Below are 288,358 nucleotides of genomic sequence, written 5' to 3'. Positions count from 1 at the left end.
TTGATGACACCTTCCATCACTTTACTGATGATTGAGAGTAGGCTGATGGGGCGGTAATTGGCCGGGTTGGACTTGTCCTGTTTTTTGTGTACAGGACATACCTGGGCAATTTTCCACATTGCAGGGTAGATGCCAGTGTTGTAGCTGGACTGGAACAGCTTGGATAAGGGTGCGGCAGGTTCTGGAGCACAGGTCTTCAGTACTATTGCTGGAATATTGTCAGGGCCCATAGCTTTTGCAGTATCCAGTGCCTTCAGTCGTTTCTTGATATCACGTGGAGTGAATCGAATTGGCTGAAGTCTGGCATCTGTGATGCTGGGGACTTCAGGAGGAGGCCGAGATGGATCATCAACTCAGCACTTCTGGCTGAAGATTGTTGGAAATGCTTCAACCTTATCTTTCGCACTGATGTGCTGGGCTCCCCCATCATTGAGGATGGGGATATTTGTGGAGCCACCTCCTCCAGTTAGTTGTTTAATTGTCCACCGCCATTCACAGCTGGATGTGGCAGGACTGCAGAGCTTTGATCTGATCCGTTGGTTATGGGATCGCTTAGCTCAGTCTATCGCATGCTGCTTACGCAGTTTGGCACGCAGATAGTCCTGTGTTGTAGCTTCGCCAGGTTGACACCTCATTTTGAGGTATGCCTGGTGTTGCTCCTGGCATGCCCTCCTGCACCTTTCATTGAACAAGGATTAGTCTCCTGGCTTGCTGGTAATGGTAGAGTGGGGGATATGCCGGGCCATGAGGTTACAGATTGTGGTTGAGTACAATTCTGCTGCTGCTGATGGCCCACAGCACTTCATGGATGCCCAGTTTTGCATTGCTAGATCTATTCAAAATCTATCCCATATAGCACGGTGGTAGTGCCACACAACACGACGGACGGTATCCTCAATGTGAAGGCGGGACTTCGTCTCCACAAGGACTGTGCGGTGGTCACTCCTACCAATACAGTCATGGACAGAAGCATCTACAGCAGGCAGATTGGTGAGGACGAGGTCAAGTATGTTTTTCCCTCGTGTTGGTTCCCCCACCACCTGCTGCAGACCCAGTCTAGCAGCTATGTCCTTTAGGACGCGGCCAGTAGAGCCACTCTTGGTGATGAACATTGAAGTCCCCCATCCAGAGTACATTTTGTGCCCTTGCCACCCTCAGTGCTTCCTCCAAGTGGTGTTCAACATGGTGGAGTACTAAGTCATCAGCTGAGGGAGGGCGGTAGGTGGTAATCAGTAGGAGGTTACCTTGCCCATGTTTGACCTGATGCCATGAGACTTCATGGGGTCCAGAGTCAATGTTGAGGACTCCCAGGGCAACTCCCTCCCTACTGTATACCACTGTCCCGCCACCTCTGGTGGGACACCTCGGTCCTGCCGGTGGGACAGGACATACCTGGGGATGGTGATGGCAGTGTCTGGGACATTGTCTGTCAGGTATGATTCCGTGAGTATGACTATGTCAGGCTGTTGCTTGACTAGTCTGTGGGACAGCTCTCCCAACTTTGGCACAAGTCCCCAAAGGAGGACTTTGCAGGGTCGACAGGGCTGGGTTTGCCATTGTTGTTTCCAGTGCCTAGGCCGATGCCGGGTGGTCTGTCCGGTTCATTCCTTTTTATTGGCTTTGTAGCGGTTAGGTACAACTGAGTGGCTTGCTAGGCCATTTCAGAGAGCATGTAAGAGTTAACCACATTGCTCTGGGTCTGGAGTCACATATAGGCCAGACCAGGTAAGGACAGCAGATTTTCTTCTCTGAAGGACATTAGTGAACCAGATGGGTTTTTCCAACAATCGACAATGGTTTCATGGCCATCACCATCATTAGACTAGCTTTTAATTTCAGATTTATTAATTAAATTCAAATTCCACCTTCTGCTGTGGTGGGATTCGAACCCTGGGTCTCTGGGTTACTAGTCCAGTGATAATACCACTACGCCACCGCCTACCCTGCCATTCTTTCTATCTTAACTGTTCTGATATTCCTCTTGACTGATGCTGTTGAAATTTCCCCTTTTTGTTCGCTTCTCAGGAAATCCGAGCCAATGTATCTATTCAGTAGATTCATTTCAGTATCATCTCCTGTCAGTTTATCATGCTCATCCTTTAATGGATCCAGTCCTCTCTTAATTTGTCCCTGTAGAATATTTTGCCATGTATTTTTATATTCCTCGTTATTTTCACTTCATAATCTTTGCTGTTATAATTGTCTTTTTAAGCTCTGTCTTAATCTTATCATATACCCCTTTGTCATCCTCTCCTTTATTGTTATGTGCTTTGTGAATGCTTGTATCGTTAGCTTCAATTTTGTCCTCACCATTTTATTTATCCATGGCATCTCAGTTTTAGTTAGTTTTTGTGGAATATATTTTTCCTGTGCTCTATTGATTTCCCCTTTAAATAGTGCTCACTGTTATTCGTATCTACGTCCCTATTTTTCTCCAATTTACCCTCCTTAGCTCTATCCTTATTCTCTCATAGTTGTTTTTTTTCCCAAGCTTTTACTTTAGTCGTTGTATGGTCTATATTTAACATTTCTTTTTATAACAAAATTAGGTAACAATGAATAACAAGATAAGTGCTAAAACAATTCCCATTGTGGTTAAATTCCCCATATGTCTGGGAGTTCTTAATTACCATTCGATCACAAATTTACTAAGAATATGTTATTATACAATGATAAATCAACAATATGCATAACATTGGAAGAACTGGAATCAAACAGCTAAAAGAAAAGATTTAAGGAGGAAAAAAATTACAAATTTAACTGAACATCAAACTCTAAGTTTTTGGTGCAAGTATTGTGGGGATTTTGTCATGTTACAGTAACCAGTTATAATGTTGCTATTTTTTCACCACTGATTGAATGGACACTATAGTTGGCATCGATTATTTGATCCTACAAGTCATTAGAAACTATTTCTCTGGGCAGCATCAGTTTAAATCCTAGAACTCAGTCAAATTGACAATTTCACAAAGAAATTCATAGAAATAACATTAATCCCCAAGGTGGGTGGGTTTGGGTTGGGTAGGAAGTCAAAATGTTACAAATCTGAAACTGGAACCCAGCACCTTGAATCTGCCTACTTCTGGTTTCAGCAGAGATGGGGGACCAATCCACTCACAGGTGGTGTGTTGCTCATTGGAACCTTTTAAGGAAGCTGTGTGCCTCCAATTTAACAGTGGTTCCCTTTTTAATCACGGTCGGCCAGATTTCCCTGGCCTTGGGAAAGCTGACAGATGAAAGGAGGCAAGGCGGAGCAGGAGTGTTTCCTCCAGGCCCAACAAGCTACCCAGTAAACATCCTCCTCATCTTCATGATCTGGCACTGACACCACAAATGCCCATTGCTAAACCCTCCCCAAGATCACCGACCACCCCTGAGTTTCCCCCAACCCCACATTTCTCCCTCTGAATGCTCTCTGAATCTGCTCTGATCTCTCCCCAGCCCCCTCATCTCTCCCTCTGAATTCTCTCTGATTCCCTGTGACCACCACTCTCCCCGCCCCTCCAAAGCATGCTGCACCTTAACCCTTTCCTCATAATCTCTATCCCGAGGACTATGAAACTTACCTGCTCCTGGGCTGTGGCCTTCTGCAGCTTCAATCAATAAATTCTGATTTTAAGAAGTGCAGCACAAGTTAATTAATGTCATCTAACAAAAACACATTGGCACAGTGTAGTAAGACTACAAGAACTACAGCTAGGCAAAGAAAGACAAAACTCATAAGTTCAAACCCTGACAATATTATTATCTTAAGTATTAGATATTTTAAGAGTAGATCTTAATAACAAATATGATTAAGTAGTTTTATTTAACTACATCAAATTACCTTTGCAGAAAATTCGATTACATTGGCATTCACTATATTCAATTTTGGACAAAATCACACTTAATTGTTTGAATTGCAACAAATCATTATTCCTCTTGTACACATTAAGTAATGCAGTGTTCAAAAATTATGAAGTACATCTCTGTTTAAACGCTTAGAAAAATTGCTTAACATTTGATTAACATTTAATGAAAATACATTGCATTATAAAACATAGCGATTTCAGCTCAAATTTAATTTTTATTCATTTTATATTAATATTTACAATAGAAAAATACAATATTGCCAGGAGTCAAAGAAAAATTTACTTAGAATCTATTTATTTGCATTTAATTTCATAGCATGAGATATGTAATTATGAAATGATTGTTCGATTGTTACAAAAACATAATTAGGTTTCAAAAGTCCTGGATTCCACGGCGACTTAGATCTAAGCTTATGCAGGTTTTATTAAATTAGTAAAGTTCTGAACCAATGAAGTTTATCTTTAAATCTTTTAATTTAGTTTAATAATCTGATTGCCACGATGATTGTCTGATGACAGGGATTCAGGTAACAAACTGCACTGGTAAGACAATGGCCCAGATTTCATAGTTGTAAACTGTCAGTGTTCACATCTTTACTCTGTGAAACTGACAGCAACTTCTGGTGTCCACACATGCACATTTAAATGTGGAAATCTATAAGCTGCTGTCAGTGATTCCCCTCTCCTCCACAGGGTGCAATGTTGACTCCTCGCAGATAAAAATCAATCAGAAATTACTGAATCAATCTGGAATTCCATTTTTACGGTATTTTTCTCATTGTAAAAACCCTTGAAAATATTATACTTTGTCTAATGAGGTGTAACTGGGTTTTTAACAGTGTGCTAAGTCCTAATTACTGCCAATAAACCTCTCTGGCCCAGAAAATTTCGCTATAGATTTTTTTCTTTAAATTAGAGTCTGTTTATGATGTTTCAGCTTCTACCTTAAGCTCAGGTGGATGTCTCAATCTTTATTTCCCTTCCTGTAAAATTACAAAAAGTGAATGATAAAATCTGCTTGTTATTTCCTGGGTTTGCTGTCTATGAGAATTCTTCAATGTCATTGGCTGCTTAGCCTGCTTGTTGACATCATTGGTATTAGAGGCCAAAGATCCTCGATAGCTGGTGCCAGAATGAAATTAACATTGGGAAAGGTGAAATCCACACCACAGAGCTCACTGGATCTTTTTGGGCAGCTTTCCTTCGAGGTCAACAGTGAACACTGACCACAAAATCCAGGTCAAGGTAATCTTTTGTTATATGAAACAAGTTTTAGAACACACCATATAATGCAAGACATTAGGTGCTCACTAACTGCAGTTAGAGACAGTTTTACATCCACTACAGTTATCACATTTCTGAGCTGTGAAAATTAATGCTTACACCAAATTATTAAAAAATACATTGAACAGTGTGCTGTGCTATAATAGTTTGGTATGCAATTTTCATTTTTCAAAAAATACTTACGAGTTTTCTGATGGTGTTTTCCTCTCAGTGGAAAGTTTTGCAGTAGGCTAAGTTCATGGACCAGTTCCAAATAATACTACAATCTTTACCCCATGACATTTTCTGCTGCACCCCCACTCTGTCTTTTGCAATTCAAAGATTTACAAAGCATTTTTGTATTTTTATCTGAATTTGATTAAACTAGGTGTGATGGTAATTCCAAGTACATATTGTCATTCCTAAAGGCTGTGCTATCAGAATTGGCTTTGTCCTGTATAAAACACAACCAGTTACCACTGTATATTTTAATTATTAATTGGCATATTCAACTGCCTGCCTTGGTTTTAAGTAATACGGTTAAGAAGGGAGGTCAATGTCCCACTGGCAACTCTGGAGTAGGGGATAATTGAAATTTCCATGCCTAAGTAAAGAAATACACTTCATAGTTCTTCCTGTTCTATAAAAGCTCATGGAGGAATGGGCAACCTAGGCTCTTTGCAGGTAGATGAAACTTTACATGACAGTTTTATGGTGCTCAGGCAGTTTCAATATTATTGGGAGAAGTACTGAGGTGTTGTACCTTTCAACCATTTATTATTTTAGTACTGCAAAGGTGTAAGTTAGACAATCTATTAATCAAATGAAATCTACTGTGCCAATCTTTTACTGCTGTTTAATTTTTACTTTAAATAATCTTGATTTGTAGCTTAAAGCGGGGGTCGGCAACGTGTCCGTACACAGACACCAGTGTCCGTGGTAAAAGTTTTGGGGTCCGTTACTGGTAATTTCACGGATGAGAAATTTTCCATTGACTTCTTCTTTCCAGACATGTCCGACTGTAAAAAATTCACCATAGTCAATTTCAGTTTCACAGCTGACAGGAACGGGAACAGTGGCTTCTGAACTCAGAACGAGTTTGGGGTTCTCAGTGAGCTTTTAAAAAAAAAATCAGAACCTGCCGAAAAACCCCGGAACTGCTCCTGAGTTCAGAAGCCGCTGTTCCCGTTCTAAAAACCTGTCAGCTGTGAAACTGAAACTGACTGCTGTGATTTTTTAAAAAACTGACCAATCACAAAGCAGCTGTGGGGAGAGTCCCCGTTCTCTGCAACTGTCAGGGAGAGAGAGGGGGAGAGAGAGAGGGAGAAAGGGAAAGAAAGGCAGAGAGAGGGAGGGAGAGGGAGGTAGAGAGAGAGGAGGGGAAGAGAAAGAGAGGGTAGAGAGAGGGAGAGAAAGGCAGAGAGTGAGGGGGAGTGAGAGAGGAAGGGAGAGAGGGGGAGAGGGAAAGAGAGAGAGGAGGAGGAGAGAGAGGGAAGAGAGATGGACACAGAGAGGATTGAGAGGTGGACATAGAGAGGGGATAGGGATTGACACAAAGAGGGAGAGGGGAGAGAAAGAGATCAAGATCACAAGAGACAGACGGATATCTATCCAGGTTCTCCGCATCGCTACATCAAGTGTGCGGGCAGACATTGACTGCTTGTGCAAGCAAAAATAATGCCAGGTACTCACTAAATGGGGAGAAATGCATTTTAAATTGGATTGTATTTTGATGGCATTAGGTTGGCTATACACTTCATATACAGATTAATTGCCCCCATGTCAATGGCTCTGCCAATAATTTTGTCAAATGTCCGTGGTGCAACATGTTGTTGCTTATCCCTGGCTTAAAGCCTAAGCCACTTGCTCTGATAGAGTTGTTCATTTGTCTGTTATATGAAGGCTAGGAGAATCACAAGAGAATGCGTGTGATTTCAGGCAATCAAATTACAAGGGTGGTCCGTCCAACTGTGGGCTGCACTATCTGATATTGTGCCTCTTAGGTCGTACTTTGGTTCATGGCCTACAAGAGCAGCCTTATGGGAATGGCCCTTGTGCTGAATGTAAGAAATATCTGGTGGGAGCCCAAAAAACATAACACAAGGATTAAAAGTAATAAATTTAAAGAATAAAATAAAAATTATAAATTTGATTGGTTTCATAGAATCATAGAAATATACAGCATGGAAGGAGGCCATTCAGCCCATCATTTCCATGGCAGCTTCTAAAGGACAGCATAAACAACTGCAGTGTGTAGTATTGCTACTGTACATTTGCCACATGCTGTACATTTCCATCACCACCACTTTCTCAAGGACAGTTAGGGATGGGCAATAAATGCTGCCCTTGCCAGTGACACACACATCCCATGAATGAATTTTAAAAAACTAATACTACCTTTCAGCACTTATGACATATTGCATTTTCATATTGCATAAAACTTGACCATAATGGATTAACACTTATTACTGAAACAAAACCTAACTTAATGTTTAGGTGTATACTAAACTAATCTACCACTTATTTTGAACACAATTGGCTTCAATTTCCAGATACAAATCATTTGGGTTGTCAGTGGATGAATTGTTTGTGAAAGAACACATCAAGGAGCAATGCAGTTTCTTCTGAACAATCTAGTCAAACCCACTTTCCACAATGTTTAGAATCTTTTGATAGGCCAAAAAGGTGCAAGAATAAACTTGCGGGTTCGACTTTCTGGACATCTTCCTTTGGGCGCAAGGGTCTGGTGGGCTATATCTCAGGTGCAAGGGTCCAGTGGGCAATCTCTCAGGTACAAGGGTCTGGTGGGCTATATCTCTGGTGCAAGGGTCCGGTGGGTTATAGCTCAGGTGCAAAGGTCCGGTGGGCAGTCTCTTGGGTGCAAGGGTCAGGTAAGCAATCTCTCGGGTGTTGGGCTATCTGCAAGGGGCATTATTCCAAGGAGATTAGGAAAGTGAACGATACCAAGACAACTTCATCTCTACAAGGACAGCGAGTCTGGAGGGCTCATGATCAGCTGGCATGAGTCTTATACACCCTGTCTTTGAGGACCCTCATGCCACGCAGCAGTAGCACTGAGGGAGGGACGGCCAGGATGTAGCTGCGCCCACCCTTGAAACTACAAGAGGAGAGGGGCAGCAACCAGCCATGCCAAGAAGGGCCTACCTGTGCTACACAGCCTACCAGACTCATCTCAACAACTTCCAAATGTCCAAGTGGCAGTGGCAGTGAAGGCTGTGGCTTTCCAGGGAGGCCATCACCAATTTATGCACTATGCTGCAGGACTGGTTGTGATCCATGGGCTTTGGTGGTCACCCAATGCCCGTGGCCCTGAAAATCACCATGGCACTCAACTTCTACATCTCTGGCTCTTTCCAAGGATCCACTGGGAACATGTCTGGGGTCTCCCAGGCAGCAGCCCACACTGCATCAAGGAGGTGACCAATGCCTTGTTCAAGAAGGCCGGCAACTTTGTGCATTATCCGACAGACCATGACACTCAGGCAGAGAGAGCCAGCAGCTTCAGACAGCCATTGCTGGATTCCCCCAAGTGCAAGGTGTCATCGATAGCACACATGTGGCCATAAAGGCTCCCACAGAGCAGCCAGACACCTTCATCAACAGGAAGGGTTTCCATTCAATCAACTTCCAACTGGTCTGCGACCACCAAAAGCGTTGCCTGCAAGTTTGTGCCCGCTTCCCAGGAAGCAGCCACGACACCTACATACTTTGGCAGTCTCAGATGTCGTAGCTTTTCAGGCCCCCCACTTGCCTTCAAGGATGGATTCTTGGGGACAATATCTACCCATTGAAGGCATGATTATTCATGCATGTGAGGAACCCTCGCACAGCAGCAGAGGAGAGGTACAACACTTGCCATGGCTCCACCTTAGCGACCATTGAGCAGGCCATTAGACTGCTGAGGATGAGATTCTTGTTGCCTCGATCAATCTAGGTGAGCCCTGCAGTATGTCCCAGCGAGGGTCTCACATATCATGGTGGTTTTCTGTGCTCTGCACAATCTAGCACTGCAGAGTGGGGATGCCTTGCATGAGATAACACGAATGATCGCCAGTCCTCATCCAACGAGGAGGATGTGGAGAAGCTACTGAGCAGGCGTTACTGAATATTAATTCCCTTGCTGCGGAGACCAGGGTCATTGAGAGGCATGCAAGGGAGGCAAGAGACAATCTCATACATACGCGCTTCCGTCCACCATGATGGCCTCTCAAAGTAAACTCAATAAAGACTCACCTCACTATATTCTGCCGGTCGCCTCCTTTCTGGCTCGATTCTGTACCAAGTGCCCAGCTTCACCATGCATTCTGGCACTTCTGAGACACTTACCAAACACAACCCGTGCCTATACTGGCCGCCCATTGAGGGAGCAAGGGTGAAGGCAGCATCTCCCAATTCCGGCATGAAAGAATGGTCATTTCACAACAATGAATGTGAACTCTATTTATAACACCAATTTCAGGAAACAATATAAAAGGCAAGTGTAATATACCCGTGAATCCCCATGTATGTCTAGTTGCTCTTCTTTATACTTTTCTTTGTACTTCTATGAGGAGTGACTCCTGCACTAGCAGCTGAAATGGAGGCAGGCAGCTGATCAGGCTGTCCCTTGGCCTGGGATGACTTTGGTGGACGTCCTCTGGGTGCCTGAGGCCTGGAGGGCCCCGGCTGGCAGATGGGTTGCTGCACAGGTGCAGGAGTCTCCTCAGTCATCTGGTAGAGAGGCTGAGGAGCTGCTTTTCACACTCAGAGTGTCCTGAGAGGAGCTCCCAGATGTGAAGGTCAGCCTCTCCTCCTTTCTTTCAAGGCTCACTTGAACCTCCCTGCTGGTCAGAGAAGAACAAGGACCTGGAGAAGACTCCAGGTGCCTTGTCCTTCTCTCACCTTGCTTCTGCTGCTTTGAGCTCATAACCATCTGTGGGATATGACTTTTTATAAATTCTTTCATGGGTTTTGGGCATCTCTAGCAAGGCCAGCATTTGTTGCCCATCCTTAATTGCCCTTGACAACTGCGTGGCTTGCTAAGTCATTGCAGAGGGTCTGGAGTCACATGTAGGTCAGACCAGGTAAAGATAACAGATTTCCTTCACAAAAGAATATTAGTGAACCAGATGGGTTTTTATGGCAAACAATGATAGTTTCATAGCACCATTACCGAGACTAACTTTCAATTCCAGGTTTTTATTAATTAATTGAATTTAAATTCCACCAGCTGCCATGGTGGGACTTGAACCCATGTCATGGCATGAGTCTGGCCCTCTGGATTACTAGTTCAGGGACAATACCACTATGCTACTGTCTCCCCTCCTCCTCCTCAATGGAGGAAGCCATGCGCTCACATGCCTGAGACATGGCAGCACTCAAGGCATGAATGAAGTCCTCCATCATCCACCCATGGCCACGCATTGCCTCTGGCAGCTCCACCAGATGTGCCCTTACCTCTGTCTGCAACTCAGCATTTTCTGTGCTATCGACACCAGAGGCTCGTCACCAGCCTGGGGTTCAGCATGGGCCTGGCCACCTGCAACTGTCAGTGGCCTCGACTGTCACAGCCTCCATCAGCTGCTCGGATGTGTGTATGGTGCTGTCACCAGTTTGTGACCCTGAATCTAATCCCGAGCGCATACGCACCGAAGTGAAAGTATCTGCACTGGTGGAAGGTGCAGGAGAATGATGTGACAATACATACTCTAACTGCTCCTCCTCCTCAGAGGTCAACAGCTGTCCCCCTGTCGCAGCATCAGCATGAGCTCCTGCAAACGATGACCTGCATGAGAGAACACAAACATTTGTGGGTTCGGTTGTACATATCTCCTCATGCAAACCATGTTTGATGTGGATCTCCGGAAGTGTGGTAGAGGACATATGAACACAATCCTCACTCTCCTTTGTGCAGACACTCCAGTCTTACCGTCCGCGACTGAACGGTCGGCTTGGGCCCCTGCTAGCTCCAGAGCCTCCTCTTAAGCCAACATTAGAGGGCGAAGATCAGGGATTCTTCAGCCAGTCCTCGAGGTGTCCCTGGTGTTATGGGACCATTTGTTCTGCAAGTGGAAAGAGGGACAAGTAAGACTTTGCAGGAAGAGCAACAGAACAGAACAGTTCTGCTAGTGGCAGCCCCTCCTACTATACTCCTCCCTATGTCTGCTGTCAGGGGACATAATAGGGGTGAGCTGTGAAAGAAGGCAGCCTGTTGCCGAGATGCAGCCATGCATCTGACATGTGGCGATGCCTCACCCCCTTTCCACTGCCTTTGTGGTCACTCCATCCCGTGTAGCCACACACAAACCCCAAGGAGGAGAGAGACATGGAGGACTCACCTTGGCAGAACAAAGGAGGTCATTGACCCTCTTGCGGCACCGGACCCAGTTCTGGGGAGTGACTTCCATGGATGCTGACCTCTACAATCTCCATCAAGGTTTGCTTGGTCAAGTGAGATGATCTCTTCTTGCCATCCCTTGGAAAGAGGACCTCCTGCCTTTACCTTGCAGCTTGGAGGAGGATCTCCAGGGAGGCATCGCTAAGCCGTGGGGCCACCTGGTGTCTTGCCTCGGATATGGTCCCAGTTCGCTCAAGCTCCGTCCCGATGTTCGGTAGTCCTGGTGCAGGACGGTCCAGGAATTACAGTCCCAGCAAGCAGCTACAGCAGTGGTGCAGAAGGGTCCAGGATTTGCAGTCCCTGCATGAGTGAGTGTTTTATGCCATATGGCTGCCTGATATTTAATTCTGTCGGCAGGTAGTTGGGAGGCCCCATCTCACTGTCTCCAACAGCTAAGCATGCTGAGACTGCTGATCTCCAGAGCCTCTTCCTCTTCAGGCTCTTGTTAATTGCAAGATTGATGGCGAACCACCTCCAGTTCTCTGCTCCTCTCTGGTGTCCTGTGTTTTCTTTTCCTGCAAGGAGGAAAGACGAGGCCTATGAGTGAGAGTAATGAACTGTGTTGAATGGATAGATAGACAACATTTGTTGAGAGTGTCTTTGATGGGGAGGCATGACATTACATTGAGATGAATGTCAGTAGTGGATGAACAGATGGGGATGTGAGGAAGTGCATAGGCAGATAGGGATGGGTGCACCCGCAAGGTAAATTGGTCTGTGCAGTGATGTGCTGAAGTAGGCTTGAGAGGGCACAGTGAGAGGGATGCTGCCCCCAGCGACATCATCCAAAAACACAGCATCAGTTTTCATCTGTACAATGACAACACCCAGTTATACCTCACTTCCCTCGACCCATCCGCAATCTCTAAATTATCAGACTAGTTGGCCGACATCCAGTACTGAATGAGCAGAAATTTCCACCAATTAAATATTGGGAAGACCAAAACCATTGTCTTTGGTCCCTGCCACAAACCCCATTCCCAAGCCACTCAGTCCATCCCTCTCCCTGGCGATTGTCTGAGACTGAACCAGACATTTTGTACACCTTGGTGTCACATTCAACCCAGACAAGGGATTCTGATCACATATTTGGGCCATCACTAAGGTTGCCTAGTTCCACCTCCACAACATCACCCAACTCAATCCCTGCCCTCAGTTCATCTGCTGCTGAAACCCTCATTTATTCCATTTATACCCCTAGACGTGACTATTCAAATGTTTTGCAGCTGATCTCCCACATATATGCTCCGTAAACTAGAGGTCATCCAAAACTCTGCTGCCCATGTCCTTACTCGAATTAAATCCCATTTACCTATCAGCCCTGTGCTTGCTGACCTACATTGGCCCCCGATTAAGCAATACCTTGATTTTAAAATTCTCATCCTTGTTTTCAACTCCCTCAATGGCCTCGTTCCCCCCATCCCTGTAATCTCCTCCAGCCCCACAACCCTCCGAGATATCTGCGCTCCACTAATTCTGGACTCTTGAGCATTCCTAATTTTAATTGCACACCATTGGTGACCGTGCCTTCAGCTGCTAAGGCCCTAAGCTCTGGAATTTCCTCCTTAAACCTCTCCGCCTCTCTACCTCTCCTTCTTCCTTTAAGACAGTCCTTAAAACCTACCTGTTTGACTGAGTTTTTGGTCATCTGCCCTATTGTCCCTTTATGTGACTCAGTGTCGCATTTTGTTTGATAACGCTTCTGTGAAGCACCTTGGGATGGTTTGTTATGTTAAAGGCACTATATGAGCACAGGTTGTTGTTGTTGGTGGTCGTGGTGATACACACATCAGGATGCAGTTGAATGTGCCATTGTACTCACCTCTCCTGTCCTGATTATGTTATTAAACTGCTTTCGGCACTGAATCCAGGAGTGTGTCACCACACTCCCACTGCTCACCTCCTGAACAACCATCAGCCATACTTTCTTAATTTCACTGGCATGCTTCTTCTTCCCATCATTAGGGAACAGTATCTCCCTGCAAGCCCTTACAGCCCCAGCACTGCATCCAGGGAGGCATCACCAAAGCGAGCGGCAGACTTACAACATTTGGACTCCATTCTGATAGCTCTTTCTTTAGTTCTTCCACCTCCAGAATCCATCAACTGTCATCTTTGTAGTGTTCCTTTAAGTACTGGAGTTGAAATCGACTCATGTGGTTTGTCACATGCATGCTCAATCTGCATAGTGGGGAAACCTGAAAGTCAGATGCAAATTCAGTGGCTCGGTTAAAAATCCACTGAGAGACACGGTGCACTTACTTCCAGGTTTCTTGTGTGCTACCTAATCAGCCCCGCTCTGCTTTCAGCACCGCTTCAAGTTAAAATTCCCCATAATGACTTTCATCATGTTGTTTATTTGCTGAAGATACCAGGACAGTAGGAGGCTTCTTTGATTTTGTATTGTTTACTTTATCAATAACCCTGGGCACCTTACCTCCCACGCTACTTCAAGCATAAGGTCACATTTCAGCTTGTATGAAACTTGAGTTTGTCTATGATCCTTTTGCTGGGCATGAGGAAAAGTATCTGAAGAGGTCAAAAGTGTAACAGCTGATGATAGCTTAAACAAGCTGGGAGAATGAGGACAAACACGGGATCGGTCACAAGGATTTAAACAGAAGCACGGCATAGCAGCAGAGAGAGGTGAACAGCACAGCAGGAAAAAAGTTCCATCACAGCACAAGGAGGGCTGGCAAGGCTAAGTTTACAGATAAACATTTAAATGAACCTACCTATAACCTAATCTTGATCAAGAAATATAAATATACAATATAACATAATATATATTTATAAATGTTAATAAATACACAAGCCAGATAGGATTAACAGGTTTATTACAGAATTACATTGAACATACAGCACAGAAACAGGCCATTCAGCTCAACCAGCCCATGCCAGTGTTTATGCTCCACTTGAGCCTATTCCCATCCTTCCTCATCTAACTCTTAACGGTATAACCCTTATTCCTTTCTCATTCATACGCTTATCGAGCTTCCCCTTAAATGCATCTATGATATTTGCCTCAACAACTCATTTGGTAGCAATTCTGCGTTCTCATTTGAAGAGAAAAGAAACCCAACATTTTCATCCTTTCCTGATAAGTATATCCTCGCTGTTCTGGTATTATCCTTATAAATCTATTACGCATCCTCCCCAGTGCCTCTACATCCTCTCTAGGGTTAGATGAAGTATGGCCGGAGGGGGCTAATGTGGAGCATGAACACTGACATAAACCCATTGGGCTGATTGTCCTGTTCCTGTCCTGCAAAATTTTCTCTGTCTTTGTGCCCCTGCACACATTCTGGGGCAGAAAGTGTTTAAACCCATTTTCACGCACAGAATGGTCGTCACTATCAAAGCTTGTGCTCGATCACATGGATGCAACTAAGGCCTCAAATTGATCCCTTCATTAATTGAAATAAAATGGATGGGCTGCCGCCACTACTCATGCTGTTATTGGCAGCTCGCCTAATGTTGGGGGGCTGGGTGGGGGGGGTGTCAATATTCCACTTTGCTGGCCATTTAAAGGCAGCCAGCTCCTCTTAAAGGGGAGGTGCACTTTGACTGCAGACAACTGTAACTGAAGATTTTGGACAATGGCAAGCACAGGAGAAGCTGCAAGGGCCCCATTTCTCTCGCACTGGAATGAAGGTATTGGTGGAGGAGGTTAGCGGAAGGAGGGACATCTTCTATTGTTCGGGCAGCAGGAGGATATTAAAGCAAGTGCTGAGCACAAGTGGACAGAAATAGTAGAGCAGGTTGTGTCACAGAGTCAGAGTCATTTATTGCACAGAAGGAGGCCATTCGGCCCATCGAATCCATGCCAGCTCTCCATAGAGCAATCCAGCCAGTCCCAATCCCCCGCCGTATCCCCGTAGCCCTGCAAGTTTATTTCCTTCAAGTGTCCAGCCAATTTCCTTTTGAAATCATTGATTGTCTCCGCTTCCATCACCCTCGTGGGCAGTGCGTTCCAGGTCATTACCACTCGCTGCATAAAAAAGTTCTTTCTCACATTCCCCCCACCCCCGCATCTCCTGCCCAAAACCTGAAATCTACGTCCTCTCATCCTTGTACCATCAGCTAATGGGACAATTCCTTGTCTACATTATCTAAACTTGTCGTAATCTTTACACCTCTATCAAATCTCCCCTCAATCTCCTTTGCTCCAAGGAGAACAACAGCTTCTCCTGCGGCACAGTGGCGCAGTGGTTAGCACTGCAGCCTCACAGCTCCAGCGATCCGGGTTCAATTCTGGGTACTGCCTGTGTGGAGTTTGCAAGTTCTCCCTGTGTCTGCATGGGTTTTCTCCGGGTGCTCCGGTTTCCACCCACAAGCCAAAAGACTTGCAGGTTGGTAGGTAAATTGGCCATTATAAATTGCCACTAGTATAGGTAGGTGGTAGGGAAATATAGGGACAGGTGGGGATGTTTGGTAGGAATATGGGATTAGTGTAGGATTAGTATAAATGGGTGGTTGATGGTCGGCACAGACTCGGTGGGTCGAAGGGCCTGTTTCAGTGCTGTATCTCTAAACTAAACTAAACTAACCTTGTAGCTAAAATTCCTCATCTCTGAAACTATTCTGGTAAATCTCCTCTGCATCCTCTCAAGGACCCTCACATCCTTCCTAAAGTGTAGTGACCAGAACTGAATGCAATACACTAGTTGTGGCCTAACCAGAGCTTTATACAGGTTCAGCATAACTTCCCTGCTTTTGTACTCAATATCTCTATTTATGAAGCCCAATATGCCATGTGCTTTGCTGATCACTCTCTCAATATGCCCTGCCACCTTCAAAGATCTATGTGCATGCACCCCCAAGTCCGTCTGTCCGTCCCTGCACACTCTAGAACTGTGACATTAAATCTATATTGCCTCTCCCTACCCCTTCTGCCAAAATGCATCCCCACATTTCTTTGTATTAAATTCTGTTTGCCACTTGTCTGCCCATTCTGCTAACCTATCTATGTCCTGTTGCAGTCAATTTATATCATCTTCACTGTTTGTCACTCCTTCAAGTTTGGTATCATCTGCAAATATTGCAATGTTACTCTCCAATCCAATATCCACTCATTTATCTTCTTCTTAGGCAGTCCCTCGGAAACGAGGATGACTTTCTGCCAGTCCAGGGTTGTGTGTCCTTAAGTGACTGAATAGTCCAATTCTGGATCTACACACTCTGCCACAGGTGGGGCAGGTGGTGTTTGGTGAGATGAGTGAATGGGATGCTCAAAATTCTGAACACTCCTTCCGCTGTTTGTACTTGGTCGCTGCCTGGGCATGTCGATGTTGTTCGAACTAGCTGACACCTTCCCAGATGCTTCGTCTCCATTTTGGGTGGTCTCGGGCAAGAGATTCCCACAAAGCGGTGGAGATGTCACATTTTTTCAGGGAGGCTTTAAGGACATGCTTGTAGTGTTTCCTCTGCCCCTCCTGGTAGCCTCTTATCATGACGGAGCTCGGAGTAGAAAGCTTGTTTTGGGAGTCTTGTGTCAGGCATGTGAATGATGTGGCCCACCCAGTGTAACTGACTAGACATGACCAGCGTCTCGATACTGGGGATGTTGGCCTGAGAGAGGACACTGATATTGGAGCACCTGTCCTGCCACTGAATTTGCAGGATCTTGCGGAGGCATCGCTGGTGATATCTCTCCAGGACTTTGAGATGTCCGCTGTACTATGTCCATGTTCCTGACTTATGCAGGAGGACAGGTAACACTGCGGCCCTGTAGACCATGAGCTTGGTGCCAGGTTTGAGGTCTTTGTCGTCAAACATTCTTTTCCTCAGACACTCGAAGACTGCGCTGGCAATCTGGAGGCGATGCTGAGTTTCATCATCAATGTCTGCCCTTGCTGAGTGGTATACATTGGAAAGTTGTGATTGGCAAGGAAGGTGTTGGAAGGGCTAACACCAACGGAGTCCTTCTTCTGACAAAATTCCTTGAACATAGCCTGATCAATACGAACACACTATTTGTTAGAGAGACAAATACAAGACCTCATGGCAGCACCCTCGCTCCAGGCATTGGCATTTGCTTGACGATATCATCATCCGAGTGAAGGACCGCAAGGATGTTCGCATCATCCGTGCCATGATAGGAGCCGATGACTGCTGGACTGACCATCGCCTAGTCCGAGCTACTATCTCCATAAACCCAGTCAAAACTGGCAGTGGCAGAAGAAGCATTGCCGCAGGAAAATCAATGTCTATGGTATCAAGGACTCTGTGAAGAAAGACCTACTCAGGCAGCGTCTTACAAGCAACTTGGTGACGCTCAATGAACAGAAACCACAGAATGTTCACCATGCCTGGTCTGCCCTCAAAGTTACCATAATCAGCACTTGTGAAGATACTCCTGGTTTCTCAGCAAGGAAACATCAAGACTGGTTTGACGAGAACAACCAGGAGATCCGAAGCTACTAAATCGCAAGTGCAAGGCGTTCCTGAACTGGAGGCATCACCAAAATGCGAGAGAGAAAAAGCAGGTATTCAGACAATTGAAGGCCGAGGTTCAACAAAAAACCCGTGACCTAAAGAACAGCTGGTGGGCTGAAAGAGCGCAGGAAGTACAGCAACTCATCGACGACCACGACATGCGTGGATTCTTCAGCGCAGTCAAGACCATTTACGGCCCAAGTACCCAAGGACTTACCCCACTGAGAGCAAAGAATGGAGTGGTGCTGATCATGGACAGAGAGGCAGTCAGTGCGCGTTGGAAGGAGAACTTCGAAGATCTTCTCAATCGTGACTCAGTCCTTGATACGAATGACCTCGACCACATTCCACAGCATGCTACCTGCCATGACCTCAGCACAACACCAGCCCGACATGAGATCTAAAAGGCCATCTAACAGCTAAAAAACAATTAGGCCGCCGGCGTAGATGGGATTCCCACCGAAATTCCAAAATACAGCGGAGAGACACTCTTGACACAAATACATGGAGCTACATTTTAAGACTCCGCTGCTGAAATAAACGGTGTGCATACAAAAATGCAGCCTGCATGCATAGGGACTACATCACGGAGCTGTAGCAATTCCAAATGTGGCGGCTCATTACCATGTCCGGGGCAGCCACCCGCTCCCCCCCCCCCCACCCCAATCACATGGAGGGGGCGGGCGAGCCATTGACGGCAACATTGTCCAGCGCCAATGCACGGGCACCGGCGCCATTTTTAAAGGGCTTACAGCCCTCAATAAGCATTTGAAATTTAAAGGGCCAGTCACTGTAAAGTTTTGTAAAAATGAATAAAATATCCTTTGCATGCAAGCTCCCATCCCCCCTCCCACCCCCCGCCACCCTCCACCCCGCCAATGTCATATCACAACATTCATGTCCTTTTCCCCCCCGGAATACCGACCTTGACAATTTGACGTTGCTCCACCAAAGCTCGGAACCTTTGTCCTTTACCCCTGCCCATCAGCCCTCCCCCGACCATTTCGCAGTGTTGTAACCCCGCTCCCCACACCCCTCGTACAGAGAAAATCACCTCCTCCCCCCTCCCCACAGGTGTCGCACACCGTTTCCCCGAATGGGGATTTGAAGGCGCGGCATTGTCGGCCACCCAAATAAAGATTGGAACGTGGTGGCTGACTCACTGCGGCCTACATGGCTAAGTAGGCATTAACATATTTTAATGTGGGTCCCATCGCCGAGTAGCGGGGCGGCCACCACGAGACCTCGCCACCGCCGTCGAGATTAGTACAGGGCCTGCTGCTGTCGGCATCAGAAGCGGGCCTCCTCCATCGCAATCTTCATTGCCTCACCACCATCGTTCCGGGCGGCGGAGAGGCTTTAAATCCAGCCCCGGGTCTCATCTCCCTCATCTGGAAGGAGCAGAGCATGCCGGGGATCTCCGAGAGGCCGTAATTCAAAAAAGCCGACAAGACCGACTGTGGTAACTACAGAGGGGTATACCTGCTGTCTGCCACAGGGAAGATCATCGCAAGAGTCTTTCTCAACCGCCTCCTCCCTGTGACTGAAGAGCTCCTACTGGAATCACAATGTGGATTCTGTCCATCAAGAGGCACAGTGTACATGATCTTCACAGCAATACAACGCCAAGACAAATGTAGGGAGTAGCAGCAACTTATATACATGGCCTTCTTTGACCTCACAAAGGCCTTCGTCTCTATCAACCAGGAGTGATTATGGAACATCCTCTTCAAATTTGGCTGCCCAATTCATTTATATGCTAGAAGCGTCATCCCCAGGACATGGCTGCAACACAGGGAAAAAATTCAATTACCTCACAAAGCTAGTTAAGGTGAGCCTCCTAACTCATGTCTTAATACTCTCTGTTTAGTCTTGCACTACTTGTTGTCCCAGCACATAACCCTTCCCTCCCCAAATACCAACACCCTCCTCCAATCACTGCAGCTCACGTCACTGCACCTCTCTCTGCTCCTACTGCAGCACTCCGCACCTGCTCCTCTTCTCACTATTACTTCCTTACATCTCTGCCATATTTCACACACCTATTCTACACTGACGTGTGTCTCAAAATTACTATTACTCTACTACTTCTACTCTAACACTGACATGCTCCCTTCTTGCAGGAGAAGCTCACACACAATAACAGGAGGAGGACCAAGCTTCATTCACATGCTGTCCCCACTTGATGGACAGGTGATAGACATTGTGGATGGGGCATATCAGAAGCCTGGCATCTGGTGAGGTTGGAGAACAAGTCCTGTAGCGTTTTACACAATCTTCCCTTTGTTCCTTTCTCATTTAAATCTCATTCTTACACTATGCCTGACAAATTACTGCTTGAAGCAGCTTGTCAGATGGAGAACATAGAGCCTAGCCCTGCTCCAGAGGGTACAGATGAAGACATCAAGGGCCTGCTATACATAGAAAGACTGATGGCAAAACAAAGAACCTGCAGTGGTCTGATTGTCAGCGTGTTTGTGCACAATGTCACAGAGTATTGAGGGGCCCAGCTCCAACTTGTGTGCGAACTTAACACACAGCACCAAGGCCACAAAGTCAATTATAGAATATTAATTCAGCTTTCTGAGCCTTACAGGAGGGGCCAGAATGATAGCAGTTAGAGCTGTCGCTAGAGAATCTTCGATGGAAGCTCAGACTACTGCCCAGTTGACACTGGGGTCCAGAATTTCCTTTGGCATATAAAGCCTGAAAGAGAGTCTGAATGGGGGCTTTGAAACCCAGCATGGCCATCTAAGAACTCTCAGTAGAAGCTCAGTAAACTTCCATCTCCCAAGATTTATCCACTGTGGAATCACTTCATAGTAACCTAGCAAACAAGGCAGGCATTAGGGATTTGCACAAGGGTGATTTGTAGGCAGGCATCAGTCATATTGGTGGAATTGATGTCTGTATTTCAGATTTGTGAATAAAATTGTGCTATGCATTTTTGTTCTCTCCTTATTTTGGGAGGAGGGGGCAGGAGCTTGGCAAATTTCAGCTTTCATCATTAGCTAATTTTCACCAGTTAATTGTCTCAGTCTTTTAAATCTGCTTAATACGTTTTAGGTCATTTACCTGATGGCTTATATTTTGAAATATTTATTTGTTAAATAAAGATTGAAGTCTTTTGGTGAAGTATCATGTTATGTCTTGGTATAATTGTTAGCCTGCATTATCTTAGTCTGCAAAAAGCGCACCCAATGAAGTTATACATTTTGAGAGCATTGATTCAGACAGAAGGAGGAAGTGATGATGCTCTGGGCAGGGGAGGGATAGTTCAGTAGAATTTCTCCTCGAAAATTTGCCACCTTACCTCTCTCAACTTGCACTACTGCTAAGTTGTGCTTTGCTTCTGCATCATCTGGTTCCTCATCCCCTATTTCATCTTCCTGTTCCTTTCTTCTGAGGAAGCATAAAGGGAGCTCCTTTTTGTATTGCTAAATTATGGAATATGTGGGGATCGATTATGAATGTAAACATTCGCTCTGGCCTGTACTGAAGGACTCCTCCCGAGCTGTCCAGACAGCAGAACCTTTGTTTACATGATGTAAAAACAAGAAATGCTGCAAATACTCGGCAAGTCTGGCAGCATCTGTGGAGAGAGAAGCAGAGTTAACGTTTCAGGTCAGTGACCCTTCATCAGATTTCCAGTATCTGCAGTATTTTGCTTTTATTTTGTTACATGGTGGGTTGCTCAGTCAGGACCCTTGTTGCTTCATAGCTCTGATTATATTGGAACTCTGAGTCGGTGCTCAGGTTCCTGTGAGAAGTCATGCTGAGTGGGTATCTCTTATACCCCAGCAGAAAGCCTGCTACCCGATGGACTGGGTGGAACATAGGGGCCATAAAGTTTGTTTGCGTAGCACCCATATTTTCAACCGTTCAAGTGCCGTTTCGGGTCCGGAATGGTAAGAGCTGGAAGTATGCAGAGAAGGTAGATTTTGCCATCAGTCAGTGTAGAATGCTGATTTGACACCAGCAGTGCCATTTTCAACCTGAATGCTCCAAGTAATGCTCTCTCTCATCTCACACAGCGTAATGTGCGTTCAGCCACAGGAAGGATTCCCCCATCAGCACTATTTAAAGGGATCATCAACTACTTGCAACTTATTGCTGATTTATTCCTACCAGCTGCTGCTGAGTTAGTAAAAGTATTTGGTGGGTTGTACTGTCGTCTAAAGTTGCTGAAATCTACAGGGAGTGGTGTGGCACATGGCAAAGGCCTTGTTTCTGACTTCAACGGTACTGCTCTGACCTCTTGCTCCCACCCATAGCTGCAGTAGTTTCTATCCCTCTTAGCATAGAACACGATAGGGAGAATGAACAGAAGTAACACAGAGGACAAGCTACTCGAAGAGGGAGTGGGTGGAGAGGGAAACGCAGGAGGCCATATCTGCCCAGGGACCTCAGGGAGCAATTCTCCTACCTCAACCTCACCGAGGAACAGTGAGTGCGACGTCCCCACTTCAGTAAGGCAGTGCTCAGAGGGACCTGGCACTTGTTGCAGCCCAAACTGGAGTCTCAGAGCAGGACAAGGACAGAGTTGCCAGTGGCTGTAAAAGTGACCATGGCCATGAATTTTTATGCGTTGGTCACCTTCCAGGCTGAGCAAGAGGGGGAACAGAGGAGGCAACCAGCACACGCCCATTCAGGTCAGGCTGTCCGTGATTGGCTCATCTGACTGCAATACCAGTGAAAGCAACCTCAACTCTCCAGTCATCGACCTCCATTGCTCTCGCCCACAATGCTAAAATAAAAGCCACTAGGAAACAAACATTCCAAACCAAATTTACAAATGGAATCATGCTACATTACATACCCTGGTGTATTCCCTTAGTGCCTGTCTTCCATTTTCTTTTGCCTTTCCTAATGCTCCTACGCAGTGCCACCCCAGTGGCTACAGCATGGCTTGCAGAAAGTTGCTGAAGTTCAGAGGGGGAGACTGCAGGTGGCCTTGCAGGATGGTTTTGTGCAGCTCAGAAGGCAATGGAAGCTGATAGCCATGGAGGTCAATGCCAGGAGTCAAACCCTGAGAACCTGGATGGAGTGCCACAAGAAGTTCAACGAAGGTGCTAGTTTCAGCAGGCATCAAGATCGGCGCAGGCTTGGAGGGCCGAATGGCCTGTTCCTGTGCTGTACTGTTCTTTATTCTTTGTTCTTTGAACTCACATGAGTAGTGAAGGTCAGTGAATGCATCTTTAAATATTATATCCTACCAACTGCATTACTAGCCTCAGAAGTTTCTCAATTCTCCACACTCCCATTACTCACCTACCAACAATCTCTAGCAATCAGGTCTCATACCTGACATTCATAAGCTCCACTGGTACCTTCACACACTTAACACTGTTGCAAGCCTCAGACACACATCTCACATGATGAACACATTGCCATCTATTCAACATGTCAGCCACATCAGCCAAACACATTGCAGCACACTCACTAATAAACTTCTCTCTCTCTTGTAGGAAATGGTGGTGCAGAATGACAGGCAGCGGCACCTAAACAGGCACGGCTGCAACTCCTCACCCCTAAGGAGGTGATGGTGCTGGCCATCATTGAAGCAGCTGTGATTGAAGCCGTGACCAGCAGCGGGGCTAAAAGCAATAAAGATGACAGTATTCTCGTACCTAATCCTCCTTCTCACATCCCACTTCCCCACCATCCCACAATTTCTTCTGATTTACAATCTGCAGAGGGTGTAAGCATGCATCTCATCCTTTCCCCCTCTCCTCTGACCAGACACATTGTTTCAGCATGCCAACAAGCTGCTCCATCATATTTCATGTAGCAGCATGGCTTTCTATGTATGCATGCTATGCACATGTGCATGGGATGCACACCACAGTTATCAACCATGTCATCAGCAGATGGTCCTTGATGCCCAGTAGCTACCCTTTAGTTTGCCATGGCGACTCATATGCAGCTGAAACGGCAGCTTTCTGCAGAATCAAATCTGGATCTGGTGCTGGGGAATAAGGTGGGCCAAGTGGACCACATGCCTGTGGGGGCATTATCGTATCATAAGGAGGAGAGCAAGGAACAATCTAGAGTAGAACTTCTAAACTGGACAAGGAATAACTACAATGAGATGAGAGGGGATCTAGCCAGAGTAAAATGGAACCAAAGCCTGACAGGAAAAACTGTAACGGAATAATGGGTGATCTTTAAGGAGGAGATGTTTCAGGTACAGGCTAGGCACATTCCAATAGGGGTGGAAGGTAAGGGAACCAAAGCCAGGGCTTCTTGGATGATGAGAAGATAAAGAATATGATGAAACAATAAAGAGGGTGTATGATACATGTCAGTTGAAGTCTTCAATCGAAAACTGGGTCAAATACAATAAGTTGAGAGGGGAAATGAAAAGGAAAATAAAACTGGCAAAGAGAGAATATGAGAATAGAATGGCAGACCCAAAATATCTTCTACCAACTGTTACGTATTGTTGTAGCATCGATTGAGTGTTGCTTTAAGAAGTCTCAGGTTCATTGCAACCCATGCACATGTGCATTTATTATATACATATAATTATTTACACTCTCCACAAGCCTGTCTAATCAGCACACCTCGTGCTGCTTCGAGCTTCTTCCCAGCCTAATACCCATGTGACTATTACATCATCATCACTACAGTGGGAGGGGTTTACTCTCACTGTCTCAAACATTACCCCTATCAAGCCCTTATACTACATCTCCCCCTAAGTCTTTGACCCTATCTCTTTATATATATATATATATATATATAAATATATACACACACGTACATTCTTTTGACTATACAGACTACCCCATCTCCCCCCAAGTCTCTGCCCATCACAGATTCAGGAGGCTTCACGACTTTCCTTGATTGTGTTCTTATCGGGGTCAGAGAGCGGTAGTCTTGCGTGAAAGTCTTTTTGGACAACTTGGATAGCCTTGCCCAATGTTTGTAGTATCCTGTTGTCTCTGAATTTCTTGATCATCTGGCTCATCCAGATAAATGACTGATTGTTGCTTCTGTGGAATAAGGATAACGTTTCTCTTATTTAATCATATAGTACACTCTGCCATGCGTACTAGATATGATCTCTGATAATTTTCATCTATTTGGATAACAACACCTTCCCATTCTAGGTCTCATATCCATACCTTCTCGCCTTCCTTCAACTGAGATAAGTTTCTGGCACGCAATCTTTTGTTGCAATTGTGAGCTTGTTAGTTCCTGTAGTACTTCTCTCTATGTTGGACTTTTTGGTCGTCTTTGACATCTAGCCCCAGAAGTAGTTTTCTAGACAAAATGGGAAGTTGGATTTTTGTCTTCCTCCCCAGCAACAGCTCAGAAGGTGATAGTCCACACAACAACACAGTAGATCGATAGTTAATCGATGTGGTTGGAAGATCTTCACTCTTCTTCAATAACGCCTTTATAGTTTTTACTCCTCTTTCAACTTCACCATTTGACTGAGGATATCATGGTGAACTCATGAGATGGTCAAATCTTCATTTTCTTGCAAATTGTGTGAAGTATTCATTTGCGAACTGTGATCCATTGTCTGACACGACTCCATCAGGGATACCATGCGTTGCAAAGATCTCCTGCAAAGTTTGAATTACAGATTCTGCTGTTGTTGAGTATATCCTTCTCACTTCAATCTATCACGAGAAATAATCATGATTACATAGGATTTTATGTTGTACATAAATAAATCCATCCCTAGCCGTTCCCACAGGCTGGTTGGAAATGTTGGTGTAATCAGAGGTTCTCTCTGCTCCAGTCTATATATTGCACATACTTGGCAGTTCAGGACCATGTTTTCTACGTCTTTTGATATTCCTGCCCACCACACTGATGAGTGAGCCTGTGCTCTGCACTTTGCTATTCCTATGTGGCCCTGATGTAGATGTTCCAAGCTATCCGATCTGAATGAACTCGGAATGAGTTGTCTGTTATAATACACCAGCAAATCATCGATGATTGTGAAGTGTTTTCTGAATTCGTAGAAAGTTCTTATGATCTTACCATTAGGATGTTTGTGAGGCCAACCCTGCGCGCAGTAATGACGTCTATGAGTGCATTCTTCATCCTGCTTTTGAGCATGATGAATTTCTTGCAGTTTATACTTGCCGGCCACTGCTGTGCAGTATATTGTAAAAATGACTCTATCTCATCCATAAAGTTCACGCCCTGTTGAGTTCGATGGTCTACTGTTGCCCTTGATAGTACATCAGCGGAGGTTTGCAACTTTCCTTGAACATATACGGTCTTGTACATATGTCACATCAATTGTAATCAGTACCTCTGAATTCTTGAAGGCATTTCTGTGATTTGCTTCTCATCCAAACCTTACAGTTTGTGGTCTGTCTCAATGATGACTTTAATCCCATAATTTAATCAGAGAACTTCTCACAAGTCCATGTGACTGCAACTGCATCTTTTCCAATTACAGCACATCAGGTCTCTGTCTCGGACAAAGCTTTTGATGCACAGTAGATTGGTCTTCAACAATCATCAGGCTGTTCATGGAAAAGGACTGCCCCTAACCCTGTGGATGAGGCGTCTGCAGCGATCGTTGTCGGTAGTGTGCTAAGATGTCAGATGAAATGAGCCTTCTCTTGATGTGAACTCGAACACCACGCTTGATTTTTTTTCAAGATTTGTCTTACTGGCTCAGTTACCTGTGCTAGATGAGGTAAAAATTTGTCTAATTGATTCACCATTCCAAGAAATCTTTGGAGCTGTTGGACAGATGTTGGAGTTGGAAACTCATTAATTCCTCTTGCCATTTGTGGATCTGCCATTATGCCAATATTACTTACTATGTGTCCCAAGAAACAAATTGACATCTTGGAGAATTAAAACTTCTTGTTAAGCCTTTCATCCTGAAGACGACTTAAAAACCACTTTTACTCTCTGGTCATGTTCTTCGATGGAAGCTCCATGCGCCAGGATGTCATCCATGTGACAGTTCACCCCATTGAGGTCTTGCAGTATGTTGGACATGGTCTTTTGGAAGATCTCCGGTACATATGTTGCACCAAATGCTAAACGATAGAAGCAAAATCATCCAAATGGAATGATAAATGTCAGTAATCTTGACTTCTCGTCCAACAGAATCTGCCAAAAGCCACTATTCGTGTCGAGTTTAGTGAACATTATGCTTTTGGATAGCTTTGCCAGGCTGTCGTCTGCTGACGACTTAGGATGAATTTCCCTTTTCACTGCTTTGTTAAGCTGCATTAAATCCACTGTTACGGCCAGGTGAGAAATAAGTCTAGGGTTCTCTTTCAGCCTTCACCTGGTCTTACTGGAACAGGGTTTTATTTTTAAACATACTGTGTTTTTAGCTCCCCCTTGGTGAATCCTGCTTCACAGCTTTCCAATTATAAGGTAAAGAAACCAGCACAAACAGGCTTTCTTATGTTTAAAGAAGAAAGGTGAAATTTTATTAAACTTAAACTTTAATTTGATTGACGCCTATGGATACACAACGTGCCCACACTAGCATGCATACATGATACACGCATGCAAACAGAGACAGAAAAGAGCAGAAGAAAAATTAAAGTGGAAAGGTTTGAAGCAATATCTGAAGAGCTGTTGTTACAGTTCTTCGAGCTCACTGGAGAGTTCTTTTGTAGGTAGATCTTGTTTTTCGTTGGGGCCCAGTATTCTTTTTAAACCTTGTTCACTGTAGGAGACTTTTCTCTCTTGGGGTTCATGTGTCTTCAGTCGGTTTTTGGAGTTCTGTAAGAAAGAGATGGGAGCAGACAAGAGAGGCTGTGGGGAGCCAGCTAGGAAAAGTCTTTTCAATCCAGGAGCAAACAGCTTTCTGCCAGTTCAAACATTGTCTCGACAATTTAAAACTCCCCAAGTTGGCCAGTGAGGTAGTCACATGACTGACTGGTATAACCACTTCTGGCTTTGTGTATTGTGTGGATCAGGGAATGGTCCTTTGTCTACAAACACTGTTAATATGAAAAAATGTCTTTCTAGCCAGGGATTTGGTAACCTTTGTAACAGGCCTTCTCTTCTTCCCAGCAACAATTTAAAATTTAATGTCCATGTGGGGAAATTAATGTGCCCCATTCTTGGCAGGTGGGGGTCTGCATGACACCTCCACACCCAGGGGAATGAAATGCGATTTGAGAGAAAAGGTGCATTTCATTAAAAGGGTTGAGAGAAAATATATAAGATACAGAAAACCATGCATTTCTCTCATTCATCCCCAGAATCACAGAATAATACAGTGCAGAAGAGGCCCTTCGGCCCATCGAGTCTGCACCAATGCATTAAAACACCTGACCTGTCTACCTAATCCCATTTGCCCACACTTGGCCCATAGCCTTGAATGTTATGACGTGCCTAGTGCTCATCCAGGTACGTTTTAAAGGATGTGAGGCAACCCGCCTCTACCACCCTCCCAGGCAGGGCATTCCAGACCGTCACCACACTCTAGGTAAAAAAGTTCTTCCTCAAGTCCCCCTTAAACCTCCTGCCCCTCACCTTAAACTTGTGACCCCTCGTAACTGACCCTTCAACTAAGGGGAACAGCTGCTCCCTATCTACCCTGTCCATGCCCCTCATAATCTTGTACACCTCGATCAGGTCACCCCTCAGTCTTCTCTGCTCCAGCAAAAACAACCCAAGCCTATCCAACCTCTCTTCATAGCTTAAATGTTCCATCCCAGGCAACATCCTAGTCAATCGCCTCTGCACCCTCTCCAATGCAATCACATCCTTCCTATAATGTGGCGACCAGAATTGCACACAGTACTCCAGCTGTGGCCTTACCAAAGTTCTGTACAACTCCAACATGACCTCCCTGCTTTTGTAATCTATGCCTCGATTGATAAAGGCAAGTGTCCCATATGCCTTTTTCACCACCCTATTAACCTGCTCTTCTGCCTTCAGAGATCTATGGACAAACACGCCAAGGTCCCTTTGTTCCTCGGAACTTCCCAGTGTCAGGCCATTTATTGAATACTTCCGTGTCACATTACTCCTTCCAAAGTGTATCACCTCACACTTTTCAGCGTTAAATTCCATCTGCCACTTTTCTGCCCATTTGACCATCCCGTCTATATCTTCCTGTAACCCAAGACACTCCACGTCACTGTTAACGACTCGGCCAATCTTTGTGTCATCCGCGAACTTACTGATCCTACCCCCCACATAGTCATCTATGTTGTTTATATAAATGACAAACAATAGGGGACCCAGCACGGATCCCTGTGGTACGCCACTGGACACTGGCTTCCAGTCACTAAAAAAGCCATCTGTCATCACTCTCTGACTCCTACAGCTAAGCCAATTTTGAATTAACCTTATCAAGTTACCCTGTATCCCATGTACATTTGCTTTCTTGATAAGTCTCCCATGTGGGACCTTGTCAAAGGCTTTGCTGAAATCCACGTAAACTACATCAACTGCACTACCCTCATCTACACACCTGGTCACATGCTCAAAAAATTCAATCAAATTTGTTAGGCATGACCTCCCTCTGCCAAAGCCATGCTGACTATTCCTAATCATTCATTAATCCTAAAACTTACCAAAACTGTGTTTTCTTGGTGTCAGTTCTACTTTAATTTTTCCTTTTTGGCATCCCAGTAACCATGTGGTTCTTTGGGGAAGTTTTTCTTCAGTTTGCCCATTCCATGACTGCCAAGGGTCTTTGTTGCTGTTGAGATCTGCCAAAAGTTGGAGGGGGGGGGGGGGTAGATTTAATTAGCCCTAAATTGGAATTCTTTTCCCCAAGAGAGTCAGTAGTGGGCGGGTCTATCCTGAACACTCTTTCAGTGCTTTGCTGAGTCAAGCAAAGGCTTTTGACTTCAGGGATGGGTGTTTCCCTTTTTCTCTGACTATGGGGGAGGATTCTTTGTTAATCTCCCCTTTGTTCTCTGAGACACTCCTGACTGCAGGTATTTGTGCAGACTCTACTGTGCTCCCCTGAAGCACTTCAACTAGGTGAGGCATCACCCTCACAGTTCCTCCGCCCCTAGAGGTCTTCCTTTGTCTTTACAGGTTCTTGTAAATGCTGTTAGCAACTCTGGTGGGGTGCTTCTAGAACCTGCATTTACATAGGAGGATGTGTTCTAACTTTTCAAATTTTTCGGGGTTTTCACCGGGATTCCTCCCGGATTTCCTTTAACCTGCCCTCTAGGTCGCTTTTTCCCCTTCCTTGTCTAACTTTTTGCCAGCCGTGTGCCTGCCTGGCCCGTTTGTTCTCGGCAGGGGACCTTTACAGTTCATCAGCCCTCTGCTGGAGGGACCTCCTAATACCGGTACAGAACTTAGCAGGTGTAGGTTGGGGTTTCCCCTCAACCTGGCACATGTGGCAACTCCTGCAGTACTCCACCACAGCTTTGTGGAGTTTTAGCAAGCCAAACTGCTGTCTTATATGGGCTTTGGTCTTTCATATACTGGCATATACAGTCTGGAGGAGGGCTGCCTGTGTCTCCTGGTTTCCTTTCTCTCCCAGGACTGCTTCGGCTTTTATCACCTTCCCCACCTTTGTCCTTTTCGGATTTGTGGGGTGATTAGGAAAGGTTCTCCCCTGGGAAACCGACTTATAAATTAAAGCAAACGCATCAGCCAGTCTCGTGGGCCCTTCTTAATATTTATTTAGACATACAGCATTGAAACAGGCCCTTCAGCCCACCGAGTCTGTGCCGACCATCAACCACCGATTTATACTAATCCTACATTAATCCCATATTCCTACCACATCCCCACAATTCCCCTACTATACTAGGGGCAATTTATAATGGCCAACTTACCTATCAACCTGCAAGTCTTTGGCTGTGGGAGGAAACCAGAGCACCCGGCAAAAACCCACACGGTCACAGGGAGAACTTGCAAACTCTGCACAGGCAGTACCCAGAATCGAACCCGGGTCGCTGGAGCTATGAGGCTGCGGTGCTAACCACTGCGCCACTGTGCCGCCATCTCCAATACCTCTCTGGCACCATTAACTGGCGAACTACTGTCCACTCTTTGCTTTCAGGTCTGTGAGGAGAACTCCATTTCCTCATCAGTATCTCATTCTTTAAATAGTCGCAGTCAGGGACTCCCTCTGCTTCACTTTCAGACTGGGCAGCCTTACTGGGTCGGCCCGCCGAGCCTCAGCTAGGGAAAATGCATTTAATTCATTCCCTGGGTCGCCGAACTTTCCAAAGAAAGTCTCGGACAGGCAGACCTCATGATCATCTGCCTGCAGTGCTAATGCAGTCTCCTCTGGGGGAGCTGGTTGAGTATGGCCTGATCCACTACCATTCAGGGAAATTGCACGGGTCCATCTCCTGCTGCTGTCCTGTCTCTCTGATGTCCTGCGGTCTTTCTTTCACGATTGGGGGGCTACCACCTTCTCCCCCGCCAGATCATTACCGAGGAGCAAGTCCATCCTGTCCACAGGAAAACTAGGGCCAATCCCTATGGTCATAAAGCTAGGTCACACTCCAGGTGCACCCGGTGTACAGGTACAGGTATACACTGCCCTCCAATACCATTCACCACCATTTTGGTGTTCACTGCACTCTCTAGTGGAAAGGTCAGGCCTTTTCCCAAAAGGGATCTAGTGGCCCCTGTGTCCCTGAGAATTACTATGGGTTTGCTTACCCCACTCAAGGGGTATGGGGTTACTCTCCCTTCAGACACAAAACCCTGATAACCCTCAGGAACCCTTTTAAATTTTCCTGTACTTGCAGCCGTAAGCTTCCTGGGTCTCACTCTTACTGCAGTTAAAGCCACAGTTTGTTCTGCTGCGCTTTCCATCAGCTTCTCTTTTTCACTGAGTAGGTGTGCCCTGATTATCCCTACTGGTTTTCCCTTTAGTTTCCAGCAGTCAGCTTTTAAATGCCCTGCTTTATTACAATGGAAGCACACAGGTCTCTGGGTCTCACTCTTGCTCACAGCACCTTCCTTTTTGGCTGGAGGAGGGCCGTCTGTCTCTCCTGGCTTCCTTTCTCTCCCAGGACTGCTTTGGCTTCTATCACCGTCCGCACCCCACCCCCACCACCCCCCCCCCCCCCCCACATTGTCCTTTTTGGATTTGTGGGAGTGATTAGGAAAGATTCTCCCCTGGGAAACCGACTTATAAATTAAAGCAAACTCATCGGCCAGAACAGCCGCTTGCTGGGCTCACTGGACCCACTGCTCCTCTACATGGGTCTTTATGGTGAGTGGGAGAGAGTGTTTAAATTCCTCTAACAGAATTACTTCTCGGAGATTCTCAGAGCTGAGCTGTACTTTAAGAGCCCTCAGCCACTGGTCAAAAGTCAACTGCTTACTTCGTTCAATTTCCAGATAAGTTTAATTAGCTTGCTTCTTGAGGGTTCTAAACTTTTGGCAATAGGCTTCAGGTACTAATTCATATGCCCTGAGGATAGCATTTTTGGTCAGTTCACAATTTGATGAACTCTCATCTGGCAACAGGGAATAAACATGATGGTCTTTTCCAGTTAGCTTGCTTTGTAGTAAAAGAGACCAGGGACTGGATTGTTCGTCGAGTGGATGGGAGCTGGCCACCAACGTAAAGGTCAGTGGCGAACCCCCTTCTGCCTGGCCCGGGGAGCCGTCCCATATTTTACAGGTCCCTGGGCTTTAATTGTTCCGAGGTGATTGGCCGGCAGCTCTTAGTCCCAGCAGTGCCACTGGGAGTAGTGGCCATTATTGGGACTGCAACCCAGCCAAGGACATGGAGTCAGGAGTGCAGGTACATTTGGTTTGCCGGAGGGAATCGGTCGGGCCCCAGCGATGCAAGGATGCTCGTTTGGGGGGAAGAGAGGCGTCATGGGTCCTAGGGGTGGTTGGGGAAATGGAGGTGGCCCTTAATTGGGCCCTCTGTGCCCTATTGTCAGGGCCACTCCCCCCTCCCCGTTGCGCTAAAAGGCCGCCAAGTTTCACCGGGCAGCCTTTCACATCTCCAGGATGCTCGCTTGCCACAGGTAAAATCCCCGTGAAGGCTGACGATGGCCTTTAAGTGGCTGTTAAGTGGCCACTCAAGGACCTTGATTGGCCTGGGGGGGGCAGACCGTTTATCGCACCAACTGCCACCCGCGCCCTACGTAAAGTGGGGCAGAGGTGGGTGCAAGTCGGGAAGGCTTCCAACCCAGCTCTCAGCTGACCATTTTAGCTGCGTTGCCAGTTTCTCAAAAGACACTTCCACGTCTTCCTCATTGAATTTTGGAATTAGTGGAGCTAGTTTTAACAATTTTGAACCTAGCCCTGAATTATGCTCCTCCATATTGGCCAGGCCTTCACTGGGGTTACTCTGTCGCCCCCTCGTTAACTCAAGCTGCTTCTGCTCTCTTTCTTTGCATTCTTTCTGGAATATTCTTTCTCTCTCTCTCTCTTGTTCCTTCTCCTGTTTTTCATTTTCTCTTTCTCTTTCCCTGCCTTCTAATTCTAGTTCCCTTTGTTCCAATTGTATCTTTGCTAGCAGTACCCTGTCGGGGTCTGCTTCTAACCCTGTTTCTGCTTCTTCAGATTCAAGGGAAAAATAGTTGGCCTTAGGAGTTTAGACTTCCTAGCCTTGCCATGTACAGTGATCCCACACTGTGCAACCATTTTCCTCAACTCCTACCTTTTGTGGGTCGATCTTGCTTTTTGTTGGGGCCCAGTATTCTTCTTAAACCTTGTTCACTGTCGGAGACTTTTCTCTCTTGGGGTTCATGTGTCTTCAGTCTGTTTTTGGAGTTCTGTGAGAAAGAGATGGGAGCAGACAGGAGAGATCTTTTCAATCCAGGAGCAAACAGCTTTCTGCCAGTTCAAATATTGTCTCTACAATTTAAAAGTCCCCAAGTTGGCCAGCAGGGTAGTTACGTGACCGACTGGCATAACCACTTCTGGGTTTGTGTATCGTGTGGATCAGGGAATGGTCCTTTGTCTACAAACACTGTTAATATGCAAAAATGTCTTTCCAGCCAGGGGCTTGACAACCCCTTGTAACAGGCCTTCTCTTCTTCCCAGCAACAATTTGAAATTTAACATCCATGTGGCGAAATTAATGTGCCTCATTCTTGGCAGGCGGGGGCCTGCATGACACCACACAGATGCAAAGATTACCATTTCGTTTCGGAACTGGAACCATAGATAAAAACTATTTTGTTGGTTTCGTGACAGGAGAAATGATTCCCTCTCTGGCTATCTCCTCCAGCTGATTTTTGTACTTGGTTCATCAACAGGTGTGATATCTTTCTGGGTGTAAAGATGCATACCAGTCTGGCATATTCTTATAGCATAATTCTACATTCTGCCTTCAGCCTTCCTAGACCTGAAAACAGTTTGGAATAGTCTGCTTGAAAGCGACTGTTTCACTGTGGCTGTTTGACTTCATCCACCTTTTTGAGTAGATGTAACTCCAAGCACGCTTTTCTGCTTAACAGGGAAAATTCTTGGTTTTTCAAAATGTCTCGGGTTTTCATAATCTGTCTTCCTTTATATTGGAGAATTGCTTGAAGTTTACCCTTCACCTTCAGTTGGATCCCTCCTGGACCATACAACTATATGTCCGCTGGTTGGAAGCAATGTCTCATCAAACATGGCTCTTGGTCTGAAAGAACTGTAACACTTGCACCTGTGTTCAATTTGGAATTAATAATATGTCCATTGACATAGATGCCTGCCTGCCATCCAAAATTTCCCTTAGGAAGTCTCCTGGTTTATCTTCCACTGGAAGATGGTCCACCTCATTCACCACTCTAGTTGTGAAGGGTTTTTGTTTTGTAAATTTGAGAAAAGAGGTCGTGCGCTGGCACATCTTTTCAAAGTGGCCTGTCTTTTTGCAGTTAAAGCATTCAGCTTTGTTAGCAGGACACTGATCATGTCTGTGGGTCTTTTGGCTCCACAGCACTGGCACAGTTTTATGGTGCCTTGCACCCTCTCACTTGTGTGTACCATCTTATCCGGAGGTAACTTTTTCATCCTGGGCTTCAGGAACTGAACCATCATCGGATTTTTTCTTTTTTTTTATTCATTCATAGGATGTGGACATTGCTGGCTCGGCCAGTATTTATTGCCCATCCCTAATTGCCCTTGAGAAGGTGGCGGTGAGCTGCCTCCTTGAACTGCTGCAGTCCTTGGGATGTAGGTAAACCCACAGTGCTGTTCAGAAAGGCGTTCCAGCATTTTGACCCAGTGACAGAACAGCGATGTAGTTCCAAGTCAGGCTGGTATGTGGCTTGAAGGGAAATTGCAGGTGGTGGTGTTCACATGCATCTGCTGCCCTTGTCCTTCTATGTGGTAGAGGTTGTGGGTTTGGATGGTGCTGTCAAGGGAGCCTTGGTGAGTTGCTGCAGTGCATCTTGTAGATGATACACACTCCTGCCACTGTGTGTCGGTCGTGAAGGGAGTGAATGTTGAAGGTGGTGGATGTGGTAGCAATCAAGCGGGCTGCTTTGTTCTGGATGGTGCCGAGCTTCTTGAGTGTTGTTGGAGCTGCACCCATCCAGGCAAGTGGAGAGTATTCCATCACACCCCTGACTTGTGCCTTGTAGATGGTGGGCAGGTACTGGGGAGACAGGAGATGGTTACTCGCTGCATAATTTCCAGCCTCTGACCTGCTCTTGTTGCCACAGCATTTATGTGGCTGGTCCAGTTCAGTTTCTGGTCAATGGTAACCCCCAGGATATTGGTAATGAGGGATTCAGTGATGGTTGTGTCATTGAATATCAAGGGGAGATGGTTGGATTCTCTCTTGTTGGAGATGGTCATTAACTGGATCTTGGTATCCAGGTACATAAATCCCTGAAAGTTGCTACCCAGGTTAATAGGGCTGTTAAGAAGGCATATGGTGTGTTAGCCTTTATTAGTAGGGGGATCGAGTTTCAGAGCCACGGGGTCATGATGCAGCTGTACAAAACTCTGGTGAGGCCGCACCTGGAGTATTGCGTGCAGTTCTGGTCACCGCATTATAGGAAGGATGTCGAAGCTTTGGAAAGGGTGCAGAGGAGATTTACTAGGATGTTGCCTGGTATGGAAGGAAGGTCTTACGAGGAAAGGCTGAGGGACTTGGGGTTGTTTTCGTTAGAGAGAAGGAGGAGGAGAGGTGACTTAATAGAGACATACAAGATAATCAGAAGGTTAGATAGGGTGGATAGTGAGAGTCTTTTTCCTCGGATGAGGATGGCAAACACGAGGGGACATAGCTTTAAGTTGAGGGGTGAAAGATATAGGACAGATGTCAGAGGTAGTTTCTTTACGCAGAGAGTAGTAGGGGCGTGGAACGCCCTGCCTGCAACAGTAGTAGACTCGCCAACTTTAAGGGCATTTAAGTGGTCATTGGATAGACATATGGATGTAAATGGAATAGTGTAGGTCAGATGATCGGCGCAACATCGAGGGCCGAAGGGCCTGTACTGCGCTGTAATATTCTAATTCTAATTCTAATTGTGTGGCACGAATGTTATTTGCCACTTATGAGCCCAAGCCTGGACGTTGTCCAGATCTTGCTGCACCTGGACAAGGGCTTCTTCAGTATCTGAGGCATCGCAAATGGTACTGAACATTGTGCAATCATCAGCGAACATCCCAACTTCTGACCTTATGATGGAGGCAAGGTCATTGATGAAGCAGCTGAAGATGATTGGGCCTAGAACACTACCCTGAGGAACTCCTGCAGTGATGTCCTGGATCTGAGATGAATGACCTCCAACAACCCGGTCACATGCTGCCTCGATGTCAAGGGCAGTCACTCTCACCTCACCTCTGGAGTTCAGCTCTTTTGTCCATGTTTGGACCAAGGCTGTAATGAGGTCAGAAGCTGACTGACCCTGGCAGAACCCAAACTGAGCATCAGTGAGCATGTAATTGCTGAGCAAGTGCTGCTTGATAGCACCGTCGACGACTCCTTCCATCACTTTGCTGATGATTGAGAGAAGACGCGGTAATTGGCTGGGTTGAATTTGTCCTGCTTTTTGTGCACAGGACATAGCCATTTCGGGAACCGAGGTGAGACACTGGTGGGGAGGGAGGAGGAGTGTAATTTTCAGGTCGAAAGTCAGGGGGAGCGGAGAAAACTGATTCCATTGGCTGAGGGGATAGTGAGAAGGGGTTGAAGGGCAAAGATCATAAAGTTTGGGGGTGAAAGTTCAGGACTGGCAAAAATGGTTTTTCAGGGGGGAGAGGGAAATAAATTTATTGTTTGATGATTGGGTGGGTGGGAGAGGGTCTTTGATGTGAACTTTATTGCCGGACGCTGTTGCCGGGGACGGCACAGCTACCACCCCCTTACATCATCGGGGGGCCGCCACCCTGCCCCCTCCATTTAAATGAGCGAAATATTGTGGGGGCTCAGCAGTGGCTGTTCCACACGGGCAGACCGCCAACTTCAAAGTGCACCGCTGCAATTTGCGGCACGCTCGTATAATTCAGGCCCCTGTGTGGATATGAGACCCCTCCTACCTCTCCTCCGCCTCTCTCTCTTACAACAACTTGTCCTACTCTGTGTGGCTTCTGTTCCTTCCCCCCAGTAATGCTCTATTTCAAAAGGAATGCCTACAAGTGCACTCATGTCTGGGATCAAGTGGTTTGTGGAGAAGCCTTGAAGTCAGCAAAAGTTCTTTCAGCATCTGCATCACTATTCCCTTTAGAATTCTGTATCATTAAACAACTATAGAAAGCATCAAAAACTTATAGAATTGAAGCAACAGTCAGAAGAAATCAACCAGCTGCTAATCTGAAAGTTGGTGTTGCTCTGTTTAAATAGCGCCAGTCAGGGAAGGGGGGAAAGGGCATGGGTGTGGGCCAAGGTCCTTCATGCTGCTGACCACATGTCCAACTGTGAGAGGTTAAGAGAGGACATTAACTGGAGCATTGAGCTCCAAAATGGCACTGCTGTCATCAGATCAGTGCAATATGTTGATTGATGACAGGATCTACCTGCTGTGCATACTTCGGGCAGACGGTTACTGTACACATGCTAACGCCCTCACTAACATGGGGCCTGATGCTTCCCCCTGCCCCCCACCCCCCTACCAATGTGTGTGCACAGGCTGTGAACACCATTTTGAAGCCCTAAGAGCACTTATAAGAACAATAAAAAAGGGGGAAAATGATCCCAATTTCTTGTCCGAGATATTTACAGGAGGAAGGGAAGAATTACCAAAGAAAATTGGTAAGGACAATAAAATATATGTAGAGAGTAAGAAGGTGGTAGCTGCCATTTTCATATCTAAAGGTCCATTTATCGACCATTTCCCAAGGATTGTGAAGTTTTAAGATGAACACCAGGAGGAAACATATTTGCTATGGAATTTTTACTCTCGTCCTCCCACCAAAGTAGTCTGACGGAATGCAGCTTCTGATAGACATCACTGATGTATGATCGCTACACACCTTTTAGACTGACACAATGACAGAGCAGAGCACATTTGTTAATCCAAAATATATCTAATTCATATCAGATTATGAATTGCAATACAAAGTATTTTGACTGGCTGAGATATTGTAAATTCATTTCCTTACTATGGAGCTCAAAATTAATGCAATCTGAAAATCTTCCACTGCTGTGAATCAGAGCAGAATAAATAGTACCTAAAAATAAATGTAAAATTTATTAGCAATTTATTTTCAGAATCTAATTGCAACAATGAACTGAAGCTGTATGATTGCAACACAAGAGTTTAGCTTAGTACTGTCCTCGTGCCAACCAATGTGCTGAAACCAACAACAAGCACAGATCACCTTCTATGTTATTTGCTAATCTGTACTTCCACTGCACATGAAGGAGTCTTCAAACCGCACTCTCAACTCAGAGAGGACTACCTCCAAAAAACTGCATAACTTTAGGGAAGGCGGTGGCGTAGTGGTATTGTCACTAGACTAGTAACACAGAGACCCAGGGTATTTCTCTGGGGACATGGGTTCAAATCCCACCACAACAGAAGGTGGAATTTGAATTCAATTAATAAATCTGGAATTAAAAAGCTAGTCTAATGATGGCCATGAAACCATTGTCGATTGTTGTAAAAACCCATCTGGTTCACTAATGTCCTTTAGGGAAGGAAATCAGCTGTCCTTACCTGGTCTGGCCTACATGTGACTCCTGACCCACAGCAATGTGGTTGACTCTTACATGCCCTCTGAGATGGCCTAGCAAGCCACTCAGTTGTACCTAACTGCTATGAAGTCCAAATGGACTGCAGTGGTTCAAGGGCAATTAGGGATGGGCAATAAATGCTGGCCTAGCCAGCGACGCCCAAATCCCATGAATGAATAAAAAAAACTTTCAGGATAATAATTTGTACTTCCTTCTATTCACACTGTAATTTATAACCTTAGGTCACTTTGACTCAATAAAATGTTTACAACAGCAGACTATAAACTACTTCCTGATGATTGCTTTATAGCCAGATCCTAAAATTCAGTGCAACATTTCACACATTTCTCCCATCAGTTGCTATTTGTCTTCTGAAATATTGTGGAAACTTACTTTTGAACAAAACACTGCACAAAAATCAATTGTATGTACAATATTCCATTTGCTGTTGTTTTGTAAGATTCCTTATAAAATGCCCGAAATTTGCATTGAAGACATTGGTTCATAAGACTGGTCATTAAATTGATTGAATAACAGTTTCCAGTACACTGACATATCTACAGCCATCTATTCTTTTCAGTCTATACAAGAACATCCAGTTAAAAACGCAACATCAAGAGGAACAATGCTAAATCACCATGCCAAAATGTGAGCATGGCAACTGAATTTCTTGGGACGACCTACAACAAAACAAGTAAACTTTTCAAATTTACTTACATGAGTGTGGAGCCTGGAGCAGCAGGAATGTTCTTCCTGATACCACATTTGAAGGATGCTTAAAACCGCTCTCAACCTTTAGCCTTCTAGCGTGCATCCAACAGTCTTCAATCTGGCCATCCCAACCTCCTATCCTTCCCTGCCAACACTCCACCCCCAGTTTCACTTAACTGAGGGCAACTGTGACCACAAGCAGTTGCTCAACTTTGGCCTTCTCTTTGCCGGCTGGAAGTTTGTGATACCCTAACTCCATTGTAATGAGGCCCAATATCAGGGGCTCCATAGGTTTTTTAAAATTCTTTCATGAGATGTGGGCATCACTGGCAAGGGCAGGATTTGTTGCCCATCCCTAATTGCCATTGACAACTGACTGACTTGCTAGGCCATTTCAGAGTCACATGTAGGCCAGACCAGGTAAGGACGGCAGATTTCCTTTCCTAAAGGTCATTAGTGAACCAGATGGGTTTTTAAGACCATTGATGATAGTTTCATGGCACCATTACTGAGACTAGCTTTCAATTCCAGATTTTTATTAATTAATTGAATTTAAATTCCACCTGATTTGAACCCGTGTCCCCAGGGCATTAGCCTGGGTCTCTGGATTAATAGTTCAATTCCACGATGCCACCATCTCCCCCTCCTGTTGCACCAATCGTGAACAGGGTTCTGTGCCCCCTGTGCACCCAAAACTAGGCGTGGCTAAAATTCTCCCACAGAGACTGAAGGGACTCAATTTCCAAAGTGCACCAATGATCTTTTCATACAACAGTGCTCGTCAGTGCCAAGTAATATCAAGTTACACGCAGCAGATTAGTGCCCATTCTGAAATTCAATAGTAATTCATTGGCTGTGAAGCACTTTGGAACATCCTGAGGTCATGTGTAAGGACAGTCCTAGCAACTACAGGCCAGTTAGTTTAACATCAATAGTGGGTAAGGATTTAGAAACTATAATCAGGGAAAATATCAATGGAGACTTAGAGATGTTTGAGTTCATTAAGGATAGCCAGCATGGTTTGGTAAAAGGCAGATCATGCTTGCCAAATCTAATTGAATTTTTTGAGGAAGTAACAGATAAGGTTGATGAAGGGAATGTGATAGATGTTGTCTATATGGATTTTAAAGCATTTAATAACATACCACATAAAAGGCTGTTAAGAAAATTGAAGCTCACGGAATACGTGGGTCAGTGTCCAAATTGGATAAAAAAAAATTGGCTTATGGACAGAAAACCGTGAGTTGTAGTAAATGGTTGCTTTTCTGACTGGAGGAGGGTAGACAGTGGTGTTCCCCAAGGGTCAGTGCTCGGACCACTGCTTTTTTGATATAAATAAATGAGTTGGATCTGGGAATACACAATAGAATCTCAAAATTTGCTGACAATACCAAACTTGGAGGTGCGGCAAACAGTGAGGAAGAGGACATAGGTAGGCTAGCAGAAAGGGCAGAGAGATGACAGATAGAATTTAATATTGACAAATGTGAGGAGATGCATTTTGGCAGAAGGAATAGGGCGAGGCAATATATACTTAATCACACAGTTTTAGATAGTGTGCAGGAACAGAGGGACTTGAGGGTGCATGTGCATCCATCTTTGAAGGACATACTGAGAGAGTGGTCAGTAAAGCATATGAGATCCTGGGCTTCATAAATAGAGGCATTGAGTACAAAAGCAAGAAAGTTATGCTGAATCTTTATAAAGTTCTGGTTAGGCACCAACTGGAGTATTGCATCCAGTTCTGGTCACCACACTTCAGAAAGGATGTGAGGGTCCAGAGAGAGTGCAGAAGAGATTTATCAGAATGGTTCCAGGGATGGAGAAATTTAGTTACAAGGTTAGGTTAGAAAATCTGGGTTTGTTCTTCTTAGAACAAAGGAGATTGAGGGGCGATTATGACAGGCTTAGAAAAGTTAGACAAGGAAAGGCTGTTCCCATTGTTATGATCAGGTGAGAGAGGGGTCTAGGGGTTCCCTCTCAGCTTTTTTGGCCATAACAGGGTTTAATTTCTAAAACACCGTGTTTTTAGCTTCCCTTCAGTGAATCCTTTTTCACTGCTCTCCAATTGTAGTGGCAAAGAAATCAACCAGACAGGTTTTCTTAGATTTAAACAAGAAAGGCATAAGTTTATGAACCTTAAAACTCTAATTCGGTTAAAACAACTAAAAATACGTGACATGACCACGCTCAGCATGCATACGCAATAAACACACACACAGATAGAGACAGTAAAGGAACAAGATCAAGGGGAAAGGTTTGAAGCAATAGCTGGAGTTCATTTACTGTCCTTTGAGTTTGATGTAAAGTCTTTGATTGCAGTTCGATCTTGCTGACTCGTTGGGGCCCAGCGAACTCTTTCAAACCTGTTTCGATGGTTTTCTGTCTTCTTGAAATCCAGCTGCAGTCTCTGATTTTTGTGAGAGCAAAAACAAGACAGGGAGATGCTTTCTTCCTTCAAGTTCAGATGCAGTCTGACCCAAACTGTTCTGTGAACACAATTCAAACCAAAACCTGGGCCAGCAGGCCAGTCAGATGACTAGTTTTTTTCAGGACAACCTGCCTGGTGAGTTTTGTGGATTCTTTCAATTGTAGTAGACGTCCTCAGTAGGGGGCTGGAATGCTGACCTTCACACACTCAATGTCTTTTGTCAAAATCCATTTGGTTAATTGAATCAGGGAGCAGTTCCATTGACATCTCCAGGCAACTGTCTCTTAGAATGCAGGTGCAGCCATGTTTTCAGCCCAGTAAGAGTTCAAAATTTATGTTCCAAATGATGAAATTAATATACCTCATTCTTGGCAGGTGGAGTTTCCATCACACCATTAACAAGTGGTGTAAGGACTAGGGAACACAGATTGAAAGTTTTGGGCAAATGATGCAGGGGGACTATGAGGAAGCACTTTTTTACACAGCAGGTGGTAATGACCTGGAACTTGCTGCCCACAAGGGTGGTGGAAGCAGAGACGATCAATGACTTCAAGAGGAAGTTGGCTGGTCACCTGAAAGAAATAGACTTGCAGAGCTATGGGGATCGAGCCGAGGCTTGGGACTGACAGCAAAGCTCCGTGGAGAGCCGGTTTGGACTCTATGGGCCGAATGGCCTCCTCCTGTGCCATAAATGAATGACTCTATGAACCATTTTAAATGCAAGTTTTTTTCTTTTCTTTCTATATCATCCTACTATAAGACAGTGTGCTCTACAAACACTTCCCCCTTTTGTGCACATGTTCATAAGAACTATATTAGTTCTTGCTCTGTAAATATAAGGTTTTCAAGGATAATCATGCTCCGATTAAGGAGCAATTTTATCTCCTAATTCCTGGTTGTTCCACAATGACATGCCTTGACTAGCACGTCCCTCTTTTCCATGCTGTTTGGCCCTTCTCCTGAGCCTAAAAGTTACTGTTAATGATACTAGAGGACCATGCTCAACATATTCATATTGCATTCTTCTGTGGGCTGGTTTTACAGAGGCCTGAAGCCATCTTAATGCCTCTTCTAAAACAGAAAATAGGAAATGTTATTTGTCCATATTATGGGCTGAACTTTTGGGCCCTGCTGGGAACGGAGGCAGACAGAGCCCAAAGATACCAGCTCCATCCAGTTTGTCGGTTTCTGAGGCACCGTTCCCGGTGCTGCAAAATTCACCAGGGGTGGGGGAAGGGTGGGCCAGTGATCCCATCTGCCTCACAATGAAGGCCAATTAAAGTTGTTAAACAGATCATTATGAATTTGTTAAAGGGGCAGGGTGAAATTTTTACGGGGGCGCACGAATTACACGTGCTGTCTGGAGCTGACCAACTGAAGGGAGGAGGGTACAGAATGGGGAGCCAGTCATAGCCGCCCCAGGGAATTGTCCAGACTCCATAAGAGGGTCAGTGGCGCACAGAGGAACTGCACAGGTGGCAAGGAAAGTGGGAAGTCAGCGATAGGGCATTGAACAGAGTCATCACCCCCGGCATTGCAGGGGCATAAGGGCAGAGGGCAATGCTGCCAATCACAATAGGACAGCCACCTGTCCACAAGCAAGGCTGCAGCTGTCAATGTGGGCACGACTGTCAGACTTTGGGCCCAGTGACAATGAGGAACAACACCCTCCACAGGAAGGCAGAAGCCCGAGTAGCAGGAGAGGAGAGTAGATGAAAGAGGGGTAGGAAGGCAACAGAGGCCAGACCCTCAACACAGGATCAACTGCTGAAGACGGAGCTACCTGGAAATGACCGAGACTCAGTGCCGCAGGAGACTGCGTCTCTCCAGGCAGATGATCACAGCCATCTGTGACCTCATTGCAAAGATCTCGTTACCTTGCAGCGCTGCTCGCCATGCACTGCCAGTAGCTGTCAAAGTCAGTGTGACCTTGAACCTTCGCTTCTAGCTCCTTCTGAGGATTAGCTGAGGACTTTAGTGGCATCTCGCAAATGGCAGCACACCACTGTATCTCGCAGGTCACTGATGCCCTCTTTGCAAGAGCTGGACTGTACATTCATTCCACAACAGACGTGGTCATGCAGGCACAGAAGTTTCAGCACCAGCACTGGATTACCCCAGGTGCAGGGCACCATTGATTGCAACCATGTGGTCATTAAGACACCCAGCAACCGCCCAATCAGATTCATCAACAGGAAGGGCTTCCTCTCCCTCAACATTCAACTTGTCTGCGACCACAAAAAGAGCTTCCTCCATATGACTACACAACAGAGAGATGACCTGGCTTCACAAAGAGGTAACTAGGCATAGCTTGAGGCACAAAGGCCTCGTCGGGATGCCATAAATGTCAGGGATCATTTGATTCAAGAGACTTTTTTTTTCTTGAGTCCCTCTGAGCCAGGTTGAGGGGCATGGCATGGAAGGGAGTCTGAGATACCTGCATGGAAGACACAGCCTGGAACATCTAATCACTTGTCGCCAATGAAGGAGACACATTTGCCCAGAGGCTTTACCCTCACAGTGGAGGATCCTGTTATCTCTTTCACTCTTAGCACTTTTCCTGTCATGGCAGAATAAAAGGAGTCCCAGATGTGTGGCTTAAAATGTTATCATTTATATAGTGCAAAGAGAGGAAAACAGTAAACACAGACAGCAAGAGCACACCCCAGTGACCCACTCAGTGCTCCCCCCGCATGGCGCAATGGCCTCCGCCCTCGGCCATTCCTATGTTGTGCTCCCCTTATGGCCTTGGAGGCAGCCTACTCATTTGTTTCTTTAGGGCTGAGATACTTGTGGCAGTTGTCCTCATTGTAGAGGTGCCCATGAGGGACATCTCCAGAGGTTGCTGCTCCTGCAGCATTGCAGGGTCAGTCTCCATCACTTGCCCTGCTGCACAGATGGCTCCTTATTCAGGAGGACCAAGGAGGCCGAAGATGATGAGGACACCCCATGAGTCGTGGCACCCTCATCCTCCTCCATGATATCCTCGGCCCTTGCCAGTTGCTCCGGACGCCAGGAAGAGAGCACCAGATGGGGTGCAACTGGCATCCCCTCCAAAGATCTCTGTGCTACCAGCGCCACTGACCAGTCCACACTACACTGCGTCTCATGCATCTTGTGGACACCAGTGAGCAGTTCCTGCACGCAGTGAGTACTGCCGCATATGACTCTCCACAAAGTTGGCCACTGTCTCGACGGAGGAGCTCATTCACTCATAGCCCTGAGCCATTGTGGCTCACATGAGCTGAATAGACTCCTCCATCCTCTGCCCAAGACCCTGCACTACCTTAGGGAACTCTGACATCTCCTGCTGCTGCTTCTTTCTTGTGACTCCTGAGGCCCTGCACTTTTGCCAACCTGAGCAGGACTGCGTCTGTCCTTCCTATTCGAAGGGGAGCTGACCACAGCTCCCTCTGCCTCTGGCACCTCCTCCTTCCCACTAGCGCCGTGATCACCACCCTATCGCATGTGTGCGCGGTCCCACTGAGGTGAGAGTATCTGCAGTGGTGGATGGTACGCTCATAAAGTATGACGGTGCTTCTTTATCTCCTTCTTGCTCCTCTGGGCCCACAGAGGGAAGGGGAAAGGGTGCCCTGGGTTGGACGTCTGCACCTATGGGAGACACAAACAGAGATCATGAGAACCAGCCTAGGAGAGTAGAAGCCTCTGCAGTGCTGAGGCAACGTAATGCAACTCATTGCGTGACACACTATAGGACAGGGTGAAGTGCACTGCAACCCCATAATGATCTAATTGCCTTCTGTAATCACCAGCTCCACCAAAAGCTCCTGACTCCCCAGGGCTGACTTCCTCCTTGTCTGCTCTCCTGATTATGTACATGGCTGTCACCTCCACTGGGGTAATGTGGTGGAAAAATGGAATCCCTCCTTCCGTCTGGGCCCTTTCACAGACATTATGTGCCCATTTCTCCTGCATCGACAAAAGAGAGCAAGATAAGGTAGTGCTGCCTTCTGTGTGGTGTAGCGGGGGAGGGGATTTGGGACCCAGAAACAGTCCCAACTTCTGTTTTCTGTCCCCACCACAAAAATTCAGCCCTATACGTTTGTTCAATAACATCGTCAAGAGTCATATTGGGTTAAACTTTTGAAGTTTCTTTTGCTTAACAAAGATGGAACTATTTTTGGAGAAAGCAAAACAGCCCTGATGGCATCCCAGTGATGATGCCTTTGCCCACTCTTTATCTTGTCTCTCAGTATCAGCCTTTCCATATTTCTTTTTGAATCTCATTGTATCAATGAATTGACAGGGCAGAGGAGGACCATTCACTGTATTGAGTCTCCCCTAGCACCACGTTTTCAACTAGAGCTATCTACTTTAATCCAATTTCTTTTCCTTTTCTTGTATCTCTCATTTTGCTATTTTGAAAAAAGAAATAATTAATTACTTCAATAAAATCAGAGTTTACCGATATGATTAGTGGCTAAAAAAGTTAACTGGAAGCCCCTGACTGACAATGATGGAGTATTAGATCATAAAGAACTAGCTGTGCTTATGGAAACATTGGCATAGTAGTAATGTTACTGGACTAGTAATTCAGAGGTCCAGGCTGATACCATGGGGACATGAGTTCAAATCCCACCACAGCAGCTGGTGGAATTTAATTTGAATTAATTAATAAATCTGGAATTAAAAAGCTGGTATCAATAGTGATGATCCTTCAAGGAATGAAATCTGCTGTCCTTGCCCAATCTGGCTTAAATGTGATTCCAGACCCATGCGGCTGACCATCAAGCCAGGGAACCAACCCAGGAGCAACACCAGGCATACCTAAAAATGAGGTGCCAACCTGGTGAAGCTACAGCACATGACTACAAATATGCTAAACAGCAAAATCAGCATGCTATAGACAGAGCTGGTCGCTATCACATTGCTGTTTGTGGGATATTGCTTTGCGCAAATTGGCTGCCACATTTCCTACATTACAACAGTACCTACACTTCAAAAGTACTTCATTGGCTGTAAAGTGCTTTGGGATGTCCTGTGGATATAAAAGATGTTAGATATATAAATGCAGGTCATTTTTTTTAATTCAGCATTTTCACTCTGGCTGTCACAAAAGTTCCACATACAATCTTAGAGAAAGGGCCTGATGGAAGAGTGGATTAGAACCCTGCCCTTTTACTTCTGAGGGTTGAATTTGAAAATCACCATTCTGAAACCATTCAAAATGAAATAAGCTTGTGCAGTTTCACACCATTCACAGTGGGCACAGATCTACTGTGTGTGACATTAACTGGCACGAAAGAGTGATCTCAGATGCAGAAGAAGGGCTAGCATTAGAAACAGAAATAGCAGACAGGTGAAGTAAGGAGTGCTGCTCTGAGGCTATGATTACATAACAACGTTAAGCAGATTAGGAAGGGTCTTTCTCTGCTTTTGATCCATGCTATACCTAAGTTGGAATGCTTGATGCCTACAAGGCATACAAGTGGGAACATGCTTTATTCACAGCACTCAAAACACTTACCTTCACTCAAAACACTTTACCTTTGCCATTTTTAAAATAGCAAACAACTAACAGAATATATTATGAGTCAGTTATTAACATCACACTCTTCAGCCAGCACAGTAAACTTCCAATAATTTTTGTTATGTTGATTTGGGCCGTAAGGGAGAAAACTTCAATTTCCAACTGTAGAATAATGACATTATGATCCCTTCCTTAATATTTGCGCTTTGCAATCTTCAGAACTACTGAATGTTGGAAGTACAACTACATTTGAATTCTATTCTTCATCAAGTTTGCAGGCACTTGAGGGGCGATTTACCAAACCCCATGTGCAGTTACTTAACCACAACACAAAACCAAGTTAGCAAGGCAGATCAGAAGCTGATCAGACTGATTTAAAAATGGCACTAAGTCAGAATCAGGAAACTATAGATCAGTTAGTTTCAATAAATAGGCAAATTTCTTTAGGGATCATTAGAGATGCATTGTAAATTCACCTTAAAAGAGATTGCGTTATTAAGGAATCTGATTATGGTTTCTGGAAAAGAACATCATGTCTGACTAAATTGGTTGAATTCTTGGAAGAAGCTAGTCAGTTTTGTGTCGGTTGGCTTTCAAAATTTTTTGATAAAGTGCCATACAAAAGGCTACTAGGTAAGATTGAGATTTGTGGAATTGATGAGCAGATATTGGCTTGGATAAGGGACTGGTTGCAGTTGAGTAGACAGAAGGTAGTTATTAATTGTGGAGACTCTGTGTGGGGGCTAACTAATCATGAGGTCCTGCAGGGATCAGTGTTCTTCACTATTTTTCTCAATAATTTGACATCAAGGGAACTATCTACAAGTTTGCAGATGACACAAAGACATGTGCAGCTGCAAGGACCTTAAATGAAAGGATTGTAGATGGATCTAGATACAATGAGGGAATGGATTCATGTCTAGCAGATGTCTCTTAATGTCGATAAATGCAGCATGCTACACTTGGGTAGGACAATTCTAAGCATGTATATACACTTTTTTTTTTCTTGGTATTTCTTCGCAGATGAAGATTTTGGGAAGGTTGTAGTCATCGGTTCCAGGCCCACTGGTAGCTAGTCAGGCCTATCCGTGACTGGCAGATTCTCCCATTCTCCCACAGTGGGTACAAGTGAAGATGTAGTCGCTGCTGGGGCAATTGGATCTATCCTTCTCCTCCTTTTCTCTTTCATGCTGGTTCTTTGCTCAGTCTCAAAGGTGTCTGCAGCCCTCCTGATGTAGCATCTCCAGTCATCACAATCTATGGCCTGTGCTTCCCACTGGCAATGGTCAATGTGGTACATAGAGAGGGATTTCTTCAAGGAGTCCTTGAAACATTTTCATGGGGCCCCTCTGTTCCTTTAACCCATGGGTCAGCTCTCCATACAACATGATCTTGGGCAGGCAACTGTCGTCCATCCAAGCAACGTGACCCACCCAATGCAGTTGGCTTTGCAGGAGGATGGCCTCGACACTGGTGATGTTGGCTGTTTCCAGGACTTCAATGTTTGTGATGTGGTCCTGCCGGCGGATCTTGAGGATGCTGTGGAGGCAGCACTGATGGAAGCACTCTAGAAGGCATACCTGACAGCAGTATAGGACCCATGACTCAGCGCCATACAGAAGGGTGGTGAGGACTATGGATTTGTACACTTTGAGTTTCGTCTGTGCTCTGAGGCTCCACATACGTTTGTACAGTCTGCTGAATGTTCTGTTTGCTTTTGACATCCTATTGTCCACTTCCTTGTCTATGGTGGCATCAAACAAGATGACGCTCCCCAAATAAGTAAATTGCTTGATGGCATTCAGCTCGGTTCCCTCGATGACAATGCTTGGTGGTCTATATTCTTCTTGGGGTGCAGGCTGATGCAGGACTTCAGTTTTCTTTAAACTGATTTTTTGTCCGAAGAGTTGTGCTGCCTCAGAAAAATGTGTTATACGTTGCAGGTCTGACTGACTGTGGGCCAGGAGAGCACAGTCATCGGGGAAAAGAAGCTCACGGATGAGTTTTTCTTGTGTCTTTGTGTGAGCCTGAAGATGCCTGAAGTTGAAAAAGCATACGTAAACTCTCTCCTTAAGGTCTTCCATTACCTGCTGCAGCATCATGCTGAAAAACATGGTGAATAGGGTCACACTATGTAGAGTTAATTATTCGAGGGTGCTGAGCAGGGCAAGTGATTATCATACATGATCTACTGAAGGCCCATGACCTGTGACGTGAGGTTGATGTGAAAGCAAATGGACTGTTAAGATGTATTGCAAGGACAATTAAACATAAAATAAGAAATATTATCCTTTCTTTGTACAAGACCTTGGTAAGGCCACATCGAGAATACTGTGTACAGTTTTGGTGTACTCACATGATTGGGAATATCAATGCACTGGAAAAGGTTCAGAGAAGGGTTGTTAGATTGATAGTAAAAGCAAAATTCTGAGAATGCTGGAAATCTGCAGTAAAAACAAAAAGTGCTGGAAGTACTCAGCAGGTCTGGCAGCATCTGTGGAGAGCATCTGTGAAAGGCCACAGACCTGAAACGTTAACTCTATTTCTCTCTCCACAGATGCTGCCAGGCCTGCTGTGTATTTCCAGTACTTTCTGTTTTTATGTTAGATTGATAGCCTAGGGCTGGATTTTAAGAGCCTGCCGCCAATCTTGGTAGCAAGCTCAAACAATGGCAGCCTGCACACGAGGGCTGCACTCCAAAGAGCTGCCACGATCTGATATGCGGCAGCTCATTTAAATAGCCAGGGTGGCCCACCTCCCCCAATCTCATGGAGGGAGCGGACTGACCACCCCCCGCAATAGCATCAGCTGCCTGTGTGCAGATGCTGCCGCCATTTATAAAGGGCAGTCAGCCCTGCCGGTCAATTTGAATTTTTAAAGATACACCTCCCCCAAAATTTATTAAATGAATTTCTAATGCCCCTTGTCCATGCCTCAGTAAGAATTACATTAACTAATTACCCTTTCCTCCTTAAACACACTTACCTTTTAAATCTGACCTTCACTCCCCCAAGACTGCACAAAGTTTAAAGTTCACCCCTTCCCACCAGCCCCTACGCCCATTGCATTTATTTGACCCCACCCCTCCTCCCACACTGAAAATCTTACCTCCTACCCCCCTCCCCACCAGTGTCACACCGGCTTTCCCTGGATGGGGAATTGAAGGCACAGGAGTGCCAGCCGCCGCGCCGAAGATTGTGGCGGGACTGGAAGATTGAAGGTAAGTCCATTTAAATTTATGCATGTCATTAATTTGAATATTGAAATCCAGGTCCCGTTGCCCAGCAGCAGAAGGGTCGCCACGGAGCCTTGCCACCGCTGGGAGGATCAGGCCGAGCCCTTCTGGCGTCCGCCTCCGTGGTGGCCCCATCTTTCAGCTCCCTCCACCACATAGTCCTACATCAAGGGCTTGGTAAAATCCAGCCCCTAGTTTAAGTCAGGGCCCTGAGCTATCACCAAGCTTTGAGTGCTGGAGCTTTTTATGTTGCAAACTCTGAGACTTCTGGAGATATGATTGAGGTCTTTGAAATAATACAAGGATTAGATTTAGTCCATATGGATAGACTATTTCAGATAGATAGATTAGGAAGGACCAGGGTATCAGGTTTGAAAACATATAACTAGGTGCCTGAGGTATTTCTTTTCACAGAGTCTTCAATCTTTGGAATAAATTGTTGGCATATGCAACAGCTGCAGATACACTGCAAGTATTCAGAAGGAGCTGGAGGAGTTACTGAAGTAACAAGCATCTCCATATATAGAGGTTAGGTGAGGCACTGGAGGTTGTGTCCCTCTGTCACCTTGCCTGACTGTATGCGGGTGCTGGAAGTGGTGATTGGAGGTAACACCATGCTGAGTCAGGCTCGATTAAACAGCTCCTCTTTTCCTGACCTTTTATTGATATATTGGTAAACAAGTAAGTGCAAAAAGGATTTTCCTTCCCTATGTGACCTCCATAATAGTTCGATTACCAAAGAAGCCCTCCAACTTCTTTCACTCCCTGGACGAGTGAACATTACACTGTGTGTACATAAATCTACTGTCCGTTAGAGGAACTAAACAGCGTGTTAGTGTGGCTCACTTGAATCTTGAAGTGCACATTCCCCTCGCTAGACGGTGGATGCTAATTCATACTTCCTTGGCCAGACAGTACTCGATTTTATTTCCGACCCACACAAGCATTCAGGCGCACTCGGTGTGTTTGGATTGCAGTTATGTAGCTCTCTTTCGGCTCGAAACGGTGTTACTGTTGTGAGCGTTAACGTTCACCTGCAAACTTGGTGGCAGCTTCGCGGTGACCGCTCAACGTCTAAGATCAGGTGAGGCGCAGGGTGTTTCGGCAGCTTTGAGAGGCGAGCTGGGGGGTCAGGTTGTTGTGATGTATGTCCTGGGATCCGGAATGTGAGAATAACTGGAGGGTTAAAGAGGGGGAGGATGAAACTTAATCTGAATGTAAATACAGGAGTGTGAGAAAGCCTGGCGTGAAGTTCAGAGTGAATGAGAAAGGGTGTGTGTGTGCAGGTGAAGGCGGAATGACTGTGTTTGAGTCTTGCAGTGAGGGAGTGAGCCTACCATTGTGTGACTGAGACTTTGTGAGAAGGTGTAAAATGAAGAGAAGGTGAATGTGAGGACAAGTTTGGGAGTGAGTGTGAGATGGTGAACTCAAGATTGAGGGTGAGAATTGAGTGCGTGAATTTGAGATGAAAGATGAAAGGTGAGATTGAGGCTGTGTGTAAATTTGTGATTGAGGGAAGGTGAATTTGAGATTCAGGGTGAGTGTGAAATTGAGATTGACTTTGAGGGGGAGGAGGAGTGTGAGTTTGAGTGTGTCATTGTTAGGTGCAGACTGCGCACTTAGGCAGTCTCTGAAACGGAGAAGTACGTTGCTGCTTCCTCCACAGCAGCTTCTTGTCTAACACCAGTATTTTTCATACTCAGCCCCACCAGCTATTACTACCCGAGAGAAGGAAGCAAACCAACTGTCTCTGGACTCCATCCTGCAAAGATTCTAGCTCTCGCCGGATGCGTATAACAGCGGCAATCTCTCATTTGGATACAGGATCTCGTACAAAACAGTTTCAAGTCACAACCAAGAGGCTTCACGCTGCAATTTATTGGACATGAGGTTTGAAATACTCTGCTTTTCTTTGGTGGCCGGGATGAATGGTAAGTGGGAAATCAGTGAGTCCGATGGAATAATACCTGCCGTGTCTGAAGTATTTCTGAGAGGATGTTAAGCCAATATTGGTGCTAATATTTGACCATGTATAAGCGGCCGGAGTGGTAGCGTTATAGAAGGAAAGCTTATAGATTTTAAACTTGAGACCCACTTCTTTATTAATGGTGATAATTATGTAGCAATGTACGACTAAATATTAGAAATGGTTCACATGATAACAAGTAGGGTTGACTTAAATATGAATGAAGGGGATTTTAATGATGAGAACGTCGGTCAACAACTGTGGTGATTGTTGGGTAACAAGCTTGAAAAGTGGACAATAAAACGAGAGGGGAGATGTTATGAGAAGAGGGGAAGAACAAGGGGGAGAAAAAGGAACAGAGTGAAGATTGAAAGATAGATTTCTGTTATTGTTTGTGATTACTGCATTAAGTGAGGATAAACGAGGACAGAGAGAGCTCACGGAGATTCCGCCATCTGCTGGAATGGTAGGGGTTCCACCCAGCTATAATAGGAAAGGCGCATTATTTTAAAAGTTATATATGACCATAATTGCCCAAGACATGCTGCCTGTGGAATCATATTTTCTTTTCCTTTCCATTGCGGTCCACCCACGTCATGTAATTTTGTTTTGCAGAACATGTTAAAATTTAAATTTTCCTAAAATAAGGCCTTTAAGAACGAATGGTTGTTGCACTTTATTGCACCCGAGTTTTTCAGGTGTCTGTAGAAAATGAAAACGATGCATTTCTATTTATAATTTTATTTAGGTCAGAGAGTTGGAGATCTGAAACAAAAATATTCAGCAGGTCTGTCAGCATCTGTGGAGAGACAGAGAGTTAACGTTTCAGGTCAATGACCTTTCATCAGAACTGGGGTTCTGGCGATTATGTACAACACTTATATTGGGAAGTTTTCACGATGTAAAGGAGAGACGGGAAATAATTTGCCACAATCATTCATTTGATGCCCTCTGTGTGTGTGTGTGTGTCAGGGCGGGGCGGAGGGGAGGGGGCTATATCTTAACCATAAGGGTAAAAAAGCTTGCATTTATATAACACTTTTCACAAACTCACAATGTCTCAGCCCCTTACAGCCAATGAAGTATTTTTGGTGTCTAGTCACTGTTGTAATGTAGGAAGAAGTATGGCTGCCAATTTGCACACAGCAAACTCCCACATATAGCAAAGTGACAAATGACTAGGTAATCTGTCTTAGTGATGTTGCTTGTGGGATAAATATTGGATTTAACCCCTACTTTTCTTTTAAATCACACTATAGGATCTTTTACATAACCTAAGAGGGTAGGTGGGCCCTTGGTTTAATGATTCATCTGGAAAGCAGCCTCTGCAACAGCACAGTACTCCCTCAGTACTGCATTGAAGTGTCAACCCCGACCTTGTGCTCAAGTCTCTGGGCTGGGGTTTGAACCTTTGACCTTTTGCCTCAGAAGCAGGAGAACTGTCACTAAGCCACTGGTTGTTTTTTTTAAAATCTACTGAGTGAGTTTCTTTTTAATTGATTGAGTGGAATTAGATTTTCATTAAATTCCTGTTGATTTGATTTATATATCCACGATAACTGGAGCAAAAACAGAAAAGATGGGAGACAGCTGGTCAGGCAGCATTTGTTGAGAGAATGCAAGTAAATGAAGATTTCAGTATGAAACCCTTTTTGGGAACTAGTATTACAGATAAACAGCATTTGAAAGGGAACAGAGGTCAAGGAAAATGTTCATAACAGGACTACACACTCAGGAAAATAAATAGAATGAGCTGTAAAGTGCTTAGGTAAAGAATGGGAGAATTCAGCAAAGGAGGACCAAGGGATTGATTAAGAAGGGGAAAATAGAGTAGGAGAGCAAGCTTACGGGGGACATAAAACCTGACTGTAAAAGTTTCTATAGGAATGTGAAGAGAAAAAGATTGGTGAAGACAAATGTAGGTCCCTTACAGTCCAAAACAGGGGAATTTATTATGGGGAACAAAGAAATGGCTGACCAACTAAATGCATACTTTGGTTCTGTCTTCACAAAGGAGGACACAAATATCATACCAGAAATATAGGGGAACACATGGCTTAGTGAGAGAGAGGAGCTGAAGGAAATCAGTATTAGTAGAGAAATGGTGTTGGGGAAATTGATGGGATTGAAGGCCAATAAATCCCCAGGGCCTGATGGTATGCATCCCAGAGTACGTAAGGAAGTGGCCCTAAAAATAGTGAATGTATTGGTGGTCATCTTCCAAGATTCTATAGACTTTGGAACAGTTCTACAGATTGGAGGGTAGCTAATGTAACCCCACTATTTAAAAATGGAGGTAGAGAGAAAGCAGGGAATTATAGACCAGTCAGCCTGACGTTGGTAGTGAGGAAAATTCTAGAGACCTTTATCAAAGATTTTATAGCAGAGCACTTAGAGAACAGTGGTAGAATCGGGCAGAGTCAGCATGGATTTACGAGAGGGAAATCATGCTTGACAAATCTACTAGAATTCTTGGAGAATGTAACTAGTCGAGTTGATGAGGGGGAGCCAGTGGATGTGGTTTATTTGGACTTTCAGAAGGCTTTCGACAAAGTCCCACATAAGAGATTAGCACATAGAATTAAGGCGCATGGGATTGGGGGTAGTGTATTGCGATGGATAGAAAAATGGTTGGCAGACAGGAAGCGAAGGGTAGGGATAAATGCGTCTTTTTTCGAATGGCAGGCAGTGACTAGTGGGGTACCGCAGGGATTGGTGCTAGGACCCCATCTATTCACAATATACATTAATGATTTAAATGAGTGAACCAAATGTAATATTTCCAAATTTGTAGATGACACAAAACTGGGTGGGACAGTGAGTTGTGAGGAGGATGCAGAGAGGCTTCAGGGTGATTTGGACAAGTTGAGTGGGTGGGCTAATGCATGGCAGATGCAGTATAATGTGGATAAATGTGAGGTTATCCACTTTGATAGAAAAAACAGGAAGGCAGATTGTTATCTGAACGGCTATAAACTGAGAGAGGGGAATATGCAGCGAAATCTGATTGTTCTCGTACACCAGTCACTGAAGGTAAGCATGCAGGTGCAACAGGCGGTAAAAAAGGCAAATGGTATGTTGGCCTTCATAGCGAGAGGATTTGAGTACAGGAGCAGGGATGTCTTGCTGCAATTATACAGGGCCTTGGTGAGACCACACCTGGAATATTGTGTGCAGTTTTGGTCTCCTTATCTGAGGAAGGATGTTCTTGCTATAGAGGGAGTGCAGCGAAGGTTTACCAGACTGATTCCTGGGATGGCGGATCTGACGTATGAGGGGAGATTGAGTCGGTTGGGCTTATATTTTCTGGAGTTCAGAAGAGTGAGGGGAGGATCTCATAGAAACCTATAAAATTCTAACAGGACTTGACAGGGTAGATGCAGGAAGGATGTTCCCGTTGCTGGGGGAGTCATTGTCTAAAGATACAGGGTAAACCTTTCAGGACTGAGATGAGGAGAAATTCCTTCACCCAGAGAGTGGTGAGCCTGTGGAATTCACTACCACAGAAAGCAGTTGAGACCAAAACATTGTATGTTTTCAAGAAGGAGTTAGATATAGCTCTTGGGTCTAAAGGGATCAAAAGATATGGGGCAAAAGCAGGAACAGGTTACTGAGTTGGATGATCAGCCATGATCATAATGAATGGCGGAGCAGGCTCGAAGGGCCGAATGGCCTACTCCTGCTTCTATTTTCTATGTTTTCATGTTTCTATGATTAAATGGTGTATGTGATATTGATATACACATGGGTCTAGTAACATAATTAACACTAAAACTTTCTTTTCACTATTACAATGTGTGCATTATAAATACTGCCTGATATTTCTGTTACACAATGTCATTTGTAACCCTCACTAATTCTGGGATTTATAGTAATATATGTTTTAAATTTTAAAATACAGGACAAATTAGGTTTATTAAGATTATATGTTCGTCTGCTAACTTCAGCATGCTTCATTAATTATGCTGTCATCTAAACCCCTTGAGTAGTATAAAATAATGAAAAGTAGTGGTAATTGAAGGGGAATAACCTCACTGAGAGATTTATAATACACAAGATCAAAGTTTGAACCATCATCTGGGCCAAAGCAATGCTACATCCTTGAAATACTCCCAAACATTTATATGTATGTATATACCTTGAAGTTTAGAGGGATATCTTGTAATAGACACTAACATCCAGTGAACTCTAGATCAATGCACGATGATATCCACAACAACGGTACATGATCTTTTGGAAGGAATAGGCTCAATGGATTATGTAAGGATTAATTACTGTGATACTGCAAGCTTATCATGCAATAGTTCACTGTCAGTTGCCAGACAATGATGTGATTTGTATATAATGCACATAGGATATCCCAATCTGCAGTGTGTTGTGACACTGAACCATATTGTGTCATTAAGATGACCTCATAGACTGCAGGAGCAAAGCTAGAGTAGTTACTTGCACACTTTTTATTGTACTTTTAAGAGTTTATACTCACACACATTTTATGAAGTAATTGTCCATTTTGATAACATGATGCTTGTAAGAGAAGCGCATTGGTATATCTAGGTATCTTGATATGGTTTTGTCTGCATTGGGGTTATAAGGATTCAAGAACTGAAGCAATGTGCTTGTCTTTGATTCCAGTACTTAATTGAGTTGAGAATGAAGGGTTCCTGCCTATAGTGATCATGTTGGTTGATGTCAATGTTTTGGCCTGTTTTATGTGAGTTATAAGCTTAGTTCCTCTCCTTAACTGATCTGCTTTATACTCCTGGATGTTGGGGCAGGGTAAGAAGATTCTGCCAAGTGGTCTTCCAAGACTGCTTGGTAGTTCCCTGGTTCCAGATTGAGATGTCTGATCGGATATATTCCCAAAGGTGTTTTCAACCATTGTTGTCTTATAGGGAAAGCTGCATTCCACTGCAGAGGAGAGATGCAACTACCCAAAGTTTATTAATGTCATCTCAACCTGGAGATATGCTACATATGTGGAACACACTCCAGATTTTGTTATTCCATATATAAAAATGTCAAAAATTCTTACCATTTTCCATGATAAGTTTACCTATTCCCATTTTTGTGCTAGTAGAACTATTGTGATGAATAGCAGCAGACAAGTTGGCTAACCTTTGTGTATCACGCGACTAAGCCAGAAGTGATTCCAGAATTTATTTTATTAGCTGGAACAAGGAAAATTATTATTTAGTTTTTGGAATCTATCCTGTTTATTATTGCTATTTGCTATAATATTTGCAGAGTAAAATTTAAGTCACGGTAAAGAGAATTAGCCTCAGGAGGGAATGAGCAGTAATTGCAGTCTATTAGTCAAGCCTGTTACTACTTACCGCTGTTCTAGATGAGTTTTCTACTTTAAATGTTAAATATGTGTAAACATGTACAGCATTTTATGCATATTATAGAATTGTTATTGATACAACTCTGAAGTATTGCTTCCAAATACCTGTATTGGCCTTTAGTTCTTTAAACATGGTTTAGTTTTAAAGGGTATATTCCATTACAGTATACTTGTAGCACAGTATCATGACAGTGAATCATTTGGCACAAGAGGTAGTGCTTACCATCACAACATATCGCTGACTAACACTTGCCACTGAATAGCACATATTGGACTGCGTTGCCGGTTATAATACATCTCACAATTCAGGTAAAGCTAATATTTAAGCTTTGTTCTTCCAGTCCACAGTTTCATTCAATTTCATTTCTAGGCGAGGCAGCAACACTGTTTTATAATACATTCTGAGTTAGATTTTAGCCTTTATGCAACACATTCCAAGTCAGCTATTTTGCATTGTACAAAATTCAACCAAAGTAAAATTCTGCATTTAAATTGTCAGAAACAATAGGGTAAGTATTCCTTTAAACACAAGGTATATCAACAAGATAAAGGCATTTGTGAAGATTGCAGGGGAGAAATTCAACTCACAGCCGGCCACCTGAAATAGGCGTTGGGCAGCTTAAATATGTAAACTGTGTCCTACACCAGTTACAGGACCCCAAATACAAAATTCAGGTACCAAAATTAATAGAGTATGCTGCAAGGCATTGAGCAGCCTAACCAATGGTCCTTAAAGGGACTGCTAGAGGCCACTCAAAAAAACAGCCTAGGATATTTTGAGTGTTTATTTTTGTGGGCCCAGAAGAGGCAGTAGTGTTCTTCCTGGGCCTACAGAAAAACTCCATCTCAATACTGAGCCCCTTAAGGCACCAACCACCCAGATCACCTCCCTATCCCAATTCCCCTCACCCCCTCAAGATTCAGCCTGCCAACTGGCAAACTACAGCATGGTGCTCATTTCACACAAATTTGGTTCATCTGGCACAATCAGCAGGCGGAAGAATAGCTCCTCCAACTTCATGCTCATTTAGGGTGGAAGTCAAATATCTCAACCCTAATAATTACTGCCAAGATTACATAGAAATGTTACTGGTACAAATTTTATAGCTTTTTAATCAAGTTTGTTTTAACTAGTTGTCCTTTCTTTCATGGCTTGTTCCATTTCTTTTATTTTACAAAAAGAATATAAAATATTTAGTGCAACTGTACACTGATTCATAAAAGAAAGATGAAAAAAAAGTAATACGATACCCTCGCTGGATTGACACAGAAATAAGAACATAAAAGCTTTCAGGAATAAGCCTCCCTTATTGTGTGAAAAAGGAATATGAATTCAGATTTAGAGCTACATTGTCCGTTCAGTCATATTTTCAGCAGCGGTACTGTGGTGTCACAGTCCCTTGAAATAGGACATTGTCATGGTTTACATTTGAGGACAGTAATTTTTTTAATTAAGAAAAGCTTTTTTTTTAGTAACATGCAGCACAACCTTTTTTATAATTGCCTGATATACACTGCCTTTAATCACATCAAAACAGTGTTCAACTCAGTATGGCACCAAAAACCTTCAGCAAAACTGAGGCTAGTAGGGTCGGAGAGAAAGCCTTTCGGAAGCTGGAGTCACATGTGAGACAAAGAAAGACGGTTGTGGTTGTTGAGTGATTATCACAGCCTGAGGATAATGTTGTAGGAGTTCCTCAGGGAAACCTGCTTGGCCTTACCATCTTTAGTAGCTAACATTAATTACCATTTTTTTGTTATAAAATGAGAATCATTTTCACTTTCCTGTTATCTGTCATTTGCTACAGTTAGACTTTTTCTTATCTGGGTTCTAAAATGGGTTACAGAAAATTGGAGTAATAATTAACTGATTATCTTTAAGAAAATTTCAAGTTTGTTACGAAACATTAAATGGTTTTCTGCATTCTTTATATTCTTTTGGGGTTCAAAATGGATTCGCAAAATAAAATTTTAGAATAGGAAGGCTTCATAATTCTAGTACTGTGGTAACAGTTCGATAATGCCCTCGCAATTTTGAATTTGTTCACTGTTTTATACTCGCAATGAAAGCTCAATGGTGATGAATAGCACAGGAAAGGTTGATTTATAGAAGGCCTTCCCCACAAGGGAAATAGCACCTCCAAAGAATAATTTGATGTTCTTTGAAATAAGTTCTACGGCGTCCGTGTGCAGTTGATTAACTGATCTTAACTGCTGTTATTTTATGTTACAGTTACTCTCAGTTAGTAATATTACTTATAATTATATAATGAATAGAGGCAGGGAAGGCAATTACAAAACATAATCCAATTGAGGAGTTCAAAGGGTGACCATGTACTATGCCTCTCTTCGGACTTTTTTTTACTGTGACTGCAGCAGTGATGTAGGATACTACTGAAGATAATTGTTTATGTTTATGTTTAGAGATACAGCACTGAAACAGGCCCTTCGGCCCACCGAGTCTGTGCCGACCATCAACCACCCATTTATACTAATCCTACACTAATCCCATATTCCTACCAAATCCCTACCTGTCCCTATATTTCCCTACCACCTACCTATACTAGAGGCAATTTATAATGGCCAATTTACCTATCAACCTGCAAGTCTTTTGGCTTGTGGGAGGAAACCGGAGCACCCGGAGGAAACCCACGCAGACACAGGGAGAACTTGCAAACTCCACACAGGCAGTACCCAGAATTGAACCCGGGTCGCTGGAGCTGTGAGGCTGCAGTGCTAACCACTGCGCCACTGTGCCGCCCAAATTCTTCGGGATATTACTGTAGTGAACCTGTAAGATATGACTGTGGACATGGTTCTAGAATATTATTAATGCTGATGTATTATTAATTGTATTAATATAACAGATGCTGATGTAGAATGTACTAGATACACATGAAAGTTACTGCTGCAAGATTTTTCCCAGGGTGGAAGAGTCAGTTACTAGGGGACATAGGTTTAAGGTGCGAGGGGCAAAGTTTAGAGGGGATGTGCGAGGCAAGTTTTTTGCACAGAGGGTGGTGAGTGCCTGGAACTTGCTGCCAGGGGAGGTGGTGGAAGCAGATACGATAGCGACGTTTAAGAGACATCTTGACAAATACATGAATAGGAAGGGAATAGAGGGATATGGGTCCCGGAAGTGCAGAAGGTTTTAGTTTAGGCAGGCATCAAGATCGGCGCAGGCTTGGAGGGCCGAATGGCCAATTCCTGTGCTGTACTGTTCTTTGTTCTTTGTTTGTTCTTTGTACTGATATAGAATATAATTGCAGATACTGATCTGGGATACTATTGCAGATGTTAGAAATTAATTATTGATAATGTATGAAATTACTAGAGATACTAGTATATGATGTTAGTGCAGATATTCCGTTAGCCCATTATTGCAGATGGCCCTGAGGGATATTGTTGCAGTTTGGCTTTTTCTGTAAGCATATTTATGTCTTTAACATATGTGTTTCTTCAATCTCTCAAAAGACAGACTGAGTGAAAATTTGAGACAAAGCTTGATACAGTTCTTTAAGCTGCTTTATTTCCCAATACATGAGCATACAGAGAAACAGTTATCATTGGATTCACTATTTCAATCAGTACCAATTATCTTCATGGAATAATACAAAATATTGAGCATGTCATGCTTCCCTACATCAGTGTGCTGTTTTACTTAATTTAAACAAAATAGCTCTTCTGCTTTCTGTCCTTTGGCCTAGGGTAGAACCTCCTTTCACTGTCAAATCCAATGTCAAATTAAATACCTAACCCTTCACATCCGAGTGGAATTTACTAGCCTAACTTGGCATTGATTCCTACTATGTTGAAATGAGTAGAGTTGTAGCAGCAATCAGCATGTATGATCTTTCATTGTCTTCAGCAGTCTGGTTTAGATGCCCTGTCTCAATGTTAACTTAGTTCTACCAGCTCTGTGATCTGTGACGTTAGCTTCAAAGTAGCATTTTAATATATATTACATCAAGATCAAGCATGGAGGCAAAGACACAAATCCTAAAATGTGACATCCTTCATCACGTTGCCGGCATGTAGTATCTTTTGTCGGCCAAATGTTGACTGATTTGGTGTGTATTTCTAGCATTTTAAGTTTATTTTATTTTCATATCCAGTGTTTTTCATATCGTTGTTGACCTGCACCCCTATTAAGGTGGATATAAAACCATAAAAACTGTATAGAATCTTACTTTATTACAATAATGTAGAATTGCTTGCTTAGAGTATTTTATGACAGGTTATCAGTTTTGTTGATACTTATATGTTCTGGTTACTTTCATACTCAAGTGAATTAAATTGATGCCTTCACTGGAATTCCAACCTGCCATTTCATGTGAATGGAGAGATAACTCCAGCCTCTTTCTTTACATTGGTTTGTAGTTCATCTAATTGTTTTTTCTCTTAAGTGGATATTTCTGACAGATATTAATGTTTAAAAGCACGAGTAATGTGTGTAGATATTAAATATCTCCCCACAATATGATTTCTATATGAAAAAATGCAAATATTTCTCAAATGACTGATTTGTTTTTTCATGGGAAAAACTCTTCCAGGGGACTGAATAACAATGAAAGTAAAATAATATTTTTCCTCTGTCTCATAGATTGGTTCAAATTTTAACTGTTCTAATGTTTCTCTTACACAAATGCAACAGAATTAATTAGTGGTGATGTACATCCACAAATAGGTGGGAAGATGCTCATGTGAAGTGTAAACACCAGCATGGATCTGTTGGGCCAAATGGCCTGTTTCTGTAGTGTAAATACTTTATAATAGGTAATTCTAGAAATAGTAGTTCAGCTCCCTCTGATGTGTCAAGAAATCAGAAAAGTTTAAGTATGCATTGAAATGTTGGAATGTGTAGTGAATTTCCTGAGATTGATCTTTCATAACTTGTAAACTAACTGTACAGAGGAAAAAAACTAACACATTCTGGCCTTAACACAGATGTGATTAATGGTACCATTCCAGATAGCGATGTCACTGCTCTTGGTTACTTTTTATAAGATTGATGAAAGAAAATAATTGTAACATATCTGGTACATTAACAAAATAAATCCCACATTCTATCTTTTGTCTGGAGAGAATGATGTCACTTTTGTCTTTTACTGATTTCAAAAACTGACTGTAACAGCTAAAAAGACAGTGAACTTTTTTTGGGTCAAATAACATAAGAAGATTGTGGCATAAACAGAACTCTCAGGATTAATGAGATTTGTGTCGAGGATCTGTGTTTTGCTGCAGGAACTGGTCAGTTAGTGGATCTTCATGTAATATACCTCATCAGAGACATCATTCTAAATGTAGGTTGGCTGAATAAACAAGAGTGGATGCTTCCATCCAGTTACAGTATGAGCTGTTTTCTTTTCCAGTTTTCTCCCTTGCTTCCTTGAGGGTAGTGAATTCTACTGGAATATGGTTCGATCAACACTATTACCTCTTAGGTACCTCGAGGTGGCCATTCTTCATTTGTAAGTTATTACAACCCAGTGAGAAAGAGATCTAGGGTTCCCTTTCAGCTTTCACCTAGTCTTACCGTAACAGGGTTTAATTTTGAACACAGCGTGTTTTTAGCTTCCCCTTGGTGAATCCTTGTTCAGTTTTTCAATTATAAGGCAAAGCAACCTGCACAAACAGGTTTTCTTAGGTTGAAATTTATTAAACTTGAACTTAAACTCTAATTCGGTTGATGCCTACGGATCCGGGATGCACCCACACTCGCATGCATACTCAATACACACATGCAAATAGAGACAGAAAAGAGCAGAAGAAAAAATAAAGTGGAAAAGTTTGAGGCAATATCTGAAGAGTTTTTGTTACGGTTCTTCAAGCTCACTGTAGAGTCCTTGATTGTAGATAGTTCTTGCTTTTCATTGGGGCCAGTATTCTCTTAAACATTATTCGCTGTAGGAGACTTTTCTCCCTTGGGGTTCAAGTGTCTTCAATGGATTCAGAGGCTTGTAAGAAAGAGATGGGAGCAGACAGGCGAGATCTTCTCAGTTCAGGAGCAAACAGATTTTTTCCGAGTTCAAACTGTTTGTACCATTCAGAACAACCCAGGTTGCCAAGCAGGTTAGTCATGTGACTAACTGGTCTGACCACGTCTTGGATTGTATCACCTTAGCAATCTCTGGAATTCTCCTCTTACATACAATACCTAGTGATCAAGAGTTCACTGTGGGTTGAATGTGACAGGGAATGGTCCTTTGTCCTTCCAGTCACCATCTGTAAATATGCAAATGTCTTTTCCAGCCACAGCTGATCTGTTTAACAAGTCCTTTCTTCACTCCAGTAACAGTTTAAAATCAATGTCCATGACAAAATTAATGTGCCTCATTCTTGGCAGGTGAACGCCTAGCATGACAAATTGTAGAAAGTGAAGGGGCCATTTTGATCCTTTACAACTCAATTGTGTTTTTAAAAAATGGGACGGTAGTGGGTGAAGAATGAGTTTCCTGTAACTCCCACCTGGCTGGTACAGATTGTGGCAGTCACTTTATTTTCCACGGATGTTCATTCATGGCAGCCAGAACTCCTGTCTTAAACAGGTGGGGCCAGTGACAGAGTCGTGTCACATCCTGCAAGAAGACCTGCAGTCAGCTGCCACAGCTATCCCAGCACTGTCTGCTGCAATCAAGGCCACTGCAGTCCTAAAACTATTTGCCTCCTGCTCCTTCCAAGTTGCCACTGAGATATCAACATCAGTCATGCTGCAGTCCATGCTTGCATGAAAAAGCTAACTGATGCCTTGCTTGCCTGAACAAACACATGCATTACTTTCTCAATGGACATCTTGAAGCGGCAGTATAAGGCTTTGGGATCCACACAGATTGCAGGATTCCCCCAACTGTACCTACATTGTCCTATGGATTTCTTCACATAACACAATTACCTTCAAATATCACAACAGCTTCCACTCTGTGAAAGTGCAACTGGTGTGTGATAACCAACAGTGTAATATGTAGGTCTGTGTCCATTTTATTGACAGTTGTCATGATGCTTTTATATTGCGTCAGTCATCAATCCCCTCACTATTAGCCCTTGAACAGCTAGTTAAAGGTTGTTTGCTTGAAAATAAGGGAGATCCCCTACACACTTAGCTTAAGATCTCTCTTAGGATCCCACACTCAGGTGTGGGACTCCGCTACAGTAAGATCCATAGGTTAACTCTTGTTGAACAGACCGATGGAGATCTCATTTAAATTCCTGGAGAGATCTGGTCGCATCTTGTAAAGTAGTCCAGAAAGTGATTGTGGTTTGCTGTATGCCTCATAACTTTGTTCTGCAATGACAAACAAAGTTGTCTTGCTGCCTGCATTTAATCAGGCATGAGTTAATCACACATTGTGAGCACTGCACCCATTTTCAAGATTGTCCAGTTTAGCCCTCAAGCTGCCCTATGGTACATGACGACTAGATGCTAAATGAAGTGTCTATTCACATTTTCTCCAATGATGGAACAACGTGTACAAAGACTGAAATATAAAGCAACTGAGCAATAAACTGGCATTTGCCCTGACAAACAAAATAAAAACTGCAAGTTAATTGCATCCAACTGGACTGTGACTCAATACACCCACTGATCTGCAAAAGACCAAAGCAATCTCAGTGACCCCACTCAGTCACTCCCCCAGCATCTCTTCAGCAGAGTTCGGACATGAGCTAACTCTCAAGTAGATCTTCCCTTGGCATTACTTGTTACTGTTCACTCGTGCTCAAAGAATCACCCTGTCCAGTCCATTCTAAATCATTATCTATTATACAGGTTACTGATTTTCTGAGTTGGTTTTTGGCAGGGTAGGAGTGAGTGACAGTAGATTTTCGTCAGGGTTTTCATCACCAATCTATTTGGCATGTGATTGAGTCTTCTGATTCCACTGCAAAAACAGTCCACTGGAAAAAATAAGAGGGACAAGGATTAGGATGTAATTGTGAGGATTATCACTAGAGGGTAAAGGACAGCACAGTGCAACACCTGAGTCTGGAGCTTTTGCATTTTGTCCAGAAAACAGTGGAATCTGGGTGGAATAGAATGAAATAGTGCTAAAGATTACAGAATTTTAATTGTAAGTGAGTTGTACTCACCTCTTTATGCTAGAGAATCCGTGACTTTTTATGATGGTTCAAAAGTCCATCACCCGAAGCAATCCCACCCACAAATATGGGTTCACTCACATGTCAGAATGGAGAGTTTCCGCTGATCGTGCCTGTTGGAAGTGTTCACCACATTGCACCCAGAATTTCAAGCGCACAGGCACCTATGGTCACATGAATTCAATGTTAAGTGTCTCACTTGCAAGGTCCATCTAGTTTGTCTTCTACCAGCCTGGTAGTTACATGATGCAACAATCATGGAGTAGTTGACCAATCAGAGCGTCCAATCTTTATCTGTCTGCAACAGACCCAGAAATGAACCATAGGTCCAAAGTTATCTTTTTCCTCTCAAGCATGCTAAATATACCACCAGGTAGTGTCTCAAGTTACTTATATACTGTATCCCAAAGTGTTATTTTCTGAAAGAAATCTTTCTCATTTGCATTTTATTTTTTATGAGTTAATAATGGTGGGCAACATTGATGCATCATTCTAATGATGTGTCTTCCCTGCAATATGGTTCATAGTGTGATACCAATTTAAACAAATGAGCCCAACTGTGGCTTTACTCATGTGTGACTTTTTAAAAAAATTAAACAATAAACAATGTTTTTTAAAATGTAGAAATAAAGATTGTAGCCTAGATGTCTACTGATTTTTTTAAAGATAGAATCTGCTATGGGAGGCAGGGGGAGGGGGAGGTATGGAGGAGCAGGAATTGGATGGAACCTGTATCAGCTAATTTTTGCTCCAATGAGAATTTCTGATGGGAGGGGTGCTTCTTCTGCTAACTCCGCTCCTCTCATCCTGAGTGACCGACGGTATCCTAGGTTCCCATAGAAATCCCATACTTTGAAGCAGTTATATTGTGATGCATGGCACTTTGTGTCATGTCATATTCAAGCTACAGTTGATCCAAAAGAGATCTGCGTATGGAGCCCCATGGGGCCCACCAATGGTGGAGCAAGAGAAAAGTAAACTTGTGGCCTTCGGCTCTTAAGCCTGATTGGCTTGTTCCCACCTCCCCTCCCCCCGCCGTAGCACACATACACACGCACATACACCAAAGGAGTAGCAAGAAGCCTCTTTAAAATGTTGCTAGGTCCATGGAATGTACCCCCCACATTGGCACTAGTACTGGTGTGGGAGCTAACCTGAAGATTTAAATGATCCCAACTCCTATTTGAAAGAGGGTCATGTCAAGGTGAGAAATATGGGCAGTAGTCCCACCCTGTTACAGTCCTGGTGGTACAAGGGCATGTTGAACCTTTTTTCAATATTTGCTCTCGGGATATTGATGATATTAGCAATACAATATTTATTGGTCAAGCCTATTTGCTTTGAGGGCATTAAGAGTCAAGCACAGTTGGACTGGAGTCACGTGTTGGACAGACGTTCTTCTCAGGCTTCAGAAGGCAGAAGAGGGAGTTTTGACCCTGATATCCTAGTTGTTGTTTGTGGTGGTCTTCAGCTGCAGCTGAGGCTTCTCTGGATCTTCACTGGAGAGAGGAAGAGAGAGAGTGCAGCTCCCTTGATGATTTTCAGTTACTGCCTGCCCTCAACTCACAATCTCCCAGAGTTCACAAGCAGTCACATGATGTGACCACCTCTTTCTATTTTAATAAGGTTCTTCTGGAATTTTCTCTGAAATTCAAGGTTCTGCCCTCAGACTTTCTAGACATACTTGGGGAGGGGCTGGGGGGTGGTGATTGGCTCTTTCAAAGTCAATGGGTGTCGATGGCTCTTGATGACCAATTTAAGGTTATCTCAGGTAATTGAATCAGAGAGCACCCCATTATTCTGGGTAGGCTGAGTCAATCATGTTTGTCTCCAGTCTTATCCTTTGGTGTTTCAAATGCAAATGTCAACATCCATTTTGGCTGCTAGCAGTTCTTTTTTTAAAAAAAGTTATTTGTAACAATTTCCAGTAAAAGTCTCAGGCAAAGTTCCAATCGCTGAAATTAATATTTCCCATTTAGCATGTGGGGTTTTCATAACAATATTCAATTCAATTCTAAATATTTATGTGGGAATATCAGTGTTAAATGTTAACACAAAAAACTGACAAAAAAAAAAATCAGTGTTGGAAATGAAATTGGTGAATATGAAATATAGTGCGTGAAATTCATGCATCCCGATTTTTGGTTGGGGTTTGGCAATTTGTGGCGTGTGCATGCCTCTTCAGATCAAGATGGATAAAACACAAAATTAAATTTCCCACCTCATCTGAATGATTTTGGCACAAGTTCCTGTGCTTCCAGCGTTGCTCTCTCCTCAATGGTACTGACGAGCTCTCCACACAGCATAAGACCCAGACAACGTTGCTGCAGACCACGTGGCACAAGCAGCCTGCCCTTTCTTGAAGACAGGCTGCCTTTTAAAGGGAAATTTGCTGCAATAGAAATTCTTTCAAACTGAACACCAGGGCAGACTGAGGGATCCAGACTGACGTATGGAGGCATTGGTGCTACAGGTAGGCAGGAAGAGATATACATCTTCAAATGATATCACCTACCCACCACAGCACCAACCTCTCCCACTGCTCAATGCACCACACTCCATTCACTCACCCAGCAGCACACCCTGGCACTCAGGAATCACACCTCAAGATACTCCACCTCACCCTCACACACTTGCCAATTCTGCAAGCCTCACCCCCCACCTCTCACTACTTCCACATACCTCCAGCTATTCAGCTCTGGCAGACACATCAATCACTCAAACACGATGCTACACAACCATTGACATTCTGCCCTCTCTCTTGCAGGTCAAGGTGGCACACACTAGAATGGAGCAGAGCAAAGCCAGAGGGGGACAAGGATGCCTGCATCTCCTGAGCCCTACAGAGGAATCAGCCCTCAGCAAGATACTGATGGTGTGTGATCATGGACCTCTTGCTTCCCATCCCAACTTCCTCTCCCTTACAACAACCTTTACCTTCTATGTTCTTGCTTTTAGACACCCAAGAACTGCCACCTGTCCAGCCACAGGAGTCCCAGGTGGAGAAAAGAGAGCAACAGCACAGCACTAATGTTGAGGCCCCATCACTTGATCTGACACTCACAGACACAAGCTCAGATACTGACATTGGAGGCTAGTATAGCGTTAGGATCAGCACATGGTGAATCACGGGGCACGATGAACTACAACCAGGCCAAGATTAGAGGATAGGTTGTTTACCAGCTCGCCAGAGGATGAGGTGACAGACAAGTACAGTTACAGAGGACTCAGAGGAGCATCTCAATGGGGTGTTGTCCAGGAGTGCACTGAATGGGCATGCACACCAACATGCTGGGTGCATCAGTTATTTGCTGTCACTGCATGATGGAGTCTGGTTCCAACTTGGCAGAGGGCCTGGCGCAGAGCTTGCCCTCTCTTCAGTATCTGCTATATCACCCTGTCATGCTGCAGATCTAGAGGCACTGGCACCACTGCCCCCACTTGTTGCAGCACCTACTCCTCTGCTGCCCTAGAGAGGATGCAGCAACATAATCTGGCAAATGCACCAAAACACCTCCAAAAATACTCCAGAGTACTTTCGAACACTTTCCAATGGAAAAAGTTCCAAACATTTAACTTAACTGACAATCCTGCAGGGCCCACCTCGCTGTTTCTCGCTTCTGTTTTCAGGAGTGGACAATGCAGGCATTGCTAGGACCTGTGTTGTCCAAATCTGGTATCCCAGTTGGGCTGTGTAACATCAGGATAGCGCAAATTTAACACGTTTAGGCAAATGCAGGGGACGCAGCTGTGTGGGCCAGATCGCCATGCAGGTAGCAGCTCGTGGCACAGTCTACCCCCAGGAAAGCCAGGTACGCCTTCGTAGCACCTCTAGAAGCGGTGCTACCCAATTTAATTTCACACCTATATTGCCTGTAATTTTGTTCTCAAGTCATTCGACTGAATTTTACTAGCCATTCAACATCAGGAGCCATGGCGGGGATGGGTGGGGGGGGGGGGTCGGAAAATTCTTCCGGGAGGGGCCTGACACGACTCTCGATGCCGGGAAGGCCCCAGCGCATTTTCCTGGCAGCGGCGAGGCCTTGGTGCGGCACCCGCTTTGCTCGGCGGCGGAACCTGAATTTTCATATGTAAATGCATTGTAATGTATTCAAATAAGCTTATCTTGTTCCGAAGGTCATCCCACGCCGATATTCTGGCTGGGGATCCGAGGTGTGACACTGGTGGGGAGGGGGGAGGAGTGAAATTCTCAGGGCGGAGGGCGGGGGGTAGTGGGGAGAACTATTGTATTGGCTGTGGGGATGATGGGAAGGGGCTGAAGGTCAAATGTTGGGGGCAAAGTTCAGGACACCAAAGATGCTTTTTGGGGGGGTTATGTCACTGTAATAAATGAGGACTGATTGAACAGGGGGGTGATGGGTGGGAGAGGGGAATCTAAGTTGGAATAAAATTGTTCGGCAGGTTGCAGTGAAGCGGGATCTTTAAAAATTGAAATGAGAACAAAGGGCCTGAAGCCCTTTAAAAATGGGTTCAGCGCCGTGCAAAGTGGGTGCTGCACCGAGGCCTCACCACTGCCGGTAAAATACATCAACAGGGCGGCCACTCCGCCCCCTCCATTTAAATGAAATATCAGGGGGGCTCCACGTGGGCAAACCGCCAACTTCATAGCGTGCCTCCGCTATTTGCAACGCGCTAGTAAAATTCAGGCCATTCTGTACGGAAGGAGGCCAATCGGTCCATTGAGTCCATGCCAGCTGTCTCTGTAGAGCAATCCAATCAGTCCCATTGCCCAGCTCTATCCCCATAGCCCTACAAGTTTATTTCCCTCAAATGCCCATCCAATTTTTTTTTAAATCATTAATCGTCTCTGCTTCCACCACCTTCATAGGCAGCAAGTTCTAGATCATTAACACTCACTGTGTAAAAAAGTTATTCCTCACATCCCCTGTATTTCATGTCCAAAACATTAAATCTGTGTCCCCTAGTCCTTGTAACATCAACTAATGAGAACAACCTTTCTTTTCCTACCTTGTTTAAACCTGTCATAATCTTATACACCTCTATCAAATCTCCCTGCAACCTCCTTTGCTCCAAGGAGAACAACCCCAGCTTCTCCAACCTAACATTGCAGCTAAAATCCCTCAGCCCTGGAACCATTCTGGTAAATCTCCTCTGCACCCTCTCAAGGACCCTCACAAACTTCCTAAAGTATGGTGACCAGAACTGGATGGAATATTCTAGTTTTTTTTATTCATTCATGGGATGTGGGCATCGCTGGCCAGGCCAGCATTTATTGCCCATCCCTAATTGCCCTTGAGAAGGTGGTGGTGAGCTACCTTCTTGAACCGCCGCAGTCCATGTGGGATAGGTACACCCACAGTGCTATTGACTTCGTAGCAGTTAGATACAACTGTATGGCTTACTACGCCATTTCAGAGGGCATGTAAGAGTCAACCACATTGCTGTGGGTCTGGAGTCACATGTAGGCCAGACCAGGTAAGGACAGCAGATTTTCTTCCCTAAAGGACATTAGTGAACCAGATGGGTTTTTACAACAATCGACAATGGTTTCATGACCATCATTAGACTAGCTTTTTAATTCCAGATTTATTAATTGAATTCAAATTCCACCTTCTGCTGTGGTGGGATTTGAACCCTGTCCCCAGAGCAATACCCTGGGTCTCTGGGTTACTAGTCCAGTGACAATACCACTACGCCACCGCCTCCCCTTGTGGCCTAACCAGAGCTTTATAAATGTTCTGCATAATTTCCCTGCTCTTACGCCTCTATTTATGAAGCCCAAGATCTCATATGCTTTGCTGACTACTCTCTCAATAAGTCCTGCCACCTTCAAAGATCTCTGCACATGAAACCCTATGTCCCTCTGTCCCTGCACACTCTTTAGAACTGTACCATTTAGTCTATATTGCCTCTCCCTATCCCTTATGCCAAAATGCATCACCTCACACTTCTCTGTATTAAGTTCTTTCTGCCACTTGTCTGCTCATTCTGCTAGCCTATCTATGTCCTACTGCAGTTAATTAGTGTCATCCTCCCTGTCAGCCACACCTCCAAGCCTGGAATCATTGGCAAATTTTGAAGTTTTACCCTGTATTCCACTATCCAAGTCATTTATACATGTCAAAAAAGCAATGGTCCTAACACTGACCCTTGGGGAACACCACTGTCTACCATCCTCCGGTCTGAAAAACAATCATTCACCACGACTCATTGATTTTTGTCCTTAAGCCAATTTTTTATCCAAGCTGACACTGACCCTCCTATTCCATGAGCCTCAATTTTGTTAATCAGTCTTTTATATGGTATATTGTCAAACGCTTTCTTAAAATTCATATAGACAACATCCATTGTTTTCCCTTCATCAAATTTCACTATTACTTCATCATAAAATGTAATTAGATTACTCAAGCACAATCTGCCTTTTACAAATCAGTTCTGGCTCTCCTTAATTAACTCAAACCTCTCCAAGTGCCTGTTGATTTTCTTGCCAGATTATTGTTTCTAAAACCTTACCCACCAATGATCTTAAACTGCACGTCCAGTAGTTAAGAATGTCCTCACATCTCAACCTGTGGCACCTCCCCCATATCAAGGGAAGATTGGAAGATTATAGCAAGCCCTACCGTTATCTCCACTCCCACTTCCTTTAGCAACCTGGGATGCAAGCCATCCGGATCAGGCAACTTATCCACTGTAAGCATAGCCAACCTTTCCAGTACATCCTGCCTATCGATTTTCACCTCATCGATTACCTCTACCATCTCTGCTCTACTGATATTTGACAGCATCCTCTTTATTAGTAAACATCAATACAAAGTACTCATTAAGTATTCTAGCCTTTAAGCCTATATCACCTTCTTTGTCCCCAATGGGCCCCGCCCCACCTCTTACTACCCGCTTACTATTTACATGTTGGTTGAAGATTTTGGGGCTTCCTTTTATGTTAACTGCCATTCTATTCTCATAATTCTCTCTTTGCCAGTCTTGTTTTCCTGTTCATTTCCCCTCTCAACTTATTATATTTGGCCTGGTTCTCGCTTGAAGAATTCACCTGATATTTATCATACACCAAACTTATTCTGTTTCATCATATTCTCCAGCTCCCTCGCCAATCAAGGAGCCCTTGCTCTGGTTCCCTACCCTTTGCCCTTATTGGAATGTACCTAGCCTGTACCTGAACCAACTCCTCTTTAAAGACTCCTTCATTGCTCTGCTACAATTTTTCCTGTCAATCTTTGGTTCCATTTTACACTAGCTAGATCCCCACTCATCCCATTGAAGTTAGCCCTCTTCCAATTCAGAAGTTTTACTTTAGATTGTTCCTTGCTCTTCTCCATTACTAATCTAAACTATGTTCCCCCACAGACACTTGGTCCACCTCATTTCCCAGCACCAGATCCAGCAATGCCTCCTTCCTGGTTGGACTGAGGACTTACTGATCAAGCAAGCTTTCCCGAACACATTTAAGAAGTTCCTCCCTCCCCCCCCCCCCCCCCCCCCCCCCCACCAACCTTTCCCTTTACTCTAATGTTATTCCAATCAATATTTGGGTAATTAAAGGCCCTCAATATCACCACTCTATAGTTTGTGCACATCTCTGTGATTTCCCTGCAGATTTGCTCCTCTATCTCTCTCTCACTATTTGGAGGCCTATAGAATACCCCCGTGATCATTCCCTTTTTCCTTCTCACCTCTAATCAAATGGATTCTGTCTTTGCCCCTTCAAGGACACCCTCCCTTTCCAACACTACAATGTCTTCCTTAATCAGTACTGTCTGTGCATTGTCTAATTTGCTATTTATGTGAGAATCCCAGTTGATTCTTGAATTGTTATTATCGATGTCGTTTCTTTTGAAAGTATTTGGTTGGATTTGATGTGTAATGCCATATTGCACGGTAGGTTCTGACTAGTTGTAAATGTTCAATTTGGAGTATCTATTCGAAGTAATGATTTGGCTTATTTATCTGAAGAAGAGATTTGTAAAATTCAAGTAGAATTTCAAGTCAAATTTCATTTTATTTATTGACATTTTTCGATGTGAAGTTTTACTATTGTTAGTGTTGCTTTGTGTTCTATTGCCTTGTAACAGTACTGTTACGTACAGTCATTGCAAGACTATTAGTGATGTTGGGAGTAATGAGGTTTTGAAGAATTTGGATTTTGATGTGTTTTGTTGTTTTTGTGAGGAATTCATAACATTTTCACATGGTTAAGCTTAGTGAAGAATTTCAATTTTTTTTTCTTTAAATGTAAGAATTTTTTGCTGCTATTTGTGATATTTGAATAACGAAGAGTGATAACAGCAGTGCAATATATGGTCAAAAGGTACACACTGCTCTTGTTATTCTTCTACATTCAGACTGAGGGGGCTTGGACTATTAAGCATAGTCCTGTAGGAAAGTGAGAATATCACCTTATTGATATAATATATTTCTGAGGCCACACCCCATTGTATATATCAGTTCCCACTTGCTACTGGTCATTGGATTCTTGTTTTAAATGTAGACTTGAATAAAATAATGAATGAATCAAGATTTCATTGTCAACTCTCAAGGTTCATTGTATAGACATAAACCACTGCTTCAAGCCACATGTTGACATTTTTATTTTATATCATTAATCTGACCTTTATTAGTGAGTGCCTGTCAAGGAGATAATCTTTGGAAATTTTCTATCATTCTCAGAAGCCAAAACCACTCTGCCAACTCATATTGTACCAACTCATATTTTCTTTCACAAGGGCTACAGCTAGTCTTTGAGGACATTTGATTTAAAGGGACAATGCACCTCCATAGCTCATCATTGTGGGATGCACACGCTCATATGGATGAAAGTATCTGTATGAACTCAGATGTCATTAATATATCTCTTCACTCTCTAAAGGAAAGATTGGCCTACAGCCAGTACTATAGAAATATAAACAGAAGAGAAGCAACTGCATTGAAAATTCAGAGTACACATAAAGAGGTGCTGTACATCAAGGGCAGGCAGACAGAACAACCTGGGCATAGGGCAAGTTCAGAGGTTGGTAACAGAAGATTGTAAAATTTATGAAATGTAACTTGCTCAAAGTATTGCAATACCCTTACACTCAGCAAGGGTGAGCTAAACAAGTTCTTCTGTGTTTCGCATCATTGATAGCACCTTGCAGGAAGAGGCCAGCATGATGATGGCCGTACAGTCACTTCCATTGGGAACTTGTTTGCAGGAAATGCTGCCACTTCCTCACCAACTGCATCATGGCACCCTATATGCCCAAGCACCGGAACAGAGACACCCACCCAGGAGAAAGTAGCTTGTGAATTAAAAGAGTTGTAGCTAGATAAGGCACTGAAAAATTTACCATCCTTGGCTGAGAAGCCAAGGGATCCAGATCTCAGGGGCCCAGTCTTCCAGAGAGCTATAATTATGGAGCATGAATCTCATGTGAAATCTGTGAAGAAGGGTTCATTGACAAAAGAGAGGAATCCACACTCCAAATCTGCAACACAGTGTGGGCAGTTTCTGATGACCTGCAGAACACTCTAGAGACTGTGACAGCCTGGGAAATTTCTGCTACATCAAAACACCAAGAACAGCTTCTTAGGACATTGGTGGAATCCAGAGTGGCAGCGACCAGTGCTGCCATAGCTATTTTGAACAGGACACTTCCAAGGGCTTCCAAGACCTGCTTGGGACTACTCATTGTGTACTGACATTGACCAGTCGCTCTTCTGCGCCTGTGCCCAGCACTAGTGGGCTGCAAGCTATGGGATGTCACTGTCTCTCAGTGCAGACCTATGCCGCTTGACAGCGGGGCCTTCATTTTTATATGCAAATTATATTAAAATTAAATGATTACTTACCTGGTCGCGATGGCCGTCCCATGTCGATATTCGAGCCGCCGACTGCAACTCCCATGCCATCAGAACTCCATTCGAAGTTCTGAGGCATGACACTGGTGGGGAGGCTGGTGGAGTGAAATTTTCAGGTCGGGAGTTGGGGGAGTGGGGAAAACTGTTTGGATTGATGCAGGGCATGGTGGGAAGGGGTTGAGGGTTAAAGTTATTAAAGGTCGGGGGGAGAGGTTGGGATCTGAATTTTTGGGGGGGAATGGGCTACTAATGAATAGATTATTCCTGGGGGTGTGGGTGAGGCAAGTGAAGATGTTATTTAATGTGTAACTTTAATTTTAGACTTTCGTTCCCTTTAAAAACTCAAAATTCTTCTAAGGGCTTGAAGCCCTTTAAAAATGGTGCCGGCGCCTGCGCGGTGGCGCCGGACATCATTGCCTGGGATGGAGCGGCCACTCCCTCTACATCATCAGGGATGGCCAATCTGCCCCCTCCATTTAAATGAGCCCCCGCACAAAATATCACAGGGGCTCAGCGACGGCCACTCCGCACGGGCACGAATCCGCAATTTGCGGTGTGCTCATAAAATGTAGCCCAAAATGTCTCCCAGAAGCTTCCAGAAATCTTCCACAATTCCACTTCTGCTCTCTAGCTCTACCCGGAGGTTTATGCCATCACAGTGGCATCACAACGGCACAGTGGCGCAGTGGTTAGCACCGCAGCCTCACAGCGCCAGTGACCCGGGTTCAATTCTGGGTACTGCCTGTGTGGAGTTTGCAAGTTCTCCCTGTGTCTGCGTGGGTTTTCTCCGGGTGCTCCGGTTTCCTCCCACAAGCCAAAAGACTTGCAGGTTGGTAGGTAAATTGGCCATTACAAATTGCCACAAGTACAGGTAGGTGGTAGGGAAATATAGGGATAGGTGGGGATGTGGTAGGAATATGGGATTAGTGTAGGATTAGTATAAAAAAAATGGGTGGTTGATGGTCGGCACAGACTCGGTGGGCCGAAGGGCCTGTTTCAGTGCTGTATCTCTAAAACAAAAAATGATCAATGAAACACTCAAAGTCCTGATGGCAGCCTCTTAATTGGCTGCCATCAATAAAATCCCCTCTGTGGTCCCACCGTTTCCTCACACAGGCTTGGGACCTGCCCCTGTTCCTGGCTGCGGGTCCCACAGCATGCTGCTAAAATTCTGGCCCATGACATTCTTGATGCAGTAGTCAGCAGCTGTCTGATAAGCGTGACACAGATCACCTGCCGCTGTCTGATACAAAGAAACTCAAGGCAATGGTGATCTCAACTGGTTCAGACAATGCTGTTCTCCTGGTGGATATGTGTTGCAAATCTTTAGGCAGCAGTTGACTCCCAAAACATTCAAGGGAAAGGACAGTCTTCTGAGGCACTGACAGTCAGAAAAGTCCTGCTTGATCTTCAGACCCCAGTGAATAGGTATGAGCAGATTGGGAAAAGTCAATCTTTGTGAAGCCAGACTCTTAAGAGCCTCCAATTTAGCCTTTTCCATATTCCCCTCCTCCTTTTCATAGTGTATGAATAGAGGTATTCCTGTTGGGAAACCTATGCCCTAATGCAAAGCGGTACTTTGAGCAGAGCTGAGTGAAACTAGCAGCAAAAGTAACCTCAGCCTTCAATAACAGTATACAAAATGACCTCCTAAAGGGAGGTGCTTTCTGTTTCATGGTTACCTTTCTTACATTGTGGCAATAATTGTTTGGGGAGAGGTTAGAAATAATTGGTGGGAGGGGTTAGCCACAATTCCTCGATGCCATTGACATAAGATGCGATCAGGCCTCTGGGAGGCCTTAAAGGGAATTTTTTTTTTTTGGATGGTTAATTTATGTGCCGATTTTTTGTGACCAATTTGAGCCATTAGGCTCTAAGAACCACTTTTACTCCACATATTGCTTCAAATCCTCTCAATTGAAACCCTGAAATTCAGCATTATATTTGGTGCAGCTATCACATAATCTGGGTAGGGGGAAAGAATTTGGCACAGAGCTCATTTTCATCCCTTCCTACATATGTCGAAACATTCCAATGGAAGGAGCTGAAGCACTTCTTCCTGATGAAGGCACACTTGCTGTACAAGTGTCATAAGTTAGCCCACACTGTCATTTCCAAATGGCACTCAAACAAGGAACTGAGCGCATCACAACTCAAAATATGTCAGCCACATCAGCCAAAGTGCTCCTGCGCTCCTCAGTAGAAGGGCAGAGTGCATTCCGAGGTACCCCACAGGAAGCCTAGGAAACACTGTAAATGCAATCCGAAGTTCCCCACAGAAAGCCTAGGAACACTGTAAATGTCCTTTGTGCCCAACCCATTCGCCAAAGTTTTGGGACAGAATCGGGTTATGTCCTGACTCACAAGACTGCAAGCACTGTAGCATCGAGGGGGAATTCATAGGCTACTATCTTTATGCTATTGCAAATGCAATCTTATTTTTAATTTCTGGTGAGAGGTGTCACTTCTGAAGAATGGATCAGTTTTCTCAAGGGCAATTAGGGATGGGCAACAAATGCTGGCCTAGCCAGCGATGCAATCATCCCATGAATGAATAAAAAATCATAACCCTGGCTAAGATTAGCTAACTTATTGGCTCAGTACCACACATTTATCCACTGGGGCACTTAGGGAGGGGGTGGAAGGGTGAGGAAGTTTGATAAATCTCCTCTCTTTCAATCAGGAATGTAACACAGAGATGTAAATCACACCAAAATACATCACTGTTTCACACAATATGATAAAAATTATGAGTCTTTCCTTTCTCCTAGTAAAAAATCACCTATCAAGGTGATCCTTTAAGAAACATTGTTGGGATAGTATAGAGGGATTTTTTACTCCAGTTCCAGCCTGTTTTTTTCTTGGGATGTGACCATCACTGGCAACATCAGAAGGTGAGAAGGTGGTGGTGAGCTGCCTTCTTGAACCGCTGCAGTCCTTGAAGTACAGGTACACCCACAGTGCTATTAGAAAGGGAGTTCCAGAATTTTGACCCAGCGACAGTGAAGGAACGGCGATATAGTTCCAAGTCAGAATGATGTGTGGCTTGGTGGGGGGGACTTGCACTACAATTGGCCTCAGTGTACTTACATTAGAGAAGGTGATAGCAAATTGGAGGGAAACTGATTACCAAATACATTTTTTCATAAAAAAGTACTCCTGAGTTGTATACAGATAGACTGTAATTAGAACCAGTTTGAGGAAGCCAGTGAAATCAACTTCACCATGCAAGGATACAAAACCCCTGATGTTAATGTGGGGAAGGAGTATAAGGGTGGGGCCAGGGCTCAGTGGGAACAGGATGTTGGGTAGCAGGAGGCTATTGCTGGTGATGCAAAGGAACGGTCCACAGCACTCGGATAAATAGTTGGGAAGGGTTCAGAAGGGCCTTGAGGTCAGGGATGGGTGAAAGCCTGAGCCGTGGGAGGCCTAAACTTTCCTTGTTGAGCCTGGCAGAGCATTCCTGCACCCCCACCCCAGTTTCACAAGGTAAGTTTTCTTTAAAAAGATGTACTTACCATATTTTATTTCTTCTGGCCCTGACTCCTCTTCCCCCTAGGTTGATCACAATGGCTTCCACACACAGGCCTCTGGTTAAAATTGCAGTTAGGTCCCTATGATGCCATCGAAGCCTGATTTGCAGATTTTTGGAAGCACCCACTGGCTTTGGTGTGGGAATCAGTGTGGGAAAGCCTGACGAGCCATTTTCCACTCACTTTATTTTTTTTTATTTTTTTTTTTACAGATACAGCACTGAAACAGGCCCTTCGGCCCACCGAGTCTGTGCCGACCAACAACCACCCATTTATACTAACCCTACGGTAATCCCATATGTCCTATCACCTACCTACACTAGGGGCAATTTATAACAGCCAATTTACCTATCACCTGCAAGTCTTTGGCAGTGGGAGGAAACCAGAGCACCCGGAGGAAACCCACGCAGACACAGGGAGAACTTGCAAACTCTACACAGACAGTACCCAGAATTGAACCCGGGTCCCTGGAGCTGTGAGGCTGTGGTGCTAACCACTGCGCCACTGTGCCGCCCTTGGTTTCTGCCAGGGGAGGGAGGAGCAGGGTTAAAATTTTCGAATAAAGTCTGTTCTCTGCAGTATCCTCTATAGAATGGTTACAGCACAGAGGGAGGCCATTTGGCCTGTCGTGTCTATCCCAGCTCTCTGTAAGAGCTACTCAGCTAGTTCCACTCCACCACCTTTCCTCAATAGCCCTGCAATTTTTTTTCTCTTTAGATAATTATCCAATTCCCTCTTGAAAGCCACAATTGTATCTGCCTCCACCACACTCTCAGGCACTACATTCCAGATCCTAACCACTCACTGCATAAAAAAGTTTTTCCTCATATCTTCTCTGAGATCTTTTTGCCTATCACCTTAAATCAGTGCCCACCGGTTCTTGTCCCTTTCACCAGTTTCTCTCTATGTACCCCGTCCAGACCCCTCATGATTTTGAACCCCTCTATCAAATCTTCTCTCAACCTTCTCTTCTCTAAAGAGAACAGCCCCAGCTTTGCCAATCTATCATCATAGCTGAAGTATCTCATCCCTGGAACCGTTTGTATAAATCCTTTTCTGCACCCTCTCCAATGCCTTCACATCCTTCCTAAAGTGTGGTGTCCAGAATTGGACACAATTTCCAGTTGAGGCCGAACCAGTGTTTTATAAAAGTTCACCATAACCTCCTTGCTTTTGTACTCTATTCCTCTGTTTAGAAAGCCCAGGAGTCTGTACACTTTATTAGCAGCTTTCTCTACTTGCCCTGCCACCTCCAACAGTTTGTGCACATATACCCCCGGGTCCCTCTGCCCCAGCATCCCCTTTAGAATTGTATCCTTTATTTTATATTGCCTTTCCTCTTTCTACCTATCAAAATATTCACTTCACATTTCTTTGCATTAAATTTCATCTGCCACTGTCCGCCCATTCCACCAACCTGTCTATGTCCTCTTGAAGTCTATCACCATTCTCCTCACAGTTCAAAGACTTTGCAAGTTTTGTGTCAGCTGCAAATTTTGAAATTGTACTCTGCACACCCAAGTCTAGGGCATTAATATATACCAAAAAGTGCAGTGGTCCTAATACTGATCCCTGGGGAAACCCCACTGCATACCTTCCTCCAGTTCAAAGCTACTCTCTGTTCCTTGTCATTCAGCCAATTTTGTATCCATACTGCCACTGACCCTTTTATTCTTTTGCTGACAAGCCTGTTATGTGGCACTTTAAGGTACTCTGAATGAAGAATTTCAGAGACAAGATCCACCCTCTCAAAATTGCTCATCATTATGAACACCTCTATTGCATGTGTGCCCCCTCCCAACCCCCACTGCAACATTCTCTGTTCCTGTGAAAACAGCTCCAGTTTTCTGAGCCTTTCTGAAACACTATGACTTCTCATTCCTGGTATCATTCTAGTGATATCTTTGCTGTAATGATGTGCCCACAGCTGCATGTAATAGGATAATTCGGAGTGGAGGATGGGCTGGCATCTCACAGGCACAGTGCATGCAACCCGAGCAGCAACGGTGACGCACTCTAGATTCAGTAGAACTGAAAGTTTTGAAAAGTTGCTTTTTGCTGCTCTTTTGATTTGCCATACTGCTGTTTCTGCATTATTACTTTTATTCTGATGTTTGCTGCTACATTTTCGTAACATGGGAGAATGTTCCTTTGTAATAATATGCAAGCATGTGATTCGGCACTTTAAAATCTGACATTCAACTTTAAAGTATTACAACTCTGTTTGCTTCAAAAAAATAACCAGTGGATAAGAAAGTTGCTGGTATACTGACTGAATGAAGGTCCCTGTGAGAGATATCAACATCCATCATACCTTTAGTTTTCCATTATAGATTTCTTATAGACTTAAAATAAAAGCTGCCTTGTCAATACTGCCACAAATATATGAAATGTTGGCCTAGATTTCATGATCACAGTGCTGATGGTATCCCATTCATTTTAATGGTTATCGCTGATATGACGATTGGAAAAACTAGGCCATTATCCTTGGCAAATCAATCTAATTGTTAGGAATAATATGAAGAATACAAAGTTACAATATTAGGGAACAAAGGACTCTAAGAATTTATTGTCTCCTCAATTATTCTATATTAGCCTTCATGACATTATTGCAATGCGTCAATTAGTGAAACAGTTTCAAAGTGCAGTCTACATTGGCCAATGAAAGATCCTTATGTCTGAGGATTCAGCACAACCTAATAAACAATAGGTCAGGACTCTTGAAACAATTACTTCTGTTGATCTGGTTATAAGAAGTGATAAAACTTCATAGCTTAGGAACACTTGCTTCTTGTGATTTTCTGTTATAAAGATGCTGATCATTTTGTTGCTATTAGAAACAAGTAATGGCTCATAAGATTTTATGCATCAACATTAATTCAGGGAATTTTAGCATCAGACAAGATCCATTTTTAATGTTATTCATCCAACCTAGGATTGTCCACAAACGCCCATAGATTACAAGGCCCCTTGTTCGAAAGCATTGCACTTTTCAATATAATTCCTCTTTACCATGTTCAAATCATTTATAAAAGTGGGAAACAAAAGAGGCTACAGAACTGATCCCTGAGGTACACCACAACCGTCCTGCCAAGCCAGAAAAAAACATTGTTTGTTCCTACTTCTTGTTTTCTGTTCCGTAACCAATGTCCAAAAGGCTACATTCCCATAAATATTAGTCAAACCATTTTTATTAGCTAAAAATGAGGCTAGCCCATTTGTTGCTTACAAAATAAATTTCTCGTGACCAATCGTGTCCCGGGAACTGATCTCCAGTGAGCAAAGCATGGTGGATGGAAAAATGGCAGGACCCAATAATGGTGGTCTGACCAGACAGCTTTCCTATGGGAGCAGTGGTAGTTGGAAGATCCCCAAAAAGAAGGTGGGCAGCAGAATGGTGTCATCTATCAAATATCCCTGCTTCCATTGTCTCAGCCCCATTATACTAGAAGCTGGCAGGATACCAATGTCCAGTAGAGTAGAGCAGAATAAGTAGAGTCCACAGGATGTTCCAGACCAATGTCACGAACAGAAAAGCTCCACAAGATATAAAATGCCAAAATTTAAAAGCAGCCGTCTGATTTCACAGTCTCCAGAATGTTTTAGAACATGCTGCTGGCTTTCCTCCACATGGCTTTCATGCTCACATTGTGCACCCCTTTCCCAGTCGATGCTCAAAGATGTGTTAGTATCGGCAAGAGCATCTGTCTGATTTAGTTAAAGGTCTCAACCTCATCATAGTCCCATAGAGGCTATGGTGGGGTCAAGCTCTCCTCTCACTGGTGGATTGCAATTCCTGCTCCACAGATATCTGGGCCCAAAACCTTGTGGATCTAGCACAACCCTTGTTGCTGTATATGGGCTCATCAAGACATAATTATTCAGCATCATTTGGTGTTGCCATCTTTCGAACATATTTGAGCCAAGTTCCATCACATTTGGAGCAGCAAACATGTTGCATCCTGTGGGAACTCTTTATTAGCTCCTTTGTTAAATACTGTATTATCAGTACATTTTAATACTTACATTACAATTGCACAATAGATGTGCTTATCAGATGAATGTGCGCAGATGGATTTTCTGTTTATAACTAGTGTTTCATTGTGTATGTAATTCTGAGTGACTGATCCCTTCTTGTTTTCCTCTTTCTCTGGGCAGTCAGCCAAATACAATTCAAATTATCATTTTTTAACTATTTATGGAACTAATAATATATAGCAGTAATAATTTCTATAATATAGACACTGGTTTTAATGTTTAAAGTAATAATGGTCAATTCATGTAAAAATGTTTGCCTCTCAGTAATCCCTTCTGTAAACCAGTCAATATATTAAGATAACTTCAGACAACCACCAGCTAACTATATATACAAATTAGAAAATGGCAAAAATAAATTAGTTATGCTTTTTGGAACCAAAATTCCTATTTTTCGAAAAACTAAAAAAATGCACGTATCTTTTATTGAAGGTAATAAGTCTCTAATGATATTACAGGGATGCACATTTTTGAGCCTTGCAATCCCAGGTATAATGATTTAATTATCAGGACTGAAAAATTGTCAGCCTTATATGATGCACCTGCAAAAGTGATCCTTTAACACTTCTCAAGAGCCACCAAACAAGTAGTATGTTAGAAAGATTGTTCATCCAGCTGTGGCTTGAACAATTAGTAGAGAATGGCTCATTGTAATAAAGAAAATCTAATATTAGCAATAACGCAACTCTTCATAAACTCTATAATGGAGCATCACTGACCCCATATTACAAATTACAAAGCTACAAAGTATTTACGCAGAGAAACAGGCCAATCGGCCCAACAGGTCCATGCCGGGTTAATGCTCCACATGACCCTCATCCCGCCCCTCTTCATCTCACCCCATCAAGATACCCTTCTGTTCCTTTTCCCCTTATTTGCTTATCTAGCCTCCCCTTAAATGCAGCTATACAATTCATCTCAACTACTCTTTGTGGTAGTGAGTTTGCACATTCTAACCATTCTCTGAGTAAAGAATACATTATTGGATTTATTAGTAACTAGATTATATTCATGGCTCCTAGTTCTGGCCTCACCTGCGAGTGGAAATATCTTCTCTATGTCTACCCTATCAAACCCTTTCATAATCTTGAAGACCTCTATAAGGTCACCCTTCAGTCTTCTGTTTTCTAGAAAATAAGAGCCCCAGCCTGTTCAGACTTTCCTGATAAGTCGAACCTCTCAGTTCTGGTATAACTGTAGTCAATCATTTTGCTGTATCTTCTCCAGTGTTTCTATATTCCATTTATTATATGGAGATCAGAACCATTTTGTTCCAAGTGTGGTCTACCAAGTTTCTATACATAGCTTCTCTGCTTTTCAATTTTATCCTCTTAGAAATGAATCCCAGTGCTTTGTTTGCTTTTTTTTAATGACCTTGTTAACCTGCTTTGCTGCATTTAGTGCTCTGTATATCTGTAACCCCTGTGATCATCTACCCCAATTAGGCCCTGAATTGATGGTGGTGGGTTGCATAGGGTGGGTGGAGGTGGGGGGGTGGGGGAGAAGTTTTGGTGAGGGAGAAGTTTTGGTGGGGAAATATGGAAGACCATGTTTCTCCACATGTTGTTGAGTTTTAACTCCACGGCTGGAATTTTACATTCGGGTGAAGGCCCCACCCACTGGCCAAAAAGTCGGGGGCGAGCCCACCTCCGCTAGGCCTGGAAGCCATGCCATGATTTTCCGTGCCCCAGGCCCTTAATTGGCCTCGGGCAAGACTTTCGCCCCTCTGAGGTAGGAGGTCCCGCCTCCAAGAGCTGCCGGCCTATCAGTGGGCCGGCAGCTCGTCAGTCCCAGCAGCACCTTTGGGAGCAGTGGCCACTGCTAGGACTGCAGTCAGCTAGCAAAGCAGTAATGGAGGAGGCCCTGGAATAGAGGTAAGTGTGTGGGGCCTCGCCGGGAACAGTCAGCTGGGCCCCAACGAGGGTGCGGTCAGGAGGGGGGGTGCTCCAGCAGGGGTGGCTTGTGCCATGGCGGGGGCCTTCCATGGGGCACAGGGTGCCTGATCAGAAGGTGCCCCCCAGCTTGCAAGGAAGCCACCAGGATTAACTGGGCAGCCTCCTCAGCTGGCGAAGTGCCTGTCCGCTGTTGGTAATTTACCTGCGGCGATGGGAGGAAGCCCTTAAGTGGCAATTAATTGGCCTGGGGAGGGCGGGCAGTTTGTTACCTCCCCTGCCACTTGTAAAATTGCAGCAGGGGCAAGCAGACAATGGGAATGGCACCCCAGCCTCCCACTCAATTTTACGACCCCCACCTCCAGCCTGCTCTCGCAGGGGGTGTAAAACTGTGGCCCACAGCATGCTTCTTTCCGTTTCAACAGATAACCCATCTGGAAGCCAGCCTGATTGGCAGGTTTGACTCCCTGTTGGGTTGAGAACACTCTGGAAGAGGCTAAAGTTCCAGGAGTAGGTAAGGAACCTGCTACTGTGTTAGTGAGAGCAGTGGTGGGTGGGGTGCTGTGTGGAGCTCTGATCCCTGATCCTGATGGGTGGGGTATCAGATCCTGAAGGGTCAAATCCCCGATTTGGGGTGGGGTGGAGAGCAGATGTTGGGAGGGAAGAAGGTCGCTTGGTGGGTTGCAAGAAAGCACTCCTGCTTCTCCTGTCCCACAAGCCATGCAGTGAGGGCACTAATCTTTTCCCTGAAGCTGTCCTTACCTCCTTCAGCTGAAACCTGTAACATAGTTTAAATGTGATGCTTCCAGTGGTGGTATAATATTTAACTGACAAAGCCACCTCCTGGGAGTGAGATGGCTGTCTTCTCCTTGTCCTGCCTTCATTAAACCCAGAAATGAGTGAGTTGGAGGCAATCTGAGGTCGGGTTTGAGATTTAAAAAAATTTTACAACACCCCTGACCCCAACCCTAATGTTTTTGTGGGTTAAAATTACCCTTTATTTTCCGAGGAGTATGTGGCCTCCTCCTTCTTCCTACTGAAATATATATACCTCGCACTTATATAGACTGAAGTTCATTTGCCAATTATATGCCCATTCTACAAGTTTATTAATGTCTTCCTGTATTTTGGCACAGTCCTCTTCTCTATGAAATATGGTAAACTCACAAATAAGGACAGTGAAATGGCAGAAATATTAGATAATTATTTTGCCTCAGTATTCTCCAGGAAAACGGACATAGTAGACATCAATAGAATATAATGACGTTTAAGATAGAAAAGAGGGAAATAATTGCTAAACTAATCAAAATTAGAAAAGATAAAGCCAAAAATGGTGTCATCCACAAATTTTGAAATTGTACTCCGATTCCCAAGTCCAAATCGCTTATGTAAAAGCTGAACGGCAGTGATCACAGCACCGATACTTGGGGAATGCCACTTCCTACTATTTGCTAATCCAATTGACTGCCTTTAATCCCTACACTCAGTTTTCTGTTTTGTAGCCAGCTTGGTATCCATTCTGCTACTTGTCCCCTAACTCCATGCTCTGACCTTAGTCATGAGTTTACTATGTGGTACCTTATTGAAAGCTTTTTGGAAATCCAAATATATTGCATCTATTGTGTTACCCTTATCTACCCTTTCTGTTACTTCTTCAAAGAATTCAATAAGGTTGGTCAAACATGACCAACCCTTGTGGAATCTGTGCTGACTACTCTTTATTATATATTCTGTTTCTAGATGTTGTTCCATTATATCATTGAGTAAGGGCAACATTATCTTTCCTACCACGAATATTAAGCAATTGGTCTATAGTTCCCTGGGCTTGTTCTATCTCTCTTTTTATATATAGGAATCGCAATAGCTGTCTGCCAGTCATCTGGCACTGTTTCCTTTTCTAGTGAATTTTTATATGTATGTCATATGCCACTGCTATTTCTTTTAATATGCACAAGTGCAAACTATCCAGACAATGGGTTTTTATCTTTTCTAATTTTTTTTATTAGTAATTATTGCCCTCTTTTCAACTTTATATCCTTATATCCTTCTGATGTCTTCTTCTAATGTCATGTTTGACTCCCTGGTAAATACTGAGACAAAGTAATTATCTTTTATTTCTGCCAATTCTCTGTGCTTACCTGTGAGTTTATGGTGTGTATCCTTAATGGAACTGTTGCTATGCTGATTTTTATTTTGTTATTTATGTGTCTGTAGAATACTATTTCTTTTTATATTCCTTGATAATTTAATTTTGTAGTTCCTCTTCATTTTCCTACTTGTTTTTGACTTCTTTCCAAAATTTTTGATTTTCCTTTTGTCAGCCTCTCCCTTTATTTTCTATGTAGTTAATGCATGCTTTTTATTTATTTTCAATTTAGCCCTTATTCATTTTTCATCCATAGTGTGTCATTACTGGCTAGTTTCATTTTGTTTATAATGGGATATATATCTCCTGGATTCTATTAATCGTCATTTTGAATGTTTCTCACTGTTGTTCTATTTCTTTGTTTATCAGTAATTTTTTCCTGTCTATTTTCCCTAAGAGAAAGTTATTATCAAGTTATTGTGCTGGCACACTTTGTAGACATGTGGGATTGTAGGACAGCTACAACTTGTGGTAACTACATATTGTTTGTCGATGGTTTACATATGTTGCATGAATTGGATATTATTGAGTTTTACAGTAATTAAACACTAAATGACATTGTAGTTCCCATATGGATAAGTACACTTACTTACTCATAATCTGCTCTCTTCACAAAGCAAGTCAAATACAGTAGCCTTGAAATTTGTTTATGCCGGCCTGAACTGGGAATAGGGAACAATCCCGCACCAGAACAGGTAAGCCCAAGGACCACCTCATATTGGGCCTCGTGCCTCATTTACAAGAGGCTGGTAAGCTGCAGATGTCTGTTGGGCATCCTCAGGCACCTTGACTCTGAAGAGGATTTTAAGCTTATGCCACTACATTGTTGGCAGTAATTCTTTGGTAGTTCCTGGTAGAGGAATGGCAGTAATCTGGAGAGGGAAGGGGTGTAGTATAAGGGCCTGAAAGGGTTAATGTTTGAGCCAGTGAGAGTAAATCCCTCCCATTGCTGTGCTGATGATCTAATAGTCACATGGGTATTAGGCTGGGAAGAAGCTAGAAGCAGCACAAGAGGTGTGCTGGCTAGACAGGCTTGTGGAGAGTGTAAATAGTTATATGTATATAATAAATGAGTTATTCGTTAGCCCCACAAAGAACCTACGACTTCTTGAAACAACACCCGATCTATGCTACAACAATCCACAATATGGTAACAGCAGCAAACAATGAAAAACTATAAAGAAAAGTACTTGCCAGTACAGTACAGCCAGAATACTGAAGAAAATCGCTGACCTGCAGAAGAGGCTGTGAAGTACTCTGGAGCTGCGCCACAGCCAAAGGACAACGTGGACAGTTGGTGAGTCAGTGCACAGACATACAGGCTGCACCACAGAAGCATAGTGGCCTGTGAGATAAATCCAACAATCGGGTGAATGGCGCACTGTGCACAGAGAAAAAAAAAGAAATCCTTTATTTGGGCTGTCCGCGAGGATGACGAACAGGAAATCCCGAAAAGCGCGGAACTCCTGAAAAGAATGGAAAATCCCGAAAAGTGCAGGAACTCCCAAAAAGAACGTCGACACCTCCATTAAAACAAGCAAGCCTGAAAAAAACAACATTTCTTGAAGAGAAGGGAACACCCTAAAATAAAGTCTAGCAAAGAACAGATTCAAAACCTAGATGCCTGAAAGCTTCCAGAATTGGGAAGGACCTAATTGGTCAATGTGGAGAAAAAGATTTCTAAAATTTAGAACAGCTTCTCAGCTACATACCAAATCAGAGGCTGAGCAAGTAAATACTCTTTTATACTGTGAGTGCCATTTCTGATGACGTGATCGTACGGCAAGGCATAAATGAAGCTTCAGACAAATTTGAAGTCGTGTTACAAGCATTGGACAAATTTTTTAATTTGAAAAGTAGTAAGATCCTGGAAAGAGCAATATTTAATAAGAGAGTCCAGAAGATAGGCCAGTCCGTGGATGCTTTCATTAATGATTTGTACAGATTGGCGGAGGGCTGCAAGTATAGAGAACTGAAGTCCGAGTTGATCAGGGACCAAATAATAGTGGGAATAGCTGCCTTGTCCTTGTCAGATCTCTTGCAGTACAACGTTGACCTCACACTCGAGAAAGGGATTCAGAGGATGCGACGTGCAGAAGTCTGAAAATAAAACAGAGCTATCCTATAGCCTGAAGAGCGGCCTTGATCAGAAAAACTCTGATGATGGTTCAGTTCCTGAAGCCCAGGATGGAAAAGCTATCTCCGGATAAGATGGTACACACAGGTGAGAGGGTGCAAGACATCCTGAAACTGTGCCAGCGCTGTGGAGCCAAAAGACCCACAGACGTGATCAGTGTCCTGCTAATAAAGCTGAATGCTTTAATTGCAAAAAAAGACAGGCCACTTTGAAAAGATGTGCCAGAGCAAGGCCTCTTCTCTCAAATTTACAAAATAAAAAGCCTTCACACATCGAGTGGTGAATGAGATGAAACAACTTCCAGTGTAAGGTAAACCAGGAGACTTCCTAGGGGAAATTAAAGACCCTGATCAAGGATTTTGGACAGCTCCAAACATTTCTTGGAACAATGAATCAATTAGCCAAATTGTTACCTCATCTAGTACAGCTAACCAAGCCTTTAAGACAACTCCTGAAAAAAAATCAAGTGTGGTGTTGGAGTTCACATCAAGATCAGGCATTCCGAAAGATTCAAGAAATGCTCATTTCGTCTGATATCTGAGCACACTACCAACAACGATTGCTGCAGAGACCTCATGCACAGGGTTAGGGGCAGTCCTTTTCCAAGAACAGCCTGATGATTGTGGAAGACCAAAAGAGCTTTGTCGGAGACAGGGAGAAGATGTGCTGTAATTGAAAAAGAAACAGTTGCAGTCACGTGGACTTGTGAGAAGTTCTCTGAATGCATTATGGGATTAAAGTCATCATTGAGACAGAACACAAACTGTTAGTTGCTTTACTGGATGAGAAGAAGATCGCAAAATTCCTCCAAGAATTCAGAGGTTCTGATTACGATTGATGCGATATACATACAAGACAAAGATGCAAACTTCTGCTGATATGCTATCAAGAGCAACAGTAGACTGTCCGACACAATAGGATGAGGTGGAATCATATTCACAATATACTGCACAATGGCGGCTGGCAAGTATACAGAAACCGCAAGAAATTCGTCACGCCCAAAAGAAGGATGAAGAAGTAAATATCAATACTGCACACAAGGTTGGCCTCAAGAATATCCTAGTGGTATGAATTCAGAAAACACTTCACAATCATCGATGCTTTTCTGGTGTATAATGACAGACTAGTCATTCCGAGTTCACTCAGATAGAATATCTTGTAACGTCTACATCAGTGCCACATAGGCATGACAGGATACTACAAACATTGGTCAAGGCCATTCAAGTCATCCAAAAAGGTTTTCAAGCAAGACTATGAATCTTCTGACCCCAATAAAAACACAATCAGGGAGAGTCATGAAGCCTCCTGATTGGCTGAATTTGTGAAGGACAGAGACTTGGGGGAGATGTAGTATAAGGGCCTGAAAGGGTTAATATTTGAGACAGTGAGAGTAAACCCCTCCCACTGCTGGGATGATGATTAGTAGTCACATGGGTATTAGGCAGGGCAGAAGCTAGAAGCAGCACGAGGTGTGCTGGCTAGACAGGCTTGTGGAGAGTGTAAGTAGTTATATGTATATAATGAATGAGTTATTCTTTAGCCCTACAAAGAACCCGAGACTTATTTAAACAACACTTGATCAACATCCATCAATATTGGCGACCACGTTCTGGAAGTGGTTCAAGAGTTCACCTACCTAGGCTCAACTATCACCAGTAACCTGTCTCTAGATGCAGAAATCAACAAGTGCATGGGAATGGCTTCCACTGCTATGTCCAGACTGGCCAAGAGAGTGTGGGAAAATGGCGCACTGAGACAGAACACAAAAGTCCGAGTGTATCAGGCCTGTGTCCTCAGTACCTTGCTCTATGGCAGCGAGGCCTGGACAACGTATGTCAGCCAAGAGCGACGTCTCAATTCATTCCATCTTCGCTGCCTCCGGAGAATACTTGGTATCAGGTGGCAGGACCGTATCTCCAACACAGAAGTCCTCGAGGCGGCCAACATCCGCAGCTTATACACACTACTGAGTCAGCGGCGCTTGAGATGGCTTGGCCATGTGAGCCGCATGGAAGATGGCAGGATCCCCAAAGACACATTGTACAGCGAGCTCGCCCCTGGTATCAGACCCACCGGCCGTCCATGTCTCCGCTTTAAAGACGTCTGCAAACGCGACATGAAATCCTGTGACATTGATCACAAGTCATGGGAGTCAGTTCCCAGCGTCCGCCAGAGCTGGCGGGCAGCCATAAAGGCGGGGCTAAAGTGTGGCGAGTCGAAGAGACTTAGTAGTTGGCAGGTAAAAAGACAGAAGCGCAAGGGGAGAGCCAACTGTGTAACAGCCCCGACAAACAAATTTCTCTGCAGCACCTGTGGAAGAGCCTATCACTCTAGAATTGGCCTTTATAGCCACTCCAGGCCCTGCTTCACAAACCACTGACCACCTCCAGGCGCTTACCAATTGTCTCTCGAGATAAGGAGGCCAAAGAAGGACTTGATCGATGCTGCTACAATACTCAACAGGGTTCAGGAATCAGGAGAGGGAGGGAACAGGAATCTGGAGAGGGAGGGGGCAGGAATCTGGAGAGGGAGGGGACAGGAATCTGGAGAGGGAGGGGGCAGGAATCTGGAGAGGGAGGGAGCAGGAATCAGGAGAGGGAAGGGGCAGAAATCAGGAGGGGAGCAGGAATCAGGAAAGGGAGGGGGCAGAAATCAGGAGGGGAACAGGAATCAGGAGAGGGAGGGGGCAGTAATCAGGAGAGGGAGGGGACAGGAATCTGGAGAGGGAGGGAACTGGAATCAGGAGAGGGAAGGGGCAGGAATCAGGAGAGGGAGGGGGCAGAAATCAGGAGAGGGAAGGGACAGGAATATGGAGAGGGAGGGAGCTGGAATCAGGAGAGGGAAGGGGCAGGAATATGGAGAGGGAGGGGGCAGGAATCTGGAGAGGGAGGAGGGGCAGCGATTGGAAAAGGAAGGGGGCAAAGATCTAGAGCAGGGTTGTCCAACGTTTTCGCATGGGGGGGGGAATCACATTGCAATTTTTGTCTTACATAGGGGGCCCGATGAGACAATTTCGGAAAGATAAAGGCATTAAAAATGTATTTTACTATTAAAACAACAAAAAATGTGCATTTTCCTGAAGAAGCTTTAAATGAGATTAATTTATTGATTTTCTTTCTCATCACTATGTCGGACACTGATTTAGTGAGATGCCTGGCATTTTTTTGCTTGCACAAATATTCAATGTTTGCCTGCACACTTGTAGCGATGCGGAGTATTCCAGATAGATGTCCATCTTTCAGGAGTGATTTTGATCACTCCCTATCCCTCTCCCTCCGTCTGTCTGTCTTTCTCTGACCCTCTCTGTCTCTCTCTCTGACTCTGTCTCTCCCTGTATTCCCCCCCCCATGTTGTTCCCCCCTCTGCTGTTCCCCACCCCGTGTTGCCCCCACTCTGTGTCGTCCTCGCTCTTTGTCACCCTCTTTCTCTCTCCGTCACCCCCCTCTCTCTCTCTATCCCATCTCTCTCTCTGTCCTCTTGCTCTCTCTGCCCCCACTCTGTCTCTCCCTGTCCATCTCTCTCTGTCCCTCTCTCTGTCCCTCTCTCTCACCCTCTCTCTGTCTCTGTCCCTCTCTCTCCCCTCCTCTTCTCCCCCTCACTCTCTCTCCTCCCCCTCTGTCTCCTCCCCCTCTCCCTCTCTCCTCCCCATCTCACTCTCCTCCCTCTTTCTCTTACCTCCCTCTCTCTCTTCTCCCCCCCCCTCTCTCTCTCCCTCCCTCTCTCGGTTGCAGAGAGTGGGAGTGCTCAACATAACAGCTTGTGGTTGATCACTTTTTTTTAAATCGCGCTGAGTTTCACAGCTGATAGGTGCTGATATTGGAATCAGCGATTTCTAAACTTTGTACAGACTCAGGGTTGTCCGGCGGCCTTTTTTTCAAAAAGTCAGAAAATCCCGATTCTGTCTGAAGTTGGGAACCCGCTGTCACCGCTCTCAGTCAGCACCTGCCAGCTGTGAAACACACAGCGCAATGTTTTTTCATCTCTGAAATACACCCGCGGACTGGATGGAAACATTTGGCGAGCCGGATCCTGGTCCGTGTGCTGTATGTTGGATAACCCTGATCTGGAGGGAGGGCACAGTGATTGGGAGAGGGAGGAGGAGGCAGTGATTGGGAGAGGGAGGAGGAGGCAGTGATTGGGAGAGGGAGGAGTAGCAGTGATTGGGAGAGGGTGGAGGAGCAGTGATTGGGAGAGGGAGGAGGAGGCAATGATTGGGAGAGGGAGGAGGGGGCAGTGATTGGGGGAGGGAGGAGGAGGCAGGGATTGGGGGAGGGAGGAGGAGGCAGTGATTGGGAGAGGGAGCAGGAGGCAATGATTGGTAGAGGGAGGAGGGGGCAGTGATTGGGAGAGGGAGAAGGAGGCAGTGATTGAGAGGGAGGAGGAGGCAGTGATTGGGAGAGGGAGGAGGAGGTAGTGCTTGGGAGAGGGAGGAGGAGGCAGTGATTGGGAGAGGGAGGAGGAGGCAGTGATTGGGAGAGGGAGGAGGAGGCAGTGATTGGGAGGGAGGAGGAGGCAGTGCTTGGGAGAGGGAGGAGGAGGCAGTGATTGGGAGAGGGAGGAGGAGGTAGTGCTTGGGAGAAGGAGGAGGAGCAGTGATTGGGAGAGGGAGGAGGAGGCAGTGATTGGGAGAGGGAGGAGGAGGCAGTGATTGGGAGGGAGGAGGAGGCAGTGCTTGGGAGAGGGAGGAGGAGGCAGTGATTGGGAGAGGGAGGAGGAGGTAGTGCTTGGGAGAAGGAGGAGGAGCAGTGATTGGGAGAGGGAGGAGGAGGCTGTGATTTGGAGAGGGAAGAGGAGACAGTGATTGGGAGAGGGAGGAGGAGGCAGTGATTGGGAGAGGGAGGAGGAGGCTGTGATTGGGAGAGGGAGGAGGAGGCTGTGATTGGGAGAGGGAAGAGGAGACAGTGATTGGAGAGGGAGGAGGAGGCAGTGATTGGGAGAGGGAGAAGGAGGCAGTGATTGGGAGAGGGAGGAGGAGGTAGTGCTTGGGAGAGGGAGGAGGAGCAGTGATTGGGGGAGGGAGGAGGAGGCAGTGATTGGGAGAGGGAGGAGGAGGCAGTAATTGGGAGAGGGAGGAGGAGCAGTGATTGGGAGAGGAAGGAGGAGCAGTGATTGGGGGAGGGAGGAGGAGGCAGTGATTGGGAGAGGGAGGAGGAGGCAGTAATTGGGAGAGGGAGGAGGAGCAGTGATTGGGAGAGGGAGGAGGAGGCAGTGATTGGGTGTTTGTGGGTCCCTCGGTGGAGTTGACCAAGCTCTAATGTCTTCCTTGACTGCCTGCAGGAAGAGTAACATACCCGGTCTTCATGTACATTTATACATTTCTTGCTGCTGGCTGGACCATCTTGTCTCCAAATTTGGCAATGCTCCAAACCTTTAATTCTGATTGGCAACTTATGACCTCATTCTTGATGTACTTTTTTTTTAACAAAGTGACTCCTGGCAATGCAGCCCAGCACCAATATCATCAGAGTGCTCCTAGCTTCGTACATGCGCAGGACGGACACTTGCTGTCAGCATGGTGCTGCACCTGCGCAGCCTACGTCAGCACCCGGCTTACCAGGACTAATTCACACATGTGCATGAAAACATTATCACGTATTGCAACTGCTTCTCACCGCTCACTCCCCACTTCACCACCCCCACCCCCCCCCCCACCCTGCCCCCCACATACCTGTGGGCCACTCACTCCTGGCCTCGCTGCTTCCTCCCCTCTGCTCTGCCTCCCCACTCCCTCCCGCTTCTGGTCCCCGCGCTCTCCTGCAATTGCCGCCTTTCTTCCCAGTACGGGGGAAACAGGGAAGAAAGAGAGAGTGACAAGATTGGCAGGGGAGAGGAGGGAGACTGCGAGTGGGATGGAGCAGGGAGCAGAAGCGGGTGGCAGCGGGTAGCAGAGCCAGAGCAGAGGGGATGAAGTGGCAAGGCCGGGAGCAATTGGCCCCCAGGTCAGGGGGGTGAAGCGGGGAGCAAGCGGCTGAGGGAGAAGTGGGGAGGCGGGGAGCAAATGGCCCACAGGTAGGTGGGGGGATGGGGGTGAAGCGGAGAGCGAGTGGCCGAGGGGGGAGAAGTGGCGAGGCGTGAAGCAAGTGGCGAGCAGACGGACGCAGGAGGCAGCGGTGAAGAGAAGTGTGATGACAGATGGGAACGAGGTACTGTTGGGGGTGGGATGGAGGCGGCAATCGCAGCCACTGTGCGGATTTGGGTTTCATTTGTTTTTGTTTTTGTGATTAATTGAACAGCGCCATCTTTATTACTGGCAGCTGTCAAAAATATCGCAGACAGTGACGTTTCAGTGCATGAGGCTGCATTTGCGCATGTGCAACCACTGCACCACCTAGTAGTTGTGTTGTCAGCAAACGCAGCCCTTTTTAAAAAAAATGTCTTCTGTGAAAGACACACACCTATTTTCTGCTCATATTCGATTTCAGGAAGGCCAGTCTTTCACACCTCTTTAATCCTTAGATTTTCACAGTACTTGAGCCCATCTCCTTCCATAGTCTGGTTCTTAAGGTGATCAGGCGCTAATCCCTTCTTCTATTGTGGTTGCAAGACTTGATTTTTCACTGGGCTACTCTGACTGTCTGTTTCCACTGAAAACTTGTAACTTCAGCAGAATCTCAAACAAGGAGTTAACGCCTTGTTGTCCTTCAGTCCTCCCTTTAATATCTCCTTTAATCTTTAAATGAGATATTACCGCTCAGTCATGTATCTTCTGCCAACCATCGGTGACTGTAAGTATTTCCTCCCCCTTAACTAACTAAGTTACATGCATATCCATCTAAGCAGTTACCCCATTTTGCAACATTCCTTCTCTTTCCTTTAGCAATTGTATATAATTATACAAACATCTGGCTTTCTTACATCTATGTCTTTTCCTCAACTCACTCTGTAAATACAATACAATCATTGATTGCACAACAACCAAATCATTCAAAGTAAGACAGTTCCATGGATCCAGTGCCGAAATTTCAAAAGGCTTCCCACCAACTCTGGCCTGGGATCTCCTCCACCTTTCTTTGGACTAACCTATTTTGCTGTTCCAATTTATAATATACCCATTTGGAGTGGTCTGTTTCCTTGTGCAGGTGTCTAAGGTACTCAGGAAGTGGGGTAATGTCATATCCGAATCTTTCTACATACTTTCATAACTGACTCCGTAAGTCATCTTCCACCTTTATCTCTGCTACGTTATGGTGTTAGATGTTAACCAGTTTGCATGTCCCTAGTCTAACTGATCTCTCTGGGGTGAAACAGAATGTTGTTTGATTGATAGGGCATGAGAGGTTATACCTTTAGACAAACTCTTTTACTCGTGTGGTAACACAATACTCCCCTTCCCCACATAGGCAACTTGGGTACCTGCCAACAATGCTCTCTCAGCTTCCATGGTCCAGTTCACATTAGTTACATTACCCCCACAGGTTGCTCGTCCATTCTGTCTTATATGATACGGACATATCATCCGTCCACTTTGTTCCTTACATCCCTCCAAACTAGCCCACATCATATAATTTCCCAGATTAATCGCATAGGTGGTAACATTGTTTTACCAGCATACCCTGTCTGATAACTTCTATATTCTCTGTTCGATAAAGGGGGAGTGGTGTTGCATCAGGGGAAAAGACAGGGAAGTACAGAATCAATCCTAACATCGCCAAATTTGTTCTTTCACACTTTTCTTGCACAGGATGGACGTCTGAGTTGGCACACGCTGATATTGTTCTGATACTTGTGTAAATCATGCAAGTCCTCATCTCCTATCCATGATGGTACCTTCCATTTCTTAATCTGTTGAAGATTCTCCCTTTATAGACAGTCAGAAACTTTTTCCCCGGGTGGAGCAAAGCGTTACAAGGGGTCATAAATTTAAGGTGAAGGGTGGGAGATATAAGGGGGATGTCAGGGGAAGGTTCTTTACCCAGAGAGTGGTCGAGGCATGGAATGCCTTGCCCGGGGAAGTTGTTGAGTCAGAAACTTTAGGGACTTTCAAAAGGCTTTTGGATAGGTATATGGATAAAGGAGAATGATGGGGTATAGATTAAATTGTCCTTGACAGAGGACAAAGGATCGGCACAACATTGTGGGCCGAAGGGCCTGTTCTGTGCTGTATGTTCTATGTTCTATGTTCTATGTTCTATGTCCCCCTTGTCAAATTCCCATGCCAGAGTCACTAACCTCGACCTGGATCGAGGGCACATAATACAGAACTGCACCCCAAGTCTCACCTCTACCACTATTATCTTTATGTGTGCCCTTAATTTACTTTGTCCAGGAACCAAACAGTTTGTCACCCCTAGCTAAATGGAAAACTTCAATATCCTTCTGGGTTGTACCCTTGGTGTGACCTCCCGGTCATGTTAACTTGTTAGGATTATATTCTCTGGAGTTCAGAAGAGGGAGGGGGGATCTCATAGAAACCTATAAAATTCTAACAAGACTTGACAGGGTAGATGCAGGAAGGATGTTCCCGGTGATGGGGGAGTCCAGAAGCAGGGGTCATATTCTAAAGATACGGGGTAAACCTTTCAGGACTGAGATAAGGAGAAATTTCTTCACCCAGAGAGTGGTGAGCCTGTGGAATTCCCTACCACTGAAAGCAGTTGAGGCCAAAATATTGTATGTTTTCAAGAAGGAGTTAGATACAGCTCTTGGGTCTAAAGGGATTAAAGGGTATGGGGAGAAAGCCGGAACAGGCTACTGAGTTGGATGATCAGCCATGATCATAATGAATGGCGGAGCAGGCTCGAAGGGCCGAATGGCCTACTCCTGTTCCTATTTTCTATGTTTTCTATGTTCCCACCATTCCAATCCGCATCAATCTTCTGATGAGTGACAATCTCTCATTCTCTCCGACTCTCCCCATCCCCTTCTAATTGTCCAAACGGTTGTGCGATCCCCCCAGTATTCGGCTCCCTTTTCCCCTGGGTCAGGCTCAGGCTGACAGCAACTATACAGATTACGAGAGTCCTCATCTTCTTCCGTCCAATGGGGTTATCTGCAAGACGTTACATAACGCAAATTGGTTCTGTGAGGGTCTTTCTCCTGCCACAGGTCAACAGGTTAGCATATTCTATTTACAAGATTAACACAACACAAGGTGTATCCTATTTTCAAGACTAACTGGATTTTATGGCTGGCTCTGCCGTTTGGTATTCTTTGTGGGTACTGGGATCATACAGGGTGAACCGCCCACTTTCCAGGGTGGTCAGGGAGGTGTCCCAGCTGGTTGTGGAGGGGAGTACCTATTGACGGGACTCATTTGTCTTTGGCTCTGTCTTACCCCTCCTGTGTCCTGACCTCCATCATCGTCATCATCCCAGATGATTGGTTCATCCCACCATTCCCTAGGTACCAGGCTCAGGAGGATGTCCATGGCCTTTGGTTGTTTAATACGTGTGACTCCTGCTGTATAACTTTTACACTGACTAATGTGTAACCATTTTACTCATCTGGGCAGCTGTACGGCATACACCATCGGGCTAGCCTTATCCATGAAGGTATATGGTCCTTTGTATAGGGGTTCAAATATTCCTAACCGGGTGTAGTTTTGAACCATAACCTGATCTCCAATATCCCATTCCGGAGTCCCAGCGAATTTCATCCTTAACTTATTCTCATTGTGTTTATCTCCCATATTTTTAGCAGCCTTTAACTGAATCTCGCACAGTCTCTTTCTTCGTTCCTGCACGTACCTGTCTCTGTTGGTTTCCCACTCTAACTTGTCCTTCCACCCTGGTACCAACAAATACATAAAAGCAAAATACTGCCAAGAAATGCTGGATTCACTCAGCAGGTCTGGCAGCATCTGTGGTTCCGAAGAAGGGTCACTGACCCGAAACGTTAACTCTGCTTCTCTTTCCACAGATGCTGCCAGACCTGCTGAGTGAATCCAGCATTTCTTGTTTTTGTACCAACAAATACATATCCATCATCATTTCTCTACGTGTAACTAATTCATGTGGGAATAGCCTGTGGTTTTAGATACTTCTGCCTGTACTCACATTGGTATGAGAGGTAAGGCATCATCCCATTTCTTCTGGTTTACCTCCCCCAACTCCTTCCTCAGTTTCTCCTTGAGAGTTCTATTCATCCTCTCGACAATGGGGCGGCACAATGGCGTAGTGGTTAGCACCGCAGCCTCATAGCTCCAGTGACCTGGGTTCAGTTCTGGGTACTGCCTGTGCAGAGTTTGCAAGTTCTCCCTGTGACCGTGTGGGTTTCTGCTGGGTGCTCTGGTTTCCTCCCACAGCCAAAGACTTACAGGTTGATAGGTAAATTGGCCATTGTAAAAAATTGCCCCTAGTGTAGGTAGGTGGTAGGAGAATGGTGGTGATGTGGTAGGGAATATGGGGTTAATGTCGCATTAGTATAAATGGGTGGTTGTTGGTTGGCACAGACTTGGTGGGCCAAAGGGCCTGTTTCAGTGCTGTATCAATAAATAAATAAATAATAAAAACTGTGAGTTATTGGTCACATGCCATTTCCCTTTGATTTCCAAAGTTGCTTGCATTACTTGCCCCATAAAATGGGAGCCTTGGTCTGACTCAGCTATATCTGGTAGGACCCATCGAGAAACTGCTTCCTTCACCAGAGTCTAAGCAGTGAATAGGGCAATAGCTGCTTCACAGGGAAAGGCCTCGAGCCGCTTGGTGAAGTTGACCACTAACACCAAACAATACTTGTTTTTATTTCTTAATGGAGGGGAGGGGTCCAATAAAGTCTGTTTGGACGCTTCTCCAGGGCCTGTCTACTCTGCTGGTGTGTCCCATTGAAGCCTTCCGTCTCTGGGGGTCCGGGTTATTAACTGCGCACACTAAGCAATTGAGAACATACTCCTCACGTTCCTTCTCGTATCGGGCCACCAAGCCACAGCTACAACCCTCTTTAGTGTGTTTTCCACCCCTGGGTGTCCCACTCCCAGTCCCCCATGCACTAGCTGTATGAATTCCTCCCTGCTGCCTAATGGCATTACCCACTTATCCTTTATAAACAACCTCATCCCTTACCTGGATGACTTGGGCTCCGTAAGGGCCTTCCACCTTCTCTCCTTGCTCTTTCACTTTTATCACTGCCCTTAGAGTGACATCACTCATCTGTGCTTTCTTTAAGTTAAGGGATTCTGGTTATGACTCTACTGGGCCCTCTTATGTACCATTACAACTCCCGATTCACAGGGATCCCATGGGATCCCATCCACGGCCCCTCTTTTGACCAGCTTGTCTGCCCTCTTATTCCCTTTCCACCAGGGTTCTGTCTTCAAGTGTGTCTTGATTTTGTGGATTAATAGTCTTGGTCAGTGCCATTGGTGACCTCTAATATGGCTCTCAATAAGGGTGTGACAGTCAATGGCTTCCCACCTGCTGAGGTAAAGCCCCGCCTGGCCCAAATTGTCAAGTACTCAGTGCAGGAGTTGCATGTAAACATGGAGTCCAGGCAGAGGGTGTAGGGGGTTGGGAATTCAGTTGGATGTGTTACCACATACGCTTTAGCCGCTAATTCCGCTTGTTGAGCAGTCATACCCACAGGTTGCTTTAATTTTACCTTCACCTGCCTCTCGGGATCATATATCCCACAACCCGTCTTCCTCTCATCATTTTTCACATAATTAGATCCATTGATATAAATGTCCCTGCCATCGGGGTGTGTTCCCGCCCAGAAACCTCCCTTGGAATCCCACACTCCGTCCACAGGACACGTGCTGTTTCCCAGGGTACAGTAAATTCGTTGCCAGTTTGGGTTCTGACAATCGTTCTGTGGTGATCTGATTCTGACTAAGTAATAAGCTCCACCCAGCCATCCTGGCACTCCTGATGGTACCATCCTGTACTCCCCCATCTGATAACAACCTTATTGGGATATGGCATGTGAGCAGCGTAATCAGTTACCCTCCTTTGAACAACCCAAAATGTTTACCATCTCAGTAAGTGGCTAGCAGGTGCCTCCCACAAATGGAGTAGGCCTTTTCCACATCAGTAAGCACCCTAGAGGCATACCCCACCGGTCTCTCCTTCCCATTGTGTCTCTGCACTACAAGAGGACTGCACATAGGCTCACATCTAAGGCGACTACCTCAAGCTGAAACAGTAGCAAGGGATCCACTGTCCCCAGTGCAGATGCTACCTGGAGCCTCCATTTAGTTTCCTCAAAAGCTTTCTGTTGTTCTTCTCCCCATCCCCATTCGACTCCCTTCCTCAGTAACACCTATAAGGGCTTGGTGATTGCCGCATAGTCCTCGATGAACTCTCGACAACACCTGCTAAACCTAAAAGGACGGCAGCCCATGTGCAGGCACCAGGATATCTTGTACTGCTTGTCATTTGGCTGTATCTACTCCCTTCTCTCTGGGAGAGAGGGTAAGGCCCAAAACTGTACCTTCTCCTGTCCTATTTGTGCCTTCCTCAGGTTTACTGTAAGCCCCGCTTCTTCGAGTAGTCCTAGTAACTCCCCAAATAACTGTTCAGGTTCCTGTTCCCCCTCTGTAAACAGCAGGAAGTCGTCTATGTAGTGTATCAGCTGTTTTGGCTGACTAAAACCCTGTGTGGCCCATGCTATATACTGGCTATTATGGAACCCTTGCAGCAGGCAAGTCCAGGTATATTGCTGTTCTTTAAACGTAAATGCAAATTTGTATTGGTCTTCCTTTCTCACTGGGATGGACCAGAACCCATTTGAGATGTCCAGAGCACTGAACACTTGAGCTGTTGTCGGGATCTGGGCTACCAGTAGCCCCACAGCCGCAACGGTAGGGGATCAAGTGGGTATGTGCTTATTCAGCACTCTGTAATCAATGATCATTCTCCATGAGCCATCGGGTTTCTTTATCGGCCAAGTAAGTGAATTAACATGGTGGCTACGGTTCTCAGGACTTCTTGCTCCAACAGGGAATTTACCACGCCTTCTATATCTCCCTCGGCCTCCTTACTGTATCGATACTGTCTCTGCGGCTTGCCCATGGGCTCTCCCTCTATGTGGACCTCCACTCCCTTTATCCTACCCACAGTCATTTCTATTGACAGCAAAAACCCCTCGGTGTTCCTTCCACACCAACTGATAGGGATTCGGGGAGGCACAGTGGCGCAGTGGTTAGCACTGCAGCCTCACAGCTCCAGCGACCCGGGTTCAGTTCTGGGTACTGCCTGTGCAGAGTTTGCAAGTTCTCCCTGTGACCGCGTGGGTTTCCGCCGGGTGCTCCGGTTTCCTCCCACAGCCAAAGACTTGCAGGTTGATAGGTAAATTGGCCATTGTAAATTGCCCCTAGTGTAGGTAGGCGGTAGGAAAATGGTGGGGATGTGGTAGGGAATATGGGATTAATGGCGGATTAGTATAAATGGGTGGTTGTTGGTCAGCACAGACTCGGTGGGCTGAAGGGCCTGTTTCAGTGCTGAATCTCTAATTAAATAAATAAATTAACTTGTCCATCTCATAATTCCCCATTTCATCTGGTATCACGATCATAATCATTTCTTCTCCTGCCTGCCACAGATACATATTACATAACACAATAATGTTATTGCCGCATAATATTGCCGATCTGTCCCCAGGACCCCCTGTCCGATTTGTGCGGCATTCATCAATATTATCCTCCATTGGGTCTTCCTACTCGGACTTCCAAAGGTTTGCATACCACCCCATCCTTGGATCTTCCCGTGTATCCCTCTAAACTATATGACACCCCACTTGACCATGGTGATGGATGCGGCCCCTCCACATGGACGACTGTTCTAGAGGCCCCCGTATCAACCAAAAATCCAAAATCTGTCTGGGTTAATGCTCAAATCTACACACGGTTGTACCTGAAGGGGCACTCAGGCTTGGTACGGTTCCTTCAGATTTGGGGTGCGGTTCCTGGTCCCGAACCCCCCTGGGGACCGGTCACAGCATTCACTGTCCCTTAGTTTTGTTGGTTAAGTTGCATGTCTGCCGCCAGCATTTTAATCATCTCATCCTGACTTTGGATCCTCGACTTGGTTTGTTCCCTGGTGGACCCTTCCTGTTCCTCCTTAGGTTTCCAATTTGCCTGGCTTTTACCTCCCCTTTGGGGTGCTTGGTAATCTCGGGCAAAGTGTCCTGCCTTTCCACAATTATAACAGGACCCCTTCATCCCCGAGGGAGCCATTCTCTGCTTAGCCCTTTCCTCTTTCCATATCGCAGGGGTCTTCCCCACAGATCATCCCGTTCCTGTCTGCCCTGCATGGATCTTCCCCTTTTAATGGGCACAGGGGTGTTTTTATGCATTAGGGTAGCCTTTCGTATTACCTGATCGTCAGTTATAGTATGATCACCGGGGTCATACCAGGTTTTCATCTTTTCCTTTATCCCCGGGCAAAGCCCATTAATCAGGGACCTTAACCACTTGGTTCGGGGTTCCCCATTCAATTGGTTCCTCACTAGGTTCTCTCCCATTGTTTGATTATATACTCCCTCACTTTCACTCTGCGTAACTGTCTACGGCTTGCTGACTGCCCTGCTTGGTGGTTGTCACTAGTTCAGAAGTTCATCCCCATTGTTTCTTCAATGGCTTCCTTAAGGGTATCCCAAGTTCCCCTTCCCCTCTTAGAGTTTGCATCCAATGTCCCAAACAAGAAGTCGTGAAGGACCATGAGAGCTGCCCTTTTTATCTCAACATCATCCCAAACATGATGTCTCTCAACTGTTCCATATGCTGTATAAAGACCGTCACCTTGCCTCCCTGACCGAGGGGAGTGACTCCTGATAGATGTCCTTTTAATTCAGTTCCCGGGGTGTCCCCATATTCCGGAGATGCTCCCTCATTTCCCTCCCCCATCAGGTTGATCATACCCTGTTGTAGAGCATGGCTACCTGACCTGAACCCATCAGGACCCAACGGGACCGACGACATGTGTCAGGTTTGGGTCGGGTCGGGTCGCTCTTCCGGGTCTGGCTTTCGGTCTCGGGTCAGGTCGAGTCGGGCTGGGTCAGACACACTCCATCACCACCTCCGGTACGTGGCTCCAATGTTAATGTACTTATTGGACTTGACAGGTTGTTTAGTTGCAGTTTTTTTATGCTTGCGCAGATAAGCAACAAAGTGAAAAATGGAAGGTTGGTTAACTGATGGTCAGGTCGGGTCGGGTCGGGTCAGGCGTGCGAAACAATGAAAGGACCCGGGCCGGGTCGGATGTGATTCTGACGGGCTCGGGTCAGGTTTAATTTGCAGACCCGATCCGGCCTTTACCCTGTTGGGCCATGAGCTGTTCCTTCATTTGTCTGATCTATGCTCGGCACTTCGTGTGATCGGCCCTCTCCCCATTCTGTTCCTTTATCAGATCGTAAGCCGCCTTCCTACTGCCAGACTTAGTCTTAAGGTCCTGCGCCTGTGCATTGACCTCATAATAGAACTTCCGATACTCATTTCTCTCCTACTCTATCTTGCAGACCTGGCTCTGATAATAGCTCACAGTCTGTTCATCCCCTGACGTCCGGTGGCCCTTTCTGTTTCTAGTTCCTCAAGTTCTTTCTCAGACGGTTAACTACCGCTCCCTGTCTGAGGCTTGCTTTCTCAGAGTTTCTACTTCCTGTCTGAGTTTAATGTTTTCGCACTGATCGTTACAGTGTTGACGGTCGTATCCATACAACCATACCACCTTTTCTATTGTCTTCCTTCTTTGCAATGATTCTGTCCACCCCTCGACCCGTCCTAATGAATCCTCTGAGATAGCTATTTCCCTTAGCCAAGCCTTGCTGGGCTTTAACTTCTCGCAGATGTACTTCTGTAACCTCACTTCCATAGTTATGTGAAAACACTTTTCCTTCCCCACTTTGTCTGCGGTGCTGTCTGTTCAGTCATATCACCTTCAGGTGTCCATTCATGGTCGCCAGGAAACTGTAGGGGATGCTCTTTCTCACTCGAAGACCCCCCCCCCCCCCACCACACTCGAGTTTGTGACACCAGAATTATGAATGTATGATTTAAACAGAATAACCAGCGAGACAAGTTTCTTCTAATAACTCACCATTACTTTATTGAATTATCCACAATCCTTAGAGAAGGATTACACTTAGCAATCACAAGTTACAGTTGAAACTTATGTGACCCAAGACCCTGTCCTGCTAGAGGCTAAACATAGGTTAAACCCCCTATTCCTAACTTAATTTCCTATCTTAATACTTACAAGCACCCCTCGGTTGGTCTGCCAATGGTGTTTGTAGGTGCCTCGGTGGACCGAGCTGTGATCGGGAGAGAGAGGCAGGCAGCACCTGGCAGAGGGTGGGAAGTAGCCGGGAGAAGATGGGAGGCAGCGATCTGGTAGTAGTGGGAGGCAGGGACAGGGTGGGGGTAAGTGAGCTCTGATCGGGAGAGGAAGGAAGGCAGTCTTCCTTGACTGCCTGCAGGAACAGTGACATACCCCGATCTCTGTGTACATTTATACCATTTTCGTGCTGCTGGCCGGGCCATCTCGTCTCCAAATTTGGCAGTGCTCCAAACCTTTAGTTCTGATTGGTAGCTTCAAAAATGGCAGTCCGCCCATGTGCTGTTTTTAAAGGGCTTCAAGCCCTTCCATTTAACTTAAATATTTAAAGAAAAATTACTTTAAAAATTAAATAAAGTTATCCCGACCAGCCCCAATGACCATCAAATTCATTACTAGCCTCTCCCCCAAAAAGACGTACCTTGTGCTCCCAACCTTCCCCCCCCCCAACAAAGTTCATAAACTTTAAACTTTACTCCTTCCCACCACCCCCGAGACCAATCAGATACATTTGACCCAACTCTCCCTCCACCCCCCCCACCCTCTGCCCAAAAAACTTACCCGCTCCCCCCTCCCCACCAGCGTTCCGCCTCGCATCCCTGGACAGGGATCCGAAGGCACAGGAGTGCCAGCCGCTGGCACGAATATCGCACTGGGACTGACGGCAGGAGCAGGTAAGTAATTAATTTATTAATTGGTAAAAACATTTTTAATTTTGATCCACTGCCGAGCGGCGGGGGTGGTGCCACCACAAGGCCTCACCACCACTGATAATAATGGGCCGGGCCTTTCCGGTGTCAAGGCCCATAGCGGGCCTCTCCCAGAGGCATTTTCCAGCCCCCCGCCCGCCATGACCCCTGACGTTGGGGGGTCTGTAAAATTTACCCCACCTTTTTTAAAAAAACACTTCTGTGAAAGACAAAAGCACCTATATCCTGCTTATACTCGATTTCAGTAAGGCCAGTCTTTCCCACTTCTTCAATCCTTAGATTTTCACAGTACTTGAGCCCATCTCCTTCCATTGTCTGTTTCTTAAGATGATCAGGCACTAATCCCTTCTTCGATTGTCGTTGCAAGACATATATGCTTATTGCGTCCTTGATTTTTCACTAGGCTACTCTGATTGTCTGTTTCCACTGAAAACTTGTAACTTCAGCACAATCTCAAACATGGAGTTAACCCCATGTTGTTCTTCAGGAGGGAGGCATTGATGGGGAGAGAGAGGGAGGCAACAACCCAGAGACGGAGAGAGGCAGCGATTGGGTGAGGGAGGAAGGCAGTGACTGGAAACGGAAAGGTGAGCTGTGATCAGGAGAGGGAGGAAGGCAGCAACTGGGAGCGGGTGTGAGGCAGTGACCGGAAACAGAGAGATGATCGGGAGAGGGAGGAAGGAATGGGGTGGGTGAGCTTTGATCGGGAGAGAGAGGAAGGGATGGGGTGGGTGAGCTTTGATCGGGAGAGGGAGGAAGGGAGCATTCAGGAAGGATCGGTGATCAGGAGCGGGAGAGGGCAAAAATGGAAAGTGAGAGAGACAGTGAGTGGTGGGGTGGGCGAATTAGTAGTGGGGTCTAAGACTAGCATTTTAAAGTTAAATAAAGATAATTATGTGGGTATGAAGATAGATCTGGCTAAAGTAAACTGGGAAATGAGGATAAGGGATAGGTCAGTAGAGATGCAGTGGCAGACATTATTTTTTAGAGATACAGCACTGAAACAGGCCCTTCGGCCCACCAAGTCTGTGCCGACCAACAACCACCCATTTATACTAACCCTACAGTAATTCCATATTCCCTACCACCTACCTACACTAGGGGCAATTTACAATGGCCAATTTACTTCTCACCTGCAAGTCTTTGGCTGTGGGAGGAAACCAGAGCACCCAGCGAAAACCCACACAGTCACAGGGAGAACTTGCAAACTCCGCACAGGCAGTACCTAGAATTGAACCCAGGTCTCTGGAGCTGTGAGGCTGCGGTGCTAACCACTGCACCGCTAACCACTGCGCCACTGTGCCGAGATATTTCATAACATTGAACAAAGATACATTCCAGTGAGAAGGAAAGACTTTATGAGAAGGACGCACCATCTGTGGCTAACTAAGGAAGTTAAAGATAGTATCAAATTGAAAGAAAAAGCTTACAAAGCCTGCGAAGATTAGTGGTAGGTCAGAAAATTGGAAAGAACTTAAAAACCGGCAAAGAATGACTGAAAAAATGAGGGCGACGTTCGAGTATAAGAGAAAACTAGCTAAAACATAAAAAAACGTTAGTAAGAGTTTCTGCAAGTATTTAAAAAGGAAAAGGGTAACAAAAATGGGTATGGGTCCTTTAAAGAGTGAGTCTGGGGAATTAATAATGGGAAATAAGGAAATGTCGGAAGTGTTGAACAGATATTTTGTGTCTGTCTTCGCTGTAGAAGACACAAATTACATCCTAGAAATACGCATAAATCAAGAGGTGAAAGGAAGGAGGAACTGAAAACAATTACAATCACCAGGGAAAGGGTATTGAGAAAACTATTAGAAATAAAGACTGACAAGTCCCCAGGACCTGATGAACTTCATCCTAGAGTCTTAAAAGAAATGGCTGCAGAAATAGTAGGTCCATTGGTTGTAATTTTTCAAAATAGTCTAGATTCTGGAAGGGTCCCATCAAATTGGAAAATAGCAAATGTAATTCCTCTATTCAAGAAAGGAGGGAGACAGAAAGCAGGAAACTACAGACCAGTTAGCCGAACTTCTGTCATTGGGAAAATTCTTGAATCTATTATTAAGGAGGTTAAAGCATGGTACTTAGAAATTCTTAATGCAAGCAGGCAGGGTCAACATGGTTTTGTGAAGGGGAAATCGTGTTTGACTAATTTATTAGAGCTCTTTGAAGAAGTAACAAGCAAAGTGGATAAAGGGAACTTGTAGAGGTGGTGTACTTGGATTTCCAAAATGCATTTGATAATGTGCCACATCAAAGGTTACTACACAAAATAAGAGCTCATGGTGTAAGGGTAATATATTAGCATGGATAGAGGATTGATTAGCTAACAAGAAGCAGAGAGTAGGGAAAAATGAGTCATTTTTGGGTTGGCAAGCTGTAACTAGTGGAGTGCCACAGGGATCAGTGCTGGGCCCTGAACTATTTACAATCTATATAAATAACTTGGATGAGGGGACCGAATGTATGGTTGCTATGTTTGGTGACGACACAAAGATAGGTAGGAGATTAAGTTGTGAGGACATAAGGAGTCTGCAAAGGAATTTAGATAGGTTAAGTGAGTGGGCAATAATTTGGCAGATGGAATAGAATGTGGGAAAATGTAAACTTATCCACTTTGGCAGGAAGAATAAAAAATCAGTATATTTAAATGCAGAGAGATTGCAGAACTCTGCAGTACAGAGGGATCTGGGTGTCCTGGTACACGAATCCCAAGTAGTATGCAGGTACAGCAAGTGATTAGGAAGGCAAATGGAATGTTGTCATATATTGCAAGGGGAATGGAATATAAAAGTAAGGAATTCTTGCTACAGTTGTACAGGCTATTGGTGAGACCATAGCTGGAGTACTGTGTACGGTTTTGGTCTCCTTACTTAAGAAAGGATATAATTGCATTAGAAGCTGTTCAGAGAAGGTTTAATTGACTGATTCCTGGGATGAAGGGGTTATCTTATGAGGAAAGGTTGGACAGGTTGGGTCTGTATTCATTGGAGTTTAGAAGAATGAAAGGTGATCTTATTGAAACATAAGATCTTGAGGGGACTTGACAGGGTGGATGCTGAAAGGATGTTTCCCCTTATGAGAGGAACTAGAACCAGGGTACACAGTTTAAAAATAAGGGGTCTCCTACTTAAGACATAGATGAGCAGAAATTTGTTCCTAAGAGGAACAAAGATGGTCTTTGGAATTCTCTTCGCCAGAGAGCAGTGGAGGCAGGATCATTGAATATTTTTAAGACTGAATGAGGTCGGTTCTTGATTGACAAGGGAGTCAAAGGATATAGGGGGTAGACAGGAATGTAGAGTTGAGGCCACAATCAGATCAGCCATGATCTTATCAAATGGCAGAGCAGGCTTGAGGGGCCGAATGGCCTATTCCTGCTCCTAATTTGTATGTTTACCTGTTTGGTTTCAGCAGACATTCCTTTTGTTGTGTTTACTTTGCAGGGAAAATTTACTGATCCTGCACTTTCAGTAGGAAATCAGTTTCGAAAGCTGGGGAATGTAGAACATGGTTGCATAGTCTCAGGATAAAAGGTTGATTATTTAGAACTGAGATGAAGAGAAATTTCTTCACTTACAGGGTTGTGAATTCTCGACTTCAAAGGGTTGTGGATGCTCCATTGCTGAGTATATTTAAGGCTGGGACAGAGAGATTTTTGATCTCTCAGGAAATCAAGAAATATAGGAAGTGGATGGGAAAGTGGAGTTGAAGAAGATCAGCCATGATCATACTGAATGGCGGAGCAAGCACAAGAGGCCAAATGGTCTACTCCTTCTCCTATTTCTTATATTCTTATGTTCTTATGGAGAGAACCAGTTGTACCTCAGATTTGTGTTTTAAGCACAACTCTCCACTGGGAGCACAAAATGTATAAGTTTGCCTGTGGAAAAATACTTTCTTTTCTGTACCATAAAATACTGAAAGATATAGTAAAAGAGAATTCATTTCTTACAGTACACTAACACAAATATTGATGTCTTTGATATGTTTTGCTGTTACTTTGGCTGTTTTTGCTTTCTGAATTTTCCCATGTTGTTTCTGCATATGTCCCACTGCATGCTTCCCTTAGTGAATGGTGAACTATATGAGAAACAAAAGACCTTCTATTTGTATCTAAGAGACACGCTGATGAACCTGCATGAGTTGCAGTTGAATTCTTTGCTGGAGTCGCTGTAGCCTCATTACTTTCCGAGACTTATGAGGGGCTAAGTGATGCCACAGATGTGTCACTGACATGAGTGTCAACTGGCTGTGCCATGATACTCCATACATGCCACTGCTGGGAGGCATTTAAATATGTACACTAACCTGCCTGAGCAAAGAAGAGTAGTTATCTACAAGATCTCGGAATGCTTCCTTCATTGTTGCTTGTAACCGCTCACCATGTCAGTTCAAATATCTTGGAGTTTGACCAACAAAGCCTCTATAACAGCAGTAGTAGGAGCTTTCATCATGTATCTTGCTATTGTGCCCAAGGCATATGCCACTGGTATTGCCACATCCTCAGTGCCAGACTGTCAACCATTATTCCATTACATCACTCGTGGGAGATAGTAGTGCATATCTGGGATTTGAACTCTCCTACGCTACTCTGAATTTCTACTGTCTTTTTAATGAGGCAAGGGCCACTACAAAATGGAGCTGCTGATGTACCAACCTCTGTTTCAAAATAGATCTACTAAAGTATGTATCTGTTTATAATTTAGTCAGGACACAAGGGGTTAAAAGTTTGTTCTGGCACATTTTCTGACATAGGGGTTGTGGTTTGTGAATTGCCCGCACCTGTTGCCATTGAGGCAAACTTGGTGCTGTCTCCTTGTTTACATGATTGTAGCGTTGGCCTGAGCATGGTCTGAGCACTCAGCAGGGTGCTGAGCAGCATGTACTGATGCATGTGTTACAGCCAGCCTGCTCCTCTAAAAGGCAGTCTGCCCTCTTACCGAGGAGCTGCACTCAGTGGAAGGGAGCTGCCTCTGAGTACTTGTGCAGACACTGGTTAAATGTAGAAGCTGCACAACTGGAGCACCAGGGAAGAGAGAGAGGGCTCCTGGGTTCGCGGATGCAGCACTGGAGGCCTTAGACATGGAAAAAGACAGGAAGACAGAGGTTATATCTTCTTGGGGAAGGCAGGGGGTCCTCAAGAACCACCCTCCAAAGATAATGTGAGCAGATGGCCAGGGAGGCCAATGCAAGGAATCTTGCCCCAAGGACCTGGCAGCAGTGCCACAAGGGATAGTCATAGTCAGTGAATGCATCTTCAAAGAACCTCATTTCTACTGCACCACCAACCTCTCACACTGCTCAATGTACCACCACCGCCCCCCCCCCTCCCCCATCACTCACTCATCAGTAGTTCCTGGCACTCAGGATTCCTGCCTTAACATCCAAATACTCCACCTCAACCTCACACACCTTCCAAAGATGGCAGCCTCACACCCAGCTCCTGCTGCTTTCACATAACTTTAACTATTCAGCTATGGCAGGCACATCACCCAATCACAGTACCAAACATTCACTGACATAACCACGGCAAGCAGAGAATAACTGGTGGGGGACAAAGAAACCTGCATCCCTGAGCCCTACAGAGGAGATGTTTCATCTGCATCATTGTGCCGGATGTGACAGAGCCCGTGCCACCTGGTGTCACTGAGAACATTGAGAATGACATTATGTTCCTGCCTTATGCCCCTTTTCAACTCCCAGTTCGCCCTCATCCTATATGAGCAAGCTTCTGACGGTCTGATCGTGGACCACTTGCTTTCCACACTAACCCCCACCCCCCATCACCCAAACCCTCCCCTTCTGAATTCCTGCTTTCAGGCACCCAAGAACTGCTGCCTGCCCAGCCACAGTAGCCCCAGGAGGAGGAGAGAGAGAGCAACACCATAGCACTGATGGAGAGGTCCTGTTACTTGATTGTACACTTACAGCTACCAACTCAGATACTGGCACCACATGTACCTTAAAGACAAGTATAGAGTTGGGATCTGCATGTGGTGATTCACTGGACATGAGTGGGCTGCAGCCACGCCAGGAAGAAAGGATTAGTTCATGTGCCAGCTTACCTGAGGGTGAGGTTGCAGATAAGTTCTGCTACGGAGGACTCAGGAGGACCTGAAGGGGTTGCATTCAGGGAAATACTGATGAGGATACACATCGAGATACTGGGTGCATTTGTTGGCTTGCCAGACTATCAAGGAGCATAAAGGAGTCTGGCTCCAGCTTGGCAGAGGACATCGTGCAGAGCTTCCCCTATCCACAGCCTCTGCTCTATCTCCCTGTTGTGTTGCAGACCCAGAGGCACTGCAGCTGCAGCCCCCATACCTGCTGCAGCCTTTGTGTGAACAGGTTGCAAATCCTCTGCCCTCCCTATGAGGATGCAGCAACACTCCCTGCCAAATCCAGTAACTCACCACATCTCCAAAAATACTCCACACTACTTCTGGAAACTTTGCAATAACATAATCATAGAAAATCATAGAAAGTTTACAGCACAGAAAGAGGCCACTTGGCCCATCATGTCTGCACCGGCCGAAAAATGAGCCACCCAGCCTAATCCCAAAATTTGTCTGAATTACTCTTCCTGCAAGTTGGACACCTAGCCCTTTAAATAATGCGAGTGGTGGGTTCCTTTTGCAGCTGTACAAGTGTTCATTGGTGAGTGGCATACGAATATATTAAGTGGACCTGTCTGGTCCAAGTTTGTAAATCGTGTGTCTGATCAATTGGTACGGCTGTTTGATATTACAATCTGGTCAGCTGGGAAGCCTCCAGCATATGCATGCCTGGTATGGCATTCCCAACATAGGCCCCACTGGGAGGAGCCAGGAACACTGTGCGTCCCATTTGGAGCACCTCTGGCTCCAGCAGCAAAACGGAGCCGAATTTCATGCCCAGTCTACCGAACCTTAATTCCGGATTAACTGAACATCCATCAACCACCAAAATAAAAACAAAATCCTGCATATGCTGGAAATCTGAAATAAAAACAGAAAATGCTGGAAAGTCTCAGCAGGTCTGGCAGCATCTGTGCAGAGAGAAACAGGGTTAACGTTTCAGTTCTGATGAAAGGCCACAGACCTTTCTGAATTTTACAGACCCCCCCGATGTCAGGTTTAGTGTCAGGGGAGGGCCGGAAAATGCCTCTGGGAGAGGGACACCACGCACCCCGACGCCAGGAGAGCCCGGCCTAATATTGCTGGCGAGGCGTTGGGGCAGCCCACCGCAGCTGGGTGATGGGGCCCCCATTTGCAAATTTAAATAAATGTAAATTAATGCATTAATTATACTTACGTCCCCACCTGAGTTCCTGCTCTGATCTTTGGGCCAGTGGCTGGCACTCCCAGGCCTTCCGATCCCCATCCGGGGAAACAAAGTGGGACACTTGTGGGAGGAGGGAAGAGGTTCATTTCTCAGTGCAGTTGGGGTGGGGGGAACAGGGTCAAAGTAACATCATTGGTGTAGGCAGATGGTGGGAAGGGTTTGAGGTTAAAGTTTTTGCACTTTGTGGAAGGGAAGGTCGGTGGACAAGGAAAGTGTTTTGGGGGGTGTGGGGGGAGAGGGAAAGTAATTAATTTAATTGTTACTGGGGGTGGGAGAGGGGCAGAAGAAATGTCTTTATTTTTATTTCCTTGTGCTTTAAAAAATTAAATTTAAAGGTAGGGCTTATAGGGACAGACAGCCCACCCACTCCAAGTGATCGGGGGGTGGGGGACGGCCTGCCCCGGCTATTTAAATGAGCCACTGCATGGAAGATTGCAGTGGCTCCGCGACATGCGGCCAGCAACGGCAGGTTTATAAAATTTAGCCCATTAACTCTGTTTCTCTCTCCACAGATGCTGCCAGACCTGCTGAGTATTTCCAGCATTTTCTGTTTTAATTCATCACCCATCACTCTTGTTACCTCTTCTGTGCCTCTTTTATGGCTCCTCTTCAACCTCACTATGACCTTCTCCTGCAGTGTGTGTATTTATGCTGTTAACTGATTCATGTGTGCTCAGTACATTTTGGTTTCAGTAGCAGTGACCGGCCTATAAATTTGATGGTGCTGAGCCTATTTTTCAGACATCGAACAGGCACCTAAGAACCAATATGGCAGGTTGGGTGAGCACGCCATAAGTGTGCCACCCGTATTTTGACAAAGATAGAAAAAGAAAGTGTTTAGGGCACAGACCCGAAACTGGAAATCAGTTGTTTGCTTATGCAAATAGGGAGTATAATACCCATTTGATGCCCCATTGCAAAACCGGGCTGCTGCTCCCGATCACTGCCCCCAGAGATTATTACCTTTGAGGTTCTGCTTTTTAATTTAGCCCCTAGCTGCTCGTACTCCCTATGCAGAACCTTTTTCCTAGCCCTATCTATGTCATTGGTACCTACTTGGGCCACGACAAGTGGATCCTCCCCCTTCCACTGGAAGTTTCTCACCAGCCCGGAGCAAATGTCCCAAACCCTGGCACCGGGCAGGCAACACAGCCTTCTGGACTCTCGCTCTTGGCTGCAGAGAACTGCGTCTATCCCCCTGACTATACTGTCTGCTACTACCGCTACATTCCTATTTACTCTGCCTGCTTGTTTGTCTTCCTGTACCTTGGTGCCATGCTCAGTTCACTCATCCACCCTGCAGCCCTCACTCTCATCCATACAAGCTGCAAGAACCTTGAACCTGTTGGACAATTGCAAGGGCTAAGGCTCCTCCACCTCTACCTTCTCCATCCCCATTGCGGCCTCACTCACAGTCTCATCCTCCTGTCCCTGACCACTGATCAAATTAGAAGCCCTAGCCTATGGAGTGCGACTGCCTTCTGGAACAAAGTATCCAACTAACTTTCCCCCTCCCTGATACATCACAATGTCTGTAGCTCAGCCTCCAGCTCATTGACTCTGAGCTGAAGCTCCTCGGGCTGTAGCCACTTAATGTAGATGTAGTTGCCGTGAATCACACTGGTATCCAGGAGCTTCCACATACTGGAGCTGCAACACATCACCTGCCCAGTTATCTTTTTGTGTTTTAATTAACTAATTAATTAACTATTTTTAATTGAATTTTAATTAATACCACTAGTCCTGCCTGTGCTTACATTCATATTTTTATTAATGTTGTACTTACCCGATTGAAATTCCCGATTTTAGATAAGATAAATAGGAAATACTCAACAACCAGTCACCTAACTGCTTCCCTGTGATGTCACACCTTGACTTTTTTTTTCAAAATGCAGGCTCTGAACCTACAGACTGGCTACAGACATCCCAGCACTTTATCCCCTGCTCTGCTCGGCTCGCGCTCCGTCCCACTGCTCTCACAGTGAAGTCTCGCTCTCTCCTGCGCTCTTTACCCCCCGCTCGGCTCGCGCTCCGTCCCGCTGCTCTCTCCTGCGCTCTTTATCCCCCACTTGGCTCGCGCTCCTTCCCGCTGCTCTCTCCTGCGCACTTTAGTCCCCGCTCGGCTCGAGCTCCATCCCGCTGCTCTCACAGTGAAGTCTCGCTCTCTCCGGCGCACTTTATCCCCCACTTGGCTCGCGCTCCTTCCCACCGCTCTCTCCTGCGCTCTTTATCCACCATTCGGCTCACGCTCCATCCCGCTGCTCTCACAGTGAAGTCTCACGCTCTCCTGTGCTCTTTATCCACCACTCAGCTCGTGCTCCTTCCCACCGCTCTCTCCTGTGCTCTTTATCCACCGCCTGCCTTGCGCTCCATCCCGCTGCTTTCACAGTGATGTCACGCTGTCTCCTGCGCACTTTATCCCCCGCTCGACTCTTGCTCCATCCCGCCACTTTCACAGTGAAGTCTCGCCCCCTCCTGCACTCTTTTTCCCCGCTCAGCTCTGGCTGCTTCCCGCCACTCTCGCTATAAATAAAATAAGTAATGAGTTCCATCCCCCTGTAAATATGTCCAAGAGAAATTATTTGTACTTTGTGTCATAGCTCACTGGAATAAATTGTCAATAAGACTTGTGCACCAGTCTCTGCTTGCAGTGGCAACTGTGCTGCTGATCATACATGGCTTGCAATTGTTTCTCATCCAAGTCCATGATGACACCTCTGTCCATTTTAAGGATCCTGCCCCTTCCCAGTCAGACCAGTGATCTAAAATCTTACTTTAGCACTGCAAATGCTTGTTCAGTGATGGTTTTGGTTTACCTATGTGTTTAATCATAGCTGTTTTCTGCTTCTTCTTGTCATGTCGCTACACCTTCTCTCACCACTGCTCCATAAAGGTTCTGGGGAAATCTGGGCGGCAGTAAGTTGGGCGTAGCTTTGTAGAAGGATTCGCAGACTAGACAAAAGCCTGACAGGAACCATGATGTGAACGCTCCTTCTGTGGTCCCCTGTATTCTGCTAGGTCTGAGGAATTGCATGTAGCTGTCATTAGCCATAAAAGTGCACAGCTCATATTTCCAAGTTGGCAGTTGCCCATTCTTCTGTTTTCAAAGAGTTGTGTCACATTGTTAGAATGAAAGCATCAAATTCTCCCTGGGAGTCACGCGTTGAGGAGCACTGTTTTTTAGTAATGGTTGCATATCAGTTGACTGTTGATAGAATAACAGGCCTTTATATTAGGTATTCCCTACGGTGATGATGTGTACACAAATAGCCACATGCTATTCGTGCTGCTGCTCACCGCTGAAATATATAAGAACACAAAAAGTAGGAGCAGGAGTAGGTCATACGTCTCTCAAGCCTTCTTCACCATTCAATAAGATTATAACTGATCTGATTTGAGTGCAGTGGCAACTTTCACTGCCACTGCTGGTATATTGCTGACAGTTGGATGTCGCTGCTGATTTTCCTCACATTTCAGGTAGTTTTTCTCTTGGACATTGAGCCTTCTTCTCTGTCATACCCAGGTAGCTGATTCTGTAACTTTAACCTACAACCTAGGGTAGTACCTGCTATGAGTCATGAGTTCCCTATGCCTTTTATATTCCTCTTCATCCATTCTTGGAAACATAGCAATGACCAATGAATTCACGCTCTTCAGCAGAAACCTTTTCTGTACTTTTCACATCTTTGTTTAGTTTAGTTTAGAGATACAGCACTGAAACAGGCCCTTCGGCCCACCAAGTCTGTGCCGACCATCAACCCCCCATTTACTTCTCAACCTGCAAGTCTTTTGGTGGTGGGAGGAAACCGGAGCACCCGGCGAAAACCCACGCAGACACAGGGAGAACTTGCAAACTCCACACAGGCAGTACCCAGAATTGAACCCGGGTCGCTGGAGCTGTGAGGCTGCGGTGCTAGCCACTGCGCCAATCTGCTGCAGTGACTCTTTGAAATTTTCCCCTCTATTAAACACAGTCTAATGAAGTTAAGCTTATTAGAATGAATGATCTGAAGATAATGGACAGTACATACCTGGATTTACAAAATGCACTGCCAGTGCTTGAGGCTCCCTGCGAGCAATATGGCGGGGTGAGGGAGCTGGAGGTTTGCAGGAGTTAAGTGCGAGGGAGGCTCGTGAGGTTCTAATACTCAGACGTGTCTCCTAAATGGAGGCTCGTCACCCAGCGACTGACATGTTAGTCTGAAATAAGGCATTCACATCAGCTGGAAGGGCAGAAACACTCACCTGCTGGTGGGACTCTCAGCTGCTACAGCCCCACCTTTCCCTCAAACACCACAAGGCCCAAATGTGCCACCTCCCCAAGTCTCCATCTCATGCAGAACAACAAGATCGCCTAAAACATCATCATTGACTTCGGGCAGATGAAAATGCCAAGTGAAAAATGTAATAATTTTCCATGAGGTATAACAGCAAATAAATATTTACAAATCGCACCAGTGACCCCGTAGTGCAGTTATTGTGATACTTTGAAAAGCTTGCGAGTGCTCAGGTGTGTCAACGACCCCTCACCACCAGCCACAGCAGAGACAAGTGGCTGTTCGGGCTGTCCCGTCACTTTGGATGACTTTGGCGGGTGTCCTCTGCCTGCCTGAGGCAATCAGGGCCCCGGTATGTTGAGATGACCCTCATCAGTCTGGGATTATGAGGAGATGATATCACTGGCAGAGGGGACAAGGAGCTGCTGAATGCATCAGGAGCACCCTGAGAGGAGCCCCCATATGCATTCTGCTGCTGCTCTGCTGCCCTCTTGAGGCTCAATTGGGCCTCTCTGCTGACCTCAGAGGGATAAGCAGCTTCATAATGACCCAGAAGCCTCATCGACAGCTCTCTAAAGCACTGGTCTATGTAGCTCACTCTCTCGGTGAGGTTCTGCAGCGCCTCCAGGATCAGGCCCTCCACAGCAGCTGCCAATCTGTCAATGGAAGAAGCCAGATAGACAGAGGACAGGGACTGTGCGTTACTCATGACTTGGATGGTGATCTCCAAAATCTGAGCAGGAGCATGCATCGTCTCTGGTAACTCCGCCAGATCTCCACGCACCACACGCTGCACCTGCAGCATCTCCCACTGAATAGATGTTATCAGAGGCTGATCATCAGCATGGGGCTCAGCACTGGCTAGGCCTCCCACAGTCTCTGGTAGCTGGTCCGGCACTTGCATTGTGCTGGCACCAGGTTGTGACCATGAATCCGAGGACGCACACATCCCAACCGAGGTGAATGTCTCTGAGCTGGCGCTTGTTGCAGGGAGAGGATGTGACGCTGCACCCTCTGAGGTCTACTCCTCCTCCTCAGAGGTGGACGGATGAGCCCCAGAGACACTGCCTGGCCACTGCTGTGTTTCACCTGTAGGGGAATAAAAATGATCAGTTGTGATCAACACTCCTGACTGAAGGACATGTCATTGACTGCAGTGTGACCACATGTGTGTGATTTGGAGCTTGCGAGCAACCTTCATTGCTTGAACCAATCAACCCCGCCCCCCCCACCCACCCTCCACCTCTCCCTCAACCACACTTTGGGAAACTCACCCTCCTGGCCAGCTGCGCTGCCCTCACCATCAGCTACTGAGTGTCCTCTGTCCTCCCCTGCAAGCATCAATGCATCCTCCTTTGCTCTGGTGAGAAAGGCGAGGTTGGCCACCCCACTACCGGTCCAGGCCCTCTCTCGGGCATTCGGTGCCCTCTTCTCCCGTGGAGACGCATGGCAATTAGTTCAATCCCTTGACTTGATGGAGTACCCACTCACTCTTGTGCTGTATGCTGCATCTGGAACCAATACCATTGAAGTTGGTACACCTCTGGACCATTGTGCGTCTCAGATGTGCCCAGTATACAGCCCAAGGCAGGGCAGCAGCCATTCACAGCAGATGGATGGCTTTGCCTTTGCAGCAACAGCACCCAGTGACCCTCCCATATCAGTTAAAAGCTGCGATGACTGCAGAATGCCCCTTATCCTAGCAGAGCGCTAAATGTCATTGATCTGCTTGTTGCACTGGAGCCATGTCCTCCTCACTACCCTGTGGCTGCTGAACTCCTCCGTAACCTCCAGCCACGCCTTCTATGTGACTTAGGGAGGTCTCCTCCTTCCGTCCACTGGGAAGAGGACCTCCCGCCTCGCCTCAGCTGCCTGGAGGAGGACATGCTGGGAATCTTGAGAGAACCTGGGTGCCATGTAGTTGCATCTCTCTGTCATTGCTGCAGGTGAGTTCTGGTCTGTGTCGGAGATATTAATGTTTAATGGAGGGGTCACCTCTTTAACTCCTGTTGCACTCCTTTCATCCTCAGGCAGTTGTATTCCTTTTTCTAATATGTTGCTCCTCCAAACATCCTCTTTGCTGCAGGTAAGCCTCTCAGAGCCACTGAGGTTGCTGAAAGCCCTGTTAAATGACTTTCAGCACCTTCTTCCGGCTCCAACCCTGCCCCCACCGATGCTCACCCTCCCACCCGCACATGCCCTTTTCTGTCATAAATACTAATTGGTCAGTTGGCACTCGATCACTGCGGCAGCTGAGCGCGGAGTGGGAGTGACTTCAGCATTGCTTCCGCCTCTGGGACCACGAACCTGACGGGACAGGTAAATTTCTGGCCAAGCCTTTTAATTCAAGATTTATTAATTGAATTTAAATTTGCCCAGCTCATGGTGGGACTTGAACTGATGTCCCCAGGGCATTAGTCCAGGCCTCTGGATTACTAGTCCAGTAACATTGGACAGAATTTTGATGTGCCTTTGGAGGCAGGCAGGCAAACAAAATGGCAGGGGACTCATTCCCGAGGACAACCTTCCCACTGCAGGTCAATTTGAGCCCTCAAGTGGCCAATTAACGACCACTTAAGGGCCTCTTCCCACCTCCACTTCAATTTTGTAGAAGGCAGAGGGGCCGACCACCGTGGGGAGATGCCCACCGCCAGGTAAAGCCTGGCAACCTACTAGCAGGGTCGGGGGGGTGGGGTGGGATCCCTCCTTTGGTGAAAATCCAGGGCCCCCGGAGTATCCCCCAAGCAGCGATTGCCTCGTACCCAGGAAGACTCCCCCCCACTCTAACCAATCCTCTACCCACCCCATCACCGGGGCCTGCCTGAATGGCCCTGCTGAGTCCGACCCCATTCACCTCTTGCGGGCTCTTCTCTATTCTCGATACTGTAGGGCCTCCTGCAGTACCAATTGTGAACACTGCTCCCAGTGGTACTGCTGGTACTGCAGATCTGCCAGCTTTCTAATTGGCTGGCAGCGGTTGGAGGTGGGAGCTCATCCCTTAATGGGACAGTGTCCCTGACGACGGGCAGTTAATTGCCTGCCTGCCTGCCATTAAATAGCCTCAGGGGTCTGACGGAGGGCCAAGGCAGGGTCTCTCCCCACCTTCCGGCCCACCGCCGAGACCCCCATCTTCTTAATAAAATGCAGCCCGTTACCATTATGCTACCATCCCCTTATTAATGCAAAGTTCACTTAGGTTTCAACAGGGAAGCCATGTCACTAGAAAATGCAACAGCCACTCTTCCCCCTTCTCTCCCACCCGTATCACTGGCACAAAGCAGTTCTGCAACCAACTACCCCTTGAACACCCCCCACCCACCACTTGTCCCCATCAATTCATGTCTTCACATTCATCATCAAACAAGTTAGAAGGCCACTTACCACCCAACATCCAAACATGGACAAGATGGGAAATTGGTGAAAACAAATAACATTTATGTCAGTTAAATAATCAAACCTTATCAAAACACTATTTTCTCAGAAACCAATGTGCATTCCCTAAGAGTCATGGAGTAATTTATGACATAGAAGGAGGCCATTCAGCCCATTGAGTCCATGCCAGCACTCTGCAGAGCAATCCAGCCAGTCCCACTCCCCCACTTGATCACCAGAGCCCTGCAAGTTTATTTCCTTCAAGTGGCCATCCAATTTCTGTAACAGGTTCTTTTTGTTGTCTGATGCAACATAAATGAGGTACGTGGAGTCCAGTGTGCTGAAGATCTCAAACAGGTTTATTAACAGCTGAACTATTGTATACATAGGAACATAGGAGCAGGAGTAGGCCATTCAGCCCATCGAGTCTGCTCCGTCATTCAATACAATCATGGCTGATCACCACTTCAATGCCTTTTTCCCACACTATCCCTATATCCCTTTATGTCATTGGTATTTAGAAATCTGTCAATCTCTGCTTTAAACATACTCAATGACTCAGCTTCCACGGCCCTTTGGGGTAGAGAATTCCAAAGATTCACAACCCTCTGAGTAAAGAAATTTCTCCTCATCTCTGTCCTAAGTGGCTTCCCCCTTATTTTGAAATTGTGTCCCCTGGTTCTGGACTCCCCAAACAGGGGAAACATCTTAGCTGCATCTACCCTGTCTATCCCTTTAAGTATTTTGTAGGTTTCAATGAGATCACATCTCATTGTTCGAAACTCTAGAGAATACAGGCCCAGTTTCCCCAATCTCTTCTTCGGACAGTCCTGGGAACAAGTCTGGTGAACCTTTGTTGCACTCCCTCTATGGCAATAATATCCTTCCTAAGGTAAAGGGATCAAAACTGCACACAGTACTCCAGGTGCGGTCTAACCAAGGTTCTATACAATTGAAGCAAGACTTCGCTACTCCTGTACTCAAATCCTCTTGCGATAAAGGCTAACATACCATTAGCTTTCCTAATTGCTTGCTGAACCTGCATGTTAGCTTTCAGTGACTTATTGACGAGGACACCCAGGTCCCTTTGTACATCTACACTTTCTAATCTCTTACCATTTAAGAAATACTCTGTACATCTGTTACTCCTAAAAAAGTGGATAACCTTACATTGTTCCACATTATATTCCATCTGCCATCTTCTTGCCCATTCACTTAGCCTGTCCAAATCCTCTTGCATCTTCCTCACAACACACATTCCCACCTAGTTTTGTGTCATCCGTGAACTTGGAAATATTATATTTGGTCGCCATATCCAAATCTTTGATATATATTGTGAACAGCTGGGGCCCAAGTACTGATCCCTGCGGTACCCCACTAGTCACATCCTGCCAACGTGAGAATTACCTATTTATTCCTGCTCTCTGTTTTCTGCCTGTTAACCAATCCTTAATCCATGCCTGTATATTACCTCCTATACTATGTGCTTTAAATTTTGCTAACCAACCTCCTGTGGGGGACTTTATCAAAAGCCTTCTGAAAATCCAAGTATACTACATCCACCGATCCCCCCTTATCAATTCTGTTCGTAACATCCTCAAAAAACTCCAACAGGTTCATCAAACATGATTTCCCATTCATAAATCTATGTTGACTATGCCCAATCAGATCATTATTATCCACATTTATCACATCCCTTATAATAGATTTTAGCATTTTCCCTACTCCTGAAGTAAAGGTAACAGGTCTGTAGTTCCCTGTATTCTCTCTCCCTCCCTTCTTAAATAGTGGGGTGACATTTGCTACCTTCCAAGCTCCTGTGGGGCCCTGTGTATTAATATATGTAGCTTCCAGCACGCGCAAATGCGCCGCACTCCGAGCCCTATTGACAATCTTAAATTGGTTGTCAACGTAATTCTTAGAACACTGTGGATTATTTAGCAAATGTTGTCCAATCACGGAATCACATTTAATGTTGGACACTGTGTTTTGAGTTTTGCAAGCACAGGCTGGTTGGATACGGCCTGTACCTTGCACATTGTGAACAGCCCTGTTCTTTGCAGACAGAAAGAATACCTACAAACATTGTGTCTGTTTCAGCTGAACAAAATAAGTGACAGCCATTCGCTGGTTCATTCCTCAGGGCAATGCCCCGACCAATCAGAGTCAAACTGCCTGGTTTAAATTTTAAACAAAGCTTGGCAGTTAACTGTCAGTCACCGTCAACTGGTGCATTTTCCATGGCAACACCTCTACCAATCAGAGTTCACTTGCCAACCAACCAGCACTTGCTTCTCATGCAGTATAAGTTGTTGTTTTGCCTTACATCGGTTATTCTTGCGATTGTCCTGATTAGTGAAAAGCTTCGATAACACTATTTTCAGCAATACTCAAGTCATAGAGAGATACAGCACTGAAACAGGCCCTTCAGCCCACCGTGTCCACGCCGACCATCAACCACCCATTTATACTAATCCTACATTAATCCTATTTTTCCCCTCTCACCTCCCCTCAATTCTCCTACCACCTACCTACACTAGGGGCAATTTTTTTTTACAATGGCCAATTTACCTGTTAACCCACAAGTCTTTGGCATGTGGGAGGAAACTGGAGCACCCAGAGGAAACCCACGCGGTCACAGGGAGAACTTGCAAACTCCGCACAGGCAGTACCCAGAACTGAACCCGGGTCGCTGGAGCTGTGAGGCTGCGGTACTAACCACTGCGCCACTGTGCCACCCAATACTACTAAATGACTATGAAACTAGTTATTGTTAAAACTTACTGAAGACTCAGTAATCTCTCCTAGCTAGACTAACCAAATATACAATATGGTGAACAGCAGTGGTTCTTGACATACAACAATCTTGCTGTATAAAACACTAGTTAGGCCACAGCTGGAGTACTGTGTACAGTTCTGGGCACCACACTAAAGGAAGGATGTGATTGCACTGGAGAGGGTGCAGAAGAGATTCACCAGGATGTTGCCTGGGCTGGAGCATTTCAGCTATGAAGAAAGACTGAAAAGGCTAGGGTTGTTTTCCTTAGAACAGAGAAGGATGAGGGGGACATGACTGAGGTATACAAAATTGTGAAGGGCATTGATAGGTTAGATAGGAAGAAACTTTTTCCCTTAGCGGAGGGTTCAATAACCGGGGGCATAGATTTAAGGTAAGGGGCAGGAGGTTTAAAGGGGATTTGAGGAAAAATGTTTTCATCCAGAGGGTGGTTGGAGTCTGGAACACACTGCCTGAAGGAGTGGCAGAGGCAGGAACCCTCACAACATTTAAGAAGTATTTGGATGAGCACCTGAAATGCCATAGGATACAAGGCTACGGGCTAAGTGCTGGAAAATGGGACTAGAATAGTTAGGTGCTTGATGGCCGGTACGGACACGATGGGCCGAAGGGCCTGTTTCTGTGCTGGATAACTCTATGACTCTATGACTTTAACACCCAAAAAATTTTGAAAAGAAGGTTGGAAAGTTAGATCTGGAAAAAGTGGGGCCAAAATTGTAGAACCTGAGAGGAGGTTGTGAGGAGCTCCAGAGCTGACGAAGGGTTGGGGAGTCGGCTTGCAGAGGCATTCATTCTGCACCACAGAGGCGTGGTGGTCTGTGAAAACAAATCCCAGTCCAGTGATCACAGGCTATGCGTCAGAGAACCAAGCAACGGTCAGGAATTTGGTGAGCAACCCTTGAAAACGGTAGAAAATTGTTCTTAACAGTGCATTGGACAGGCAGCATCGGGGAACTGAATCCCTAGCAAGGGCGGATCCAAGTTCGGTGTCATTACATGTGGCGACCGCGAGGCAAAAAAAAAGGAGGCTGCAAATGCTCAATACTCCAGGTAAAGCCAATGAAGAGAGTATTGCAAAGCTGCATTCAGGAAATAAATAGTCTAACAGAAGGTTTGCTCCGGGAAAGACAGTGACTGTGCGAGGTTGAATAGCGCGGGAAAACTTCCAATACTGGAGGGAATATCAAAAAAAGCTACCTAGAAATCTCAGAAAAACCGTGGTTCTTAAATGGATGCTACCAGAGAGGTTTGGACACATGGAGCTGGCTTTTACGGTGGGCAGACGGGAGCTGGCCTCCAACATAAAAGTCGGTGGCGAACCTGCTTCCGCCTCACCTGGGGATCCGTTCCGTATGTTACAGGTCCTCGGACTTTAATTGATCTAAGGCGGGACTTCCATCCGCTTGAGAGAGGAAGTCCCACCTAATGGAGCTGCCGGCCAATCAGCGGGCCGGCAGCTCTTGGTCCCAGCATGAAGAGAAGATGCCTGGGAGCCAAGAAATAGGGTAAGATTTGGTTGCCTCGTCAGGGGTAAACAGTCGGGCCCCGGCGAAGCAAGGGTGGTCATTTGCGGAGAAGGGTTCCGGCCATGGAAGGACCAAATCAAACTCAAAACTGGTCACTTTGGAGAAAACGATTTTTGAGGTACAGAATTGCTTCAAAATTAGACAGCAAGTCTGAAGTAGAACAAGTCAGCACATTACTTTATTCTATAGGAGCAAAGCAGATTGCGTTATTGCTCGACAAGGCATTAATGAGAGATCGGATAAATTTGAAGACGTCTTAAAAGCCTTTGATAATTACTTCAACCTCAGGAGCAACAAGATTCTAGAAAGGTCAAAATTCAACAGAAGGATCCAGAAACCAGGTGAACTGGTAGATGCTTTTATTAATGACTTTTACAGGCGGATTGAAGGATGTGAATATGGAGATCTAAAAGCAGAATTAATGTGAGATCGCATTGTAATAGGTATTACTGATGAATCCCTAAGAGGTTTATTGCAGTCTAAGGAAGCACTCACCCTAGATAAAGGAATACAGCTGATGAGACAATCAGAGATCTGTCAGCAGAACAGAGCAATCCTGAGAGGTGAAGATAAACTTTGGTTCAGGAAACCTCCAGTAACCATACAGCTCCTTGAGCACAGGACTGTAAAAGAAGCACCAGCAAAGGAGGTACACTTGGCAGGGAATGACGCCATAATACCCTGCCAATGCTGTGGCGCCAAAAACACCCACAGGTATGAACAGCGTCCTGAAAACAAGAAAGTTGGCCATTTTGGGAAGATGTGCCAAAGTAAAACCTCTACTTTCACAGGTTCTAATGGAAAAGTCTTCACGCAGAGAGTTATTCATGAAGTTGAACAATCTCCATCAAAAGATAAATCAGAAAACTTCCTTGGTGAGATAAATGACCCTAATCAGGCATTCTGGACCGCAGATATATATGTTAATGGTCATATCACCAACATTAAACTAGACACTGGAGCAAGTGTAACAGTTTTATCAGACAACGAACCATGGTTATCAACACATTGCCTGCAACCAACAGAAACTCAGTTACATGGTCCGGGAGGAATGGAAGTGAAAGTCAAAGGAAAGCTACAGGCAACACTCCAGTACCAAGGAAAGCAGATATTGGAAACACTGTATGTTCTACAGAATCAAGCAGAGTCACTTCCAAAAAGACTTTCCGAAATTATTTACTGGTCTAGGAAGACTTAAGAACGAATACAATATTACCTTGCGAAAAGATGCTAAACCTGTAAGTCTTTTTATGCCGAGGAAGATACCACACCCACTAATGAAGTAGGTCCAATTTCAGTTAGAAGAGATGATGGGGATGGGAGTCATTTCTGCTGTCACTAAGCCTACAGAGTGGTGCTCGGGAATGGTTGCAGTTTCTAAACCTAATGGTGATCTTCACATTTGTGTAGACTTAACTTAATAAGGCTGTAGCCAGAGAAATTCATCTGATATCCTCAGTAGACGAAAGCTTGGCAAAGTTATCCAAAAGTACCATATTCACAAAGCTCAACGGGAATAGTGGCTTTTGGCAAGTCCCGTTGGATGAGAAGTCAAGGTTATTGACAATCTTCATTACTCTGTTCGTAAGATTTTGTTTTAGTTGTTTCCCATTCGATATAACATCAGCACTGGAAATATTCCAAAGAACTACGTCAAACATTCTACAGGGCCTGAAAAGAGCAATATGCCCTATGGACGGCATCTTAGTCCATGTTGAATCCATTCGGTCCACCTGTGTTAGATCCCTTCTCAAATCACTGAAATTGGCTCTCTTCCAGCTGGCCATTTTCACCTTTGATTTTAGTTTGTCCCCTTCCATAACTACGTTGAAACCTAACTTTTTTTGATCACTATTAGCACGATGGTCTCCCACCAAAGCACTCTCCATTTGCTCTACTTCATTCCCCAGAACTAGATCAAGCACTGCTTCCTTCCTTATTGGGTGACAATCTTACTCAATAAGAAAGTTCTCCTATACACATTTTAGCAATTCTTCACCCTCTTTGTCCTTTATTCTGTTTCCCCCAAATTGTACTAGGGTAATTAAAGTTCTCTGCTACTATTGCTATTATTTTTATACTTCTCCGGAATTTTCCTACAGATTTGCCCTTTATCTCCCTCTCACTATTTGGGAGTCTATATAAACACTCAGCAATGTTACAGGTCCTTTTCTGTCCCTTAACTCTAACCAAATAGATTCAATCTTTGAACCCTCTAGTATATCGCCCCTCTACAAAACTCCCTGTTCAAGACTGCCACCCCATCTCTGTACTTTTTCTTCCCCATCCCTCCTGAATACATTGTACCCCGGAATATTTAGTTCTTATTCCTGCTAGGAATGTTTAAGCCACGTCTCCATTATAGCCATAATATCATAAACTAATATGGCAGCTTGCGCCTATAGCTCGTCAATTGAATTTGTAACACTCCTTGCATTCCAATAGACTAGGTGGCTTTGATTTTTTCCCTCCACCTAATTCCTTCTCCTTCTACACTATTTTTTTGTTCTGTTGCTGTTGATCCCACCTAGTTTTTTCTGCATCTGTCTCTCTTTGCTGCTGTACTTTGGTGCTCCTCTGCAAAGAACAAGGCCCTGTGTATTAATATATGCAGACAGAAAGAGCATGTACACACATTTTGTCTGCTTCAGCGAAGCAAAATAAGTGACAGCCATTCATTGGTTCATTCCTCAGGGCAATGCCTTGACCAATCAGAGTCAAGCTGCCTGGTTTAAATTTCAAACAAAGCTTGGCAGTTAACTGTCAGTCACCATAAACTGGTGCATTCCCCATGCAACGCCTCTACCAGAGTCCACTTGACAACCAATCAGCACTCTCTTCTCATACAGTATAAAGTTGTTGCTTTCCCTTACATTGGTATTCTTGTGGATTGTCCTGATGAGTACAAGATGAAAAGCTTTGACAAAATGTCTCTTTTTTCAGCAATACTCAAAACATTTTTAGGCACCTCTGGCAGACTCTTAAAACAAGCACCTTGAAGGGCTACTCTGCAAAATTAGTTATCAAAATTAGTCAGCTTTCTATTATCAATTCAGACATTGGATTTGTCTTTGGAAAACTTACAATGCAAACTTGCATAGTACATGCTTGTGGGGTCTGTGTGAAACAACAATAATTCAGCAGTTTCATATTGCTTCATCCAGCATCATGACTGTAAACTTAATTTTACTCGAATGCCAAGTATCATGGCGTAGAGTTTCCACTTTGGGTGCAATCAGCGATCTGGGTGCTAATAGCACCCACAATTGTGCTGGTTCTTGAGTTGCTGCTCAATTTTATTTGCATATTGTGGAATTTTAAACCTGCCATGAACCAGTGCAATCAGGTAGCATTTTAAAACATAATTTAAAGAAAAAAAATTATGCTTAGAAGTTATTCCCTGATACATTTGGTGCAGTTTGATGAATACAGCTGAAAATGGGTTTATCACAAAAAATATGCATTTTAATCACATTGTCAATCCACCATCTGTGAGTAATCCAATTTCAAATGACTGAAAATTACTTTTAAAAAACTGAACCATTTGGTAGCTACATTGGTGTATAGTAGTCAGTTTCTTAGGAAACTAAATTCAAAAGCTTTTAAAAAGTGTCGATTAGAGTCCTTGTGCATAAAAGAACCAGCTTAATTTTTAGATTCACCTGGAAGGCCTGAGAAATGAGCACTATTCGTGGAAACTCCCAGTTGGTGATTAATTTATCCGGGACGTGGCTAGTTTTGTGGGCAGGGCCTGCTTCTAGTGCCATGTTTTTTAAACTAGCGCAAAAGATTGCGGAAACTCAATATGCGCTGAATGTAATTTGCGCTTAAAATTCCACAATCTTTTGCACTGGTTTCTCTGATTTTGGGCAAATTGCGCTGAAAAAAATACAGTGCAACTGAACGGAAACACGGGGCTCAGATTTTTACTCCAATGAGGCTGCATTGGCCGAGAGAGCAACACAAGACCAAGCACTCTCCCCATTCTCACGACAGTATCAAAAATAAAGTTTTCTTAATTCAGAAAGGAACTGGATGAATATTTTGTGGCATTAACAGGGAATAAATGTACCTCGCTACCTCACTGGATGCATGTGGACAATTTGGGGACTGAATTTCTGCAAGGGTTTTCTCTCTCATTCACTGTAAGTTGGGCAGAAGAGCCAAGGAAATGCCATTTTTCAAAGCTTTCCGCAGCTTTTCAGTTCAAACTACAGTGGACAAATGGGAGAAAACCACAGAAATTCACACCCTGATTTTTATTTGGCAAACCTCTTTTGCAAATACGTCCAAAATTTTTACCTGGATACATAGAGGATGGAAAAAAATTGAAATTTTTATAGAGGTTTGTGGTTTGCTGCCAGCCATGGAAGAATATTATATGAGATATAGAGGGCTGAATTTTACCAGTCCTTTGGTGACAGGCTGGGAGGTGGGTAATGTGGCAAGGGAAGGTGTTGGGAGGGGAGCCCAATGTCTTCCCACTGACACGGCATTTTGCCAGTGGCAGGAACCTCAGCGGCACATCCGCCAGCTAGGCGGCCAATTGAGAAAATTAAGGGCCAATTAAGGGCTCCCGTGCCCCCGCTGCCGGCATTTTACCAGTGATGGGAGGAGCTGCCACTGAATGGGGAGACCGCCAGGTAAACTCCCTTTGATGGGCACTCCATGGCCCCCAGCAGCAATGGCCACCCCCACACCTCAGTTACCACTGCTGAAATAAACTCCCCACCTCCGATCAACGGGGTCTGCCTACCTGCCTGGCCCCAGCTTCCTCAAAAAAAACTTACATGTCTTGGAGGACGCCTTGGCATTAAGATGTCCTCTCCTTCGTGCTGCCACTGGTAAAGTGCTGCCCCTGGGACTCACCATCTGACAGTGCAGTGTTTGCTTCCGCCTTCAGTCCTGGTGGTGGGACTTCTTCGAGGCTGACAAAATTCAGCCCATAGATTCGATTTTAAAAAATCAAGAGAGTAGGGAACTGACTGATCACTATGTTACAGTGCTGAAGAACTTTATGGATTTTGAAACAATGAAAGTCACTTATTCCTGATAGAATTGTGTTTGGGATCAGAACCAGCCACGCATAATAAACCGGTCTGTGACATCCATCTGGCTGTTCTTGGAAAAGGACTGCCCCTGACCCTGGAGATGAGGCAGCTGCTGCAATTGTGGGCGATAGTGAGGGGTTATAATATGCTAAGATATCTTGTGAAATCAGCATTTCCTTGATCCTTTGGAATGCCTGCTCCTAATGTGCATTCCAACATCATGCTTGAGCTTTCCTTAATAGTTGTTTTAAGGGTTCAGTAACTTGCCAATTGATTAACCATTCCAAGGAATCATTGAAGATCTTGAAACGAAGTAGGAATTGGGAATTCACTACTGGCTCTCATCTTTTGTGCGTCTGCGATTATGCCCTTGCTACTAACAATGTGCCCTAGAAAACGAATAGACATCTTTGAGAATTCACACTTTCCATTCAGTGTCAGGCCTTTTCCTTGTAGATGATTCAAAACCATTCTAACCCTCAGGTCATATTGTTTGCCTTTGCTCCATGACCTTCTGGTCAGCTATTCTGTGATCTTGTCCTAGCAACACCTCTTTTGTTATCTCTTGCCCCACCCCCACTTTACTTGCCTAAAACCTTTTACATTTCTTATATCTGCCAGTTCTGAAGAAGGGTCACTGACCTGAAACGTTAACTCTGCTTCTCTCTCCACAGATACTGCCAGACCTGCTGAGTATTTCCAGCGTTTCTTGTTTATGTTTCAGATTTCCAGCATCCATAGTATTTTGCTTGTACTTTTGATCTCTTTGACACACCAGACTTTGGCTCCCCTTCTCAAACTGTCAGAGTGCCTCTCCAAGATTACACTGGCTCCAAGGGTTGGGAGCCCCTATTACACTACCAGAGGCATGAGTGCCTGCTACCATTATTTAAAAGACACAGGAACTGATGTTTGGCTTCCAAGCAAAAGAGGATTACAGTCAGCTGAAGTTGGTCAAAGCCACCATCAGGGTCCTGAACCGTTTTCAGGTTCAAGCCCAAGTTAAATGGCACTAACAAGTTGCACACACCCCATTGCAGCTTAGTAATTGTGAGACTACGAGAAATTGGCTGAGTCAGCTGGCAGATTAGGTTGGGGAATGGGGAGGCGATCCCAGAGGGTTGGAGTGCATTTCCTGGCCCCACAGAACAAAATTAAAAGTCAAAAACTTGCTCAGTCATTTTTTGAGCAGCATCTAGAAAGCTACCATTGCGCCAAGGTTGGCACCTGAGTGAGTCCAAATTCCCACCCCACCCCTCCCCATTACTGCTATTAAATTGGAAGAAAAGACACGAAAAACCCTACCCACCTATGTTTAATGACACGTGGATCAGTGTGTGTGGACCATTGAAACGTGAAACCATATAAACCATAAAAAACCCACATCCCAATGCTCTAAACTCATGGGGATTGAATTACCTCGAGGATTCTCTGGATCAATATAACTTGATGTATACCATTTTTCCAGGGTTTCTCTCTTCTGCTTATGCTACTCTGAACCCCCATGAAAATTTATTCATCGTGCCGCCCCCAACTGTCCCACACTTTAACTTCATGAGTCAATGCTCTAATTGTTTGCCATTGTCTCATTATACCACTAGTAACTTACAACCTTAAGGTAAGAATGAGATTCATGATCAAGTGTTTTTATTAAATGAAATGATTTTCTTATCATGTTTGCAGTTGCTTTTAATGTCTTGGAGCTGCATAGAGAACGCACTGGATGTTCTCTCGGATACTTTCCTTGCGGAAACAGTTCAAAATGTTTGCCTCAGCTTCTCCACTGCAATCATGTGGATGACTGTGGGAATAGAGCCGATGAAGAAAACTGTGGTATGTATATAATTAGCTATATTTTTCTGTAAAAGAGAAAATGTTGCTGTGCAATGATCAGTGTTAGTTGCATATGAAATGATTAAATTATATCCTTCATTGCATTCATCATCAGATGTATTGCCCTTTCAAACTGACTCAGAGACCCTGAAATGAAGGTGCCAGAAATAAATCCACTTGAATGCTCACTCTGTTGCAATGCTGACCTTTTGTGTGTTCAAACCCATTCACTTGAATCATATTTAAATTCTTATCAGGCTACTTTCCTGTACACCAGACCAGAACCATATACATTTTTATACAAGGTCAGATCTACACACATATCAATCTGACATCTACTTCTAGTGAAAGTTAGTTTCCCCTGGCTCAGTTAGTACTGATGAGGTGACTGAAATAACCCCAAAGCATGTTGCTCACTTGACCAAATGCCCCAATCTGAATACATGGCTGTGAATATGACAATTATTTCTCTGTTGTGCTTGGACATAAATAATCAGCTGGGTGGAGCACATAGAGGAAAATCAGGCAGAGAGGATTTAAATTAATGAACATCAAATAAGATGAGCTGTGTTGAAGACGTGCAATCCTTCTCGACTGGTATTCCTTTATGCAGTCTTTTATTACAATTACTCATGGCCAAGTACAACAGCGGAAAATCTGCCAAATATATTTGAAATTATGCCTGGGTAAGTTCGGTTCATTTTTATGTGTTCAGTTTATTCTGTAGTTTTTCTTTTCTTTACCCCCTATTTTCCTCTGATACATTTTTAGTACTTATACATTCAGGTTGTTACTGCAGCTCTTTATAAGAAAAAACATTACTGGAAAAAGGCACATTTCTTTTAAAATGGTCTGCAGAAAAAGGTGCCTTTTTTTGGTTTAGGCAGAGTGAAGAGCAGAAGAGGCCAGATAAATGTCTCCCACATGTTCATGAAGATAATACGCCTTTAAAATCATAATACACATGAATCTCCCTATACCTGAATAATCAGTGCATTATTCTTTGTTAGCTCTGTCTAATGTTTCCGAATATAAAGTCCATTGGATGATTTCTACTCTTTCCCATCCAAAATTCAAGCATACAGATATGTGGAACAGGCAGCCCAGACGACAAATCCTTTGATTAAAAACATTAAAAATATATTTGTGCACACCAGCACAATCCAATCAGCTAAGAATAGAGACAAATGGGGCATCTTTTGCCTCCTCCACTGAGAACACATATCGAAATTCAGGCACATAAAACACATGCTTGAATTTCCATCAAGCAAGACTCCTACAGTGAGTGCAAAGTTGAAAAATTACCTCTTAATTGTGCAGTTCAAAGAAAGAACCTTATTTCCAAATGTTTAGTTCTTTGATTCAAGTATCAATTGCTACACTGCTTTCTCTCTCTCTCTCCATAAAACACATATTTATTACACTGTGTATCTAAAACATTTTGTATGGAATATTTGTATAGGGCTGGCACTCGAGTCAGCCCACTAGTAAGTCCTGGGAGGATGGGGGGAGGTGAACAGAAAGGTTGTGGGGGGCAGGGAATGTGGCCAGCAGCTACCCGCATTATTTCTGTGGCGATCTCCTGCTCCTCCTGATTCTACAGATATGAAAGAATAAAAATGTTATGTACCTTTTTGTGGGCAGCCTCCAATGATCCATTTAAAGGGACACTGGTTAGGCTGCTATAGACCCAGAAAAACTGAACAGAACATGCTGCAATGATAAACTTTGTATGGTATTCAAAGAAGGCATTAGGGCCCTGATTTGCATATTCGGGGCACCTCATACCTGATTCATGTGGGCACCCTGGACATTTGGAAGTTGCCTAGTTCCAATTTGGCAGCAAGTGCACTTCTGGGGAACATTGGGCATGAGAGATTGCAATGCAAAACCAAAGCCCTCCACCGCAACATTTTTATGCAAGAAACGAGCGTCACGATGACCAACTTCTCTCCCTCTGTGCCACCCCAGCTCCTTTGGCTCAGCGAGGCAGTGAGCAGCAGAGGGGGTGAATGTCATTGGGGGTTTCTCCCACTACGTTCTGTAACTTAAGTCGAAAACCCTGCTATGTGTGAAGTTATAATGGTGCAGTAGGATTAGCACTGAGGGGGCCCATACTGATCTGAGAAGTTCCAGGTTCAGTGGTAAGTATATACTGATTTTGCTGATTTCAGCAAGGTTGATGGTAGGACTGTTACAATTAGCCCCAGAATCTAACTTTTTGTCGAGAAGCTCTGAGCCATGCAGGCAAACTGTTTGGCACATATGCCTGAAACTTGATCTAGGTTAGGAATTTGCTCTCATTGGATAAAATAAAAGGCCCTTAGCCCCTTCTGAGCATTGTCTAGAAGAACTGTGTTATAGGCCGCAAAAATTCATTTGCGTAGTGCCGCTATAAGCAGACTTACCTGCAGAGTTGAAGCGCAGGAGGGACTGCAGCGACTGGAGTGGCACAGGCAAGTGTGACCCCTGTGTGACCTCAAAGAAGTTGAAAGAGCGAGATCATGATGTCACAGACGTCAATGGGCTCATGGAATGCCTGAGTACTAAAATTGGACAACAATGCACAGGGAATGTCTTCCTTATTTATTCCTGAAACAACAAGCATTAGGAAGCAAGGTGGGCCCTGTTCTGGGGCTATTTAAAGGCCCACTCAACAAGTTGCAACTGACATGTTATTGACTTCATTGCGCTCAGGAAAAGTTGATGGAAGCACTATGGTGAGTTGCTGGAGGAATTTGATGGTTTCTGCTGACTAGAGAGAGGCAGAGAATTACTGTGCATTGCATAGGTTTTTTTTATTCGTTTATGGGATGTGAGCATCGCTGACAAGGCCAACATTTGTTGCCCATCCCTGATTTCCTTTGAGAAATTGGTGGTGAGCTGCAGAATTGAAGCTCAGGAAGCGCCACAGCAACTGGAGTGAACTGCTGCAGTCCATGTGGTGTAGGTTTGTCTACAGTGTTCTTAGGGAGGGAGTTCCAGGATTTTGACCCAGTCGCAGTGAAGTAATGGCGATATAGTTCCAAGTCAGGATGATGTGTGGCTTGGAGGGGAACTTGCAAGTGGTGGTGTTCCCATGTATCTGCTGCCCTTGACCTTCTAGGTGGTATGGAGCAGTAGTTGCTGTGCCACTTGTTCAGCAACATGCGCAGGACTGGCAGAGAGGGGAACCTCTGCGAGGAGAGAGGAGAAGGAAGGCTGTCCTTAGAAGCCCCTATCCCGAGAGGACCTTCCAGGAGCAGCAGTCCTACTTTGGGATGAGCCAGGAGCAATCACTAAAGAGGTAGTGACTGAGTTGTATCAACACCTTCACAAAGATCTGGAGCCTCAAACCAGGGTGACGTGGCCTTCTCAGTGCCCGTGAAGATCACTGTCACCCTTTCTTTCTTTGCAACTGGCTCCTTCCAGGCGGCAGCTGACAACTTTAGAAACATGTCATAATTTGTCATCCAAAGAAGCATTAGGAAGGTCACAGAGCTGCTCGACATGAAGTGAAGGGACTTCATCCTCTTCTCCCTGAGGAGGGCAGACCAGGATGAAAGGGCATGTGGGTTTGCCAAAATAGCAGGTTTTCCGATGTTACAGGGTGCCATTGCCTACATGCACATAGCTCTGTGGGCCATTCACATCAACAGGGAGTGATACTGCACCCACAAGTACTACCACTCAGTCAGTGTGCAGTTGGTGTGCAATCACATCAAGAAGTTCATCTCGGTGAATGCCTGCTATCCTGGCAGCACCCATGATGCTTTTATCCTGTGGCAGTCAATAACTCCCACCACCTTCGAGCCTCCAAGACAGACAACAGATAGTTGTTCAGCGACAAGGGTACCCCTTACATATATGGTTCATAACCACCTTCTGCCATCCCACCATGCAAGGTCAGAGGGCCTTCAGTGAAAGCCATGGAGCTGCCTGCAACACCATGGAGCAAGCTATTGGGCTCCTAAAGCAGAGATTTCACTGCCTAGATTGCTGGGGGGATCATTGCAGTACATGCCTAAGAAGGTATTCATGTTTTTGATGGTGTGCTGTGTCTTCCACAACCTCATAGATGGATCTGGATCGGCGCAGGCTTGGAGGGCCGAAGGGCCTGTTCCTGTGCTGTAATTTTCTTTGTTCTTTGTTCTCACTATTATGAGGGCCCAGCCACTACCTCCTGGGATTCGGAGGTAACCTCAGGAGGAGGAAGAAAAGGGGGATAAAGCGGAGGAGGAGGAGGAATAGAAGGAAAAGGAAGGGAGCACAGCACATCCATCACATACAACTTGACGGAGCGAGAAGGACTATATTGTGAGGCTTCACTTCAGTTGAAATGAACTTCCCCGCCCCAACATGGATCCAGCCTTCCCTTACAGTACAATCATTTTTGACTCCCTATCACAAAGACCCTTGGCCAACAACACTCAATAAGGACCAACAGCAAAAACCTTCACTCAACAAATTTATCCAGAAATACATTAATATTAGAAAAAAAAGAATTAATCACCTTTGTGTATCCACCTAGTGCCTGTCATGTGGGTGCTTTTGCCTGGCCTAGTGCTCCCACACAGTACTACCCCAATGGCTGCTGCATGGCTGCTGACTTACACTAGGGGAGACTGCTGATGGACTTGGAGGTTGCCCTTAAGCATCTCCGGGTCTTGAGGGCCCGGTTTCAGACTGCACCACCTTGCTATGGGTGCCAGCATGGGCTAGCTGGCTGAGAGGTAACAGCAAGGGCACTGAGTGGCAATGGTGGGAGCACGAATGCTGTCATCCTGAGAGAAAACAGCAGGTTCATGCACCACGGTGCCACTCACCTGGAGCAGCATCTTGTTATCTGCTGGAGCACAGAATGCTGGACTGCTGTGAGAGTCTGCATGCCCTGTAGAGCACTGGCATTTGTAAGCACGATGGCAACAATCTGAGGCTGGATGGCAACATTGAGGCTGCATGCCAGCAACAAGGGATCTCATGAGCTTCCATTGCAGCACTGATACATTAGGAGGCGTCTTCCTGTGCTGCAGGCAGCTGAGACAGTGGCCAGCAGATGCTGTGTCATGGGTCAGTCTGGCAGTGCTGCCATGGAGGTGCCCACCACTTCTACAGTGGAAAGGATGGGCTCCAAGCTATCAATGATGCCCTGTGCCATGGTGGAACTGGACTCTACCATGTTCCTAGTCAGTGACTGTAGGCTATCTGGCCAGACTGCCAATGCACCAAGCATCTTGCAGCATCATCATCAATTTTCTATAGTCCATCCCAGTGGTTCTCATCTGAGACCCCTGCAGTAGAACTGATGTGTGACCCCACCCTCCAGAGAGTACACAAGTCAGCTGACCTATATCTCTGTCCTGGCTGCAGCCCACTCATGCCTGGTGACTCACCGACTCTAAACTAGCCTCTAACATTTGCACAATGCCAGTATCTGAGCTGGTGGCTGCGAGTGTTGAGTCAAGTGATGGTGCTTCTTCATCAGAGCTCTTTTCTTGCTCTCTCCCTTTTGCCTGAGGCTGCGGAGGCTGAGAGGCCGGCAGGTCTTGGCTATCAGAAAGCACAAAAGCATAAAGGATGGGTAAGGGCGAGGGACGTGGTGGTGGGGAGGAAACCAGAAGGTCACTCAATTGCCGGTTTCCTTTTCATGTCACCTTTCAGAATCAGGGTGAGGAGTTAGTAGAAAAGGTACATAAGGCAGCAACTTACCATCACCAGGATGGCCTTGGCAGCACCGGCTCCATTGTGCTGATGTCCATGATTCTCAGGACCATTTGTTCGAGGGCGCTGAGGGGATGTAGGCGTGCTGGTCCTCCACCCATCATCTGCCTGTCCTGCCTGTTGTAGGTGACCTTTTCCTGCAAGAGAAAGGGCAAAATGTCAATGACTGTGTATCAATGTGTTTGTGTGATGTGCCTGCCATAGCTGAATAGCTAGAGGTATGTGGAGGCAGTGAGAGGTGTGTATGCGGCTGACATAATTGGAAGGTGTGTGTGAGTGAGGTACAGTATAAGGATGAACATGAGCAATAGGAGCAGGAGTAGACCATAGAGCCCCTTGAGCCTGCTCCACCATTCAATACAATCATGGCTGATCTTCTGCCTCAACTCCACTTTCTCGCCTGCTCCTCATATCACTTGATTCCCGAAGAGACCAAAAATTTGTCCATCTCAGTCTTAAATCTACACAACAATAGAGCATCCACAACCCTCACAGCCCTTTGAGTGAAGAAGTTTCTCCTCATTTCAGTCCTAAATGATGGACCCTTATCCTGAGACTGTGGTGCTGTGTTCTCGATTCCCCAACCAGGATAAACAACCTTTCGGTGCCAGCCCTTCAGAATCGTGTATGTTTCAATGAGATCACCTTTCATTCTTTTAAACTCCAGAGAATATAGGCCCCATTTATTCAGCCTTTCATCATAGGACAATCCTCTGTCCCCAGGAACCAATATGGTGAACCTTTGCTGTACCGTCTCCAATGCAAGTGTATCCTTCCTTAAACATGGAGACCAAAACAGCACACAGTACACTCACTGTGGTCTCACCAAAGCCCTGTACAATTGTAGCAATACTTCCTTATTCTTGTACTCCACTCCCCTTGCAGTAAAGGCCAACATGCTGTTTGCCTTCCTCATTGCTTGCTGTACCTGCATGCTGGCTTTCTGTGTTCCTTGTCTGAGTACACCGAAGTCTCTCTGAACATCTACATTTAAAATTTTTCGTGCCTTTTTAAACTATTCTGCTTTTCTGTTCTTGTTACCAAAGTGAAAAATCTCATGCTTTCTCACATTATACTCCATCTGCCACTTTGTTGCCCATTCACTTAACCTGTCTATATCTCATTGCAGCCTCTTTGTGTCCTCCTCACAGCTTACTTTTCCACCTAGCTTTGTATCATCAACAAACTTCAATAGATTACTCTCTGACTCTTCATCTAAGTCATTCGTGTAGATTGTAAATAGCTGAGGCCCCGGCACTGATCCTTGCAGCACTCCACTAGTTATAGCCTGCCAACTTGAAAATGCCCCGTTTATCCCTGCTCTTGGCTTCCTGTCTATAACCAATCCTCTATCCATGCTAATATATTAGCCCCAACTCCACGTGCCCTTATCTCGTGTTGCCTTTTGTGCGGCACCTTATTGAATGCCTTTTTGTAATCCAAGTATGCTACATCTACTGGTTTCCTCTTTAGTTAACCTACTAGTTACATCCTCAAAAATGTCCAATAAATTTTTCAAACACAATTTCCCTTTCATATGACCATGTTGACTTTGACTGATCATACTATGATTTTCTAAGTGCATTGTTAAGACTTCATTAATAATAATTTCCAGCATTTCCTGATGAATGATGTCAGGCTAACTAGCCTGCAGTTCACTGTTTTCTCTCTCCCTCCTTTCTTGAAAAGTGGTGTTACATTTGTAACTTCCAATCCACTGGGACAATACTAGAATCTAGGGAATTTTGGAAAAACATAACCAGTGCATCCATTATCCCTGCAGCCAGCTCTTTTAGAACCTTAGGATATAAGCCATCAGATTCTGAGATTTGTTGGCTTTTAGTCCCTCAAGCTTCTCCAATAGTTTTTCTCTGGTGATATTAAATACCTTAAGTTCCTCACTCTTATTAGTCCCTTGGTTGCCCTCTATGTAATTTGTGGCTTTGTGAAGACAGACACAAAATATTTGTTCAACATCTCTGCTATTTCCTCGCTCCCCATAATAATTTCTCCTGTCCCTGTCTCTAAGGGACCAATGTTTATTCTAGTATACTTGTAAATGCTCTTACAATCTGTTTTTATATTCCTACCTAATTTACTCTCATTCTATTTTTTTCCTGAATTATCAACTTTTTGGTTACCCTTTGCTGGTTTCTAAAACACTCCCAATCTTCAGACTTATTACTATTCTTTGCAACATTATCAGCCTCATCTTTTAATCTAGTACTATCCTCAATTTCCCTCGTAAACTACAGATGGATCTTTGTTTTGAATTTTTGTTTTTTAATGGAATGTATTTTTGCTGATGATTTTGAATTATTTCTTTAATTGTTTCCTTCTGTTAATTTACCACCATACTTTTTAGACTATTTGCTCAACCTGTAGTCAATTTTCCCCTCATACCTACGTAATTGGCTTTGTTTAAGTTCAAGATTCTTTTTTGGGACTGGAGCTTTCAAACATAATGTGGAGTTCAATTGTATTATGGTCACTTTTTCCCCAGAGGAACTTTTACTATGAGGTTACTAATTAAACCTGACTCATTACACAATACTGGATCTAAAATATCTTTACACCTAGTTGGTTCCACAATATATTGTTTCCTGGAATACATTCTACAAATTCATCTCCCAGACTACTTTTGCCAATTTGATTTCACCATTCTATATGAAGATTAAGGTCCCCTACAATTATTACATCACCTTTGTTACAAGCTCCAATTATTTCTTGCTTAATGCTCTGTCTAACAGTATAACTTCTGCTAGAGGCCTATAAACTACTCCCACCAATGCCCCTTTTTATTCCTAATCTCCACCCACACTGATTCTATTATCTGATCTTCTGATCCAAGATCCTTGCTCACTACTGTCCTTGTGTCATCCTTTACTATGAGGGCTACTTCTCCTTTTCTATTCTGTCTGTCTTTTCGAAATATTGTGTACCCTGGAATATTTATTTCACAACCTTGGTCACCTTGTAACCAGAGGCTGGATTTTGCTGGGGCATATGGGGTCCCAAAACCAGGGCAGAACGCGGGGGGGGCAACCTCATCTCAGCCATTTGGGGCACCCACGGCCGTATTTTTCAGTGCTCAGGCAATTAACTGCCTGGTTTTGGGGCTGCCGTCCCTTTAAAAGATGGAAGCCCACCTCCAAGAGCTGTTGGCTAATCGGGAGCGGTGACCAGTGCTGGGACTGAAGCTGTCAACATGGACGCTGGACTGCCAAGAAGGTAAATGAGATCGCGGGTCGCTCGGGCCAGTCAGGGAGGCCCTGACGAGGTGGGGGGGTGGGGGGAGGGTGGTGCGGGGTTGGTTATTGAGGGCAATGGAAGAGGTGGCAATAGAATTGACAGGGCAGCAAGGTGCCTGTTCTATAGCGGATGGCGAGACAGGGGTGCCCACCCAAGAGAGTGAGTGTGGATGTCCTGGCGCACAAGGATATATGTGGTACAAACAAACCCCTAGTGTTCATGTGTCCAGAAGTGGATACATGGATCTAGAGTAGGGGTGGTTGGAATGTCATGACAGGAAATCCATAATCCTCTAATGTATCTGTTGTCTCATGCACGCCTTACCCATGGACATCTGGAGAGACGGGGGGACATATTGCTGCCTCAGAGGAAAGAACCTCACAGGGTGCACCGTCACATCATTCCCCACACCCTCCACCAGCACAGATACTCTCACATCAGTGTGTATATGGTTGCAGCTAGATTTGGGCACATCACAGAGGCTGTGGGAGGCCAGGCCTATATTAAGCCCCAGGCTGATGACATGCTTTTGGAGTCGTCGGCAACACGGAAGATGCTGCAGCGAGAGGTAAGGCAACATCTGGCAGAGATGCCAGAGGCTATGCATGGACAATGAAGGAGGTCATCCAGGCCTTGAGTGCTGCCATGTCTCTGACTGGTGCACACATGGCTTTCCCCCATTTGGTGATTCTCAAGGACAGCCTGTTCCAGCAGACCACACAGTGACTGCTGCAGATATGTACAGACTTGCATAGCCTTGCCTTGTTCACGAGCTCCATGCTGCAGTGGCAAGGGGAGAGGGGGACAAGGCACTGGGACTCTCCACCAACTCCTCATTCCTCGCAACTCAGCAGAGAGGTGAAAGAGTGCCTTGTAAGAGAGAAGGAGTCTCCCGCATCTGGCAGTTCCTCTCAGGGTGCACCTGGTATGGCCAGCAGCCCCTCTGCCAGTGACACCAGCACTGCCACCTTCCCCAAAGACAGAGGAGGGTCCAGCACATGTGCAGGAGGCCTTCAGTGTGCCGGGGCTCTTCAGGCCTCATGCAGTCAGAGGACGCCGCCAAGGTCATCCCAATCTACGGGACAGTCAGGGCAGCAGCCTACCTGCACCTCAGTTGACAGCACAGGGGAAGCACCAAGTAGGAGCACCCGGAAAGGATTTAAAAAGAGCACCTGGATGCACTTAGAGCTTCATGGGTGAAGGTACATCCCAGAAGAAAGAGATTGCGTTTGTTGTCACGTGGAATAAAGATATGTGTTGTTCTCAATACATCTCTTTCCTATTGTTGATGATCGTTGTGGCTTCGTGCAGACCCTGCTCTCAAGGATTGGCCGCGAGTGCCTAAGGCATGAGTGCTCCACGCTTCAGCCTTGCCACTGTGCAATGAGCACCTGGGCACTGGGCGCTGGAGTGCAGAAGGAAGGAGGCAACAGCAGGGCTGCTTCAAGGTAAGGCTTTACTGGTGCTTTTCCAGAAGGTGGTAAGGGTCATAAGAAACATGAATGTACAAGGGTATCTTGAATCTCCCTTGTGCATATCTCGTGGCACCTTTCCTGCTGTCCCTGGGATCCTTCATCATGCACTGCCTGAGCAGCATCCTCCTCCAGTGCCCCCCTCCCCCCACCCCACCTCTGTAGCGACCAGTTGTGCAGTGCACAGCAAACCATCACAATATATGAGACCCTCACCGGGATGTACTGAAGGGTTCCACCAGATCGATCCAGGCAACGGAATCTCATTTTAAACATACCAATGGCCTGCTCAATGGTTGCTTGGGTAGTCCCAGGGCAAGTGTTGTACCTCTCCTCTGCATTCATGCATGGGTTCCTCACAGCTGTCAGTAGCCATGTCCTCAGTGGGTAGCCCTTGTCTCCTAGTATCCAACCCAGAAGGCGCACAGGGGATGGAAATATTCTGGCACCTGGGACTGGCCAAGTATTTAGGCATCATGGCTGCTTCCCAGGAACCTTGAAGAGACCTGCAGGATCCTTCTGCGGTGGTCGAAGACCAGTTGTACATTGAGGGAGTGGAAGTCCTTCCTCTTGCTGAAGATTGCTGGCTGATCTGTGGGAGCCTTGATGGCTAGACGCGCGCAGTCAATAACACCCTGTACCTGGAAGAATCCAGCAATGGCCCTATAAGCCTCTCAGCTTGATTGTTTGGATCAGTGCAGAAGTGCACATAGTTGCCGGGCCTCCTGAACATGGCATTGGTGACCTCCCTGATGCAGCGATGCACTGCAGACTGTGAGATCCCACACATATCTCCAGTGGATCTCTGGAATGATTGGGTGGTGTAGAAGTTCACTACCATGGTGACTTTCAGTGAAACTGGCATCAGATGCCCACCAAGGCTCATCTCATCCTGCATCATAGCACGTAGATCATTGACGGCCTCCCTGGAGAGACACAGTCTTAGAAACACCGCTGCTCGGACACCTGCAGCCTCAGCTGGTAGACACTCCCTGAAGGGTAGCTTCTTCTGTGCATAGAAAGCTGTTGGCATGCCCCTCTGCATCCTTCTTCAGCCTCCCATTCCCAAGGCTGGCCCTCCTTTGGTCCTTCAAGTTGCTGACATGCCCCTTCCTGTGCCTGTACCTCCTTCCCTCTCTGCTGCTCCTCCTCCTCAATGTGGGCCCTGAAGCCAGGGTGAATGAGGCCCATTACAGATTGGCTCTCCATGAGCGGAAGGCCCTCACGGCAAACATCACCCCTCCCCCCCACTTCCCCTCCCTCACTTGTCACGTCTGCTGAGTTGGCACTGCCCTGATGGCATCCTGATATGGCTCCTCTGCAGTGCTGGTGCTTTGCCCCCCCTCCTGCCAGTAATCCCGGATGCCCTCCCTCCTCCACCCTCACTACCAAGCATGCCGCTCCCGATGGCTTCCCAGTGAAACCAGCACTGAACTCCAGCCTCCTTATCACCTCTTTTAACAAGGTGAGACTCTGTTGCTGTGGTTGCTGTTCACCATTAGTTAAATTGGACTCAGAGAGTAAAATTTCTGTCAGTTGGGCTCTTCAATACCTTAATTGCCTTCCCACCACGCAAATGTGCAAAGTCCGCTCTCCATTTTGGCCGTCGACAGTAAAATGCGGAAAGGACGTCAAGACGTCAGACTTCCTTTCTGATGCCTTCTGTCCTGATTTTATGACACCCGCCCACCCGCCTCCGTACCTGTTTCCAACGCTCCCTTAAAATTCAGCCCTCTGCCTCTGTCCTTTCCTGTCGCACTCTGCCTGTTTTACCAAAATCGCTACACTGCTCTCTTGCCTCAACTTCTCTCTTTAGATTTCTAAATCTTCCCCTCCATCTGACCCCTCCCCCCACCCCACTCTTTTAGTTTCAAGCTCTATCCACAGCCCTAGTTATACAATTCGCCAGGACACTGATCCCAGCCCGGTTTAAGTGGAGCCCATCCCAAAGGAACAGCTCTTTCTTTCCCCAGTGTCACATGAATCGAAACCTTTCTTCCCACACCAGTCTTTGAGCCACATATTTAATTCTCTAATCTGCTTGACCCTATGCCAATCCAGAGAATATTACTTTTCAGGTTTGGGCCCTAACTCCTCAAGTTCTCTCAGCAGAACATCAATGCTAATTCGACTGATGTTGTTAGTTCCTACAGTCCACGACAACTAGATCCTCCCCCTCCCACTCCAAGTTCTTCTGCAGCCCTGAAGAGATATCTTTAAGCCTGACACCTTGCAGGCAGCACAATCTTTGGAATTCTCGGTCATTGCTACCACATTCCTTTTCACTCCCTCCCAATTGAATAGATTCATGTACCATGGTGCTACTGTCAGTTTGACCATCCACCCTGCAGTTCTGTTCTCATCCACACAGGTGGGAAGTACCTCATGCCTGTTGGTCAAAGTCAAGGGCTGAGGCTCCTCCATCATACATCCTGGATCCCTATACCTGCCTGACCCGCAGTCACACCCTCCTCTCCCTGACCATTCACCAACTCTACAGTTCTATTTAACCTAAGGGGTGTGACTGCCTCCTGAAGCAAAGTGTACAAGTAATTCTTCCCCCCTCCCCCCCCCCCCCCACCATTGATGTCAACAACTCTGAGCCGAAGTTGCTCGAGCTGCAGACGCTTAATGCAGATATGGTTGTCCAGGATCACAATGCTGTCCAGAGACTCCCACATGTTGCAGTTACAGCACATGACCTGCCCTGTCATGTCTGTCTAACCTTATTTGATTAGTTAATTAGTTACTAATTTAGTAAAGTAATAGCAAGTTACAATGTCCTAGCTTGAATACAAAAGAAAAGCACTCACTAGCTAGTGGAGGTAAAATAAAAAGAATAAAAAGCAGCACCTCCTTCCCTTTCTGCACCAAATTCCCAACTTTAGCACTCAGTTAACTGAAGCATTCTGTTCCCCATTCACTCTGTGCTCCATATTCCACTCTTAGGGGTGAGTCCTGGATGTCAGGGAGTGGTGCTGGGTGAGAGATGGGAGTGTGGTGCATTAAGTAGTGTGTGAGGTGGATTGTGTGCTGGGTCAGAGATACTGATGTGCAGATGGCCACCCAAGTGAGTCATTCACTTTCTGCAGCATTGCTGCCACGTTCATGGTGCCACACTCTGGGCATTCATTGCCCTCGCCACCTGCTCCCACTTCCTTCACAGTGTTAGTCTGAAGGTCATAGGGACCTTGGTGTACTTGTCCATAGATCACTGAAGGCAGCAGCACAGGTAGATAAGGTGGTTAGCAAGGCATATGGGATACTTGCCTTTATTAGCCGAGGCATGGAATATAAGAGCAATGAGGTAATGATGGAGCTGTATAAACCGCTAGTCAGGCCACAGCTGAGTACTGTGTACAGTTCTAGTCACCACACTGTAGGAAGGATGTGATTGCACTGGAGAGAGTGCAGAGGCGATTCACCAGGATGTTGCCTGGGCTGGAACATTTCAGCTATGAAGAGAGACTGGATAGGCTAGGTTTGTTTTCCTTAGAGCAGAGAATGCTGAGGGGGGACCTGATTGAGGTATACAAAATTATGAGGGCTGTTCCGATGGGACGGGCTCCACCTGAATCATGCTGGGACCAGAGTCCTGGCGAATCGCATAACTAGGGCTGTAGATAAGGCTTTATACTAATAGTGGGGGGCAGGGTTCAGTTGCATGGAAAATTAGGAAGTCAAAGTTAAAGGAGAAGGTAGGAGTGCAGGTTAGTGATGAGGCTGATTGTTACCAGAAAATAAAAGGAGGGAACATAAAATGTGAATGTCACATTGCACCAAGAATCATACAAGAGTAGGGAAATTTGTTGATAGAACAAACTTAAAGGCTTTGTATCTGAATGCATTCAGAATAAAATAAACGAGTTAACAGTGCAATTAGAGATGAATGGGTATGATTTAGTGGCGATTACTGAGACGTGGTTGCAGGGAAACAAGATTTGGGAATTGAATATCCAAGGGTACTCAGTATTTCGGAAGGATAGGCAGGAAAGAAAAGGAGGAGGTGTAGCTTTGTTAGTAAAGGAAGAGATCAGTGCTGTAGTGAGAAACGATATAGGCACTGGAGATCAAGGCATAGAATCAGTCTGGGTAGAAATAAGAAATAGCAAGGGAAAGAAGTCCCTGGTGGGAGTAATCTATAGGTCCCCAAACAGTAGTTCTGCAGTGGGGCACAGCATAAACCAGGAAATATTGGGGGCTTTTAAGAAAGGTACTGCAATAATCATGCGTGATTTTAATATGCATATAGACTGGATTAATCAAATCGGCAAGGGTGGCCTCGAGAGAGAGTTCATTGAAGGTATTAGAGATTGTTTTTTGGAGCAATATTTTGTGGAACCAACCAGGGAGCAGGCTATTCTAGATTTGGTATTGTGTAATGAGGTGGGATTAATTTATGATCTCATAGTTAAGGATCCTCTAGGGAAGAGTGATCATAGCATGCTAGAATTTCAAATTCAGTTTGAGGGTGAGAAACTGGAGTCCCACACTAGTGTTCTGGAGTTAAACAAAAGTAATTACATAGGCATGAGGACAGATTTGGCCCTAGTGGACTGGGCAGGAAGACTAAAAGGTAGGACAGTTGATGAGCAGTGGCAGATGTTTAAGGAGATATTCAATTCCTCCCAACTAAAATATATTCCAGAGAGGAAGAAACATTCTAAGAGGGGGAAAAAACATCCATGGCTAAGCAAGGAAGTTAAGGACAACAAAAAGACAAAAACTAAGGCATACCATATTGCAAAGGCCAGTGGCAGGCTGGAAGATCAGGAAACTTTTAAAGATCAACAAAGGGTTACTAAAAAAGTAACAAAAAGAGCAAAGGTAAATTATGAAAGAAAACTAGCGCAAAATATGAAAATGGATAGCAAAAGCTTCTATAAGTATAGAAAAGGTAAGAGAGTAGCTAAAGTGAAAGTTGATCCATTGGAGGATGAGACTGGGGAGTTAATAGAGGGGAACACAGAAATGACAGAGATACTAAATCAGTATTTTGCCTCAGTTTTCACTGTGGTGGACACTAGTACCATCCCAATAGTTACAGGAAATGCAGAGGTTATAGAAAGAGAGGAACTTAGAAAAATCATCACTAGGGAACAAGTACTGAGCAAACTATTGGGATTGAAGGCAGACAAGTCCCCAGGGCCTGATGGCCTACATCCTAGGGTCTTAAAGGAAGTGGGAGCGGAGATAGTGGATCCATTGGTTATAATATTCCAAAATTCCCTGGATGCAGGAAAGGTTCCAGTGGATTGGTAAAAAGCTAATATAATGCCCTTATTCAAAAAGGGAGGGAGGCAGAAAGTAGGAAATTACAGAGCAGTTAGTTTAACATCTGTCGTTGGGAAATTGTTAGAATCCATTATTAAGGAAGTAATAACAGGACATTTAGAAAGTCAAAATGCAATCCATCAGGGTCAGCATGGTTTTATGAAGGGTAAATCATGTTTGACTAATTTGCTAGATCTCTTCGAAGCTGTAACAAGCAAAGTGGATAATGGGGATCCTGTAGATGTAGTATATCTGGACTTCCAGAAGGCATTTGATAAGGTACCGCACAAAAGATTAATACACAAGGTAAGATCACATGGGGTTAAGGGCAATTTATTAGCTTGGATAACCAACAGAAAACAGAGAGTCGGGATAAATGGGTCTTTTTCTGGTTGGCAAGATGTAACTAGTGGGGTGCCATAGGGTTTGGTCCTTGGGCCCCAACTATTTACAATATATATTAATGACTTGGATGCAGGGATAGAAGGTACTATAGCCAAATTTGCAGATGACACTAAAATAGGTGGGATAGTAAGTTGCAATAAAGAAATAAGAAATCTACAAATGGATATGGCTAGGTTAGGTAAATGGGCCAAAATGTGGCAGATGGAGTTTAACATGGATAAGTGTGAGGTTATCCACTTTGGTCAGAAGAATGGAAAGGCAAATTATTATCTAAATGGAGAGAAACTTCAGAGTGCTTCGGTGCAGAGGGATCTGGGTCTCCTCGTGCATGAATCACAGAAAGCTAGTATGCAGGTACATCAGGAATAAGGAAGACAAATGGAATTTTGGCATTTATTGCTAAAGGAATAGAATATAAAAGTAGGGAAGTGTTGCTGCAACTGTACAAGGCATTAGTGAGACTGCACCTGGAGTACTGCGTACAGTTTTGGTCCCCTTACTTGAGGAGGGATGTAGTTGCATTGGAGGCAGTCAGAGGAGGTTCACCAGATTAATTCCAAGGATGAGGGGTTTGTCTTATGAAGAGAGATTGAGCACTTTAGGCCTTAACTCTTATGTTTAGAAGAATGCGAGGAGATCTAATTGAGGTATATAAGATGATTAAGGGGATTGACAAAGAAGATGTGGAGAGGATGTTTCCTCTTTTTTTGTGTTTATTTTGTTTTATTTCATCTTAGTTTTTTCAGTTTGCTAACCCAATGTTTTTTTTTCCATGTTTGTACTTGCAGCTGTTCAATTTTCAGTCCATTAACACCCTATCTGTACTAATGCTTTGTCTGTCAACACACCATTAACATATTGTTTGCCTTTGCTCTACGACCTTCTGGTCAGCTATTCTGTGATCTTGTCCTATTTACATCTTCTTTGTTATCGCTTGCCCCATCCCCGCTTTACTTGCTTATAACCTTTTACATTTCTAATATTTGCTAGTTCTGAAGAAGGGTCACTGACCTGAAACGTTAACTCTGCTTCTCTCTCCACAGATGCTGCCAGACCTGCTGAGTGTTTCCAGCATTTCTTGCTTTTATTTCAGATTTCCAGCATCTGCAGTATTTTGCTTTTATTATATGGATGTTTCCTCTTGTGGGGCAATCTAGAATGAGAGGTCATAGTTTTAGGATAAGGGGTAGCAGATTTAAAACAGAGATGAGGAGAAATTACTTCTCTCAAAGGCTCGTGAGTCTGTGAAATTCAGTACCCCAGAGTGCAGTGGATGCCGGGACATTGAGTAAATTTAAGGAGGAGATAGACAGATTTTTAATTCGTAAAAGGTTGAAGGGTTATGGAGAACGGGCAGGAAAGTGGAGTTGAGGCCGAGATGAGATCAGCCATGATCGTATTGAATGACGGAGCAGGCTCGAGGGGCTGAATTGCCTACTCCTCCTCCTAGTTCTTATGACCATTGATAGGTTAGATAGGAAGAAACTTTTTCCCTTTGCGGAGGGGTCAATAACCAGGGGGCATAGATTTAAGGTAAGGGGAAGGAGGTTTAGAGGGGATTTGAGGAAATTTTTTTCACCCAAAGGGTGGTTGGATTCTGGAACACACTGCCGGAAGGGGTGGTAGAGGCAGGAACCCTCACAACATTTAAGAAGTATTTAGATGAGCACTTGAAACACCATAGCATACAAGACTACGGGCCAAGTGATGGAATATGGGATTAGAATAGTTAGGTGCTTGATGGCCGGCACAGACATGACGGGGCCGAAGGGCTTGTTTCTGTGCTGTATAACTCTATGACTATATGTTTATTTAGCACTTCATTGTCTCTTCCAGCAAGTGTTTTTAAAAAAAACAATCCACAGTGTCCTTCCAGTAACCTTTTTTTAAAAATCAAATCCAGGCATCTCCTCAGTCTTTCAAATGAACCAATTTTCACAATCTTTTAAATATGAGTCCTCAAAAAAATATTAATAATGGAAACACCTTCATGATAAAATGAATGCAGAGCTGCAATCTGCCACCATGCTGGGGAAGCCCCGGAATGCTTCAAACCCGCGGCCAATTTAATTCTTCTAAAATACCCTGCCATCAGAAATCCGATAAAACACCTCCCACCTAATCGTATCTCCCTGCATGCAACCAAATCCACCACAGTGGACAACATAAAATTGTCCCAATCAAGTCTGCCCGCACACCATAATGGCTGGAACATCATAGCTAGGCACCCTTCTCGCATCTTCCCAATAGTGGATGTCAGGCTGAAAGGCCTGCAATTTCCTGGCTCTGATTTGCCAACATCTTTGAAGATGGGAACTATATGAGCTACCCGACGGACAAAGAAAATCTCCATGACTCTGTTGAAGTACTGAAAATCTCTTTTCATTTCTTCTTCACCCGTATGAAAAAAGCAGGATACACTGTATTCTGTAATTGAATCCCTTGTATATAATACAACAGAGGTAAATTGTCTTGTATGTCTGCATTGTATAGGATAGAAATACCTTTCCAAAAAAGAGAAAGAAATTAACAAAGCTTTGGGAAATCGATTTTCAGATAAAAGTTGACAAAATGTCTTTTAAAAATGTGTTTGATCTATTCATACATCATACGGAACTTTAGAGGCTCCTGGCTATATTGATTTTTTATCTTAAAAGCCCTAATCAATAAAAACATTAACTTACCACAGTGGCACAGTATGTGTAATGCAAAATAGAATGCACCCAGCATGGTTTCTGTAAGCATTTTAAACATCTCACTTCTTGATACCATTGCTCATTTTAAACAAGATTGTTGGTCAAAAATCCTAACATTTTTATGTATTAAAAAATCCTAATAATGAAGAAGTAGAATGGTTGTTTTGGTAGTAATGAAAATCGAGATTGTTATTTTGATAATTCAGGTAGTAGAGAAGTAAAAAACTAGGGGCCAGAAACTGGTTTATGCCCAGTTTTTGGATACATGTGTCATAATTCGTGACCTGCCTGTGTCACTTCCTTTGAAGGAGGGCAGTATGTAAATTTGGTGCTCCCACCTCACTACCATGATTGTAGCGTAGGGCCAAGTGGGTTCCTTGCTGCTGACTGCCTCTTCACGTTGCCAGCTGCCTCTGCAATCAGCAGCGTACCAGGCAGCATTGTGCTAATAGCATGAGGTGAAGCCAGCCTGCTCTTCTTAAAGACAGTCTGTCCCTCTTAAAGGGACGCTACACTGAACAATATTGCTGCAATTTAAAACATGGAAAATGGAATGCCAGGTCAGAGAGAGGTGATGGACGTGATGCTGGAGGCAGTAGTGATGCAGGTGGGCTGGAGGAGAGATACTGTGGTTCCGCAGGAGACCAGGAGGTCTTTAACGGCCACCCTAAGAAGGGAGTGGGAGCAGGAGGTCAGGGAGGTTAATTCGCATCATCTGAACCTGAGTCCAATGACCTGACATGGGTGGTCAAGATCCGTGAGTACATCTTCAGATGCCATCTGCTATCCACCACACCACCAACTTCTCACACTGCTCAATGCACTACATCTCCATCACGCGCCCAGCAGCACTCGCTGGTGCTCCAGACTCACTTCTAACATTCAGATACTCCAGTTCATCTTCATACTTACCAATCCTGCAAGCCTCACAACCACCTCTCACTGCCTGCACATACCTCCAGCTATTCAGCTATGACAAGCACATCATCAAACGTAGTGCTGCACAATCACAAATATTCTGTCCTCTCTTTTGCAGGGCAAAGTGGCACACAATAGGAAGGAGCACAGAAGAACCAGCGGGAGTCAAGGATGCTTGCATCTCCTGAGCTTTACGGAGGAAATGGTTCTCAGCATCATGGGGACAGAGCCCATGGCATCTGGTATCGCTGAGAACATTGAGGATAATGTTAGGTTCCTGTCTTATGCTACTTCTCAACTCCCAGCTCATCCTCATCCTGCTACCTAGCATGATGAGCAAGATGCTGATGGTGTGGCCATGGACCTCTTGTTTCCCACCCCACACCCCTTCCCTCACACCAACCTTCCCCTTCTGAGCTCCTGCTTCCAGACACCCAAGAACTGCCATAGCAGTCCTAGAAGGAAGAGAGAGAGCAATAGCACAGCCCAGCTGAAGAGGTCCTTCAAATGAGCTGACACTTGCTGCCACCAACTCAGACACTGGCACTGTACTTACCTTGGAGGCTACTTTAGAGTTAGGATCAACATATGGTGAGTCACCAGGCATGAGTGGGCTGCAAGCAGACCAGGATAAAGGATTGATTGTTTGCCAGCTCACTGGAATGTGAGGTTACAGTAGAGTTCTGCTGCAAAGGACTCAGATGAAGACTTCAATAGAGCAACGTACAGCAGGGCACTGATTGGAATACACTTCAAGATGCTGAGTGCATTGGCTGGCCTGCCAGACAGCTTCCTGTCACTATCAAAGAGCGTGGAGGAGTCCGACACCCAAGTTGATAGAGGGCATCACGCAGAGCTTGGCCAATCTGCAGTCTCTGCTCCATCTCCCTGTCATGCTGTATACCCAGAGGCACTGCCACTGCTACCCCCATTCCTGTTACAGCCTTTGTGTGGACAGGTCACTGAATCCTCTGCCATCCCTGTGAGGATGCAGCAACACTCTGGAAAATCCAGGAATTCACCACACCTCCAAAAACACTTCAAAGTACTTCTGGATACTTTGCAATAGTGCAAGTTCTTCAAAATTACTTTACCTGCAAATTGAGTGCCTGGCACTTTAAATAACCTTAGTGCAGGGCCATCTTCAGCTAAGTGCCTGTTCTTTGTAGAGTGGCATGCAAATCTGTTGTCTGGATCTACGTGGTCCAAATTAGGCATTCTGGTGTCACATCGGCTAGTAGGGCTGTATGACGTCAAAATAGCGCCTCTTCTGAGGCTTCCGGCGCATGCTGATGATGCTCAGGCAGGATGCGCCGGAAGCAAAAGGGCACTTTTAATAGAAGGAAATCTGCTGCCCTTACCAGATCTGTCCTGTATGTGATTCCAGACCCACAGCAATGTGGTTGCCTCTCAACTGCTCTCTGAAATGGCCTAACAAGTGACTCAGTTGTATTCAAACAGGTGACTCACCACTATCCTCACAAGAACAGTAAGGATTGGGCAATAAATGTTGGCTTTGCCAGTGACTCCCACACTTCTCTCGTCTCTCCACATCACGGAAGTCCCTCATCCCCGGTACCATTCTAGAAAATCTCCTCTGCACCCTCTCTAAGGCCGTAACAACTTGCCTAAAGTGAAGTGCCCAGAATTGGACACAATACTCCAGATGGGGCCTAACCAGTGGGTTATAATGGTTCAATGTAATTTCCTTGCCTTTGTGCTCTATGCCTCTGTGTATAAAACCAAGGAAGCCATATGGTTTTCTAACAGCCTTCTCAACTAGTCCTGCCACCTACAAAGACTTGCATACATACATTTCTTATGTTTTTCTGTTCCTACACCTCCTTTAAAATTGTATGTCTCGTAAAAACATAAATTAAGGGCTTAACACCTGTTTTAGGTCTCCTCACAGAAATTGGGCAGCAATGAGCAGGGCAGGTGCGGTACTGCCCATTCAGAATTCTTCCATTGTTGCTACAGCCACCAACTAAAAGTAAGATATTTTTCAATGCACATTTTTCCAACAACTTCTTTGTGCAGCCAGGAGAAGCAGGGGTGCTCCCCCAACTCCACCATTGTCATTTTCAACCTTCACCTCCGACCTATTGCCCACTGCAACCCCTCCCCCCGGGACTTATCATGAGGCCACAGCTGGGGAGGCAAGCAGCCGGACATTCGTGCTCTTCAAACTGGTGAACTGTCTGTGGAGGTGCAACAGGAGCACCTACATTAGACATTAATAAGGCCTGAGGTCCAATTTTGGGCTGGCTTCAGATCTTTCTGTTGGGATGTGCGATGTTTAACAGCACTGAATCTGGGTCCTGAACCAAATTTCTATCCTTAATTTCCACAATTTCACTTGTACGATGAATGAAGTAATATCACTATAGTCCAACACTTGTGACTGAATCCACAGTGACTTCATGTTACCACCACAATGCTCCAAGTTTCTTATTCTTCATCCACCAGTTTTCAGGACACAGCTAAGGTCTGACTGCAACAGTACTGGTGGACAGAACATAATGTGTGAGCATATGTCTCTGCATCAGTTCTCAATTAACTTTGCACTGTATATTAAATAATTATTTCTCAATTGTAGATGACAACAATGGATGGTCTGAACTGTTCGATTTATATTATGGAAGAATTTCAAAATATGAAACTGAAGTTGCCAACTGCAGTAAGTTTCAGAAGTTACTTTATTTTGTGAGTTTGCTTAAACCTTTACAACGCCCTCTTCATATTTTAGTCAGCTGTTAATTTCTACTCAAGGAAAGTAAGGATTTAATTTATTCTGTAACTAAACAAAGGAGAAACTATGTTCATGGGAGAACATTACTGTGATCAAACAATCAGTGAGTGAGTGAGTGAGTGGAAAGAGACAGTGACTGCATGTTACCACTGTTATGAAATGTAGAAAGCTAATACACAACCTAACTAACATTCAGCACACTATGGAAGTACTACAGAGAAGCATGAAGAGTTTATCTAAATTTAGTGACCCTGAAAATCCACAGTCCATGATTCCGGCATTTGTGGAATCATTAGGGGCCACCATGGACACTTCACTGGTACACCAGTGGTGACATCAGCAAAGGAGTTGCAGGGGATTGATGCCCAGGTCTACCACTGAATCCAACCCTAAATTTCCTGCCCATCCCCAAGCAAAGATCTCAACCCTTTGACCACCCCGTTACATTTAAATGATGGCAGCAAATAGTGCTTGAGAAATCAGCTGGCTTCTCTGCCTTCCCGGCACAGTACCACTAACCTGTAGTAAGGCCAGTATTGGGCTGGTAGTACTGAATATGCAACAGTGGATAAAGCACCAAATGTAGTAAAGGAGGTAGGGTACCTAGTCCTGGCCATCTTTAATTGTGACTTCTCTTTTCCAGAGCTTCTCCACTCCAGTATTACCTTCTATTGCACTGGTGACCTGCCTGTCACTGATGATCAGAAATCCCACTAGCAACTTACCCTGTTGATAATTTACTCCAACCCAGCACAATCAATGTCAGTTATGGTGAAGTCAGGCTGGTGAGCAGAAGTCCCACATTCAACCTACTTCTGGTGGCAATACCAGCAGAGGGAAAATCTAGCATTAAAGATGAAAATCAGATGGGTCTGGATATTGGATGACAAGAAAATAAAATTAAAATCTTTTAAACTTGTCATCACATTCTTGGCTGTCAGCATCCTGATTCTCTGGCCATATACCAGGTTTCCAGAATCCAGGAGGCGAAGCCAGCATCCACGACTCTCTCATGTCTAGAAGTTTCAGAACTGAAGGTTAAAAAAAAAATCAAGATACAGTATTTCCAACAATATATGGTTGCACCTTAATGGAAAATGTGATCAATAATGCATTGCCCCAGCTATGAGATAGAGTATTGTAGTCAGAACATACCCTAAAACATATAGAGCAGTTCTTCTGTGGTAAGCTGTCAAGTTCACAGATATAATTATACTCTGTTCACGCTATAATTATACTCAGTGCCCTGGTCCTGGAAGGTATCCAAGATCCTTACTGAAAAGTGCAATTGTGCGGACATCAGATGACGATATTGTGCCCCCTCTCATAGTCACATAGCCTGCTGAAAGTCATTTTGTAGGCTCAGATGTGAAGAAAGGACAGTTGGGCCAGATATCAGAAGCTAATCAGTAAAGTGGGACTGCACTCCAGCATGATTCATTGCCTTCATGACAGGAAATGGGAAAATTGGGAGAATAAAGAACTTTCATTTTTAAAGCTCTATTTACAAGATATGTGGAAACTATCTCTTTCTAGCATCTTTCACCACAGATGCCTGATGTAAGAGCATTACTTGTGCTTTTAATAAATCTGATTCATCACAAATGTATAATATACTGTAATATTTCTTTTTGCACAGTGCTTGGGAACATTTCAGAGAAATGTGCATGCAGAGGTCTGGAAATTGAATGTGAAGGTGCTGAACTACAGTCCATCCCTTTGGTATCTTCCAATGTATTAGCACTGTAAGTATAGGAACTTCAGATCATACCAGGGAGAAGCAGTGTTTCTTCAATTCATTGCTGTCTCCTTATCTTTATCTGATTCAGGAGACTGCCGACCAATAAGCTAAGAAAACTTTACGCTGATGGTTTCAGCACATACCAAGATCTTGAAGAACTGTAAGTGTGAATGTTGCCTGAAGCTAACAACTATTGTATATCTTTTGGCTTTGCTTACTATTGGAAATCATTAGTCTGGATTTTGCTATGAACAGTGAAGGAACATCTTTCAGTGTTCACCTCACACATAGACTTTTTTGCAGGCTTGTCAGCAGAGATTTCCAGTAACCAGGCATCTGATTCAGCACTGTACACTCTACAGAGAATCTGCAGAGTCTGTGAGTAGGACAAGCGACAGGGAGGATCTTCAACCAATCAGATTGAAGAATCCTTAATGAGACGCACAGATTGCAAAGCAGGAAGTAAAAAAGAACAAATATAAATTATATTTAAATGATTGTATAGGAAGCAAAGTAAAGATTGGGACATAGACATGGGATTAAGGGAAAGACATAAAAGAGAAAAACAGAAAACTGAAAAAAAATCTTAATTTTTGTTAATCGCCAGCATTAATTACTTCTGAGGGAAAGAGACTCCACATTTGTAAACTTAAATTTTCAGCACCAGAGCAGTTGTTCAGCTATAATTATCACTTATTACGCCATTAAAAACTTATTCTTGATTGCATACCCCCTAACTTTTTCATCTGTTTTTAGTGCAAGACTAGTGGGTAATTACCCTAAATTGATGCCTTACATTGATTTCTATGCACAGCCTGTGAAGGAGCAGGGTAATCCTGACAGCAACTTCCAGATTTCCACTTTTAACTGTGTATGTTGGATGCTAGCAGTTGCCTGAGCCTCGCTGTTGTTATTACAACAAAATCCAGGCCATTAATATTTGGTGAATTTTTTCAGTGCTGATGGGAATAACACAGAATTTGAGGATTAAATAAGGCTGCCTTCATCTTTAGAATATATTTTTAACAACAAAAGGCTTTTATTTATAAATGCTGCTCAAATTTGATCGTTTATATCTTTATCAAAGAATGCTTGGACTAGCTTATTCACTCATTAATCTGAAATGGGCAGAAAAGCTCGACATATACATTCCAGAGCCAAAAGTACAGTATTCTAAAGCACTGGCAAGTATTTGGAGGCTCTGCTCCCAGCAGAGTTTCACTCAATGGGAGTATGTATTGGAGAAATGTGCATGGAAATTAGCACTCCTGATTTCTACACATTTAATTTTACTGATCTAAATTTTGAAGGTGCACTGACCTCCATCCCTGATTCTCCAGTCTACACTCCCACTATGTAAGACTGCATGTCAAAATCAAAGGCCTCAATATTGGCACAGGATTCACTCCTAGAAGTCAGCCTGATTGACAGACTTGACTCCCAATTTGACAGGGAGCGGTCCAGAGCAGACAGCAGGAACAGGTAGAGAGCCTGCAGCTGCTGGTGGAAGCCGGGGGGTGGGGTTTCTGATCCCCAGCCCGGGGGCAGGGGCAGGGGGATCCGATTCTGCACCTCAGGGTGAGGTGGGAGGGTGGGTGGGACCCATGGCAGGACCCACCCATGGCAGGAAACCCAGGTAAGCTTGGTGGACTGAGAAGAAGCACTCCTGCTCCTCCTGACTCACAAGCAGTGCTGTAAGATCTTTTACCTCTTCCCCAAGGCCTGGGAAACCTGACTGGTCAGGGTTAAACCTGTAAGACAGGTTAAATGTGAGGCTCGCAGCCTTCTTTTAATGTTTCAATGGCCAAACCACCTCCTGTCCCAACCTCTGTTAAACCCAAAGTTGGGGTTGGGTTTGAGATTTTAAAAATGTTAACATTTTGCCCAACCTCAACCCACCCGGTTTTGTAGGCTAAAATTATCCCTACAGTCTTCAAACATTTACCCTGCTGTTTGGCTGTCTGTTGTACATCATGTTATTTATTTCCATGGAAACGGAAATCAGTCGGGGTGTATGATAGGCAGTTGATCTGATATTGTCTTGTTTGCACTGTTGTAAAAAGTTAAAACGACTCCTAATACGTGAAAATCTTTTCAAAACCAAGATTCACTTGCTGCTGTGGTGCTCAGAAGGTTAAAGTGTGAACACATATCAAAAGAAATAAAAGTACATTAGCAGCATACTAATTTAATGCAGCTGTGAAGTGACCTCATTCCACCATGCAGCATGGTTGTGGGGTTGCCATGGGAACATTTCTAAAGTTATGCACGATTCTACTGCGACTCAAGATGAACATTTGAAAACTGAATGAATTCCGAGAATTAATTTTAAAAAGTACAGTTGAATCACACAAAATAGGTCATGAGTTTGCTATGCCCTCAATTTGCTCAGGCCTTCTGTTGGTGAAGTTACAACAGTAGAAATCACAAGGAAATTCAAGGCCAATCAATAAACTGTGGCTGCAAGTGGTCGATAATGTTATAAGTGTAGCACAGTCCATTTAAAAATTCAGCAATTTGATCTAAATAAAAGCTTTCAAACGGTCCATAGGTGAAAGCTGCCAACGGAATGAATGTATAGTATACTAAGCATTAAAAATCAGTAAACACTTCACCCAAGGTCTCAGTTGTTAAATGCACTGCCCACTATGGAACTGACAAGAGAAAGGTTGGAGAGTGGCAAAATCAATCTGGGTCTCTGGCTCTGACTGCTATCTAGTGGCCTGTGTGGAAAGTACACTTGTGTAAGCATTTATGAGGATCGGATCGAGCTCCCTGCTATGATGTGCATTGCAGCTGAATAGCCTACTCACAATTACATCTTGATCTGAAATTTATGGTCCCACCGCCAGGCGAAAACAATGGTGGGCCGCATGTCGTGGAGCCGCTGCAATATTAAGTGCATTTTGCCTCTCTCCCACCCCCACAATAACAATTAAATTAATTACTTGCCTTCGCCCCCAAAACACTTACCTTGTCCACCTGACCTTCCCCCCACCCCCCACAAAGTGCATAAACTTTAACCTATAACCCTTCCCACCATCCTCTACACCAATGATATGACTTTGATGCTCTCCCCCACCCTGCTCCCACACTGAGAAACTTACCTGCTCCCCCCTCTGCACCAGTGTTCAGCCTCGGTTCCCCGGATGGGGATCCGAAGGCACGGCAGTGCCAGCCACCGGCACGAAGATCGCATCAGGACAGATGGCAGGAACGTAAAGGTAGTGAATTCATTGTTTTTAACTTATTTAAATATTTAAACAGGGCTCCTGTTGCCAAGCGGCGGGGGCCGCTATGAGGCCTTGCTGCTGCCAGCAATATCAGGCCGGGCCCTCTTGGCGTCGGGGTGCGTGGCGACCTTCTCCCAGAGGCATTTTACAACACCCCCCCGCTCCACAACTCACGACATCAGGGGGGTCTGTAAAATTCAGCCCCCTGACATTACTCTACAGGATGTTAGCAACAAACAATGTGTTTTCTGAAATTTCACTGTGCACTGTTTTAACATTATTAAAATAAACAGGTTAACAAATCTATGTTAAATAGTGGCGAGTAATTTCAAATGCATGTTACACATTTGTCTACTAATAGCCTATGGCATAATTTTAAACTCAAACATGAAGAATGACCATTTCAGTGAGCTCAGCAAATGTTCGTGGAACCATTCCCAGCATCAGTTAGTACCCCCAGAGGAGAGTGCAACAAAATATGGGTGGCACAGTGGTTAGCACCAGTGACTCGGGTTCAATTCTGGGTACTACCTGTGTGGAGTTTGCAAGTTCTCCCTGTGTATGCGTGGGTTTTGGCCGGGTACTCCGGTTTCCTCCCACCACCAAAGACTTGCAGGTTGATAGGTAAATTGGCCATTATAAATTGCCCCTAGTATAGGTAGGTGGTAGGGAAATATAGGTACAGGTGGGGATGTGGTAGGAATATGGGATTAGTGTAGGATTAGTATAAATGGGTGGTTGATGGTCGGCACAGACTCGATGGGCCGAAGGGCTTGTTTCAGTGCTGTATCTCTAAATAAAAATAAATAAATAAAATTGGAGGAGGGAAAACCACAGTAAACAGGAGAACATTTTAAAATTCAATTGCCTCTGCACTGAGCAGTTCCTTATCCTTGATGATTTCAGCCTCCATTTCAAATCATCTTTCCTATTCTCTTCTGAGTTCATGACTATCCTATCTCTCTAAACCTTTCCCTCTGTGTAAACTCTCCTCCCCAAACTCACAAACAAATCTTCGACCATTTTACCTCATGTGGGCTATCCACTGTCAATCAGAGACAAGGTCATTTCCAACCACTTCATTCCATCTCTTGCAATCCACATCCCCACACCGCTTACAACCCCACTTTCTTTTGTCTCCAACAGGTAGTCGCTTCCACTGGAAGCCTGCCTCAGGCAAAAGCGCACAGAGACTGGAATGCGTCAGGGAGCCGGCCAATGTGTAACTTCCAAATTTCCCCTTCCCCCCCCGCCATCGAAGCCGCTTCTGCGGGTCTGATAAGACTCCGCCTATTGTCCCTGCCTCAGCCCATCTGCTACCGATCCATGCTTTTTCATTTCCATACGCGACTACTCCAATGTTCTCATGGCTGGCTTCCCATCTGCTGCTCATATCATATCTCACACCACGTTCAAATAACCCAGCACCCCTTATCCTTGCTGATGTAAATTGACTCCCACCCCCCAACACTTCCAATTTGAAACTATCTTCCTGGTGTTTACATCACTTCATGGCCTTGCCCTTCCTGTCTCTCTAACATCTTCTGGCCCGACAACCCCCCTGCCAAAAGTGTTCATTTCTCTGACACTGGCATTTTGTGTGTCCCTCCCTCGCTGCCCTATCTTTGGTGGTTGTGTATTCAGCACCTAAGTTCCAGGCTTTGGAATTCCCTCCCTAAGCCAGTCTGCTTCTCCCTCTCCCTCTCTTTAAGACCCTGCTTAAAACCCTCAGGGGCAATGTTCAAGGAGTCCCCAAAACAGGCACAGCCAGCCGAGTGGCTGCTTCATTCATCCAATTGATGTCAGTGTGAGGTCGGAATTAAATTGAGACCTGAACCTCATTAGCATTCCATTGGCAAGCTGTGCCTGCTAAGTAGATGCCCTGCTGCAGCTCACTAGTTCTAGGAAGGAAAATTGGTAGGCTTCCAGATGAGCTGGCTAGCTCGATTTTTCGACATTAAAGGCACTTGGTAAAATCTCTGAAATTGCCCGGAGTCTCCCTGAACTGCATCAGATGGCTGGAATTAACAATGCCTGTGCTGCATCATCCTACGTACCTCATTGGAGCTGGATTGAGTGACTTCCATCCCTCGTGGCTGTTTGCTGGTCCACCCTTAAGTTCACCAGACAGGTGGCTTGCCTCACTTCCTGTAAAGTTACGGCAGTGGAGCAGCACCAACCATGAGGAAATCCACTGTGCCTACAGCAGCCTGTCCTATGTGTTTGATCTCAATGGAGAAATTCTCCTGCTGTCTTCTAGCCAGCCTGAGGCTGGTAAGTTCCATAAATAATCTTCCCCCTTAAAATACTTTGCTAGTTGTATAAGTAAACACAGTTTGGAAACTTAAGCATTTTTTTAAAATGTGTTCGACATCAAAATTTATTCATGTGCAGAAGTTGTTTGGTGCATTTGCTATTTTATGCAGGATGCAGTTTCAGTTTATTGCTTAATTAAGGTTAGAAACTTCAATGTTTGATGCTGGCTTTTTGTAATGGAAATTGCTAGGGTCCCAGATCAGAGAGGTTAGTGATCTGCTATTCTGTGATTGATTTTTTTGATGTTTGGATGAGTATAGGGTCAACTAAAGTAGATTAAGTCTCTTGAGAGCTGACATCTGTTCAATGTTACCATACTTCTAACGAAAGTAGTTTAATGCCGGGCTCAAGCAGTAACTTATTTGACATTTGCTATCTTGGTATAATCTAGCACCGATGAATGCACAGCACTAGGCCGCAGTGTTTAGAATTTCCAACCCTGCCAGACATGTATGAGAAACTGTAATGTTCTGAATTTGAAGTCGATATCAAGTCATTAAGTAAATAGAATAACATTGCAGACTGCATCAAATGATATGTGACTGAATCTCCAGGAATAGGTCCAACCAGAGTTGGCAAAGCTCAAAGGGCTACATAAGTACAAGTTTTTGCTGCTGTTGTTGCCTTCGATTAGCAAATCGGATTGAATGCTCAGCAGTTGGGTGCATGGGATCCTGTAACTGGATTTAACTGGAATCAGCTATTCATATGAATTAATTCAGGTGCTATTAATATTTTAACTTATTTAATATAAATTGGTTTGTTCAAATCTCTGAAAGGTCTCATGATATTAATGGGAGAATTTTGACAAATACACATTGTTACCAATTGGTTGCTGAAAGAAATGCATTTTTTTGAGCGTATTGGTGCAGGGGTGGTACCTAAAAGATTCTGCAATTCTCCAAGAATGGCTTCTTCATCTTAGCCACCCTGTCAAAAGGAAGAGCAAAGTTGATGCTGGATGCTTCCACAGGAACAAAGGGAGGGAAGCAGAAAGGATTAATCTGATTCAAACTCATGCAGCACTTAGCAGCTGGCTACAGTGCAGCATTAGTGGACATCAGGGAGCAAGGTGCCTGTCCACTAAGCAGAACTATGGGGCCAAGCAAAGGAAGAAGGAAACATGCAAAATAGATACATTGTTTAGTGAATCCACAAATACATTTGGTTTGATGGAGCTTTTAATGTTCTAGATCGAGAACTGGCAGGGTTTGACATCTATTTCAAATCGCATGTCATCTAATTCCCATCATTTGGGTTTGAGTACGATTTGTAGATATCACATTTTAAATTAATTTCATTGTATTTTCTTTTAGAAACCTAAAAGACAACGAAATAACAACAATTTCTAAACGAGCATTTAAGGGACTGCATAATCTAACTAAACTGTGAGTATTGTTGATATGAAATTCCTTTATCTAGCGATTGAGAGTTTGAATTCCCATAGGGGTTCTCCTGATCATCCACTGCAATTTTGGCAGCAGATCCACCGTTTATGCCATTTGTCCAATCAGGTTCAAGGCCAGAAGTCACCAGCAGGCACAATATTGGTGTAATTGCTGCGATCATTAGCCCATGCATTATCTGGGCCCAGTTGCTTTGCCCTGGCCACTATTGTTTAAAGGATATCTAACTTGTTAAATGGTTTCTCATGCTTAATCCACCTCATAAATTTTCATTCCAACTGCAAAGAAATTTAATTGAACTGATTTTTTTCTGACAAAAAAATAGGAATTTAACTTAATGCCACTGACTTGTATTGTTTCACATGATGGCATAATTTTGATTATTATATCGCCTTGGCCTATGAGCCACAAGTTTCACTGCAGATAGCAGCCTGCAGATAATTAATCTTCAAATTACCATCATTATCTTGAGGCGTTCTATTGTACTGCTAAGAACTTCATGCAGAAGGCATGTTCCAAGTTGGTTTCTACCCTGATATTCTTTCAATACTTAGAAAAGTAAATTAAAAGGCAGAAGTATATAATTGATATATGTCTAAAAACTTTGTATATGTTGCATATTTTGTCTCATCGATTCAAAGCATCATATTTTTCTGTCTGTAAATTTTGTGTACAACTTTAAATACTAAATAAAATACAGATGTCACTATTCTGCAACCTGCGGAACAAATCCCAGCCACAGAAAATACCTTACTATTCCATGAGCCAAAGGGGTGAATTTTGACTGGCAGATCGCCACTATTGGCAAAATTCAATTGAGTCGGAGCCAGGAAACTGGAAGAGGATGAGCACTTGGACCTGGTCCCTAATGAAAATGCACCTGTCGTTACTGCCATTTACATCCACATCATTCCAACTAATCCTGAAAAGGAGCCCAGTTACAGATGAAACCAGCTTGCTAAAGAGAGCTGTTAGCAAGGCCCTGGCATTTCTGATGCGCCCATTATAATAAGATGTTAAAGGGAAGCACAATATATGTGAATGAATAAATTTTGAGGGCCTGTTCACAAGTTAAACAAATCAACTTATAATCATTAATATTTAGAAGTACGATGTAACATTCAGTAATCAATAAAATGCAGGAATTGACCATCACTGACGCAATATTCAGCAGCCTGGAAATTACTGCTGCTGATATTGTGACACAAACATGTTTGAATTAAGTTCCCATCTCCACTATTTTAGTTGAGGAATTAATCGATTCAAAATAAAAGTTTTAACACCTCAGTTAAAATAACGGAAAGGGGCATGAAAGTGCACTGATATGCATTTGCACAATAACGTTGATCACAGTAATTTCCAGGCTTATTTGTTTAAACATCTGTTATCGTGCTCTTACTGAAACAAATCTCCAGGAACTACCTGTGTAGTTTTCCTTTGTGCCATAACTGGTAACAAGGAACTGTTTTGCTAAGCTATCATCAATTGACCTTTTGTCCATTGACCATATTTAATGCATGAGATGCAGCATACTGTACCTACTGGGGCAGTGAACATTATTTTCTTATAGGTGTGTCATATACTTTTGTTCTCACTAATTTAAAATAGCACTTGACTGCAAAAAAGAACAATAATAGATAAGTAATGAATATAGATTACCAGCAAGTTTTGTAAGAAATATTTAATTGAACTTTGTTGCACTGTGTCTAAGTCATGCTGTGGTCAGCTGCAAAACTTACAGTATATCGCTTTCCCAATAGTTGTGATGGATAATTTTTATGATCCTCCAGTGTAGAGAAGCTGTAACAGAGGTTTCACCAATGTAATTTAACTTGTTTGCTTAGTGTATGTAAGACATCCATTTTGCTGTTTCATAGGCAGCATTGATTCTTTTTTCATTCTTTCATGGGATGTGGGCATCGCTGGCAAGGTCAGTATTTGTTGCCCATCTTTAATTGCCCTTGAGAAGTTGGTGGTGAGCTGCCTTCTTGAACTGCTGCAGTCCATCAGATTCAGGTACATCCACAGGAGGGAATTCCAGGATTTTAATCCAGTGACGGTGAAAGAACAGCGGTATATTTCCAAGACAGGATGGTGTGTGACGTGGAAGGGAACTTGCAGGTGGTGGTGTTCCCATGCGTCTGCTGTCCTTGTCCTTCTAGGTAGAAGAGGTCGTGGATTTGGAAGTAAAGGCCTGCTACCCGACCCAAACCCGACGGGACCCGACAATGTGTGTCGGATTCGAGTCGGGTCGGGCGCAGGAAAAAGTGGAGGGACTCGGGCCAGGTAGGCTCGGGTCCAATGTGGTTCTGTCGGGTTCCGGTCGTTTTTTTTTTCCTGACGAGCAGGCCTTTATTTGGAAGGTGCTGTCTAAGGAGGTGTGGTGAGTTGCTGCATTGCAACCTACTAAAAATCTGTTAAAACACTTGAAAGCACAAACTTAATAGGACTGAAAGTCAACAAATCTCCTGGACCTAAAGGCCTCCATCCTAGATTCCTAACAGAGCAGGATACAGAGACAGTGAATACACTGTAATTTTCCAAAATTCCCTAGATTCTAGTACTGTCCCAGAGAATTGGAAATTAGCAAATGCAACAAAGCTATTCAAGAAAGGAGGGAACGAGTAAACAGGGGACTACAGGCAAGTTAGCCTGACATCAGTCATCAGGAAAATGCATTATCAAGAAAGTGGTGGTAGGGCACTTAGAAAATCATATGATTAGGCAGAGTCAATGCGGTTTTATGAAAGGGAAATCATGTTTAACAAATCTATTGGTTTTTGAGCATTGTAATGGACAGGTGGGTGGTGGCCTGGCTGGTTTCCAGTTTTCACCTCCCACTGACCACAGACAGTGTTTTTGTATTACTAGTGTTTCAGCCCCTGTGTTTTGCTTGTCAATAAAACAGACAGTGACAGGTTTTCTCATGGGTTTAAAACAGAAGATGAAATATTTATTGAACAATATTCATCACCTGAAATAATCGCACCACCACCAACACACACGTACCTTCCGGGAGCAGAGAGGAGAGGAGCGGACCTGCAGGGAGAACGCCGAGTGAGGAGTGGGTAAATGGAGCCCGAGGATCGTGGTCTAGACACTTACCTTACGGGAGAGGAGTGGACCTGCGGGGAGAACGCCGAGAGAGGAGCGGATAAATAGAGCCCAAGGATCGCCGCCTAGACACTTATCTTCTAGGAGCGGAGCGGAGTCCAGGCGTGCTTGAGCTTTTGAAAAAAGAAGAAAAAAAGTCAACTGTGACATCACAGGAAAACTGCAAGGTGATTGCTTGGTGAGTAACTGCTGTTAGGGAATAACTCTAAATAACTGGGTAAGTAACCAAAGTAAAGAGAAAGATTTACAGTCCCTAGTGTAAATAATCTAATTTTTGGGTAATTTAAGGGAGTAAATTGAGGGTAAGTCATGGCACAGCAGCTCGGCATCATGGAGTGCTCCTCCTGTGCAATGTGGGAAGTCAGGGACACTTCCAGTGTCCAGGGTGAACACGTGTGCAGGAAGCGTCTCCAGCTGCAGCTACTCGAAATCTGCATTTCGAATCTGGAGCGGAGGCTGGAGACACTGTGGAGCATCCGCGAGGCTGAGATCATCGTGGATAGCACGTACTGGGAGGTGGTCACACCGCAGGTAAAGATTGCTCAGGCAGAAAGGGAATGGGGTGACCGCCAGGCAGACCAGAAGTACTAGGCAGGTAGTGCAGGAGTTCCCTGGATCCATCTCCCTCTCTAACAGATTTTCCACTTTGGATACTGTTGGGGAAGATAGCTTCTCAGGGGAATGCAGCAAGAGCCAAGTCTGTGGCACCATAGGTGGCTCAGCTGCGCAGGAGGGGAGGAAAAAGAGTGGGAGAGCTATAGTGATGGGGGATGCTATCATAAGGGGTACAGATAGGCATTTCTGTGGTCGCAAACCTGACTCCAGGATGATATGTTGCCTCCCTGGTGCTAGGGTCAAGGATATCACGGAGCAGCTGCAGGACATTCTGAAGGGGGAGGGTAAACAGTCAGAGGTCGTGGTTCACTTTGGTACCAATGACATAGGTAAAAAGAGGGATGAGGTCCTGCAACAAGAATGTAAGGGGCTAGGTAGCAAATTAAAAAGCAGGACATCAAAGTTTGTAATCTCTGAATTACTCCCGGTACCATGTGCTAGTGAGTATAGGAATAGGAGGATAGAGCAGATGAATGCGTGGCTGAAGAGATGGTGCAGGAGGGAGGGCTGTCTGTTTCTGGCGAAGATGGAATCTGTACAAGTTGGGCAGGTTGCACTTAACTTAACTCCTTGCACTTAAGCAAGGATTCAGGAGGGCTAAAAGGGGCCATGAAAAGTCATTGGCAAACAGGATTAAGGAGAATCCCAAGGCTTTTTATACATATATAAAGAGCAAGAGGGTAACCAGGGAAAGGGTTGGCCCACTCAAGGACAGAGGAGGGGATCTATGCGTGGAGCCAGAGGAAATGGGCGAGGAACTAAATGAGTAATTTGCATCAGTATTCACCCAAGAGAAGGACTTGGTGGATGATGAGTCTAGGGAAGGGAGTGCAGATAGTCTGGGTCATGTCGATATCAAAAAAGAGGAGGTGTTGGGCGTCTTGAAAAACATTAAGGTAGATAAGTCCCCAGGACCAGATGGGATCTACCCCAGAATACTGAGGGAGGCAAAGGAGGAAATTGTTGGGACCTTGATAAAAATCTTTGTATCCTCACTGGCTACAGGTGAGGTCCCAGAGGACTGGAGAATAGCCAATGTTGTTCCTTTGTTTAAGAAGGGTAGCAAGGATAATCCAGGCAATTACAGGCCAGTGAGCCTTGCGTCAGTGGTAGGAAAATCATTGGAGAGGATTCTTTGGGACAGGATTTACTCCCATTTGGAAACAAATGGACTTATTAGCGAGAGGCAGCATGGTTTTGTGAAGGGGAGGTCGTGTCTCACTAACTTGATCGAGTTTTTTGAGGAAGTGACGAAGATGATTGATGAAGGAAGGGCAGTGGATATTGTCTACATGGACTTCAGTAAAGACTTTGACAAGGTCCTTCATGGCAGACTGGTACAAAAGGTGAAGTCACACGGGATCAGAAGTGAGCTGGCAAGATGGATACAGAACTGGCTCGGTCATAGAAGACAGAGGGTAGCAGTGGAAGGGTGCTTTTCTGAATGGAGGGATGTGACTCGTGGTGTTCTGCAGGGATCAGTGCTGGGACCTTTGCTGTTTGTATTATATATAAATGATTTGGACGACACAGAGGTTGGTGGAGTTGCGGATAGTGATGAGGATTGTCAGAGGATACAGCAGGATATAGATCGGTTGGAGACTTGGGCGGAGAAATGGCAGATGGAGTTTAATCCGGACAAATGTGAGGTAATGCATTTTGGAAGGTCTAAGACAGGTGGGAAGTATACAGTAAATGGCAGAACCCTTAGGAGTATTGACAGGCAGAGAGGTCTGGGCGTACAGGTCCACAGGTCACTGAAAGTAGCAACACAGGTGGATAAGGTAGTCAAGAAGGCATACGGCATGCTTGCCTTCATCAGTTGGGGCATAGAGTATAAAAATTGGCAAGTCATGCTGCAGCTGTACAGAACCTTAGTTCGGCCACACTTGGAACATTGCGTACAATTCTGGTCGCCACACTACCAGAAGGATGTGGAGGCTTTGGAGAGGGTACAGAAGAGGTTTACCAGGATGTTGCCTGGTCTGGAGGGCATTAGCTACGAGGAGAGGTTGGATAAACTCGGATTGTTTTCACTGGAACAACGGAGGTGGAGGGGCAACATGATAAAAGTATGGACAGAGTGGATAGTCAGAAGCTTTTTCCCAGGGTGGAAGAGTCAGTTACTAGGGGACATAGGTTTAAGGTGAGAGGGGCAAAGTTTAGAGGAGATGTACGAGGCAAGTTTTTTACACAGAGGGTGGTGAGTGCCTGGAACTTGCTGCCAGGGGAAGTGATGGAAGCAGATACGATAGCAACGTTTAAGAGGCATCTTGACAAATACATGAATAGGATGGGAGTAGAGGGATACGGATCCCGGAATTGCAGAAGGTTTTAGTTTAGACAGGTATCAAAGTCGGGGTAGGCTTGGAGGGCCGAATGGCCTGTTCCTGTGCTGTACTGTTCTTTGTTCTTTGTTCTTTGAACTGCAAATAATGTTGGTCAGAGGATTGCTGTGCAGGAGAATGCAAGGGAATTCAAAAAGTGATGGATGTCACCTGAAAGTGATATGTAACTCACCTTTCCTGACCTAATGAGATCAGTCTTCCTTTTCCGACACTGTATCAAGGTCCTGGACACCACACTCCTGCTGCTGACAGCCTTGACTACTTTCAGCCATGCCTCTTTACTTTGGTGGCTCGCCTTTCCCTCTCGTGCTGAGGAAACAGCACATCCCTTCTGGCCCTCACCACCTCCAGCATAACCTCCAGCCTTCCCATGTCTTCCTTGTATTACCTTGTCTCCTCTAGCCTTCACAAGCAGGTTTTGCTGCAGCCATTCTGACCCCTGCCAGGGTCCCTTTAAATTGAGATCTTTCACTCACAGAGTGCGGGTTCTCATCACTCCCGCAGTCTGAGATTGGTCTGAACCCTGGAAGCGGGATGCTAATGCTGTGGCTGAGTTAAAGGGCCTTGGCAAAGCCCTCTGATGGAACAAACACATTCTACACCCGCTAAGACCTCCCCGCTGCATGCGGATCTGTTAAATTCACCTAAAATGTCTACAAGGGGATATAGACAGGTTAACTGAGTGGACAAGAAGGTGACAGGCGGAGTGTAATGTGGGGAAATGTGGCATTATTCACATTGGCAGGAAGAATAGAAACACAGACTACTTTCTAAGTGGTGAGAAACTATTAAATGTTGGTTGTCAGAGGGACTTGGGTGCTTGGGTGTCCTTGTACAAGAAACACAGAAAGTTAAACTACAGGTACAGCCGGCAATTAGGAAAATGGTATGTTGGCCTTTATTGCAAGGGAGTTGGAGTACAAGAGGTCTTGCTGCACTGGTACAGGATTTTGGTGAGACCATACCTGGAGTACTGTGCAGAGTTTTGATCTATGCATCTAAGAAGGATATACTTGCCTAAGAGGGGGTGCCACAAAGCTTCAAGAGGGCTTGACAGGGTAAATGCGAAGAGGCTGTTTCTCCCGGCTGGAAAGTCTAGAACCAGGAGGTATAGTCTCAGGATAAAGAGACATTTTGGACTGAGATGAGGAGAAATTTCTTCACTCAGAGGGTTGTGAATCTTTGGAATTCTGTACCCCAGAGGGTTGTGGATGCTCAGGCATTGATTATGTTCAATGCTGAGAGCAATAGTTTTTGGACTCAAAGGAAATCAAGGAATATGGAGATCTGCTCTCACCCCTTCCCCTCCCTCCAAGGTCTATGACAGGGTTCCCCTTGTCCTCATAGATCACCTCACCAGCCTCCATATTCAACAGAGAATCCTCCACCATTTCCGCCACCTCCAGCCTGACACATCTTCCCCTCTCCTTTCAGTTTTCCAAAGAGACTATTCCTTCCGCGACACCTTGGTCCACACCACAATCAACCCCAATACCCCTCCCTTTCCTACTACACCTTTCTATGCAAGCACAGGAGATGCAATGCCTGCCCTTTTACCTCCCCCCTTCTCACCCTCCAGGGCTCCAAACACTCTTTCCAGGTGAAACAACAATTTATTTGTACTTCTTTCAATGTAACTGTATTTGCTGTTCACGATGTATCCTCTGCATCAGGGACACCAAACGCAGACTGGGTGACCGCTTTGCGAAACACCTCTGTTCAGTCTGCAAGCGTGACCCCAACCTTACAGTCATCTGTCATTTTAACTCAGCACCTTGCTCCCACTCTGACCTTTCTGTCCTCAGTCTCCTGTGGTGTTCCAATGACGTTCAATGCGAGCTCAAGGAACAGGATCTGATCTTTTGACTGGGCACTTTACAGCCTCCTGGATTCAACATTGAGTTCAACAATTTTAGATTGTAACCTGTGCCCCTAATTTGCTTTGTTTTTCTTTGCTGCTTTGTTTTTTTCTCTTGTTTACATAAGAACATAAGAAATAGGAACAGGAGTAGGCCATTCAGCCCCTCGAACCTACTCTGCCATTCAGTAAGATCATGGCTGATCTGACTATCGTCTTAACTCCACTTTCCTGCCTGCCACCATGACCTTTGACTCCCTTGTAGATCAAATATCTGTCTAACTCAGACTTGAATATAATCAGTGACCCAGCCTCCGCTGCTCTCTGGGGTAGAGAATTCCAAAGATTAACAAACCTCTGAGAGAAGAAATTCCTCTTCATTTCCACCTTAAATGGGAGACCCCTAATTTTGAAACTGTGCCCCTCAGTTCTAGGTTCCCCCAAGAGTGATACATCCTCTCAGCATGAACCCTTCAAGCCCCTCAGAATCTTACAAGTTTCATTCTTCTAAACTCCAATGAGTATAGGCCCAAACTGCTCACTCATTCCTCATAAGACAACCCTTTCATCCCAGGTATCAAACTAGTGAACCTTTTCTGAACTGCCTCCAATGCAAGTATATCCCTCCCTAAATAAGGAGACCAAAATTGTATGCAGTACTATAGGTGTAGTTTCACCAGTGCAAGACTTTCCTACTTTTATATTCTATCCCCCTTGTATAAAGGTCAACATTCCATTTGCATCCAAATTATTTGCTGTACCTGCATACATTTTGTGATTCAAGTACGAGGACACCCAGATCCCTCTGTACCACAGCATTCTGTAGTCTATCTCCATTTAAATAATACTTTGCTTTTCTATTCTTCCCATCAAAGTGCACTACCTCACATTTTCCCACATTAACTCCATCTATCAATACTGGAGCAATACTTTAAATTATCCTGTAGGAGTAGAAGTACGGACATGGATTCAAACAAATAAATAGTCATTTGAAGATTGACAGGAGAAAATTCTTAACACATATGGGGCGATTTTAACCCGTCCCACCCAGTGGAAATGGGATGGATGGGTGGTTAAAATTGCTGTGTTCCTTTTGCATTCCTGGCAGCCACAATTTTAACAACAGGGTAGTGGTAACGCCACTGGACTACTTTTCCAGAGGACCAAGATAATGTTCTGGGGACAGGGGTTCAAATTTCATCATGGGCAGATGGTGAAATTTGAATTCAATTAAATCTAGACTTTAAATCTAGTCTAATGGTGACCATGAAACCATTGTCAATTGTTGTAAAAACCCATCTGGTTCACTGATGTCCTTTAGTCCTTACCTGGTCTGACCTACGTGTGACTGCAGACCCACAAGTTGACACTTAAGTGCCCTCTGAAATGGCCCAGCAAGCCACTCAGTTGTATCAAACTGCTACAAAGTCTAACAAAAGGAATGAAACTGGACGGGCCACCCGGCATCAACCTTGGCATCAGAAACGACCCTGTAGAGTCTTCCTTACTAGCATCTGGGGGTTTGTGCCAAAATTGGAAGAGCTGTCCCAGAAACAACCTGACATAGTCATACTCACAGAATCATACCTCATAGACAATGTCCCCGACATCACCATCACCATCCTTGGGTATGTCCTGTTCCACCGGCAGGACAGACCCACCAGAGGTAGCAGCACAGTGGTGTATAGTTGGGAGGGAGTTGCCCTGGGAGTCCTCAACATTGACTCTGGACCGCATAAAGTGTCATGGAATCAGGTCAAACATGGGCAAGGAAACCTCCTGCTGATTACCACCTACTGCCCTCCCTCAGCTGATGAATTAGTGCTTCTCCATGTTGAACAGCAATTCGAAGAAGCACTGAGGGTAGCAAGGGCACAGAGTGTACTCTGGGTGGCGGACTTCGATGTCCATCATCAAGAGTGGCTCGGTAGCACCACTACTGACCGAGCTGGCTGAGTCCTAATGGACATAGCTGCTAGACTGGGTCTGCGGCAGGTGGTGAGGGAACCAAGAGGGAAAAACATACTTGACCTCGTCCTTACCAATCTGCCTGCCGCAGATACATCTGTCCATGGCAGTATTGGCAGGAGTGACCACCGCACAGTCCTTGTGGAGACAAAGTCCTGTCTTTACATTGAGGATACCCTCCATTGTGTTGTGTGGCACCACCACTGTGCTAAATGGAATAGATTTCAAACAGATCTAGCAACTCAAAACTGGGCATCCATGAGGTGCTGTGGGCCATCAGCAGCAGCAGAATTGTATTCAACCACAATCTGTAATGTCATGGCCCGGCATATCCCCCACTCTACCCTTACCATCAAGCCAGGGGACCAACCCTAGTTCAATAAAGCTGCAGGAGGGCATGCCAGAAGCAGCACCAGGCATACCTAAAAATGAGGTGTCAGCCTGGTGAAGCTACAACCCAAACAGCAGAAGCAGCATGCGATAGACAGGGTTAAGCGATCTCACAACCAACAGATTAGATCTAAGCTCTGCAGTCCTGGCACATCCAGTCGTGAATGGTAGTGGACAATTAAATAACCAGGAGGAGAAGGCTCCACAAACATCCCCATCCTCAACAATGGGGAAGCCCAGCAGATCAGGGTGAAGCATTTGTATCAAGATTCAGCTAGAAGTGCCGAGTGGATGATCCATCTCGGCCTCCTTCTGAGGTCCCCAGCATAACAGATGCCAGGCAATCTGATTCACTCCACAAGATATCAAGAAACAGCTGAAGGCACTGGATACTGCAAAGGCTATGGGCCCTGGCAACATTTCAGCTATAGTACTGAAGACTTGTGCTCCAAAACTAGCCATGTCCCTAGCCAACTGTTGCAGTACAGCTGTAACACAGGCATCTACCTGGCAATGTAGATAATTGCCCAGGTATGTCCTGTCCACAAAAATCACGACAAATACAACCCAGCCAATTACCTCCCCATCAGTCTCATCAATGACCTTCCCTCCATCATAAGGTCAGAAGTGGGGATGTTCGCTGATGATTGCACTACGTTCAGCACCATTTGCAACTCTCAGATACTGAAGCAGCCTGTGTCCACATGCAGCAAGACCTGGACAACATCCAGGCTTGGGCCAGACAATTGCCAGGAAATGACCATTTCAAACAGTCAAACAATTGAGAATCTAACCATCTGCCCTTAATGGTCAATGGCATTATCATCGCTGAATCCCCCACTATCAACATCTTGGGGGTTACCATTGACCAGAAACTGAACTGGGCCAGCCACGTAAATGCTGTGGCTACAAGAGCAGGTCAGAGGCTGGGAATTCTGCAGCGCGTAACTCACCTCCTGTCTCCCCAATGCCTGTCCACCATTTATAAGATGATATTGATGAGCAGATAAGATGGTTGGAGCAGTGGAAAATTGAATTTAATCCTGAGAAGTGTGAGGTGATACATTTTGGGAGGACTAACAAGTCAAGGGAATATACAATGGATGGTAGGACCATAGGAAGTACAGAGAGTCAGAGGGACCTTGGTGTACTTATCCATAGATCACTGCAGGCAGCAGCACAGGTAGATAAGGTGGTTAGGAAGACAAATGGGATACTTGCCTTTATTAGCCGAGGCATAGAATGTAAGAGCGGGGAGGTTATGATGGAGCTGTACAAAACACTAGTTAGGCCACAGCTGGAGTAATGTGTACAGTTCTGGTCGCCACACTATAGGAAGGATGTGATTGCACTGGAGAGGGTGCAGAGGAGATTCACCAGGATGTTGCCTGGGCTGGAGCATTTCAGCTATGAAGAGAGATTGTATAGGCTAGGGTTATTTTCCTTCGAGCAGAGAAGGCTGAGTGGGGATCTGATTGAGGTATACAAAATTATGAGGCGCATAGATAGGGTAGATAGAAACTTTTTCCCTTAGCGGAGGTGTCAGTAATCAGGAGGCATGGATTTAAGGTAACGAGCAGGAGGTTTAGAGGGGATTTGCGGAAAAATGTTTTCATCCAGAGGGTGATTAGAATCTGGAACACACTGCCTGAAGGGTGTTAGAGGCAGGAACCCTCCCAACATTTAAGAAGTATTTAGATGAGCACTTGAAACGCCATAGCATACAAGGCTACGGGCCAAGTGCTGGAAAATGGGATTAGAATAGATAGTCTTGATGGCCGGCATAGACACAGTGGGCCAAAGGGCCTGTTTCTGTGCTGTATAACTCTATGAATCTACAAGGGGCAAGTCAGGAGTGTAATGGAATACTCTGCACCTGCCTGGATGGGTGAAGCTTCAACAACACTCAAGCAGCTCAACACCATCCAGGACAAAGCAGCCCACTTGATTGACAGCCCATCCACCACCTTCAACATTCACTCCCTTCACCACCGATGCGCAGTGGCAGCAGTGTGTATCATCTACAAGGTGCACTGCAGCAACTTACCAAGGGTCCTTTGAAAGCACCTTCCAAACCCATGACTTCTACCACCTAGAAGAACAAGGGCAGCAGATGCATGGGAACACCACCACCTGCAAGTTTCCCTCCAAGCCACACACCATCCTGACTTTTAACTGTATCACCGTTCCCTCACTGTTGCTGGGTCAAAAACCTGGAACTCCCTTTCTAACAGCACTGTTGGTGTACCTACACCCTCTGGACTGCAGCGGTTCAAGAAGGCATCTCACCACCACCTTCTCAAGGGCAATTAAGGATGGGCAATAAATGCTGGCCCAGCCAGCAATGCCCACATCCCCATAAATGAATAATAAGTTTTTTTTAATCAGCCAAGTTACCCAATGGGTGCCTCATGAATACATATATACCAGAGTCCAGGACTCTGACACTATTTTAATGCAAATTTACAGAAGTCCGGCCCAGCATCCAACCCGCCAGTAAAACCTGGCAGGATTGGTCTTTCAGAGCCACTGAAGCAGTATTTAAGGGGCCAATCACCTGCAGGTAGTCTTCACCACTTTAACCTCCTGCGTTTAAATTGGGCAAATAGCAGAAACCATTAACCATTATCATTATTGTCAACTACAAAGTCACGTCTTATAGCGTGTTAAGCACATCGACCACTCCAGGCAGAGATAGATGTTCGGTGAACACCTCAGTAGAGTACAAAATTACCTGTTTTATTTAATCACCTCTAATTGGTGTCAGTTAATACTGAAGGTGTTTGAGTGAATGCAGTGATTTACAATGTGTGAACACATGTAGCTTTCAAGCCTGAGTTCTCTTTTTTTAATTTTAAGAGTGAAATGCAGACAGAGCACATCAGCAAAAACATTAAGAATTTGGATTTCAGAGGAGTAGATTTCAAGGAGGTCAAATGTTGTATGAAATAAATAAAATGGGAATGAGAACTATTTAAAGGGAAGGATGTTGAGGGAAAATGGCAATGGGTTTAAGGAGATACTTTTAAATTTTAGAGTTAGCTTACCTAAAAGCAAATCAAGTAGCAAAAGATAGTAAAAACAAGTGGATAAAAGGGAAGTAATGGAGAGCACTATGAAGAATGAGAGAGAACATACAATTCTGATGTGTACAGGGAAGGATCTGCATAAGCAGACCTATAAAGTCAAGCAGAATATTGAGCAGAGTTTAGAGGCTGGGAATTCTGCAGCACGTAACTCACTTCCTGACTCCTGAAAGTCTGCCCACCAACTACAAGGCAGTCAGGAGTGTGATGGAATACTCTCCACTTGCCTGGATGTCATAAAATAGGTTGCAAAGTACTTGGCTGGATTGGTGTGTGACTGGAAGATAGATAGCAGAGCAATGGTGCATAGGGACATATCAGAGTGGAAAGTGGGTGCCAGTGGCATTAAATGGTTTGCAATTGTTATAAATTACTTAGAAGGATGAAATATTGTCCATAATAAAAACAGAAAGTGCTGGAAATACTCAGCAGGTCTGGCAGCATCTGTGTAGAGAGAAGCAGAGTTAAAATGTTGTCCAATCTGTCTAAGTCTAAAGGGATCTGGACAGGCTAGGTCAATAAGCAGAGAGGTGTCAGATAGATTTCAAAATGGATAAGTTTAAATTTAAGAGCATGAGATTCATGAGACAAGCAATGTGCTTGTGATAACAGTAGGAAGGTGACCTGGTGACATGTATGTATGGGTTATTAAAAGCATTGTTTCAGTGTTTGCAAGTGATGAAGAATGCATATTCTGAGATTAATAGCTGAGGATATGACGTATAAGTCTAAGGAGTTGATGTTGAAGTTCTATCTGGCCTTGATGAGGCTGCATCTCAAATAGTGGTTTGAGCTTTGATCTGTCTTAAAGCAAAGGTGTAGAATTATTACAGAGCAAGGCTATGAGGCTGGACTTAGAGGGCTGAGTTATGAGGAAAATTATTTATCCTGGCACTTTATTCTCTAGAGAAGAGTAGGATGAGGGGAGACCTGATAGTAATGGTTAAAATTTTCACAGTGTGAAGAATTTCGATCTAGGAAAGTTCTGTCAAGCACAGGATTCAAGCAGTATAGGACAACGTTTAAGGAACACAGAAGAAAATGGAAGATTCCAACAATGTATTTTAATAATAGGGTGGCACCATTGTGGAATGGATTACAAGCAGGGTTGATGGAACAGGAATCGTAGCAGGTTTTAAAGGAATGGATGAATTCCTGGTGGAAAAAGTAATGCAGGGTTTTCCTTTCTAGAATCATGATAAAGAAACTGATGGAATAGTTAGAAAGGTAGCTAGATGGACCAACTGGGGATCATTTTTAACAGTCAATATCAGATTAGCTGCCCGTTATATACCCTGCTAGATTCTCCTTTCTATTGGGTTCAAAACATAACTTATACTATTGTGTTACTTGCCCTGCAAGCAAATTGGATTCTTGTGGTGTTGCACGTTAAGGAAGCATACATTCTCCCTTTCTGTATGTCAGTAAGTGAATATTTCATGTAACTGGGTTTCTTTTAGTGTGACAACTGCATTGGATCTAAATTGCTGCTTGTATTTGTGCCGTGCTGCAGAATTGGCATGCGTGGTTAACATTCAATAGGGATTTGTGTTCTGTTAGAACTGTACAGCTCACATCAGGGAAATAGCTTGTATGAAGCTTTGGATGAAGCAGCGGTAAAAAAAATTAACATTATCATGGAACTTTTGTCAGCTTTGAGCAGTTGCTTGATAATAGAAACCTAATTTGTAGCCTTATCTTGAAAGCTTTCTTAAAGTCTGTCATCTTCCTTCTAAACTGGTCCTCTGGATCATGCATTCACCATTTATTTTGTCTGCTATCCTCTGCTGAATGAGTCTTATTTGAGGAGAGTTTCCTTCTGTCCTATACAGGACATCCCACCTTTTCTGTACTTCTGGTATGAGCAGCTGTGTTGTCTAAGCAATGGTTCATATTTGAAAGACCTTAATTTCCCTGGATTTCTCATCTGAACTCCTGCTCTTCTCCCACAATCAAGAATTAAACTGTTTAAACATTAACTCAAGCCATTCATTTGCTGCGTGGATGATAAACAACAACTTCTATTTATATCGATCCATTAACATAGAAAATCATACCAAAGTGCTTTGAAGAGGCTTCAAATGAACACCACACTATAGAAGGAGATATTGGAAGGGTGACCATAAGCTTGGGTCAAAGTGGTGGCTTTTAAGAACTCTCTAAAAATAATAAAGGAAATTGTAGAGGTAGAGAGGAGCATAAGGAGGGAATGCCAAAGGGTGGGGCCTCAGATCACTAATGCTGGGCTGAAGGGTAGGGAGGAATGAACAAGAGGTCAAAAACAATGGGGGAAATTTTAACACCCCCCCCCCCTCCCACAGGGTGAGTAAGGGGTTAAAAATAAATGAAATGGACAATCCAGCATCAACCCGCCTCCAACCGGCTTACTTTTGCTTTTATCTGAGGTGTGTTGTGGGGGCAGGCGACCAATTGGCTCTCAGGAGGTGGTTCAGTCCTTAAAGTGTTTTAAGGAGGCTGCATGCCTCCATTTTAACTTTGTCTTTATTTTTGACATTACTGGGCAAGTTTCCCAGGCCTCAGGAACCCGACAGCTGAAGGGAGATGTGAAGGGCCAGGTGGAGTAGCTAATTGCATTTACATCCTTGCTTGTGGGTCAGCAGGAGCAGAAGTGTTTACCCTGACACAACAAGCAAAGCTGTAATCCTGCCCCCTTAATCTGATCGATCCCCACCTACTGTGTCTGAACCACCACCACCCCCCCCCCCACCATCCGACCCCAGGTATCTGTACAACCCTTCACCCCTCACCCACCTATCTGCCTGATCCGATCAATCCCCTCCCAATGTCCAACTCCTTGCCAATCACTTACCCCCACACCATTGTCAGATCCCCTGCTACAGACGGGAAACAGAGAATCTTATTTTAAATCAGGATCTGGCGGCAATGACTTTGGTTTTCCCAATATTTAATTGGAGAAAATTTAAGTTTTTCCTGATTTCCTCATTTTATTTATTAGTTCTATCTTATATTTATGGGCCCTAGTTTTGGGCTCCCATGCAAGTGAAATAGGTTTTCGTGTCTACCCTATCAAGCCCCTTTGTAATTTTAAAGACCTCTAACAGGTCAACTCTCGGGCTTCTGTGTTCTAGGCAAAAGAGCTGCAGCCTGTTCAGTCTTTTCCGAAAATTATATCCTCTCTGTTCTGATATCATGTTGTAAATCCTTTTGTAATATGGAGATCAGAACTGCACACAGTACTGTACGTGTGGTCTAACCAAGGTGAAAGTCATAAGGTGGAATCTTTATTTAAATGATGGGGCAGGCAGTTCCTTAAACCCACCCCTCGGGACAGCGTGCCAGTTTCCCTACGCAAAACTGACATGCTGCAAGTTTAAAAGGCTCTGCCAAGAGCCAGAGGAGACAACCTGTCCTGGGTTGATAAATGGCCAGTTAAGCTACTTAACAAGTTTGTTGTCAGCTCGTTAAGGGCCAGCTTTGAATTTTCTTATTAAGGCATGGGATCCACGCATTGTCTCAATCATGACACAAACACAGTGGCGAACAAGTCAGAATGGCGAGACAACGGCAAGAGGGAAGGCTCAGAAAAAGCCCTCATTCACAGGCAACCAGTTGTACAGAGTCAGGAGAATTGTCTGTCACATCTTTTGACTCTGGACAAGCATTTTTGGAGGGGCGGATGGATGGGTCCCTCTGCTGACAGGTCTCACGGGTTCCTGAGAGTGGGGTCAGGAAGACTGCACATTCCAATTGAAATGAAGGAAGGACATAACAGGAACTGGGATTAAGCTACTCCGAGATAGGATTGACTAGTGATGAGGAGCAGCATCTGCAGGAGCAGAGGCAGACCCCTGGGCAACAGGGGCACAGGGATCAGGAATGAGGGGCAGGAAGGCCTCATCAGAGGGTCTACCCCCAAAGGAGAAGCTATCTGGACATGTCGGACCGTCAGTGCCGCCAAAGACTGCGCCTATCCAGGCAGATGCTTGCTGACTTGTGTACCCTCATTGAGGGTCATCTGAGGGGTCACAAGAACCATCGATATGGCCTTCCTGTGGCTGTAAAAGTCACAGTGGCCTTGCACTTTTTTGCAACCAGGTCCTTCCAAGGAGCAGCAGCAGCACGTCATTGCATCACAGAGGTAATGAATGCTCTGAGAGGGCAGGGGATTACATTGAATCCAAGGTGGATAGCAGCATTCAAGCTCAAAGGGTAGTGGGACTCACCTCAGGTCAGGGGATCACTGATTGCACCCATGTGACCATCAAGTCACCAACTGACCAGCCAGGGAGATTCCTCAACATGAAGGGATTCCACTCCCTAAATGTTCAGCTGGTTTGCGACCACAGCAGGAGCTTTAAGCAGGTGTGTGCACACTATCCTGGAAGCTGCCATGATGCCTTCATCCTTCAGCAATCACAAGTGCTGCTGCTCTTCATCGAGCCATCGGATATCAGTGGATGGCTGTTAGTGGATAAGGCTTATCCTGTGAGGAAATGGCTGATGATTCCAATGCGTTGCCCTGCCACTGAAGCTGAGACATCCTACAACTGATGCCACCTGAGCACAAGGGTCATCATGGAGCAGGCCATCAGCCTCCTAAAGGTAAGGTTCAGGTGCCTTGACCGGTCAGGTGGCGCCCTCCAGTAAACTCCCTCAAGGGTCTCGTGCTTTGTGCCTATTATGCACTTCATAACATGACCCTCCAGAGAGGTGAGGACCTTGAATAGAGAGAAGCATTTGAATGGCAAAGCTCCTCGGAGGAGGAAGAGGATGAGAAAGGGGAAGAAGAAAACAAGGATGAGGAGGACGCTGAAGGAGAACTGGAGAACGGTCCCCATACTTTACAGGGATGTCGCCATGGTAGGCTCAGGAGGCAGAGCACTTAACAGGATGGAGGGGATGCTTGGGCCACTGTGATCCAGACACGTTTCACCTGAGCGATACTTAGTCTACAGGATATTTGGAAAGGAGAGTGAGAGCAGGCATCCATTAAGAACAAAAGTCAGCAACCTTCCAATGGCGCAAACACTGCAACACTCCAGATTCTCCACCAGACACACTCTTTCCCAACACGCTCCTTTTCCCCACTTACCTTTATTTCCCCTTTCCCTGCCTTTCGCTATGAAGAAATAAAGACACACAAGTCTGCCTTAATGCAACAATACGCCAGATGCTTTATTGCATATCAGTTTGATGTCGTGTACAATAGAAACACCCAAGTGACCCACAAAGTGACATTACCGACACAGTGGCCTACGCTCATGGCTACTCCTACACGTTGCTCCCCCTGTGGCTGAGGATGAGATGGAGGCAGGCTGCTCGCTAGTGCCTGTCTGGGACAAAGATGCCTGTGGTGGTCGGCCTCGGTGTGGAGGTGCCGAGGTGGAATGAGGGGGCACCTCCAGAGGCTGCTGCACTGGCATCACTGCAGGGGCAGCTTCTGTCACAGAGCATGACTCTATGATGCTTCATCCATCACCATCTGTAGCCACCTCAGCCCTTTCATGGCATCTTTGATTGCTAGAGGGAACCACCAGCTGCAGCGCAGCTGGCATCCACTCCATGCTTCTTTGCGCCTTTTGCGCCACTGACCCATCAATGCTACAGACTGCAGCATGCATTCCATGCATGTCAGTGCATTGTTCCTGCACCCTCTCTCAATGATGCCGCATATGGCTCTCCATGAGGTTGGGCCACTCTCTCAATGGAGGAGCTCATGTGCTCAAAGCACTGAGATATTATGGAGCGCATGAGATGAATGCTGAGCACGGCTGTGCCTGGCCTCCATCCTCCGAGGGGGACTGCGCACAGCCGACTCTGCCTCCCCCGTGTGATCCTGCTCTGAAGTGATGTGCACATCACCCTGTGCCACCGTCTCTAATAACACGTGAGGACCCACCGAGCTGCAAGTATCTGTGCTGGTGGAAGGTGCACAAGAAAGAAGTGACGGACCAAGGTGTCTTCCTCCTCTGACTGTTCCAGAACAGGTTATGGTGCCTTGGCCCCTCCCCTTCTGCAGCTGGCCCTGTGGGAGACATAACAGAAGGTGGTTATGAGAAATCAGCACAATCATCACATGCTTCTGTTGCTTGAAATAATGACTTGACAGCTTATGCATTGACAGCTTGTTGCATGGAGAACATTGCCATGCATCCACTGAACCAGGGGATGCTGAGTTTCTTTTCACCCTGTCTATGTTGGACGCCCAATTCTCCGTCTCCAACGTCATGGTGGCTTTCCAGTCTGGCCAGATCAAAGGCCAGCTCCTCAAAATGAATCAGTGTCATGAGCTGGGAGACCCCACCGTCCAAGTGTACCCTCTCTCATTTCCTGGCGTTGTTCTCCCAGTTGGCCTGCGAAGTGAAGAAAGATGCCATTAGGACAATGCCTCTCTCACCAAATGAGAACCTTACACTTCTCTGTATTAAATTCCATCTGCCACTTGTCTGATCATTCTTCTAGCCCATGTCCTTTTGCAGTTGATTTGTATCACCTCACTGTCTGCCACACCTGCAAGTTGGTATTATCAGCAAATTTTGAGTTTTATTCTGTATTCCAACATCCAATTCATTTAAATATATCAAAAAAAGCAATGGTCCCAGCACTGATCCTTGGGGAACACCACTGTCTACCATCTACCAGTCTGAAAAACAACCATTTACCACGACTTGCTGTTTCCTGTCCTTAAGCCAAATTTTTTATCCAAGCTGACACTCGCCCTTCTATTCCATAAGCCTCAATTTTGTTAATCAGCCTTTTATGTGGTACTTTGTCAAAAGCTTTCTTAAAATCCACATAGACAACATCTCCTGCATTCCCTTCATCAACCTTCTCTGTTACTTCATCAGAAAATTCAATTAGATTAGTCAAACATGATCTGCCTTTTACAAATCTGTGCTTGCTATTCTTAACTAACTCGAACCTCTCCAAGTGTCTGTTCATTTTATCTTTGATTATTGTTTCTAAAACCTTACCCACTACTGATGTTAAACTGACTGGTCTGTAGGTACTAGGGATGTCCTTCTACATCCATCTAGGGATGTTCTTAAATAAGGATGTCACATTTGCCACTCTCCAATCCTCTGGCACCTCCCCCATATCTAGGAAAGATTGGAAGATTATGGCAAGCCCTTCCACTATCTCCACTCCCACTTCCTTTAGCAACCTGAGATGCAAGCCATCCGGCCTAGGCGATGTATCCACTCTAAGCGTAGCCAGGCTTTGCAGTGTATCTTTCCAATCAATTTTCACTCCATCCATTATCTCAACATCTATGTTTCTACCGATATTTTGTCAGCATCCTCTTCCTTATTAAAAGCTGATACAAAGTACTCATTAAGTATTCTAGCCTTGCCCTGTGCCTTTAAGCATATATCACCATCTTTGTTCCTAATATACCTAATCTGTATAAGTTTAACAAATCTTCTCAGCTTTTGAATTCTATCCCTTGAGAAATAAACTCCAGTGCTTTGTTTGCATTTTTTGTGACTTTGTTCACCTGTGTTGCTATTTTTGATGATTTCCGAATCTGTATACACGTGTCTTCCTGAGTATTAACTAGATCCCCCAATATGTTGCCATCCACAAATTTTGATATTGTACTTCTGATTCCAGAGACCAAATCATCGATGTAAATAGTGAGTGACAGTGGAACTAGCACCAATCTCTGTGGAACACCACTTCCCATCTTCCCAGTTTGAGTAATTACTTTTAACCCCAATTCTGTTTTCTATTTTCTTAACATTTTTGGTAAAACACTGGAGGGGATAGGTGAGCCATTATCTTCCTTTTTTTGGTTCATTCAAGGGATGTGGGCATCGCTGTCAAGGCCAGCATTTATTGCCCATCCCTAATTGTCCTTAAGAAGGTTGTGGTGAACTGCCTTCTTCAACCTCTGCAGTGCTGTTTGGGAGTTCTAGGATTTTGACCCAGTGACAGGAATGGCGATAGAGTTCCAAGTCAGGATGTTGTGTGACTTTGAGGGGAATTTGAAACTGGCGGTACTCCCATAAGCCTGCTACGCTTGTCCTTCTAGCCGGTAGAGGTCACAGTTTTGAAAGGTACTGTCGAGAAAACCTTGGTGAGTTGCTTGTAGATGGTACACACTGCTGCCGCTATGTGCCGGTAGTGGGAGGGAGTGAATGTTGAAGGTGGTGGATGGGGTGGCGATCAAGCAGACTGCTTTGTCCCAGATGGTGTCAAGCTTCTTGAATGTTGTTGGAACTGCACTCATTCAGGCAAGTAAGGAGTATTCCATCACACTCCTGACTTGTGCCTTGTCAACTGTGGACAGGCTTTGGGGAGTCAGGAGATGAGTTACTCACCACAGAATTCCCAGCCTTTGACCTGCTATTGTAGCCACAGTATTTATGGCTGGTCCAGTTGAGTATCTGGTCTATGGTAATGCCCAGGATGTTGATGGTGGGGATTCAGAGATGGTAATGTCATTGGATGTCAAGGGAAGATGGTTAGATTCTCTCTTGTTGGAGATGGCCATTGCCTGACACTTCTGTGGTGTGAGTGATACTTGCCAGTTATCTGCCCAAGCCTCAATGTTGCCCAGGTCTTGCTGCATACTTATACAGACTGCTTCAGTATCTAAGAAATTGCGAGTGGTACTGAAAACGATGCAATCATCAGCAAACATCCCCATTTCTGACCTTCTGTTGGAGGGAAGGTGATTGATGGAGCAGCTGAAGATGGTTGGACCTAGGACACTACCCTGAGGAACTCCTACATTGATGTCCTGGGGCGGAGATGATTGACTTGCAGCAACCGCAAACATCTTCTTTTGTGCCCGGTATGACACCAACCAGTGGAGAGTTTTCCCCCTAATTCCCATTGGCTTCATTTTGCAAGTGCTCCTTGATGCCATACTCAGTCAAATGCTGCTTTGATGTCAAGGGCAGTCACTCTCAACTCACCTCTGGAATTCAGCTCTTTCACCCATGTTTAGACCAAGGCTGTTATGAGCTGAGCAGCCCTGGCAGAACCCAAACTGAGCATCGATGAGCAGGTTATTGCTGAGTAAGTGCTGCCTTCCATCACTTTGCTGATGATTGAGAGTAGACTGATGGGGTGGTAATTGGCTGGATTGGACTTGTCCTGTTTTTTGTGGATGGGACATACCTGGGCAATTTTCCACATTGCCAGGTAGATACCAGTGTTGTAGCTGTACTGCAACAGCTTGGCCAGAGGTGAGGCTAACTCTGGGGTACAAATCTGCAGTATTACAGCCGGGATGTTATCAGGACCCATAGCTTTTGCTGTATCCAGTGCCTTCAACTGTTTCTTGATATCATGTGGAGTGAATCGAATTGGCTGAAGACTGGCATCTGTGATGCTGGGGACCTCAGGAGGAAGCTGAGATGGATCATCCACTCGGCACTTCTGGCTGAAGTTGGTTGCTAATGCTTCAACCTTTTCTTTTGCACTGATGTGCTGGGCTCTGCCATCATTGAGCATGGGGATATTTGTGGAAGAGTCTGCGACATTTTAGGGTATGATTTGGTGAGTGTAACTGTGTCAGGCTGTTGACTAGTCTGTGGGACAGTTCTCCCAGTTTTGGCACAATTCCCCAGATATTAATGAGGAGGTTTTTGCAGAATTGACTGGGCAGGGTGTCTATTTGTCATTTCTGGTGCTGTGGTTGATGCTGGGTGCTCTGTACAGTTTTATTCTTATTCATTCTTTCTGTAGTAGTTTGATACAACCTGAGTGACCTGCTAGGTCATTTCAGAGGGCACTTAAGAGTCAACCACAATGTGTGTCTGGAGTCATATGTAGGCCAGACCAGGTAAGGACGGGAGATTTCCTTCCCTGAAGAACGTTTGTGAACCAGATGAGGTTTTATGACAATATGGTAGTTTCATGACCATCATTACTGAAAAATATCATATTAATTAATTGAACTTAAATTCCCCCAGCTGCCATAGTGGGATTTGAAATCATGACTCGAGAGCATTAGTTCAGGTTCTGGGATAATTGATACAGTAACATTACCACTATGCTGCCATTCCTTCCAGTCAGTGGCATGCCAGTAAGTCAGACACAAAAAAGGATATATTTCCTATTCCAAAGCATGCATCTATTTGTCCTCAGTGTATGTGGCCTATTTAAATGTGTCCACCTGAGTTTCCGTATTCACTTTTTAAATTTTGTTTTGGTTTAATCACAAACAGAGTTCAGATGATTACTGTGGTAAAATCTGACTTTCTTCTATTGGCTTTATCTAGGAAGACTTCCCTGGGGATTAACAGATGGTCATTCTGTGCTTGCAGAGATCCTCCACAGTGCTTGAAAATCACAATATCTGGGTCCCTACTGTGTATTTAGTGGCTCATGAACATCCCACCTCTCCCCATCCCCCCTCCCCCCACCTTGGTTTTGCAGGTTCAGACTGATTTAACTGCTTTCAGCATTAATGAGAAGGATTTTAAAGATATGTTTTATCAAAAATTATGCTCATGCTTCAGTGACATTTTAAGTTTCCAAGACTAAAATACAAAAAAATTCCATAAATAAGGGTAAGGCTTATGCAACAGAACTGTGAAATATTTATATTAATTTAGGTCCACCATCCACTCAAAAAGTATGATAGCCTTTTAAATTTACTTTGCTAGGTAAATGTCTTTCTGTTTATTCAATTATGGTTGCAGGCTTCAGGATCCAGTAACAGTTGACAGGAATGGCAGAATTACACTTGCTTCCTTTTAAATCTAAGTCCCACGTATCTCACAAATGATCTGGAAAGATCATGGATCATCTGCACCATTCCGCAATCTTCAGACTGTACTGCTTCAAGCTGTTTGTAATATTGGGAAGGGAATTCAACAGGGAGGGCAAAAGTGATCCACCTTAAGAGGACCGTCTTAAGAGGCTGTAAGTGAAAGGTCACCAGAGGAAGTGATGTTGCATCACACATGAGCAGAGAGTTGTGGGTGTAGCCCAACAGATTAAGATGTGTATAGATGTGCTCGTGTAGTAGCTGCATTATATATAACATATATATATATATATATAAATATGTTACAATTATAATAAAACCCCAAATATTCTTTGGATATTACTTGTAGTCCTGTGCATCTTACAATACTTCACATACCAAAGGAACCAGTAATATTACATGGTGGCAACATTTGGGATATATTTTTCTGAAGAGCACCAAATAGCACATCGTGGCAATGTTTGATTTTTTTTCTGAAGAACACACTAAGAGAGAACAAGGAACAGCTTTTGATTTTGATTAGAGATACAGCACTGAAACAGGCCCTTCGGCCCACCGAGTCTGTGCCGAACATCAATCACCCATTTATACTAATCCTACACTAATTCCATATTCCTACCAAACATCCCCACCTGTCCCTATATTTCCCTACCACCTACCTATACTAGTGACAATTTATAATGGCCAATTTACCTATCAACCTGCAAGTCTTTTGGCTTGTGGGAGGAAACCGGAGCACCCGGAGGAAACCCACGCAGACACAGGGAGAACTTGCAAACTCCACAGCTGATCGCCTTCCTGAAGTGGCTGAAGATCCTGCAGGAGTACAGCTGGCAGAAGACCCCACAATGTGCAGTCAGCTAGGACTGCAGACAGGACCCCAGGTGGTGTTGAAACTCTATGACTATGGTAGGCAATTTGCCAGGAGATATGAGCTTTCAATTAATCTGGCAGTGGGTCAAAACATTTGGAAAGGCGTAGGTTCAGTCATTACTGCTTGAATTTTCCTGGGTTTTTCTTTGCTTCATTGGTGGGGCCTAAGCCAAAAAGAGCAGCAAGAGCTCAACAGCCCTACTGCAGGTCCAGCACAAAGTAAAGGCTGGTTGTTGCAGTTGCCGGTGCTGCAAGCTGCAGTTCTCTGCAGAGACAAAAAAAAAGATCTCTCAGTTTAAAAAAGCCTGGGTAAACAGAGAAAGCTGTTACCTCGCATTTAAAAAAGGACAAGCTCAGTAAACAAAAAAGCAGTTGTGGTGTCTCACTCTTAACGGAGTAGGCCTGCTGAAAATGAACCTGTCTAAAAAGGGAAAAAGAAAGTGTGCCTGGTAAAAGAAAACCTGTGAAAAGTCCTATATTTGTAGAAAAGTAAGATCATTGAGAAAATGGCATTCAAGTATCAAATTATGTATTGGAAGACATTGGACATAGCATCTGAGTTTAAACTGTTTTGGCAACGGTTCAAGAAGTGAGCAAACCAGAGGAACAAGCTGTGAAAATCAAGATCACACTGGACAATGAGGGCTTGCGATGAATCAAGACATCAGGATTGTCAGCTGAAGATCAGAAGGACCCCAGTAAGCTGTGGACATTCCTGGAGGAGCAACTCAAGGTAAAGGTCAATTTCTGAGTACAGAGGCTTGAGCTTATGACCTACTAGCAAAGGCAAGATGAGTCCATTGACCAGTTTGTGGCAAGATACTGAGACAAAGCTCAAGAACGCAACTTTGCGGAAATTGAATTGTCAGAACAGGTTTTAGAACTAATAAGCGCATCAACCCCCAATAGATACCTTTCAAAAAGACCTGCTAGAAATGAAGAAAGGGAACACCATAGATGCACTACTTAGGATCATACGAAGTAGGAGCAGGAATAGGCCATTCGGCCTATCGAGCCTGCCCCGCCATTCAAACAATCATGGCTGATCATCTACCTAATGATGGAAGGAAATTTAAAGCCATCATGGCTGGGCGCCAACAGTTACAAGCTTTGGGGTGACTATGACAATTGGTATGATAACCAAGGATCAGACATCTGCTAAGCCTTGTGGCAAATGTGGCCTGACTCACCCAATTTGCAGTTGTCTGGCCTACCAGGACCAGTGTAAAGCTTGTGGCATGTGAGGACGTTTGGCAAGGCAGCGCAGAAGGCCGAGCTCAGATACTTATAGTCTTGTGAATCTTCTGATAGTTCACATACCAAAGGAACAAGTAATATTACAGCAGACAGTGATAGATGCCCTATTATAGCAGAATGTAGCCCCTTGTTCTTTGTTTTTAAGTGCATGTCTCACAAAAACACAACTCTCAAAGCTTTTGAGAGGTCTCATAGATCTTACAAAAATTACCAGCACTGTTACTAAAATCTCAAATGCATAGCCTACAACTCAATGGCCCCATGTCCTCTGATCATTAGGTGACATGTCTAATAGCAGCTAGCAGCTGAAACCCTGACAGGCATTGTGAATAAGTTCTCTCATTAAAAGCTAATTGACTCTCCAAGTCGAGAAGGCATCTGACTATTAACTAAAGAACTGATTCAGAGGGCCATCCCAAACTGAACTGGAATTTGGTATAAATATACCCAATTACTACCCCAAGCTATCAGTTATATATAGAGCCTGCAGAATTGTCAGCAGTTGATTTATGTCAGATTGGTGTTACTGGGCTGTGTAGTGCAGCAATGTCTTTCACAAGACTTTGACCCATGAAAATTTCTCGTGGATAATCACAAAGGCCCATAATTGGAGCATGCATAACAGAGGTTTCACTATATTTGGAGAGAAAATTTCATGTTGACTTGTGATATTGCTAGGCTGTTTTAGAGTAACAGGAAGCAGTTAATTTTACCTGATCTGTGTTAATTGAACTTACTGTAGATTGTAATAACCTGAAGTCCTCAGTGTCCAAGAAACCACCATGGGGTGGATGGCAGTCTTGGGGGTAAGTCTTGCCAGCAATTCCCACCTAGCTACCGTAACAGTAGTAGAGTAATGATAGCCGTGACGGTAAATAGATACAGATCATCACTGTAAATGCAATGTGATATTTACACCACCTGCAGGTAGGAGCAATGAAAGGTTATAAATATAATAATAGTTAATGATGTAACTAACATCAGGTTATATCTTTTTTTCAGGTATTTAAACAACAATCACATAACGTTCCTGCCACCAGGCGTGTTTGAAGATCTCCATCAAGTCCAATGGCTGTAGGTGCTTTTACTTGTCTCTTTAATATCGATGAAAACTTCAAAGAGATGATTTTACTCTCATTTTCTCTTCCTGTGTGATGTGTACTCCATCTGACTTGACATGAGCCTAACAAGCCCCAGCACAATAGTGGTAATGATTGCCAGTTGTGGAACTTTCTGGCAGATGTCAGAAAACAACTGCCAGATACAACAGCCAGAAGCTGAAAGGTGGTGCTGAAAAAGACTACCTAGCTGCAATAGTTTGTTCCAAGTCCTGGTAAATATTCTATTATAAGCAAGGTTAGCATAAGGTGTAAGGCCCACTTCTACCTGGGGAGCTTCCTCATGGGCACCCACTCAACAATCCTGTAGAAAATGAGGTGGGACAGGCGGTTACACACCCCTGCACTTCATTTCTATAGCTGTACCTGTTTGGAACAAAAATGCTCCACCATCTAAGCGATTTTCCAGAAAATCCCTGAGTGCTTTAAAGGGAAAGATGTGATTTGACAAGTCTGGCTCCTTTTCCTCTGCTTTGCTCTGGGAACTGAATGATTCTTGGATTAAAAGGAGAGGGAAATCAGCCCCCTTATGTTCAATATGGTATTTCTTGAAGATGCACATTTTACTCTTCAACTTCACACTGACCTTTTTAATGAGATATTTCAGATCGAGATAGAGTGAGAGAATCGAGACTGAAAAACACAGACTGACTCTGTGAGAAGGATGAACCATCCGTGGAGAACTAAGCATGTTAAAGATGTTATCAAATTGAAAGAAAAGCCATACAATATTTTGAAGATTAATGTTAGGCCAGAAAATTGGGAGAACTTTAAAAAACAGCAAAGGTTGACTAAAAACAATAAAGGGGGAGAAAATAGATTATAAGAGTAAACTAACAAGAAATATAAAAACAGGCATTAGGGCTTCTGCATGTATATAAAAAGGAAGAGAGTAGCTAAAGTAAACATTGGCCCCTTAGAGGGTGAGACTGGAGAAACAAGGGAATGGCAGAGACTTTGAGCAAATATTCTGTATCTGTCTCCATGGTAAAAGATACTAAAAGCATCCCAATAATAGTAGAAAATCGGGGGCAAAAGGGTTGGAGGAACTTAAAACAATCACTATCACTAGAGAAAAAGTACTGGGCAAAATAATGGGACCAAAGGCTGACAAGTCCCCTGGACATGATGGGCTGCATCCTAGGGTCTTAAAAGTGACTGCAGAGATAGTGGGTGCAATGGGTTATAATCTTCCAAAATTCCCTAAATTCTGTAAAGTTCCCAGTGAATTGGAAAACTGCAAATGTAACTCCCCTATTCAAGAAAGGAGGGAGATAGAAAGCAGGAAACTATAGGCCAGTTAGCCTAACATCTGTCATTGGGAAAATTCTGGAATCTATTATTAAGGAAGTAGTAGCAGGACATTTAGAAAATCATAATGCAATCAGGCAGAGTCAACATGATTTTATAAAAGGGAAATTGTGTTTGACAAATTTATTAGAGTTCTTTGAGGATGTAACGAGCAGGTGGATGAAGGGGAACCAGTAAATGTAGTATATTTGGATTACCAAAAGGCATTCGATAAGGTGCTACCTAAAAGGTTACTGCACAAAATAAGGGTTTATGATGTTCAGGGTAGAGGAATGGCTAAGTAACATAAAACATATATTCGGGATAAGTGGGTCAACTTCAGGTTGGCAAACTGTAATTAGTGGGGTGCCACAGGGATCAGTTCTGGGGCCTCAACTATTTACAGTCCACATTAATGACTTATATAAAGGGACCAAGTGTATTGTCACCAAATTTTCTGATGATAGAAAGATAAGTGGGAAAGCAAGTTGTGAGGGTCTGAATTTTCGAGCCCTGTAAAGGCCAGGAATGGAGGTGGATGGGGCCCAAAAATTACGAGGCCAGCTGGCCTGACTCCATTCCATGTCAGCCATTTTGGGACCTACGAGGCGGGCAGGCAATTAATCTCATTAAGAGCCTCATTAGGGTAAGTAATGGAGGCCGACTTGGATTTTCCAGTCGGCATCTGGTTTCCCGATGCAACGGGGGGAGTTTAACTGCCTGGAGGTGGGCGCCCAGTAGGTCAAAGTGGCAGCACTCTTGTCAGGCCTAGAGGCCCCTCCCTGCCTGCTGTGTAGGGGTGCAGCCAAAGGCCACCCTGCAGCAGTGCTCCCCCTACAGTGGTGGACTGGCTGCTTTCTGTATTTTTTTTAAAGTGGCTGAGAGGGCGCCTTCTTGTTAAAGTGCCTTCTCAGTTACTTCTTACCGCAGCCAGGTGCTACTCTGAAGCTGGATAGTCTCTGATTAATCAGCTTCAAGAGCCCACCCACCACCCTTACTTGGACAGGGAATCTGTCTCCATGCCAATTAAGGGGCCGTCTGGTCATAATTGCAGGTCAATGACTGCTTCCCCCGGCGGCAGGTTCTGGTCCTGGAAACAGTCCAACTTCTGTTTCCCACCCATGAAGCGAAATTTCAGCCGAAATAATCGGCAAAGGGATATAAATAGGTTAAGCAAGTGGGCAAAAATTTGGCAGATGGAGTATAATGTGGGAAGTATGAGGTTATCCAGTTTGGTAAGAAGAATATAAGAGCAAAATATTATTTAAATGGAGAGAAACTTCAGAATGCTGCGATACAGAGGGATCTAGGAGTCCTTATACATGAAAAAAAAGTTAGCATGCAGGTACAGCTAGTAATTAGGAAGGCAAATGTAATGTTGGCATTTATTGCAAGGGGGATAGAGTATAAAAGTAGGGAGGTCTTGCTGCAACTGTACAGGGCATTGGTGAGATAGCACCTGCATAGAGTTTTGGTCTCCTTATTTAAGGAGGGATATATTTGCATTGGAGATAATTCTCAGAGAAGGTTTACTAGGTTGATTCTTGGGATGAAGTGGCTGGCTTATGGGGAAAGGTGAGCCTATACTCATCGGAGTTTAGAAGAATGAGATTTGATCTTATTGAAACATATAAGATGTTGAGAAGGCTTGACAGGGTTGCTGCTGAGGGGATGTTTCCCCTCATGGAGGAATCTAGAACTACGGGGCATAGTTTCAGAATCCGGAGTTGCCCATTTAAGATGTAGATGTGAAGGAATTTCTCCTTCAGAGGGTCATGAATGTTTGGAATTCTCTATGCCAGAGAACTGTGGAGGCTGAGTCATTGAGTATATTGAAGGCTGACAAAGTAAGATTCTTGAACTATAGGTGAATGAAGGGTTATAGGGAACAGGCAAAAGAGTGGTGTTGAGGCTATGATCTAATCAGCCATGATCTTATTGAATGGCAGAGCAGGCTTGAGCAGCCATATTGCCTATTCCTGCTCCTGTTTCTTATGTTTTCAGCACGATTTTGGAATTGCATGACCTAATTTCAATGAACACCAACAAAATGCAACACCTTTCTCTGCTAGGAAGGGAAAGATGTTTCGAAAACCTGATTCACTGTGCTTAGGTATTTAAGGGTAAATAAATTTGCAGGTGCATGGTTTTGATCCACAGTGTTTATAGTAGCTGCATCAAGAAACATTTCATAGAAGCCAGTGGTGGCATTGCATACTCTTGTTTCCAAGCAAATAATGAATATGACACCGGGGTCTTTTGTCTTTTCTCCATCTCTAAACACATAGACAGTGCTGCTTTAATGTTATCTCTGTCCTCAGCTAAGTTTGTAGCACGAAGTAGAGCACAGAGTGACTGAAGGAGTGTAGTGTTAACAGAGTGCTAAAGTTGAGAAATTGGTGCAAGTGGGAATTCGATGCATGAGGGAAGGAGGCAATGTTCCCTCTAAGCTGTATGGGACACCCAAAAGTTTCCCTGCAGGCTGTGCACATGTTGGCCACTTTAAATTACTGGCCCATACAGGTAAACAAATCGCCCTCGCTGTCCAAAAAAACAGTTAGAGGGTATGTTGGATGAAGGTGCTGCTTTTTTCACCTCCAGTAGCTGATGAGTGTTTTGCTTTTGTCACTAAGCTAGGAAACTGTAACTTGCTGTTACTTTACTAAATTAGTCACTTAAACTAAATAAATCATTTAATGAATAAAACTGAAATAGTTGATTCCATTAAAAAAAAAATTAATGAATTAATAGCGCAGGTAAAAGTTAATAGTTCTGACCTAATAGCCATTACGGAGATATGGCTGCAAAGTGACCAAGGTTGGGAACTAAGTTATCTAGGATACTTAACTTTTAGAGGAGATAGGCAAAATGGAAAAGGAGCCCTGATAATAAAGGATGAGATAAAGAGAGTAGGGAGAAAGGATCTTAGCTGAGGAAATCAAGAAGTAAAATCAGTTTAGATCAGTTTGGATGGAACTAAGAAACAGCAAGGGGGAGAAAATATTGGTGGGAGTTGTTTATCGTTGCAGTGTAAAGCAGAGTATAACTCAGGAAATTAAAGCTGCATGTAATAAGGATAATACAGTCATCATGGGGGACATGAATCTTTATATAGACTGAGCAAACCAAATTTGCAGTAATAGTTTAGAGGATGAGTTCATGGAATAGAACCATAAAATCATAGAACCATAGAACAATTGCAGCACAGAAGGAGGCCATACAGCCCAGTGTGTCCATGCCGGCCGAATAAACTAGCCGTCCAATCTAATCCCACCTTCCAGCACTTGGTCCATAGCCTTGCAGGTTACAGCACTTCAGGTACATGTTCAGGTACCTTTTAAAAGAATTGAGGATTTCTGCCTCCACCACCGTTCCTGGCAACGAATTTCAGACACCCACCAACCTCTGGGTGAAAAGGTTTTCCCTCATGTCCCCTCTAATCCTTCTACCAATCACCTTAAATCTGTGTCCCCTGGTAACTGACTCTGAGCCAGGGGAAACAAGTCCTTCCTATCTACTCTATCTAGGCCCTTGATAATTTTATACACCTCAATTACGCCACCCCTTACCCTCCTCAGTTCCAGGGAAAACAACCCTAGCCTATCCAATCTTTCCTCATAGCTGCAACTTTCAAGCCCTGACAACTTTCTTGTAAATCTCCTCTGCACTCCAGAGAAATTATGTCCTTCCTGTAATGTGGTGACCAGAACTGTACACAATACTCTAGCTGTGGCCTAACCAGCGTTTTTTACTGTTCCAGCATTATATGCCTGCTTTTGTATTCTATACCTCGGCCAATAAAGAAAAGCATTCCATATGCCTTCTTGATCACTCTATGCACCTGTCCTGCAACCTTCAGGGATTTGTGGACATACACTCTAAGGTCTCTCTCTTCTTCTACCACTCTCAATATCATCCCGTTTATTGTGTAGTCCCTCGCTTTATTTGCCCTCCCCAAATGCATTACCTCACACTTCACTGGATTGAATTCCATTTGCCATTTTTCCACCCACTCAACCAAACCATTAATAACATTCTGGAGTCTACGGCTTCCCCCTGAGAGGGGGGATGAGAGAGAGAGGGGGAAGGGAAAGAGAGGGCGTGAAGAGAGAGGGGGGAAGAGAGAAGAGATAGAGGGAAAGAGATGGGGGGCTGAGAGAGAGAGGGGGAGAGAGAGAGAGGGGGTAGAAAGAGAGCAGGGGGAGAGAGAGAGCAGGCGGGAGAGGGAGAGAGAGATGGGAAAAAGAGAAAGAGAAGGGGGAGAGAGACGGGGGGAGAGAGAGAATGGGGAGAGAGAGAGAGAGGGGGGAGAGAGAGTGGGGGGAGAGAGAGAGAGAGGGAGAGAGAGAGGTGGAGAGAGAGAGAGAGGCGAGAGAGAGAGATGGGGAGAGAGAGGGGGGAGAGAGAGAGGGGGGCAGAGGGGGGAGAGAGAGAGAGGGAGTGAGAGAGAGAGAGGGGGAGAGAGAGTGGGAGGGGAGAGAGAGAGAGGGGGGGAAAGAGAGAGGGGGGAGAGAGAGGGGGGGAGAGAGAAAGAGGGGGGAGAGAGAGGGGGGGAGAGAGAGAGGGGGGAGAGAGACAGAGAGAGGGGGAGAGAGAGAGAAAGGGCGGAGAGAGAGGGAGAGGGGGGAGAGAGAGAGGGGGAGAGAGAGAGAGAGGAGGGGAGAGAGAGGGGGGGAGAGAGAAAGAGGGGGTGAGAGAGAGAGGGGGAGAGAGAGAGGGGGGAGAGAGAGAGAGAGAGGGGGAGAGAGAGAGAAAGGGCGGAGAGAGAGGGAGGGGGGGAGAGAGAGAGAGAGAGGGCCGAGAGAGAGAGAGGGGGGAGAGATACGGGGGAGAGAGGGGAGAGTGAGAGAGGGGGGGAGAGAGAGTGAGGGGGGGAGAATGAGAGAGCGGAGGGAGAGAGAGAGAGACGGGGGAGAGAGAGGGTGGAGAGAGAGAGAGAGGGGAGTGAGAGAGAGGGAGGAGAGAGAGAGAGGTGGGAGAGAGAGGGTGGGAGAGAGAGAGAGAGAGAGAGGAGAGAGAGAGGGTATAGAGAGAGGGGGGAGAGAGAGAGAGGGGCGGAGAGAGGGGGAGAGAGAGAGGGGGAGAGGGAGAGGGGAGTGAGAGAGGGGGGGAGAGAGAGAGAGGGGGACAGTGAGAGGGGCAAGAGAGAGAGAGAATGGGGGAGAGAGGGAGAGAAGGGGGAGAGAGGGGGGAGAGAGAGAGAGGGGGAGAGAGAGAGACGGGGGAGATAGAGAGAGGGGGACAGTGAGAGGGGCGAGAGAGAGAGAGAAGAGGGGAGAGAGGGAGAGAAGGGGGAGGGAGAGAGAGAGGAGAGAGAGATGGGGGGTAAATAGGGGGGAGATAGAGAGAGAGAGGGGGGAGAAAGAGAGGGGGGTGAGAAAGAGGGGGGTGGGAGAGAGGGGGGGACAGAGAGAGAGGGGGGACAGAGGGGGGGAGGGCGAGGGAGAGAGAGGGATAGAGAGAGAGGGGGAGAGAGAGAGGGAGGAGAGAGAGGAGGGAGAGGGAGAGAGAGAGAGAGAGGGGGGAGAGGGAGAGAGAGGGGGGAGAGGGAGAGAGAGGGGGGCAGAGAGAGAGGGGGAGGAGAGAGAGAGAGAGAGAGCGAGAAGGGAGAGAGAGAGAGAGAGAGAGAGAGAGGAGGAGAGAGAGAGGGGGGAGAGTGGGGAGACAGAGAGAGGGGGGTGAGAGAGAGAGAGGGGAGGGGAGAGAGAGAGAGGGGGGAGAGAGAGAGGGGGGGAGAGAGAGAGAGGGGGAGAGAGAGAGTGGGGGGAGAGAGAGGGGGAGAGAGATGGGGGGAGAGTGAGAGGGGGGGAGAGAGAGAGAGAGGGAGAGAGAAGGAGTGGGCGGAGAGTGGGGGTCGAGAGGGAGGGAGAGAGGGAGAGAAAGAGAGGGAGAGGGAGAGGGAAGGGGAGAGAGAGAGAGAGAGAAAGTGAGCGGTGAGAGGGAGAGAGGGTGAGTGAGAGAGGGAGAGTGAGAGAGGGAGAGGGCGAGAGAGAGAGAGGGCGCGAGAGAGAGGGGGCGAGAGAGAGAGAGGGAGAGAGAGGGGGTAGGGAACGAGAGAGGGGGAGGGAGGGAGAGAGGGGGGAGGGAGAGAGAGAGAGGGAGGGAGAGAGAGAGGGGAGAGAGAGAGGGGAGAGAGAGTGAGTGGGGGGAGAGAGTGAGAGACGGGTGGAGAGTGGGGAGAGGGAGAAGAGTGTGGGGAAAGAGAGGGAGGAGAGAGAGAGGGGGGAGAGAGAGAGGAGGGAGAGAGAGGGTGGGAGAGAGAGAAGGGAGAGTGAGAGAGGGTGGAGAGAGAGAGAGGGGGAGTGAGAGAGGGAGGGAGGAGAGAGAGAGGTGGGAGAGAGAGGGTGGGAGAGAGAGAAGGGAGAGAGAGAGAGGGGGGAGAGAGAGAGGGTATGGAGAGAGTGGGGGGAGAGAGTGAGAGACGGGTGGAGAGTGGGGAGAGAGTGAAGAGTGTGGGGAAAGAGAGGGAGGGGAGAGAGAGAGGGGGAGAGAGAGAGGGGGGACAGAGAGGGGGGGAGTGAGAGAGAGGGGGAGAGAGAGAGACGGAGGAGATAGAGAGAGGGGGACAGTGAGAGGGGCGAGAGAGAGAGAGGGGAGAGAAAGGGGAGGGAGAGAGAGAGGAGAGTGATGGGGGGGTAGACAGGGGGGAGAGAGAGGAGAGAGGGGGGAGAGAGAGAGGGGGTGGAGAAAGAGGGGGGTGGGAGAGAGGGGGGACAGAGAGAGAGGGGGGACAGAGAGAGGGGGGGAGGGCGAGAGAGAGAGGGATAGAGAGAGAGGGGGGGAGAGAGAGAGGGGGGAGAGGGAGAGAGAGGGGGGAGAGAGAGAGAGAGAGCGAGAAGGGGGAGAGAGAGAGGGGGGGGAGTGAGAGAGAGAGAGAGAGAGGAGAGAGAGAGAGAGGGGTGAGAGGGAGAGAGAGAGGGGGAGAGAGAGAGAGGGGGGAGAGTGGGGAGACCGAGAGAGAGAGGGGGGTGAGAGAGAGAGAGAGGGGAGAGAGAGAGAGAGAGGGGAGAGAGAGAGAGGGGGGGGAGAGAGAGAGTGGGGGGAGAGAGAGGGGGAGAGAGACGGGGGAGAGAGAGAGGGGGGAGAGAGGGAGAGAGAAGGAGTGGGGGGAGAGTGGGGGGTCGAGAGGGAGGGAGAGAGGGAGAGAAAGAGAGGGAGAGGGAAGGGGAGAGAGAGAGAGAGAGAAAGTGAGGGGTGAGAGGGAGAGAGGGTGAGTGAGAGAGGGAGAGTGAGAGAGAGAGAGGGCGAGAGAGTGAGAGGGCGAGAGAGAGAGAGAGGGCGAGAGAGAGGGGGCGAGAGAGAGAGAGAGAGGGAGAGAGAGAGAGAGGGAGAGAGAGAGGGGGGAGAGAGAGGAGGGGAGTGAGAGAGAGGGGGAGAGAGAGAGACGGGGGAGATAGAGAGAGGGGGACAGTGAGAGGGGCGAGAGAGAGAGAGGGGAGAGAAGGGGGAGGGAGAGAGAGAGGAGAGAGAGATGGGGGGGGTAGACAGGGGGGAGAGAGAGGAGAGAGGGGGGAGAGAGAGAGGGGGTTGAGAAAGAGGGGGGTGGGAGAGAGGGGGGGACAGAGAGAGAGGGGGGACAGAGAGAGGGGGGGAGGGCGAGAGAGAGAGGGATAGAGAGAGAGGGGGGGAGAGAGAGAGGGGGGAGAGAGAGAGAGAGAGGGGGGAGAGGGAGAGAGAGGGGGGAGAGAGAGAGAGAGCGAGAAGGGGGAGAGAGAGAGAGGGGGGAGTGAGAGAGAGAGAGGAGAGAGAGAGAGAGGGGTGAGAGGGAGAGAGGGGGAGAGAGAGAGAGTGGGGAGACCGAGAGAGAGAGGGGGGTGAGAGAGAGAGAGAGGGGAGAGAGAGAGAGGGGAGAGAGAGAGAGAGGGGGGAGAGAGAGAGTGGGGGGAGAGAGAGAGGGAGAGAGACGGGGGAGAGAGAGAGGGGGGGAGAGAGAGAGAGAGGGAGAGAGAAGGAGTGGGGGGAGAGTGGGGGGTCGAGAGGGAGGGAGAGAGGGAGAGAAAGAGAGGGAGAGGGAAGGGGAGAGAGAAAGGGGGAGAGAGAGAGAGAGAGAAAGTGAGGGGTGAGAGGGAGAGAGGGTGAGTGAGAGAGGGAGAGTGAGAGAGAGAGAGGGCGAGAGAGTGAGAGGGCGAGAGAGAGAGAGGGCGAGAGAGAGGGGGCGAGAGAGAGAGGGGGGGAGAGAGAGAGGGAGAGAGAGGGGGGGAGAGAGAGGGGGGGGAGAGAGGGCGAGAGAGAGAGAGGGCGAGAGAGAGGGGGCGAGAGAGAGAGAGGGAGAGAGAGAGAGAGGGAGAGAGAGGGGGGGAGAGAGAGATAGGGGGGGCAGAGGGAGGGGGGAGATTTAAAGAGTGAGAGAGAATTCCTTAGATTGTAGAACAATTCCCAAGGATTGGAAGGCAGCAAACACGCGGGATGGTGAATTTGAGGTCGAAGGTCTGTGGGGATTCAATTTAAGCAGGGTCGACTGAAACCAATATAGTAAATATGTTGGGTTTAATCAGAGTATAAAATTGGTAAACACACTAGCTATACAGCAAAGGTATACAACCATGACAAATAATACCGTTCCAGGTCACCCTCCTGGGCAGCAAGTTCCAGGTCATTACCACCCACTGCATAAAAAAGTCAGTCCTCACATCCCCCCTGCATCTCTTGCCCAAAACTTAAATCTGTGTCCCCTCGTCCTTGTACCATCAGCTAATGGGAACAGTGTTTCTTTGTCTAGCTTATCTAAACCTGTGAAAATCTTGTACACCTCTATCAAATCTCCCCTCAATCTCCTTTCCTCCAAGGAGAACAATCCCAGCTTCTCCAACCTAACTATGTAGCTAAAATCCCTCATCCCTGAAACCATTCTGGTAAATCTCTTCTGCGTCCTCTCAAGGACCCTGTTTCGACCAGGTGATTAGGGGTCTAGAGGTTCCCTCTCAGCCTTTGCCTGGTTTAACCATAACAGGGTTTAATTTTAAAACATTGTTTTTAGCTCCCCTTTAGTAAGGCAAAGAAATCAGACAGGTTTCCTTAGATTTAAAGAAGAAAGGTGGACATTTATTCATCTTAAACTCTAATCCGGTTACCGACTACAAATATGCGACGCGACCACGCTAACATGCATACGCAATAAACACAGACACAGATAAAGACAGAAAACGTAGAAGGAATAAAGGGGAAATGTTTGAGGCAATATCTGGTACTTAAAGTCCTTTGAGTTCAATGTGGATTCATTGTTTGCCGGTAAGTCTTGCAATACGTTGGGGCCCAGTTCACGCTTCAACTTGTTCCGATGTAGGACTCTTTTCTCTCTTGAGGTTTTCATGCTTCTGTGGGTCCAGTGGCTTGGGAGAAAGCAAGAGAGAGACAGTGAGGAGAGAGGCTTCCTTGTTCCAGCTTCAGTTGCACACTGCCTTCTAAATTCAAACTGTCCTGTGGCTAGTTCAAAAAACCTGGACCAGCCAGTTAGTCATGTGACCAGCTGGTTTAACCAGTCCTGGCTCTGTAGATTGTTACATCTTAGTAGGGCCTGGAATGCGCTTCCTTACACCTTCAATGTCTGGTAATCAAAATCCATTTGGGTTAATTGGTGCGGGAAATAGTCCTTTGTCTCCACAAGCAGTGTTTCATAGTGTGCAAATGTCCTTCCAGCCCAGTGTCTGGTGATCTTCAAAATAGTCATTTCTTCACTCCAGCAACAGTTTAAAATCAATGTTCATATGACAAATTTAATATGCCTCATTCTTGACAGATGGGGTCTGCATGACAACCCTCACATCCTTCTTAAAATGTGGTGACCGGAACTGGACATAATACTCTAGTTGTGGCCTAACCAGAACTTTATAAAGGTTCAGCATAACTTCCCTGCTTTTGTACTCAGTACCTCTATTTATGAAGCCCAAGATTCCATATGCTTTGCTGATCACTCTCTCAATATGTCCTGCCAGCTTCAAAGATCTATGCACATGAAACTCCAGGTACCTCTGTCCCTGCACACTCTTTAGAACTGTGCCATTAAGTCGATATTGCCTCTCCCTATCTCTTCTGTCAAAATGCATCACTTCACATTTCTTGGTATTAAATTCCATCTGTCACTTGTTTGCCCATTCTGCTAGCCTATCTATGTCTTGTTGCAGTTGATTGGTATCATCCCCACAGTATGCCACAATCCAGTTTGGCATCATTGGCAAACTTTGAAATTCTACTCTGTATTCCAATATTCAATCATTTACATATGTCAAAATAAGCAATGGTCCCAGCACTGAACCTTGGAGAACACCACTGTCTGCCATCCTCCGGTCTGAAAAAACAACCATTTACCACGACTCGCTGTTTTCTGTCCTTAAGCCTATTTTTTTTATCCAAGCTAACACTGACCTTGCTATTCCATGAGCTCAATTTAGTTATCAGCCTTTTATATGGTACCTAATCAAACACTTCCTTAAAATTCATGTACACAACATCCATTGTTTTTCCTTCATCAAGCTTCTCTGTTATTGCATCAAAAGATTTGTTTAGATTAGTCAAGCACCATTTGCCGTTTACAAATCCATGCTGGTTCTCCCTAATTAATTCAAACCTCTCCAAGTACCTGTTGATTTTTTTTCCCTGATTAGTGTTTCTAAAAACCTTACTAAAAACCACCACTGATGTTAAACTGGCCTATAGTTACTTATGTCCTTACACCCTTTCTTGAATAAGGGTGTCACATTTGCCACTCTACAATCTTCTGGCATATGCCCTGTACCAAGGGAAAATTGGAGGATTATGGCAAGCCCTTCCATTATCTTCACTCCCACTTCCATTTCTTTTAGCAACCTGGGATGCAAGCCATCCGGACCAGGCAACTTATCCACTCTTAACATAGCCAGCCTTTCCTGTACATGTTTCCTATCAATTTTCACCCTTTCCGTTACCTCTACTCTCTCTGCTTCTACCAATATTTTGTCAGCATCCTCTTCCTTAGTAAACACTGATACAAAGTACTTGTTAAGTATTCTAGTCTTGCCTTGTGCCTCAAGCATATATATCATCCTCTTTGTCCCTAATAGGTCCCACCCCACTTCTTACTTTACTATTTACATGCCGGTAGAAGAGTTTATATTAACTGCGATTCTATTCTCATATTCTCTCTTTGCTAGTCAATTAATTGCATTTGAAGTGCAAACAGTGTTATTCTGAAGGCAAATGCAGCAGTCAGTTTACACAGAGCAACGTCTCACAAACAGCAAAGAGATAAAGGTATTGATTGAGGGCTGAATGTTGGCCAGGATACCAGAAGAGTTAAACATTACAGAAGTTTACATAAATCAAACTACAACCACACAAAATCATGCTGAGTATGATGAGAAATTAGATTATAAACTGGGTTAGAAAATTACTCACTAAAATAAAAGCAAAATACTGCAGATGCCGGAAATCTGAAATAAAAACAGAAAGTGCTGGAAATACTTAGAAGGACTGGCAGCATCTGCGGAGAGGGAAGCAGGGTTAACGTTTCAGGTCTGTGACCTTAAAAGGAGATAGATATATTTCTTAATGCCAAAGGGATCAAGGGATATGGGGAGAAAGCGGGAACAGGGCACTGAATTACACGATCAGCCATGATCTTTTTTGAATGGCGGAGCAGGCCCAAAGGGCCGAATGGCCTACTCCTGCTCCTATTTTCTATGTTTCTATGACCAACTTTAGGTACATGGCTTGTTGTTTCTATAGTGCATGATTGGTTTCAGATAAATATGGACCTAGTTTGCCTGGAATGTAGGCTGTGTTTATAAAATGTCATAAATCTTTTCCAGTTTGCTGAAATGAAACTGGACTAGAGAGGCAAAGAGAGGGTAGAGGAGCTGTGACATCTCAGTATGTTTTATGTCCAAAACTCCCACCATAAGTATATTAAATGTTGAATCCTATGTACAGCTGATCAGTCTGTCCCACTCATACTATTTCAGATTCCTGGTCCTTTTCTTAATCGCATCTCGTTCCCATGTGTCTTTTCTTCCAGATGTCCCCTTATTTGTGCAGAAGTAACCTTCATTCAATTCATTCTTTCAGAATTCTTGAAAATAATAGAATCCAGAAGGTTTCCCCCAAAACCTTCCTGGGACTCCAGTCAGTCGTTCTCCTGTAAGTTCTGACTTTAACCTATACAGGATTAAGCAATTTAAATAAAGGTCCACCTTTTATTGTGTGAACTGATTGTTGATGGCTCCATTTTTCTAGGGTGCTGCTGAACAATTCCTTCCACCAGCTGCCTGAAAAACCCATCTGTCAAGAGATGCCAAAATTAAACTGGCTGTAAGTACCTCAGTATTAATTCAGAACTACATTGAAGTTTCAGTCCATTTAGTGACTGTGTATGGCTATCATTAAAATAAGCGAGAAAAAAATCAAAAATAGTATGCACTCCACTGAGGAAGTGATGCCTCATTTAATATTCCTCACTTCAGTCTTGGTAGCAAAATCATGAGCACATTCTTTATAGCAACATTCTAGACTACTCTTGTAATAGCAATTAGAGAACATCTTCCCCATTTTATCTTATTGACAAATCCTTTCAAAGTGATGAAGAATTCAGACGCAAATGATACTCAACATAATGTACCAGAATTTGCTGGAGCAGGGCATCTCAAGGCATGCCCGATAAGTCAGAGATTTTCCTGCATCATTCAGATCAAAAAATGTTGTCCTGTAAGTTGCTGCTAGTGTGAGCTGATAACTACATAGCGAGAGCAACAGGGCATCTGGAACCTTGATGTACGACTGGACCAAGTCAGTCTTCTTAACCAGTGAGATTTAATGATTGGGAAATAAACAGAGGAAGGAGTGAGAGTGAAGTAGATTGGGTGGCCCTGAAATTGGATAAGGTGCAAAAGCGAGTGTGGGGATCACGATGTACGATTAGCCAACGCCTGTTGCTTCTGCTTTAGGCAGCACACAGGCTTTATGATACCTGCTTAGTACCATGATTGCAACATGCAGCCAGCGCCAAGCATGCTGTTGAGCCTGAGCAGGGGGCGCAAAATCGTGAGAGGCTAGCACAAATTCAACCTAGCCTGCACTACTTAAAGCCAGCCTGCATGTCTTAAAGGGATGGTGTATTTTGACTAGAGCAGGTCCTGGAAGTCATTCTAGAAGTGAGTTTGACCTGCAAAAGACAAAAGAATGGCACAACATGGGAGGGATCGGGCTGCAAGGTTCTCCAGTGCAGCACTGGAGGCCTTGGTGAAGGAGGTGGACAGAAGGAGAGAGATTCTGTATCCACAAGGAACCAAGAGGCCCTCCAGACAGACACTGCAAAGACAGTGGGAGCAGATAGCCATCACGGTCAATGTCAGCAGTTTTAGCGCTGAGGACCTGGATGGTGAAGACTCAGATGAGGACTTCAATAGGGCAGCCTACAGAAGAAAGCTGATGGGTATGTGCAATTAAATGTTTGGCGCATTGGCAGGCCTGCCGGAAAACCTGTGGTCAACATCAAGGTGCATGGAGGAATCCAAGACCAACTTAGTACAGAGTTTTGTGCAGAGCTTGGTGCCCATTCTATGCAGCGTGAAAGTGATGGCCAATTCCATTAGCACAACTGCAGACCCAACCATGATGCAGTGTCTTATGTCTGATAGTGTCCATTGCAGCACAATCAGAAGGCACCCACCCTGTGCATGCTGCAGTGGAAGCTCGTACTGCTCCCATGCAAGCTCAGCTTGTTGACTTGCAAGCTCAGACTTCTGCCACCATGGCTGAAGATACCAGTGCTCAGAAACGTTTGCAGGGTGTCACAGCAGACTAGCAATCTGCCCTCCAACAGATTACGAGGGTTGCTGAACCGCAGCCCTGGGGGAGTAGCAGTGGTTCCATGTAGCTTAAACCTGCTGTCCTCTCTGAGGATGACAGCATTCGTCCTCCCATCCCTGCCAATCCACCAGTGCCCTTGCATTGTCAACCAGCCAGCCTCGACAACTGCCGCCCATGCCAAGATGTTGCCGTCCAAAGTCAGGCCATCTCGGTCCAGAGCTGCTCAAGATTGTCCTGAAAGACTATCTGCAGTCTCCCCACTGAAAGGCAGCAGGCTCCTACCAGCCATGATGTAGCCACAAGATAGCCCTGCTTGAGAGCACTAAGGCAGGCTAAGGCACACCGAAGACAGGCACTACAGGAATGCACAAAGGTGATTGGTTGATGTTTGTATCCAATATGGAATGGTTTGATTTATAAATTTGAATTCAATGTTTATTTTGTGGTGGTTTTTATTTTTATTTTAGCATTGTGGCCAAGAGGTTACTGACTGTGATAGTCAGTAACAGAGGGAAGGGAATGTGTGAGACTGCTGGTGAATGTGGAATTGGCAGTGCATTTTTATATTGAAATCAGAGGAGCTGATCACAGACAGCCCAGCCAGAAATGGGCTGTGTTGTTGTCTTCTCTCTACTTGCTCCTCCTCATCTTCCTTCTCAGCTGGTCATTACATAGCTGGTTGCATAGCTTATGATAGTGAGGTTGTACAGCAGACCACCATAAATCTTGGCACGTACTCTGTCAAGTGCTGCAGGGCTCCTCCAGAGCGGCCAAAGCAGTGGAAACATTGTTTAAGCACCACAGGGAAAGCACTGTCTAAGTACCCCAGTGGTCTTCTCTATCACATTTTGTGTGGCAACATGGCCCTCACTGTATGCATGCTGCATGGGTTGTGCACCAGAGTCATGAGCCGTGTCATCGAAGGAAACCCCTTGTCACTCAGTAGCCACACTCTGGTTTGCTGTAGTGGCTCAAATACAAATGGCACAATGAACATGAGGATGGCCACTCTTTCAATGCAGGAGCACATACGCCCATATGGTTGAGCCATTGTGATGGACATTGGATGTGGAAAGGATGTTTCCCCTTGTGGGAGAATCTAGAACTAGGGGTCACTGTTCAAAAATAAGGGGTCGTCCATTTAAGACAGAGATGAGGAGAAATATTTTCTCTCAGAGGGTTGTGAGTCTTTGGAATTCTCTTCCTCAAAAGGTGGTGGAAGCAGAGTCTTTGAATATTTTTAAGGCAGAGGTAGATAGATTCCTGATAAGCAAGGGGTTGTAAGGTTATCGGGGGTAAGTGGAAATGTGGAGTAATCAGTTCAGTCATGAACTTATTAAATGGCGGAGCAGGACCGAAGGGCTGAGTGGCCTACTCCTGCTCCTAATTCGTATGTTCATATGTCATAAATGGACTCCTCAGTTTTCTGCACAAGGGACTGATCTGCCTCAGGAAACTCTGACATATGGGCACACATCTCCCGTTGCTGCTGCACAGGCACCCGAGCCTCAGCATCTTTATCCGGGTAAGCATGGCAGAAGCTGTGCTCCGCCCTCCGATGGGGATTGGCCACAGCTGCCTGCTCCTGCTCACATGTGACATGATGCTCACCTTTTGCCACCTGTTCTAAAGTTGCCTGAAGCCCCAGTGAGGTGTGTGTATCTGCGCTAGTGGAGGGTGCACTTGACTCCTTTGATGATGGTTCCTCAGAGTGCAAGTCATCCTCTGAGGTTACCCTGGCCTCCACAATTGGCTGCTCGTGATCCTCTGGTATCAGCCCTGTGTAAGAGACAAAACATCAGTTACTCACCCTCCTTTGTCTCAGCAACTGCTTCAGCAGCGCATTGTTACGACCAGGTGAGGAAGGGGTCTTAGGCTCCCCTTTTGCCCTTCTCTGGTTTGACCACAACAGGGTTTATCCTTTTTTAACACAGTGATTGAACTTACCACCTCATTGAGCATTTGCTCTCGTTCCTCTAATATAATTTCAAATGAACCAAGAAGACAGGTTATCTTGAGATTAAACAAGAAAGATGTAAGTTTATTAACCTTATCGCTCTAAACCCGTTAAAATTACTAAAATACGCTATTCCTCCAACCTCACATTCACACAAGAGCCACACACACTAATAGATTACAGAGGGAAAAACCAAGTTGGGAGGTTGGAGTAGAGTCTTTAATAAATGGAATTGAAATACAGTTCAGTAGTCTGAGCCTTTAGTTGAAATTGTAGTCCTGAAGTCCTCACTGGGCCACATGCACGGTTGAAGACTTGCTTGTATCTTAGTTGTTGGCTGTGCTGGGCTGTAGGTTTAAAGTTTTACTAGCTGCAGTTTGAGCCTTCTGTGGATCTCTACTAGAGAGAGAGGGGGAGAGGAGAGAGCTGTTCTCTTGATGACTTTCAGTTACAGTCTGCCTTCTGACTGACAAAGCTTAGCCTCTTCAAAGCTGCACAGTAGTCACATGATATTCCCAAACCTCTTTGTTGGTTAGTGAGGCCTTTCTGGAAAATTCTTTGAGATTCAAGGAGTCACACCTTAAGCTATTCAGTCACACTTGAAGGGAGTCATAGAGTTATACAGCACAGAAACAAGCCCTACGGCCCAGCACGTCTGTGCCGGTCATCAAGCACCTACCTATTCTAATCCCATTTTCCAGCACTTGGCCCATAGCCTTGTATGCTATGGCATTTCAAGTGCTCATCTAAATACTTCTTAAATGTTGCGAGGGCTCCTGCCTCTACCAACCCTTCAGGCAGTGTGTTCCAGATTCCAACCGCCCTCTGGGTGAAAATAAAATTTCCTCAAATCCACTCTAAACCTCCTGTCCCTTACCTTAAAACTATGCCCCCTGGTTATTGACCCCTCCACTAAGGGAAAAAGTTTCTTCCTATCTATCCTATCAATGCCCCTCATAATTTTATATGCCTCAATCTGGTCCCCCCTCAGCATTCTCTGCTCTAAGGAAAACAACCCTAGCCTATACAGTATCTCTTCATAGTTGAAATGCTCCAGCCCAGACAACATCCTGGTGAATCTCCTCTGCACCCTCTCCATTGCAATCACATCCTTTCTATAGTATGGTGCCCAGAACTGTACACAGTACTCCAGCTGTGGCCTGACTAGCGTTTTATACAGCTCCATCATAACCTCCCTGCTCTTACATTCTGTGCCTCAGCTAATAAAGGCAAGTATCCCATATACCTTCCTAACCACCTTATCTACCTGTGCTGCTGCCTTCAGTGATCTTTGGACAAGTACACCAAGGTCCCTCTGACCCTCTGTACATCCTAGGGTACTACCATCCATTGTATATTCCCTTGCCTGTTAATCCTCCCAAAATGCATCACCTCACACTTCTCAGGATTAAATTCCATTTGCCACTGCTCCGCCCGTCTTACCAGCCCAACTATATTGTCCTGTAATCTAAGGCTTTCTTCCTCACCATTTATGACACCACCAATTTTTGTGTCATCTGCAAACTTACTGATCATACCTCCTAGATTCACGTCTAAATCATTAATCTACACTACAAACAGTAAGGGTCCCAGCACCGATCCCTGCGGTACACCATTGGTCACAGGCTTCCACTCACAAAAACAACCCTCGACCATGACCCTCTGCCTCCTGTCACTAAACCAATTTTGGATCCAATTTGCCAAATTTCCCTGGATCCCATGGGCTCTTACCTTCTTAACCAATCTCCCATGCGGGACCTTATCAAAAGCCTTACTGAAGTCCATGTAGACTACATCAACTGCTTTACCCTCATCTACACATCTAGTCACCTCCTCAAAAAATTCAATCAAGTTTGTTAGACATGATCTCCCCCTGACAAAGCCATGCTGACTATCCCTGATTAATCCCTGCCTCTCCAAGTGGAGATTAATCTTGTTCCTCAGAATTTTTTCCAATAGTTTCCCTACCACTGATGTTGGACTCACCGGCCTGTAATTACCTGGTTTATCCCTGCTACCCTTCTTGAATAATGGTACCACATTCGCTGTCCTCCAGTCCTCTGGTGCCTCTCCTGTGGCCAGAGAGGATTTGAAAATTTGTGTCAGAGCCCCTGCTATCTCCTCCCTTGCCTCACACAACAGCCTGGGATACATCTCATCTGGGCTTGGAGATTTATCCACTTTTAAGCCTGCTAAAACAGCTAATACTTCTTCCCTTTCAATGCTAATTTGTTCAAGTATATCACAATCTCCCTCCCTGATCTCTACACCTACATCATCCTTCTCCATAGTGAACAGAGATGGAAAGTAATCATTTAAAACCTCATCTGTGTCCTCCGGCTCCACACACACATTGCCAATTTGGTCCCTAATGGGCCCTATTCTTTCCCTGGTTATCCTCTTGCCCTTAATATGCCGATAAACGCCTTGAGATTTTCCTTTATCTTGCCTGCCAGTGTTTTTTCATGTCCCCTCTTTGCTTCCCTAATTACTTTTTTAAATACCCCCCTCCACTTTCTATCCTCCTCTCGGGCCTCCGTTAGTTTCAGCGCTCTGAATCTGCCCTAAGCTTCCTTTCTTTTTCCTTATCCAATCTTCTATATCCCTTGACATCCTGGGTTCCCTGGACTTGTTGGTCCTGTCCTTCACCTTTATGGGAACATGTTGGCCCTGAACTCTCACTATTTCCTTTTTGAATGACTTCCACTGCTCTGATGTAGACTTTCCTACAAGTATCTGCTCCCAGTCCACTTTGGCCAGATCCTGTTTTATCATAATGAAATCGGCCTTCCCCTAATTCAGTACTTTTATTTCCGGTCCCTCTTTGTCCTTTTCCATAAAGAGTTGGCTCTTTCAAAGTCAACGGGTGTTGATGGCTTTTAACGACCGTGTTGGCAAAACCATTTTAGGTAATTTAATCAGAAAGCACCCCATTGTTCTGGTTAGGTTGAGTTAATCATGTTTGTCTCCAGTCTAATCCTTTTGGTTTTTTCACATGCAAATTAATATTTTCCATTTGGCATGTGGAGTTTTCATCACAAATAAAGTGGGATCTACTGGATATGACTTCACAAAGTTGGAAGCTGCTCCAAGGTGCTTTCATGGAGCATTCAATAAAATTTTACCCTCTCTCTGCCGGACACCAATCTCGCCGTCACCGACTGTCTGCACTGAAGGCCATCCTGCCAAGGCCAAGGGCCTCCTTCTCCATTGGCATCATTACTGCCATGTTGGCCACTCCACCCCCCTGAGTGACTCTTCTCGTGGGCGCTGTGTGATTTTTTCTCCTGCAATGTGAGGATGAAGAGTTCAGCGACATTTAATCTTCCCATCTGACCATCATGATCCACAATCAGATGTAATGATCCTGGCATTGCACTGGCCCTGAGCTTACATTACCATCCTCCCAATCTACATTGCTTTGAGTCCTTCCCTCGGGTGAGGGGTGACAGTGGGCACACATCTCCTCAGTGTTCCTATACACTGCCTGCCTTGTGGCGCTCCTGCTCAGGGGTATGCAGTCTCTTTAAGACCCTCATAATTGACAACTTGGCTTTGCATGTTACCATGACAGACCTCAGAAGGTCATTGAAGTACTTCCTGCACTACATCCAAGTGCTGCTAACCACATTGTGGCTGCTGAACACCCTAGCGACCTCCAGCCATCCCTCATTAGGTTGCATGTCAGGCCTCCTACTGCCACTCTCCGTAACTAAAATGCTCCACCTGGCTCTCACTGCCTCTAGCATGACCTACAGTGAGGCATGGCTGAACTGTGGGGCAGCCCTACCACAACAGAGTGCCATGTTCCTGCCCTGAAAGCCTGTTCCCTCAGGGCTGCATCCACTTTGAAGGCTGACTGGCGCCCTTCAAATGGGACCTACCGCTTCTATCTCCTACCTCCTGAATGTGCCCATTGTCAGTAATTAGAGATATCGTGGAGGTGATCCACTATTTGGTCACCTTCTGCAAAATCCTGTAACCTCCAGTGGGGTCGGGACTCAAACATGGTCCCAACATCACTGTTACTTTTATCTTGTCAAAATCCAGCCCACAGAACCGCAGTGACCTTACTTAAGCAACAGTGAATGGCAAACTGGGAGATGTTGCAAATATCACCTGCTCCAGAATGGAAGGAACCAGCTGTATAGATGTTTATCATCATGGTCACCTTCACAGCCACGAGCAGTGCCGTTCTTTTGACATTCATCGATGTTCATAAAATAGTTTTATCTGTCTCCCTTGCAATAGTGAAATCAAAACTATATTGTTATAATGCCATACCTATTTAGTGCACAACCTGCAAGTACTTTACTTGTTACGATCCCGTTAGGGACCGTTAACGTTTAAAACAAGAAAGTCGAATTCCCAGTTATTACTGGAAAAATTGCACTACAAGATTTCACGTTTTAAACAAAAAACTTTACTGTACAAAAGTTAAACACTAGTGTTTAACTTTTGTACAGTAAAGTTTTTTGTTTAAAACGTGAAATCTTGTAGTGCAATTTTTCCAGTAATAACTGGGAATTCGACTTTCTTGTTTTAAACGTTAACGGTCCCTAACGGGATCGTAACAAGTAAAGTACTTGCAGGTCGTGCACTAAATAGGTATGGCATTATAACAATATAGTTTTGATTTAACGCTACAACTTGAGACATTTATATTTGAAACTTAAAATCTTAATAGACCATGAAGTCATATGCTTTAAACTCTAAACCTTAACCGAACTCTCCTATTTGACTGTTGCTTCCACCCCAAGAGCTCCCCCGAGACGTTACAGGATCTTGGCGGTTTGTTCACTTCTCCTGGGACCAATCCAAAGTGTACCATAGCTCTTAGGAATTCACTTTGATTTCCTTAGTTTTGCAGCTCTCTTCTAAGGTATGAGCTCCCCTCCTGAATCTGGACATCCCAGCTGCCTGTGTGGACTGCCTGTGTGGAGTTTGCAAGTTCTCCCTGTGTCTGCGTGGGTTTTCTCCGGGTGCTCCGGTTTCCTCCCACAAGCCAAAAGACTTGCAGGTTGATAGGTAAATTGGCCATTATAAATTGTCACCAGTATAGGTAGGTGGTAGGGAAATATAGGGACAGGTGGGGATGTTTGTTGGGAATATGGGATTAGTGTAGGATTAGTATAAATGGGTGGTTGATGTTCGGCACAGACTCGGTGGGCCGAAGGGCCTGTTTCAGTGCTGTATCTCTAATCTAATCTAAAAAGCTTGAGCACGTGCCTGCCTCAAAACAGAAGCATGCCTGGCTCCGGATGGCCTCCCTGCTCCTGAATCCAACTGACTTCCCAAAAGCCAACAGCTTTCCAAAAGCCAACTTGCTTTTATAAAAAGCCAACTGCTTGTCTAAAAGATATGACTGACTGACAGCAAGCAGACAGATCAAAAAACCAACAGACATTCCCTGCATCATCTATCTCCATAGCAATGTGGTACATATAGAGTGTCTCAGACAGCAATTTAAACTAATTATTTCCAACTCCAAATCTCTTTGAGTCCCAATACCCACATGAATAATTGTATTGCTCACAATGACAGAACAAATTCTCTTACACTTTCTGTTTCCAACTAAACAAGGCCACATATGGTTTTATGGCTTTATCCTCTTTAATTCTGTCGCTGTAAGCACTCATGGCGAGATTTTTAAACTATAAATCTTCTCTTTGCTTTGGGAAATCATAGGAATAATTTAAACCCCTGAAGGATGTCATGCCCAGTAAAAACATATCATATTCCTAACTTTTAAGTAACAAACTTTATTCAATGTGAACTCTTTGAAATTGATTTTCCCTTTAAAAGAAAAGTCGACAATTTGCTGCAAAGTTGGCTACCAAAGGTCAAGTGGCCTGGCCGGTATATTCAAAAACTGCTTCGCTGTCTCGAAAGGACAAAAGGATTACATTCCAGACTAAGAGAAATCAACTACACCCATCCTGAAACCATCAAGAGACATTCCTGAATTGAATGGTTTTCTTTTGAGACAAAGAAGGTGTAAAGTAGCTACATCATAATGGTACCCATCCAGACATCATTAGATAACCATGGAGTCCACATCCTGGTCCATTGTGTGGTCAGACCAGGGGAGAAGGTCATGTGTCAACTAAAAGAAATGCTAATGTGATTGATTTTGACCTTAAAAGGTGGCCCGCTGGAGAGAAGAGAGATCACAACAACAGTACAGAAAGCAGTCTAGTCGGGCTGTGGATTGATCCGGCCAGGCAAGAAGAAGAAGCCCTGCTGCTAATTCTACACTTAATCTTGGTGCAGCAGAGAGCTGAAAGTGACCATCACCTCTAGTCTGAAGTCCAAACCACCAGAAATCTACAACATCTCAGCAAGTTCAAGACTACAAACACTCAGGCCTGCACCTTTAGAAGAGACTCCTCCTCAGAAAATTCAACAAATTTACCATGAACCACGAACACCTACCTCACTTTAAACCACTTATCTTTTTCCTCTCTATCTATTGTGTATGCATATGTGAGTAAATGTGTGCATGAGCGATGTTGCAAACATTTTGGGGAAAAAATATTGTTTAATAGTTTATCTTCTGCCATTTGTCTGTTTATTTGACCGTAAAAAACACTCGAGGGTAAACTTATCATTTTGAATAAAACACAATTGTGATCAGTTGGGAGGTGAACAGTGGGAACCACCCACACTCCTCACCAGCTGTCCGTAATACTGAGGTAGCTGCAGACACACCATCTCCATCAGCAAGTTAAGAGGGGTTCCCATTGTGTATGGTCTTTACACTTCCCAGTATGACTTTACCAAATAAATATGGGCCACCCTTTGATTTGTAACCGCCCTAGGCTTGTTTGCCAGCTTCTCAAACAAGGGGCTGCATTTTAAGAGCCCACTGTCAAAGTAAACGGCGGATATGAAACTTTGCGACCCGCACGCACTGGGCCCACATCGCGGAGCCGCCGCGATTCCAAACGCAGCAGCTGACCCCCCAAAGGCGTGGAGGGGGTGGGAGAGCCGTCACCAGCAAAGGTGTTAGGCGCCAATGCGCAGGCGCCAGTGCCATTTTTAAAGAGCTTAGAGCCCTAACTGAGCATTTAAATTTTAAAGGGACAGTTATGTTAAAAGATTATAAAAATGAATAAAATAACCTCTCTATGCACTCTTCCACTCCACCACCCAACAATGGCATAACGCAACATTCCTGCCTTTCTCCCCACAGAATACCTACCTTGAAAGTTTCCTTCCCAGCAGCACCCCCGCCAAGTTCAGAACCTTTGTCCTTTGCCCCTTCCCATCAAACCCTCGCTCAAACCCCACTCCCCCTGCATGGTAAGTAGGCATTTACATATTTTAATGCAGGTCCCGTCGCTGAGCAGTGGGTTGGCCACCAAGAGGCCTCGCCGCCGCCGCTGAGATTGGTATGGGGCCTGCCACCGTCAGGGTCGGTGGCGGGCCTCCTCCATTGTAATCTTCATCCCCCCCACCACCCCCCCAACACCATTCCCGGCTTTAAAATCCAGCCTAAGATGTTTTCATTTGTCACACATTAAAAAAAATTCAATTCCCAAATTTGAAGTTATCTCTAGAAAATTAATACAAACCGTTAACCAGTTGATTGTAACACACGTGACTCAGTGATCAGCAATGCGACTTTTGAAAAGGTTTTTATTGATTTTCTATTGCAAGAGTATCCAAGTTTTTAGTCTTCAAGGAATGTCCAATGCCATGTCAAGGACAACATATAAGGTTTAAAGCCATGTGCCTATTAATTTGCACATATTTCAAGTTGCAAATACTAACAGATCTCAGAGGTGAGGTGTATTTTCTTGCCATTTCTGCTGGTTAAGTGTTGGCCTGACTTCCGTGTTTAGACAATTTTCAACAAGTTTCCTCACGATCCTTCAGCTCTCCCACAGTTTGCTGCCAGGTCGCCACAGGCTTGGCATGGTCTGCTGTACTGAGAGTCAGTAATAGATTGCATCTGTTACTCCGGGGTGACTTCGTCCTCATTCTCTTCTTCACCACCATCATCATCGTCCTCCTGCTCTGCTACCTCATGCTGTGTTAGATCTGCAAGAAAGGAAGGTAAAAGCTAAGAATGGATGAGCCGCATGTCATTTGGATTAAGGAGACTTGAGAAGGAGGTGGAAGGTTGTGGCGGTGTGGTGCTTCACAGAAATGATACAGCGACTGCCTAGGTGTACATTCACTGGTGACTGTCAAATGCCATCAACCTCGCTATAACTGGTAACAAGAGCTGTCTGCCTCTCCACTAACTTCATGGGCTTCTCCTTGAAGGTGATGCTTAAAAGTGTGTATTTTCCTCCAGGCTAGAATTGTATACTGGTTTCCTGTGCAAAAAGATAGAATAAATGAGGATAAACCTGGCTAGCCAATTAACATGGAGGAGGCAAAGAAAGAGATGTGGGCGTATGAGGCTGTTCAGTGGAAGAAGAGTTTTAGGGTTGTGCATGAGGGAAGATGAGTACCCATAGTGCAAGATGTCAAGTTTAGCCACCACCACCCTCTGCCCTTAACTAGGGAACACTGTAAGAGTTAATGAACAAGTGCTGCTTTAAGAGGGTGAAGAGGGTCAACAAGGAAGAAAAAGGAGGGTGAAGTGCAGAGTGTTACCTTTCCTGCCCTACAGCTGCCTTCCACAATTTTCCATCTATCTGCTCCACATCACACTGTTCTCTTTTAAATAGCATATTAGGAATTACAAAGACTGATCCAAGCATTATTTACCAGCTTTAATCAGTAAATTTGACTGTATTAGTACCCATGTTAGTATTTATTGTACAGTGAAGCCATCAGGAGATGTGAGCATTTCAACGAGCAGTTGGGACTATTAGTAGTGTATCTGCCAAATATCAGGATAATAAAATGATGAATAATGGTTTTGTTAGTTTTTTTTTAAGTTGCTAACTTCATTTGGATTCAAATAACTATATCAGACAATTATTGTTAATTGTATATTAATGGTGTTTGATTATATGCAGCTGGTGGGCATTAGCTGGGGAATCACTTGAGCCCCTATAAAGAGACACAGACTAAAACTGTTGGGTTAGGAGCTGTATGCTTGTAATGTGTAATTCTGTAAATAAATATAAAAGTGTGTTAAGTTTGTTTCCGGTTCTATCCTTCACCTTCTGGTAGCAGAGGATGGTTGCCTAAAGGTGAAGGTTGGAAGCTAAGAAAAAAAAATGCAACCCTAGTAACCATTGTGAAAAATGGCAGAAATCAAGCACAAATTGTTGGGTTATGATTACCCTCTGATGTTCTTGAAGTTTGACCCATATGACCAGTGGAAAAATGAAGTGGATATGTAGGCATGAGTTATATCCCTATCAAAGAGGAAACAAGGTATGCCCTTGGCACTGTCACTTCCTATCAGAAGTAAAATCAGAAGTATTTTGTGAGCTGGATGCCCATCAGTTGGAAAGTGATGAAGGTTTGGACCTTCTGTTAGAGTTCTTGAATGAAATTTACAAGAAAGAGGACCTGTTAAATGGGGCACAATCAGGGGAGGTGGTGGCATAGTGGTATTGTCACTGGACTAGTGACTCAGAGACCCAGGGTATTGCTCTGGGGACATGGATTCAAATCCCACCAGGGCAGAAGGTGGAATTTGAATTCAATTAATAAATCTGGAATTAAAGGCTAGTCTAATAATGGCCATGAAACCATTGTCGATTATCGTAAAAATCCATCTGGTTCGCTAATGTCCTTTCTTTAGGGAAGGAAATCTGCTGTCCTTACCTGGTCTGCCGACATGTGAATCCAGACACACAGCAATGTAGTTGACTCTGAAATGCAGTCAGTTGTATGTAACTGCTACAAAGTCGATAAGGAATGAAACTGGACAGACCACGCAGCATCAACCTAAGCACCAGAAACAATAACAAACCCAGCCCTGTCGACCCTGCAAAGTCCTCCTTACTAACATCTGGGGGTTTGTGCCAAAGTTGGGAGAGCTGTCCCACAGACTAGTCAAGCAGCAGCCTGACATAGTCATACTCACTGTAACATACCTTGCAATGTTCCGGATACTGCCATCATCATCCCCAGGTGTGGCCTGCCCCACCGGCTGGGCAGACCCAGCAGAGGTGGCGGCACAGTGGTATACAGTTGGGAGGGAGTTGCCCTGGGAGTTTTCAACATCAACTGCAGTCCACGTGAAGTCTCATGGCATCAGGTCAAACATGGGCAAGGAAACCTCCTGCTGATTACCACTTACTGCCCCTCTCCCCCACCACCCCCCCCCCCCCGCCCCACCCTGCTGATGAATCTGTACTTCACTTGGAGGAAGCACTGAGGGTGGCAAAGGTGCAGAATGTACTCTGGGTGGGGGACTCCAATGTCGATCACCAAGAGTGGCTCGGTGGCACCACTACTGACCAAACTGGCCAAGTCTGAATGGGCATAGCTGCTAGACTGGGTCTGCGGCAGGTGATGAGGGAACCAACAAGAAGGAGAAATATTCTTGACCTTGTACTCACCAATCTGCCTGCCACAGATGCATCTATCCATGATTGTACTGGTAGGAGTAACCACCACACAGTTCTTACGGAGACAAAGTCCCGTCTTCACATTGAGGATACCCTCCACCGTGTTGTGTGGCACTACTACCGTGCTAAATGGGATAGATTTCGAACAGATCTAGCAATGCAAAACTTGGCGTCCATGAGGCGCTGTGGGCCATCAGCAGCAGCAGAATTGTACTCAACCACAATCTGTAACCTCATGGCTTGGCATTTCCCCCACTCTACCATTACCGTCAAGCCGGGGGATCAACCCTGGTTCAATGAAGAGTGCAGGACTGCATGCCAGGAGCAGCACCAGGTATACCTCAAAATGAGGTGTCAACCTGGTGAAGCTACAGCCCAGGACTACTTGTGAGCTAAACAGTGTAAGCAGCATGCGATAGACAGAGCTAAGTGATCCCACAACCAACGGATCAGATCTAAGCTCTGCAGTCCTGCCACATCCAGTCATAAATTGTGGTGGATAATTAAACAACTAAGAGGAGGAATTGGCTCCACAAATATCCCCATCCTCAATATTGGGGGAGCCCACAACATCAGTGCAAAAGATAAAGCTGAAGCATTTGCAACAATCTTCAGCCAGAAGTGCCGAGTGGATGAGCCATCTCAGCCTCCTCCTGAGGTCCCCAGCATCACAGCTACCAGTCTTTAGCCAATTCGATTCACTCGATGTGATATCAAGAAACAACAGAAGGCACTCGATGCTGCAAAGGCTATGGGCCCTGACAACATTCCAGCAATAGTACAGAAGACCTGTGCTCCAGAATTTGCAGTACCCTTAGTCAAGCTGTTCCAGTACAGCTACAACACTGGCATCTACCTAGCAATGTGGAAAATTGCCCATGTATGTCCTGTACACAAAAAGCAGGACAAACCCAACCCGGCCAATTACCCGCCCCCCCGCCATCAGTCTACTCTTGATCATCTGTAACGTGATGGAAGGTTTCATCGACCATGCTATCTAGCAGCACTTGCTTAGCAATAACCTGCTCAGTAACACTTAGTTTGGGTTCCGCCAGGGCCACTCAGCTCCTGACCTCATTACAGCCTTGGTTCAAACATGGACAAAAGAGCTGAACTCAAGAGGTAAATAGGAACATTGGAACACAGGAGCAGGAGTCGGCCATTCAGCACATTGAGTCTGCCCCGCCATTTAATATGATCATGGCTGATCTTCCGCTTCAATGCCTTTTTCCCACACTATCTTCATATCCCTTTATGTCATTTGTATTTAGAAATCTGTCAATCACTGCTTTAAACATATTCAATGACTAAGCTTCCACAGCCCTCTGGGGTAGAAAATTCCAAAGATTCACAACCGTCTGAGTAAAGAAACTTCTCCTCATTTCTGACCTAAGTGGCTTCCCCCTTATTTTGAAATTATGTCCCTGGTTCTAGACTCCCCAACCAGGGGAAACATCTTAGCTGCATCTACCCTGTCTATGCCTTTAAGTATTTTGTCAGTTTCAATGAGATCACCTCTCATTCTTCGAAACTCTAGCGAATACAGACCCAATTTCCCCAGTCTCTCTTCATAGGTAAGGTGAGAGTGACTGTCCTTGTCATCAAGGCATCATTTGACAGAGTATGGCATCAAGGAGCCGTAGCAAAACTGCAGTCAATGGAAATCAGGGGGAAAACTCTCTGCTGGTTGGAGTCGTACCTAGCACAAAGGAAGATGGTTGTGTTGTTGGAAGTCAATCATCTCAGCTCCAGGACATCATTGCAGGAGTTCCTCAGGGCAGTGTCCTAGGCCCAACCATCTTCAGATGCTTCATCAATGACCTTCCTTCAGTCATAAGGTCAGAAGTGGGGATGTTCACTGATGATTGCACAATGTTTAGCACCATTCACGACTCCTCAGATACTGAAGCAGTTCGGTTGAAAAAGCAGCAAGACCTGGGCATTATCCAGGCTTGGGCTGATAAGTGGCAAGTAACATTCGCGCCACACAAGTGCCAGGCAATGACCATCTCCAACAAGAGAGAATCTAACCATCTCCCCATGACATTCAATGGCATTCCAATTGCTGAATCCTCCACTATCAACATCCTGGGGTTACCATTGACCAGAAACTGAACTGGAGTAGCCATATAAATACTGTGGCTACAAGAGCAGGTCAGAGGCTGGGAATCCTGTGGCGAATAACTCTCTTTCTGACTCCCCAGTGCCTGTCCACCATCTACAAGGCACAAGTCCGGAGTGTGATGGGCGCAGCTCCAACAACACTCAAGAAGCTCGACACCATACAGGACAAAGCAGCCCGCTTGACTGGCTCCCCATCCACAAACATTCACTCCCTCCACCACTGACACACTGTGGCAGTAGTGTGTACCATCTACAAGATGCACTACAGCAATGCACCAAGGCTTCTTCAACAGCACCTTCCAAACCCATGACCTCGACCACCTAGAAGGACAAGGGTAGCAGAATGCATGGGAACACCATCACCTGCAAGTTCTCCTCCAAGCCACACACCATCCTGACTTGGAACTACATCACCATTCCTTCACTGTCACTCGGTCAAAATCCTGGAACTCCCTTCCTAACAGCACTGTGGGTGTAACCACCCCACATGGACTGCAGCGGTTCAAGAAGGCATCTCACCACCACCTTCTCAAGGGCAATTAGGGGTGGGCAATAAATTCTGGCTTGGCCAGCAATGCCCACATCCCCATAAACAAATAAAAAAATCAAACTTTGATAGATTTCAGAACACAGATGGCCATTCCATGGAGGAATATATCATAGGCTTTAACAGATTGTATTAAAGATTGACAAAATTCAATTTGGGGATCCCCTGGCTCAGTTCTAGCATTTAAATTGCTGTATCATGCTAAGGTGTCTCATATGGACCGGCTCCTGGTTCTAATTGGTGTTCAGTTCTCGGAGAGGAAGACCCTGTTGGATCAGATGTCTGCTGCCTTGAAAACCTCCTCAGGAAATAGTCATTTCCTTCAGCCTTCATGGAACATTCCATGGTGACGCAAAGAGTAATGATTGCCAGATTACAAAATGGTTCAGATACTGGATGCAGGCATCAGTACTATGGAAGGGGTTAAAGACAGACAGAATAAGGATGAAAGCACCTTTCACAGATCTAGCTATGCAGCAGAAGGCAAAATTGGAACAGTAATAATAGGCAAGTTAATCCCAAGAATGCCCAAGAAACAGTTAACAGGATGCTTCAGGTGTGACTCAAAATATCATCATGTGATGAACTGCCTAAAGCGGAGAGGCAGGGTACTCAAAATAGCACATGGCACACAGAGTTTTAAGGATGAGGATGAAGATAATGATGAATCTGAAGAAATTATACAGGTCGCAAGGAGTTTTAGTCCTGTGATGAAAGTGTTAGTCGCGGATTCATTTAACTGTGCAGGGTTAAATAGTACTTGTACTTCGATGGTATGTGGAACAGATTGGTTAAAATGTTACCTTGCTCTACTAAGTCGTGAAGATTGAGGAAAAGTTAAGGAATATGAAACGACTGCTTGGTTTAGATTTTGTGATGACAACACATTGTGATCACGAAAGCGAGTTGTAATTCCATCTTTTAAGAATTGATGTATCCTCCAGTGAGATAGCTGTGCTGTTGAGTAAACCTTCTATGAAAAAGGCACAAACAAAACTTGACATGGAGCATGATAAGGCAATTATTTTTGGATAGTCAATGGATCTGCAGTTTATCCAGTCAGGACATCATTGTATCTCCTTAACAAAACCTGATGTTTCTCATCAGAATGTTAGACAAGTATTAATGGCATCAGGTAATCAGAATCAGAGAGAAAAAACAAACTAAGTTACACAGACAATTTGCTCACTACTTGTCAAAGGTTAAAACTCCTGACAAAAAATGCAGGTGTAGTCAATGAAGAGTCTCCGATACGAATAGAAGAGATTAGTGAGATTTGTGAAATCTGTTAAAAGTATCAGAGGATGCCCCCATGTTATATTGTAAACCTTCCATTGGCGCATGACTTAAAGTAGTTGGCATGGATCTAAAGGTATGGGACAAAGACTGAAATATTTTCATTCTACATTTTGCGGCAGAGTGGCGCAGTGGTTAGCACCGCAGCCTCACAGCTCCAGCGACCCGGGTTCAATTCTGGGAACTGCCTGTGTGGAGTTTGCAAGTTCTCCCTGTGTCTGCGTGGCTTTTCTCCGGGTGCTCTGGTTTCCTCCCACAAGCCAAAAGACTTGCAGGTTGGTAGGTAAATTGGCCATTATAAATTGCCCCTAGTATAGGTAGGTGGTAGGGAAATATAGGGACAGGTGGGGATGTGGTAGGAATATGGGATTAGTGTAGGATTAGTATAAATGGGTGGTTGATGGTCGGCACAGACTCGGTGGGCTGAAGGGCCTGTTTCAGTGCTGTATCTCTAAAACTAAAAACTAAAACTAAATTTTGTAGACATGGCAAACAGATTTAGTCTTTCTACAGTACTACTTAGTAAGGACAAAAGGGTTATTATAGTCAAAACCATGGAGGAATGGATAGGGACTGGACTTGGGGCACAAGCAAAATTTCTGACTGATAATGGAGGGGAATTTGTCAATGATGTGTTCAGAAACATGTGTGAAAGTTGAACATCATTTAGTTGCGACCAGGTGAGAAAGAGATCTAGGGTTCCCTTTCAGCCTTCACCTGGTCTTGAAACACACCGTGTTTTTTAGCTCCCCCTTGGTGAATCCATATTCACTGCTTTCCAATTATAAGGCAAAGAAACCAGCACAAATGGGCTTTCTTAGGTTTAAAGAAGAAAAGTTGAAATTTATTTAAACTTAAACTCGAATTCGGTTAACGCCTTTGGATACACGGCGTGCCCACGTAAGCATGCACACACGATACATACATGCAGATAGAGACAGAAAGAAAACAGAAGAGATAAAGTGAAAAAGTTTGAGGCAATATCTGAAGAGTTGTTGTTATGGTTCTTCGAGCTCACTGTAGAGTCCTTGACTGTAGGTAGATCTTGCTTTTCGTTGGGGTCCAGTTTTCTTCTTAAACCTTGTTCGCTGTAGGAGACTTTTCTCTCTTAGGGTTCATGTATCTTCAGCGGATTCGAGGCTTGTGAGAAACAGATGGAAGCAGACAGACAGACAGGAGGTCATCTTCAATCCAGGAGCATTCTGCTTTCTGCAGGCTCTCAGTTCAATTCAGAAACCCTCAGGTTGCCAAGCAGGTTAGTCTTGTGGCTAACTGGTCGGACCACGTCTTGGCTCTGTGTATTGTATCATCTTAGCAAGGAAGGGAATGCGCTTCCCTGCCTTCAATGTCTGTTAGTATGTAAATGCTTTTTTCCAGCCAAGGTCTGGCAGTCCTTGTAACAGGCCTTCTCTTCTTTCCAGCAACAATTTGAAATTTAATGTCCATGTGGCAAAATTAATATGCCTCATTCTTGGCAGGTGGGAGCCTCTGCGTGACAATGGTCATGAATACGATAGCTGATAGTCCTTTCAGCAATGCACTGTGTGAAAAGAAGCATTCAGTGTTCAATGAAATACTGCATAAAATTTTAGCTGATCAACCAGACTGCAAGTTGACAATGGTCCTGGCATGGGCAGTTCATGCACAAAACTCATGCCAGATGGTTGAAGGGTATTAGTCCCTATCAATTAGTCTATGGGCAAAATGCCAAATTGCCTGTTGCGCTCTGCAATAGTCCTCCTGCTCTAGAAGGTACTACAATTAGTTCCATTTTTTCTACACATTTGAATGCTCTACATGCAGGGAGACGGGCTTTCATCAAGGCTGAGGTCTCAGAGAAAATTCAGAGAGCTCTGAGGCATTGTATAAATCCATCTGAAACAGAATTTAATTCAGGAGATTTGGTATACTATAAAAGAGAGGATCATAGTAAATGGAAAGGCCTTAGTAAGGTGATGGTGATGGTCAGGCAGTACTTAATAAATATGATAATCAATTTGTTAAGGTTCATTCCTCATGATTAATTGGAATTAATTACAAAATTATGGACTCTGAGCATCTGATAGAAGTAAATGAATGAGAAATGTCCTTCAGTTTGGGAAGCTAAGAAAATTAAAAGGGGTGTTAAAAGGACTTTAGCTGCTAAAACACTGGCTCTGTGGAGGCAGTGGATAAGGGTTTCTATTTGTCAAATATTTTAAGTGCAATTCTATACAAGGAGCATACTGAAAATAGCCTACCATCGAATATTATCTCAATAATCGTTCATTTTGAGATGATGTACACTCTGCAAAAAATGAGTGAGAAAAGGTTACGGAATGACCTTGCTGGCTTGACACAAATTCTGGAGAGAAAGGAAATCTCTAAAATTAAATGGGTGGATGCAAGTCATCAACATTTTGATTGTTTTACAAAAAGAAATGTATGTACAAAGAAATGTTTAGAGGTCCTAGAGGAAAGGTATCTCGCAATGTAATGCTTTGTACAGAGTATAGCGGTTTTTAATTTATTTTAAAATTTATGTTGTACATGTTAACTCTAATTTTTATTTAAAAAGAGAGAAGTGAATTTATTAATTGTATATTGTGTTTAATTGTAGGCAGGTGGTAGGCATTAACTGGAGAGTCACTTGAACCCCTGTAAATACACAGACTAAAACTGTGATTGTTGGATTAAGAGATGTATACTTGTAATGTGTAACACTGTAAATAAAGATACAAGTGTATAAAAATTGCCTCCAGTTCTATCCTTCACTAACTGGCTTTCTGGAATAGAACAATTATTGTCAACTTCTAACTATCTTTGGCTAATTAGAACCATAGCTTTGTGTGTATTTGTTTGTATACTAGGTCAAAATGTCACTACTGCTGTTAGTTGAAGTTTTCCATTTTCCATTTATGTTCCTAAGATTTTAGGAGTTTTGACTCACTTGGGTATCACAACTTTCTCTAAGCTTGTGATTTAATGTTATCACATATTCAGCTCTCAGGCAAGTTGTTTTATAAGCCCTTAGCTAAAGGACAAATCATATTTCTATGCATATTTCCCAGACTATGGGATTATGGATGAGATGCTGCAAACAGTTGCTACTTTTGGTTCTTTGTATTTACTTCTAAAACCCTTGGAGAAAATATCAGGCATGCTTAAGGATTGTGTAACAAAACTTTCTACATACAGTTAATTTGTAATAAATATTGCATAATTTCTATTCTAGGGATTTTGAAGGAAATCAAATTGAATCTGTGAAGAATGGTACTTTTACATATTGCACCAAGTTAACTGTACTGTAAGTAAAACGATCAAAGAAATATACTGCCTTTATTCAAATGGCTTCCCACATACTTCATACAGATTGTTTCATGGTTTCTCACTAAAATTTCACCTTATATAATTTAACTTTTGTTTTTGAATTCAGTTCTTTAATATTAAATCATTGCAAGATAGAAAACAATTAATTAACTTTCAAACTCCCTCTTCACTGGTAGAGCTGTCAGCTGTTCACCAGTTATTTTCTGTCTTGGCTATGCTAACGTAGCTGTGATCTGAAGAATAAAACCAGACTGTGGTATCTTTCCCTGCATTCCTTGATTCCTCCATAAAATGATGGATCATACTCTTGACAAGGGCTGCTGAAAAATCCATCTCTTGCATTGCTGCCACAGCCTTTATTTTCATCTTTTTATAGTACACTTATTTAAAAAACAGATCCCATCCTATGTTTTGATATATTTTAATCATTAGCTTACTGCTAAATCTCTTTATTTATATTTACATTTCCCTTCTGAATTCTAATCCATCTTGTCACATAGCAGGAGTGTAATTTTTCTGGAAACAAACTGAGAACTATAAACTTCCATCTCCAGTCCTAAGCCCACAACCATTTGCCTTGTACAATTTCTATTTTATTCATGTTCATCAAAAATCCTCATTGTTACAATTGATGGATTTATTTATATTAGAAAATATTTTCCAGTGTGGCATAAAAAATGTGAAAACCTAAACTAAAAATAGAAAATGCTGGAAATGTACGGGAAAAAACAGATTACCCTATCGGGTATAAGTCTTTCGCAAACTGGAAGAGATAAAACAAACATTAACCTTGTTTTTATCTTTTAGTTGCTCATTGACCAGAATTTTTACCATTTTCTGTTTTTATATTTTGGTAGTTGTGGATACACAAGAAAAATTACAATATAACAGTAATTAAGCCAGGTAGCAGATACAGTAAATTAGAAACCTCTCTGTACATTCACCAGTCTAACCCTTGCCTTCTTTTCAGGGTACTCCGCAGGAATAAAATCAGCTCTATACATGAAAGTGCTTTTGCGCCGTTACAAAGGCTAGGAGAACTGTAAGTTTTTCTGGGACTGAAAGGAAATGTGTATTAAATTATAAAGTTTAATGTAACAGGAGCAATGACTAGACTGTCTGCTGGTCTAAACCCCATGGCACAATTTGGATGTGTTTTGCCAGTTCTTAGCTAAACCAATAGGTTGGATGTCCTGTGACAAAGGAGCAGTCCATTTTAAGGACAAGGGAAAACCTTCTGTCCTACTCTCCTTCAAACATTTCTCCAGAGCATTTAAGTGATCTTGAGAAAGTCTATGATATTAACTGTATTTTCGTCCAGTCCAAGTTAGCTGCATGAGGGACAACAATCTTGTAAGGAGTTGAAAAAGAGGTGGGGGACCTGTGATTGAATATCTAGAGATGTAATGTGGTGCCACATGATGGACTCCTGAACTATGAGAAATATTAAAGGGGGACATATAACTTTTGTGTATTTGAGCAGTGGAATGCAGATGCCTGCGCCGCCCCCCCCCCCCCCCCCCCCATCCATTAGATGCTACAAGTGCCCTGGCCCATTTTAACAACCAGGCATTAGCATAGATATGGCAAACTCCCTGCCCGAAACAGGCATGTAGCAGCAGTTGTCCAGATTCTGGTCAGGTAATATTGACTGACCTTTGGGCTAGCCAGCCAGTACTCATATTGTCAGGGGAAGGGGGTGTGGCAGGGTTTTATATATAAGGAAGAGGAGAGAACCCAGGATGGCAGTGGCCCAACTTTCTTTGTGGGGTGGGAGGAGCATTTATACCTACCTGCAAAAGCTGATCCTTGCCCACCAGGTTTTACTGAGTGGAGCATCGATGGCTGACACTCTGATCGGTAAGGCATTAAAGCTGTTTTGGGTTCCTATTGTTCAGAAAGTGCTTCTGTATTTTTTGTTAAGTATATGTTTTTGAGGACTTATATTTAAATTATGGAGATGGATTCATTAGAAGGTTGAAGATTTTTAGAAATTGGACTCTGCTTTGTTGTCGACATTTCACTGAAAGGACACTGAGATGTTGTTTAAAAACAACCTTGCTGGAATTCATGTACTTTAAGCAATATACATCAGAAACCTTGGTGACCTGAGGAAGATGTTTACAGAGAAGTGACAGGTCAAGATTTATATAGTAGACTTCCTGAGAAACAAGAATAAGAAATAGAAAAACTGATGCTACATTTCTCCTGAAAAGCCTGCCAGAAACCCCTGATTCTGCATTTCTCCTGGAAAACTTGCCAAACTGATCCTCACTGTCGCCTGAAAAGAACTGCACTGGAAAGATCCCAGTGACAGCCGTCTATGCATATTTGGGATGCCAGACCAAAAAGGGACAACTTACATCTTTCCATATCTTCACTTTTTCTTCTAGAATTAGCAAGTATTTGGTCAAAGTATATTTTTGTCTTTTTTTTTGTAAGAGACCTCTGCAGAGGTTTCCTTGCTCATGATTGGCGTGATGCTATGTCACTTCTGGAGTCAAAGTTAAGGACTCCCAGGGCAACTCCCTCCTGCCAGAATACCACTGCGACGTCATTTCTGGTAGGTGCGTTCTGCCGGTAGGATAGGATATACCCAGGAATGGTAATGGTGGTGTCAGGGACGTTATCTGTAAGGTATAATTCCATGAGTATGATTATCTCAGACTGTTGTTTGACTAGTCTGTGGGACAGCTCTCCCAATTTTGGCACAAGCCCCCAGAGGTTAATAAGGAGCACTTTCCAGAGTCGACAGGGCTGGGTTTGCCATTATCATTTCCAACGCCTAGGTCAATGCTGGGTGGTCCACCTGGTTTCATTCCTTTTCTTAGACTTTGTAGCGGCTTGATGCAACTGAGTGGCTTGCTAGGCTATTTCATAGTCAACCACATTGCTGTGGGTCTCGAGTCACATGTAGGATGGGCCAGACCAGGTAAGGACAGCAGACTTCCTTCCCTAAAGGACATTAGTGAACCAGATGGGTTTTTACAACAATTGACAATGATTTCATAGTCACCATTAGACTAGCCTTTTAATTCCAGATTTATTAATTGAATTCAAATTTCACCATCTGCCGTGGTGGGATTTGAAGCCATGTCCCCAGATCATTAGCTTTGGCCTCTGGATTACTAATCCAATGACATTACCGCCACGCCACCACCTCCCCCATGGGGCTATGTTATGTAATTTGATATCATCTTGCTGTTTATGTGTCTTTAATGAATTCTCATATGCTGCACCACAAAAGGAATCCTTTACTTACTTATCAAACCCGGCCAATTACCGCCCTGTCAGTCTACTCTTGATCATCAGCAAAGTGATGGAAGGGGTCGTAGACAGTGCTATCAAGCGGCACTTGCTCAGCATTAACCTGCTCACTGATGCTCAGTTTGGGTTCCGCCAGGGCCACTCAGCTCCTGACCTCATTACAGCCTTGCTCCAAACATGGACAAAAGAGCTGAACTCAAGAGGTGAGGTGAGAGTGGCTGCCCTCGACATCAAGGCAGCATTTGACAGAGTATGGCATCAAGGAGCCCTAGCAAAACAGAGGTCAATGGGAATCAAGCAGCAAACTCTCTGCTGGTTGAAGTCATACCGAGCACAAACAAAGATGGTTGTGGTTGTTGGAGGTCATTATCTCAGTCCCAGGACATCACTGCAGGAATTCCTCAGACTAGTGTCCGAGGCCCACCATCTTCAGCTGCTTCATCAATGACCTTCCTTCACTCATAAAGTCAGACATGGGGAGGTTCGCTGATGATTGCACAATGTCCAGCACCATTTGCGACTCCTCAGATACTGAAGCAGCAAAATGTCCGGATGCAGCAAGACCTGGACAACATCCAGGCTGGGGTTGATAAGTGGCAAGTAACATTCGTGCCACACAAGTGCCAGTCAATGAACATCTCAAACAAGAGAGAATTTAACCATCTCCCCTTGATGTTTAATGGCATTACCATCACTGAATCTCCCACTATCAATATCCTGGGGTTACCATTGACCAGAAACTCAACTGGACCAACAACATAAATGCTGTGGCTACAAGAGCAGGTCAGAGGCTGGGAATTCTGTGGCGAGTAACCCGCCTCCTGACTCCCCAGTGCCTGTCCAACTTCAACAAGGCACAAGCATAGAGTGTGATGGAATGCTCTCCACTTGCTTGGATGAATGCAGCTCCAACAACACTCAAGCAGCTCGGCACCATCCAGGACAAAGCAGCTCGCTTGATTGGCACCCCTCCATCACCTTCAATATTCACTCCCTTCACTACCAATGCACAGTGGCAGCAGTGTGTACCATCTATAAGATGCACTGCAGCAACGCACCAAGGCTTCTTCGACAGCACCTTCCAAATCTGTGACCTCTAACACCTAGAAGGAGAAGGGCAGCAGACATGTGGGAACACCACCGCCTGCAAGTTCCCTCCAATCCACATGCCATCCTGACTTGGAGCTATATCGCCGTTCCTTCACTGTCGTTGGGTCAAAATTATGGAACTTCCTTCCTAACAGCACTGTCCGTTAGGACTGTAGCAGTTCAAGAAGGCAGCTCACCACCACCTTCTCAAGGGCAATAAATGCTGGCTTGGCCAGCGACACCCACATCCCATCAACAAATAAAAAGAACTCAAGCGGAACTAGGTGGACTTTCTCACAAGCTTGTGGGTGCTCCTATGTGGTGCTCCCCCTGCACTTTCAGCTGAGGTGGAGGCAGGCTGCTGACTTTTCTGCTGCGTGGCTTTCAATCTTGTTGCTTAAGGCCTTGAGGGCCCTGGTATGTTGGGTGCCTCCTGCACAGGTGCCACCTCTGTCAGCGTTGCTTCCTGAGGTCAGATGGGACGAGGACTTGCCTTCCATGCCAGGAGTGCCCTGAGAGGAGCCCCCAGGTGCGTCAGGCAGTCACATCTTTTCCCTTTCAGGGAACACTTGTCCCTCCCTGCTCACCTGAGGGGCTGGATTTTATGCTCTTGCCCGATGGTGAGTTTGGAGACAGCGAGGGCATTTAATTGGGCGGGATGGTGGCAGGTGGGAACCCCGCCACCTTCACTCCTCCACCCTGATTACTTCCATGGTGGGAAGGTCTGTGGACTGCCTTCCTGTCCCACTGCCAATCAAAGCCCTTAAGTGAGTAATGAATGCCCGATGAAGGACCTCTTTCCACCATCGCTGGTATTAACCCAGTGGAGGCCTGTTGTGATATGGGGAGCATGACATGCAAACCTGTATGGGGTTGCTAGTGGTCTCCCGGGGTAGGGGGGGTGGGTGGTCTCTTGTTCAAAGGCACTCAGTGCCTGCTTGAGGGACCCAGCATCGGGAAGAGGGGTGCCCGCTGAGAGCCACCCCCTGCCCTTGCTGCTGACCCCTCAAAACCCCTCCCTCCATCATTTACCTCTGGCCTGTGTCGTTACATGATTCTGGGCCTCTGCTGGGTGATGTTCTGGCTGCAGCCACTGTCTCCCCAGTGGCGCTGCTGAGCACAAGAGCTACAGGCCTGTGATTAGCCGGCCGTTCTCATTGGGTGGGACTTCCATCTTTGGGGTCCTTAATCCTGGGGAAGGCCCGCTGCTGCCCAGTTAAGTGCCTGATTGGCATGTAATGTGGCGGACCATCCTGAAAAGAGGTGATGCAGGCAAGACCACTGTCACCTCCATTAAATACTGCCTGAGGAGTTTGCAGACCTGGCGATGACTCCAGATTTCCCACCTCACTCTCACCCAGCCACTGCTTCACAGAACTCATGGAGGAGGCAATAGTATGCAGGTCCACGGCATCTCTGGCATCCACTGTATGGTATGTTGGATGTGGCTCTCCATGGATGCCATGCACACGCATGCCAGAGACACTGCTGTACTCATGGCCTGCATGGACACCTCCAAGGCATGGGTGCGCAAGGCCTCCAGAAGCTCCGCCAGATGTTGACACACCTCATGCTGCAGCTTCAGCATCTGCTGTCTTGTTGATGACTCCGGTGGTATGTCATCAGCCTGAAGCTCAGCATTGCCTTGCCCTCCCACAGTCCACAAAGTGTGAGTCGCTGCAACTGTCACTGCCTCTGTCAGCTGCTTGGACACGTATGTGCTGTGCTCACAAGGTTGTGACCCCGTTGCTACTCATGCACGACGACCCACTGACGTGAGAGTATCTGCGCTGCTGGATGATGTGGGGGAATGATGTGATGGTGAACCCTCTGAGGTCTCTTCATCCTCCTCAGCGATGCAAGGCTATCCTGCAGGCTGTACAGCTGGCTGTTCTTGTCCATGATCTGCGAGAGAAAGAGTGATGAGAGGGCAGTGCATGTTCCAGCATGTCTTTCTGACTACTCATCATCTGGAGCTCCACGTGACCTCTGGTGGACACATGATCAGTATGCTTTGTTCTCACCAGAGGGTCTTTTGCACCTATCCATTAGACCACTCACTCGCTCACATACCCGTCTCGCAATCAGCATTTGCCTGCCCTGCCTCCATGCCTCCCAACTCCAATGCCTCTACCACTGGTGTGAGGATCACCACGTATGGGACACAACCTCCAGCTCTGGATCATTCTCGTGCATTGTGAGATCTCTTCTCCTGAAAGCACATAAATTTCCATTGTTACTCGCCCATCATAGACACGTACTACGCCTATGTTGGTGGCAGCCTAACTGTCCATCATGGTACCACAGGGATGCTTCCTGCATGCAGCCTTGCAGTACTGGCAGTGCAGGAGTCAACTCTGACTAGCTGGTGTCAGTAATGAGTTTGTTATATTGTCTGATGCAACATAAATGAGATGCATGGAGTCCAGTTTGTTGAAGATCTCAAACAGGTTTCTTACAGCTAAACTATGGTACAGTACAGAGCTAACTACTTACAGAACCTTACTCTGGGTGTTACAGTTGCAGAGTGATTCTGGCTTCGAGTCACATGACTATGTCCTGGTACTTAGCTCATTAACATACTGAGATCTTAAAGGGACAATTGCTCTTAAAGGCAATCATACAATAGTGTCCTCTACAGAGAAGCTAACATGCATCTGACAGCCGATGCTGCTGCCTGGGCATTGCCTCTGGCTGGGTGGGCACCCACTTCTCCAATTTCAAATTCATCTTCAGTCACATTTAAGGCTACGAGCTTAATATTATGCACCTCACTCAACTTGTGAGAATGCATCATGATCCTCTTTCGACACTGTAGCTATATGTGTGGGACCACCCCACAGCTGCTCACCTCCTCTGCTATCTCCATTCATGCCTGCTTGGTCTGAGAAGCCAGTCTCTTCCTACTGTCCCGGGGAAACAGGACTTCTCTCCGAGCCTGTGCAGCTTGGAGGAGCACCTCCAGGGAGGCATCAGAGTACTTGGGCGTCCTCCTTGCTCTGCTTTCTACCATGTCACTAGCTTTGCCTTTGCCAGGACTCCCTTGCTGTTCCTTCCAGGGCAGCTGCCTTAAAAAGTACTGTTGACTGCCTTTTAAAGATAGTGCCAGCCATGTCTGAGCTGATACTTCCTCTTGCCTACGCCTCCTAACTGGCTGACTCCCATGTCTGCCAGCCGTTAATTGGACAGCCCCGACAATATTGCACTCCCACTTACGCCCACACAGCGACACCTCCCGCTTTAGGTCCCAATGTCGGGACCTCGTAGTTGCCGGTAAAATCCCAGCCTCAGATCCCGGAATAATGTTAACAATCTCACATGACTTTATTCACTCAGAGGCTTTTGAGCACAGACATCCTTTTTCTATATCACTACTTGAAAGTATTTCAAAGTTATGGAAATTTCTGATCTACTTGCCCTGCAGGTTGAGGAATAATTCATTCTGCTGTGAATGATTTTGCATTATTCCAACATAAATCTGGTATCATCTTCACCTGCTGTTGTTAATTAACCCCAGAAGAATGATGACAAGATTAATTGTTTATAATTTTCAGTTAATTGGAACCCAAAGCTGATTAAGTTGGGACCCTGAGGGCAACAGAAAAATATTAAGAATTTAAACATTTAAAGAATGAGAAAATATGTTTTTTTTTAAATGAGGTAATTTTCCAATTTCTGCAGCCAGTGAGAAACTTACCTCCAGCCGTGCACATTTATTTTGTCAGGCAAACCACCACCACGCCCCCCCCCCCCCACCCACCGCCTGCCAATGCTGAGGCACACATTAGTTCACCATATGAACAAAAACTTAAAATTGCAAGCCCTGACTGGAAGGACATTTGCATACTACCAGACAATGTTGAAACAATCGGGACCCAGCAGTTGCTTCCTCAATACACAGAAGTGGTCAGACCAGTTTTAGTCACATGACTAACTGGCTGTTGCAGAGAATTTGAACTTCCAACAAAGGATTTGAACAGTATGCCGTGTGCTCGTGGACTGAGAACATCTCTCCTGTTTGCCTGCCTTCATCTCTTCCCACGGAACTGAATCTTGAATCTTGTGAAAACACGTGAAACTCAAAGAGAGAAAGGTTTCCTACATGAACAAGGTTTTAAGAAGACTACTAGGCCCCAATGAAACGCAAGACCATGTCTTCAATAAAAGACTACAGCGAGCTCGAGAAACAGTAACAAGATATTGCCTCAAACTGTTCTACTTATTTTTTCTTCTGCTCTTTTCTGTCCCTATTTGCATGTTTGCATCGCATGTGCATGCTAGCATGGGCACGTCGTATATCCGTAGATGTGAACCGTATTAGAGTTTAAGTTTAAATAAATTTCATCTTTCTTCTTTAAACGAAAGAAAGCCTTCTTATGCTCATTTCTTTGTGGCGGCACAGTGGCGCAGTGGTTAGCACCGCAGCCTCACAGCTCCAGCGACCCGGGTTCAATTCTGGGTACTGCCTGTGTGGAGTTTGCAAGTTCTCCCTGTGTCTGCGTGGGTTTCCTCCGGGTGCTCTGGTTTCCTCCCACGTGCCAAAGACTTGCTGGTTGATAGGTTAATTGGCCATTATAAATTGCCCCTAGTATAGGTAGGTGGTAGGGAAATATAGGGACAGGTGGGGACAGGTAGGAATATGGAATTAGTGTAGGATTAGTATAAATGGGTGGTTGATGGTTGGCACAGAGTCGGTGGGCCGAAGGGCCTGTTTCAGTGCTGTATCTCTAAACTAAACTAAACTAAACTTATAATTGGTAAGTTGTGAACAAGGATTCACAAGGGGGGGGTCTCAAAACAGAGTGTGTTTAAAATTAAACCCTGTTACAATAAGACCAGGTAAAGACATCAAAAGACCCTTAGATACATTTCTCACCTGGTCATAAGAATTTATTTAACTTCTCCGTCAGGTACACAACGTTAGAAATTTATCCTTAAGGTATATAAACAAGCAAAATTTAAATAATAAAAATGGAGAGGATCAAGACAATGAGGGAAAATTGCAGAGAGAGCAAGCAGAAGAAAAATTTCTTCAAAAAAGTAACGAATTTTAAATGCTTGCTTCTGGAGTTCAAGGTTAATACAAAAAATACTTCTGACATCTGACTATCATTATTACTGCAATGATAGAGCTTGTTTTGGCATCATGGTGTGTTTTTCTTAAATAAAATATCAAATTCGCCTCAGAAGCCTAGAAATCTCCAGGACCACTGGCAATCTAAAGAGTAAAACTTTAAAAATTGCTATTCATAAAAATTGTAGACCATATAAATCTAAAAATATATTTAAGTCCCCATTTGATGGAATACATCATTCTAACTAATAATCTCATAAATTCATTAAATGCAACTTCTGTGATATAAAAAAATGCGCAAGATGACATCGAGAAATGTCACATTTGTGTACTCTGTCGCAGGTGTTACAATATTTTCAGTTCCCAAAATTTTCTACACAGTGAGTTCCCAAGATCATGGGGAGATGTTACATAGAGGCAGAATATTTGTGCTCCAGAACAGACTGAAAAATCAGATCATGCCACTTCTGGTGTCATGGTCACAAATTGGGTTGGACAGAAGCATCTGAGCAGGTCACCTGCCTGTCCACTTGGGAATGGGTATGAGAAAGCAAGAATAGGAGAAAAAATCTTTTAAATGAAGTAAAGAGGATTTTTTAAAACAACTTGGGGCATGAATTTAGTTTCCGTTGCACCACTGAAGACAGCACTATGTAGGTTTTGCACCCCCTTGAGAAGGGCACCGATGCAGGCATCCCCTTGTGTGCACCGGAAGCATGTTAAGTAACACTATCTTGATATCACACAGCCCAAGTGGCAGATGTGATGCCGGACTTCCTAATATGGATTATGCTGATCAGTTGACCAAACTTGCGCATCAGTCTGCAAAGAAGGAGCGTTAATCTGCATGATGGGCCCTGCACTAGCATTATTTAAAGGCCAGCCACCCAACTTGCAGATATGGTAATTTTGAAGAACTTCTGCTATTGCCAAGGGCTGTGGAATGTTTATGGAGTTGTTCTGGTGAGTACCTGGACTTGGCAAGGAGTGTTGCTGCAAGCTCAGAGGAATAGCAGAGGAGTAGGTGATCTGTCCACACAAAGGCTGCAACAGGTACGAGGGCTACAGTTGCAGTGCCTCTGACAGGGAGGTGGAGCAGAAGTTGTGGAGAGGGCAACAAAGAACAAAGAACAGTACAGCACAGGAACAGGCCATTCGGCCCTCCAAGCCTGCGCCGATCTTGATGCCTGCCGAAACTAACACATTCTGCACTTCCGGGGCCCATATCCCTCTATTCCCTTCCTATTCATATATTTGTCAAGATGTCTCTTAAATGTCACTATCGTATCTGCTTCCACCACCTCCCCTGGCAGCAGGTTCCAGGCACTCACCACCCTCTGTGTAAAAAACTTGCCTTGCACATCCCCTCTAAACTTTGCCCCTCGCACCTTAAACCTATGTCCCCTAGTAACTGGCTCTTCCACCCTGGGAAAAAGCTTCTGACTATCCACTCTGTCCATGCTGCTCATAACTTTGTAAACCTCTATCATGTCGCCCCTCCACCTCCGTCGTTCCAGTGAAAATACTCTGAGTTTTTCCAACCTCTCCTCATAGCTCTGCATGATGCCCTCTGCCAGCTTGGGCTCCTCCATGCTCCTCAACAGTGACAGGAGGCTGTCTGGCAGACCAGCCAATGTGCAGTCCCCTGTTGGCTGCCCTATTGAGGTCCTCATCTCAGCCCTCTACAGCAGAACTCATCTGGGATCTGGCCCTCCAGTGAACTGACAAACAAACCATCCTTTAGCTGTATCATGGCTGCAACCCACTCATTTGCTGACCCTAGCCTTATAGTAGCCTTCAAGGTACGTGAAGTTTTAATATTTGAGTTGGTGGCTGCGAGCATCAGATCAAGTGGCAGGGCCTCTTCATCGGTGCTGTGCTGTTGCTCTCGCTGTTCCTCCTTGGACTGCTGTGGCTGGGCAGGTGGCAGCTCTTGGGTGTCTAAAAACAGGAAATCAAAAGGGAAAGGTTGGTGTGAGGGAAGGGGATGTGGTGGGAAGCAAGAGGTCCATGGTCACATCATCAGCATCATGCCAGATTTCAGAATGAGGGTGAGCTGGAAGTTGAGAAGGGGCATTATGCAGGAACATAACATCATCCTCAATGTTCTCAGCAACACTGGATGCTGTGGGCTCTATCACAGCTGGCCCCATGATGCTGAGAACCATCTCCTCTGTAGGGCTCAGGAGATTCGGGCGTCTTTGTCCGCCGCCGGTTCTGCTCTGCTCCCTTCTATTATGTACCACCTTGCCCTGCAAGAGAGAGGGTAGAATGTCAGTGTTGTCTAAAACTGTGTTTACATGATGTGCCTGCTGAATTGCTGGAGATATGTGGAGGCAATGAGTGGCGGGTGTGTAAAGGTGAGGTGGAGTATCTGGATGTTAGGTGTGAGTCCTTAGTGCCAGGGAGTGCTGATGGCTGAGTGATGGGAGTGTGGTGCATTCAGCAGCATGAGAGGGTGACAGTGTGATGAGGAGGAGATGGCTTGTGAAGATGCATTCAGTGACCTTGACCATTCACATAAGTCATTAGACTCTTTGTGGAACTGCTGCCAAGTCCTTCGGGCCAGAAGCTGGGAATTGTCCTTCCTGCCTCCTGCTCCCACTCCCTTCTGAGTCAGTCCTTGTAGGCTTCCTAGACCCCTGTGGCACTATGATATCTATCCTCCACCACTAATGTCTCCAGCACCACATCCGTGACCCTGGAAACCTTTCTCTGCCCTGATGTACCATTTTCCACATTTTAAATTGCAGCAATATCATTCATTGTAACTTCCCTTTAAGAGGGACAGATTGCCTTTAAGAACGGAAGGTTGGCTGCATCATGAGCTCTCAGCACAATGCTGTTTGGCCCCCTGCTGAGTACAAAGACAGCCAGCAGAACGGCAGACACTCAGCCCAACACTACAATCATGATAATCAAGTGGCAGCACCAAATTTATCTGCTGCCGCCTCCAACAGAACCAGCATGGGCAGGTCGCAAAACCCTGCCCGGTGCCTGTAAAACCGGGCAAGCCAATTTTTAGCCCTTGGTTTTGAGCCTTATTTATAGGAAGATGATGGAAGTGTGTGTAATGGTATTCTCACTTAGATTTATGATAAGTGAAAGTTGCACTTGAGTTCACTGGAAAGTAGACTGAATTCACAACTGATGTTATTCATAGATCCTCTAGGTTCATTTCGGACGTGTCTTGTTATATTTTGCTGGAACTGATATGACCTTTTTGTATGTTCTGCAGGGACTTGTCTTTAAACAGGATTCAAGATTTGCCGCACAATCTTTTTAAACAACTCGGAGAACTCCTGCAATTGTAATTTAATTCTTAATTATATTTACATGCTTAGTATTTCACACTTTGCAGCTAAAAGTTAGAATTACGTTATTTCTTATTCATATTAACTGAAAAAGAAAAATGACTGCGTTGTACAAGTTGCTGTTCTCAGGTATGAGTGTATTAATATTAAAATGGAATGTTAGAAATGCAAAGACTGCTGGCATACAATCAGAATCTGTGAACAGTAATATAAGGTTGGCAGATTCAGATTATATACCAGCTACATGCCCCTCTCAGGCCAGGAATAACTGAGCCCAACACATGCTCTGCTCATCAGCACCAAAGGCTCATTAAATTTTAATATTGCATAAGAGTTGGGACAATCAACCCTTCTAATACTAAATGGTTCAAAATTATATTTACATTATATTATACCTAAACATTTTAATTATAACTTGCTGTCATACTGGCTGCAGTGTTACTGCAGTCAATGGCGAACTTGAGGAGGTCTCATTATAACCGCCTAATTTCATATTGAGTGATTTGAAATATACAACACATTTTAGCCAACAAGTTCTGACCACCACCACTTGGTTTTTGGGTGGTAATTGGGCACAAGGACCTGTTGGGCTGAATGGCCTGTTTCTGTGCTGTAAGTATTTTGTAATTCGTAAAGATTAGTAAAACGTATCACCCCAGCTGAAACATGCCAGGTTTGCAACCTAACTAAAAGCAAAATACTGCAGATGCTGGAAATCTGAAATAAAAACAAGAAATGCTGGAAATACTCAGCAGGTCTGGCAGCATCTGTGGAGAGAGAAGCAGAGTTAACGTTTCAGGTCAGTGACCCTTCTTCAGAACCCAAAGGGTCACTGACCTGAAACGTTAACTCTGCTTCTCTCTCCACAGATGCTGCCAGACCTGCTGAGCATTTCCAGCATTTCTTGTTTTTATTGCAACCTAACTAATTGTCCAGTAGGCCAAACCTGCAGTGATGGAAGCACCCACCTCAAAGAATTGGGTGCTTTATTTTAATATTCATTAGGGGCATGTCCATCCTGTATGTCACTTCCTGCAATCCGCTCCCTACATCTCTCTACCTCTCTTTCCTCCTCTAAGACACTTCTCAAAACCTACCTCTTTGACCAAGTTTTTGGTCATTTAACCTATTATCTCCTTATGTGGCTTATTGTCATATTTTGATTTATAATGCTCCTGTGAAGTGCCTTTGGACATTTTAATATGTTAAAAGCGCTATACAAATATAAGTTATTGTGTTGTTGGAGTGGCACAGAGGGCAGTTTCCCTCAGAATCACCTCAAGTAGCATCTTCACTTCAGCAGCTGTCAAACAGGCTGTCAGGTGCTCAGCTGCTCTGATAATTGCCCAATACTCGTCCCTACGTTTTTTTGGCCCCGATATTTCCATTGGGGGGGGGCGTTCAGGGAGGCAGCAGGGGGAGTGAGATGTAGCTGGGGGAAACCCAGAAGTATGGGTTCCCTAGAGGTCCTGCCAAATTTAAAGGCAGGACCTCTTCTAATTTTTTGACTTCATTTCCAGATTGAGAGGCAGGCTGCCTGTTGGGCAGGGAGGCCTATGGCACCAGCTCACAGTTGGGGAGCAGAAAGGAGGGAAGGGGATCGTGGGAGGACCAGGATTAGATTGTAGGCACTGGAGAAGACATCACAGAAAGCTGGGATTAGATCAGGAAGGGTTGGAGAGGACATTGTGGAAGGTCAAAAATAGATTGGGAATGGTGGGACAGGACATTGGGTGAGACCGGGATTAAATCCAGGGGCAGAAAGGACATTGGTGTAATGTGATGGGGGGGCTGGAGAGGATATCCAGCAAAAAGGGCAGTGTACAAGTGCAGGTGTTGGATCGTGGGGAGGGAAACAGGTGAGCTTGAGGGGCTCGGAGAAGCACTTCTGTTCCTCCAGGCCCACAAGCAGTGCTGCAAATAGAATGGCAATCAACATAAAAGGGAGCCCAAAAATGTTCAATCAGCATGTAAGCAGTAAGCAGGTAGTAAGAGGTGGAGTGGGTCCTATTTAGGGACAAAGAGGGTAATATATGCTTAGAGGCACAGAGCAAGGCTAGAATACTTAATGAGTACTTTGTATCAGTGTTTACTAAGGAAGAGGAATCTGACAAAATATTGGTAGAAACAGTGAGAGTAGAGAAAATGGAGAGGGTAAAAATTGAGAAGGAGGAGGTACTGGAAAGGCTGGCTATGCTGAGGGTCACCTGGTCCAGATGGCTTGCATCCCAGGTTGCGAAAGGAAGTGGGGGTGGAGATAGCTGAAGGGCTTGCTATAATCTTCCAATCCTCCCTAGATATAGGGGAGGTGCCAGAGGATTGGAGAGGGGCAAATGTGACACCCTTATTCAAGAAAGGGTGTAAGAACATCCTAGCAGCTAAAGGCTAATTAGTTGAACATTAGTGGTGGGTAAGGTTTTAGAAACAATAATCAGGGGGAATAATCAACAGGTATTTGGAGAGGTTTGTGTTAATTAAGGATAGCCAGCACAAATTTGTAAAAGGCAGATCATGCTTGACTAATTGAATTTTTTGATGAAATAACAGAAAAGGTTGATGAAGGGAATGTGGTGGATGTTGTCTATATGGATTTTAAGAAAACGTTTGATACAGTACCGCGTAAAAGGCTGGTTAACAAAACTGAGGCTCATGGAATAGGAAGGCCTTTGTCAGCTTGGATAAAAAATTGGCTTAAGGACAGAAAACAGCGTGTCGCAGTAAATGGTTGTTTTTCAGACTGGAGGATGGTAGACAGTGGTGTCCCCCAAAGGTCAGTGCTAGGACCACTGCTTTTTTTGCGATATATAAATGATTTGGATCTTGGAATACAGAGTAGAATTTCAAAGTTTGCCAATGATATCAAACTTGGAGGAATGGCAGTGAGAATGATACAAACTACCTGCAACAGGATATAGATAGGCTCGCAGAATGGGCAGACAAGTGGCAGATGGAATTTAATACAGACAAGTATGAGGTGGTGCATTTTGGCAGAAGGGATAGGGTGCGGCAATATCAATTTAATGCAGTTATAAAGAGTGTGCAGGAGCAGAGGGACCTGGGGGTGCATGGGTGGCAGGACATATTGAAGAGTGGCTAGCAAAGCAGATAGAACTTTGGGCTTCATAAATAGAGGCATTAAGTACAAAAGCAGGAACGTTATGCTGAACCTTTATAAAGCTCTGGTTAGGCCACAACTAGAATATTTCATCCAGTTCTGGTCACCACACTTTAGGAAGGATGTGAGGGTCCTTAAGAGGTTGCAGAGGAGATTTACCAGAATGGTTCCAGGGATGAATGATTTTAGCTACAAGGTTAGTTAGTTTGGAAAATCTGGGGCTGTTCTCCTTGGACCAGAGGAGATTGAGGGGAGATTTGATAGAGGTGTACAAGATTATGACAGGCTTAGCTAAATTAGACAAGGAAAAACTGTTCACATTAACAGATGGTGCAAGGACTAGGGTAACAGATGGTACAAGGACTAGGGGACACAGATTGAAGATTTTGGGCAAGGGATAGAGGGGGAATGTGAGGCAGAATGTTTTTACAAAGCGAGTGGTAATGACCTGGAACTCGCTGCCCACAAGGGTGGTGGAACCAGAGACAATCAGTGATTTCAAAAGGAAATTGTTTGGGCACTTGAAGTAAATAAACTTGCAGGGCTACAGGAATTGAGCTGGAAGGCGGGACTGGCAGGATTGCTCCGCGGAGAGCGGGCATTCACTCTATGGGCCTCCTTCTATGCCATAAATGACTCTATGACTCTATTAATACTCAGCAAATCAGGCACCATCTGTGGAGAGAGAGAAACAGACTTAAGGAGCTGGATTTTGTGGAGAAGGCGGGGCTCCCGGCACCAGACCGAAAAGGTAGGGGGAACGTCATCCTGGCCTTTTCATACCCCCCACCCACCGGAGCGATCCTCCGGTGTTTTGCAGGTAAGTGTTCCACGCCGGGATCCCTGTCCCTTTAAAGACAGGGATCCTGCCTCCAAGAGCTGCCAGCCAATCACGGGGCTGGCAGCTCAGCACCACCAGGAGTGGTAGCCACTGCCAGTACTGCAGAGGCCTTGGGCATAGGCCCAGCGCTGGAACCCCAGACCTCAGGTAAGTGAGGCAGGGTCACCAGGGACAGTCCGCAAGACCCCAGCGAGCGAGGTTGGGAGGGTGGGCGTGATGTCCAGGGGAGAGAAGTGCCATTGAGTTGTAGGCTTTACCAGCGGGGGTCCTCCGTGGGCCACAGATTGCCCAAGAAGGAGGGACCCCCACCCCGCAACAAGCTCGCAGGGAGTGCTCCTTGTTTTACAAGGTGCCCCCCATGCCACTGGTTAGATCTCAGTGGTGGCTGGAAGAGGCCCTTAAGTGACCATTAATATTGTCTAAGTGATCTCCTATCAGATTAATGAGCTCTAATGTCATAGAGTCATGACATCACAAAAGCAGGCCATTTGGCCGATCGAGTCCTTGCCAGCTCTTTGTGGAGAAATCTGGTTAGTCCTGTTCCCCAGCTGTATTCCGTAGCCCTCCAGGTTTATTTTCCTCAAGTGCCCATGCAATTTCCTTTTGAAATCATTCATTGTTTCCGCTTCCACCACGTTTGTAGACAGCAAGTGCTAGGTCATTACCACTCACTGTGTAAAAAAGTTTTCCTCACATTCCCCCTGATTCTCTTGCCCAAAACCTTAAATCTGTCCCCGTAGTCCTTGTACCATCAGCTAATGGGAACAGCTTTTCTTTGCCTACCTTTTCTAAACCTGTCATAATCTTGTACACCTGTATCAAATCTCCCCTCAGTCTCCTTTGCTCCAAGGAGAACAACCCCAGCTTTTCCAACCTAACCTTGTAACTAAAATCTCTCATCCCTGGAACCATTCTACTAAATCTCCTCTACATCCTCTCAAGGACCCTCACATCCTTCCTAAAGTGTGGGTGACCATAACTGGATGCAATACTCTAGTTGTGGCTTTTGTGCTCAATACCTCTACTTATGAAGCCAAAGATCCCATATGCTTTGCTAACCACTCTCTCAATATGTCATGCCTCCTTCAAAGATTTATGCACCTGAACACCCAGGTCCCTCTGTCCGTGTATACTCTTTAGAACTGTGTCATTGGGCTGAATTTTAGTAGTGCAACTGAAGTCAGTGGCCCACCCGTGTGGAGCGGCCGCCATAGAGCCCCCGCGATATTTCGCACAGGGGCTCATTTAAATGGAGGGGGCAGAACAGTCACCCCTGATGACGTAGAGTGGGTGGCTGCTCTGTCCCCAGCAATGGTGTTCAGTGCCATTCTTAAAGGGCCTCAAGCCCTTAGAAGAATTTTGAATTTTTAAAGGAAACAAATATTTAAAATTAAAGTTACACATTAAATAACATCTTCACTCCCCTCACCCAAAACCCCAAGGAATAATCGATTAATTAATATCCCATTCCCCTCAAAAAAAACTTTGATTCAGATCCTGACCTCTCCCCCCGACCTTTAATAACTTTAACCCTCAACCCCTTCTCATCATCCCCCCACACCAATCCAAAGAGTTTTCCCCACTCCCCCCGCCCCCCCCCACCAACCTGAGAATTTCACTCCACCTGTGTCACGCCTCTGAACAGAGTTCCGAGGGCACGGGGGTTCCGGCCGGAATATTGGCGTGGGACGGCCGTCACTACCAGGTAAGTAATTATTCTTTAATTGTAATATCATTTGAATATTTAAATGAAGGCTCCGCTGGCCACACCGAAGCCTCACCACCGGTGGTAAAATGCGGCGGGGCCTCCCCGGCGCGGGGTTCATGGCGGGTCTCTCCCAGAAGAATTTTCCAGGCCCCTCTGCCATGACCCCCGACATCATAGGGCTAGTAAAATTCAGCTGATTAAGCCTATATTGCCTCTCTCTATCCCTTCTGCCAAAATGCATCACCTCATACTCCTCTGTATTAATTCCATCTGCGACTTCTGCTAGTCTATCTATGTCTTTGTTTCCATTCCCTTGATATTTATCGGTCACTTTTTCATTCCCTTCCCCTTCAGTTTTGATTCGGCTGCCAATAGGTCGCTATGTCTATTGAAGCCTCTAAAGCTTTTCATATTTTTGTCCTCTTATTGTGACACTCCCTTTAATTTTCCCCAGCCTTTTAAATTCGATATTCACACAAATTTCCCCTCCCACCACTGACCTGCTCTTTAGCTTCAGGACGATCTACACCTAACAGAGAAATTCAGTTGAGTCTGTCTAAAAAACGCCAATCGCCATTCACACCAAAAGGGGAAAATCTAACCATATATCAATATAAAAACAAAATCACTTTGTATCAGTAGAAAGATATGGTGCTGGATTTTATGAGTCCGCTGCCGAGCTCAAAAAATGGTGCAGCAGCTCATTTAATTAGCAGGGACAGCCCATCAACCCCCCCTCTCCCCCACCCCCACAATCTCGTGGAGGGGACGGGCTGTCTGTCGCCGACAATGGCGTGAGCTGCCTGTGCATGGGTGCTGACGCCATTTTTAAAGGCCAGTCTGCCCTGCCGGGAAATTTAAATTTTTAATGAAATATCACCCAAAATTAAACAAAGTTTCATCGCCCCTTTCCCACCTCCCATAATAATTACATTACCTATTTGCCCTTTCTCCCGCCCAAACTACTTGCCTTTAACATCTGACTTTCCCCCCCCTTCCTCAAACTGCGCAAAGTTTAAAGTACATCATCCCCTACACCCGTGATGTTTATTTGACCCCATTCCCCACCCCCCACACTGACAAACTTACCTCCTGCCCCCTCCCCACCAGTGTCATGCCTCGTTTCCCCGGATGGGGATCTGAAGGTACGGGGGTGCTGGCCACCGTGCTGACAATCTCAGCGGGCCCGCAAGATCAGAGGTAAGTATATGTAAATGTATTCATTTAATTTATTTGCATATGTTTATTGTGATCCTGTTAACCAGCAGCAGGGGGGCCTCCACGGAGCCTCGCCACTGCTGAGAGGATCGGGCCGGACCCTGCCGGTGTCAAGGTCCATGGCGGGCCTTATCCAGAGCCATCTTCAGGCCCCCCTGCCACAGATCACGACATCAAGAGCTTCCTAAAATCCAGCCCATGGTGTTAGCTCTGGCTCAGTTGGTATCACTCTTCCTTCCTGGAGTATCGCTCCAGGACTTTAGCCCGAAAATCAAGGCTGATAATCTCATGCAGTACTGAGGAAGCACTGCACTGTTAGAGGTGCTGTCTTTTGTATGTGCCGTTAAACTGAGGTTTCACCTGCCCTCTTAGGTGGGTGTAAAAAATCCTATGGCACTATTCTGAAGAAGAGCAAGGGAGTTATCCCTGGTGTCCTGGCCAATATTTATCCCCCAATCAACAAATACATATTAACTGGTCATTATCATATTGCCATTTGTGGGAGCATGTTGTGCACAAATTGGTTACCATAATTCAACATTACAACAGTGATTACAATTCAAAAGTACTTCATTGGCTATAAAGTGCTTTGGGAAGTCCTATAATTCTGAAAGATGCAATATAAGTGCAAGTCTTTTTTTCTTTCTTTCAAAGTACCTTAACTGCCCTGTGATGATTGTGAAATTGTAACATAAGCTCTTAATGCTATGCAATTTATAAAACATATAAGAGGTAATTTTATGAAATTGTGTTCCTAGCCTGGAGCCTTGCCCACCGGCTGTGTACATTGGAAATTTTGGGTAAATATATGAATGGAAATTTGGGTAAATATATGAATGGAAAATTGGGGAAAGGGAAATTACATGCATGAATTCCAGATATACACTCCCAGTCAAGACAGCATGTAGGAATGTGATTTTGTAAAATTATTCCATTATGTTATAGAAATGACTGAATTACTTGCCCATCAATAATTCAGATAACTTTACTCCAACAAGAACAACAACTTATGGTTATATAGCACCTTTAGTGTAATAAAACTGTGCAAGGCGCTTCACAGGAGCATTATAAAACAAAATAGGACAACGAGTCACGTAAGGAGAAATTAGGTCAGATTACAAAAAGCTTGGTCAAAGAGGTACGTTTTAAGGAGTGTCTTGAAGGACGAAAGCAAGGTAGAGAGGTTGAGAGGTGTAGGGAGGGAATTTCACAGCCTAGGGCCTAGGCAGCTGAAGGCACAACCACCAATGCTGGAGCAATTAAATCTGGGATGCTCAAGAGACCTGAATTAGATGAGCATGGATATCTTGGAGGGTTGTGGGGATGCAGGAGATTACAGAGATGGGGAGGAGTGAGGCCACAGAGGGATTTGAAAAAAAATGAGAATTTTAAAATCATGACGTTGCTTGACCAGGAGCCAATGTAGGTCAGCAAGCACAGGGGTGATAGTTGAATGGGACTTGGTGCAAGTTAAGACATGGGCAGTTTTGGGTGACCACAAGTTTACGGAGGGTAGAATATGGGAGAACAGCCAGGAGTGCATTGGAATAGTCAAGTCTGGAGGTAACAAAGACATGAATGAGTGTTTCCGCAGCAAATGAACTGAGACAGACGTGAAGTCAGGCAATATTATGCAGGTGGAAATAGGCAGTCTTAGTGATGGCGCAAATACGTGGTTAGAAGCTCTTCTCAGGGTCACATTATGACACCAGGATTCCAAACAGACTAGTTTAAACTCAGACCCAGGGAGAGGGATGGAATTGGTAATCAGGGAACAGAGTTTGGAGCAGGGACCGGAAACAATGGCTCAGTCTTCCCAATATTTAATTGGAGAAAGTTTCTGCTTATCTGGTACTGGATGTCAGATAAGTAGTCTGATAAGTTAGCAACCATTGAGGATTCTAAATCTGGAATTAAAAGCTAGTCTAATGATGAACATGAAACCATTGTCGATTGTTGTAAAAATCCATCTGGTTTACTAATGTCCTTTAGGGAAGGAAACCTGCCGTCCTTACCTGGTCTGGCCAACATGAGACTCCAGACCCACAGAAATGTGGTTGACTCTTAAAATGCCCTCTGAAATGGTCTAGCAAGCCACTCAGTTCAAGGGCAACTAGGGATGGGCAACAAATGCTGGCCAAGCCAGCAACACCACATCTCACAAAAACGAATTTCAAAAAAAGTCGAGAGAAGTGGTGGTGAGGTAGAGCCGAACATCGTCTGTACACATGTGAAAACTAGCACTGTGCTTTCAGATGGTGTCACCAAGGGGCAGCATATAGATGAGAAATAGGAGGGGGCCAAGGATAAATCCTTGTGGGACAACAGAGGTAACAATGCAGGAGCAGAAAGAGAAGCCATTGCAAGTGATACTCTGGCTGTGATTAGATAGATAAGAATGGAACCCAGTTAATATTTTTGTCAATTTACTGATGATTGATCAGGCACCAATTCTTTGCCATTTTCAAATAAAGGATCCCAATAGCTTCCAGACTCTTGTGACACAATATTACTGTTGCAGTCTATTCATCACACTGATATAATTGATGTGCACATGAAGCATTCACCAAATGGCAGTAGTAGCAATGGCAAAGTCACACCCTCAGGTTCACCGGTTGTAAAAACCTGCGTGAAAGAGTAACCTATACATTGGATTTTATGGTATCTGAGTTTGCTGTTAGTGATAAATATGTGAGGACATTCAAGTTGCATCATCAATGAGCTCCAAAGAAAATGAATAAAATATACACAGTTCATTCCATCTGTCAGTTGTACCATCAATCCAGGGCAGCACAGAGTCGGCATAATGTGTTTTCTTTTAGGGGTGAGTGAAAATCTAGGGTGAAAGAAACCCCAGGGTGCTCTAGCACAACTCTTGGCAGCTGGTTCTGAACAGCATTGCCACAGCCCTAGGAGTGGTCACCTCTTTGTCTTCTCAGTCACTATAAGTTACATACAAGAGGATATCCTACAGGAGAAAACTGTAAAAGGTATTTTTACTTAATTTAATATTTTAGTTAATATTTTAAATATGCCACTGACTTGAGAACAAAATTGTTCTGGAATACTAACAGATAATTGAGCCATCTAGCTTGCTCCATCCACATGTGACACACAAACTGCCTTGTCATGCATTCCGCTTGATTATTTAATTTCCTGAAGGAAAGTTCTGCACAATTTCTCCCCTATTCTCAAAGGTAATTGAGTAAAACTCCAAAATCTTGATCAATTGTGTTACAATTACATTATTTTTCTTAGAAAGGTGAGAAAGGATCTTCAGGCTCATCATGGAGCATCATCAAAGTGAAGCTGAAAATGCTGGGAACATTCAGCAGGTCAGGCAACATCCATGGAGAGAGAATCAGAATTAATGCATCGACCTGAAAAGGTAGAAAGCAGGCGAGGTGGGGCAGAGAGCAGTTAAAATGAAGCCAGTCACTTTCTCCCCTACATGCCAGATTTTAACCTGCTCTTTTAGGCAGGCAAGTGATACAGCTGCAGGAAGTGGGGTCCTGTTTAAACGTACAGATTGGGTCCGATTATGTTTTATTTATTTGTCTGTGGGATATGGGCGTCGCTGGCCTGGTCAGACCAGGTAAGGACAGCAGATTTCCTTCCCTAAAGGACATTAGTGAACCAGATGGGTTTTTACAACAATCGACAATCATGGTCACCATTAGACTATCTTTTAATTCCAGATTTTTATTAATTGAATTCAAATTTCACCATCTGCTATGGTGAGATTTGAACCCATGTCAACTGGAGCTTTAGCCTGGGCCTCTGGATTGCTCGACCAGTGACATGACCACTAGGCCACCGCCTCCCCTATCATCCTGCTGTTGAATTCCCATTCCCACCCATTGGCTAGGTAGTGGATCTGGTTGGGTTCTGGTTGGACTCCAGGAACACTTAAGGTTGGCTGGTCCTTCTCAGATGTGCCACCTGCTTCTGGGCTGGTGTGCACTATACCTGCCCTCAATTTAAAATCAGGCCTATTAACTCTGTTTCTGTCACCACAAATGCTGCTTGTTCTGCAGAGCAGTTCCAGCATTTTCTGTTTTTATTTCAGATTTCCAGCATCTGCAATATTTTGTTTCTGTATCAAAGTAAAACTATCATATTGATTTGTGTACATAAAAGTATCAATTTTAGCCTATTTCTGGGTCCCAAAATGTCATATTGACATTCTAGCAGATGTTTCAATCTCAGCGTAATGATATTCCTTCAGACAAAGTTTGGGTAAGAAAAGGTTGGCAGTTTTAGGCATAAGTATTGATGAAGATGGTAAAGTACCCATGAATGCATTACCGTGAATAGTTATTGAAACAGTTGAGAGTCAATTAATACTTAGTAGAAAATATTGAAAGGTGCAGTGAGAAAGCAGGGAAATGGGACTAGAATAGATAGCTCTGATACAAAGCTAATATTGACACAGGCACAATACATTGGCTTTACTTTGATGTTGCTCTATTTTCATAGTATAGCAAAATCAATTTAAAAGGGTCTGCTTGAAGCCACAATTGAGCAAAATGACAGGATCAGTTCATTCAAGTTGGTAAATATATGCATGTGCGTGCCATACATATAAAGGCCAGTTTAAAAAAAGAATAATGGATAGAAAATTGTGGGGAATGTCCAGACGTGTAGCTGCCAGTTAAAGATCTGAACCTGGAGTTCTTCATTCATAAAATCAACTGTATAGCCTATAACCAATCCGTGGGTTCATATATGGACCAAGACATTCCTGTCAACGTTTTATTCTCTTTTGATTGGGGTAAGGAAATCACAAGAGAAACTTTTGACATGGAAACATTTCTGTGCAGAAATGTACAATGAAATGCAGACCAGAAAAATATTTTCATTTGGTTTCCATTTGTTGTCATTGCAGGAACATTTCTTTCAATATCATGAAGCAAATTCATGTGGATCAGTTTGATTACCTGTACAACCTAAAGTCACTGTAAGTTCTTCCAGAACCTTTACAATATGGATATTTTTATGTTCAACTTAGTATTCTAATTTTTGCTTTTAATAATTTTTTTTTTGTGCATTTTGTTCTCATCAAATATCTCCTGTCAGTTCTCCAGCAGGAGCCTGGCAGAACCCCAGGGAAATTGTGTAATCAGTTGTTTGCAGCCAAAGTGATGGCGGGAAAACAGTAGAACTCCCACAGAATTTCAGCACCCCAGTGCTCCATCAAGAACTCCTGAGGCACTCTGTCCCACAGTGGCCACACATTTAGCCTAAAGAGCATTCCCAGCTACTACTTTGTGACATTTTCTGTTTCTTCCACAGGCCCCTTGAGGCCTCTCATTGAGATCTCCAACTTATTGCCAGTTTAGGATCAGTTTACAGAAATAAATTTCTAAAGTGCCACAAAATATAAATTTACCAGGAAGTCATGAAGAATTAAAATGTCTAGTGAAATAATTACTTTAAGAGCTGTTTTTTATCCAATTGCTCTTGCAAGGGGCATGGATCAATAGAGGCCAACAGTTACCATTCTTCATATGTAAATCCAAACAATGAATATCAATGGGCTGTTGCTCATAACTGAGCCAGACTCTGTCCTAAACCACGATACACATGTACCTGTTCCAGCACAGGTCACCCGAGGAACAAGCCCCCATCTGATTTATTTTTCCTCCTTCCCCAGAGGCACTGAGGCTAATTGTAACATTTCTACTGCTCCCCACGCCAATTACCCTTGCTCAGAGTAGAGACTGAACCCAGGACCTATCCAGTCTGCATGGCTCAATACCACATCAGGTAGTACATTTGGGGATTATGATAAATGAGTTTGTCAAAAGATAGGACGGCATCACTGAGACTCCTGACACATCATCGGGATAGTGTATGACTGGAGCAAAGTAGCCAAAAACTAGCTTATTAATATTAGAACCAAGGAATTTAAGAAAAGAAAACAATTGTCTTAACATGGTGACACCACACAAAGGTGGCTTGAGGATGGATATCTAAATTCACAGGCCTCCTGTGATTCCACATTTGATGTAGAAAGTAATTTTCCTCAGCCATTTCTGAGAGTCCTAAGGCAAATTAGTTCAGGCACTTTCAACCCAGTGCTTAGTAGGTGCAAATTCACAGCACAAAATGGCTACAATGGCACAAAAGCTGACACTCAATTGGAAATTTTATTCAGTCAGTAAAGGTGTAGTAGCGAGCTCCTCTTCAGAGGTTAGGCGGCACAGTGGCGAGGGCGGCACAGTGGCGCAGTGGTTAGCACTGCAGCCTCACAGCTCCAGGGACCTGGGTTCGATTCTGGGTACTGCCTGTGTGGAGTTTGCAAGTTCTCCCTGTGTCTGCATGGGTTTTCTCCGGGTGCTCCGGTTTCCTCCCACAAGCCAAAAGAGACTTGCAGGTTGATAGGTAAATTGGCCATTATAAATTGTCACTAGTATAGGTAGGTGGTAGGGAAATATAGGGACAGGTGGGGATGTTTGGTAGGAATATGTGATTAGTGTAGGATTAGTATAAATGGGTGGTTGATGGTCGGCACAGACTCGGTGGGCCGAAGGGCCTGTTTCAGTGCTGTATCTCTAATCTAATCTAATCTAGGGTAGAACGGAGGGAGTTTTGCACTGCATGTACTCTATGGTAAAATTGGCCTGTGTTCAATCTTGATTTTGAATGTGAAAACTGAATGAGCATTTCCATATCCTAAATGAGCACAAAAAAAGAAATTAGAAACTACTAATGATTTATTTAAATAATTCCAGTAAATAATACCTATGCTTATTCAATAAATATGTCTTTTAAGGATATTGATATTTTCTGTTGTTACAGCAGTATGGATGGAATGGATCTTCAGGCTTTGCGGAGCAGGTTATTCCAGCCTCTTACAAATCTGTCCCATATGTAAGTGTTGTGCATAGAGAACTTTACAGAGCATCTTCTGTTGCAACTCATGGTTTTGATACAAGGGAGCTAACAAGTCAACTTTTCTTTCAGATATTTTAAGAAGTTCCAATTTTGTAGTTATGCCCCACATGTCCGTACCTGCAAACCCAACACTGATGGCTTATCGTCCTTTGAGAACCTGCTGGCTAATGTTGTCCTCCGAGTCTTCGTTTGGGTTGTTTCTACTATTACATGTTTTGGAAACATCTTCGTCATATGCATGAGATCTTACATCAGATCTGAGAACAAGCTTCACGCCTTGTCTATAATGTCTCTTTGCTGTAAGTATACACTCATAGGAGCAGTTTTTGATTTCTTTTAGGTATTGCACATTTTTTCAAATTGCTTTGATCCCCTTCCTTTTCTGTGAACTAGTATATACAGTCAAAAGGGCAGTCAGGCAACCTCCACACCGGCCTCTACCAATGTCACTGTTGCACTGCCCACTAAAGATGCACAGGAGCACCCCAGTAATGACTCTCCTGCTGATGTTTTCCCTCCTGCCCTTGTTAAGAATAAACTGAGTTCAGCTCCATTCCTCCTTGACAACATAGGTGAAGTTAGCTGTTCAAGAGTGCAAGGAATCATATTGGCTTGATGCTTAGGTAAATACATCTTATAAACTGCCTTGTATAGAGATCAGAAGATAGATCAAGTGCATAATAGTTATTTGAATCCAATGACTAATATTTGTAAATCCAAATGTTAAAATTGATAAACACACTTTTGTTAAAGAATTCCTCATTTGAAGCTCATGTGGATTGCATCATAACATTCCTTCAAGGAGCTGTTTTTAGTCTTCTTTGGAAAGAACAGTAAGTACATAAGAGACATTTTTGCTTTTGCTCAGCCAGATGTCTGGCTCATGCAAAAACCATCATATGTTTAAGTGTCTTCAAAACAAGCTATTGAGAAATCTAGGTAGAGTTTCTGTTTCTCTGATATGGAGTACACAGCCTTCCTTGTAGGGACATATTCCACTTTATGTTAAACCTGTCAAGCTCAGGTTTACTGCTTAGGTCGGGGCAAGATTTAGAACCCTCAAATGTGGACAGGGGCACTGCCAGAGTTTAACCAGTTCTAACTACACATACAACTAGTACAGAGAACTGGTAAGATTCCTGCTGCTTGTCCAGCCAAGATCAATCTAAATGTTGGGACATTGGATTGCAGGGTTATCTGAGTCTGACTGGGAAAACTTTCAGCCCTTTATGGCACAGTTATTCCTCCAGGTGACATTCGTTTAACAAGCTGGGAGATCAGTCAGAATATTGGGGCCCTGTCTGGCTCAGGTATTAAGTTATCAACTCTGTCACAGAAGATTCAATTGGTTCCATAACCCCCACTTATCTCCATTGAGGGGAGGAGGAAAACAATGTAATATGTGCAATTATATGGCCCTGAAATTCCGCAGAGGTTCTAACTGCGGCAGCAGACATAAGAGAATAAGACCAGCCAACCCACAGAGGAATGAACATATGATCACCTTCAGCCATTTATACTATTTCCCAGGTGCATCCACTGGTCTCCCACCAGAGTTATGGTGGGGCTCAGCAGAATTCCCATAGAATTTCAGGGCCATAATTTCAAAAGTAAACTTCTAAACCCCAAAACTCACCTCTTTTAGAGCTAACCATAGTTTTTTTTTACTGGAATAATAACATCAGAGTTGCTGAGCAAACTATATATAATTCACAAAGAAAAAGAAAGACTTGCATTTATATGACATTATGACCTCAAGATATGCCAAAACACCTTGCAGCCAATTAAGTACTTTTGAAGTGTAGTCACTGTTGTAATGTAGGAAATGCAGCAACCAGTTTGCACACAGCAAGCTTCCACAAACAGCAATGGGATAATGACCAGATAATTTGTTTTTACTGATGTTGATTGAGAGATAAATATTGGCTAGGACACTGGGGATAACTGCCCTGCTCTTCTTTGAAATAGTGTTATGGGATCTTCTGCATCTACCTGAGAGACCAGATGGGATCTCAGTTTAACATCTCATCTGAAAAACAGTACGTCTGACAGTGCAGCACCAATCTAGATTTTTAGGTTCAAGTCTCTGGAGTGGAACTATGAGCCCACAACCTTTTGACTCAGAGGCAAGAGTGCTACTAACTGAGCTATAGCTGACACTCTTATTGTCACAACTGACATTTGTATATGTCTTAATGTTTTTGTGGACTTGACTAATAGATGTTTGCATATGTTCCTTCTAGGTGCAGACTGCCTGATGGGAATATATCTTTTTGTGATTGGGTCATATGACCTTAGATATCGTGGCGAGTACAACAAACATGCTCAAATGTGGATGGACAGCATGCAGTGTCGAATAATTGGGTCTTTAGCAATGCTCTCAACAGAAGTATCTGTATTACTTTTGTCTTTCCTGACTTTGGAAAAGTACCTCTGTATTGTTTATCCATTCAGCAATCTGAAGCCCGGAAAGTGCAGGACAGTTTCTATTTTGATATTCATTTGGTTTGTGGGGTTTGCCATTGCATTCACTCCCCTGATGAATAACGACTTCTTTAAGAATTACTACGGCAGAAATGGAGTGTGCTTCCCGCTGCATTCAGAACAGATGGAGACTTATGGAGCACAGGCATATTCAGCTGTCATTTTTCTTGGTAAGTTTGATGATTATTTGTTGTACCTTACTCCATGATTTTCGATAGCAAATTTGTTAGCGAATTCTTTTATGTATAAAACTGAACCTATAGCTCTATTAATAACCGAGTGGGTACAGGCATACAGAACAGAAAGTACCAGGTCTTTGTTGAGTTACCAAATCTCTGCAGTGGGGAAGAAAAAAGCAGGACAGTAGGGGTGCTATTGCTAATTTTAGTTCTACTTGGCTCTGGATGAAAAAAATCAGCTAAGATTTCCAGTCATTATCCAGTGAGCCCTGTGATAAAGGACACTGTATGAGAAGATAAATAAGCTTGACTGTTATGCCCCAACCCCCATTGTCAAATAGCATGCTAACATTCAATGCCTAGATTCACACCCATCAAATGACCACTTTAGTGAAACACCAAAGAACTCCAAACACCCGCATAATTCTACCCTAATATCAGTCAGTACTTTCAGGAGAGGAGTGAAAAAATGGAAAATAAAATGTTTAAACTGCATCTAAAAATGTTATAAATCCCCACATTCTAATAAAAGCAAAAGATGTTTTATTTATATAAGTTATGTTTTTTTTTAATTTTTATTACTTGCCCCTCCCCCATTTTGTTTGTTTTTGTTTCTTTCCATCTTTAGCCCCTGTCTTCCTCCTAATCCAAAGACCTGGCTAAGATAACATCAAGGTAGCCTGTTCCCATACCTTTGCTGCTCGTCAAGCAGCCGCTAGATGTACAAGAACAGACTGGATTGATTCATCCTCTAGTTTCACCCCCATGTTACTGAACTCTAATCTGCTCCACCAACAGCCCAGCTGAGAACAAGATCCCACCATATGGGGAAATCACAGGGGTTTAAACCCTCATGCAGCCCATGTGGTGTCATTATTTCTGTTATATATTACAGAATTTAAGAGTGCTGGAGCATTTCTATATCGATGTGAAACTGCAACACAATTACTGTGCATTAGTATATTGGAAATGGCAAGTATAAGAAATGCTGTGATGTTCCATATGATTCCTCCATAGATTTTATACATTTAACATCAGCAGAAAATCACCCTTGCAGAAAACATGTATCTGACAGATACAAATGTGCTCTGAAAGCCACAAAGGCCATTTGATAATCAGAAAGTTCAACTAGGTCTCTAACTAGGTCAGAATACTATCCTAATATACCACACCATTTGCAGATGGGAATAGCACAGTGTTTAATGCAGGACTGTCACTAGGTAGAAGATACTGAATAGTGATAACAAGTATTGTTTACTTCTTTGTGTTACAGTTTGGACTTTTCAAGTACTTTTCTTTTGTAAATAGCCCAACAGATTCCATCAAAAAGCTGTGAGAAGCAGGGAGTTTTAGCACATTTTTAAGCTTAAGAAAGTTCATGTATATTTTAATATCAATTTATGGAAGCTGACTGTTCACTTTGGCCCTGCAATCCCTGGAGTTGCACTCTGCTGGTGCATATGCAGCAGATCAGCACTTCCATCCCTCCATGCCCAAAGACACAGAATCCCATCTCACATTGCATGATCGAGGTTATTTTCCTGTTTAGGGTGCAGAACTTGCACTTGAAAGGATGCTTCAGCTGGTCAGAATATTTGAGCATCGCCATACTGCTCCAACACTGGTAAGAAAGCCTGGAAAAGGCCCAATGAAGCTTCAGCTTGGCTTAGTTGGAGAAGTCTCCCTCTGGGTCAGAAGGTTGTGGGTTCAAGGCCCACTCCAGGGCCTGGGCACATAGTCTAAGCTGCTACTTAAGTGCAGTACTTAGGAAGTACTAGTCAGATGAGACATCAAACCAAGCCCCAGTCTGCCTGCTTGGGTGGATGCAAAAGCTTCCATGGCACTATTTGAAGAAGAACAGGAAAGTTCTCAACTTATCCTAGCCACCACATATCACTCAACCAGAAAAAATTAACTGGTCATTTATGTAAGTGATGTTTTGGGACATTGCTGTGTACAAATTGGCTGCCACGATTGCCTACATAATAACAGTGACTACACCTCAAAAGCAATTCATTGGCTATAAAGCACATCTGAAAGGCACTATATAAATGCAAGTTCTCAATCATTTCCCCGACTTTTTGGAGAAGGTAATTAATACCATCTGGGTTCAATTACCTTTCCATTGTAAAGCTCTGGGGCCTTGGTAAGACCCTCAGAGAAACACACTTGCTCTCAGCTGACTGGAGCTTCCCAAAGCCTAATTCAAGATGGAATGGCTAGCCTTGAAACACTTCCGGATGTGCAGGTAACATCCACATCCTGAATCTGTGATTAGAAAGGGCATTCCAGAGTCTTCGAAGAGAAATTGTGTTCTACGAGTGCTCTTAGTGTTCCAAAATGGCATCTGAGGCAGGCGTGTGCATGTTTCTAATGCAAAGCATATCGGAAGCCATTTTGGTAAAGATGTTAGCATGTGCACAGTTAATATCCACTGGAAGTATACAGAGCAGGAAGATTATGATATCAATCAGCATGCACGGCTGATTTGGTGCCAACAATCCATTTTGGAACTCACTATTCTACCCGAGGCCCTCTCTTACACTTGCATAGTTAAACATGCACTAATCAGCAGGAAGAATACCCCACTGGTGCTATTTAACGTGCTCATCGCCTACTTACAGGTCAGTTGCTGGTAAATTTCTTCTGGCTGTTGCTATATAGCTGTATGTTTTGGTGCTTTGTGTAGTTGTTTTGAGTATCAAAAGTCTACAGGGAATGCTGCGACAAATGCTGAAGAAATTTTTGCTGACTTCAAGACTTCAACAAACCAGTTGCTCCCAAACATGGGTGAACATCCTTCAACTTGGAATAGAGCATGACTGGGAGAATGAACAGAACCACACAGGCTGGACCAGTTGCTAGAAGAGGGAGGAGGAGGAAGGGTAAAAGAGCTTTCAGCAGAAGGCCAAAACTGCACAGGGTGTTCAGGAAGCAATTCTCAAACCTCAGTGATAAACAATATGTGGGATGTCTGTGCTTCATTAAGGATATCCTCAGTGAAAGCTGCCATCTGCTGCAGCCACAACTCCAACCTCAGAGCTGAGCAAAGACCACATTGTTAACGACTATGAAGATGACCATGGCAATGAACATTTGTGTCTGGCTCCTTCCAAGCTGGAGCTGGAGTTTTTTTTTAAATCATTCATGGGATGTGAGCATCACCAGCAAGGCCAGCATTTGTTGCCCATCCTTAATTGTCATTGAGAAGGCGATGGTGATGAACTGCAGTCCATCTGGTGCTGGTACGTCTACAGTGCTGTTAGGAAGGGAGTTCCAGGATTTTGATCCAGTGACAATGAAGGAATGGTCCTATATTTGCAAGTTAGGCTTAGAGGGGAGCTTGCAGGTGGTGGTGTTCCCATGTGATATTAGCAGCATCTTGCAGTTTGCCATCCACTATTACATAAGGTGTTTTCTTATTCAAAGAGAGATAACTTCAATTCATTCCTTCTTGCCAAAGACAAGAAGGTGGTGCAAGCTGGAGTGTTTGCCAGGACTGAAGGTACAGGGTGCCATTGACTGCATGCACATTGCTTTGCGGGCACTATATGTCAACTCTGCCATGTACCCGAACTAAAAGGATTTCTGCTCCCTGAACGTCAAGCTGATGTGTGACTACACGCAGCGCATCATGCAGGTCCGGTATCCTGGCTCCAGTCATGATGCCTTCATTCAGTGGCAGCCTGTTGTGCCAGCTGTATTTAAGCCACCACAGCAAACCAAAGGCTGGCTACTGGGCAACAAGGGCTACCTGCTGACTATGTAGCTTATGACTCCAGTACTCAGCCTACACACACTGCACACAATGAGTGCCAAGCAACCACAAGAAATGTGATAGAACAGATCACAGGCATGCTGGAGCAACAATTCTACTACCTGGAGGAGCCCTGCAGTACTAGGCTGAGTGGGTCTCAAGATTTGTAGTGGTCTGCTGTTGCACAACCTTGTCAATCACGAGGGAACAGCGCTTGCCACCACCTATCACGCAGGAAGCTGCGCAGCAGGAGCACAAGAAGGAGGTGGAGGAGTATGTAGAATAGAATCATAGAAGGTTTACGGCACAGAAAGAAGCCACTTGGCCCATGGTGTCTGTGCCAGCCGAAAAATGTTCCACCCGTTCTAATCCCACCTTCCAGCATTTGGTCCGTAGCCCTGCAGATTACGGCACTTGAGGTGCATATCCAGACTTCTTTTGAATGAGTTGAGGGTTTCTGCCTCAACTACCCTTTCAGGCAGTGAGTTCCAGACCCACACCACCCTCTTGGTGAAAATGTTTTTCCTCATTTCCCCTCCAATCTTTCTGCCAATCACTTTAAATCTCTGCCCCCTAATCACTGACCTCTCTGCTAAGGTAAATAGGCCCTTTCACCTCCACTCTATCCAGGCCTCTCAAAATTTTGTACATTTCACTCAGATCTCCTCTCAGCCTTCTCTGTTCCAAGGAGAATAATCCCAGCCTATCCAATCTTTCCTCATAGCTGCATTTTTCCAGTCCCGGCAACATCCTCTGTATCCACTCTGGTGCAGTTACATCCTTTCTATAATGAGGTGACCAGAAGTGCACACAGTACCCAAGTTATTGTGTAACCAATGATTTATACAGTTCCAGCATAACCTCCCTGCTCTTATATTCTATACCTCGGCTAATAAAGGAAAGGATTCCATATGCCTTCTTAACCACTTTATCGGTCTGTCCTGTTACCTTCAGGGATCTGTGGAGATTTACTCCAAGGTCCGTCACTTCCTCTACACCTCTCAATATTTTCCCATTAATCATGTATTCCTTTGCCTTGTTTGACCTCCCCAAGTGCATCACCTCACACTTCTCCGGGTTGAATTCCATTTGCCACTTTTCTGCCCATCTGACCAGACCATCAATATCTTCCAACGCATTTACATCCTTACTAGGCAAAGGCACATGAAAGACAGGCAGTAAGGAAATGTACAATGGTGACTAGTTTATGCTTGTAGGCAATACGGCATGATTTCATCTATAAATTTGGATTGGTATGTTTATTTTGTGTTGGCTTTTATTTTTGCATTGTGGCCAAGAGGACGATATGATAGCCAGTGACAGAGGAAAGGAGTGTGGACTATCGATGAATGGGGAATTGGAGTTGAGGTTACTGAATCGCATCTGAATTCGTTCTTCATGTACAGCCTGGGAAAAAAGGGGCTGTCTAGGTTGCCGCCTCCCTTCCTCTTCCTCCTCTTCTGCCTCCTCCACTTTCACATTAACTATTTGGACATAAATGTGGGGGGCATGATCAAGAAGTTTGCAGGTGACACAAAGATTGACCTTGTGGTAGATTAAGAATTCAGATGCGATTCAGTAACCTCAACTCCAATTCCCCATTCATCGATAGTCCACACTCCTTTCCTCTGTCACTGGCTATCATATCGTCCTCTTGGCCACAATGCAAAAATAAAAGCCAACACAAAATAAACATACCAATCCAAATTTATAGATGAAATCATGCCGTATTGCCTACAAGCATAAACTAGTCACCATTGTACATTTCCTTACTGCCTGTCTTTCATGTGCCTTTGCCTAGTAAGGATGTAAATGCGTTGGAAGCAGTTCAGAGAAGGTTTACTGGACTAATACCTGAAATGGACAGGTTGTCTTATGAGGAAAGGTTGGATTGGCTTGTATCCATGCTAAAAAGGATCGGCTACAACTCTGCGCAAAGACCTGTGCCAAGTTGGTGCTGGACTCCTCTGTGATCCTTGACATTGAATGCAGACTTTCTGGCAGGCTACACATCATTCGGTTGTGCATGCCTATCAGCTTTCTCCTGCAGTCTGGCCCATCAAAGCCCCCATCTGAGGCCTTAATGAAAGTTGTGTACGACCCTGCCTGCAGCACACGTGCAGATCCCACCTTTAATCTATCCTTTATGATATGGACAGTATCAGTATTTGAGTTAGTGACTGCCAGGGTGAAATCAAGTGATGGTGCATCTTCATCATCGGTCTCTTCTTGGTTTTCCTCCACTACCTGGCCAGGTTGCACTTCTTGCTTATCTGAAAGGAAACAGACACAAGGGGGAAAAGTAGGAGGTGCGTATGACTACCCCATCTACAGCTTGTAAATCACAAGAACTTGTGGGATGAAGGGGAAATGGGATGTAAGAAAGAGGATGAAGTATGAAGATACTGTCGTCTTCAAAGGATTTAACCCAACCACTGGTCACAGCCTCAGAATTGGCCCTTCTGATAATGGCCAGCACGACTCCTCCATGAGGGCTAGAGCGTGCAGGAATGCCTCTCCCTCTCTGGTTAGCTCCTGCTGCCTCCTGTTGTGTGCAACCTTCCCCTGCAAGAGAGAGGGCGATGTGGCAGTCGTGGTTGAGTAGCTGGCAGTGTGTGTAACCTGCGAGATGTGGATCTGTAGCTTGCAATAGTGCTACATGTGTGAGGCTGAGGTGAAACATACGCTGTTAGATATGAGGCCTTATTTATAGAGATTGTTGCAAAGTGAGTGATGGGAATGTGTCAATTAGAGCAATGGCTGAGGCTAGTGGTGCAGTTGGTCGAATATGGCATTTGAAGATGCATTCACTGAGCTTTATCACTCTTGTGTAGTCATTAAACTTGTGGCACTGCATCCAGGCGCTGCATCCACAGCTATCAGCTCTCATTGTTTTTTGACCATGGCCCTCTATGGCTACAGGACGTCTTTCCTCCTTTCTAGATCTTCCACCAGGACTTCAAGTGCAGTGTCTGAAAATCTGGGTGCTTACTCTCTCGCTCTCATGTTCAGCCATTCTTCTGTCTTTCCCCAGTCAGATTCACCTCACAAAGGACTCTCAGCACCTGCTTCAGCCACAATGCACCTCCCCTTTAAGAGGTGCAGACTAGCTTTAAGCAGTGCAGGCTAGCTTTTAAGTAGTGCTAGCAAGTATCGGTTTTGGGCCCCCGGTTCATGCATGCAGCAATCAGCAGCACGATTAGTGCTAGCTGCAAGCAGAAATTATGCTAATAAGTAGGCAACACAAAGATGCCATGCTGCCTGCATTACATCAAAAGGGCGTGGGGTAATTGTACATCACAATCCCTGAATTCTTTATCAGGAGCGATCCAAATTATTCCCATTTTATCTACACTTCATAGAATCACAGTACCTGACAGCACAAAAGGAGACCATTCAGCCCATCCTGCCTGTCCCAGCCAGCCAAATGCAAGAAATTCGGATGCCGTGAATGTGTTCGTGTATTATACTTTCAAAGTAAATAGAAACCACCAACCTCAGACTGTTCCCATTGCTCTGAAATTGATCAAATTAATGTTCAGTAAGGCATGGGAATGAGCTAGGGTATCACTTAATGGCACATTTCAAGAAACTATTACATTACATTGGTAAAATTGCGTCGACCTCTGTTATGGCAATTTTTATTTTCCCATATCCTAGTTTTTAACTTCAAAGGTATATCCGGTAAGCATCCCATGTGTTTTAATGTCAGTGGAAATCAAGGAATGAATAGGCACATTCTATAAAGGGTGGGCAGTGCACTCCACCAGGTTACTGCCCAGGCACTGAAGACAAAAATCTATCTTGGAATGCCTGGGCAATGGCTAACTCCAGAGACAGTTAGCAGCTCTTGATAATCTCAGAGACTTCATTAAGGATGCAATTATACCACAACTTTTATTGTGGATCCACAGCAAAAATATCGGGATAATTCTGGACTCAGCTGCCAATCCGACTCAAGAATGTGCTAAAGATAGAGGGCTTAATTTTTGGGAACAAAGGCAGACTGGGCCTGAAAATTATGAGGTTAGCCAGCTTCCCAATGCTGGCCATTTTGGCCGAGGTAGGTTCAGGGCCTGGGTAGGCCGCCCACCCCCACATTCTGCCATTAACACTCTCTCTGGACTAATGCTTTGTATTTTACTACAATTATTAGCACTCCCTTTGCCGTTTGTTGTGTGACATCACTGTTGTTAATCTATCCTGCCCTCTGCCCTATCACATACCTTCCCTTTTGTTCTTCTTCCCCCTTTCCCTTGTTCAAAGCCGATTACATTTCTAACTTTTGACAGTTCTGATGAAAGGTCACAGACCTGAAACGTTAACTCTGTTTCTCTCTCCACAGATGTTGCCAAACCTGCTGAGTACTTCCAGCACTTTCTATTTGAGATAAGAACTCTTTGGCTAGAGTGCTGTTGTAGGATGGAATGCTGTACCACAGGGGGTGGTTGAAGTAGAGATCATTGCATAATTTAAGGAAAAAGTGGATAAATATTTGAAGCAGGGGAAAATACCTAGCTGTGGAGATTGGGCAAAGATCTTCTGTATGGTGAGGTAACTGGGGCAGACGACAGGTGGGGCACCTAAAGTTCCGCTTCAAGGATGCAAGCATGACATGAAGACCCTAAATGTCAACTATCACACCTGGGAGTCACTAGCTGTCGAAAGAGGGAATTGGTGACACATCCCGTGGACTGGCGTGCACTACCACGATGACCAGTTGCTACAGCAGCTTGGCAACAGGCGAAACATCAAAAACAACAACTCACAGCATCACTAGGCAGCTTCACGTGCAGCACTTGTGGCAGTACCTGCCTTTCAAGGTTTGGCCTTCACAGTCATCAGCAAAGGTGCACTAGGAGAAGACACCCCACCTAAATGGATTGTTTGCTGCGTGTCCATCATCTTTCGTAAATGGAAGGATGCCAACCAAGTGGATTGGGCAGAGCTGTGGGATTAGTTTTGGATTACTCTAACAAACAGCCAGCCCAGATACAATGAGACAAATGGCCTCCTTCTGTACTGTAAACCTACATGGTTTTATGGATCTAACTCCATGTGGTGCAAGATCCCTTGGGAAGGTATTCTCATAATGCCTGTCCTTAGCATGGTGTGAAGCCTAACTGCACTGCAGTGTGAAGCCAACTTTAAAAGTGCTCAGTGATCCATTGGACCTCTGGAGTACTTTTCAGCTTACTTGAAGTTTTTTTTTTAACATTTGAAGAGAATGAGTGTTCTTTCCAATGCTGTCAAAACATTAAAAAAATTACCTATAGTGGAGCAGAGTTTACATGCATCAGTTTTCTTTTGATGGGTAGAGCATAATTTACAGACTGCAATATAACAGAGAGCTTGCTGCTTGAGCTTTGTATTCTGTAGCTGCTGACCACAGTTAATATGTGATTCAGTAAGTCTTATTTTAAACCTTTTAACTAAAGAAACAGCAGTGTGACTGAGTCTTTGGGATATAATTTGGTCTGCAGAGATATATGTATATTTTTGAGGAATATATGCTTACATATTAAATTAATTTCCATTTTCGGATTATATTTTGACAAGAAACAATACCATCCAATTTAAATAGCACATTTTATGGTCTCTAATATTATTCAATGTGTTTCACAATTCATAGCATCATATGAATTCAAAGTGTATTACTGCATTGTAACATAACTTTACCATTACAACAATATTACATATTTATATTCAAGATTTTAGTCTAATTGAGAACAACTGCTTCTGCTTTTCTACTGATTTAATCAGATACCCTAGACTAACTTGAACTTTGTGATTGTTCGATTCTTAGTCATTTTCATGATCATTTGTCTGCTTAAATTTCCCAAACATTGAATCCAAGTACTTTATTTCTTTCACTATTTGCAATATATATTTTCTGTCACACATTTGAAGCAATGGTTTTCCAAACATTCGCTATGTTGAATGTTAAAATGTACGGTCAGAAATTTGCAGCTGGAAAAAGGCAATTATAAAACAACTTAAATGTCAGTAGTTGATTTATTAAATGTGTATATATATATATATTTTATAAAATTTTGTTTTGTTTTTGCAGGTCTAAACCTTGTCGCTTTCATAGTGATTGTATTTTCCTATGGAAGTATGTTCTACAATATTCATCAAACTAGTACAATGGCAACAGAAATCAGCAACCACATTAAAAAGGAAGTGACCATCGCTAAACGCTTCTTCTTCATCGTATTCACAGATGCTCTTTGTTGGATTCCTATTTTCGTATTAAAAATTTTGTCTGTACGTCAAGTAGAAATACCAGGTAGGTCATCGAATACTCTCTATTTAAAGACCCAGATTTTTTTTCTCAGTTGCCTGCCTGCCTTATCAATGTCTCCCAAGTATTGTGAATCAGACCTGTCAGCAAAGTAGAGGGTGCACACTACCAGATACACATAGAGGAGAGGAAGATAATTTACATGTAAATCTTAGCACTGATGTTCACCTTACAAAATATGCCACTAAAACACAGCATGGCCTTCCTAGTTCTGAAGTTATAAAGTTCCACAATTACAGAAAGTCATTCTTTCAGCCTTGTAGCACAGATCCAAGTTATCTTCCCAATAATAGGTAGAGCCTGTACATCTCTAACTCTAATAGTAAGGACTCAGATACTACATTAAAAATTAGCTTTAAAAATTTCCTCATTATTTGGTTGACTTTTTAGGCAGTTATATTTAATGAATAGCCACTAAGGAGAAGAGTGTTCCTCCTTTTTGCATACTGTTGATATGATTACAGTCCAATCCATTAAATAAGCAAACAAACACATACCAAATTTATATCTATCAGCATTCATTCAGCTCTGCAGTAACTGAACAGAGCATAATTCCCTGTAACTATCTTGAGTGTAACATGAAGTTATTATGCTTCATAGGAACCTTCTATCAGTGTGAGTTTTCCATCAGCTTCTTTATGCCAGTTTCTTGCAGTCTCTCACTTCCCACATTTCCCTAAAGGTCAAGAAACTTACTTTTAATTTTGAACTGCTGCTTATCATCCCCCGGACACAATGGTGGGTAAGTAGATCATGAGTGACTAGGAGTAACAGGTCTGCAGTTATTTCCTAATAGAAGTTCATAAGCAGCTTAGGGTGATAAGTCTCAGTGTTCACTCATCCTTGAGTTAAATTATCCTTTCTAGACGACTGACCCCCACCCCCGAGAAAAAAAGAATTAACCTTGTGGGAAATTACTGGCATGAATATGAATTACTCTGATATCAAGCGTCAGTAGACATGAATCCACTATGCCCTAAGCCACTAGGCAAATGGTTTTATTCTATATGTGCCAGAAATAAATAAATCTATACTGTTTATACTGGATTTCTTGAAGTGTCTCAGTTTCAAATTCATTATAAACATTGATTTTTCAGATGTAATCTATACAATAAACTGAATCAAAGTATGGGTGAATGTTAAATTTGCTTTGATGTAACCAGATAAGGAACAATGGGCGGCACTGTGGCCCATTGGTTAGTGCCGCAGCCTCACAGCTCCAGCGACCCGGGTTCAATTCTGGGTACTGCCTGTGTGGAGTTTGCAAGTTCTCCCTGTGTCTGCGTGGGTTTCCTCCGAGTGCTCCGGTTTCCTCCCACAGCCAAAAGACTTGCAGGTTGATAGGTGAATTGGCCATTATAAATTGTCACTAGTATAGGTAGGTGGTAGGGGAATATCGGGACAGGTGAGGATGTGGTAGGACTATGGGATTAGTGTAGGATTAGTATAAATGGGTTGTTAATGGTCGGCACAAACTCGGTGGGCTGAAGGGCCTGTTTCAGTGCTGTATCTCTAAAACTAAAAAAAAACTAAAACTAAAATACAGTTACCGATGTAGAACTGTACACTATTCTTCACAAAAACAGCAAATGTTACTTTTATCAGACTTTTTTCCTGCATTTGTTCCCTTTTTTTCTTTTAAGCTTTAATTGAACATTATCATTTGCTTGGAATTCCTCATCAAACTAAATACTGAGTGATCAGAAACAGGAGAAACAGTCAAACAGAGCACATGAGAAGAAAGAACAGCACGTCATAGATTCATAACATAATTCAGCACAGAAGGAGGCCATTCTCCCATCAAATCAGCAGGGGCTCCTTCGAAGAGCAATTTAGTTAGTCCTATGCCCCAGCTCTTTTCTCATAGCCTTCAGTTTTTTTCTCCTTCAAGTTGTTATCCAATTCCCTTCTGAAGGTGGCTGTTGAATCTGTATCCCTCACCCTATCAGGCAATGCATTCCAAATCATAACCACTTGTGTGTAAAAAAAAGGTTTTCCTCATGTCGCTTCTAGTTCTTTTGCCAATCACTGTAAATCTGTGCCCTCTGGTTGTCGATCCTTCAGCCATTGAAATCTGTTTCTCTCTATTTACACTATCTGAACCTTTCAAATACCTCTATCAGATCTCCTATTAGCCTCTTCTGCTCTAAGGAGAACCCCAGCCCCTGTCTATCTGCATAGCTGTAATCTCCCATCCCTGGAACTGTTCCAGTAAATCTCTTCTGTACCCTCACCAAAGCCGTCACATCCTTCCTAATGTGCAGTGACCAGAATATTCCAGCTGGTGCTGAATTAGTGTTTTATATAGGTTTAGCATAAGTTCCTGGTATTTGTACTCGCTGGCCACGATTTAACATGGAGGCAGTAGCTCTGCCCACCGCTAGAAAGTCATACGAGCATACGAATTAGGAGCAGGAGTAGGCCATTTAACCCCTTTGAGCCTGCTCTGCCATTCAATAAGATCATGGCTAATCTGATTGTGGCCGCAACTCCACTTTCCCGCCTACCCCTGCTACCCTTTGACGCCCTTGTTAGTCAAAAATTTATCTACCTCTGCCTTAAAAATATTCAATGACCCTGCCTCCACTGCTCTCTGGGGAAGAGAGTTCCAAGGATTCACAACCCTCTGAGAGAAAACATTTCTCCTCATCTCTCTCTTAAATAGGCGACCCCTTATTTTTAAACTGTATCCCCTAGTTCTAGTCTCTCCCGCAAGTGGAAGCACCCACCCAATCAAGTCCGCTCAGGATCTCATATGTTTCAATAAGATCACCTCTCATTCTTCGAAACTCCAGTGGATACAGACCCAACCTGTCCAAACTTTGTCCATAGGATAACCTCCCCACCATCCCTGTTATCAGTCGAGTGAACCTTCTCTGAATGGCCTCTGACACATTTATATCATTTCTGAAATAAGGAGACCAAAACTGTACACAGCACTCCAGATGTGGTCTCAGCAATACCCTATACAACCGTAGCAAAACATCTCTACTTTTATATTCCATTCCCCTTGCAGTAAACAACATTCCATTTGCCTTCCTAAGCACTTGCTGTACCTGCATACCAACCTTTTGTAATTCATGTACCAGGTCACCCAGATCCCTCTGTACCTCAGGGTTATGCAATCTCTCTCCATTTAAATAATATGCTGCTTTACTATTCTTCCTGCCAAAGTGGATAAGTTCACATTTTCCCACATTATACTCCATCTGCCAAATCTTTGCTCACTCACTTAACCTGCCTATATCCCTTTGCAGACTCCTCATGTCCTCTTCACAACTCACTTTCCTACCTATCTTTGTGTCATCAGCAAATTTAGCAACCATACATTCAGTCCCTTCATCTAAATCATTGATATAAATTGTGAATAGTTGAGGTGCCAGCATTGATCCCTGTGGCATTCCACTTGTCATATCTTGCCAACCCAAAAATGACCCAGTTATGCCTACTCTCTGTTTCCTGTTCACTAACCAATTCTCTATCCATGTTAATAAGTTACCCCCAATGCCATGAGCTCTTATTTTGCTAGTAACCTTTGATCTGGCACCTTGTCAAATGCCTTCTGGAAATCTATGTATAGCACATCCACAGATTTCCCCTTTATCCACTGTTACGACTGACCGCTCAAGACAAAGCTCCCAATCAAAATATATGATTCTGATTGCGGTGGGAGAAATGCATTGCCAATTCAGTCCCATCCCTCCACAGATCACCTAACATATCACTTTAAACTTTCCAAATTAAAGAAAACTACAGCCGAATTGAATCATCTATTAACCCCCAAATGAGGCAAACCAGATATCTTAAATCAACTAACTTAAATGTTTATTAGAGAAAACTAAATTCTTAAACACTACTAAGATATAAACAACATTTGAAAAAGAAAGTAACAAAGTTCTTGCAGATTTACGCTCCTGTTGAAGTGGAATCTTCCAATGTGGAACAGTCTAAGATTGCTTGAAGTCCTCGTAGCCATCTGATGGGAAAAAAAGATTCCTCAACAGTAAGACAGTCAGTAGTCTAGTTCAGCAGTTAAAGTGATGCTCTTCTTTTCCAGCGATGAACACAACAATTACAGTTCAGTAGTTAAAGGAATTGGTTATTTTCTTTTAAGAAATTAATCTGGCTTGAAGCTTCTTTAAAATTTTGAGAGAGTATAATAAATAGGTTTTAAACAGACAGAGGGAGAGCTCTCCTATTTCCTTCAGTATAGGCTGGCAGACATCTGTGTCTGTGCTTGTCAAAAGCCAATTTTTCAGCTAGTTTGAAAAAGTTAATCGCAACATTGTATATTTAACCTCAGTCTCTGAGTGGCTGTGTCCAAGGCATCCCGAATGCACGAGCTGAAATTGATTGGTTCCCTCTCTATAAGATTGTATCCAATGGCAAACAGAATGCACCTTCTTGATAACTCCTGATACTTACTTGTTCTTAAAACAGTACTGATCCTTTGCTGACTTAAAGACACACCACAGATTTCCCCCCCCCCAAAAAAAAGTATCACAACACCACATTGTTTGTTACTTCCTCAAAGAACTCCAATAACTTAGTAAAACATGATTTCCCCTTCATAAAACCATGTTGATTCTGCCTGATTACATTGAGATTTTCTAAGTGCTCCACTATAACCTCCTTAATAATAGATTCCAGCATTTTCCCTATGACAGATGTTAAGCTAACTGGTCTCTAGATTCCTGCTCTCTGTCTCCCTCCTTTCTTGAATAGAGGAGTCACATTCATTATTTTCCAACCTGATGGGACCTTTCCAGAACCTAGGGAATTTTGGAAAATTAAAACCAATGCATCTACTATCTCAGTAGTCATTTCTTTTAAGACCAAGGGTGAAGTCCATCAGGACCTAGGGACTTGTCAGCTTTTAGTTCTACTAATTTTTTCGGTACCGTTTCCCTGGTGATTGTAATTGTTTTAAGTTCCTTCCTCCCTTTCGCCTGCTGATTCACAACTATTTCTGGAATGTTATTTGTATCTTCTACAGTGAAGACAGATGCAAAATATCTGTTCAATTCATCTGCCATCTCCTTATTTTCCATTATTAATTCCCCAGATTCACTCTCTAGAGTACCAACGCTCACTTTACTTATTCTGTTCTTTTTTAACTATTTGTAGAAACTGTTATATTTCTAGCTAGCTTTCTCTCTTACTGTAATTTCTCCCTCTTTAGTAACATTTTAGTCATTCTTTGCTGTTATTTATATTCTGCCCAATCTTCTGACCTGCCACTCATCTTTGCAGAATTATATGCTTTTTCTTTCAATTTGATACTATCTTTAACTTCCTCCATTAGACATGGATGGAGTGTCCTTCCCCTAGAGTCTTTCTTTCTCACTGGAATGAATGTTTTCTGAGTATTCTGAAATATCTCCATAAATGTTTGTTGACCTATCCTTTGACCTAATTTGCCAGTTTACTTTACCAGCTCTGCCTTCATGCCGTCATAATTGCCCTTATTTAAGCTTAGAATTATGGAATCATAGCAAGTTTAAATCACAGAAAGAGGCCACTTGGCCCATGGTATCTGTGCCGGCTGAAAATCGATCCATTCATTCTACTCCCACCTTCCAGCATTTGGTCCGTAGCCCTGCAGATCACGGCACTTAAGGTGCATTTCCAGACTCCTTTTGAATGAGTTGAGGGTTGCTGCCTCAACTACCCTTTCAGGTAGTGAATTCCAGACCCCAACCACCCTCTGGGTGAAAAAACTTTTCCTCATCTCCCCTCTAATTTTTCTACTAACCACTTTAAACCTATGCCTCCTAGTCACTGACCTCTCTGCTAAGGTGAATAGGCCCTTCATATCCACTCTATCCAGGCCCCTCAAAGTTTTGAACATTTCAATCAGATCTCCCCTCAACCTTCTCTGTTCCAAGGAGAACTACCACAGTCTATCCAATCTTTCCTCATAGCTGTATTTTTCCAGTCCTGGCAACATCCTCTTAAATCTCCTCTGTACCCTCTCTAGTGCAATTACATGCTTTCTTTAAATTGGTGACCAGAACTGCACACAGTACTCAAGTTGTAGCCTAACCAATGAGTTATACATTTCCAACATAACCTCCCTGCTCTTGTATTCTATACTTCGGCTAATAAAGGTTCGGATTCCATATGCCTATTCACCACCATAGGACCTATTCTGCACCTTCAGGGATCTGTGGACATTCACTCCAAGGTCCCTCACTTCCTCTACACTTCTCAGTATTTTCTCATTTATCGTGTATTCCTTTGCCTTGTTTGACCTCCCCAAATGCATCACCTCACACTTCTCCAAGTTGAATTCCATTTTCCACTTTTCTGCCCATCTGACCAGAGCACCAATATCTTCCTGCAGCCTACAACTAGCCTCCTCGCTGTCTACCACATGGCCAATTTTTGTGTCGTGTGCAAACTTCTTGATCATGCCCCCTACATTTATGTCCAAATCGTTAATATATACCACAAAAAGCAGGGGACCCAGTACTGAGCCCTGCGGAACACCACTGGAAACAGCCCTCCAGTCGCAAAATCGCCCGTCAACAATTACCCTTTGTTTCCTGCCACTGAGCCAATTTGTATCCATCTTGCTGCATTTCCCTGGATCCCATGGACTTATTTTTATGATCAGGTGAGGAGGGGGTCTCAGGCTTCCCTCTTGCCCCTTTCCTGGTTTGGCCGTAACAGGGTTTAACTTTTAAAACACCATGTTTTTAGCTTCCCTTCAATGAGTCCTTGCTCACTGCTCTCTAATTGTAATTCTAAAGGAGCCAGACAGGCTTTCTCAGGTTTAGACAAGAAACGTGTAAATTTATTAACCCTAACACAGTTAAAGTTACTAAAAATATGTGATACAACCAAGCTAGCATGCATTAGCGATGAACATATACACAAATAGATACAAAGGAGGAGAAAAAATTAAGAGGGGATAGGTTGGAGTAGTCAGTGGAATTCAGTTTACTGTCTTTGGTTTGGATGTAAAGACCTTGATTGGAGTTAAATCTTGCAATTCTCATTGGGGCCCAATGCACACTTTCAAACTTGTTTCACTGGTACCAGAAGGCTACAGGGGTATTCTGTCTTGAGGCTTAAGTTGCTTCTGTGGGTCTCTGGAACTTTGCTAGAGAAAGAGAGACAGGGAGAGAGCAGTGCTTTCTTCTTGAAGTTCAATTGTAGTCTGCCCCAAACCTTTCTGTGAGGCACAATTCAATCAATTACCAGGTTGGTCAGCAGGTTAGACATGTGACCAGCTCTTAGTCTGAAACCACATCGCCTGAGAGGGTTGTTGATTCTTCAAAGCTTACTATACACATGCAGTTGGCGGGGTGGGGGTGGTGGTGCGTGGTGGTGGAGTGCTGGCTCTTATACAGCCAATGGCTCTCAATATCTTTTGATCATCACTATAGACAAAATCCATCTTGCTAATTGAATCAGGGAGCACTCCCATTGTCTCTCTATGCAACTGTATCTCAGAATGCAAATGTGCAGCCATGTTTTCACCGTTCAGCTCTGTGGTCTTTTTAAACAAGTTATGTTCAATCTCCAGTAAAAGTTCAAATAGTGTTCCATATGATGAAATTGATATGTTTCCATTTGGTAAATGTGGTTTTGTCACAGTAGTCTTAGATTCACCCTTCCCTCCCTCAAACTGAAAGTGAAATTCGGTCATATTATGATAACTGCTACCTAGGGATGCCTTCACTATGAGGTCATTAATTAATCCTGTCTCATTGCACAGAATCAAATCTAGTATAGCCTGCTCTCCAGTTGGCTCTAGAACATGCTACTCCAAGAAACTGTCCCGAAAACACTCTTTGAATTCATCATCCAGGCTACCTTTGCCAATCTGATTCATCTATTCTATATGTAGATTAAAATCACCCATGATTATCATCGTACCTTTCTCACAAGCCCCCATTATTTCATCCTGTATACCCTGTCCTACAGCATGGTTACTGTTAGAGGGCCTATAAACCACTCCCACAAGTGACTTCTTACCTTTACTATTTCTCATCTCTACCCAAACTGATTCTACATCTTGATCTATCTCTATTGTACCAATATCATCCTTAACTAACAGAGCTACGCATCTACCTTTTCTTAGCATCCTGTCTTTCCTAAATGTCATGTACCCTTGTATATTCAGGTCCCAGTCTTTGTCATCTTGCAGCCATGTCTCTGTAATGGCTATCAGATTATACGTATTTATTACTATTTGCGCTGTCAATTCATCTGCTTTGTTACAAATGCTATGTGCATTCAGATACAGAGCCTTTAGTTCTGTCTTTTTACTATTTTTACTCTAGTCTTATCTGCTTGTGCACTCTTAGGTTTCTACACTCTGTCCTTTCCTGCCACAGTCTGATCATCATTTCCCTTATTGCTACCTTGCTCTCTTGCCTTGCCTTCTCTACTTAATTTACCACATCTTCTCAATCTTGATCCCTCGCCCCCACTACTTAAAGCCCTCTCTACCGCCCTAGTTATACAACTTGCCAGAACACTGGTCCCGGCACGATTCAGGTGAAGACCGTCCCAACTGTACAGCTCCCACATCCCCGGTACTGGTGCCAGTGCCGCACGAGTTGAAACCCATTTCTCCCACACCAATCTTTAACTCTCTAATCTTATTTACCCTATGCCAATTTGCTCGTGGCTCAGGTAATAATCCAGAGATTATTACTTTCGAGGCTCTGCTTTTTAATTTATACCCTAGCTGCTCATACTCCCTCAGCACAACCTCTTTCATAGTTCAACCTATGTCGTTGGAAAGTACGTGGACCACAACCACTGGATCCTTCCCCCCCCATTGAAAGTTCTTCTCCAGCCCAGAGAGAATGTCCCGAACCCTGGCACCGGGCAGACAACACAGCTGTCTGGACACTCGCTCTCGGCTGCAGAGAACTGTGTCTATCCTCCTGACTATGCAATCCCGTACTACCACTACATTCCTATTAATTCCTGCCGCTTGAATGCCTTCCTGTTCCATGGTGCCATGGTCAGTTTACTCATCCACTTTGCAGCCCAGACAGATTGCAAGACTCTCAAACCTGTTAAATAATTGCAAAGGCTGAGGCAACTCCACTTCTACGTTCTGGGTCCCCATACATGCCTCACTCACAGTCACACCCTCCTGGCCCTGACCATGGACCAGATCAAAAAACCCTATCATAAGGGGTGTGACCACCTCCTGTTACAAAGTGGCCAGGTAACTTTCCCCATCCCTGATGTGTCGCAGTGTCTGCAGCTCGGCCTCCAGCTCATAAACTCTGAGCCAAAGCTTCTGCAGTTGCAGACATTTACTGCTGTTGTGTTTGCCCTGGATCACACTGGCATCCAGACTCCCACATCATGCAGTCACAATACATCACCTGCCCTGGCAGTTTTATTATGTGATAATTAATTTATTTTTACTTAATTAACTTATAATTAATAAACCCTACTGTTCCCAATGAGCTTTATTACTGCTAGTAAACTTTACTAATAAAACCTTATAATTACTGATAAATTACCTGAGTTTTGTAGGATAAATGAGCCTCCACGTTCCCCTCAAAGTCACATACCATCCTAACTTGGAAATATATAGATTTTCCTTCATAATAGCTAGGTCAAAATCCTGGAACTCCCTGCCTATCAGCACTGTGGGAGTACCTTCACCAGACGGACTGCAGCAATTTGAGAAGACAGCTCACCACCACCACCTCAAGGGCAATTAAGGATGGGCAATAAATGCTAGTCTTGTCCGTCCCAGGACTGAATTAAAAATAACTGCTTTGTTAACCTGCCCTCCCACCTTCAAAGAGTTGTGTACAAACACCCGCTTTAGAACTGTACTGTAGAAGGGGAATAAATTACATTGAAACGGCTTACTTGCTACAAGATATGTAAATGAATTAGTCTCCAAGTATCTCCGGCATATAAATGGAACTTGGAATGTGCAGATTATCAGTTTGCAAAGTAGCACTCACTGCAGCATTGAAAATGCAACTTATGAACTATGAAATTGATAAAACTGAGACCGATATGCAAATATTATTTAAACCTGTTGAAAATGCATACTTGTCACAGTATCAAGCATAAAATCCATTGTACTTTTTTTTTTTAAATAGCTAATAATTTCCTATACATGTGATAAAAGTAAGGGCTTCCAGGTATTTACATGAAATGAAGACTGAAGACATGGATTTATGCTATCAGGCCCATCGTATTCAGTGGGCCTGGGATAACAGAATTGAATGTAATGTTATGGGTTTTTAAATGGATTCTCAATTTTTTTGTATTTTCTAATCAGGTACCATAAGTTCATGGGTAGTCATATTCATATTGCCTATTAATAGTGCATTGAACCCAATCCTCTACACTCTAACAACTCGACCTTTCAAGGAAATGATACTACAGTATTGGTACAACTATAAAAATAGAGGATTTGTAAACAAACGAAGCCAGAAAAACTATGCACCATCATTCATCCTCTTGGAAATGTGGCCATTGCAAGAGACCATACCAACAGTAGGAAAAAATGAACTTTTACAAAATCCTTCAGACGTTTCACTGACTCGTGAATCACCATGAAGCTGAACTCTCTTACATATAAATTGCTCTTGGAAAATTTTGTATCAAAAAATTTAGCACAAGGTGGATACTCATATCACAAAGTGATCAAGTTTAACTGAAGACCGGGGGCTGAAAACATTGCCAAGATTATAGCAAAAATAAAGGTTCATCTTATTTATTTTGGAGCAAGCTTAAATTTTGGTTATATTTTGCCTTCTGGCATTTTTGAGACAGATCTTTACCATGCATTTGGTGTACCTTCCATACTAGGTGTAAAAATAAACACAACTCTTTGATGTGTTGTCATACATCTTGTTTACCAAATCTTTACCTCAGAACAACTAACAAGTGACTTGAACCATGTTTTAAAGAATTGTTATAGTGGCTTTGCACATTGCATTAATGCATTTGTATAGATCTTTTACTATTTAAATAAACTCTCAATTTGTATGAAGTGCAGGTATGTATTTAATGTGTCTTAATTGCAGGTCATCATGCAGTGACACCACAGAGGCATCACTGTGATATGGTACTAATCAGTTTGAGTTATTACTCTACATATTCCTTTTGTGGATGTTGCTCAGCCAGTATAATCCATATAGGTATACATAAAGCTCATGTTTTGGAAAGTCAGTTATCATCCTCAGAATTGCAGCACTGCAGTATGTGGACAATGTTGGAATAAACTATATGATCACTGAGTAGCCTCTGAATGACAGGTTGTGGCAGTGCCCTCTAGAAATCACTATATTTTACTACCCCAATTTGTTTAAAAATAATGTGATCACAAAATCATAGTGATATTCCTTACCTTCAAAGACGACATCTCTTAATCAAGCACATTAATGTACTCCAGTGTAACAGTTGTGAATGTTTAACAGGACTAATTTAATAGTTGTTTGGTAGTACAGAACTTGAGTATTGCTGAATTTGCTGAAAATAGAGACATGCTTTTCGTCTTGCACTCATCAGGACAATTCGCAAGAATACCAATGTAAGGGAAAGGAAAGGGAGGTTAGGTGCCATTCCCTCAAAGACACGTTTCTCATGGAACCCAACAAAGATGTTTGCGGGAGCTGGACCTAGAGGGGATCACCTTTGAAATGGAGCAAAGGAGCTCCTTTCCTTATCATACTAGTTGAGAAATCTGCTAGGGATTCTCTATCACGGTCTACCACAAGCCGACCTTCACTGGTCCATACACACGTTGGGATTCTTACAGTTTTACGCACTGTAAGATTGGTTTTAACAGCAACCTCGTAAATAGGCCCCAAGCCATTTGCTCACCATGCAAGCTTGATGCTGAAATAGGGCGAATCAAAGGCATCCTGTGTGACAATGGCTACCCTGATCAGATCATTTCTCGCTGTATATCACGCAAGCATATGAACGGGCCTAAGGCCATCATTTTCAGCCCTGAAAAGTGCCCAGTCTTATCTCAGATTGCTCTGGAAGGATAATACTATGCAGTAGCAACACGTCACCACAAACAGGATGCTGCCGTCAAGCCAAAAAGACGTCCTGCCTATCACACAAATGAGTAATGTAATATATGAATTTCATTGCCAGTGTGATGAGAAGTATAGTATTTTGGCCGTATGTCCCAAAGACTGGCAATCATATCAAACAACATGTCCTTTCCACTGTTCGCAACAGGCAAGGTACAGGCCGTACCCAACCAACCCGTGCTTGTAAAATTCAAAATACGGTGTACAACATTAGATGGGATTCCGCGATTGGACAACATTTGTTAAATAATCCTTAGTGTGCTAAGAATTACACTGACAACCAATTTAAGATTGTCAGTCGGGATCACAGTGTGGCACATTTGCACGTACTAGAAGCTACATATATTAATACACAAGGTCTTGTTCTTTGCAGACAGAAAGAACATGTACATACATTGCGCCTGTTTCAGCAAAACACAATAAGTGACAGCCATTCGCTGGAACATTCCTCAAGGCAATGCCTTGACCAGAGTCAAGCTGCCTGGTTTAAATTTTCAAACAAAGCTTGGCAGTTAACTGTCAGTCACTATAAACTGGTGCATTCTCCATGGCAACACCTCTACCAATCAGAGTCCACATGCCAATCAATCAGCACTCTCATACAGTATAAAATTGTTGCTTTCCCTTACATTGGTATTCTTGCAAGTTGTCCTGATGAGTGCAAGACGAAAAGCTTCGACATGTCTCTATTTTCAGCAATACTGAAGGACTAATTTAATATGATTTGTGTTGTTTCATTATTATGGATACTTTGATGTTGCACACGTTCAACAGTTTGGACCTTGTGGGAAGACTTCTGGAGGTCCAGATGCACCGCATCCACTGGTTCCCCCGTATCTATTCTGCTAGTTACAGCCTCAATAGCTCCGACGGGTTTGTCGAGCATGATGTCCCTTTCGTAAATCCATGTTGACTCTTCCCAGTCTTACCATTGTTTACTAAGTGTCCAGTTATCACATCGTTTATGGTGGATTCTGGCATTTTCCCCAGTACTGATGTCAGGCTGGCTGCCTGTGGTTCCCCGTTTTCTCTCTCCCTCCATTCTTGAATAGTGAGGTTACATTTTTTTTTATTAATTTCATGGGATGTAGGCTTGGCCAGGCCAGCATTTGTTGCCCGTCCCTAATTGCGCATGGGAACATGGTGGTGAGCTGCCTTCTTGAACCGCTGCAGTACGTGTGGGTTAGGTACACCCACATCCTATTAGGAAGGGAGTTCCAGGATTTTGACCCAGCAACAGTGAAGGAATGGCGATATTGTTCCAAGTCAGGACGATGTGTGGCTTGCAGCGGAACTTACAGGTGGCAGTGTTCCTGCGTATCTGCTCCCCTTGTCCTAGGTGGTCGAGTTCGCAAGTTTGGAAGGTGTTGCCTTGGTACGTTGTTGCAATTCATCTTGTAGATGGTACACACTGCTGCCACTGTGCATTGGTGGTGAAGGGTGTAAATGTTTTGGACGGGGTGACAATCAAGCAGGTTGCTTTGTCCTGAATGGTGTTGAGCTTCTTGAGCATTGTTGGAGTTGCACCTATCCAGGCAAGTGGAGAGTATTCCATCACACTTTTGCCGTGTAGATGGTGGACAGTCTTTGGGAAGTCAAAGGAAGATGGTTAGATTCTCTATTCTTGGAGATGGTCATTGCCTGGCACTTGTGTGATGTGAATGTTACTTGCCATTTATCAGCCCAAGCCTGGATATTGCATTTCTACATGGACTGCTTCAGTATCTGAGGAATCGCGAATGGTGCTGAACTTTGTGTAATTTGCTGCCTTCCAATCTGCGGGAGCCGTTCCAGAGTCTATGGAGTTTTGGGGGATGACCATCAGTGCAGCCACTGTCTCTACGGCCACCTCTTTCAGCGCTTTGGTATGCACATCATCAGGTTCAGGTAGTTTGCCAAATTTCAGTCTCATTAATTTCTCCGGTACTACTTTTTTGGTGATGCTTATTTCCTTCAGTTCCCCATTCTCACTGGACCCTTGGTTCTCTACTATTTCTGGGAGGTTTTTTGTATTTTTTATTTGTTCATGGGATGTGGGCGTTGCTGGCCCATCCCTAACTGCCCTTGAACTGAGTCGCTTGCTAGGCCATTTCAGAGGGCATTTAAGAGTCAACCATGTTGCTGTGGGTCTGGAGTCACATGTGGGCCAGACCAGTTAATTACGGCAGATTTCCTCCCCTAAAGGACATTAGTGAACTAGATGGGTTTTTACAACAATCGACAATGGTTTCATGGTCACCATTAGACTAGCTTTTTAATTCCGGATTTATAAATTGAATTCAAATGTCACCATCTGCTATACGGTGGGATTCAAACCCATGTCCCCAGAGCACTAGCCTGCTAGACCAATAGCATTTTCACTATGCCACCACCTCCCCTCTCTTCCTCCATGAAGGCAGACACAAAGTATTTGTTTGTTTTCTCTGCCGTTCCCTTGTTCCTCATTGTAAATTCTCCTGTCTCTGCCTGCAATGGACCCACATTGTCTTTGCTAATCTTTTCCTTTTTACATACATACATCATCTCTTCTTGTGTCTCCGACATGTTCTGACATCGAAGGGGAAGGGCGGATTCCTGTGTCTGCAAGCGCTGGCATCAGAGACATCAGAGGAAGCAATGTCACATCTTACAAACGGGCCCTCTATCAGCTCAGATACAGTTAGCTCATTGGTCCTCACACGTGCATAGATCCGATGGCACTGGTGATGATTTTGTCACAAGTGAGCAAGAGGAGGTAAGAGACGCTAAGGCAGCTGTGGGAAGCCCTCTCAGAGGATGGAGGATAGGCAGAGCCAGGCACACATGTAGGGCTTCGGGAATCACAACAAAGGAGGCAGTACTTAGACCTGCAGCAACAGATGTGTTCCCACATGTTGGAGTTCCCTGAGGTAGTGCACGGTCATGGACTGAGAATGGAGAGGTCCAATCAGCTCATGAGCATGACCCTGGCTCAGGGCTTTGAATGCATGAGGTCCTCCATTGAGAGAGTGGCCAACCTCCTGGAGAGGCAGCACTCAGGATGCAGGATAAGCACACTGACATGCACAGAAAGCATGGCACAGAGATGTTTGGAATGAATGCCAGTGTGCCCCAACTAGTGCTCCCCTCCAGCCACCCGGAGCACCAGTCAAGTGTTGAGGGAGGCAGCAAGGAGGATGAGGGAACCTCCACTCACAGGGAGCTACCATCATCATCAGCCTCCTTGGCTGAGGGACCATCTGTGCAGCAGGGCCCAGTGTCGGAGGCTGCCCTGCAGCCTTTGTAGGTGCTCCCACGGGCCCCTCCATAATGAAGGCGATCACCATCTGGGTCCGAGGCGCAAGCAGAGATAAGTCAGCAGGCTGTCTCCACCTGCTTCAAGGCCACGAGGGGAACACTGCATATAAGTGGCTGAGAGTGGAGGCCACCACCTCGTGTAGAGCACTAAATGGGTCACTGGAGTTTGCCTCACCTGTAAATATGCACTTTTTCTTTCTTCCAACACTATGTCAATAGTGACACATGATGCCAGATGTGTAAGGTTCCATTCTTTAATGGCGAAACGTGAAAAGAGGAATGAGGTGATGAAGGGAAACAAGATCATTGAAGAGGGACAGTGAGACCTCTGGACCGATGTGCATCATTCAAGAGTGGATCTATTCCAGGCTGTGTCCTCAATGGAAATGTTCTCACCTACAGCTCAAAGTGAGTTCCAGAACATGCTGTCTTCATGGGTTACAAGGGCTCAGCTGAAACATTCCTGGATCAGATGGCATCCTGAGACCCTCCAATCCTCCCTGTGTAGCCAGGGCACCCCTGTCCTCTGCATCTTCCTCTTCCTCCCTCCACTTCCATGTCCTGTTCCTTCTCTTCCTTCGATGAGTGTGTCATTCCAGTGCCTCACCCTCTTCATGTCCACACCTTTCTGGAGGGCCATGTTATAGAGAGTGCAGCAGACCACCACAATGCGCAAAACTGTTGCAGGAATGTACGACAGGAATGTGCAACAGGGCACCACCCAACTGTCCCGGGACCGCAACCGCAACCGCAACTTCAAAATTCCAATGGTCAGCTCGATGGTGGTCCTTGTGAACAAATTGCTGCGGTTGTAGTGCCTCTGTGCTCCGTCTCGGGATTTCATGAAGAGCCATCTCTTCAAGGGATATTCCTTGTCCCCTAGAATAAATACATGCAGTTTGGGTGGTGGAATGAAGAAATACGGCATCCTGGACTGCCGGAGGATGAAGGTAGCCGCCAGGAAGGTGAACTCACACATGCAGGAAGCTGTTATTGTGGTCGCAGACCAGCTGAATGTTTAGGGGAGTGGAAGCCCTTCCTGTTGATGATTTTCACTGGACTGTCACTAGGTGCCTTGATGGCTACATGGCTATAGTTGATCACGCCCTTCACTTGGAAGAATCCAGCGATGGAGGTGAAACCCAGTGCCCTTTATGCCTGCAAGGCCCCATCTATCTGAAACTGAATGTACTGTCCAGCTCTCACAAAAAATGCATCTCTGACCTGTGAGATTCAGGGGTGTGTGGCTGTTTACAAGAAAACACCAAGGTCCACAACTGATTCTTGGAAGGAGGCAGTGGCGAAGAAGTTCAAGGGCACAGTGACTTTGACAGCTACTGGCAAAACTTGGAAAACAGTGCTGCAAGGTGGGAGGTCTTCCACCAAGAGGTGACCATCTGCCAGGACAGTCGCTGTCTCCTGCGGTACTGGTTCTCCGACATCACAAGGTGGCTCTGTTTTCAGCAGTAGATCCTATTGCTGAGGGTGTGGCCTCCATGTCGCCTTCTGCCCTCTTCATGCCTGTGGCTCTGCCTGTCCTGCAGATGATAATGCTCCTCATCCTCACTATAATCAAATCGGAGAGTCATGCTCCCATTACCAGCTGTTGCCTTACTTGCACTCAGCTGAACTCCCAGTTCTGTCCAGAAGCCTTGCCCTTTTCTTTTATGATTACATAATGCCAGGAAGGTGATGACCTGCACTGCTCAACCGCATTTTGACTACTCTCGCCAGAACCTGTGCCCCTTTCAGCCATTTTCCCTTTTATCAGGCCAGCTAATTTCAGGGGGCGTTCACGACTGGCTCCCCGCTGTGTTGCCGCCTCCATGCACCTGATCTGCTCCTGACCCAGTGTGTAACCTGTGCACCCCGCCAAAATCCCAAACTGGCCCTCTATGAGTTCTCAACAAGCTTCTTAACTAGCTTAATTGGCCTTAATGATGAATCAAAAAGGTTTCCGGGACCAGCTTCACCCCTGATCTGATGAAAGTCGCTGGTGGCAGGAACGGCAATGTGAAACCAGAAGGCAGTTGGTGCAGTAATTTTCAGTGCCTGCCTGCCTCTGTTCCTGCCCCTGATGGGTCCTAAAAATCCTCCCCAGGATGAGGGAACTGGACTTGCGTAGAAATCAAGAGATCCCTGGCCACACCATCAGTAGCTTGCACTTCCGCAGGATGAGGGTGAGGTGGGAGTTGAGAAGGGGCATAAGTCAGGAAATGCCATCATACTCAGTGTTTTTGACGACGCTGGTTACAACAGGCTGTCATACCCATCCCCATGATGCGGAGCACCATCTTCTCTGTAGGGCTTAGCGGCCGTTGGTATGCTTGTCTCCCACTGCATCTGCTCTGCTCCTGTCAGTTTTGTGCCATCTGGTCCTGCAAGACAGAGAGAAGAATGACAATAATTATGCTGCACTGTATTTGGTTGATGTTCCTGCCAAAGCTGAATAGTTGGCGGTATATAGGGGCTGCAGAACATAGGTGTAAGGCTGGCATCATTGGAAGGTGCAAGATGGTGAGGTGGGCGGCACAGTGGTTAGCACCACAGCCTCACAGCTCCAGCGACCCGGGTTCGATTCTGGGTACTGCCTGTGCGGAGTTTGCAAGTTCTCCCTATGACCGCGTGGATTTTTGGCGGGTGCTCCGGTTTCCTCCCACAGCCAAAGACTTGCAGGTTGATAGGTAAATTGGCCATTATAAATTGCCCCTAGTATAGGTAGGTGGTAGGGGGAAGGTGGGGATGTGAGAGGGTAACGGGATTAATGTAGGATTAGTATAAATGGGTGGTTGATGGTCGGCACAGACTCAGTGGGCCGAAGGACCTGTTTCAGTGCTGTATTTCTAAATAAAAATAAAATAAATAAAACATGATATAGAAATTTTGACCTCATGAGCCGCTGTTCACAATCAATTTAGGAGGGTTCCAGTCAATAACTGAACCTAGTATGTAATCTAAAACAGGACCTGTCATCTGCCTAGTGCAATAGTGCAGCCTTGGGACAAGGCTATGGCTCCTCTGCCCATAAGCTGTGGCTCCTCATACTTGTTACATCCATGCCTACTGTGCCTCACCTCACGAGAAAATGAGATCAGCAACCACATAGAGCCTCGCTCACTATAATCCACGCTATGTGCAGGTTTCAGTTATCACAAAGCTGGACATCATATGGTGCCACTAGACCTCTGTGATGGCCAAATGCAAGCAGAGGATGTCACTATGAGTACCTAGCCACAACCCTGCATGCAGGCAATTTGAGTGTGATGATCATTTCACATTCATCCTGGACCAAATGTTGTTCACATCTTCCAGAAATCAGAGTGGCTCTTTTCAGCAACCATGCTGCCTCTCCCCAGGTACAAATGGGAAGAAAGGGATCCCTAAAGATTCCTTGCTCGGTCTGGTCTGCCACAACCAGCTGATCATCTAATCGTGTGCTCAAAAGACAAAGCAATGATGGCGCTTGCTAGAATGCAATATAAACGTTACCTTCTAGGATGCTTGCACTCTACTAGACGACATCAGTGGCCTCAACAAATGCATGGCTATACTTGGCAGAGAACTTTCCAAATACAAAGACAACATAACTACTTTCAGTGAGTCCTAGTTCCCTGACAACTCTTAGTTCAAGCAGGTGAGTCCTGGCTACATCTTTTACTCTCTGAGCAACCTGGAAGTGGCATGCGGTCTTAGGTTATTCTATCCTCCTGGATTTAACAAACAAGCTACGCCAAAAGGCATCAACAGGCTAATGGTTTTTCACATACCCTAGGCCACCATTAGTACCTGTGGAAGAACCATATTCAACAAACCAATGACAACCAAGATCGCATCAATATCATAACATCAGGAAAAGACAAACTAATAATCAATGATCAGAACAGCTGCAATCACCTCATGGACATCATGGAATAAAAACAGAAAGTGTTGGAAATACTCAGCAGGTCTAGCAGCATCTGTGGAGAGAAACAGTTACCATTTCAAGTCTATGGCTTTGCATCAGAAATGTTAATTCTGTTTCTCTCTACAGATGCTGCCAAACCTGCTGAGTATTTCCAGCATTTTCTGTTTTTATTTCAGATTTCCAGCATATGCAATATTTTGCTTTTATTATTGGCGATCATGGAGTTGGCAGCAAAAACTCACAGCACTTTCCTTCTGACCACCTGCATGCAACACCAGTTTGCCATCAACAACAATCTTTCAACAGGTCAACAAGTACAAGACCACCCGGATATCACTGTCGCCTGATTGACTGTTATTGTGTGCTAGCACAACATCAAACTTTTATGATCATACGTGTAATGCACAGTGCTAGTTGCTGGTCTGACCACCAGATAGTGAGAATGATATTCATCCCAAGTAACTCCAGCATTACCAATCACCTATCAGACCACTCAATATCCCATACACTTGAGGATTACCACACTTGTATTGAGCTCACTAGTAAGCTTGAGAAAGTCCTGGAATCAAATGATACAGCCAAGCTAAAAACTACTGATGTTGAAACAACTTAATTAAGCTGTATAGAGCACCTCTATAGAAGTAAAAGTAAAAATCAAGATTGGTTTGATGACCATAATGAGGATATCAGACAGTTTCTGGCCCCCATGTAGACAACTCACCTCTCTCGGATTAACAATAAAGGCTGCTTGGTGAAGAAGGCTGAATACCAGCAATTACAGCCGCAAGCGCAAGCCAAACCTTGCTCTATGAAGGAAAAATGGTGGAGGTGAAGGCTAATGTACTGCAAACAGCTACTAACCAAAAGGACATGAAGCACTTCTTCAACAAGCTACAGGCTGTGTATGAACTGAAAATCCATCCTGAGTGAAGCTGGCACTAAATTGCTAATTTACCAAGCAAAAAGTTTGGAGTACTGGGAAAATCATTTCAGTCAATGACTGAATGACATCCCGCAACTACCTCTGTAAAACCAGCTTACTACAGCCATCCTATCAAGAAACTTGACCATTTTCATTTGTTTTGTCTATGATGTATCAATGACATCAAGTGACAGGACAGGGTACCTAACACTGTTATCCTTAAGTACTGCAAGATAACTGGAATCAAGGCCACAATCTAAAGAGTCCAGTCGTATTGGTCTGGACGGTTTGTTCATGTGCCTGAATCATAGAATTTCCAAAGCTCTATTTTTTTTTTTACAGCGAGCTGCAGTCTAGATATGACAAGAAATGGGCAGATGAAACACAACAAAGGCACACGAAAGGCCACCTTGAAGTATTAACCCCAACACCTGGGATGGCATATAATCATTAACCAGAATTGCATCATGTCTGCCAGGCCAGTTTAAATAAATTTGTTTCACGGTTGAGAGCTGGCTGCCAAGTACTTGGCACACAAGGCAATTCATCTGCCTTATCTGACTTTCAATATAGATGCGCCCATGATTGGGATGTCCTTCCATCAGTGCAACCCATCAACAGAAAAGATTCATTCGACAGGAGACTTTATCAAACTAAGGGTAAATTTACAAGTTTTTGCTCCTTGTACAGCCTCATCTGCCAGAAGCACATTTGAGGAATTTGGGTAAACATACACCAGTTTCCAGTCTAGTCCAAAAAATCTTAGTAGGTATCTCCCTAGATTCCCACTGTAGACAGCTGGTAACCCTATAAGTAAAGAGCTTGCTGAAATTCACTTGAAAGCGGGTCACATCGGAGAGATAGTGGAGGATGGGTTGGGGCTTGCCCAATCAATTTGGCTCTGACCCAAGCATATGCCACAAGAAGAGAGAAAGCTGGAGGAAAAATGTAGAAGATTTTTTTAATGTAGCCACATTATGTGTTAATTGACTGTCAGACCCGCGACATCGAGAAGGGCCCACCGCAAATTACCGGCAGCGCGGGGACCTCGGTGCAGCACCCCAATTACAATATGTTAAGCGGTACTTACCTCTGCAGATTATGCAGCCCGCTGCGTCTCTATGGACACATCCGGATTTTTTGCTGAATGGGCAGCAGTCACATGCTGTCCCATTCACGATTTGAAAAGCTGTTGGGTCCTCAGAGGCAGAAGTTGTCACAGCGAAGATAACTTCTGCTATTCAAGGGTTTCACTCTGCATTACGGAAGGGAGGAGGGAGGGGGGGATATTCAGGGTCTCACTCTGCATTACAGAAGGCAGGAGGGGGGTGGGGGGGTGATATTCGGGATCTCACTCTACATAGTGGAAGCAAGGAGGGAAGATATTCAGGGGTCTCACTCTGCATACTGGAAGGGAGGGGGGATATTCAGGGCCAGGCCGAGGGCCACCAGTTTTGGCTCCATCGCGGGATTCCCACAGGTGCAAGGAATCATAGATTGCACCCATGTGGCCATCAAGGCTCCCGCTGGGTGACCAGATGAATACGTAAACAGAAAGGGCTTCCACTCAATGTGCAACTCGTATGTGATCACCGGAAGCAATTCATGCAAATCTGTGTCCACTTTCCAGGCAGCTGCCATGAAGCCGTCGGACTGTGCCAGTTGCAGTTGCCATTGCTGTTCACTGAAATGGCTCAGATGGAGGTGTGGCTTCTTGGAGACAAGGGCGACCCCTTACAGACATGGCTCCTGACACTGGTGAGACACCCCAGCACTGCTGCAGAAGAGCGATACAATGCCAGCCATGGATCTACAAGAGCCACCATTGAGCAGACAATCGGCATGCTGAAAATGTGATTCCAGCACCTGGATAGGTCGAGTAGTTCCCTACAGTACAGGCCAGAAAGGGTAGCTCGCATCGTTGCTGTCAACTACAGTCAATAGGGGGTAGGCCTTGCAGGATGAGAGACATACAAAGAACAAAGAGAACAAAGAAAATTACAGCACAGGAACAGGCCCTTCGGCCCTCCAAGCCTGCGCCAATCCAGATCCTCTATCTAAACATGTCGCCTATTTTCTAAGGGTCTGTATCTCTTTTCTTCCTGCCCATTCATGTATCTGTCTAGATACATCTTAAAAGACGCCATCGTGCCCACATCTACCACCTCCGCTGGCAACATGTTCCAGGCACCACCCTCTGCGTAAAGAACTTTCCACGCATATCCCCCCTAAACTTTTCCCCTTTCACTTTGAACTCGTGTCCTCTAGTAATTGAATCCCCCACTCTGGGAAAAAGCCGCTTGCTATCCACCCTGTCTATACCTCTCATGATTTTGTACACCTCAATCAGGTCCCCCCTCAACCTCCATCTTTCTAATGAAAATAATCCTAATCTACTCAACCTCTCTTCATAGCTAGCGCCCTCCATACCAGGCAACATCCTGGTGAACCTCCTCTGCACCCTCTCCAAAGCATCCACATCCTTTTGGTAATGTGGCGACCAGAACTGCACGCAGTATTCCAAATGTGGCCGAACCAAAGTCCTATATAACTGTAACATGACCTGCCAACTCTTGTACTCAATACCCTGTCCGATGAAGGAAAGCCTGCCGTATGCCTTCTTGACCACTCTATTGACCTGCGTTGCCACCTTCAGGGAACAGTGGACCTGAACACCCAAATCTCTCTGGACATCAATTTTCCCCAGGACTTTTCCATTTACTGTATAGTTCACTCTTGAATTGGATCTTCCAAAA

General features: G+C 44.7%; 1 protein-coding gene across 1 annotated transcript; it reads left to right on the top strand.

Annotated features, from left to right (window-relative positions):
* Positions 1-51,876: 51,876 nt before the first annotated feature.
* rxfp1 (relaxin family peptide receptor 1) lies at positions 51,877-276,010 on the top strand. The gene is made up of 19 exons (XM_068033983.1): positions 51,877-51,914; positions 52,534-52,761; positions 132,762-132,911; positions 155,228-155,308; positions 157,020-157,125; positions 157,210-157,281; positions 163,987-164,058; positions 191,296-191,367; positions 204,741-204,812; positions 204,909-204,983; positions 226,106-226,177; positions 227,171-227,242; positions 238,869-238,940; positions 250,715-250,786; positions 252,631-252,702; positions 252,796-253,025; positions 254,970-255,380; positions 265,217-265,435; positions 275,730-276,010. The coding sequence occupies exons 2-19, from the start codon at positions 52,716-52,718 to the stop codon at positions 276,008-276,010; spliced, it is 2,247 nt and encodes a 748-aa protein (XP_067890084.1). The 5' UTR covers positions 51,877-51,914; positions 52,534-52,715.
* Positions 276,011-288,358: the final 12,348 nt, after the last annotated feature.

The sequence above is a fragment of the Heterodontus francisci genome, chromosome 1, assembly GCF_036365525.1.
Source record: "Heterodontus francisci isolate sHetFra1 chromosome 1, sHetFra1.hap1, whole genome shotgun sequence".
In the NCBI taxonomy this organism is placed as follows: Eukaryota; Metazoa; Chordata; class Chondrichthyes; order Heterodontiformes; family Heterodontidae; genus Heterodontus; species Heterodontus francisci.
The sequence above is the reverse complement of the archived record's forward strand: the minus strand, read 5'-3'. Positions and strand labels throughout refer to the sequence as shown.

What these genes read in the sequence shown, in the direction of transcription:
- rxfp1 (XM_068033983.1), top strand. Translation starts at nt 52,716, where the DNA reads ATGAGGTTTGAAATACTCTGCTTTTCTTTGGTGGCCGGGATGAATG. An exon ending in TACCAAGATCTTGAAGAACT is followed by an intron (nt 157,282 to 163,986) that starts GTAAGTGTGAAT and finishes ATTTTCTTTTAG; the next exon opens with AAACCTAAAAGACAACGAAA. An exon ending in CTGTACAACCTAAAGTCACT is followed by an intron (nt 250,787 to 252,630) that starts GTAAGTTCTTCC and finishes CTGTTGTTACAG; the next exon opens with CAGTATGGATGGAATGGATC.